The 221,309-nt window shown below is 40.5% G+C and overlaps 3 protein-coding genes and 1 long non-coding RNA gene across 13 annotated transcripts; 2 read left to right on the top strand and 2 right to left on the bottom strand.

Annotated features, from left to right (window-relative positions):
- Window positions 1-3,422: 3,422 nt before the first annotated feature.
- On the top strand, window positions 3,423-76,232 carry LOC309337599 (uncharacterized protein). 6 transcript variants are annotated; one of them, XM_081854234.1, is made up of 5 exons: window positions 3,423-4,060; window positions 38,401-38,548; window positions 56,404-56,475; window positions 60,833-60,881; window positions 72,752-76,232. In XM_081854234.1, exons 1-4 carry the CDS (start codon window positions 3,934-3,936, stop codon window positions 60,858-60,860), a joined length of 375 nt encoding a protein of 124 aa, XP_081710360.1. In that variant the 5' UTR covers window positions 3,423-3,933; the 3' UTR covers window positions 60,861-60,881; window positions 72,752-76,232. The 6 variants fall into 6 exon arrangements, 1 of the variants encoding a protein (XP_081710360.1); XR_014154415.1 differs by lacking the exon at window positions 38,401-38,548 and having other exon boundaries at window positions 60,813-60,881; XR_014154416.1 differs by lacking the exon at window positions 38,401-38,548.
- LOC309338663 lies at window positions 26,204-31,100 on the top strand. Its single transcript, XR_014155000.1, has 2 exons — window positions 26,204-26,276; window positions 30,939-31,100. It is a non-coding gene; the product is annotated as an uncharacterized lncRNA (long non-coding RNA).
- Window positions 56,902-199,782, bottom strand: BTBD9 (BTB domain containing 9). 5 transcript variants are annotated; one of them, XM_081854177.1, is made up of 12 exons: window positions 193,899-193,956; window positions 192,269-192,411; window positions 187,245-187,456; window positions 185,136-185,499; window positions 182,406-182,670; window positions 180,950-181,169; window positions 179,320-179,439; window positions 118,941-119,050; window positions 106,368-106,557; window positions 89,803-89,910; window positions 69,330-69,408; window positions 56,902-60,212 (listed from the first exon to the last, which is right to left on the bottom strand). In XM_081854177.1, exons 3-12 carry the CDS (start codon window positions 187,427-187,429, stop codon window positions 60,045-60,047), a joined length of 1,809 nt encoding a protein of 602 aa, XP_081710303.1. In that variant the 5' UTR covers window positions 187,430-187,456; window positions 192,269-192,411; window positions 193,899-193,956; the 3' UTR covers window positions 56,902-60,044. The 5 variants fall into 5 exon arrangements, with proteins under 5 accessions (XP_081710303.1, XP_081710305.1, XP_081710306.1 ...); XM_081854179.1 differs by lacking the exons at window positions 192,269-192,411; window positions 193,899-193,956 and adding an exon at window positions 199,758-199,782; XM_081854180.1 differs by lacking the exons at window positions 192,269-192,411; window positions 193,899-193,956 and adding an exon at window positions 197,700-197,724.
- Window positions 199,783-207,281: 7,499 nt separating this feature from the next.
- Window positions 207,282-219,328, bottom strand: GLO1 (glyoxalase I). The gene is made up of 6 exons (XM_081854230.1): window positions 219,159-219,328; window positions 214,841-214,923; window positions 213,138-213,278; window positions 211,466-211,533; window positions 209,229-209,318; window positions 207,282-209,075 (listed from the first exon to the last, which is right to left on the bottom strand). The coding sequence occupies exons 1-6, from the start codon at window positions 219,237-219,239 to the stop codon at window positions 208,969-208,971; spliced, it is 570 nt and encodes a 189-aa protein (XP_081710356.1). The 5' UTR covers window positions 219,240-219,328; the 3' UTR covers window positions 207,282-208,968.
- Between the last annotated feature and the right edge of the window lie 1,981 nt (window positions 219,329-221,309).

Genomic DNA, 221,309 nt, shown 5'->3' on the forward strand with positions numbered 1-221,309 from the left:
AAATACTGTAAAATTAATGAATGTTAGAAAAATGTTAGATTGAAGTTATATGGCTTTAGTAGAAATGTTATAAGGAATCAAATATAAACAGATTAATAGAGTATTAAAGGAAAAAATAAGGTTAGAATGTGTTAAGATAATTATAGGATAGAAAACAGAGGAAGATGGAAAGGAATTGCTGAAACAATTAACAGAAGTGGAATACAAAAAGGGAGGTGTGAGGAGGTCGTTGAAATAAGTGAATGAAAGATAACATTGAAATCGTTTGATGTGTTTTAAACTGTTTTTGTTTTGTTTTGTTAGTTTAACGTGTTTGTGTTATGTAGTGTTTTTGTATTGTATTGTACTGTTCATTTTTTTTCTTTGTTGTTTGTAGTGTTTAAATTGTTGGAAAACTAATAAATATTATTTTCAAAAACAACAACAAACTGCTAGGTTGGCAGGAGCAGGGACCAAGCAACGGGAGCTCACCCCATTGCGGGTATTCGAACCGTTGACCTCCTGATCGGCAAGCCCTAGGCTCTGTGGTTTAACCCACAGCGCCATCCGCCTTCCATAAAGCATAATACAAGCACATGCATCCCTTTGAGCAACACACATCTGAACCCTCTTTTGTGGGCACACTCAAGCCACTCTGGATCACACTTCTCCTGTGCAAAAGCCCCATGAGTTGATTGAGACTGACCTTTAGGAAGGAATGAAATCCAGTATTCTGTGTCTTTGAGATGGCTGTGGGATGTGCAAACTTATTATTTTGGCTCAGCTGCTCCATCTGCAGATAGTTTAGCTACCCTGCCACCTGCTTTCCCATTCCCGAGTGGCAGGTGAGACATTTGTATTAGTATATTTATCATAGCAATTTCTTTGGTATTCATCATTAATATGTGAGTGCTTCGCTATTATGAAAGATAAAAATGCCTTGTACGTTTCCGTCACCAAGGGCTTCTCTGCTATTATGGCATCACTTATTGTGTTTGTCCTTGTAGTTACTTTGGTGTGTGCCATCCATCTTTTGAGCACGTATGAGGCACTGCAGAGACAAGTAGTGTGTGTGCTCTCACTGTGTGTCTTTGCATCGAGGTGGCCATTTATATTTCCACTCTGAAACTAGCCCTTTGATTTTTCTCTGCATTTCTAAATGTTAACAGGACCTTAGCATTAGCACAGGTTTCGTTATCATCATAACGTAATGCTCAACACTCAATCATTGTAATGCTCCGCTGGTGAAATGCTATTCCCTCTTCCACTGAAGAATGTTTTCAGTATGACAAAAAGTGCTGTGTGGAGTGAAAACTCCACAATGAGCACTTGAGAATATGTGAGCAGAGCTCGCTGAGGCTTGTGTGGATACGATGCACACACAAATGGTTGGCGCAGCTTTGAAAATGTTGGTTGCTTGTTGGGTATATGTGAAAACTGAATGAATGCCCTCCAAAAGGTGGCACATGAAGTCAACAGTGGCTGTACATATTGTACATGTAGACCTTTGCTGAGAGTAGTGGACTGTAACATGGTAGCTCAGCATTGCGTTATGCCTCTGAATACTGGTCGCAGGGAATCACAGGTGGGCAGAAGGTTGTTTCACTCATGACCAGCTTACAGGCTTCCCACAGGCATTTGTGAGAACAGGGTGCTAAACTAGATTGGCCATTGGCTTGATCCAGCAGGCTTGTATTATTATTATTATTATTATTATTATTATTATTATTATTATTATTTTATTGGGTTTTATAAACAAGAATAATGTTATACAAACAAGTATACCATGTTTTCTCATGTCATTTGTATATCACAAAAATAGCAAAATAAATGTGGAAAAATAGCTACAACATGTTCAATTATTAGTGGTCAATGTATAAGTCCTTGGTTTAAGAATTGGTTTAAACAATTAGGAAGAAGAAGAAGAAAATAAAGGGGGAGAGGGGTAGTGGCAAGGGGGGTGGGTGGTTATGCTTCTATTATTCTACTTAAGTGTGTGTGAGGGGTTGTGTCAGTGTTACTTGTACGGATTCTCTTACTATTCACTTGTATTGCCTTGGTGGTAAGAGAGGTTGGGTGTGGCCAGCAGGCTTGTATTCTGTTTTTAATGTATTGGACATTTTCCAAAATGGTCCTAGAATGTAGGTATGGGAGACTTCCATCCCCATCCCCAAATGAGTGTTGTTGTTTTTTAAAAAATACAATTTGGCTTCTCACCATTGATTCCAAAGAAGACCTTTTTCCCTATGGCTTTTAGCCAGTCTCTCTCTCTCTCTCTCTCTCTCTCTCTCTCTCTCTGTGTGTGTGTGTGTGTGTGTGTTAGAGAGAGAGAAACTCATTCTGATCATGGTGGGTGAATGATGAGAGAAGTATTCCCTCATCCTGTGTACCACCACTGCCCACCCACCTATAATTTTAAACAGAAAAAAATAAGATGTGTAAAATGTCTGGTTTAGCCCTTATTGAGTTTCTTTCCTATGTCTGAAAAGGTAGACCCTGTGAAGGCATGAAAGAAGGGAAGTAGGTCAACAGTGCCAGGTGTGATTATAATAGGCAGTTGGTGGAGGTGGCTCCCTGTTTGACACTTAATCCACAAAACAGGAAGCACTATGGAATAACAGCAACCATTGTGCATTGTCCATCAGACTCAGCACCCCGTCATCATTGGTAACCATTGTTTGACAGCTGCTTTCTTAAGGCTTTTCTTCATTGCACACCACATGCCTAGGAGAAACTGCACATTTAGCTCCTTGTGTGCTGATGATGGAAGTGGTGCCATTTTCTGGTAGTTTTCTGGTCTTCCTAGTAGTTGCAAGACACTTCCTTTCCTTTTGTTGGGTGCAGAATACGACTGCCCACTCTAAGTCTTCTCTTTGTTTGTTGAAAGGAATTCTTTCACTCATTTATCTGTCGTTTTATGTCAAATGATGTGAATATAGTCAGATGGCTAATATGCAGGGCTGGTCCAAAAAAACACTTTGCGGCCTGAGGCCACCACTCCCATTCCTTGTACAGAAACCAACCAGCTGGGGAGTTGAACCTTATTTCAATACTGGAGACAGAGGCTAGTTTACACCCCACTCTGCTCTCCAGCACTTTGCCACACACCCTGCCCCTGTCATCTACTGCCTGAGGCAGCCACCTCACTTCATCTAATGGCTGGACTGGCTCTGCTAATATGACCGTGAAGGGGACATTTGGGTTAATTTGGAAGTTGCCAACATAGTGGCCCTTGGATGCCATGGTGCCCAGGAAGCCTTCATTGGCACCCTCGGGCAGAAGCCCCAGATTCTGAGTTTTCTTGTTTTAAAAAGTAGCCCTCCTAGAAAAAAGGGTCATGAAGCAAAATGTGAAATTTCTGTGAAATGTAGCAGCCCAGCTCCTCTCACCTGTCAGTGTTTTTAGCCAATGAGTGAAGTCACAGCTGTGATTGATAAGTGAGTTGTTTGGACATCCGGCAATAGGAATCCCTGGGGTTCTAAAGAGTTGTTTTCCTCTCTTTATTGTACTTCCCCGGCTTCTTTCTTACTTTCTGTTCCTTGGATCCACCTGTTTTGTTTTGCTCCTTGATATGGAGCAGGTGGCAGTCAGCTTCTTGACAAGCCTTTAAAAAAAAAAAAGTGTGTTGAGGTAGTGGAAGAAGCACAGGAAACCTTCATTTTGCTGCCTTCTGGCCAAGTGGAACACTGGGAAGACAGCTGCTTGAGGAACTTTTTGAAAATGTTGAGGTGAGGAAACAAATGCAGGAATCTTCCCACTCATGCTGTGTTTTGTTTTGCTGCCTACTGGTACATGGAGCAGGCAGCTGCTTGGGAGAGGCTTCCATTGCACTCAGGGTTGGGGCTGTGAGTGAGAGGGTACGGCATCCCTTTTTCTTTACTTTTTTTGTTTCTGCTGCTTGCCTCACAGCAGGGATTGCTCCAAGGTTGTCTTTTGGAGGCAGGGGAGAGCTCAATGGAAATGCAGAAACATTACAAGTATTCTTATTGCCTCCTCATACAGAGTTTTGAGAAGCTTGTAGATGACGTTCAGCCTCAAACGTCACACTGCTCTGGGCCAGAATTGTTCAGCTACTACTCCGGTGAGTATTTTCTGTGTGTTTTCATTGTATTTATGTTCTTCTTTTTATTCCACAAATGTAGTTTAAAAAACCCATATTGTCAGCATGAATATGTATTTTTATTTCATAGAAGCATATGCATGTGTATGGCTGGCTGTAGCAATTCAAAATTATACCTGGATTCAGTTACCTTTTATTTTCTAGCTCTAAATGACACACTGGGGAAAAAACTGCGTAACAGCCAAGACTTAACAGTATATGGAAAAGACGGAAGTTTTTCAAACATGTTTTGTTTTTTAAAAAATCAGAATAGGTTTTTTATTTTCTATATTTGAACCATTTTATGTTCTGGTCCCGTTTTCTGTCATACTCTTTTGGTGGTGGCAGCCATTTCATGATGGCAGCAGCCATTTTCTGACTAGTGCCTTTAGGACCATCTCAGAATTCCAGGTTGGCAATCACTGGATAATAGATAGTTGTTTTGAGGAGGTTTTGTTATAGAGTTGACTGAGTCTCCTCTGTGGAAAGCTGAATTCATACTGAGAGTTACTGAAGGCTAACATGGGGTGGTGTGAATAGGGGGATTTGTGGTTCTCCAGAACAGCATTTAAGCTTTTAGGGCTCTGCTAATGTTTCAGAGTCACTTTGGAGTGGGTTTCATATGCTACATCCAGGCTTTGTATGAGAGAATGTCTCTGGGTGACATGTAAACAATTTTGTGCTTATACCTTTAGTAGTAGTGTCTACATTAGGACCCAAATATAGAAGTTTAACTTTTTTTAAAAAAAAAATCTGTGTTTGATGCCAGGAAAGTTAATGGTCTCTCCTTTCATTCTTCAAGTACATGACTTTCTGACGCTTAAAGTGCTCAGAAAGTTGTGTGCCTGAACATCAACAAAAGTGCAAGTTCCATTCCCAGGAAGAAACAATCTGTGCATCTGGACTCAAAGACAAAAATATTTCCATTTGTTAAAATATTGGAGAAAGGTGCTACTTTATTGGTTGTTGTAACGCAGTAACACAAGTAGGATGGCAGATGGGAGAAATCTTCCCCCAACCCCTTTAAAAAATGGTGAATACAGCAAATCAAGGTTTTTCAGAAGGTGAGAAAGGATTGGAAACGGCAGGAACACTATACTTAGCTCTGTGCGTGCCAGGAATATCTCACAATTAGGAACTCGCAGGAGTTGTGTGCACTGAGAGGCAAGTTGGTTGAGGGGCAGGGTGGTGTTAATCATCCTGAAATGAATGCATAGGCAGCCTACTGAACTAACTGAACTTTTGATCTGATATAGACTAGCAGGTCTTATGCACTATACATATGACAGGTCCTTAAAAGGCAGAGTGTTCCTTCCTTTTGGCAAAACTAGACCATACACATTAGTTCTGTGTCTGTGTCCTCAATTGCAGGAGAAAGAGTTAACATATGGGACACCTGTTAAGGATAATGGTTTGATTTTCTGAAACAGGAATGTTTGCTCATTTTGAATTGCTGTGTATTTTTAGCATGGGTTTTTTCCCCCTTTGATAGAAGCTCTCCTGTGATTGGCTGACTGTGAGTCACATGAGAGAGCCATTCTATTCTGTTGTGACTGTTATGGCATGAGATTGTAAATATATTCTTTCTGTTCTTCTCTGTGTGTGCATGTGAGGGGTAATTGTTAAGTTGTGGGCGAACATATCAGACGACACAGCGATTCTTCAAACAGCTCTTATTTATTCAAAGGCCAGAACAGAACTGAACTGAGGAGCTCAGTCAGCCTGCTTATATAGAGCTCCAGAACATCGTAACTGTTGCAACTTTCTAAAACTATCCAATCACTGAATGTCACTTTCGATCCTTCATTTGCATACAAACTATCCAATCACTGAACGTCACTTTCGATCCTTCATTTGCATAACTATCTACAGTATCCCCCTGCTGGCCCAGGGTGAGAACTTCAGTACATAACACCAATGGCGGCTGTGAAAGGTTTCTCAAGATACTGCTGAAGACAATGTGTGTTAGTGTGATATCTCTGAGGTGAAACAGACAGAGGACATCCCTTAATGTTAATAGGGAGAAACCCAGGCATGAGATTGTAAATATATTCTTGACCTATGCTTGACAAGTACAAGATACTGTACAATTGTTTGGATGCATCCTTTACTGGGTTTTGTTCTGTTTTGAACAATCTAATGGGTTTAGGTAAAGGTAAAGGGACTCCTGACCATTAGGTCCAGTCGTGGCCGACTCTGGGGTTGCAGCGCTCATCTCGCTTTATTGGCTGAGGGAGCCGGCGTACAGCTTCTGGGTCATGTGGCCAGCATGACTAAGCTGCTTCTGGCGAACCAAAGCAGCGCACGGAAACGCCGTTTACCTTCCCGCCAGAGCAGTACCTATTTACCTACTTGCACTTTGAGGTGCTTTCGAACTGCTAGGTTGGCAGGAGCAGGGACCGAACAACAGGAGCTCACCCTGTTGCAGGGATTTGAACCGCCGACCTTCTGATCGGCAAGCCCTAGGCTCTGTGGTTTAACCCACAGCGCCACCCGCATCCCCTCTAATGGGTTTAATCCATGTTTAATTCCAAACGGATTCCATTTTTATGCCTCTAGTCACTTCAAGCTGCACAATATTAATATCTGCAATATTGACAATTTGCATAGGGGCAGGAAGCTTCCATTGAAGCAAAGTCGCAGTGCAGGGCTCCCAGTCCAAATCAGTGCCACAGAAAGGGGAGGGGAAAGTATTGAAGCACACTCTTACACACATCCACAATGCTGGTAATTTATGTTGTTAGAACAACAACCCTGCATTTAAGGGCACAGATACGGAGCTAGCATACCATCCAGTCTGGCCTTCAACCATATTTACTTTTACTTAGCTAGTTCCTCTGAATTCTTTCAGGAGCTAAGCTTGCTAAACAGAAATAACTTACAACATAGGGAAACTGTTTTTCTGGGACTGTTCTGCTTGAGCCTGAAAGTGTGTGGGGGGGATAGCATGATTGGATGTTGCTCCCAATTAACAATTACTTGCTGTATCACCCATCCCCAACCTCGTGGCCTCTAGATGTTATTGGACTCCCATCAGACCGAGCCAGCATGGCCGATGGTCAGGGATGATGGGCATTGGAGTCTAAAACATCTGGAGGGCATTTGTTTGTGGGAGGCTGCCCTTTTCATAGAAAGCTAGATGTTAAGTGAGAGAGTTCTTGACTAGCCTTCTGCTAGACTTGTTAACTTTCTACATAGAGGTTTCCCCCACCCAATTCAAATATGCTAGCCCTCTGGAGTGGTATAGCTCCGGAGGAGTTTTACTATGTGATGACCTGTCCTGTTTGACCAGACCTTACTGTAAAGCAAGTGAACATACATCCAAATCTCTGCCCTAAAGGAATGGAAGAAAGAATGAAGGGCTTGCCTTACCTGTGTCCTTCCATTGTGGTTTCTCTGAATTAAAAAGTAATCAACGGTTATGAAAAACCATGATTGGAAAAGCAAAGATAACCACCGATAAGAACTGAGCAAATCACAGGGCAAGAACGCATCTTGTAAATAAATGTAACGACAATGGAATTACTGTCAAATCAAATTATACAAATTACAGGTCGTAAACAGCCTCTCCGAAGCAGCCCAATTGATTACTCAAAATGAAATGAGAAACGCCAAGAGGGAGCTTGCAGCATACTAAACACCTTCTCATCAAAGACAGGCACCTCATCAACCTCCAGCCAGCAAAACCCATCCCCAACACTGCCTTTTCTGGAGGTCTTGCTAGCAGTCAAATTGCCTAAGCAGCAGCCAAACAATTCCCCTTCCAGGGCAGTGACTTCTATGGCCAAGATCCCTCAAATCATGGAGGCAGTAGAGCTTAGATATAATACAATTTAGATTCTCTGATAACTGGCCAAAGGTCAGCCTGAAACTAAAGATACACTAAGGGTGCTTCTAGCCAATCTGTTTATTGAGCATTTTGCTGATTTGTTTGCAGGGAGATTAGATAATGTTGGCTATTTAATTAGCATTTGTTCTGATTTGTTTGCAGCAAGGTTAGATGACCTTGCATCAAAGTGAGTGTTGTCCCACACTTTCCAGGGCGTTTCCCCATCACTTTCCTTATTGCAAATAGACTGGCTGTTTTGGGAGTTGGGTTTATTGCACAAGGCCTTACAATCAAATATAATTTCTCATCCTGAATTTGCTGGTATGTGGTGGACTTCCACCCCAAAATAGCAACAGTCTGGAAATGCTCTAAGGCTTTGTACAGAAATGGATGCAAATTGATATGTAAGGTGTTTGCTTTTTCACCCAGCTTGGATGTAATGCATTTGGCAGCTGTAGTGGTGAGTTTTGATTCAGTGCTCTACTTTGCTCCTTCCTTCCACCGTGTATGCTTCAAGAAGGCTGTCCCTACTCTACTCTTATTTTTAAGGTGCTCCGTGGACATTTATTTGCCTTTCCTGTTGTGTCTGCTACAATATTTTTAATTAGAGAGACCAGGACTTGAACTTGCTACCTTCTCCAAGCAGGGTATATACGCCACCATTCCCAGGAAGAGTGCCTTCCTTTCTCCCCCAGATTATGGGTTTGTCTGGGAATTCAGGAGCTCACACACCAAGGTGAGGGATGCTCCTAGAACATGATGGCACTACATAAAGTTTATGATGCTTTGCACATAACTCTAAACCAAATTATTGCTTAGCATGAACATAGAGCAGAAATTGTGGCCACTTCTTCCTCAGTCCTGCTGCCACTGTATTACACAGAGCTAAGCCCTGGTTTGGCTTCCCATTACATGTCAACAGCGTCTCTATTTGCAGCCTCATGGGGAATTAAAAAATACCCATTGTTTGTGGCCTCTTCTCATATATTTGTGGGAATGTCTGATGTCCTGGGGCAAGGCGCCATTCATTCCAATGGACCAACCTCCACTTGGCACAGGGCTATAGTATCTCAGCAATCTTTACAATCATACCCCTACAGCTCTATATGTGTTGTGCTCTAATTTGACACCCACACCCCAATTCATTTCATGACTATAGGTCCCTGGCTGCTGTGCCCTCTGGCTTCGATTCCATTTTTGGGATATGGATGAGAACTTTGCCTTTACAACTTTCAGAGGACATGAATTCTGCAACTCCCCTAGATAGCTTGTTCAACAGTTTCCGGCAGTTTGAAAGTTTGTTCTCAACCCTAATATTTAATCTAAATTGACCACACCACCACAACTTAAATCAATTCCTTCTTGTTCTTTGCTCGGCCACACAGCCATTTTCCATCTTCATTATGACAGCTTTTTATTTGAAAAGTGTTATCCTTTCCTTCCTCAATCATGGTTTCATTGAGACTGCACATCCTCACTTCCTTCTCTTGGTAGGACTTATATTCCAGCCAAGAAGCCCGACTACCTCCTCCTCCTGCTGTTGCTTACGACTTTTCATCTGTAAGGATTTCCTATTACCAAGAGCCGTTTGTCACTTGTTTCTCTTTACTCCTAACAGGTTTTATTTATGAAGTCCTGTTTCATCATTACAAATGGCAACACTCCTTGTTTCTCTGACTTTGTCTCCTGTCCACAGAGTTGCAATATTGTGATGCCAAGAGGTAACTGAGGAGTCCAGCCTAGTATAAAAGCCAATCCGCACTTCCTCTTGCTGCTGCTTCCCACCCCCACCCCCCAGGGAAAACCACTCCTTAGCGCTCAGTCGGAGCAAAGAACAGTTTTTTTTCTTTCTTGTGGATTGCCGCTTGTTCCGAAAGAGCATGTTTTCCCTGGGAAAGGAGCAGAGCAAGCAGAAAACCTTTCCCAATCTGGTGTCTTCCAGTTGTTGCTGGACTACAACTTCCATTATCCCTGAGTATTGGCTGTGCAGTCAGGGACTGATGGGAGTTGGAGTCCAACTGCATCTGGAGGGTGACAGGTCTGCAGACACATCATTTTTTTTAAGAGAGTTTGAAAAACTTTGAAAGAGGAATGGTTGCTTATGGTATATGTAGCCATGCCAACTTTTCCATCATGGAATTGCAAGGGGGTCGAGGTTGTACAGTATTGGTTTCTCCCAGCCCCGTTCCTTGATAAAACTGGTGGTTTAGACGTTTTCTGAGCCCAAATAAAAAAGGATTTCTTTCTTTACTGCTATATTTATCCTCTGTGTTTTTCCCAACTGGAAAAAAAACAAGGTATATTTGGCACCTTATGGGGCAGCAGCTTGCTGCTCCATTTCTAACATTGGGCATATTTGTAATTATGGTTTGAATAAAACTGAAAGCATTTTTAGTTTTAAATTACAGCACATAAAATTTTACTGTTTGCTAACTAAGTTATACATAAAATATTTTATGTTCTTGACATAGTAAATGTAAGTTTATAACTGATAAGAGAATCCTAAGTAACATGTGTATTTTTCCTCCCTCCATTTTTCCATTTATTTTCTGGAAATTGTGATGGGGCAAACATGTCCTATGGCTTCAGTTTTTCCAAAAAATTTACACCTCTAGGGTAGCCACTATCTCTCAACCAGATGCAAAAGAGAACAGGGTTTACGCATCTTAAGAAGTTGTGTAGAAGAGGGGATTTCAGCAAATGATATAGCTACCCTATCTCACAGGGTTGCTGAGCTCATAAAACGGGGAACCATAGATGCTGCTCTTTGGGGGGGAAAGGGATTGGGGTGTAAATGTAAATAATAAGTGTCAAATTCTCACCTGTCAACAAAGCGTCATGAGCCTGACACTTAATGACCAGGGGGGAAATTAGCTAGCTTTAGGATTCAATCCTCTGTTTCCTGGTGAATTTCCCTAGGAACCATGGGATTTTGCAGATTTCCGGCTCCATGGATAATGCCTTGCAGCCATGGTAATCTCTGTGGAGATGACAAAAAGGAGGTGTTCCTTGGGATTAAGACCTTCTGGGAGATGATCTATAATGAAATGAAAAAGGTATTTAAATATACCTTTCTGAAGAAACCAGAGGCCTTTCTCCTGGGCATGGTCGGCCAATTGGTGCCAAAGAAGGACAGAACTTTCTTTATGTATGCCACAACAGCAGCAAGAATACTCATTGCAAAGTACTGGAAGACACAAGATCTACCCACCCGGGAAGAATGGCAGATGAAGGTGATGGACTATATGGAATTGGCGGAAATGACTGGCAGAATCCGAGACCAGGGAGAAGAGTCGGTGGAGGAAGACTGGAGGAAATTTAAAGACTATCTACAGAAAGATTGTAAAATTAATATTTGTTAGAAGGATGTTGGAATAATATTATATGATTTTAGCAGGAAGGATATAAAGGATTTGGGAATAACTGTTAATTGGTGAAAGGAGGAAAAGTAAAATTACATTATATTAAGACAATTTACAGGACAAAAATTTTAAAAGAGGGAAAGGATTTGCTGAAATAGACAATCGACCTAGAATACAAAAAAGGGAGGTGTGAAGAGGTCAAGGAAACAAGCTAATGAAAGAACAGAAAGCAGATTTGATGCTTTTTTTCTAATTTTGTTCTTGCTTAATGGGTTTTATTTTTCTGTTTTTTCCCCTTTTTAATTTTATATATTGTGGTGTGTTGCTTGGTTTTTGTTTAACGTGGTGTGTTCATTTTCTCTTTTTGTAATTCTTGAAATTTTAATAAATATCATTTTTTTAAAAAAAGGACAAAAAGGAGGTGTTCCTTCCTGCACTATGTCTCAGAGGATCAGGTGCAGCTATGGATCTGCCAGATTCAGAGCCCTGCCATTCCTCTAACATGCTTCTGAAATGGAGATGGCCTACTGATTTTCCCTCCCATTGGGATCAATGGGAAGAGAAATCTTGAGGTGAGGGAAACACAACTTCCTGGAAACCCACCTCCATATCCAGGCTTACTTGGATGCCTTTAAAAGGATTAGACAAAATCCTTGGAGAATAAAGGCTCTCAGTGGCTACTCTGTTGGAAGCAAGCTGCTTCTGAATACCAGTTGCTAGGAATCACAAGCAGGAAGAGTGATGTTGCTCACAGGCCTCCCATGGCCAACCAGCAGAACTAGATGGACCTTTGGTCTGATCCAGTAAGTCTCTTCTTATGCTTTCTTGCTTCTTAAAAGAAGAAAGAAAGTGGAGAAATGCCGCCTTCCCCTTCCTTCTCCAGTGTGCTTGTGCAACCCCAGCAGGGCTTTGGACTTAGTAGAAAGTCGAAGGCGGAAGAAACTCCTAATTCCTTTGGACTGCTCTGTTAGAGTGTCTGCCTCTCAGCCGGAAGAAGTCTTTTTCTAAGCACATTTCATAGAGGCCGACTGCCATGGTGTTTACATCAGGTTTCATCCCTTACTTGATGAGGGTCACAGAGCAAACTAATAACACCTAAGTATATGAGGATATTAAATGAACAATGACAGGCTCACTCATCACCCTAGCCTCTTGTCCTAGCCAGGGGTGAAAGGTTCATAAAACTTAAATAGTAACCTAATTGAAGGGGCTTCCCCCCTCCCATCCCCTCTTTTTTTGCCTGCCTTCTGCCAAATTTACACTTTTATCTGATGATCCATAATAGATGCCATTGAAGAAAGCAAGAATTTCTCAGTCACCTTCCCTCATAGGCCAGAGCTTGCATCTCACCTAAATCTCCCTTTTCTGAGTCCAAGACTGGACAGGGTATTATTTAACTCACCTGCTTTATTATTATTTTTTAATAAAATTGTCTTTAAAATGTATGAGAAGCATCGTAGAGGACAAGGTGTACCAAAGCGGCAAGTGCAGAGTCAGCTGAAAATGTTTCTAAATGCAATAAATAAGTAACGAGGGGGGAAGCAGAGGGCCTTGGGAGACAGAGAGAGACACAAGGGGGAAGTGTGTGTGTGTGTGTGTGTGTGTCAGAGAGACACACACAGAGAGAGGCTCTTGCTCATATATCAATTCAGAAACCTCATCTTAGAGGCTGAATGTTCTCCTTTTTGCTACAAGGCCTCATAGAGTTGTGGATAGATGCTGCATACACACCATACATTTAAAGCACATTTTCCATGCCAAAGAATCCTGGGAACTATAGTTCACCCTTCATGGAGCTTCAATTCCCAGCACCCAGGGAAATGTCCCAAAGACATTTTGGCAACTGAGGTGAACCACAAAATGGTGCCCCCCACCCCACCCTGGAAGAAGGGGGGTAAGCGAAGGTCTACATCAGGAGCAAAGGTAGGAGGAGACCAACAGCACCTCTTATCTGCCAACAGGATGCTGTAGAGGCAGCCTATGAAGGTGGGCAGATCTGGCCTCCAGTGACTGTGCTGCAGCTGTCACTGCTACCGTGGCGGCAGCAGTGGGCGATGCATTCCTTGGAAGCCAGCTCTGCCATGCCTGTGGATCTAGCTGCCTGAGGCATTCGCCTCACCTTGCTTCATGTGTTGGCCAGCCCTGCTCGCACCCTTAACAAAATACACTTCCCGGACTTCCGGGTTAGCGCGATCTGGAAATGGCGGATTTCCTCCGAGCTGCGGAGGGAATCGGCTTCATCGAGGACGGGTCTTGCCGCGCCGGCGACGCGGGGACCCTTAGAAACCGCAGGCGCTGAAGCCTGCGGACGGGAAGACTCGGTGGGCGCCTTAAGCACCCCCCCCTGACCCTCGAAAAAGGGTACGGAGGGCGGTGTGGCGCTGAGAGTCGATCGACACCTCGGTGGAGCGGAGCCGCGAGCCACGACCGGAGAGCGCTGACTTTCTCCCTGGAAATTTGGACTGAAAGAATTAACCCGTGAGTAAATGGAATTTGGCTTTAAGAAATTTTTCCTTTGAATTGGAGACGATCGGAGGGTGTGCTAAAAGGGAGTCCGCACCCCCCCTAACTACGGACAATTTTAAAGCAAAGCTCAGAGAACTAAGGCGGAAAAGATACACTTATACATTATAAAAGAAACTTCTTCCACGATTTAACAAAGGAAGTGTTGTGCTGGAGAGTGAGGAGAAAACCTTTTTTTTTCTCTTTTTTTTTCTTTTTTTTTTTGCGAAACCCCCCCTCCCCCCGGGACCAGGGAGAATCCCGTGTTTAAGTCTGGTGCAGAAAAACAAGCTGTCAAAAGAACTGTTAAATGGACAGATTGAAAATTTGTTAACTGATATCTCTCTGAACTAAAAGTTAAATTGTAACAAAGTGGTTGGAGACTCGATAGAAAGAAATAAAAAAGATTTGGACTGTTGGAAAAAGTTTACAAAGTAACCAGAATCCCTCTAGGGGGATTCCAAAGCTACTACAATGGCGGCAGATGGAAAACTACAGGCAGAGATAAACAGGATGTTTTATCTTGTGGGAATACTGCAAGAGCAGAGTCTGAGTATGAACAAACAATTAATGACCTTGACTTCAGGAACAAGCAACTCTGCTGAAAGCATGAAGGAACTGACAGGAAAGGAATCTGCAGCCGAAACAGAAAAGATACATCAAGAATTGGAGGAAAGAGAGCAAGGAGAGGAGAAAGAACAATTGAAATATACCAACAAAAAGTCCATAATGGTGGAACGCAAGGGAAAAGACTATTGGATTATCTGGATTACAACACTGCAAAAGATGTTAAGGATGAAGGAGGGGGCCCCTGAAGTATCTGCAACACAGGAACTTGAAGGATATAAGAAATATGATTGGGGCTATCCTTTTGATTATGAAAGACTGGTTGACCTTTGGCAACAGTTCCTATCAAGCATCTATGAGGGAAGAAAAATTGGAGTGATGGAGAATGGATTCTTTCGAGATTCAAGGACCGATATAAGAGACTTCCAACAGAATCGACGGAGAGGAACTGAAAGGGACTTAAAGGCTCTCGACGTGAGGAATCCGGGCTGAAAATGATGGTTGATTTTTATTTGAAAAGGGATCAGAACCTGGGAAGGGGGGAGGGGGAAATATCTTTATTATTGCTATTTAGTTACAGAAGGGTAAGAACGATGATAAATTTTGGGTTGGGTGAATAGGGTCTATATTTAAAAATGGGAAATCGAGGGAAGGGAATCTACGCCGACCTTAGGGAAAAATTTAAATGTTTATAAGAACTGGGGACAAGAGAAATCGGGCTAATTATGAAGAGATTTATTTAAAAAAATCAATTATAGGTTAAGAAGAAGAAACTAAAATTTGCTGAACGAATTATGGGAATAGGGATGTATGAAGAGGGGGTGGGGGGGAGTCCGGGGAACAAGGTTAAGAAAATAAGGTGTTGTGATGATATTTGTTTTGTTTTTGTTGTAACTTTTGTGTCTGTGTTTTGTAACGTGTGTTTGTCTCTAAAAAATGTGAAAACCCAATAAAAATTATTATTAAAAAAAACAAAAACAAAATACACTTCCCAGGATTCGTGTGTGTGCGTGTGTTTGTACGCTTTAAATGTATGTGGTGTACTTGGCCAGAGAGGGAACGTGGTTTCCTTTTCCATCCATAAGGAAGCCTAAATACTGTCAACTCCAGAATTAGCCCCCTCCTGCTGTTACCCTCTCAATGACTTCAAGTACATGACAGGATGGTAGGCGTAATTCAAGGACTTGCTCAAGCAAAAGGACTGGAGGGGGTAGGGGAGCAGGGCTAGAGAGGTGTGTGGCCTGGGGAGGAGGCAGGGTCTGTGGAGAATACTGAGGACCAGATAAAGCAGCCTGGAGGGATGCATTTGGGGCCTGGGCCTGAAGTTCCCCATCACTGTAGAGAGGGAATCTGAGTACATGGAGCTACTAAGAGAGCCCATAGGATGAGAAATAGAGGAAATGTGAGAATAGCTCCCCTTCTAAGTTGCTTCCAAAGCTCCCCACTTCTCCTTAGCACCAAAAGAGACCACCCATTTGGCAAGTTTAAAATGGTTTACTTACAAACTCTTTGAAGGTCAGATTCATGTGCTTTTCCATAAAGCAGCAAGAAAAGACAGGCAATTTAACTTAGTTTCAAAAGTGGTAAATGTTTCTAAATTACTTATATAGAAACATGAATATGGCTTGCTTGAGTCATGTGTTCTGGGCTTGGGACAACCAGCTCAGATCTCCTTCCTGGTAGGGTTCACATGCTGGAAAAAAGAAAGAACAAAGACTTTGGTGACCTTCCTCCCAAGGTGAGGGGGCGTGACTTAGCTAAGCCTGGTAGGACAGCTTATTCTATGGTCTTAACCCCTTCATGCATTGATTAGAGTTAAGCATGCTGGTTGTATGAAGCTGATTTATCCCACAGCCTTTAGTGTGGCTCTGGTGATGCCAGTGCAGTGCAGAACTAGCAGAGAAAATTCACTGCTACAAGATGATGTGATGATGCCCAGTAGTTTAATGCCAAAGTACGCATTACATGCAGAACATGCCTCCCACTCCACAGTGGGAAGAAGGGAATGGGAGAGAGAGAAGCAGAAGGTAGATTACGTGTTCTCTCTCTGGCACTGTTTCTCTGCTACAAATTGACCCTTCCCAAAGCTCTTTTCCAATAGCCATTGGAGTTCTATTGTGCTTGTTTGTGTGTAACATGCACTTTGGCTCTTAAATGGCTTTTTAGAAGAGACGGGTAAACTCTCTGAAGAGAGGTCAATCCATTGCTATTAGCACTAATAGCTAAATGGAAACTCCTTGTATACTTCTGAATAGTGAAGCGGAGGGCAAGTAAAGGTATATAATATAGTTATTGCCTGCATGCCCTTCTTCTGATCAACTAGATGTATCCAGGAAGCCACTGTTGGCTTGGCTAGGGTGATATTTGTCTGATCCAGCAAAGTAGTTCTTTTTAAATAAAGGACATTGTGCTGCACCCATTGGGCTTCTCTGGCACACAGGCAGCATGGAGGACGGATATTGCTTATTGTAAGGGAAAGCAGATAGGACCACCAACCTTTTTGAATCCATGGGCACATTTGGAAACAGTCACGGGTACCAGCACCTCACAACCTATTCTACTGGCTACAATGGAATGCTTCTTTCAAGTTTAATTTTAGAGAGGGGAGGGGACCCTATGAATGCTAGGGAAGACCCCTGCGGCAATACATGTGCCCGCAGGTGCCATGTTGGTGACCTCCATTTCCTGGCAGCCTAGGCCCATGCCCAGTAGGTTTTGCCATACTTTCCAGGACTAAGGCTGGCACTTCAGCTACAGTAACAGTACAGAGTTGTTGCTAATGAGCGTGGCTGCTTACGTCTCACCAAAAAAAGAGAGGCCGAGCAAAGGCATCAATTTGCATAATTGGTAATTTATATACAATTTTAGAAATAATTGCCAAAATTTAAATAGAAACACAAGGGAAGGCCGTGACCAGGTAATCGTGTCCCTGCTCATGGCTGGTGGCCCAATTTAAGTTTCCTGCTGGTCTCCTTTATTTGGTTTTTTAAAAAAATCTTTAAACCAGGCTTGGACCAGACAGCCCTGGTCTGTAAAACAGGACATATGCATAGGAATTCAACGTCATGCTGTCAAATGTTCTGTCAGTGGAAGCATTTCTGCTTGCCTGATGGAATGTTCTCCCCTTTCCTCCCATGTGTGCTGTTCTGGGGGTTCTCCTGACCCCCCCCCCTAAGTAAAGGAGGTTGCAGGGGGAGAAGAGGGGAGCCTCATGGTGCTAGAAGAAGTCATGGCACTCCTGGTAGGACCAAGCGGTACCTTGGTTCTCAGACACCTTGGTACTCAAACAACTTGGAATCCAAACACTGCAAACCTGGAAGTTAGTGTTCTGGTTTGCGAACCTTTTTCGGAAGCCGAAGATGCTCTGTTTTGAGTGTTACGTGTCCGTTTTGAGTGCCACACTTCTGTTTTGAATGTTAACACTGAGGTCTATCTGTTTTTGCTATTTATTTTGCGTTTTTGTTTTTGCGGCTCTTTTTTGTGACTGTGTGGAACCCAGTTCAGCTACTGATTGACTGATTGATTGATTGAGCGACTGCAGTACATTGTTTATTGCTTTCATTTTATGGATCATTAGATAGTAAAATTCCTGTTAAATTGCTGTTTTAGGGGTTGTTTTTAAAAGTCTGGAACGGATTAATCCATTTTGCATTACGAAGTTACAGGGAACCAGGCAGAGGGCCTTCTCAGTAGTGGTGCCTGCCCTGTGGAACGCCCTCCCATCAGATGTCAAGGAAATAAACAACTATGACTTTTAGAAGACATCTGAAGGCAACCCTGTTTAGGGAAGTTTTTAATGACTGATGTTTTAATGTATTTTTAATATTTTGTTGGAAGCCGCCCAGAGTGGCTGGGGAAACCCAGCCAGATGGGTGGGGGTATAAATAATGAATTCTTATTCTTATTATTTTTGTATGGGAAAGCAGCGCACCTTGGTTTTGGAATGCTTTGGTTTTGGAACGGATTTCCGGAACGGATTAAGTTTGAGAACCAAGGTACCACTGTACTTGAATCTTGCCTAAGACCAACCTACAGCTCATGCCACTCTAGCTTATTCCATTCCATAGGACCAAGGGGCCCAGCTCATGAAAGCAAGAGCTGGCTGTGATTTCTGCAGAAGGGAGCATGGGGTCAAGAGCCTTCTGGTAAAGGAGGAGAATTTTTGCAAACATGCATGTGATACAAAATAAATGGATGTGTCTTGTATTCTGAATCTCTATTTATGGAAAGCTCTGACATCAATGTCGGAAATACTTATTGTACCAGTAAATGATGGAAATGAGGGTGTTCCTTGGTCATTGGCCAAAGGCATCTGGTTTGGTCTTGGCAATTAACAAATAAATGTCAGACATATGAATGAGCTGTCACAGAACAACATTTCTGTGTAGGCTGACTTTATGTACTAGTTGTGAGCCGCCAAGTGTTGAAGCAAGTGATATACATGCATGAGTGTGACCAAGCCTTGACCTTCTCACAATGCACAACAGCTTCTTCTGGTGCATTTTCTGTCTGCTACCAGTAGAATGAGTGTATACTAGAATGTCACCTGCAGAAGTTTATGAATGGGTGGACAAAGTCAAAGTGGCTATTCAGCAGAGTATTACCAACCGGTTAACAAGCAGATCTTTCGCTGTTGCTTTGCTGAAGGGTGGATACCTGAAGGGGCCATTACATGTTTAATTTTCACCTCTTGAGCTCAAACACCCAGCCAGCTTTTTCAGTCACATTGGTGTGGATCTATGGCAGGCTTCAGCTGCTGTGAAGCAGAGGTGGTGCAATTGCTCTTTCATTTCCCCATTAAAAAGTAAAGCAACAAAGCTTTGCTTCAGCTTATTTTTGTCAGCACCTTACAGTGCTCAGGAGATTAATGGGGCTGCTCTGTTATGTTAATACCTGGCTACTCATTAATAGAGCTGTCCCCTTTCCGCACAGGGGGACGATTGATAGTTGAAATTCTGACACTGGCAATAGAAAGCCCTTTTCTTTTGTTCCTCAAGAGGGGAAAGTTTCTAAATAGATTTATTTTACCATGAAAACACAAAAGAGCCTGTGGTGCATTAATTTTTCATATGGAGAGGATATAAACAGGTTGCATGTTTAAATAATTTATTTAGAGTCCTAGAATAGGTAACATCTCTTTCCCCCCACCCCCACCCTCCTCACCTAAGTCATTCATCATTTTGAGGAATAGGTATTTGCCAACTCCTGAGTGGTTTCGGATTGGTGTAGTTTTACAGGCTTGGCTGAGATGCCAGCCAATAAAATTCTTGCCTTCCATCCACTGGAACAGGTTTACACTGGGTGTTGATGTCCCAAGAAGAGATGGATATCTTTAAGACAAGGATGAGAGAAACAACAGCTCCCATCATCCCTGCTGGCTGGGGCTGATAGGAGTTGGAGTCCAAGAGAATTTGGAAGGCTACAAGCTGCCCATTCCTGCTTTAAGATGATGTTGCATAAATAATGGAGTATTTCGTGGCATAAGGCCTCAGCTATATTCTGTGTTCAGAAAGTAGGACATCCATTTGCAAGCCATGCTACCTCATATTTCATTGTTTCTCTTTAGATTGCCTAGATCAGTGGCTTTTTATGTGCCAGTTTAGCCTGTATGTCCAGAGTCCCCTATCCGGGCAAAACTTGCAAATCCCAGCAGCTTGAACTCCTCAGCGGCAGCCAGTCTTGCCATGTCCAGTACTTCTGAGCCAGGCCCAATCATGTGCAACTGAAACATCCAAAGAAGCAATTTTTGAAGAAAGAAAAAGCTGACGCATTTGTGGAAATTGTGATCCGTCTGCAGAAAAACTTAGAAGCACTACGCTCAGTGGAGGAATCAATCCTTTCTTGTAAATAGTTTGTCAAGCACTAATTTGACAGCCTGGGGCAACTGGCCCCACTTCCCTTTGTACCCAGAGAATGCACCTGGCTATAAGGACACCTGCAATTGATGAGCACATAGTCCCAAAGCATGGAGAACATAGTTTTGGGAATAAAAACTTGGAACTACTGTGCTGCTGCTGACTGGCTTAGAAGAAGAAGAGAAGGGAGGGAGGGAGAAGGGAGTGCAGAGATGAACAAAGGTTGTCAAAAGGGCAAGGTAAGCTCTCTTGAAAATTTCGAAAAGAACAAGCACATGTATTTTTCCAAACAAATCTGCTGTCCAGTGAGATCTGTTTACCACCTGCCTTATCTTCGAGTCACAGCTGAAATAACAACATGGGCTTTCAGTCCTGGCAGGTAGCTTCTATCTGACTCATTTAGAGCCAAGGTGACTTGGAAACCAGAGATGTTTGCTATTAAAACACATTAATGCTGTTATGAGCACACGAGGACGTATAACAATGCAGTCTGCCTGGACCAACTTGGAGTTGATGGGTTGAGAAACAGTTTGAGCAGCTCACCCTTGGGGCAGAAACAGTCACTGGGAGCAGAAAGGAAGGAGGTCTGTGTACTAAGGGCACAATCTAGCACATTTAAGCCCCATTGAGCCTTTCGTTGAAACCGAAGGGACTTTGAAGTGCTGATTTCTCATTTCATTTCATTTCATTTTTCTTTTCTTTTTTGCTGTATTGGATGAATCGTTAATAACAATAAGCACAATTTAGCATTTCCTTTGTGGTTAAGAAACATTGCTTCACATCCCCCATCTCAGCAATTCTTACAATAATCTTCAGCCTCTAACTATAAAAGTAAGAATGTGCACGTGAAATGGCTAGATGTATTTACTTCTGCCTCTCATTCCTTCCCCTTCTTCTGTTGTGTCCATGTCATGTGCCAAATTTTAGATAGTATGCTCCTTGAGGCAGGGACCTGCCATTTTGTACTCTGTAAAGCAGGCTTCCTCAAACTCAGCCCCCCAGATGTTTTTGGCCTACAACTCCCATGAATCCCTAGCTAGCAGGACCCAGTGGTCAGGGATGATGGGAATTGTAGTCTCAAAACATCTGGAGGGCTGAGTTTGATGAAGCCTGCTGTAAAGTATCACTGACACTGATGGTACTATGTAAACAAATAATATTTTATGGTAGGTCCGTCTTTGTAACTTCGTGCTACAGTGTGAGGTGGAATGGGATTGAGAAGTAGTAGTTGGTGAAAGCCAAGTCAGTGTATTTATGTGTAAGCTCAGATTTAAATCGGGGGTGACATGTTCACATACACAATAGTTAAGCTAAACAAAATGACCAAGTTTGCACATGCCACTAATACAAATGATGGCTTAGTTTGAGTGAAGATCTTTACCCCGTGCTTCCCTGCTGACCCTGCTGCAGCCACACTACCTGAGGCTAAGCCACGTTTGGTGTGTTGTTGCCAGACCCAGGGCTATGGTTTGCCTCACTCCAGACAAACCATGAGCTGTAACCATGTTATTTTTTAATTATTTGTTTAGCACTTGTGTGGAGGAAGACAAAACACAAGATTGGGTTCAGATGTAACACACAGCTAAACCATAGTGCAGCAAGACATGGGGAGGAGCACGGCAGTCACAATCTTCAGTCTGGAAACCTGCTCATTCATGCTAAGCCATGGTTTGACTTAGAGTTGTGTATGAGTTATGTGTTGAGTCCAGGTACATCTGGCTTGCTTCCACTTCCAACGAGAAAACTTTAGTGTCGGCCAGTGGGTCACTCACGTGGTGCACTTCCCCCAGGGAACACAGAAATGATAGCTCCCTATTCTTTTGGTCTGGCATTTGGTGCAAAGCTGAGAATAGGATAAATGTTTTATATGAATCATGACCTACCTGTGGGGTTCCTGTAGTTGGACTCTGTGGGAAACAGGATGCTAAACTAGATCTTTTGGTTTGATCCAGCAGAGATCTTACATTCTTATGCAAGAGCTTGTATATTTTCCCCCTGGGACATCCTTCACAATAAATGGCAATAACCAGTCGCGTAGATTAAATAGTGACTTCACTGATCACACCAGCCAGTTCTGGAACTTAGAGCAGACTGGCTGTCATTTTACTGAAACATAAGCAGAGCTCAAAATATGATGCCTATCCCTCAGTCATATAAGTGGCAGCCATGTTCCCATTTGTGGGAATATTAATGACACTGGAATCCTAAAGAAGAAGAACTGTGTTATTATAGCAGCATAGCTGACCAGAATTAGCATAGGAATGACTTTTTCTGTGAGTTCCTTGCTGACCTGAAAATGGTAAAAAAAATACAGCCCTGTATGTATGGCCTTTAGTGCAGCCAATAGGAGACAATTCTCTCCTGCAAAAACGTCTTATTACCTCCAAGTGTATTTGCATATATGGCTTAAGTAAGCAGACAAATATTTTTTGTGTGATCCCATTCTGTACAGCTAGCAAAATCCCACACCCCTGCCTCCCCCCCCCAGCCACTTGTAGATGAATTGCTTCAGCTTTGTCCCTGAAAAAGACCTATTAATTCATTTATCATTAAAGCGGGTGGGGGCTGAGGAGAAATACAACCCTGTATAGGGTTGGAATCTTCTAACACTCTATCCAAGGAGCTTTGGCTCCCCAACAGGCTGTTGAAGGGATTTTCTCCGTCTTCTAAAGAGAACTATGCTGTGTGCACACACAGTGGCAGAGCTGGCACATATAATTAGCTTCCCCCCCTTTCTTTTGCTCGACATTCTTTTCTGTTTTGCGATATCCCAGGGGATTATATCCTCTCTGACTTTCTCAGTCCTTCCTTCCAGTCTTCTTTGCTGTTAAGCCTGCCAAAGCACCCTGAGAATATTATTTGTTATAAAAAGCTGGGAGTCTCTCTGCTGCATCCCTCACAGGGAAAGGCTAAACCCTTTAGTTAAACCATGTAGAAGCCTGTCTTGGCATTAAATGGCATATAACAGTAGCCTTCCAACCAAAAGCAGCTGCAAGGCGACAACCCTGCTTTCAGCCAACACAATGCAACTCTTTTGTTTACTTATTTGGGGGATTTTAATCATTTTTTAAAAAACAACCCACTCATGATATCTGACTTAGATGATTTTATTAAAAAATGAACAGTTTCAATAAACAGTAGGTCATATAAGGGCATAAAGCCAAGCTGTTCATTAAAGGGGAAATACAATAATCCCAGATAGTCCGTAGTAGTGAAGCTGCCTGGCGAGACTTTCTAGGGAGGGTCTTCCAAAGTTGCTACAAGGCACGAAAGAGCTTGGCTCTTTCTTGTGCTCACCAATCTAACTGATGGTGGCAGATGATCCTCAGAGGAGGACCTCAAGCTGAAATCCTATAGCATTTTCCTGGAAATAAGTTTGCTTCTGAGTAGAGAAGCATCATATCACACTGCCATCTTAACTGATAGGCAAGCTCAGCTCTGTAAATCCTAGGTGAGATACATTATTAGGTACTGTTTAATTTCTGTATTTAATTTTAGTTCGATTTCACTAGCCATTTGGCTGTGACTACCATCTGGAACTGAACTCAAGGTCCAGGAGATAAAAATATGCCATATGGGCATTCTGCATCTAATATGAGCAAAGTATGGCAAGCAGAGGTGCTATATGTCTAGCTCTACCTGTTTGTTTTAGAGAGGTGCAGCTTTGGAGTTGCCAGATCCTCACTTGTACTGTAAAATGGACCAGGGCAACCAACTAGGTTGTGTCTGCTGTGCTTCCCATCCTGTTTCTGCCTATAGCTGGTGGGCAGGTGGATGAATGCAGAGGAACACTGTACAGGGCACTGGTGGAGAACCTCTGGCCCAGGGGCCAAATTTGGCCCTCCTGTACTCTCTCTTTGGCCTTTGGGACTCTCTCCTGAGCCTCATTCTTCGCCAGCCTTGCTTTGCACCTGCCGTGAATGGTTTTGCCTGGCTGGTATGTGCCATTAAGCTCTAATAATGCTTCTTGCTTGCTTGGATTGGGGAAACAGAGAGAGCGGTATGTGAGTAGGAAGACACTAGACTACTGTACAAAGGTAAAATTCACATTCCCCCTCCCTACTTTTGTTTCTGGCCCCACCCACCACTGGCATGTGGCCCCTGGAAGGTTGCTCAGAATGGAATGTGGCCCTATAGCTGAAGAAAGATAATTGTGGAGCCCAGGGCAGCAGGGATGCTGGATGTGTTGAATCCCCTTCTGCTGTCCTGCCGCTATCTCGGTGTGAGCTCCTGGCAGCTTTGCAGTTCTCCCTCCTGCGTTGAAGAAAGAAGACGGTCTATTACCATTGCTGGAATGGAAATATTGCTCTTCCTTGCCAGGCAATATGTAAAATGACAAAGCAGCTGCTTGTAGTAGCTGGTTGCTTATTAATTTTAATAGCTTCTCTTCCTTTCCTTACATGAGGTTATCTGATGGTGTTTTATGTTGGCAGAGAAGCGGGGGGGGGGGGGCTATTCAGAGCACCACCGTCCTTGTAGCCTGAGACATTCTCCCCAGGAGAGAAATGTATGCCAGAGACAAATGTAAACTGCATTTTTTGTCTCTAAATATCTGAATACGTGTGTGTGTGTGTGTGTGTGTGTGTGTGTGTGTGTGTGTGTGTGCTTTAGTCATCATAGCTGCTCAGCTACCTCAGCAACAGTCCATCTTTCTTAAGAGGCAAACCTACCATGAAGCCACATGAAGCAACCACCTCAGGCAATGGGTTGCAAGCACAGAGCACAGGCGAGTGGGAGACAATTGGGCCAGCCAAATACATTTTGCTGCCTGAGGTAAAGGACATGATGGCATCCCCATAGGGGAATCACTGGACTGGCAGCTGAATCTCTCACATTAGGCTAGTGCTCTCCATTGCACCTAAGGCAGCAGGCTAGTGTGTGGGGCGGGGCGGGGCTAGGGGAGACGGACCAGGCTGTCTGGTATATGCAGCTCTGTCCTTCAATACAGAACAGCCAGGGTGCTTCTGCCACAGCCCCCCAGCATCTACTGCCTGAGGTAGTTACCTCACTCTGCCTAATGGTAGAGCTGGCCCAGAGAGGCAGAGTAGTCTGAAACCCAATTGCCACTTTCATTCACATTGTCATCACCACTATGAATTATTATGCAGCATTCACCATAAAGTCCTAGGATGGGTTATAGCAACACAAATAATATATTTTCTTAAATAAAAAAGCCATACATATACAGCAAAAATAATACATGAATGTTGGTGGGGGAAGGAATGAGATCACCTCCATCAGCCCCACCTCTCACCCTCTGTGAATTCAGTGGATTTTGTGAAGGCAGCTCTGCACACATAAACTGTATATCCGTTGTTTTTTGATATGCAGGTGGACCTCTGATCCAGCTTCTTCACTGCAAGGGAGGCTGGATACAAAGAGGGTGGGGCCAGGATCTGTGATCCCATTTCTCCCTCCATGTGTTGAGTGAACACAATATGAAGGGGGGCGTAAGAGGTGACCTATAAACCATAGTCTGCCATACTCTTGCATAGCTCAATCACTGAATCGTATCCCATGTTGACTAATGTGAGGGGTGTGTCGACTGGGTTCCCTTCCATCTCATGCACCAAAATGTATTGTCCAACTCTGGCATTCACAACATCTGGAGGACATCATATTGGGATAGGGTCTCCTAATTTATTCCAGCTTGCTCCATCCCTATGATTTAGGCTGGAAATCCACGCACACTTGTTGTTGTTTAGTTGTTTAGTCGTGTCCGACTCCTCGTGACCCCATGGACCAGAGCACGCCAGGCTCACTTACCTGGGAGTAAATCCCGCTGAACACAATGGGACATAAAAATGAACACACATAGGATTGACTGTTAGGGTTGCTTTCAACAAAACGGTTCAGAATCTAGGAAAATATATTGTTACAGTTTTGCAGGTGGAGGAAGTAGGCTGTGTGTTGAGACCCCTCCAATCCCTAGATCCAGCAAGTGTTAAAATTTATTCAAGGCTTCTAATTCTTGGAACAGCCAGGCTAGCTTCCTGATGATATGTGAAGAGAACAAAGGGAGATGGCAAATGGGTGGGGCCCCTTCCTCAACTTGCAGATAGCGAGAAGGACAAAAGCCACAGGTGAGAGTTAAGAGTTCAGTGATGTGACCTAGTAAACTAGCAAGCTGAAGAGGGATGTTTGACAGCAATGGTTGAGTTCTGTTTGAATCCAAGGCTACAACTGTGGGAGAATCAATACACTTTTGAGGTGTTGATGATGTGAGATCAGGTTGTTTATATGGAGTGTGCTTTTTTCGGGGGGTGGGCGCAGGGGTACACATACCCCTAAACATCTTTGTACTTTGTACTTTTGTCCACTTACTGTATTTATTTTTCCCAATTTGAACTATAAAATGTTTATTTTCTTGAGTCAAAATGAGAGTACTCCTAAACATATTTTTTTTTAGAAAAAAAGCACTGTATATGGGTAAATAAACCATATGCCATAAAGGCACCACAGTCTCTACTGTGCCTCATTTCAAAAAGGAAACATGAGCCCTAGGTAAATGCCTGGAGCCCCTGGAATCTCACACTTCTCTGAGATTGGGGTGGCATGCAACAATAAGATGTGCTCAAATCCGATTCCAGGTTAAATTTCTTATACCGTATAAGAAATACTTTGAAAGCTCTTTTTGTAACCACTGGGGAAGCTGCCAGTTTCTAAGGAGTAATTTCCTTCATCTTTGCTCCCCCCTGGTTTCCGATGAGGTAGAGATATGTGAACCTAATTCTCTTTCTGCCCTTTGGCAGGATATTACAGCCAACTGGCTTGGAGAGGATCTACATTTACTCACCGTGGCAAATGACAGCATCTGCATTTGCCCTGGGATGCTGCTTAGCCGAACCTCTCTGTCGCTGATATCCTCCTCCAGTGCTGCATCTGATGTTCACTTCCTTCCTGCAAAGCGTGACATGCTCAGGCTGTTGTGGGGGAGAGTAACCTCCAGCTGAGCAGGACATTCAGCTTCCCACCTCACCTTAAATGTCTTCATTGTTTCCTTAGCAAAGCCCCATTACAGCAACTCCAAATCCTATTATAAGAGACATTAGGAAGGAATAGGAACTGAGCCGCAGATAAGTATTTGAAAGGCAGCCGTCATAATCCCTTTGCCTCTAGGTATGAATGAAGAAAAACCCTTCAGCCGCCCAGTTAAGTAAGCACAGTTGTTACTATGCAGCAGCTGCTCTGTATGCAGGGCCAGCCAGGTGTTGTGTACACAGGCGGCTTTCCTTAAAAATTGAATTTGTATCAGGTTGTGTGTGGGGGGTTTTTTTAATGTGCTCTGAAATAAGAGATTGTTTAGTGATTCCCACAGTCAAGAAACATAGTTTTGGGTGAAACGTTTCACCTTTTCGTCACTCAGCTTCAACAGCCAACGTGGTTTTTTGCACAGGTGGCAAATTAATGTTTGTCATTTGCTCAGGGCCGTCTCCAAGCCTATGAAGGCCAGAGTAGCTTCACTGGCTTTAAAAACATATCTGGAAGTGCCTGCTTTGAGGTCTTACTGTCCCTTCCATTCCCTGTGCCCAGTGTTTGTTCCTGCATACTTCTTCATCTCAGGGCTCATTAAGCCACTACCTTGCTAAAGCTAAGTAGGGCTAGGTCTGGTCAGTGCCTGGATAGGTGAGCACCCCTAGAAACTACAAGTACAGAACCTGGTGTTCCAGGATGGAAGGAAGGTGGGACATAAACTTAAGGCAAAATGAGCAAATAAATTAAATAATATGTGAAGGTGCCAACTTTCTTCCTTACCAGGGTGGTGGTGGACGGCCTCTGTGTTTGTAACCACTATTATAACAGGCACAAATTGGATGCAATACAAATTGGATGCAATACAAGGCAGCTTCCTAGGATCCTGCGCTCAAGGGCAGAGGCAGCCCCCTCCCCAAGATGTAAATAACATGATGGGGAAAATACATGTTGGAAGAAAGCTTCATCTCTTGAATGCATTTATTTTGATGTATCCACTTATATACTGATCCCCAGTTCACATATTTCAAGGTGGCTAACAGAATATCTATAGAACTACAATAATCATTCCTGCTTTTAACATACAGTAATTGTTAGGGAAGAAACAAGGTAATGAATCTATTAGCATCCTAATTTAAATTATTTAGGGTGGACAATCATAGCATTTTAATAATTGAACTTAGCGCATATGGTGTTCTGTATTTACAGGGGGTCACCAACCTCTTTGGACAAGTGGTCTTATTTTGAATTTTGAGAGTGCTGTGGGCCCAGCCCAATGTCTGTTGTGGGGCAGTTACAGATAGGTAGCCGTGTTGGTCTTCATTTTGTTGTGGGGCAGAGGGTATGGCATAGCACAAAATTAGAGAGTACAGTCATGGTGAAGCTTTCCCCGTAATTGTATTGCCATGCTAGAACATGTTTAAACTGTTGGATTTCTTCTAGTGTTAACGGCACTAGAACTCTGTTTTCCCCAGTGCCAAACTTAAACCAAAACATAGGCTGTAGCTCCTATTAAACACAAAGTAATTTATTCCTGAGTGGGCATGTATACAATTGTACTGTAATTTAACTTTACAGTGAACTCTTAATGAGTGCCTAGACTTCAGCTCCTGCACAGCAGGAGACAGGCTTAAGCCTCTCTGGAAACTTTTCATGTTTGCCTTTTGTGATAGAGGGTTTTTGGGGGTTTTTTAATATCCACCCACTGTTAGTGTGTAGTAGTATTTGCAGAAAATAATTTTTAGGGACTGCTTGATCTCAGACTAATCCATGACGGGAAAGATGTAACCTGGTTGCTAGGGAAAAAGGAAGGGCAAAGTATGGGAATTTCAAGGGCTAGAAAATAAATCAGAAACTGGAAAAGTGCATTAAAGGAGAGAGGAAAACAGCAGGTCTTTAAGACCTAGGGATTCCTATTGCCTTGTATCCAAAGAACTAACTTATCAATCAATGCTTGACTTCACTCATTGACTATAAACACTTTCAGGCAGGAGCAGTCAAGCTGACTCATTTCATATAAATTGCTTAGAAGGGTACCTGCACATTTTGCTGCATAACTTTCTTTCTAGAAGGGCTGCAGACTTAGGGTGGTCTTCAGCTAAGTTTTACACAGAGTAGGCCCATTGAAATTAATGACTGTGACTCATTTAAATGGGCCTACTCAGAATAAAACTTAGTTGACTTTCATCCTTATTTTTATTTTTTTAAATAAAGCTCAGAATGTGGGAGCCCTACCTGGAGGTGCCAGTGAAGGCCTTTGCAGGTGCTACATTGGTGACCCTTGCTCTAAAATAAGTACCATATTTTTCGCTCTATAAGACACACTTTTCCCCTCCTAAAAAGTAAGGGGAAATGTGTGTGCATCTTATGGAGCGAATGCAGGCGGGAGGCTCTGCTCAGCGTTCCCTTTAAAGAGCCACATGGAGCGTGTGTGTGGCTCTTGGGGGCTTTCCCTCAAGGACAGAGAAGGGCTGCCCTTCTCTCTCCTCAGGGAAAAGCCCCCAAGAGCCTCACACACACTCCGTGCGCTCTTTAAAGGGAGTGCGGCTCTTGGGGGAGCCTTGCCCAGGAGAGGCTGCGCATGGCTATCCCATAAGCCAGGACAGCCCACGGGATCTCTGCACAGCAATCCCGCTTGCTGTCCTGGCTTCTGGGATTCAGAATATTTTTTTTCTTGTTTTCCTCTTCCAAAAACTAGGTGTGTCTTATGTTCTGGTGCATCTTATAGAGTGAAAAATACGGTAATAATTAAATGTGAACACACAAACAAACACTATCGTTCCCTGCAGAAATGTTGATTCCATTAATTTTCAAGCTCATCAATTAATTCTACCTATTCTCCTCCAAAACAGATCACCCCAAATTCATTCCATTAACTTCCCAGGTCAAGATTTAAATGTCTTCTCCCAAAATTATTTAAGTAACTTCTTTCATCTTCCAAAGTCATTCCTTTTCCTTCCAACTCATTCACTTTTGTTCACAGCATTCAGACTGCCCTCTTGACTACCAGGCCAAATCAACAGATGCTTGCTCATCAGTGCTTTTATTATTAACTGATAAAATGGTGCTGCTGACTGCTTTTATTATTAAGTGCTGAAGTTCTGCTGCTGAGCGTGATGTGTGCCCTTCTGCAATGCTTTAAGCAGGGCTCCATCCAGATCACGGAAGACCGTCAGTCTTCAGCTGCAGGCAGCAACCAAGTAGCACTATTAATAGTACTATTGGAAATTAATGTGCTAGCAACACAGGAGCTAAAAACGAGGTGAAAGCAGTTTGGGGGCTTACACAGATAAGAATTGTCCGGTTTAAAGTGGAAGGTACTTGGGGAGCCCATGAAATGAAAAGATCTGCAAAAAATTACTTGCCCTGAACATACCATGCATTTAAAGCACCCACCCTAGCCCTCATAATCCTGGGAGCCATAGTTGGTTAAGGCTGCTGGGACAGGTAGCTCTGCGAGGGGTTAATTCCTAGGATTTTTGGATGTGGGTGTGTACTAGTGTTGTTTTAAATAGAAATCAGCTGTAGTGGAGCACTGATGCTAGTTTTTCTGGTAGTGTTTGAATTGTGAAATAAACTTAGCTATGAAACCAGGCTGAGTAGGTGGAGGGAGACCAAGGTATGATATACATAAATTCTAAATCCATGTTCCAGTGAATCCCTGCAGATTAGAAGTGTGGGTGTCTGAAAAAGATATGAGCAGGCTTTAACCATCAATGTCCCACTTTACATGTACTGGAACTGAGCACTTGCCTGGTTTTCTCCCACTTTAGGAAAAGTAGAATACAAACATTAACCACTGTGGGAATAAGATTCTGGACCAGATGGACCATTGGTGTGATCTAACAGGGTCTCCTTAAGTTCTTAAAAGGGCTGTCCATGAACAAGGACAGAGTCTTCGCAAGCAAGCAACAACATGATGCTTTTGGAAAGTGCCTTTGATGTATGCAGTGTTTATGGATGCACGTGACACATATCCTAGTCCCATTCAATTGGCCAGAATGTCAAGACAGTGTATACTGGTATGGGATCCCTGGTTGTTGCAGGTAACTAGGGGTGAACTTTGGTAATATGGCACTCTGAGCAAGGACAAACTTTGGTGCCCTAATTATTTATTTGGCACCCTCCTCCCTCTTGCCTTCCATTCTGCGCATGTTCTCAAGCACCACGTTGATACTTTTTGAACCTCCTCCCTGTACGCTCATTCATCTCCACCTGTAATTAGACCCATAGTAAGCATACTTCCCTAGAATATATGTTACAGATAGGTAGCCGTGTTGGTCTGCCATAGTCAAAACAAAACAAATTCCTTCCAGTAGCACCTTAAAGACCAACTAAGTCAGTTCTTGGTATGAGCTTTTGTGTGCATGCACACTTCTTCAGATACACATAAGTCAGTTCTTGGTATGAGCTTTCGTGTGTATCTGAAGAAGTGTGCATGCACACGAAAGCTCATACCAAGAACTGACTTAGTTGGTCTTTAAGGTGCTACTGGAAGGAATTTGTTTTGTTTTGACTAGAATATATGGTTCAAGAAGATCAGGGCTGGGAAATGTTTCCTATCTGAGCAGGGCCCAAGACATTGGAGACCTGTAGACATGACAGTACTGGGCAAGATGGCCAGTAGTTTGACTCTGTATAAGGGAACTCTATAACACTGAAAAAATGGTCTGCAGTTGTTGCATCCACTAGAGACTGTGTAGTTCACGTCATTGTAAGCATGGGGCTTATGCATCATTGTTCCCTGTGGATTATGCTTCCTGCCCTCTTACTCTTTTTCCATAAAACCAAGCAGGGGTCAGTACCGTGACTGCTTTAGGCATCATATGGATTTCAGAAGGTGAGTCCCAGCTCTGAGTACTCATAAGATCATCCCCAGGCCTTACCCTAAGTCTAGCTGTCAAGCATGGTCTCTTTGTAGGAAGCTACCGCTTCCTTTTTTCACAGCATGTTTAGTTTTAGATATCCCCCCTTTCCTTTCTTTTTTTCCTGCACTGCTGAAATGGATATTGATCCGGTCTCAGCTTTTGCAGTTCTACCTTCATCTTAGCTCTCTAATCTGGCTTGGTATTTAAGCCATTCATCTCCAGCATGGTATGTATTCAAGGGCTTTGATAGGAAAACAGATAAGAGGTTTTCTTGAAGATTAAGCAAGAAAGTAATGAAATGATCCCGCGGTTACAATGAACTCCAAAGCTTCCCAGGGATTTTTCATGCTAGCTCTTCTCAAGCCACTTTGACCTGGAGTCAAGCAGCAGCAGCTGCAAGTGGCTGCCCAAACTGTGCTAGGAAAAGTTAGACGCTGCCGGCGCCTTCCGTGCTATCTTGTCTTTCACGGAAGCAGCAGCACGTTGATCATATCTGCTGCCGGCGGATACTCCCCATAAATATCAAGACTACAGGCAAGTGGCTGATGTTGCAGCTTCTTTGGAGACATGTCTGATTTAGTGCGTAATATAGCAGAGGTTATGGTGTAACTTTTGTGTGGAACTCCAGGATTTACGGTACATACAGCGCTCTGCAACTTTGCTGCCAAACTCTCTGATTTACGGTGGTGCCATTTGTGGTTTGGACTAGCAGAGATGTTTGTTTCAATGAGTCCAGAGCATTTTGGCCACCATTTGGGAAACCAGGGGAGGCTGAATACGAGAAAGGCCTCTGCAGTGGTCTTCAAGCATACAGGTGAAACTCGGAAAATTAGAATATCTTGGAAAAGTTCATTTATTTCAGTAATTCAACTTAAAAGGTGAAACTAATATATGAAATAGACTCATGACATGCAAAGCGAGATATGTCAAGCCTTTATTTGTTACAATTGTGATGATCATGGCGTACAGCTGATGAAAACCCCAAATTAACAATCTCAGAAAATTAGAATATTAAATGAAATCAGCAAAACAAGGATTGCAAATAGAGAAATATTGGACCTCTGAGAAGTAGAAGCATGCATATGTGCTCAGTACTTGGTTTGTTCCCCTTTTGCATCAATCGCTGCCTCAGTGCGACGTGGCATGGATGCTATCAGCCTGTGGCACTGCTGAGGTGTTATGGAAGACCAGGAAGATTCAATAGCAGCCTTCAGCTCTTCTGCATTACTCATCTCATGTCTCTCATCTTTCTCTTGGCAATGCCCCATAGATTCTCTATGGGGTTCAGGTCAAGCGAGTTTGCTGGCCAACCAAGCACAGTAATACCATGGGCATTGAACCAGGTTTTGGTACTTTTGGCAGTGTAGGCAGGTGCCAAAGTCCTGCTGGAAAATGAAGTCAGCATCCCCATAAAGCTCATTTGCGGAAGGAAGCATGAAGTGCTCCAAAATCTCCTGGTAGATGGCTGCGTTGATCCTGGACTTAATGAAGCACAGTGGACCAACACCAACACTTTCCCATGATATTCTAATTTTCCGAGTTTCACCTGTATTGATCTCCAGTAGATGAGAAACCGTGTGCAAAGTTAGGGCTGCTTTACCTGTTAGTATACTATTTGTACCTCATAATCTCTGAGGCAGATGCAAGTACCTATTTTGGCACATGTACACTGCAAAAAACAAACAAACCACATGCCAGGGAATTGTGCAACTTTTCTTATTTCCTTGCTTAGTTTCTTCACAGCGTTCACAAATGATGGGCGAGACAGACTTCAAATTGTGCTCTAAAAGATTGAACTGTTTCCTCTGCATTGAGAAAATCACTCAGTTCTTTCACATTCAATTCCACACCTTTTATGGATCTGTAAAATTCAGTATTTTCATGGGGGGCACAACTGGCTCCCTCAACCCCACTTCCCATAGACAACCATCACACTCCTCCCCTGTTTTTCCTCCAACTTCCTTCCATTTATAAAATTGTTTATAAGTTGTTCTTTTGGGTACAACTCATCCAGGGTGGCTTCTCTCTCATTAAAAAAACACCAAAAAACAACAAACTTATATAGCAGTGTTTTGACATAGGCCTAGGTTTATTGATTTGTACATTGCTTCCCACTAAGAAAAGCCCAAAGCAATTTACAGCCAAAATAAAAAATACACCAATAAAAGAATGGAAACCTTAATAAAACAGATTTAAGAGTATAATCACATCATTGGTGCTCCTCAGATCCCCCGGAAAACAACAATGAATTTTGCCTGGTGTTAATGCAGTGACAAAACTGGTGCCATGTGAGCCTCCCTGGGGAGAGCATTCTATAAACGGGGTAACTGCAGAGAAGACCAGTTAAAATAATGAAAATAAAAGAGCAAAATAAGTTCCAGCAAAATAGAAATACCATCCATTCTAGAATAGCTTTCTGAAATAATTGTCTTACAATTAAGAACAAGCAGGCCAAATAAATGTGTTTTAAAAATTGGCATATCTTTGATAGAGGATTTCTGCAATCTGGGGGCCACAGCAGTAAAGCCCGTCTTCTGTGCCTCCCAACCTTACAGGAGGACTTGCACACAGGGCACCTGAGGCAGATCTTAATGCATTGACAGGCCCATACAGGCATTAGTAGCCCTCCATATAATTTGGTCCCACCCTGTTTAGATTTATGTTTAGAAGTGAAAACCATCACTTCCCCCTTGTGCTTGTCTTTGTTGTTCTGGTAGAGGCAATGGGAAAGGGAGGGAGTCTGGTACACTGCTATGGCTGTATAGTAGTAAATAGTAAATACCCATGTAAATAGTGTGGAGGGAAACCTGATGCTCCATGCATCTGTCATACAAACTGCCTGACCTTCCTATTCCTTTGCATCTCCCTTGGCTTTTTGAGGTACCTCTTATGTCTCCACTAGTGAAGTACTTCCAGTCGATACTAGTTCATTGGTGTGAATGGGACCCCTGTCCCACCAGTCTCATTCTGCCTTCAGCCAGCCCCCACCTGCTTGCTTTTTTACTTACATCTGGTCTGGAGTGGCGGTGGCATTGAGTGTCCACTTCCTCCTCCTTAGCCATAGTGCTGCCCTTGAGGGACTCAGCAGGAGGATGGGGACAGAATGAGTTGGCTCCATATTCTGTTGGTCTTTCTGCCTTCACACTATCGGCTCCAGTGGCCATCAGCCACAACTGGAGTAAAATAGACAAGTTTTCTTGTTCCCAGAAATCAAATACGTTGTTATTATAGATTACACAAAGTCGACTACTCAAGGAGTTCATGGATAAGGTGAGATTGAACCAGGGCCTTTCTGTTGCACCCCTTTTGCTCTTTACTGCCACATTATGCCAGCTTTTCGAAAGGATAGTTGGACAATGAGAAATATCATTTTGCTACTCTGTGCTTCTAATTCTATGGGACTCTGGGGACAATTAAAAAACAATGACGATACTCTTGGAAAAACATTCCTTACAGTGGATATATAGGGAGTGTTGAAAATGGGCATGTAATTCTTTTTCTGTTGCATTTGATAAAATGTTCAGTAACACAGCTTTGGATTTCTTTTGAACAAAAGGTCAGTCATGGACAGAGGGAAAATTGTCATATCATATACCTAACCCCTGCTTCAAGTAGCTGTTTCAATAAATTTCAGAGTAACAGCTCATTATTTTCACTCCTTGGTAATTGAGAACCAGGGAGCAGAGCAGCAAAACTTGTTTGTTCCTGCCAGAGAAAACTGTTTTAAAACCTTCCCTTTATGCTGGTTTCTTCTCTTTGGTGCGCTGATTTTTCGAGACAATCTCCCACAGTGCATCTGTTTGTTATTAGGCATTGCAGTGTCTATTGGTGGATCTAAATCCAGGCACATCAGTTTGCCAGATATGATTTCATGTAAAAGACAGGTCCTAATCTATCCTCTTTGTCTTCTGTCAGCTGAATTAAATTGACTGAATGGGAAGGACACAATGATAATCTTTTGTTGGTCAAATCTGGGGTGACTGAACATAGATCCTCACTTTTCCTGCTCAGGCAAACAAGATGATGTAAAATATTGGTGAAGCTGCTGTAGTTCAAAAATATTAGGCTCCAAATAGAAATTTATGGAGTTTGTAGTGGATGTGTTTTTTGAGATGAGTTCCCTCGTCCCTGAAAAAGGTCTTCAGCTCAGAATTTCAACTAAGGATATTATATTATTCATTCTTAAGATGGTCGCTGCTGTGTTGGTGCATGTTGAATCGGCTTACATTTTTAAAAATAAGTGACTTGAAAGATTAATTTGGACAGAAATGCCTAAGTTAGAAAAAATGACATTTGCCCCAAGAGCAGGACCTGCATCCTGTATAAGTGACTTTTTCTTTAAGGGTGGTGGTGTAGCAATTAGATAGTTTGAACTAGACCTCAGGAGGCTGGCAGCAGGACTAGCAGAGCTATCCCTAAATCTGGGGTCACTTTTTTGACTTGGACAGCTGTGGGAGTGGAATAGCGATTAGTGCCCATCAAGGAACAAGGCATCATTGAGCATGAACTACTCAGAGAAAATAGGGAACAAGTTATGAGGTTTTTTTGGTGGGGGTGGAATAGGCTGTATGCATAAGCCCCCTACTAATTCCTGGATCCAGCATGGATTTGATTCCTGAAATAGCCAGGCTGGCTTTCTGGTGTTGTAATGGCCGTCTAAGTATGAGCCAGGGGGGGCAGGTGGCGCTTTGGTCTAAACCACTGAGCCAATTGAGCTTGCCGATCAGAAGGTCGGTGGTTTGAATCTGCATGACGGGGTAAGCTCTCGTTGCTCTGTCCCAGCTTCTGCCAACCTAGCAGTTTGAGAGTATACCAGCACGAGTAGATAAACAGGTACCACTGTGGCAGGGAAGGTAAACGGCATTTCCATGTGCTCTGGTTTCTGTCACAATGTTCCATTGCACCAGAAGCGGTTTAGTCATACTGGCCACATGGCCCAGAAATCTGTTTGTGGACAAATGCCGGATCCCTCGGCCTGAAAGAGAGATGAGCACTGCAACCCCATAGTCGCCTTACTGTCCAAGGGTCCTTTACCTTTTACCTTATTAAGGTAACAAAGGAAATGGTTCTGTGCTGACAGCAAATGGGTGGGTCCACCTCCCTCAACTCACTGGTAGTTAGAAAGACAAAGGCCAGAGTTGAGGGTTGAGGTGTGTGTAAGATAGAAGCTGGAAACAAGGCAGCAAGCTAGAAAAGCAGGAGGTCAAAGCCAGGCCTAATTTCTGCTGGGATCCAAACCTGTGGCTATGGGAGAAGCAAGACCCTTTTGAAGTGTTGATGCTGTGAGCCCCTCCATCATAGACTCGGGTTGTGTAAAGAACCCATATTATCATAAAGACACCACAGTCTCCCCTGTGCCTCATTTTGAGGAAACTGAACCCTGAAACAGCTGAAATCTCACACTGCTTGGGGATTGGGGTGGTGTGCATCATAGAGTAGACATAGGTGATGTGCTGTCTTTCCCCACTGCCATCCCCACAATGTAATGTCTGCATTTTTTCAAATAATTATGAGCCAATTTCAAACTCTTGTGAAAAAATATTTATTTGCATATAGCATTCTCCAGTGCTGCTTCTAACTGGCAATCCATTTTTTATTTGAGTCAAGGGGAATTTCTGTTTTCAAAACCGATCGTTCTATCCTAGCGAGGAATGAACACATTTCCCTTTGCATATAAAAGTCGTTCTTGCACACATAAAAAGGACAATTAATGACACAAACACTACCCACCCGCCCCCAAGCATTCAACAGCTTGGTGCATGCACAGTAAAACATGGGTTTGGGCCTGCTTTGTGTGGAAACAAGGATGTAACTCAATGGCCACATGGCTGTCATGTGTAATGTGTAGGACAGGGATGCCCCATTCCCACAACCCTGTAGTTGTCTTCAGAAGGGGAGGGAAGGACATTCTCTTCCTGTTATCTCATAGTTGGTCATGGCAGGGTGGGGTGGACTTCCAAGTGTGGTGCTTTTCTTTCTCCCACATTGCTGAATGGCACCATTGCATTTATACAGGAGGAGGAAAGTAAAGGGATGCATTCAGGGACACCACTGGCATGGACACAAGAGACAGTTAAGCAACAAGCGTAGCCCGCTAAAGAGGAACAGAACTGGCTTAAATATACTACCGTATTGTTATTAATCCATTACACAACACATTCTTCCCTTGCAATCATTTTCGATTTTCGTAAAGATCTTCAGGCTGATTGCATGCTGTAAAAAAAAAAAGTCCCAGAATCAATTGTAAAAGGTATGAAAAACACAATATTGCTAATACTTTATCGACTGCGTTATTAAATGTCACACTACTGATGATAATGATCTTCCTTATGGGCTGAATGTGTCACAGTAACCTTCTTCTTGATAGCATCAATGAGCCTACCAAAGCGATGCCACGTGATGCAACTCTCTCAAGCAGTTGCACAAACAGAAGTGAGGGATGCTCCTTTGATGTCGCCTATTAGCTTGGGCTTAGAAGCAAACTGTGTCCTGCAATATGCCATTCAGCCACAAGGGTGAGCAAGCAAGCATTTTCCACCGCATCTTAAACTAGCTATAACAAAGTCTCTAGCAAGGACAAGCTGTTGCAATAACTCAGCATGCCACTCAGATCCTGAAGTTCTTTAGATGATGAATATTTCCTTGGGCACCTTTGTCTTAGAGCTGTTGGCCAGCGTGAGCTGCAAGCTTTATTGACTGTTATTCTCTTCTGCTGCATCAGCTTTAACCAGGTTTGTGGACACAATCGCTCTCAGCTCTATCAGAATTAATGGCAGAAGGTCAGGCGCTCTCAGCAGGGCACCTGCCTGATTTGCTCCCTGACTGACTCCACTCCAAAGGACCTAGCAGAGAAAAAAGCCATATTGTCCTCTGGGAAACAGGTGCCAAAAAGAACAGATTTGCAATAAGCCATCAGTACTTTGTATTTGACCTTCTGTGAGTAAACCACACGGTCATCCCTTGTGAGTCTTCACTCTCCCATCCTAGCAGAGAAAAAAGCCATATTGTCCTCTGGGAAACAGGTGCCAAAAAGAACAGATTTGCAATAAGCCATCAGTACTTTGTATTTGACCTTCTGTGAGTAAACCACACGGTCATCCCTTGTGAGTCTTCACTCTCCCATCCTTCCCTCCCTCTCTAAATCTATATTGTAAGCTTCTTGAGGTGGGAACTTCAATTTTATTATTTAACATGGCCCTTTAAAGTGCCATGTACACCAGGGGTAGGGAACCTTAGGCCTGGGGGCCAAATCTGACCCTCCAGGCATCTCTCTCTGGCCTTTGGAACGCTCCCCAGGCCACACCCCTCACTGGTCCTGCTCCACAGCCTCCTCCTTTCCTTTTGCCTGGCTTGAAAATGACTCCCTGAACAGTAATTATGCCTCTTCCTTGCCTTAATGGAGCAATGTACATGGAGGTCTATGTGGCTGGACAGTAGCCTACTGGACATAGACAAAGACAAGGCATTAATTGCCCTACTCACCAATGGCATGTGGCACCCACATGGTTGCCCACTAGAAGATGTGCCTTTGCACCCCCAAGCTCATTGCTTGCCTGGGGGCGGGGAGATAGAGAGAGGTGTGTGAATATGTGCAGAAACCAGCCAACTGTACAAAGGCAAAATGTCCATTTGTTGCACCGTTCACTTTCACCTGTAGCCATACCCATCAGTGCATGTGGCCCTCAGAAGGTTATCCAGAAGGGAATGTAGCTGAAAAAGTTGCCATTCCCTGATGTACTTCAAAGCAGCTACAGTCATAATAAATAGCACCCCCATACTGTATCCAGTTGTGCCTTTCCACTGATGGAAAATTCTTTGGTCCATCAGAAACTGTTAGTGGAAGGGAGGGGAGGAAGAGGTGGCAATTTTTGCTAATCCTATTTCCCTCTGAAATCTCCCGAGTCCACTCCACCCCAATTCACCTCTAAATGGACCCTTTAAAGTCGTGTGGCAGCTGGTGCAGGGGAATGCAGGAGAAACGAGGAATTTGCTAGCATCATTTCTCTTTTTGCACCCTCTTTGCACTTATGGAAGCTGAATTAAACAGCATTCCACCAATTGATAACAGCAATAGCACCCTGTTTTCAAATGGTTGCCTCTAGTTCTGAAAATATTGCACTCCTATAAAACATGGGACTATTTTCATGGGCATTTGGCATGGGCCCTGTATAGGTGGTTCTCTGTCAGGTTTATCTGGCTGCCATAACAGCACTGGGTGGCTGGGTGGCCTACTTACCCTTTTTAACTTCCCAGGATAATGTAGGATGACACTAGGACAGGGGCGTTGTAAGCACATAAGAAGAGCCCTGCTGGATCAGACCAAAGGCTTATCTAGACCAGCATCCTGTTCTCACAATACCCACCAGATGCCCATGGCAAGCCTGCAAGCAGGACCTGAGCGCAACACCTGTGATTCCCAGAGGCCCTGGTGGGTGAGTGCCCATTGACAGTCTGATCCTCCATGAATTTGTACAGTCTTCTTTTAAAGCCATCCAGGTTGGTGCTCATCACTGCATCTTATGGGACTGAATTTCATGGCGTAGTGTAGGAAATTAAAAGAAAGGCTAGATCAGGTGGACCCAGGACAGGTATTAGCAGTGGCCCCTGCTTTAAAAAGCCAGGGCCCTGGCAGCTGTCCACGGATGCCAGGTGCTGAGGCCTGTTCTGTTAGTCTTTGCAGGTCGCCATATTGGAAACTCAGAGTACGCTTGTGCCAAAGTTCTAACGAGATACACACAACCTCATGGGCATGTATGCATTTTTATAGCACATGGGAATTGCTCCCAGTTGTCTTGTTACAGGTGTTTGCCAAATAGCCTGAGCTTTGTTTTTTCCAGCTGCTTTATAGGGGCCAGACAAGGCATTTTGTTACAGAAGCTAACAGGGCTAGCACTTGAAGCTTCCTTCAACACTGTCCATAGCACACTGCCCTCAGCAACCTTGCTTAGAGGTCAAAGGGCTGGTCACATTGCATACACAGTTCTAGGCTTCAACATCTCTCCAACGTAATGGGGGAGCCAGTCCTAGTCTCTCCTGATAAACACTTCTAAGCTGGCGCTGAGAAAGGCTGGACAGAGGTATCTGCAATTAATGAAGGAGTAAAGAAATCGGCTCAGGGTGCATCATCTTTCAATACAAGAAGCCTTCTGTTCTCTCTCTGGTGTTTATGCAGCTTTTGCTGCTCAGATATTCAGCTTTTAAAACCCTCAGCAATTTAACACAAAACCTCTGATGCATCTCTAATGAGCGAGTATAATTAGACGAACCAGGCTCACAACACTGTTCTGCGAAGGATTGTCTCCACGACAAACCTTTGAAAGGCAAAAGACAAACCCCACCGGAATACACAAAAGCAGCAGCTACAAAATACCATATGGGGATAGTGATGCTGAATATATCAAAGAAATCAAGAGAGAGAAAATATATCTCAGAAGGAGTCAACATATGGCAAGCATCAGGCAAGCTGAGAGAATGTTTATTCTGTGACCTGTGTAAGAAGCACAACAATAATGCTTGATGTGGGGGGCAGGGAAGGTGTGGTGTGTGTGTGGGGGGGGGAGATCAGTTTACACAGAAGTGGAAGGAGGAGGCACTCCTCGCATATCTCCTGCACAGAAAAGCAACCTATGGAAGATGACAAAAGAGCCACACATGGTGCTTTAGCTGCCTCTGACTCAGCTGTGGCTCCTGAAAATGTGTGCCAAATTTCAGAATACTATTTTTTATCAGTGACATTCATTCAGACAGAGAATCTGTGGCATCGTGGCCTTCATTAATTATACAAGACAACAGAATATTTTGCGTATCCTCACACCCTGCCAACAGGAGTATGTCTGTTCAGGGTTCTGGTTTCCCCAACATTCTGCAAGGCAGCCTTTGCCAACGGGATGCCCTGCAGATGTTGGCTGGGGCTGGTAGGAGGTGTACTCCAGCAATGTCTGAAGGGCACCAGGTGAGCAGCAACCCCTGATGTCATTAGACAATAGACATGCATGTGAAAAAGAGTCCTCAAAAATGGAAGGGGGACAGTTTTGGGCAGTTTCTACAGGAGCTTGAAGAGATGTTGAAATCCTATATCAGATTTTTAAGACTGTCTTTCAGCAGAACCCTATATACATAGGCTAGCACTGCTACTGCAGGTGTAGCCAATGTGGGGCCCTCCAGATGTTGGTGGATTACAGCTTCCCTCATCTCTGAACACTGGCCAGGCTGATGAGTCCAATGTCGCCTGGAGGACACTGTGTTTGCTGCTCTGGACCTACTGCAATAATCACTGTAATGCATATTTATGCATATCATCAGGATTGGACCTTCAACTTTCATACCAACCGGGTGCTCAACACTAGTTCCAAGACGCTTTGGACTCTTCTTCAAGCTGAGTTGCTTGATGTACATTAAAAAATACATTCCACTCTATTTTCCCATCAGGCACGAATCACCACCAGAGATCTGATTAACCTGTAGTCCAACACAGTCAGTCAAAGCTTTGCAGTTCCTTCCAGTGAGCCAAAATCGAGGCACGATCCATTTCAGGGCCATTTGGGTTAGTCTGTATCTGCTCCTGCTTTTTCTGCAATGTTCTTGCACAAAATAAATGTATGGCTAACAGTCACACCTCTCTCTCTCTCTCTCTCTCTCTCTCTCTCTCTCTCTCTCTCTCTCACACACACACACACACACACACACACACACACACTAGCTTCTCTGCTGCCAGTAACTTTAACAGAAGTCCCCAGGGAAATAACCATTAAGCAAACATCTGTGCTTTCCCTATACATCACAATTTCAGCTGCTTTTCAGAGAGGCGGCTGACACAAAGGATCTGCCAGTTTTGCCAAAGCCCAAACTCAGCAGCAGCAGAAACCTTGAGTCAAGAGTGATGCTGCACAACACAGCGTTGCTAAATGGGTTATGAGCATCCGGGTGCAATAGATGTCAATTTTTACAATAAGTATCTCCCCTGAGAAGCTGCTGTAGGATTAGTATTGTCAGCCGTCGAGTGTCATCTGTCTGGGAATGGTACTTAGTATTGTCATCTGTCAAAATGATTAAGTGAACCAAAATGCTCTGTTTTTAGAGCTTTTATGATAAAAACAAAAATCCATCACACAAAGGGTCTCCCCATCATCTGTGTTGCACTCGGGTAATATGTCTGTGGAAAAGAATGCAAGGAGTTTGAGGGACAAGGCAGGGAAGGGGAGAGGAAAGTGGGTAAAGGGATGTCTCTTCGTTAAGGAAACCAGACGACTCAGCAGGGCTTTTCTTAACGGCCTCAGACTAAAACTCCCATCAGCAAGGATGGGCAATTGGAGTCATTTGCTAAGATTGGACACCCTGACTTGTTACGAATAAAATTAGCTAGAATGACAGGTCGCAAGTCTTCAAGAGAAGAGTACAGGATCCACCAAGTGACAGGGCTATTCACACTATCGCTTCAGCACAAGGTGGCCGGTTCACGTCTCCGCTCCTCCACATGCAGCTGCTGGGTGACCTTGGGCTAGTCACACTTCTCTGAAGTCTCTCAGCCTCACTCACCTCACAGAGTGTTTGCTGTGGGGGAAGAAGGGAAAGGAGAATGTTAGCCGCTTTGAGACTCCTTCGGATAGTGATAAAGTGGGATATCAAATCCAAACTCATCCTCTTCTTCATTCAGCACACAGGAAGGTGAAAACTGTATAGTGAACAGTGGCGTTCCAAGTTCAATACTATTTGCACACATTAAGTGCCAGTTGGGTCACCAAAAGTGGTTCAGATTACAGTGTGGGTTAGAGAGGACATTCTGCATTTGGGACAACCAACATGGTGCTCTCCAGTTGTTGTTGGACTACAGCTCCCATAATCTCTTATCATTGGCCATGCTGGCTGCGGATGATGGGAGTTGGGAGTCCCTGTTCTACAGCATGTAAGCTGTGGGATGGGTTTATTTGGGGCTTGCCATTGTTGGCACAGTGTTGACTTTCATAGCTGAATCCCAGTATGATGCATTCTGGGGACAGCATGAGAGGTTCAAATCATCACCCCCATCACAGCAGTGATGAGAATGGGAAAGGTCAATGCTTTGAGCCCTATGTACAGAATACCATAGTGTGTCTTCATTTTCAAGGCTATGAAACATAACCCACATTATAAAAGCCCCAAATACTTGGGAAACCCATCTGTTACATGGAGCTGGTAGAAGGGCCTCAGTGCTATGAGAACAAGCCAACAGAATCCTGCTCTCGACAATTCTGAAAAATCTGGTGCTTCTCTGCTCTTATCTTAGCATTATTTCTCTCTTCCTTGTTGGGAGTGTAGGTTGTGGGGGGGGGAGTGGGGAGGGCTCCTCACATACAATATTTCCTTTTACCACAAGCCTACAAAAACCTGGAGCAGTTGCACTTTAAAGTAACATGACCATCACATCAGGTTCATCCTGAAGCCACGAATACCTCCTCAACACCAAACTGAGCTAGAGCACTTTCTAAAGAATTGCCTGGCCTAACTGTTTCTTTTGCATTAATAGATGCCTGTCAGGATACAGCTGCCATTAGTGAGATGTATTAGGCTGTGGAACTGTCGCTTTAAGAGGAGTGATGGAAGGCCTGTCCCACAAGACATTGAAACCTGGGAGAAGGCACCCGCAAGGACACATCTTGCACCGTCTCCTTGAGGGAAGGGGCTGGGGGCCCTTTCCCTAATTGGCAATGCATCTTGGCTTCCCAGCAGTCAGCTGCCACATGATTTGCAATGGGGTGGATTTTGGGCACCCTTCCAGCAGCGCAGCACCAAAAGGCATTTTTTGCAAGAGGGGCAGCCTGGTGCACCCCCAGCCCAGCCCAGCCCAGCCCAGCCATTACTTAAGACAGACATCTAATATGTTTGGATTATTAAATGGCTTGATACAAGTCATTCTTCAGACTCTGATGCTGACATCAATTATGTTAATTTGTCCCAATGATGCAATGATAATTTAATGCCTCATTAAACTGAATGGACTTATAAAGCTGCCAGTTGAGAGCTTCAACCTTGCCCTGGGCAGTCTTCCACTCTGTTCTTTATATCTATATATTAATAGCAACACATGCACCAGTCTCCACTGTGTTTGTGTCACCCAGGCTGCTGTCATCGTATTTGTTAGTAGCAATATTGAACAGAAATCCAGCATGTCAGTATTTCCCAGTAGAAACTGTGGCAATGACGCTTCCATTGCAACTCTGCCCTTGCCAGAGGAGGCATCTGTTGGAGCATGCTCAGTAGGTAGCATTCCAGGATGGGCTGGCTGCTTTCAGAAGATGCCAGCAGTCCAGCTTGGCCCAAGGAGAGGGAAAATTTGTCCCAGAAAATTTAGCGAGGCTGGCAGAGTCCCATTAACCTTTAAGTCTGCAGGGATATGCTGGGATCAAGCTATCAATTAGAGGCTCCTTTTAAGGCAATGGAAGTTACTTGTTTTGGGAATGGTTAGATGTTGCTTTGGTTGAATTAACAGAAAAGCTGTATTAAAAATATATTTATTAGTTATTGATAAATATTGTCAGGTGTTTGAATGGTACATATGTGAAGAGGAGGAGCTTATTAACTTAACGACCCTGGTTGAAAAGCCAGAACTGAACTGAACAGGCTGGAATAGCCCCTATGTAATAAACAGTTCTCCAGACAGCATGGTGTGCTAGGCATCCTTGAGAGCAATATTTTGATACTCATATCATTCCAATATTATACTTTTAATAACCCCTTCACACCCAGAAACCATCCAGAACAGAAGGGAATTGTTTAGCTAGATTGTAAGTTGCCAGTCCAACCTGTTCTGGACCAGAACATGCGGGGGGGGGGGAAGGGGTTTTGCCTTCACATGTAGACCTGTGGCTTCCCACTCTGCACTATGGGATGCTAGACTAGATTCACCAATGACCTAATCCATCTGAACTCTTTTTATATTTCTTATCTTTAAAGGCCAGGGAGAACCATATTCTACACTCTGGCCTGATAACGGTGGCAGTCTTTTCTTTCTTTCTTTTTGCAGGCTCATAAATCAGTCAATCACTAGTTCTCAAGAAGGAAAACACCTTCAGGACAATAAAGTGCTGTAGTTAGTGCTGCACATTCCAGACCAATAAAATAAAATAAAAATAAAAATGTCTTAGGGACACACTAGATCCTTGAATTTTACCCCCCTTTTCCTTTGATTAAAAATTGCCATCAGAGGGCAAGGATGATTTAGAGCACAGGGAGGGGTGGGTGGGTGAGGGTTAACCCTTTGTATGGGCTGGCACCAACTTTGATGAGTTTTCAGCACCTTTTATGGTGATTTGACTATGTGGACTAGATTTGGTTTGCTGCTGTTGCTGATCTTGTGCAATTTTATCTGCCGTTTTATTATGTGGCAGTTCTGTTTTAAAGTTCTAAAATTTATTAAATTGTGTATTTTTAATAATTACATACATAAATATGCCAGACCCATTTCCTCTCTGCTATTACTGCCTGTGGGCCACTGTGGGCACAAGTGGATCTCCCTGTCTGTAAGATTTCTGTGCCTTGAGAAGATGCTAGAGAAGATGCTAGCTTTGTAGCAGTCTCCCAGAAGCTGGAGTGAACTAAATTAAGTATGTGTCGCTCCCTTTAACGTCACCATTTGAGTTAAATTTTGTTCCAAACTGGAAGGTAAAATTGTGCTTTTGAGTAGCTCTGCCCCTTCAACCTTTCTAAGCAGCATTCAAATGACAGGATGTGATAGTGTTCTAAGATTCAAGCAGCCACCTGCTTAAAATAAATAGTTTTGCCCTTTGGAATTACAAACAAGCAATAAAAGAGTGCTTTGTGTTGGAATATAAAGCTGATGTCTCATCACAAGACTGCTTGGTCATACTTCCTCGTCAAGACTGTATTCCCCCAATTAGCCAATCTATCAGCTCTCATTTCATTTAAATGTGCAGGGCAGGATTCACCTAATGAATCTCACTAGTGGAAACCCTGCACTAGGACTTTTGCTTGTGCAATGGGAGTCCCCACCCACCCACCCACTGCTTTTGTGGGATCAAGAGAACCAACAGTAAAATGCTTGTGCTGATGGAACGTTATCACAACAATGAATTCACCCCACAGATTCCACCACAAGGGAATTTCCAGGTCTGCTGTCCGTGAATTGGAGGGCAGTGAGAATGGCAACAAGGGGGCAAAGCTAGCACATTCTTCTCTGCTGCCTTCTCATATAATAACCCTATAGTGTCTGGAGAGGGCTGACTAGCTATGCTAGATTCATATCAAGACAGAATTCCATAATTAAAACAGCAATGTCATTACCCGGCAGCATTTCTAAACACATTCCTGCTTTTCTGTTAGCCAAACGCACTTTCCTCGGTTGTGGAGGCCAGGGTCAGAGCAAAACAGTGCCCTGTTCAAGGTGGGTGGCTCTGCTGCCCCTGAGTCGTCCTCTCCCTTCCATGCTGCCTTGCCTCCCTGCTAACCCATAAACTCTTTAGCTATTAGTTGGAAATTATCACAACTAATTTCAAACCAGAACTTCTAGCCACAGAAGCAAAGCAGTAGTAGTCATAACGGTACTGTTCCTGGCTACCTTGCCCAGAATGCTTCACTCTGAGGAAGGAGTCTTCTTTCCTCAGAGCAACACAGCATGGAGGGGGAGGATGAAAGGCACATAAGAGTTTTGCAGGATGGGTGGCCAAAAGTATAGCAAGTGGCAAAGGTGGAGCTGATCTGCCTCCGTGTGTCTAAAGATAGGCCTGTACTGACTGATGCATTTAGAACTTTCCCCCTTTTTCCTGCCATATATTTACCATTCTGCAAAGCCCTCAGGGAGTAAAAGGGGCAATGAAAAAGCACAGATATATTCCACCTTCTGATAGCGGTACTTAAAATTCTGTATTAGAACAAAGGCCTTGACTTTGATCTGGACTTCTGCCCTACCAAATGGTAGCATATGGCATCATTTGTGTGTGCTGGTTGTTAAAAAGACAGGCAGAGAGAAAGATCAGGAGTTAAGCCACAAAATATCAAGTTTATTCCTAAAACCACAGCCACATCATCTATACAAGGTGCACACCTAATTTCCACCATGTGATATATATATTTTACCTTGCATTACATATTACAATGCAAAGAAACCTCATATGAAATAAATGCAAAGAATATTATATCTTTTCCACATTTGCTCATAACATTGTTCGTTCTGGCAGTGATTCGGGACTTCAGTGGTCTCTTTCTGCTCCCCGCCTCCCAAAAAACCAGAGAATGATCATTCCCATTTCCAAATTTTGTTATTCATCCTTTTTTATTTGTTTTTATGAGAAACTGTTACAGATTTTGGTAGCATGCTTAGATTGTCTCATACCAGCACAGCAGCCCTGCATATTTTTCATCTGAACACCAGCAAACATTACAAAGGGGCAATTTTGAGGGTGTCATCTGTGGAACTTTCCCACTTCCTAAAAGTTCATAAGAATTGCAGGGTAACTAGTTGCTTAGTAGAGCTATCTCTGCTGGTGAAGAATGTTCAAAGCAGCACGTTTCAAAATAGAGAGGTCCACTGACTTACATGAACATTCTCTAAGGCCAGACAAGAGAAGGGGAAAAGAACAGAAAGACCCACAATACAGAACCAATCAATCTAGCCAGTCAAAATGGCTGGTGATGCAGATAATGCTATAGTATAAAATAGGTCAGCAATGTAATCACAGCATGCTGTAGGGAGAAGTGTTCTTACACAATAGGCACAGTTAAGTACAGATGCACAGCTCTTTTAAATAGCCAGGCATTGAGGACTAATGCAGCAATTTGTAAATGGTTTTCAGTTAAAGATGGCACCAGTACAATGATTTTGCTTTAAAATAGAGAGGAATCTGGGGAGGCGGGACACAAGAGGCTATGCTTCTTGGATTGCAAAGTGCCAGCTGAAAAAGGCACCACTAAAATGGTAGATGATGACAGGATGAGCCTACAGTCGCATCAAGTTTATCTGCACAGTTAATTACTTAAACTAATGGCATTACAGAGAGCTCAAGTGGTGTCTGAAGAGCAAAAAAGGTTCTCTCATCATCCAAGTATTTGAGTTGCAGCCCATCTGTGTTCACAATGTGATCTGAGGTAGTTTAGAGTAGGTAAAGTGAACCAATTTATTATACAAGGGGGAAGCAGGAAGCAGAGTCAATGCAAAAAGTCATGACTTGGTAAGTAGTCTGAGGTGAGCAGGGAAAGGCAGAAAGTATCTGCTGGAGGTCAGGAATGAGAACCACTGATAGAGGTTAAGTGGAGAACTCTGTATGGCTCACTGGAACTGACTAAGGACTATGATCAGAGTGTACATCAGACATGTCTGACTACGTTAAGGAATGATGGTGGGGCAAAGTAGGGAAGGAGATCATATTGTAGAGCTGGAGAAAGCACAGTGGGAAAAGAAACAGAACTGAAATGATCGAGGGAATGGAGTTTCTTAAAAGCTGGGAAATTTTAAGGACAGCGTTGAGAAACAATGCTGTTGGATTGAAGCATCCATTATCCTTGAACATGGCCTTGAGGCTGGATTGTTGGGAGTTAGAATTCAACAATGTCTGAAGGGGCCACAGCTTCATAGCCAAAGTACCACACTCATTACATATAGTATGTACAAAATGCATGAACTTCAGCTGAGGGGCAGGTTTGTGTTCAGGAGTGACAACAGGGAAACAACCCCAAACTTCCAAGTATGCAACAAGGATATGGGACTTCATAGATCAGAAAAAAGACAAGTAAGAGGTGACTTGATAGATGCTTATAAAATTATGCATGGCATAGAGAAGGTAGATAGAGAAAAGTTTTTCGCCCTCTTTCATAACACTACAACTCGTGGACATCCAGTGAAGCTAAATGCTGAAAGATAAAAGAAAGTCCTTCATGCAGCACACAGTTAAACTATGGAACTTGCTCCCACATGAGGCAGTGATGACCACCAACCTAGCTGGCCTTAAAATAGGATTAGAAAAAATCATGAAGGATAAGGCCACCAATGGCTACTATGCTCTGCCTCTATGGCCAGAGGCATTAAAGCTGAGTATCGGATGCTGGAAACTCCAGGAGGGATAGTGCTCTTGTGCCTGAATCCTGCTTGCAGGTTTTCCACAGGCATCTGGTTGGCCACGGAGGGAACAGGATGCTGGACTAGATAGGCCATTGTTGGCCTGATCCAGTGGCCCCTAATTTGTGACACTCTCCCCAGAGGCGCACCTAGCATATTAAATGTACAGCTTTTGCCCTGTGGTGAAGATGCATCTCTTTACCTTGGTCTTTGACAGTTAAGGCATTTCTCTTTTGTGGGACCCACTTCTTTTGCTGAATATATACTGTTGGGTTCCACTTGAAGCTCTTTTACTTGTTTTTATAATTGTAATGGTTTTATTTGTTTCTGTAACCGCATTATATGGTTGTAAGCTGCCCTGTGACCTTATGATGGAGCGTGGATGAGAAATCTTGCAAACAAACAAGCAAATGCTCAGCGCAATTCCCATTCCCCAAATTGCTTTACTCCAAGGCAGCTTTCAGAGAAGCCCATTGGAATACTGTAGTGGAAGAAAAGATGCTGGATGCAGTTCTTTATAAGGCCCCCCTCCCCAGTCTGATACTGCATAGATCTTCAGCTAATTATGTATAATTGACTGGTTTGTGGATGAGAAATCAAAAGCACAGGGCAGGGCAGGATGCAACCTGAAGGTTGACAGGGGCTCAATTGATGGCAGAGTGAGCAAAGATTCAGTACTAATCATATTTAGCTTTGAGTATTTCTGGTAAAAGTTTTCCTTTTAATTAGGAGGCACAGGACAGATACACTACCCAAGTGTAGGACAGACAGTTGGAGAGCCAAATTTCCATAATGTTATCATCTTTCAGAAAAGCAAATAGGAAATATGATCAAACGCTGAAGGTAGAGCAGGTGGAGCGAAGGAGGACAAGAATGTGAGCAATAAGTGTGGAAAGAGAAAATGAGAAGCAGTTAGGTGTGGGGACAGACTGATAAGAGAGCGTTCTGGGAGTTCGGGAACATTATGCTAATACAATTCTCCAGGGCTCTAGACACACTTTCATTGCTGTCCTTTTTATAACACAGTGTAGATTATTCAGATCCATAAATTAATGGTAAGATGGACAAGAATGCATAACTAAGCTTTGTGACTTGTTAAACAGCCTGGGTGCGCTTTCTAAACTATAAATGTCACCATGCCACATAGGATGAAAAGAGGAACCTTTTAACTAGAAGAATTCTTTTCAGGATATATTAGGTCCTAGCCACATTGAAATCAATATAGTTCATCTTTACCAACAGTCCTGCCACCATACACACTTCATTTTGTCAATACAAGGAAAATAATTGGTCTAAATTCTGGATTTGCTAGCACTGTCCCTGTTACTACAACTAAATAAAATGCCAGATCCAGTTGTCGGGTTCTGTCTCTCTGACTTGTTAGAATGGGGGCAGGTGATATGTTAGCCTTTAGATGTTATTGGACTCATCTCCCACCAGCCCCAGCCAGAAAGGCCAATGATAAAGGATGGTGAGAACTGGAATCTAGAAAGGCATAGAGTCGGTATATTTGCATGAGCATGACCGAAAAAAATAGAGTCCAGGGCAGGGGTTGCACTCCTCACAAGACACTTTGGCCACAGGAAAAAGGCCAAATGATTTCTTGAGCACACTTTAATGTTTCCCCTACAAAAAGGGAGGCTGCTGCATGCCCCTCAGAGTGGTAGCATGGCTGGCCCAGTAAAGTGGGAGGGATGGGTGTCTTTGCAATGCATTTCTGGGAGCAGAACTACACTTGCCCTTGACAGGTGCTCATTCCGTTTCCTCCTTTCTGTTGATTTGATGGCATTTCACCAGTACAGTCATACCTCAGAAGTCGAACGGAATCCGTTCCGGAAGTCCATTCGACTTCCAAAACGTTTGAGAACCAAGGCGCGGCTTCCGATTGGCTGCAGGAAGCTACTGCAGCCAATTGGAGGCCACGGTGGACAGTCGGGTTCCAAAAAATGTTTGCAAACCAGAACAATCACTTCTGGGTTTGTGGTGTTTGGAAGCCAAGACATTTGTCTTGCAAGGTGTTTTACTTCCGAGGTATGATTGTATTCTATTTTGAATTTCTGAGTTGTGCTAGCAGCATTTGAACATACTTTCTCCCTTTGAGACTCCAGAATAGCTACTTTGTATGCCTAGCTTTTCATCATTACACATCTATTTTCATCCTATTGGCATAGAGCAGGACCAACCCCAAACATTCTGCTGCCTGGTGCAGAGCATAAGTTGATGCACCAGCACTGTCCTGCTCTAATTCCGAGTGCATGATATAGAAGACTAGACAAGTCATTGAGGCAGAAAATTCTGTAAGGCTCCTGGCAGGCAACAACAACAGTAACAAACTAAATAACTATTTCCTACCCTTTTCGTGACACTTCAGGTCAGCTGCCTGAAACAATCACCGCACTCTGCCTAGTGATAGGGCTAGCAGAGAACTGACTCAAAAGCAGGTTTTCAAGCTTGTTTGGTATATCAAAGCAATCCTTGTGTAACCAATTAATTATAAGGTTTTAAGATGCTAGCTTAAAAAAATTCAAAGGGTTTTCAAAGCACATCCTCCCCAATGGCATTGAATGGGATCTTGCAAAATCCATTTACCAACATGGTAATTTAAATACTATATAATTATAATAAGTATTGGTGGCAACTCAAGGGAGAGGTCAAAAGCATTGCTTCTGGCTCTTTGCTCCTTTACCTCTTAACCAAGCTGGAAGAGCCCTCCCTTCTCTCCCCCACCTTCATGGTTTTTAGTCACCAGCTGTAGTATTTCATCTGATGTAATCTGAACTGTTGCCCCCAGACCTCTCCAGTAATGGACACAACTCAGTGATCTGATAGCTATAAATAACACACTTAAAAACTGATATAGAATGGAAATGTGGCTATTGCTGGATACACAGTAGGATAATAATGATTAATGTCAGCATGGAACCTTTCAAAAGCATACCATTTCTTTATGAGTTACCCTTAGCCATTGCTCACATATGTTAGAGAAATAAAATATGAGAAGTAATTAATTCTGAGTGACGTATAAGTGAACTGCCATGTGATGAAATTTGTAGTCATCGTGTGGAAACATGGCAAGAATTTCCACGGTCCCACCAGAGATCCAACACATTGCAGCTGTCAGTTTGCATTCATTCTGTTAATAATTTTTAAATCCTCTTTTCCTACTGGGATGTTTTAAAATTAACGTTTTAAAAAAAACTAAATCCTCCCCTAGGATACCACACAATTCTTACTCAACAGATTTGCAAGATGCCCTTTGATAATGTCATTTAAGATTATTTTCTGAAGATATAAGCTGTGATCCAAAGAATTGAGCTGTGCCTGTGACGAACCCAGACAGAAATGCACTTGCTGTTTCTGTTCTCCTACCAAAGATGAGCCACTGTTCAGTTGAAAAAGTACATGGTTTCTTCAGCAGTGGAAACTGTTGGAACAGAAATAGCTAGGCACGTTCCAGATTTGAATAAGAATGTGTCACTCAGGATCACAGCCATAGACACTATTTTCTCAGATACACAAAATGGTTACTTAGAAGCTGTAATGTTTGCAACACATTTCACAGCACACACCATGCTTGCTTCTAATGTGCTCCCCTTGAAACTCTTGTACTGAGTTGGTCTGCACAACACAGTAAGCCAAGCTGTGGCTTAGCAAGACAGTGGGACTGTGGGCTCCCCAGGGAGGATATTTCTCTAACTTTTTTTCCTCTTTGGTTCTTTTTACTGCTGTGACATACTGAGCTAAGCCAAGGTTTGGTTTAGTGTGCCTTCTGCTCCATGACCTATTGCTAAGTTCTCTCCGTACTAACCGTAAGTTGTAGCAAAGGGATTTCCTATAGTTACAGGTCATGGTTATAGAAGTTAGACCTTACACATGACCCCAGGTTCAGATGACATACTAAGTCAAACCTTGGCTTAGCTGCTGTTTTAATAAGCCTAGGGAGGAGCAAAGCAGCTGTGATCTGCTCCTCAGCAGTCAGCAAGTAGTTATTATTTCATTATTTATTTAAATTTATATACCCATCTCAGGGTGGTTTGGCTTACTGCATTGTGCAACCCTGGTCAGTGTTCGTCTGCATTTTGTACTACTTCACATGCAGCAAATATTCAGAACACTGCAGGCTTCACATCAAACAGAAATAATTGGTGCAAGTCAAACAGTAATGTCCACATGCATAATATAACTTTTACTATTGGGCTCCAGTTACTATAGAATTATTTTTGAAGATTCTTCCTAAAAGCTTTGCATCAGGACACACTGGTGAATCAGTTATAGGTACCGATTTTGAAACTATTTTGCTTTAGCATTTATAATCATGTTAATTGCCAATTATAATGGGTGTGAAATTTTGGACCCATCACAATTAATTGCATGTCGCCCAGTGAAATTAATAAGGTCAAGATTTCCCTCTAGATTAATGAGAGCCTTGAAAAGTCATTAGCATCTGCGTAATGTAAAAGGCCAGTAAGGAATCCTCTGAAAACTGAAAATTTGCATTTCTAAGAATGTGGCAATGCTGTGGCAATAGGGTTGCCTAATATACATATAAACGCATAAGCACTTTCAGAAATAGCATTTGACTGTCTTAGAAAAATTGCATGGCTGCTACGTCGCCATGAAATATACTAAACTGTCTTTAAACCAAATACATGGAAATGTTATTTACAATTTGGTTCAGGATAAAACAAAATAAAAAAAATCCTTCCAGTAGCACCTTAAAGACCAACTGAGTTAGTTCTAGGTATGAGCTTTCGTGTGCATGCACACTTCTTCAGATACACACTGTGTATCTGAAGAAGTGTGCATGCACACGAAAGCTCATACCTAGAACTAACTCAGTTGGTCTTTAAGGTGCTACTGGAAGGAATTTTTTTATTTTGTTTTGACCATGGCAGACCAACACGGCTACCTATCTGTAACTGGTTCAGGATAGTTAACATATACCAATTTGGTGATTTTGGGAAGGGACAAGGTGGCATTACTTAAATGTCCTGTTGCTACCGGACATTGATGTACATATCTGTCTTCACAACTGATGTGGTCAGCCTACAGCCTCCATAGGGACAGACAGTATTTTGCTGTGCAAACTATGCATCTTAACACTGTAATATATTCCTTCTTGCATTTCTAGGTTTGTACTAAAGCACTGGGCTGGGAATTCAGGAGCTTGCAGAGCAGTCAGCATACCTAATTGCTCTTTAAATTGTACCGTTTATTTTTCTCTTTAAAAGCAACCAAATCTGTATACTATCCCTACAAGTTTAACAGAAAACTAAACAAACCTTTCAGAAGCACCTTGTTGTGATAGTTTGACTATGACTTGACAAAAAAAATTGAGTACTCTGCTCAGTTTCCTAGCAGTTTTAAGACAGTAAAGCTTACCGTTATGGCTCGGGAGCAGCAGCTGTGGCCTGGCTGAGCCATCAGAGGTCAGGGGTTGGGTGGTCTCCTGATTCCAGTGCAGCCAACGGATGACGTTGGCTCCTCTGTTGGCCACTAGGGCGGTTGGGATTTACCCAGGAACTTTAAACTAGCCTATCATGGCCAAGCAAGGGGGTGGGGTTACAAGTGCAGATCTGACAGGCTTGTCTTCAGCCAGGTCTGCCACTAGAACACAAATCCCCAAAACAGCTTCCTGGAGGGATGTGTGTCAAGGAGGCTGTCCTTAACCCAAGATGCCTAGGGATTTTTGTCAGGTATTTCTAGGGGATACTGCAAGCAACACAGCTGAATACTCCACACAAGGAGAGATAAAATAGGAAAACAACTTAAGTCACAGCAGTGTATATGCGTTTCTTCTGTGAAAAACTCATATCTAATTACTACACAGTTTTAAAGCGTGGGTGGGATGTGGTTAAAAAGCAGCTTAAGGAGTCTGTGTTAAGATGCACATGCTACTTTGTGGATGGAGGCTACAAAAAGCTTTATAGCTACAAATGCAGTATAGTTGCATTGTTTCCATGTCCTGATGAGGAATACCTTCAAATTTCTAACTGAAGAAAAAAATATTAAAAATTAAAACATAAAATACACACTAGTGACACTCAAAATTGAAAACTAACTGTCAAAAGTTTCTTTGTGAATCCCGGACCTCTCCAAATTTATTTTTGTAATCTCTGCTCTAATAGGTTTCCATTGTAATGCCCAAAAGATTTTTTTGTGTCTCCCCAAAATATCCTTAAATAATATTAACAATATTAATTATTATTATTATTATTATTATTATTATTATTATTATTATTATTATTATTATTTTACTGATTGCTCCCACAGACCCCTGGCTGTGATTGAACAATGTGCTTTTTTTTAAACTTTTAAACTTTTCAGCTGCCAACACTTGACATGGAATCCTAGAGGGTCAGGGTTCAGCCCCAAATTGTTGAGCCACGCCAGATTATGGTATGGAATTACAGATGACAATTTATATATAGATTTTGTTGGTCCTTAGAAAAATGAGCTAACAGTGTGAGTCACTATAAGTGTGTAACTTCTATATCAGATATATCAGTGGGGGAAACATTGGAATTTTTCTTACCATGAATTTCTGTTTTAAGATGCCTTCTGGAGGCCATTCCCGAGGTTAAGGAATGCTTTCTGGAAGACTCTTAAAAAGAGGTTTGTCTCAAATACTTGGAAATATGGTATCAACATCCTTCATAGGGAGCTTGATGAAGTATATCATTATCAAAGAGGGGGCTAAAAGGCAGGAGAAACAGTATGCAGAATTGTATTTACTGCCTAGAAGATTAAGCTGTTATCAGTTATGATTTATTTGAATTCTTGCATTGTCTTTAAAAAGTTATTAATAGCCTTACAATCAAGCTCTTGATTTATTTAGAACTTTAATAACAACAACACACAACTGAGTGAAGCAAAGGGCAAAGTCAAAAACTAAAGTATTATAAGCTTGATATAATAGATGGTAAGGTTGATCTTATTGCTTACTGTTCACAACAGTGATCCAAACATTTCACCACCCCCATTCCAAAGTGGGGAACTCTGGCACTCTCCTCAGTTTACCCGCATGTGCTATAAACTGACTGACTGACTGACTGAAAAGAGAGATCAAAAACAAGTTATGGGCAATCTAGATTATCTCCATTCAAAATAAGAAAAGACAGACACAAGGCTACTTAAAAGTGAGGCTGCACTTCTTCACTGCTCAACACCTTTTCTCAGCAATAATAATTTATTTGGGCAGGAAGAGACCATTCACATTCTCTCCCAGATCTTTGTCTTATTTTTCTGTTCTCCAACTGCAGTTCATCTACAGGCTGTGTTAGCTGATGCCTTCTAGCCAATATATCTAGAGCTTCCTACATATCCAACAATCAGAGCAGCACTAGAGTAAGAGTTGGAAATCCTGTGGAACAAGAGTGAAATAAATGAAGGTTGTCACGATAGCTACAGAGTACCTCCAGGCCCTTTGTCCTGGCAGAAGCATCTGATGCTTTCTTCACTTGATAGGTTAGCCATCTTCAAATATCTCAAGGCTTGATACATGGAAGATGCAGCAAGCTTGTTTTCTCCTGCTCCAAGAGGGTGGACTCGAACCAATGGATTCAAGTTACAAGAAAGGAGATTCCGACTAAACATCAGGAAGAACCTTCTGACACTAAGAGCTGTTCAACTGTCAAACGGAGGTTTTTAAGCAGAGGTTGGATGGTCACCCATCATGGATGCTTTAGTTGAGATTGTTTTAGTTGGACTTAATGACCCTTGGAGTCCCTTCCAACTCTACATTTCTATGATTCATTTGCCAATCTCCTGATTTCCTCCAAAGGTTGGTCACTGTGTACCTGCACTGCACTTCACACTGCAGTACTCTTGCAAGCTTGGTTTAGATAATGGCAGATGAAATACCGAAAGCAAGAAAAACTGAAGATGGCCAACTTAGAAGTCATTTTCTTTTACTGCTTTGCAGCCACAATGCTGTCTATTCCTTCCCACATTTATTACAAACAGCATTCAGTAGAATGCAAGCACTTAAGCTTAAGCACTGTGACAACAATGTTATTTATAGGACACCATGGTCAAAGCAAACAATTTGCATCAAACTATATTACACCACTTAAAAAAACAACAACCACAAGTTGACAATAATAATATTCTCCAAAGTCACATACTTCATGACAAATGCATCTTTCCCCCCCTAATTAGATGGGTCGATGGCATTGACATGTGTGCGTAAATGCATAGCCTCTTTCACTCCAGGAAATGCAGCAGGATGTAAAACAATTGAATGTGAGGAATGCTGCATTTGAACACATTCCGAATAATCAAACAAATAATCTGATTAAGTTACAAAGGATAGCTACTACTGAGTTGTAAATTACTTAGCACACATACCAAATCCAACTATAAAAGTCAAATCTGTATTTATGGGGATTATGTGAAAAGCTTCTTAGAAGTGGGTTTTTTAAAATCCCTAATGGAATAGTATAATCTTTTTTAAACAAAACAAAACAAAAAACCTTTACTATAAATTGCCAGGATTGTACCACCGGCTCTGATTAATACCAAATCCAGCTGAAATGTTGATCAGATAGATTTCTGTTTTCCAAAGCACAAAAAAAGATGCTGGAAATCAGTTGATGTAGAAATTAAAGAATGATTTAGTAATTTCTAAAGTAGCCAATAATTGTTCCTGCACCTGAGAACCTGATGGATAGTTTTATATGGGAGTAAAAAGTGACAATTTTGTTATTCATATCAAATAGTCAGAATTCCAATACAGCATCCTTGGACTGCATTGTTTTATGCACGACCTCCTTAAGGGTTTTTCCTTGTCGAATGGAGTCATTATCACATTGCCTACCACTATTAGGTATATTTATATGATACAGAATGATAAACAAGAAAGCATTTCAAGAAAAAAGGAAAAGGATAAGCGAATAATATAGGTATATCAATACATACACCCACAGACTTCCCTATGAGGAAAGTTTGGAGCATTTGGGACTTTCTAGTTTAGAGGAAAGGTGAGTAAGGTGTGACTTGATAGAAATTTATAAAATTATGCATGACATGGAGAAAGTAGATAGTAGTTTTTTCTCCCTTGTAGCACTACAACTTGTGGACATCCAGTGAAGTTCAATGTGGGAAAATTCAGGGCAGAGAATTTTTTCACACAGCACAAAGTTGAAGTATGGAACTTGCTCCCACAGGAGGCAGTGATGACCACCAGCTCGGATGGCTTTAAACGAGGATTGGACAACTTCATGGAGGGTAAGGCTATCAACTTGCTACAATGGCTATTGTTCTGCTTCCACTGTCAGAGGCAGCATGTCTCTGAATACCAGTTGCTGAGAATCATGGGTGGGCAGAGTGCTGCTGCACTCATGTCCCATTAGTGGACTTCCCACAGGCATCTGGCTGACCACTGTGAGAACAGGGTGCTGGACTAGAGGGGCCACTGGCCTGATCCAGCAGGCTCTTACGTTCTTAGACTTTGAAAATGGCTTGCAATTTACAAAGAAATGTGGATCAAGAATAAATTAAATAAAAATATGGTTTCTGTACACATTATCTTCCATAAACATTCTAAGGAAAGACCCATTTCCTAGGAAGTACCTTCTGCAGGCACATGTAATTATCTCTTTTCCATACTGTTCACATGGTATGTTTATGTTACAATTGGGCTCGGCTTTTTGTTGGTTTGTTTCCTTCGATTCAACCTGATTTGGTTCAGTTAAAGAGGTAGGGTGTAAATAGGAGAGTTGGTGAAAACTGAAAGCCTATTTCTTTCCCCTGGAGAACATCCTGATTTGAACAAAATGGAAAGTGTGAAGCCACCCCTCAAGTCTTTGGGCGGCCTTTTCCACTTGAACATCTCCAGCCGCCAAGTACGGTCCCCTCTGTCCATTCAGAGAACAAGAGGTGCCTACAACAAGAAGATGGTGAACAATTTTATCATGGCACTGGGGTCGTAAATACTTTTATTCACGCTCTTTATAGGCTTGGTGAGCTCATGGGTGTGAAGTGGATCCTGGGAGAGAGTGCACAGAGCTGGCACTCGACGCTCGAGGTGGACGGGATGCCAGCTGCTGCCCACTTGTGCACATGTCTTCCTCGCAGCCTTCCTCCTTGTGGGCAGCAGTTTGAGCTGGGCACTCAAAATGTACACAATGAAACACCTGAAAAACAGAACAAAACAAGAGAATGTCAACCAATAAAATGGGAACACAGGGTAGTATAGTTAGAACTAAACAACCTTCTAAATGGAGCGTAGAGAAGCTGCTCATGGTAAAGGACCACAAATTTATGCATGCCTTCATGTAAGCCCCACTGAATATCGAACATGGCACTCCAATTTCATCTATGCTGAATACTACTTTGTTTCAAGGCTAAATTTAAAGCCCTAAATGACCAGGAACTATAGAAGAATGGTCTTTGCCCATCAAATTCAGCTTGATCCTTAAGATTGTCTCATGGAGCTCTACTACTCAGTTTCCTTATCAGCATCAAAAGGGTGGGAAGAAGGGATGGGGCCTTTTCTGTGGTGACATAGAGACAATGCAACACCCTGTCTGCCAAGTGCCATGACTGATTGCCTTTTGATGAGCAGCTATGACATCTTCTGGCAAGCTTTCACAACTATTCCTTGCTAAAATTATTTTGTGACCACTGCTGTTTTTGTATTCTCTCTAAAAAAAAAATTTTCTTGTCTTAGTTCATTTATGGATTTTTTTTATAAGGTTTCACACATTGCTTTAACTTGTTTGTTATGCTTGCAGACTTTATTTATTTATTTCAGCATGGTTCAGCCAGCAGTGCTGAAATAGAACAAATCACCACTCTAGCAGGTAAATCCCGTAGACAGGCTTGTTCTTATGAATAGCACTAGGCTACAAAAGGTATAGTTCTGCATTTCACAGCTTTGTGTTTATAGCCTGTTAAAAAACAAACACCATAGATGAAACACTGAGAAAAATAAATATTGTGAGATGGCTTTCTCTTATAAGCATTTATATTTGATAACTTTAAATACGAGGTACTCTGCTTAGAATCAGACTGCAAAAACTCTTTGTTTCTCAGATGAAGGTACCAACTGCATTCAAAAAAACACTCCTGCACCTTAAAAATCAAGCTGATTTATAAAGCAGAAAACAGTTTAAGGATTTCAAATGTATAAGAAGATTCCACCTAATTCTTATTTTTAAAAGTTACAAGGAATGCTCTCTTGTGCATAAATTGTGGAACAAGCCTCTGCATCTAAATGATTTTAAAAATCATTTAATCAGTGCATTTAGGTGCACTGCATCTAAATGATTTAAAAAATCCTTTTAAAAGTGTTTTATGAATTTGTAACATTATTATTTTTGTAAGGTTTTGTCTCTGAAATATTTAAGCTTATAGAACTATTAGGAGGAAAAACTGTTTCCTGCTTGGCAGGGGGTTTGACTCGATGGCCCTTGTGGTCTCTTCCAACTCTATGATTCTATGATTCTATGTTATAATTAAACATTAAAAGTAAGATACAGTAATTGATCCATGTGCCAAAGTTGGCCCGTGAGGTCAGAGGAGATAACAATCTGGCCCACAAGGCCAAAAGGGTTCCCCACCCCTGATTTAAAGCAAGCCCTACTTTCTACATATGGTGTGTGGGGCCTGAGAGGAAGCACACATTTCTGAACTCAGATAACATACAGGTGAAGGGGCAGAAATACTGTCCGAACTGGCCCACATGCTTATAGCTCAACTTTACAAAAGAAAAAGAAAAGATACTGCTTTTGCTTATTGTTCAAAGGGTTTTAATGTTATAGTATGCAAAACCAAAGCAAATATACAATACTAATATGAATAATTCAGATGATAACTGCTCTGTAACATTCTTCTGTAAAAATTATAATATAAAAAAATGCTCCTCTGTGTTGATTTGATAGCTATTGTCAATTAACTATGCTGAGTGATACTAGTAATGAATAAATAATAACGGTGAAGTTTCTTAAGATAAAGCTTTTGCCGTGACCACTATTTTTTACTTTATTTGTATTTACTTTAGATTTACTTTAGATTTCTTCAGATTTTTAAAAATCTTTTTCCAAACCTTTTACATTGACTGGAAACTCTTATGATTTCACTTAGCTTTATCCAGGCCCTGTTATCTCTCTGGGAGTGAAAAGGCTAAAAACAAGTTACTGACATACCATTGATTTATATAAGACTATTAGAATATTCTCCCTCCTCCACCACAGCCTAGAATTCGATTAGCCTTTTAGAGAGTCACAGTACACTGAGCAGACATCTGCAGTGAATTGTCTACCTCAGCCCCTGGATTTTCTCTGGATAATTCAGTCCCCACAGTATGTGTGAAACCAATGCAACTTCAGTCACTATGTTCTTTGAATTTTTAAAAATATTTTGTGGCAAGCACGGTCTCTGGATATGCAAAATGACCTGAAGGCTTGAAAGCTTATTTAAGTGGCATTTGATGGCCAGCGGATTCCCAGAAATGTCTATTATGGCATACTTCTCTGACTTGGGGATGAAGGAAACAGTTTCGTAGTTTGAATTTAGGAAGAAAGAGGCTGATGGGAATGTGTAACTGCTAGGTTTTCTAAAATAAAAACTAAATAACTGGCATGGGGGGGGGGGGGAAGAGATCCTTTCACTGTAAACAGCGTGATGGCATCCAATTCCAACTGGGATTGCAGAGAGGTGAAGGGTTAAAGTTCACCAAAAAATTTATCTGGACAAGTCTAAAACTTGGGTCAAAAAGTCGAAGTAAATAGATAGAAGATGCGAAGAACAATTACATATTTAATTGGTTGTTATATAAATGGGAGGAAAGAGGTAGGGGATTGAATGTGTGTGTATATATATATGGGGTGAGGAAAGGAAGAAAACAAACTAGCTAACTAATCAATAAAAGACAAACAAGGAAAGGGGGAGGGTAATATGAGAGACTGGAGGTTAAAATCAGGAGCTGAAGTAAGGAGTCTAATTGATATCTTAAAATAAATTTATATTATGGTATATTTATAATAGTGGGACGCAGGTGGCGCTGTGGGTAAAATCTCAGCGCCTAGGGCTTGCCGATCGCATGGTCGGCGGTTCAAATCCCCGCGGCGGCGTGATCTCCCGTCTTTCGGTCCCAGCTCCTGCCCTCCTGCAAGTAGATAATTAGGTACCGCTTTATAGCGGGAAGGTAAACAGTGTTTCCGTGTGCTGCGCTGGTGCCGGCTCGCCAGAGCAGCTTCGTCATGCTGGCCACGTGACCCGGAAGTGTCTCTGGACAGCGCTGGCCCCCGGCCTCTTAAGTGAGATGGGCACACAACCCTAGAGTCGGACACGACTGGCCCGTACGGGCAGGGGTACCTTTACCCTTTACCTATATTTATAATCTAAAAATGATCAAAGGTCAAACTCTGGGGTCAATTCAATGTTAAAAATAATGAAGAAGAGAAATAAAAATGCAAAAAATCCAACAGCGTAGACCTGAGGGTGCTTCAAAACACAACAGCAAAAGAGACAGGCTCATGGGTCTCAGTTATTTGAGGGAGATGGCAACGATCTCAGGGAGCGAAGTTTGTGTAGCCTACTCTCCCTAACACAGCGGTGGCAATGGAATGGCAACGTCGCAAACGGTTCCCTGTTCAGCAGGCGACCATCATTTTAATGGTGATGGCCATTTTGCTGCACTGGAAGTCCCCTCTTGTTTGCTTTCTAAAGGATCCTCAGCTGTCCCTTCGCTATTTTCTTGGAGAGATCTATCTATATTTATATGATAGCTTTTCCTGCAATTGTCAGGGTGATTTCCACATTTGCACATGTGCTGCTGTGATGCTTTGATTAAAGGCACTTCTCAAAATACTGCAATTATTTGTAATTCCATCACCCCCCAGCAACAGCTGTTGCCATTTTTTCAGTTACCATGATCAGCAACACAATGGGGGGGGGGGAGACACACAAAACAAAACACCAGAACAGCCCCAAAAGCAACCCCTGAATTTTGTTACTGGATCAATTGACAATAATACATTACTTTCCGGGGAAGGCAATGTAATTGAGTACACCCCTGATATCAGAAGTCAAATCTGAGTGGCTCTGTTATGTTATAGCATCATTACACTCACTGTTATTATTGTTCCAAACAGCATCTTCCATTAAATGCTTCTCAAAGTAATAAAAGTTATGTATCATATACACAATAAAATAGAATCATACAAGGACAAAGTACCAGAATAAAAAATTGGAACACGTGCTGCAAAGTCAGGGTATTAAGAGACAGTGCTACCAACTATAACTGAAGACACCAGGTAGAACTACAAAAGAACAATACCAAGCAAACGTTTTCAAATATGTAAAATGATCTGGGGATCTATTTTGGGTGCAGGATAGAGGTGTCTGTACAGAGCTTCCGTGAAGAGAATGCCTTCGCTATCCATTTCCATGGAAGGAACCATTTCATGCATGTATTTGCTTGAACAGTTTAAATATCTTCATTGAAGGACTGTATGTTTGCGTGTCCCCATATGCTTTCATTTCCAAAGAAGGAAAATGACTGTTAAGGTATTACTAGATGAACCCTGCAAACACGGAAGAAAATGGGAAATATGTGCTGCTTTGGTGTGTGTGTTATTAACATAGATTTTGGTTGAAGCAGATCAGGAGAACAAGATGGGTTTTAGCTTAATTAGAGGATGCAAGTAACATTTTAGAAAACTGCAAGGGAAATCAAACAGAAACAAAAGAAGGTAAAGATTGGATGCGCTAAGTGGTACATGTGACAAGCAAAATAAGAATGGAACAATCTACACTCTGTGTTATAACAGAATCCAAAAGGAAATGTACAGGTGAGATGCCATCAACAAGCATGACAAAGGTTAGATGAGAGGGATAAAGCACAGATGGTGAAGAAAAGGAACATTTTGTAAGCAGTTAAGAAAAGTAATGAAAACTAGTTTTAAAACAGTTGAGGAAGTAGAGGCTACTACAGAAGGCAGCATTAGCTTGAAAAGGTAGCATGAGGGGATTTTTATAAGCACCATAAAATATCGCTAAAAACATAATGCATTCTTTATTTCACCATTCACAAAGAAAGATGAGAGGCAGATGGTAGAAGTAGACAGACTTCTCCCAAAGGAGGCTGATAAAATGCTGAAGGAAATCAAAATCATGCTGAGCAAGTGATCAAGAAATCAAAACATCCAAAGACTAACAAAAATTTCAGAGTCACACTGGATAAAGAGCTTAAACACCAGAGGAACAGGAAATGATTAATATTCCACAAACACTGTCAAACTTTTTGGAAAGCAGAAATGCACAGTTAATAGCTATAATTAAATAGGATCCAGGATTTTTTTAAATTAGCCTTTGAGATACCTTATTCAAAAAGACAGGTGGCAACCAGACTACTATTAGACAGAGAGGAAAAATATGAAGAAACAGAAGCTTGTTAACGGCTAGCAATTAGCACTTCTTCAAATATGATTGGCACTACAAAGTCAATCCACACAAACTATTGCATGATGAAGCCAGAGGACACAAAAAACAAATAAACCAACCCTGCTTCCTCTGCTCTATCCATCATATGTATTCTTGCAGTTCTGAAATAACAGGATGGAAAATGTGTCCAAATGCATCCCTAGAACATTCAGAAATACCACAGAATGCTGGGACAGCTACTGGTAGGAATGAATCTGGTTTCTTGGATTAAGTGGGCTGAATGTAGGAATCCTCACTTTAACAGCCTCTAGTTGCTCCCCATGTTAAATAAAGATGGAGTTGATTTCTGAGAGGGAAAACAAGTGATACTGAATGGTAAAGTTCATTATTGCGCAGGAAAAGACCTAAACTCCTCATTTAATTTAAACTGCCCCTCTAAGTTTGGGGCAACTTGGCAAACAGCTGGCATAGTGTTACAAAAGTTAAAGTTCAGGTATTATGCCAATACTAATGCACTAAGCAACAGATGACTCCTCGCTGTACAGCAGATACTTTAAAATATCCCATTAACTCTAGTGGCTCTAGCAGCGTGAAGAGAATGTTGTCTGGAAACATTGGACACAGGTGAGATTAGAAGAGCAAGTATAACACCCACAACTTTGGGAAAGAAAGGAATGTAATAGATGCATAGCCAGAGCTTACAGATATCACACTATGGGCACATGGGAAGTCCCAGTTGATATGCTTTTGAATAGCAATGGCATGATGTCTGTTTCTGCCCTGAGCTGCATAACTGGCATACTTTTTTCCATCACAAGGTTTGGGCTGACTAAGGATCATGCCCCACCTTAAATCATAGTTGCAAAAATATCTAGCATTTAAATTTGCGGTAATGCCTTCTATGGAGGACAGCCAGTACTTTAATAAGGGCCTCTGAAATACAAGACCTAATACAAACCAGCCTGTATAAAATAGACTGAAGCACAAGTTAAGTAAAAGCCTCTACCTGTGGACTTCCCTTAGCTTAGGGAAAATACTGGACTAATTAGGCCTTTGGTTTGACTCAACAGAGCTCTTAAGTTCCCCTTTCCTTCTTGGGCCTGGCACATGTTAAATGTTACCATGTCACGTAGTCAGGTCCCGGGAACCACTTTTTCCATGGATTCATTCCACAGTTCATAAATAAGATGGACAGAGCCAATCATATATATCTTTAACATGAAATCATAGACTCTGGATTCTGCCCACAGACTATTTTGTGTCAAAGGCCTGTACCTTTGACACTACCTACAGGGAGGTTGTAGACCTTTAAATGGTACAGCTTCAGCATGGGATGTACCTACATGCTTCCCATGACATAGATGTAATGGTTAAAAAGTAAGCCTACGATTTCATCTGGAACAAGAGAGCAGTGTGTTATTTGCGGAACTTTGCATGAAAAATGTTTCAAAATATTACATGGGTATCATTGCACTTTTGAAACACTGAGAATATCATCGTATCACTCAAAAGGCCATTAGGGCTTAATTTCACCACTAATAGCAGATTATGAGAGCACTTTCCCTAGCAGCGGGCTATCCTGTAATTGTCTACTATGCATTTAGTTGCATATTCACTCAAGCATTTGATAATGATCACTGCTGGCGACAGGCTGCTGAACTCAAAATGGAACACTATTCTGGTTTACTATGATCCTAATTACTACAAACTGTAAATACAGGCAGACATTGTATTTAGTTAAATCAAGTATGGGGGGAGGGGCGCAAAGGAAAAACATCCCAGAATAAGCATTTTGTGAAGCATCCTTGGTACTGAATAAACCTTGTAGCAGCAGTAAGCACTGATTAGGTTAAAAAATGTATACCTTTGAATCTGTAACGAGTTTATTACTTTAGCCCAGGAAACAGCATAGATTCTGGTTGAGAATCAGACAATGAATGGTTAATACCATCCAAGGCCATCACCAAGTTTAATTTATGGACTTATTTATAATTTCCCATTGTATGAAATATGTATGCAGGAGCATGTAATATCTTTGGCTTTAGAGACATTAATCTGCCCACATTTAAGCTTCTAACAGGTTAAAGTGCTGCCTTGGTTCTCTGGTGGCAGGCGGGGTGGGGTGGGTGAGACTCAGCACATACAGTTTAAAGGGATGAATAATTTACCTACCTGCATTTGTGGCTTCTATTTTAATGGAGCTATTATTTATTCTGTGAAATGACATGATTCACTTTTTACAAGATTAAAATATATCAGCTCTCTTTCAGTAAAAAGATCTTCTAATGTGACTGACAGGGATATAAATATGCTAACCTACATCAAGAACTTGGCTCTAATCTCCAAGAAAACTCAGCAACATGACCAGATTTTTTAAAATAAAAAAGCAGTTTTATACATTTCTTCGCCAGGCTCTTAAGACCACAGCTTCATTTCAGTTTTTTGCTTTCTCTCTCTTATTCTTCGCCTAGGGTATATGCTGATATTGGTGTCTGTAGGCCTAGAAGTGAAAATAGGATGGCAAGCACTGGGCCTTGTGTTCCCTAAGTGCCTCTTACGTTTAAGTCAAACCCTGGCTGCAAGTAAGTAACAACTGATGCAACAGGAAAAAGCAACCATCCTACTCAAGGGATGCAGTCCTACAAAGATATGTATGCCCAATTGCTTAGATAGCTGATGAAATGAAAATGAGCAACAAAATGCAACGACTTGTCCTTTAGTGGTACCAGCAGGACAAAAGAAAGATTAAAAGATCACCCACAGCCAAGAAGTGTAAAAAAAAAAAAAAAAGGTTAGAAAATAGGAACATGTCACGAAGAGAATATAATGCAAGGATATAGGAAATATTTACTCTCCTGAGCAACTTTTGCATTCACTATAGTTTCAGGTAACTCATACTAATCGATTAGTAGAGCCAGTGCAGTGTGATAGCTGGACTATATAATATTTTGACCAAGTAGATCAAAGCACAAACCCTAACATAGCCAAAAACCTCACTGGATAACTTCGGATAACCACCTCTCACTTTATTCTAGGCATCTACCTGAACCTTAAGATCTTCTTCAGAAGCCATTCCGTGAGTGCTTCCACCAAATGAAATGAGCTAAATAAAGAGCAGGGGGAGGGCCTTTTCAGTAGTGGCCGTGGCAGAGGGAGCATCACCACTTCATACATCCCCACTGGCTGGCAACCAGGATTTGGATTGCACCCTAAGTTAATAAATAAATAGGCTACCCCTGCCTGCCGCACTCTAAAGCAGGGGTGCACCACCTGTGGCCCTCCAGATGTTGTTGGACTATACCTCCCATCATCCCTGATCACCGGCTATGCTGCGTGGGGCTGATGGGAGTTGTAGTCCAGAAACATCTGGAGGGCCACAGGTGGTGCACCCCTGCTCTAAAGGAATCACTAACTGGCTAGAATCTTTGTATTCAACACTGTGGGTTAAATTAGTGTCACACACACACACACACACACACACACACACACACTTAAAGAAAATAAGGACTAATTGTGTTTTCCTCATTTATGGACCAATTGCAGTGCATTAGCATCATGTGATCATTTTTAGAAAGGTGCACAAAGTTCTAACTGTATCCTCAAGCGGCACTCAACAATGCACTAGTGAAGGCCACTGTAACACAGTAATGATAAATTTAAACACATGACTTCAAAGAAACAGTTATGGGCACCAATAAATTCCCCGTTTAGTGAGTTAGAGGACGTATTCTGTCATCTTTACGAAGCTATCCCAACAAAAGAACAACGTTAACCTTTGGCAGCCTTGAATACGGAAAACTGGGTGACATGTTATGCATTATCTTAGCATCAATCATAGAGCAGACCTTCATCTATTATGTTACCTCATTAGCTGTGTTGTGAGTTCCAACAATTCTGATAAAAGATGCTGCTTGTCTGTCAAAAGTTATTACTTGCCAAGATCTGCAAGAGAAATCAGAAGGACAAAGAAAATTAACAATCACACTAACAGCACAATCATAACTTTGTTTACTACGTACCCTGCTGAATTCAGTGGGGCTTACTCTTGGGACTGGTCATGTTGTTCAGAGGCCTGATTATCGTCTTCCAAAGCAACTACTCTATTCCCAACTTAAGAATGGAAAGCAAAATGCCAGTGGACAACAAAAGAGGTTTAAAAACACTTTCAAGGCAGATCTAAATAAAATGAAGTGTAAGCATGGTTAATTGGGAAACACTGGCCTGAGGGCGCTCCAATTGGAGAATAGCCTCTACCAAAGGTGTCATGGAATTGGAGGAGCATGAACTCAGGACGAAAGGGGAAAACGAGCTAAGAGGAAGGCACGTTTGGCAAATCCTCACCGTGAACAACTCCCACCCAGAAACCTATTTGCCCACTATAGAAGGATGTGTAGATCCAGAATTGGCCTCCACAGTCACTTACAGACACATTGTTAACACCATATTCATGGAAGACATTCTACGAGTGATTGCCAAAGAAGAAGAGAAGACTCCTGGGTAAGTGAGGTTAGGATTTCAGTGCATAGTCAAACTACGGAATGTGCTCCCACAAGATGCAATGATGCCAACAAAGAGAGGATTAGACAAATTTATGGAGGATAGGGCTAGCAGTTGCTGTGCTCCGCCTCTATTGCCAGATACAGTATACCTCTGAATACCAGTTGCTAGGAAACACAAATGGGGAAAGTGCTGTTGCTTCTGAGCTTGTTGGCCACTGTGAAAACAGGTTGTTGGACTAAATGGTCTGTGGCCTGATCCAGCAGGGCTCTCTTTATGTGCTTATCAGGACAGACAGAAGAAAATTGTTTGAGATGTGTGCTTTTTTTAATTCAAAGAGAAAAACAAAGCAATTAGGGCATTTCCCTTCTAATAGTGATTTAATTACATGTTTACATATTGATATTCAGTATGCTTTTTAATTTATTCAGTGTCTGAGTCACCTTTATATGGGATACTCAAGGAGACTTACAAACATTAAAAAAAATACAAAAGAAGAAGGTAAAACCCTTAGAACAGTTTAAAAATTGAGCAATATGGCAGCACTTCATGCTACGTGACATTATTCTACAACTAGTAGGCTGGGACACAAGTGAGAAGCGCTTGACCTCAGTTGAACCAGTGCCACCACCACTTTCTTTTTGTAGTTCTTTAACTTACAAAACAACAAAAGAAAAGAAACTACCAGATTCAAAGGAGGACATGGAGTTTTGCTTCTCTAATACTTGTATTGCAGAGGCAATTTCAGAAAGTGCGCCTTTTCTTACCCCACAGAGCAGGCTGCACTTGTTGAAATTGGCACTTCTCTATAAATGCAAAAGAGGCAGGAGCCCTGCTGTCCTCCACTGTATCTGGTCATCTGAGAGGGACATTGTGGAAAATAATAAACAGGGCCCTATGTTGTGAGGCTCCAGAAACATCTGGCTGGCTGCTAGGAAGCAGGATGCTATACTATATGGATTTTTATCTGGTCCAAAACTCAATGCTTTAAGATTTTTGTATAGTTTTTAAAGGAAGGAAGGAAAACTGTAGTTGTAAGTGGATTACAGTATGCTTTAGTTTTAATAGTTAATTTTATTTGTATGCACCTTTCCATAGTTAAAACCATACTCAATACGGCTTACAACATGAAAAGATGTGCATAATTACAAACATAACAAAAGTAGTCATAAACAATAAAATTCATCAAAAAGTAAACAACCAAACCGAACATTTCCCACATAAATCTAAAAACATATAAAAATAAAGATACAAAAAATTAATACCAACAACAACCCCTCTCCCAAGTGTAATTTCTTACACTATAAAAGGGCCACATTATTTCTAACGCTGTGCCGTATCTTTAGGTCATATGTAAGCAAGGCAAAGGGACGCGGGTGGTGCTGTGGGTAAAACCTCAGCGCCTAGGACTTGCCGATCGCATGGTCGGCGGTTCAAATCCCTGCAGCGGGGTGAGCTCCCGTCGTTCAGTCCCAGCTCCTGCCCACCTAGCAGTTCAAAAGCACCCTTAAAGTGCAAGTAGATAATTAGGTACCACTTTATAGCAGGAAGGTAAACGGCGTTTCCGTGTGCTGCGCTGGTGCAGGATCGCCAGAGCAGCTTTGTCACGCTGGCCACGTGACCCGGAAGTGTCCTCGGACAGCGCTGGCCCCCGGCCTCTTAAGTGAGATGGGCACACAACCCTAGAGTCGGACACGACTGGCCCGTACGGGCAGGGGTACCTTTACCTTTACCTTAAGCAAGGCAATTTGATGACCCATTTATTATCACCAAACAGGACACAGAAATAAAATTTGGTTGTCTTCATATAACAGCATTCCTTCATTACTTTGGACTAATGCTTTATCAGATTAGTGTTTTTCCCTCTTGAACTCGACTTGAACATCAGATTAAAAAAAGCACCAAACTGACTTCTTACAAACTAGAAACAAAGAATAAAAGAAACGATTAAAAAAACACCCAGGTAAGATGACCTTCTGGATAAGGGGTTAGAAATTCAGATTACATCACAAAAGCATTTAGAATAGCCTTGTATACTATAAATTAGCAGAAAGGAAAGCACCAGAACAACACCTGTCTATTACAATTACTGTATAATTTGAGCAGGAGTATCAACCTGTTACAGAGCTTAAATAATGTTTTAGTTGATCCAGGTGAACTTGTTCCATTAGTTGAGCATCACTCTTTACTCATTTAAATCAATTCTTATGGGCTGCATTGAATGATGGCTCTGCCTTAGCAGAAAGTGCTTACAGTCACACAAGTCAGCAGCACCTGGTTTCTGCCCATCCTCTCTATTTACTGCAGTCCTCTTTGCTGTGCCCCTTTCTGCTCTGGAGGGTCCCACAACCCTCCCAAGTAGCTGAGCTTTTATGAGTAGAAGGGTCAACAAACACTGCACAAATGGAAGAGCTTTCCACAAAGGCACAGCTTCCCTGCATATAACCCAATGCAATCCACCTCATTCTAAAGTTATTTACACCAGCTTTAAGAAGACATTCTCCGGTAATTTTGGTAGTCTTATTGCTTTTTTAGGTAAGACTTGAGCAGGTTTGCTAGAGAAGCATCTGAGAATATGGCATTTTCTCTGCAAAAAAATTGTAGAAACAGCTGCTAATTTAAAAAGCCTAACTTGCAAGTGACTTTTCTGATATGGTTACTGCCGCAGTCTTGTTTTCCTGTATTAGTTTCCATTGCTTGCACAAAAAAGCCAAGTTAATTCAGGGGTCCTTAAGACACAAATAAGACTGTGCCCATTGGCTCTGAACACTGACTAAAAGAGTTTTAGCTTTCATTGCAGATCTCCACCCATGAAGAGAATAAGCAATGAAGGCTGTCATCTGTCATATTAAGTGAAGACTTGAATGTGTCAGCAGAAGGATACAACTGACATTAAGAGGCTTTGATCAAATGGAGTATCTTTACTGAATATCGCAATGATAACCCTTTAGAAGTTTGCCTCCTGCAGTTGACCTTTACAACTGCCTCCATCATTTGGGAGAGTCCATATGATCAGGAACACTGCAATCTTCTTCCGAATCTTGCATATGTCATGGCAAAGAATGCAAGGATGTGATTTTGAGGACAAGGATGCAAATTTTACTATGGGATTATATTGATTGTGTATTTGCTATACACAATATCTATAAGACACCCGCACACACTCCAGAAGTATTTACTCGTATTGCTTTTGGACTAGGAGATTTGTAACTTGTAACTGGGAGACTGGAAAATTCAGACGACTGACAGCAAGCATTCAGGGACCAGTTGTGAGCTCTGGTGAGGCCTGATGAATTGGAAATTCTCAGGCCTCAGGAAATGTTACAAATAAAAGATGGAACATTCTCCTAACTTTAAGAGTTTCTGCTCTGTGCTACTTTGGTCCAGGAATATTCATTAACAATTAGAAATGGTTGCTGGACTTAGTAAAAGCAATCTGATAGATAATAACAGATTATTATAACCTGCAACAGGTCCAAGGAAAATACATAGCAAGTTAAGGGTGGGGAGAAATCAAACATACTTCCACAGGTTCTAACAAGTAGCTTTGTTACCACGGCTTACCATTCACACAATACTCTGCTGAAATTGCCCCTGGAAGCTGTTAAGTGCATATTTTCTCACTCCAGCATCACAACATGAATTACTGCTAGAAAACGAACCCAATTTTCTTGCGGCAGTAATTTTTTATTTTTAGTAATGCCAAGAAATCTCAGCAAGGACCATTGGCCCTCCTGAGTAAGATGATATAAATGAATGGAAGACTAAGAAAGAAATATAGCACTGATACATATACACAAAAACACAGGCATTATAATTTGGGGGGGAGAATATAATCATTACTTCCAGCTGAGGCTTACATCTTGAAGAAAAGGCCTGGTACCAGCAGCCTATACTTAGGCTTGCATGAGGGTCCTCAAGCTGAAAGGCAACAGTGCATGCTGCTTGGCCAGCAAAGTCCCCTGGTGCCACAGCTTCATCTCTTAAAAGAAATTAGCCTTGTTATAGCCCTAGGGGTGTTATTTAATACTCCATATCTCACCTCAGCCATCCCCTCCCAACTTTCTCGTTCTGCCTGAGTCCCGCAAGGAGAGCTGTAATTGATGATTAGCATTCCAAAGCCATGCTTGCATCCTGTGAGCCCGTCATATTTAATTACATTTTAACTATATTCGTCTTCAATAATAGCCTGAACATAATTTAGATAATTATCTCACGCTCTCTCATTCTCAGAGTCTGTCTGTTCCAGAGCTTCCTGCGACGAATATTGCTTTCTCTGCTCAAACACATAAACAGACTCTTGGGCTAAGTACTTTCATCTTTCCAACAGCAACAGCTGTCACTAAGAAACTCAGTAGCTTTGAGCATCCCACAGTCAATTCAAAGACAAGTTTTCATCCTTCTTCTTGCTCCTTTATTTTGGAGGCATAGGGAAGGGAAAATACATTATTACTCAGGATACAAATTGCCTATATTACAGGCACCCCCCTCCCACTTACACATGGGTTCTGTTCCAGGCGCCCACACACGAGCTGAAATCGTGTAAAATGGGGAGCAACCTCTAAAAAGCCTCTAAATGCTCATTTTGTCCTGTTCTCCAATCCCCCCCCCCACTCAACTCTCCCTTCAACCAGAGTTGAAGCTCTGGGGCCAGTAGGAGGATGAAGGATGTACAGGAAAGCACTTGGTACTGCTGGGCTATCCCACACACCAGCTCTTACGCAGGGAGGCTGAGCAGCCGAAACAAAACCCCATTGCACCTCCAGTGTCTTTGGGGCTTCCTCTGCCCTCACTGATGTCCTCCTCAGCCCCAAGGAATCTTCAGGTCTCTCCTGCCACTTCCTGGTATGATTCCATTTACTTATTTCCTGGCACTGCAGGTGCATAGAACACACATAATTGGGGGGGGGGAATGCCTGTATAATGTTCTACTTTTCTTCCATCCTTAAAGTAATAACCATTGTTAGAACATGTCTTTGTCTACATCTGTACAGTTAACACATATGTATATCAAATGTTATCTGTTAGGTCCTTGGTGTACCATGGCAAAAACTGGATTTTCTAAGTGTGGGGAATGGCAACAAGACAATAAACTAGAGTTTAAAGCAATCAAATACACAATATATTACAAAAGTAAGATTCAGCTCATAGGCGGCATTCAGATTAGACTGACAACTATATGTTGTGTATAGGAGGCTATAGGCGGCAGGAGATCAGGGGTAATAGCATGAGAAGGGGGGGGGGAGAAGCAATGTGTGGGTAGTGTAGAAAGGTTGATAACATATAATTCGATGGGAGGAAATAGATGCCAGTTAGACATGTGGGGTTAAGGAGAAAGGAGTCAAATGTAAACAACACATTGCTTGAATTGGTGTGAGGAATCTTACTTGGAGAGTTAGAGAAGCAAGTAGGTAAACAAAATGAGAGGGCAAAAGGTGATGATGCACAAAATCTGAAATGGCAAATAGGAGGTAGAAGCGTGGACCAACCTGTAGGGATTGCGGCAGGAGATGTGTGTGCTGTGTGCTAGAAATTGTATGCCAGCTGCCGAACTTGAAATGGTGAGGCAACCAGGTGGAGGAAGGGATTAGCAGCTAGCAGAAAGGGCTAGAGGCCTTGCTTTTCTGGGTGTTCCTGTATACAATGGTACCCCGGGTTACATATGCTTCAGGTTACATACGCTTCAGGTTACAGACTTCGCTAACCCAGAAATAGTACCTCGGGTTAAGAACTTTGCTTCAGGATGAGAACAGAAATTGTGCTCCAGTGGCGCGGCGGCAGCAGGAGGCCCCATTAGCTAAAGTGGTGCTTCTGGTTAAGAACAGTTTCAGATTATGAACGGACCTCTGGAATGAATTAAGTACTTAATCCGAGGTACCACTGTATAGGCCGAGGGAGCTGGTGTTTGTCCACACACAGCTTCCAGGTCATGTGGCCAGCATGACTAAGCCACTTCTGGGTACTAATCTATAATTAATCTGATTAAGGAAATATGAAGATGAGATGACACTGGATAACTTATGGGTTTGATCAGGCTTTTAAATAAATAAACAAATAATGTAACATAAAATACTGAAATGAATCTTTCTTTTTGATGTATGTGTGGATTAATTTAATTATTGTTCTCATTGATTACAGATCAAGATGATAATATATAATCCAGATATGTGTTTTTATATATAAGCACACATACACATATATCTACATATACAGATAGATAACATATTTTTTTACAAGAGCTCCGTACGTGATCAGTCCATTTTTTAAAAAAACAACAACAAATTTTTAGGATTTCCTAAAATTTATTTATTTATATTATATTTATATAGCAATAATTTTAGCAAATACTAGCAAATAATTCGCTATAGCAAGATTACTTTGTTTTACACACCTGTAAGGTAACAGCTTAAAAGCATATGGGAGGGTTGGGGGAGAGAAATTACCACATTTTAAGTAATATGAAAAAGGATGGATGCAAAGCTGTCTTTCAATGAACAGAAAGGCTCCACTCATTTGTAAAATAGACAAATAATACAGTGGAGGCTATTCCCTCTTCTGTCCACTGGCAATTCCCAACACTGTTCTGGAGGATTCCATAACCTCTGGAGCAGGTTTTAGGGGGCACAGGAAATTGGTGGGTGAGCTGGTGAAAACTGCCACTTCCCTTCCACTCATAAATAATGTGGCTCCAAACCATTTCCACTAAAACGAGGGAGAGGGCAGTAAGACCATTAAGTTTAGGGTATAAAATTACCTAACTGCACCACTGGATGACAGTCAAACCATATATTTTGGAAAGCAGCCGGAATACATATATTGATCTCCCTTTTGAGCTGTTAAGAGAAAGTGGAAAATGTCGTCTAATGGGAACATAAATATACATTCTATTGATGTGACAATGAACTAATATGACTCCCTGTACTAATTAAAAATACAGAACAGAAGATCATAAATGATAATAAAGGTAACTAAAGATGCATAATCAGTGTTCTGAAGAAAATGTAATATGAACAAGCAACTCACATTGTTAGAGGTGTTATACTTACATGACTGGCTTATGCATCAATTATTAAGATAGTTGCTTAACAAAAACAAAAACCTAAAGAGAAATATTCAGTTCCCAAATGACTCCAAGTGTTAAACATGCCAACAACTGTGGCATTCCAATAAATGTTACTTCTTCCGTCTCTGGCAATGAAACCAGCATAGCAAAATCTCTGCCTATATATTCTCGGAGGAGTTAGCAATTAGTCTTTCTTGGACTAATTTATTTTTAATACATTTCTATCAGATTCATGCATGGAAGCGGCTGTTTCTCTTTAAAATACTCAGAACAACATAGGGAAGTAATTTACTTAAAATGAAAGAACAAATAGGCAGCTAAATAATTACAGCTGAGGTATCTGTTCACCTAGGCATTTACTATGCATTTGTGTAGCAAATAATATCATGGTCTGTGGAGATCTTGATGTTACCCTGGCCCTAGTTTTTAAAGGTTTTCAATGAGAAATGTCTGCTTAGAAACTTGAACTCTTGCTAGATACAGACAAAAATATTCAATGTCAGATTCCAGACTATCAATCAGGTACTGATTAATGTATTTTTATACAGCATCATTAAAATATATGGAACTTTAAAACATAAATAAAACAAACCAATCACTGTCCCAAGGACTTACAATCTGACATTGGGGAAGATAACAGAGGGAGGAAAGGGTAAGTTTAGATTTCATTGCATTTATTTATTTGATTATCCACTTTGTAAACTGACCTGCATCACATCAGTGTGATCCCAGGACATTTTCCAATGATGAACAAAATCCAATAAAATTAAAAACAACCCTATTAATATAAGCAAACAACAGAGCATCATCATCAGAACAATAAAGCCCCAAAGTGGTTAATAATCTGATCCAGCTGGCAATGAGGGGGAAAGCAAAGACTTTCAGAAAAGGGAGGCTTGGGCAGAGAGCACTGCAGGGAAATAAATTGGGCTCCCTTTTCCTTCAGGCCTTCATGGAATCATAGAACTGTAGAGCTGGAAGGGACTTCAAGGGCAATCCAGTCCAACCCCCTGCAATGCATGAATCCTGTCCCTCGGTGGGCTTGAACCACCAACCTTTTGGTTAACAGCCAGACACACTGATCTGTTCAGAACTTGCAATGCACCAAGCCAGAGAGAGGAAGACCACCAGCCAGGGATTGTGCTCCATCAGTGAGGGCTTGCTTCTAAGGCAAGCAGAAAAACAGGAGCCCATGCTGGGTCACTGCACCTAACAGTGTTTGGTTTAGGGAGTCAAAGGTTGTGTGGGTGTAACTTTAACTTTTGTCTAAGTTGTTGTGCTAATGTTTTACAGAAGAAAAACTCTTACAGAAACGCTCCCTCTTTAATTCCTGCATCTCCCATCTCCTCATAAGATATCTCTCATAATTTGCACATGGATTCAAAGCTAAATGTTTACATTTTTGTAAAAAGAGGGAACCTACAATCATCAATAACGTACTTTTTTGTGTGAAACTGCCACAAAGTTTTATGGCGCATGATTTACAACAGAAATAAAACGTGGAACTGATAGTGCATATTTATTACAACGGAAAATCCAACATAAAAGATTTAATGAAGTCTATACTGACTTCCCTGGCATTTTTTATAAAGCTGCTCATGTAATAATAATGATGACACCATTTTAAAATGGTGTTTTGATTAATTCAGGAAAGAGAAAAATGTGTAAAACACAAAACTCATAATGAACAAAATTTATACACCCAAATATCAGGACCTTTTGATACTAAATGTTTTACAATTATAACCTGGACCTTTGAAATTGGGAACATCTTGGAAAAACCATGGTTTTACACAAACATAAATACATGTATGAAATCTTAAATAAATTTAATAATGTAACCCTGGAAATAATACAATTCATCACATTTTCTGCCACAAGAACTCAAACAAATCAATTATCTGAGCATATATGCAAATACAAAACAGTGGTACCTCGGGCTACGTACGCTTCAGGTTACTCCGCTAACCCATAAATAGTGCTTCAGGTTAAGAACTTTGCTTCAGGTTGAGAACAGAAATCGTGCTCTGGCGGCGTGGCGGCAGCAGGAGGCCCCATTAGCTAAAGTGGTGCTTCAGGTTAAGAACAGTTTCTGGTTAAGAACGAACCTCTGGAACGAATTAAGTACTTAACCCGAGGTACCACTGTACAGCAGTATAAAATAGTCATCCACCTTGTGCTTCAGTTGAGTCTCAAATCCCCCCCCACCTCAATTATCTAATCTCATGCAACACTTGCCCTTCACATTGTGTTTTGGGGGCTGCATGGTGTAGTTTAAACCATAGCACTATTTTGGAAGTCTAAGCTGAGGCTGCCTTCTCTCATCTAACTAAGGAAGATAGTAGTTGCTTAAGGCTGCAATACTATAGACACTTTCCTGAGAGTAAGCCATTGTGAAGAAACTGGAGCTTACTTCCATGGACAGGATTGTGTGGTAAAACTAAACTAATTGCTCAGACTAAGTAACTGGTTTCAAATTTTGCAGGTTTAGAGGGGGCAGTACCCTCCCACCCTCTGACCAGTTTCCATGTCTGTGGTCTGCTGAGAATGACATTGTGCATGTCAAGTCAGAACAGTGAGAGAACTGTTATGGCAGCTCTCCTTCAAAGGCTCAATGATGCTCATGTCAAGTTAACTTCTGAAAGTGATCTGTTTTAATACACCATGTATTACAGTATTTTGATGCCATTACCCTATTAGAGGCAGATGGGGCGCGTCAACCTGGGAAGGTAGCTGATCTTGGAGAAAGTAAACTCTGATCCTAAACCTCTGCTGCCTTGTGGGATCTCTTCATGAGAAGAAAAGGCTAAGGCAGTGTTTTTTTTTCTTCAAAGAGGGCCAAATTTGATGAAGTGAAGGGCCGTGAGGGCCGACCAAAGGGACAACCATAGTTGACCTTTTTTTAGGGTTGAAGTTGTTGAGGGTTTTTTTTAGGATTTTAACCCAGGAAATAAACTGCTACAGGAGCCAGATTCAACCGACCGTCAATGGACTTTGGACATGCCTGGGCTAAGGAGTAAACCCTACACAAATCCAGAGTGGAATCCCTAAGAAAGCTGGACGGCACCTTATATGCCTCCTTCCAGCAAAGATGGCGCCAAACGTATTGCTCTGCTTTCCTTTGAACCACATCAGCGAGGCCAAGAGCAGAGTCTTGTCGTCTGGGCAAAGACCAGGACCTCTATATACACACCCCAGGGAGGTCACTTCACTTCTGGAAGTGCACTCCATTGTCTCTTGAGACAGACAAATGCTGCAGCCAACAACAACACTATTGGCCTTTGAGGATAAGCCAGGTAGAAATATAAATACTGAAGCATGTTTTTTTTAGTCTTTCGTTAACTTGTTGCTCATTTCTCCTCATGCAGCCAGCAAATATATATATATATATATATATATATATATATATATATATATATATATATGCAGGTTTTGGTGTCCTCGGGTGTCTTCCCGTGTAAAAGTTGGGGTGTCTAGGCGACGTTTCGACGAGGTCTCACTCGTCATCTTCACGAGTGAGACCTCGTCGAAACGTCGCCTAGACACCCCAACTTTTACACGGGAAGACACCCGAGGACACCAAAACCTGCATTCCTGTACCCGTGAAAATCTACGAAAACAAATATATATATATATATATATATTAGGGAGAGTTCTTCCTCGTTTATCTGCAACTAGGGTAAGTAACACAAGATTGTTATAAATCTAGCCCAAGTGATCTCCACTACAATTAAAACAAAAGATATAGTTGCCACAAAATGAGCTGAAGCATTTTAGATGGACCTACCCCACCCTTTTAATCAGTCTCCTTTGTTGTTTTGTCAGGCTACATGTTATTTATCAATACTTTCTTTTACATTCCCTTGGGGTGCTATTCCATAGCCTGGCCATAAAAACTTCACAGTGAGAGCAACTGCCCCTCCATTACTGTTGGTAGCATCTAATTGATATGTCAAACCACTAAGGAATGCAGTAAATTGTAGCACCGCCTCCAAACGGAAAATAAACAAGTCAAAAGATAAACAAGCACCTGAATTTTGCAAAATGTGTAACACAGTAGTTTGTTAATGATTCATACCCAAGCACTGGTTAACCTAAACTTAGGAAAGACGACAACTCAGTTTATGATACAATTTTCATCAAGGTATGTCTGGTGGTATGTCACATATGTTTGGGTTAAATATATGAACACGACACCTTATGTTCACCAAACCTATCTGCTTATGTGCTGACATAACAAATCTTGGGGCTACTGCAGCTACTAAAAAGCTTTTGGTCCCTAAATAAACCTCCCTTCTCTTACACAGCTATCCCCACCCCCCTTTCCAAGGGGCATGAATGATTGTCACCTTGCTCATTCTATCCCCTCAGCAACCCTGTGAAGACAGTGTGAGGCACCAAAATTACACATAGTGAATGCTAACTAGTTTGGAGAATTCAAAATGGTTTTGAAATTGGCTCAAACTGTGTTAATCATGGAAAACAGAAAGTGTGGATATAATTATTTGAAGGCATTCCTGTTTGTCCAGGCCTTTGATGGCTTATAGATAACACTGAAATTAGTAAATGTGAGAGTATCTGCTTTTAGATGTTTCCAGGTGTTCTAAATGTTTTAAATATATTTAAATCATCTAAAAACCATTTAAAACTGTTTCATTTTCATTTTATTTTAAACTGTATTGTTTTACCATTGAAAGGGAAATACATACATGGGAGGGCACAGAATGTAGGGGGCGAATGTGCAGTCCTTACACAGATGTGTCCTCTAGACTACAACTTCCATCAGCCCCAGCCAGCATTGGCACAAAGCTGAGGAAGGAAGGCCTAACAGATGCGAATGCACTTTGAGGATGTCACCACACCCCGATGTAGAAACTTTTTCCCATTTTGGAAGAGGCTGTAGTTCGAATATACAATTTTCTGAACCGCAATAAAAAGGATATACATTGAACTGGAAGGCTATGGATAAAGGGGAAAAAATGATTTAGAGTCCAAGGTATGAGAAAAGATTAAAAACTAAATAGTGCCTTCAATTTGTTAAGCTGGTGGGAGGAACAAGATGAATGTCCATAAGTTCAATATTTCAAGAGTGTGAATTCAAAAGGGAAGAGGGACCGCTGGAGATGCAAAGGAAAATAGTGAACTGCAATAAGGTGAAGGGGGAAAATCTACTAATGACAGCTATCTTTTAAATTATGGAATAGTTTCCCACGGGAAGTAGTGAAAGCCATATCGTCTGAGACATATGAAACTGGACTGACAATAAAACTCTAGAAAATATACTGTAAGGAATAATCTCAGAATAAACCCACAGGGAAAAGTTGAAGACCTAATAATTCTTTTACTTCTCTGATTTCTATGATTCATGTATTTAATTTGTCCTGGTAAAACCTACCTAGAATGAATCAATAGTTTAATATTGTGTAAGTTTTACTACATTTTACCAGACAGGTGGATGGTGGTAGGAAAGCCGTGGAAATTACACAACAGCAGTTAGTAAAACAGAGTGCAAATAATGTCCTAATTAGAACAAATACTGTTTAATGAAATGGAAGGCCTTGCCTAAAAGATTTCAGAGCTTTCATTTGATATTGAGGACAGACTTTGAATGAAAAATCTACCTAGCATTTGCTCTTTGGACAGCTTCTGCTAAAAATGATGTTAAATAAAATGTAACCATTACCATAACATTTAACATCCAACATTCACACTTGAACACCGCCTCCAATAAACTGAAAGGTAGCCCTACTGGATTGTTAATATGTGGAGCTGATTTTTGAGAAAAGAAGGTACGCTCTTTGGAACGAAGTCCTAATAGATGCTGATGAAATTCAAAGATGTATAATTAAAGATGCCCTACTCATATTATGCTACTTCTGTCAAATTCCATACAGAAGTTCTTCCACAGTCAGATAAATGAATTATGTCTCTACTCTTCCAGGTACTATTCTGGCTGGCTGGCTCATTTTGCTTTACAAAAGGGGGTCAGGGGTTTTTCCATGCTGGCATTGGGATAAAAGGTTTCAGCTTTTGAAATTATGGGGATGATACCTAACTTTGAAGGTAACTGTTATTCTGAAAAATTGGGTCATTTCAGATTTAATGCACATAAATGAATCCCATTGTTCATGCATTTCCTTGCATGCTCTGTATGATGATAATTGGTTTAGAGAATGGTTTAGAGAAACCATTGTATGGATTAGACCAGTTCCTGAAGAATATGGTTACTAAGTATGATGGTTATGCATTTCATTCAGCATAAGAGGCACTATGCTGGAGGACATGATTGGGAGAGTGCTATTGTGCTTACGTTCTGCTTCCAGTCAACCACCGTGAGAGTAGAATGCTTGAATAGATGGGCCTTTGGTCTGATTCATCAAGGGTCGTCTTGTTTTCCTGGTTGCTGCTACATCTGAACTGTCAAACTTTGACTGCATATGTCCTATATAAACCAGGAGCATGCAAGCGAACGATTCATTCATGGGCTTGGCCTTTCATCCTGAACTGACTGCATGGGATCAGAGCATATGAGCATCAGAGCATATCAATCAATTAAATGGATATAGCTATTGATTGTAAAAAGCACAGGTATGTTGTAGTATTAAGTAGAATGAAATGAATTTTTTAATGTAGAAGATGGATGATTTGCTGTACTTGAATTTATTTCATGCACATTTCTCTAATTTTCTACCACTGAGGAAGACTAGCAAGCTGAAATGCATCCAGCAATTGAGGCTTTGATGAGAGAGTTCTACAGTGACAATTCTGCTTACCGGTACATGTTAAAATAATAAATGTGTAGCTTGCCATTTCTGCATCAGTAGAGTTCTGAGTTGACAGCCTTAATCTATCTTGGTCTGACATATAACAATTTACAACATTGTATTTTATATGTATTTAACTTTTTAAAGAATATTTTTAAGGGTGTATTTTGATTTTTAAAAAGACACACACATTCTCTGCATTTTATGTTCTGTGTATAGCGCATGGTTTTTGTTGTTGTTAAGAACTTATTTACCTGGTATTGGCAAAAATATTTAGAACATTTAAGTGATGACACATGCATTTTCCACTCATTTTTGCTCAGAACTATGTAGTAGTCTGTGCAGTCTATGGCAATAATACAATCTCAGGTAACTGTTAGAATATTTTTATATATATAAGCTGGCAAAAATAAACTGATTACAGTAAAATATATTTTTTATTACCTTTGGATTCTTAATGTATTGAGATGTTCAAATATCATGGATGGTGCTGATGAGAAAGTTGATCGAGAATATAACGTACTTACTTCTGATTAGAAAGTTTGTTTTAAAAGTTTGGGTATTTATTATGCATTTTTGAAAAGCCATAAAATAAATAAAGCGTACTTACTCATGATTGAGGAAAACAGAAATTGGTCTTTGGAAAGTCTCAAAATATGGATTTAAAATTCCTGACCATTTGAACAATGTATTCAGATTCCTTATTATTGGTCTAATTTATTCCCTACCTTTATGAAAATTGCTCATCTCTGTGAAATGTTAAACAGGCAAGTAAAACCAAAAGCTTCACTTAGCTCAACTAATAATAATAATAATAATAATAATAATAATAATAATAATAATTCTTTATGTTTGCAGAGATGAGCAATTTCCCATGAAACCAGCTCCAGGGCTGCGCCCATTTGCATGGAGCCATGAAAGATTATTTTATTATTTTATAATGACATATTTGAAGTGAGACCAAAAAACCTCAATTCCCTCCAAGTATATATCTTAAGATACTTTAATAAACTATATGCCTTTACATTGTAGAAAACTCCCTAAAATATGTCATTTCTTTTATAGTTTTACAGACTTGGTTGAACATCCATTGTCCTAATGGTCTTGCATCTCTTTACTCGAGTTCTATGTATGTAGGAATTGATGCCTCTAAGTTATGCATGTTAATAATTTATTCCTAGTGAAGGAAATTGTATGAAATTAGATTCTCATGCAACCTTAACAATGACAGTTGCTTTTAAAATGCCTATAAAAGTTGAGGAAAGGTACTATAGTCAGACATACTAAATACAGGTATTACACCACTCAGAAAAACATTTTAACATTTGGGACCTCACTATGGGTATTCAGGTTCACAAACCCTATAATTTACATTGGTTAACATTTATAAATATCAAAAGAACAAACAGAAGATAAAAGGTTTTCAAAGAGATCACCTAATGTTGCAAATGTAAAGCGTCAATTACTCCTCTAGATGGATGTTTCAACTACAGTTTGTGGGATCTTTTAATTTTCTACAGGTGACATTTAGTAGCAAGAAGTACCACAAAACTAAATAATAAAAAGCAATTTGGTTGACTTTTGAAGCAAAGCTGTCTGGTTTTTTTTAAAGAGTACAAATGCTAACCTTTCACAAGTGTAACTATGCATTTAATTGGGCACCCACATTTAGTCAAAAGATCTGCTTGCTTAATTATGATTTATTGAAGGAGCTTTCATTGTAATGGTCATCACTTATAAACAGAATTACTGGAGGGGGACAAATGAACATGAAAACCATGCATTGTGCTGATATTTAAAATAAAATTAAATGAGAAAAATCAGCTTCACTAAAAAGACATCAATTCCAGAGATCTAAGACAGGGTTGCTTTTCTTACATAGATGTAAAAAGATTAGGAACCTGCTAGTAACTGTAGCTTTAAAGTGTGCACACACATGGCAATATATATCTGCTTCCATTTTCACATGTAATATGCAATATGTACATGTGTTTTCTACATCTAGTGAATACCCACATCAGAAGATCAATCCCTTATCCCAGCTACTTCTTGGGCATGAGAATCTATGGATGCAAGCACACCTTTCACATTCACAAAGGAAAACACATGCACTTCAGTGGGGTCTAATCCAATATAAGTACAGACACAGGTGTGAATGTATGTCTCAGCAAACCCAACTCTTTCTTGAGAAAACATTTCATTTGGTGTTTAACTTTCCCTTTGTTTTCTTAAAAACTCATACAACATGTACCACTGGCGATGAATGCTTTGGCAAGAATTGGCTGGGCTGCCGTAATGTGCAGATGCCCATTGACAGAGCTGCTCTTATCCTAAACAGGAGCTGGGCAGTAGATAGGTCCAAGAAAATAGGGCGGGGCGGGGGGGAGATCACAGGAGTAAGAAAGCTATAGAATGGAATCTAAGAGGGGAGAGAATAGATAGAAAACTACATATGGCCAGGAACTGTGAAGGCAAATAATGTTCAGGTTTACGTATTGATTTGAAATAACCAGTTACATATTTCATTCTAATTATTTTTCAAGACATTTTTCTTTCCACTATAGGAATAGAGCTAACTGTGAACCTCTACGGTTCTCACTAATAGTCCAGCACTCACTATAAGAAAGTTAATTGAAAAGAATTCTCCCTGTAGTTATGAGGAAAAATGCACCTCTCCCAGAACACTGATTTAAGGCTGGTATTTGATGCGAAGACACACTTTTAGTGCATGATATTTGGGCCTGTCAACTCTCTTTTCTCTGTAGAATATCAAGATTAATAATCCTATAGCACAGAAGGCAAATCATGTTTTGAAATTAAATCCATTCTATGTCTTTCTGTCTCTCTCCACACATGCACACACACACAACAGCAAGTCTTCTTTGAAATTCTCAAATAAAAATGTGAAATGTAACTATACATATAGTCTCAGAACAGTCACAGGTAGCAGCCTCTCTGTGAACCAAGAAATCTTCTATGTAAATAAACACCAAACCAACTTCTTTTAATATATAGAAAAGCTTTACATCCCTAAGGGCCATTGGGCATCTGTACAAACACAGCAAATTTCCATAAATATGACAAAAGTACAAAGAATGTCACACACAGAAATACATCTCCTACAGTCTAGGATATGCCAACTTTAAAAGGATAGCCCATTTTCTCTTTCTCCAGTATCAGTACTTGATAGGCCAGATTATTATATTACTTTGTTATAATTTATTCAATTTATTAGCTGCCTTACAGAGTGGACTCAAGGTGACCTACATCCAAGTTTTTTTGAAAAATGAAAAAACGCACATAGAGTCCTCAACAAGAAACATCGCACCACTGTCGACAAATAATGGAAAAATCATCACCAACAAGCAAGTCAATTATCAAATGCTCAGCTGACATAATACTGAGTCATCATATACCACCAAACGCCTGGAAGCAAAGGAAGGCTTCAAAAGATAAACAGAAAAAGTAAGCTTAGCCAGGGGCGGGGGAGACAAGAGAACAAAACATGTTTCTGAGTGTTCTCTGTCTGGATGCCCATGTGTGTTTTCTCTCCCTTTCTAAATTTCTGCATGTTTTGGTTTTCCCTCTTTGAGCCTGTGACTGTTTCTCTCACTCTGAGGCCGTCTGTGTTTATGTATTCTTTGGGTCTGGGAGAGAGAGGAGGAGAGAGAAGGAACGAATGCACACAGAGAGCACATCCATTGTTTCTGGCAGGGCACACCTCCAGCGACAGCCATTTTGTGAGAACCCGTCTTCTCACTACAGCCATTTCGTGGTGCTGCTCACATCACAGTTTGAAAATTCCAAGTGTCCCCACAGACTCAAAAAGGTTGGGGATTCTTGCTCCAGGAACTCATCTGCCAATCAGTGGACCACTGGACTTGATTGATCATATGTAGCCAAATCCCGTAAGACAACAGAGCAGCTCAGTATGCAATTAACAGTATGCGTTTCATAGCAGAACAAACAAAAAACTTCAAAGACCAACCTTTAAACTGACAGTAATGTTTCCTGATTGTTCATGGTGTCTTAGGCAGATGCTCATTTAAAGAATTAATCATAGCAGCAATCTGAGCCCTACTAACTGCATTTTTTTAGCCTTTAATCCAAGTTCTAGACTCTTCATCCGCAAAATCTTTTAACAAGCATACATGTCTATTGTTCAAGCTTAACAAACCAAAGCAAACTTATCAGAAATATTTGCCCTTTAGACAGAACAGAACATGAATCGATTTCATTACTGTCATACTGCGTGGTAAACAACAGAAGTTAGCCAGAAAGCAGGGTTTTGTAAAGCCTATATGAAGCATTTAAAATGACAATTATACAATCACTGTGCATTAATTGGCTTCCATTTAAGGAGGACAGAAAGCTTTCCTGTGAAGATAATAAACATACCATCATTTCCATTGCCAGCCTTTTGAGACTGAGTAAAAAGAGGAGTTTAGAAATAGCCTGTCACTTCAGGCTTTGAGTACTAAATTATTAATTTACACAAAATACTACATTAAAATACCATTAAATCGACCAAAGGCAGCAGAAGCAGACTTGAAAAGAAGTTTTCACACTTGGTTAGACTATCAAATGCAGTCTATGACATGTAAACTGAATTCCATTTACTTTTACTCCCTCCCTCTCTGCATTATTTTCTTTGCCACTCTCACTTGATCAGAGAGGCTTGTTGAAGTTTGTGTTTGCTACCTTCGGTCTGTCTTATTTTTCCTGCTGTGAACTAGCTAGTTGGGACTTTGCAATCATTCTTCATGCTATAAATTCATGACATGAACAAGGGATTAGATCTTCAATGCAAGATTAGGCACCCAGGAATTGGCAAGGAAGGAGACCGCCATTATCCAAGCACATATGAAACAGCAACAGAAGCACTACAAAACATCAGCAGAAGCAGACTGCTTTTGCTCAAATAATTCACTTTTCAAGTTGGAGTCACTAGAAGAATCTTCTTTTTAAGCTAGGTTTCCATGCTTCTTTATGTAACAAATGTCAAAATTAATTCTGAATTGGCCTATCAAAGTGGTTCCCTCAATTTATGGGATATTAAAGCAGTATATTAATATCCTTTTGGGGTAATTTAGGTTGGACGGAGAGACCAACTGTAACAGACCAATTCCACAGCTGCAGAAATACAGTTGTTTCATCGTATTGGTGTTTTAGTTGGTTCTGGTATTGTCCTATGATTGGTTTTATTGTTGTTTCACTGTGAATACTGCACTGTAATTTGCCCTGGGACCCTTAAAAATGAAGGGTGGAATAGAAATACAGCAAATAAAGAAATAAAATGTTGTTTTGTTTCTCCAGCTCTTCCTGTCACAGTTAAAGCAATCTCCTAACCATGGAAAGTGGCGTAAAACTGCTGGGCACTGCAAAGAGAAATTCCTACCCAGTCTCATATCATCAGTAATGTTTCATTTTTATTTATTTTGTTAGTAATATACTGTTACATGCCACCCCAATCTCTAAGAGGAGCAAAATTCCAGGGATTGCAGGAGCTTAGCCAGGGTTCAGTTTCCTTAGAATGAGGGGCAGCAGAGACTGAGGTATCTTTAGGATAAATGGTTTATGCACACATAGACACAATCTGAGTGTAAAATGGAGGTGTTCACAGCTTTAACACCTTGAAAGGTCTCGATTCTACATTAGTCACAGCATGTCTCTGGTTCTCAGCTTCTCAGTCTGCAGCCAGCTTCCAGCCAGATGATGAAGGCCTACCCATTAGCTTGTGGTGACAGTGCTTAACTGTTCGGGCCAACAATCATTGCCTAGACAAAGGGACTAATGACTGTACTTAGGTGGCAAGCAAAGAAACTTTTCCAGCTAGTTCAACAACAGAATCCTCCATTCAATTTTAACCTGGCTGGAGCCATTTGACTTTAATCCTTGCTGGATCCTCCCTGCAAATTCTGCCCTCCTTTTTGTTTCGGATGGTTAGTCATGTACAAGCATTCTATTAGATTTGAAAGGGATGAGGTACAGATAGAAGAAAATTAAACTCACTTGCAGGAAACCTTTGTTCTGTCAGCCACCATAGTCCACTGCTGCTGGTTAGTGGAAACTTCAATGTAATAGCTGTAGCTTCTGTCGTCACAATCCCAGAGAAGTAACCTGCATGAGCAGAAACAGTAAGAATTCAGTGACCACCAACCCACCAACCAACCAACCAATCATGGAATACATAATTTATTTCTACAATCTTTCCTGCTAACCTATGTTAACTGCTTGTCTTGGAATGTGTCTCTATTAATCAGCAGTTTGAATTCTGTATTTGTATTTTAACCTTAGTTAAAAGGGGGACATTTTGGCCATAAGTAGGCATAAAAGTAAACTATACTGTAATTCCAGATCCTTACTTCCTGAAAATTCTTCTTTATCAACTATTTCTTTGTTATTTTTATCTAGGTTTAAAACAGCCTTATCCAGCCTGGTGGCTCCATATGTTTTGAGCTATAACTCCTATCAGTCCCAGTGCTAGCTGGGATGATGAGTTACAGTCCAAAAACATCTGGAGGACACCATTTTGAGGAAGCCTGCTTCAAAGCCGTAGGTAGGAGCAGAATTCTGGGAATACATATTTTTCTGGCAGGCCTAATAATTTGGCTTTCAATAATTATCCCACTTTAAACTTTCTAAGCAATCTATAATATCTTGTCAATTAGAGCATTTATTTGCAATTCATCTAAATTATTCTTAATTTATGTAAAAATCAATCCATGTGGAAAACTAGTTCAGTCGGCAAGTGTGAATATGACTGCATTGCCAAAGTGAAGGTCAGCCTCTGATTCACAGGCCAACAAAAACTGTACTTATTTATCTATTTTGGTATTTTTATACCACCTTTCAGGGCCAAAGGCAGTATCAAGGTAGTTCAGAGTCAAAATCATAAAAATAAAAGATAAGACAATTAAAGTATACAACACAGAGGACAAGGAGGAAAAAGCAGGAATAGTTAAAGTCCAATTAAAAGCAACTTCAAATAGCAATGTATTTAAGGCCTGTTTGAACACAATCAGGCAATGAGCCTGGCACACATCCCATGGGAGGGTGTTACAATGTGATGTAGCCACTACTGAAAGGTTCTGTGGTTGCTAACCAGATGATTCTTAATTGTGGGCCTGTGAGAAGGGTCTCTGTGGCCGATGTCAAGGCCTGGGCAGATCTGGGTATGTTTTCTTCAGATAGCAAGGCCCCAAACCAGTGAATGCATGAAAGGCAGCAGTACAGAAATGGACTGGTAATCAACACAGCTACTTACAGAATAAATGTTTTATGGTCTGATTACTTTATCTCACAAGCAACCAGGCAGCTGCATTGCAGACCAGCTAAAGCTTCTGAACTTTACAGGCAGCCCCACACAGATTGTGTTATGGTAGTTTAATGTGGATGTAACTATGGCATGAATGACAGTAGCCAAGTCTGCTTCCTCCAAATAAGGTGGCTGCTGGCAAATCAGCTGAAGCAGAACTCCTGACAACAGAAGTGCTGCCTGAAGACTTGAAAGGAAAACAGAACTGTCCTTACTTGGTGTCAAGGATATCGGCGAACACAAAAAGGTGCCCCCACTTTTTAAAAAATCACATTAAATAGAAATGATGTAATAGAAATAGAAATTCACACCAAATGGACAAAAGAGTAGAAAAATAAGTAGAAGTGGAAGTGACTATAAGCATGCATAATTATTCAAGCCTCTTCCACAGATCTTCATAAAGATGTGAATTAGCCAATTTATAGCAAGAAAACCTTCACATGGTCCTCCAATACAGACTTCCTAGTTAGTGCTCATCTTGAAAGTATACAAAATGCATGGTTATATTACATATCTTCAATCACCTATTCTTAAGCTCACTATCGATTTTTCTTTAGGACCAATGAACTGCTTTTATAAATTGATTACCAAATGTGATTTTGCTTACATCTTTTACAAATGTTTTGGCTGGCTGCATACCATTGATTAGCAGGATTTGAGTTTATAGCAACAAATTGCTCTCTTTGCTGCTGTTTTGATACAAAATTCAATAGCAACTATGGTTTTCAAAAGCTTTTGTCTTTGCTATTGGAGCAAGAAGTAACTGGAAGCAGAGCTAGAAGACTGCATTTACTTTGCTTAAAATAATTGCTCTCTCATCAGTCTAGAAAGAAAGTTTTTAAACTGCAGCGTTCTAATTGGAAAGCCTGCATTATGCATGTTATGGCAAGCTACATTGTGCTGATTGTGATTTTTAACTTCTGCTCTTTTCCTTAAGGGTTTAATTTACTACCAGGTCCAGAGTTAAAAGGCCTATGCCTTGGTGCTTATTCACTTAAATGGCACTGACTAGAAAGTGTAAAATTGACCTGCATTGCTTGCGTTTTGCACTGTTGTTGTGGAAAGCCTACCCTTCTACAACACAATTACTGAACATAATTATTGCAATTTTCATAATTTAGTCTCCCTTTTGGGGGGGAAAGTGGCTCACACAATAATTATGATACAAACATAATAGACAATGATGACATTTGATGATTTCTATGGAATCCCTAGGGATTGTTCCACATGAAACCAAAGATTAATTGGGTAGCCAACTCCCCCTGCCCCTGATTTATATAACATTTTAGATTCCTAAGAACATGGAGTAGTGTTCAATGAAATTTTGTTCAGACCCACTGAAGTTAATTCACCTAACATACTTATGTTTATTAATTTCTGCACTGTGAAATACTATACTGCATCATCTGTCCAGAATATCCTGCCATTCAGTTACAATGCATAATTTCCAGATGCACAATAGCCATTTTGAGAAGAGGGAACCAAAATTGTGCACAGTATTTTAAGGGTGTTTAACCATAGATTTGTATAAAGCTATGACTATATTGACAGCTTCAATTTTGATTCATTTCTTTAAAATCCCTAGCAACAAATTAGCTTTTTTTTACGGCGCGCACACACTGACTTTGCAGTGTTTATGTTGAATTATGATTCCTCCCACCCATCAACATGCATCACTTTACACTTTCACTGAACCTCATTTGCCATTTTGTTGTTCATTCACTGAGTTTAGAAAGATTCTTCTGAAACTCTTCTTGTTGTGCTTTTATTTTCACCACTGGGAATAATTTCTCTTTATTTTAAAAAACCGAAACCACCTAATTTTATAACAATATGTAGAAAAATTAAGCAAGACAAGGAGGCGGGAAAACAACAACACTATACAAAACCAAACCAAACCGTAGCTACAAAAAAACACAAACCCCAAACATATCTTTCTAAATATGTGTTCTGATACCCTGCTCCTCCCAAAACAAATTGGTTTCCACCAGTTGTTAAGGATTAAAGATATGAACTCTGCTCCATTTAAACCAAAAAGCAGGTTGGCTTGAACTAAAGGTGAAGCTGACCGCTAGCTTTGGAACAAATATTTTGTAATATTCTGCTTTCACATGTTAACTACAACCTTCTAGGATGGGTAAGATATTGTTTGCAGGCTGATGCTAAAGGGCAAACATTTTTATTTATAAAGGTTGAGGAATGTTGAAACTAGTTTGTTCTTTTCCATTGCGAATTTGGGAAAGTTAAAGTTGTACCTTGTGTACTGAATGTTTTGCATAAATGTTATTGCATTCTGATTGAGCTTAAAGACCCTTGTGACTCTCATGAGAGCAGGTGTACTAAGAGCTCGAAATAATGGAACTTTTGGTGAATCTAAAGTTTTGTTTTTAATTTCACAACCACCTCTTTACATTGAATTGCATTTGCCATTTTACCAGCCACTTCGGAGAGATCCTTTCAGAACTCTTCACAATTTCTATTTATTTCAACCACACTGAACAATTTAGGATCAGCAGCAAACTTGGCCACTTCACTGCTCTAATTCTAAATCATTTATGAATAAGTTGGGGAACTCCACTGTCAACATCCTTCCACTGGGAGACCTGTCCATTTATTCCTATTCTCTGTTTCTTGTTTCATAACCAATGTTCCACAAAATGACTTCTTTTATGCCATGACTGCTAAAGCGTATTCAGGAGTCTTTGATGAGGTACTTTGTCAAAAGCTTTTTGAAACTGGATTAATGATTTGGAAGAACAACAACAGAAATAGCTGTTGATAATAGTGATGAGAAGACTCAATGAGAGAGGGTGGTCCATGGAGGAAGCCTGGAACCAAGGGCCCTCCAAAACCTACTGTCAGGGAACTGCCATCGGAGGAACAGGTGGTGGAAAGGCTCCAGGAGAATAGGAGAGATTCTGCAGCAGAAGAAGGAACCAGTAGGGGGAGAGCAGGAGCTCCGGCGGAGGGGGAGTCGGAGGGGAGGCTCTGGGATACTTCCAGTGAGAATAGTGAAGAGGTAACAGGACCCCCCTTGGGAACTCCCACCCTTCGCCGGAAGCTGTCACGCAGAGAGTCACGGAGGCGCATGTCCGTCAAACAGCTTTTATGCTGGCGTAAATTCCGTAGACGCCCACTGTCAGATTCTACCAGCGACTGACGGAGTCATGCTTTGGGGGCTCCGTTAGTGACTCGGTTTGGTTGACCAGCCAAATCCCAGAGGGATCAAGCTTTTACGCACAAGCAGCTCATTATCCCATCACACCTACAGCCAGCATTTCACTTTTTTATCAGTAGATATACAGACACCCTGAAGAGTGCAAATCTGGCAAGCCGCCCTGGTCAGTTTCCTGCTTCTGATACACATTTAAAGACACATTTATTGTTGGCTTAATGTTTTTAGCAATCTGCTCCTCTACCCCCCCCCCCTTTGAACAAATGTTTCTTGCCTTCTACAGCTTCCTTAAATCTGTTCAGTAACCATGCAGGCATACTCTTGCACTCAATGGTACCTTTCTTAATCTGAGGGAATCTCCTAACTTTTAAATTTAGGAAGCAATGCAGTATATTTCCATAAATAGTTTTTATAGGCCATCTGAGAGCTAACAAGCAGGACTTTTCTTAAATTTATGAATGGTGAATGCCAATCTCATCTTTATCATGCCTATATCAAATGACAGCAGCATGTCACCAAAGAAACTGAAAAACTCGCTGCTTCTACATTAGATTTAAAATGCAATTTAACTACACATCTTTCTCTTACCAAAATAAAAGTGTAACTTTTTCTATAGACCGCATACAGCTTTCTTAGAAGAATATTTAAGTTTTCTTTAATGTATTCCTTTATTCCTATTGAAGATATCTTGTTTACTTTCAACTGCTGATAAAAACATTATTTCTGCAAAAATTATTTCCCCCTGCACTACCAGCAGCCTCATTTCCCCCCTTTAATGATGCTGTTGGTTGATAGCTATGAGATAAACATAAACCCTGTTAGGTTCTGGTAAAATATTCACTAATTCAGAAGCCTGCTTACCTAAAGGGCATGGCATTCAATAATAAACTGCCCTCCACATCTCTAAAACCTTTGACACTGTCTGGGGTTAAGATAGGCTGGTCAAACAAGCTTTACAAAAGCTGTTCCAGAACCCTTTGCTTAAGCCTGGCTGTTAGTAATATTAATAAGTCATCATTTCAGAAGCAAAAATAAAAGGCTTCTGAAGGAAAACTAAAGTTCTCATTAGTGCTGACTTCCTGCAAATTAAAAATTTAGAGCTGATTCAGTCAGAATTCCCAAAGGCATCGTTGCACACTTGGTCAGAAGAAAGACTCAGCTATCTGAAATTCTGCTTTCTCACCCACTATCTTTCTATGTAGCTGTAAAAGTCTTTTGGTGCCTCTAAGCAAGATTGTAGCTAACTTGCTTATTAAAAATATCTGTCAACTTAAGGGCAGAATCTTAGATATGTGATGAGATAAACACAGATATAAATCATTGTAACACTTTTTAATTACAAGTATGGATAAAAGCAAAAACATATGTAATTTCCCCTCCAAGGAATCTATTATTTCCCCCCCCAAGAGAATACTTTTTATCATTACGGGACTTTGTAGTTTCCTGTTGGAGAAACTGGACATGGAGGAAGGGCTTAATTTCCTTCATGAGCACAAATCATCCCATGTATGAGATAAGCCAACAGGTGCATGGTCAGCCAAGCCAGTTGCTATGGCAATGGCCCAGTGCCATCTATATAAGCGGTTAAGGCATGTCAGTCAATGAGTCCCTCTGTAAGTCGGAGTCTGTTTTACGTTTTGAAGCTGGAACAACAGAGATACTTTGTAATTGTATATATCTGTATCTGCATCTCCAAAGCTAACAAACTGTATGTATATCAACGTCTGGAACTGTATTACTAAAGCCTAATCTTCTACAGTAGTAAACTATTTTGGATCTTAAGTTGCCTGTGTGTAGTGGCTGGAACTGTGGGTAACTTTTGCTGTGTGGGCATCTCCCCTCAGATTCCCAATACATTTCCTCGGTTCAAATATTTAAGGCTAGTAAGAAGGTACAGTAAGATGCTAGTAAGAAGGCTAGTAAATTCTAGAAGTTTCTTTGCAAACAGGTTCTATGGACACACGAGTTCTGTATAGTGCAGGATGAACTACAGTGGTACCTCAGGTTACATACGCTTCAGTTTACATACGCTTCAGGTTACAGACTCTGCTAACCCAGAAATAGCACCTTGGGTTAAGAACTTTGCTTCAGGATGAGAACAGAAATCGTGCTTTGGTGGCGCGGCAGCAGCGGGAGACCCCATTAGCCTCTAAGAGCTTCAGGTGGTGCTTCAGGTTAAGAACAGTTTGGGGTTAAGAACGGACCTCTGGAACGAATTAAGTTCTTAACCCGAGGTACCACCGTATTGCTATCGAACATTATCTAGAGCCACACAGGGCGCTAAGTGCTGTCCACAGTGCTGAAGCCTATATTAAGTTGATTCAAAACACACAACTGTGGATGAGAATAGCTAAAAATGCAGTAAGGTAAAATGTGCTATCACTCCTAAAATGTCTCAGTGTAACAGGATAAAGAGTTTTATAGTAATGTAATGACTATGTAAATTAGAGTGAACTTCATGAGATTTAGTTTACTTATTTATTTCATAGAATTTACATGTAAACATTCCACGTAACTAGGTAGGCTTGTCTAAACAAAAATGTTATTAGAAGGCACCTGTACAGTTAAAGAGCCTGCCTGATGTGAAAAGGCACAGAGTCCCAAATTGTGGGTGCTGCCACACCAAAATATTATTATTATTTACAAATACAGCGGTGCCCCGCAAGACGAATGCCTCGCAAGACGGAAAACCCGCTAGACGAAAGGGTTTTCCATTTTGGAGGTGCTTCGCAAAACGAATTTCCTATGGGCTTGCTTCGCAAGACGAAAATGTCTTGCGAGTTCCTGCGGGTTTTTCCCCCTCCCCCCTTTTTCTAAGCCGCTTATCTGCTTATCCGCTAAGCCGCTAAAAGCCGCTAATAGCGCTAATAGCGTTAATCCGCTAAGCCGTCAATGGGCTTGCTTCGCAAGATGGAAAAACCGCTAGACGAAGAGACTCACGGAACGGATTCTTTTCGTCTTGCGAGGCACCACTGTACAGAATGAGTATTGTGTGGTAGTTTGGCAGACTGAAGAAGTCAATTGGGCATCTATAGGGTAAGGCAAAATGTTTGAGGTGTTATCCTCTGCTGACAAGTATTCATGCATATGGGGACAAAATAGCAACTTCCAGGTCAGCAACATGTGGCCTGGTTCACTGAACTGTTACCTTTCTGTTTTTTCAATGCTGACCCACCTAAACCCCTGAAGGTGAATTTAAAAAGAGGTAAATTGTACTTTTTTGCACAAGCCAACAGTAGCCCAACTGAAGTTTCTTATTTGCCTCTCCATGATACCATCTGAATAATTAGAAACTAAAAAAAAATACATGTTGCACAGAATTCAGTCTGCATGAACTGCCCTTTCAGACTACCACAAAATGCTTCTCAGGTGCCAGTATAAATATTCACTAGTGCACTCTGGGCACAAGGGCCACATTTCATGCCACATACTAATCCTTCAAATGTATTCTGAGCAAGGTACCGCAGTAAACATTAATGAGTAGGCTAGGTTGTGCTGTGATGGATACACTAGGATAGAAAGAGAATGTTTAAGTGAAGGAGGCAGAACTGCACACATCACAGGGAAAAAACAGTTTAGGGCAATGCTGTTTCTGCTACAAAGGCTTCTTATATTAGAAGAAAATGTTAAATTAGCCTTCGTTAGTCAATCTTGCCCTCTGGGCTGTAGGAAGAAATGCTGAGTGAACTTGAAGTTCATCCGGCTCACTTCCTGCAATATCCAGAATATTAAACATTTGCCTCAGAAGCATCAACCTTGCTAGAAGTCCATTAATTGAAATAGGTAGCAATGAATGTAATAAAAATTTGATTGCACCACCTTACATTTTAGTAAGAATCTCAGAGCCTAGCACTCTAGGGGGAGAATATGTATACATTAAAAATAGAGAAGAGGAGTTTTGCTTTAAAATGGGGCAGTCAGAGAATTAATCTTCCTTGGCTCATAACCCCAGGTCTAGACTCTGTTATCCGTTGCGTACAGAATTTCTGCTCCCTCCCCCATATGGGATGTGTGTGTGTAGATTATTATATACATTATACATATAAAGAGAGAGGATTGTAAGTGCTCTTGATTAGCTGATAGTTGGCAGTTACAGTGGTACCCCGCAAGACGAATGCCTCGCAAGATGAAAAACCCGCTAGACGAAAGGGTTTTCCGTTTTGGAGGTGCTTCGCAAAACGAATTTCCCTATGGGCTTGCTTCGCAAGACGAAATGTCTTGCGAGTTTTTCCGACTTTTCCCCCCTTCCCCCCCTTTTTCTAAGCCGCTAAGCCGCTTATCCGCTAAGCTGATAAGCCGCTAAAAGCCTCTAAGCCACTAATAGCGCTAATCCGCTAAGCCGTCAATGGGCTTGCTTCGCAAGACGAAAAAACCGCTAGACGAAGAGAATCGCGGAACGGATTCTTTTCATCTTGCGAGGCACCACTGTATATCCTTTTCTTATATTTCACAAGGTTTCCCTGTAGAACTATAAATGCTACGTATTTCACTGTGGCCCTACATTATATATTATGTCTTTGTTTTTATTATAATTATTTGCATTTCTGATACATTCCCATATCAACAAGATATAAACAAAAGCAGTACAAAAAGAGAAGAATCTCTGAAATTAAGAAAGAAGGAAGGAAAGTCCATAAGTAGACAGAAATCCAAAAGACATTCCTTAACTGGCTTCCCATCCTCTCCTTCCATGGTTCCTTTTTTCTCCTCTTTTTCTCGCGTTTTCTTGGTTCATCCTATCTATCAGAACTCCTTATATAAACTTCGACTATTTCTTACACTGCTGAGAATCTTGCCATCCTGCTAGGTTGATTGTCTGTTTATAATACTTTTTCATATATTCAAAAAAATATTTCCAGTCCTCTTTATACCCTTTGTCATTTTGGTTTCTGATTCTAGTGGTCATCCCTGCTGGCTCTGCATATTGTAACAGTTTGATATGCCATTCTTCTTTTGTTGGTGCCTTATCTGTTTTCCATTTTTGCACTAGTAACACACATGCTGCATATAGGAACAAATGTCTCTCTTTTTTGGTGACTTCAGCATTGTTTCTGGGTTTTTTGAAAAGGATTTTTAAAGCCTTTTTAAAAAGTTCATTATATAATGTGTCTTTGGGGTCATCAGGACAATTATTATATGCATAATAAAACAAAACAATAATTCTCCTCTCATGAACACATTTAAAAAGCCATAGAATGTTAATCAGCTGAACGCTTGAAGAGAAATGTTTTCGTCTGGTGCCTAAAGATATGTCATGACAGTGTCAGGTGAGCCTACCTGGGGAGGGCATTCCACAAACAGGGAGACACCACAGAAAAGACCCATTATTGTGTTGTGTCACGCTATGGACCTCTCATGGATAAGGCACACAAAGAAGGACCTCAGGTGGTGATTGCAGGGTCTGGGTCGGTTCATAAGGAAAGAGGCAGTCCTTGAGATACTGCAGTCCTGAGTCACTTAAGACTTTAAAGGTCAAAATAAGCATTTTGAATTGGGCCAAGAAACTAATTGGCAGCCAGTGCAATCGGGCCAGGATCACTGTAATATGCTCAAACTGTCTTGGCTGCTGAATTCTGCACCAGCCAAAGTTTTGGAACAGTCTTCAGAGGCAGTCTTAGGTATAATGCACTGCAGTAATGTAACCTCAAGGTTGCCAAAGCACAGACAACAGACATTAGGCTATCCCAGTCAAGATAGGGGTGCAGCAGGGCCACCAGCCAAAGCTGATGAAAGGCACTCCATGCCACCCAGGCCACCTGAGCCTCCAGTGACAGCAAAGGATCCAGAAGGACCTTCAAGCTATGTACCCACTCCTTCAGAGTGTGTGTAACCCCATCAACAGTGGGCAACTTCCCATCTATCCTGTCTAGGGATTAACACTGGGGCCTACTAACAGGGTTATCTGGATTGAGCTTCAGCTTCTTGGCTCTCATCCAGTCCATTACAGTCATACCTCGGGATAAATACACTTCAGGGTATTTTCGGGTTGTGCTCCACGGCGACCCGGAAGTAACGGAGCATGTTACTTCCGGGTTTCGCCGCTTGAGCATGTGCAGACGGTCAAAATGACATCAGGTTCATGCACGGAAGCGGCAAAACACGGCCCACGCATGCGCATCTTACGTTCTGTTCAGGATGCGAACGGGGCTCTGGAACGGATCCCGTTCGCATCCCGAGGTACCACTGTACTGAGGCAAGACAATGGTCCAGCACATCCACTGCCACATCTGCAGATGTAAAGGAAAAGTAGAGATGTGTGTCACCGGCATATTGCTGACAGCCTACTCCAAAACTCTGAATAACCCCACTCTGGTTTCATGTAGTAAAGCACAGGGGATAAAACTGCACCCTATGGAACGCCACACTGAAGGCTCCCAGTGGGGTCAGCAAATTTTTTCAGCAGGGGGCCGGTCCACTGTCCCTCAGACCTTGTGGGGGGCTGGACTATATTTTTGGGGGAGGGGGAAAGGAACAAATTCCTATGCCTCACAAATAGCCCTGAGATGCATTTTAAATAAAAGCACACATTCTACTCATGTAAAAACACCAGGCAGGCCCCACAAATAACCCAGAAATGCATTTTAAATAAAAGGACACATTCTACTCAGGTGAAACACGCTGATTCCTGGACCGTCCATGGGCCGGATTTAGAAGGCGATTGGGCCAGATCCGGCCCCCGGGGCTTAGTTTGCCTACCCATGCTCCATGGGGCCAAAGAGTACTCTCCCAGCCTCACTCTCTAGGAACGACCAAGTAGGATCAGAACTATGATGTCCAGCATTATTTATCTGAAAAAGGAGATGCTATGCAAGCCCTGGACCAGTGCCTGGACTTGGTGACTGCTTGGATGAGGGCCAACAAACTGGCAAGATGGAGGCATTGTGGGTGAGTGGTTCCCAGATCTGGATAACTGATCAATCAATATGTGGGGCTGCCCCATAGCTAGTGAAAAATGCAGTAGTTCACTACTCACTGGAACAGAATATTGGCATCATGTTACACCACAGCTGGAAGAATGGCAATGGCTACCAATTAGCTACTAGGCTAAGTTTGTGGTGATGGTACTGGTGTACAAAGCTCTTGAGGGCAGGGTACTTAAAAGATTCTCTAATCCTTTATATACCCAACTGATCACTGCAGTCTATAGGAGTCCATATTGTATGGCATAAGAACTGGGCTTTTAACACAGTGGCACCTACTTTGGAAATTCCGGCCATCACATATCAGACTGGCACAGTCTATTTGCCAGCTGTGGAAGATTTTCCTTCTTCAACAAGCCTTTTAAGTGGAGCTCTATGTCTATATTGGACTTGAAACTGTTTTTATATACATTTTTTATTGTTGATGTTTTTATTGTTAAAGTGCTTTGAGACATTTTTGGGAAGCAAATTCTAAAAAACAAAACTGCTGGATTGTTTGTTTCTGAGGACCGCAACACAGAGCTATTGTGAGGAGGTTCAGTGCTGAAAAAAACACAAGAATAATGTGTTTTGAATACTTTAAATGGATGAAAATGTAACAACATTAAGCTGCCACTGAAAAATCCCACTAGAATTTTGACAAGTTTGTTATTCATACTTTAGCAACACATTTGGTGGATTTAGATTTTTAAAAATAGACACATTAAAACAATACAGTGGTACCTTGGTTTAAGAACAGTTCAGTTTAAGAACAATTAGATTTACAAACTCTGCAAAACCAGAAATAGTGTCTTGGTTTGACAACTTTACCTCAGTCTAAGAACAGAATCTGAAAGGTGGAAGGGCACCGGCGGCAGGAGGCCTCATTAGGGAAATCGCGCCTTGGTTTAAGAATGGTTTTGGTTTAAGAACAGACTTCAGGAACGGATTAAGTTCGTACACCAAGGTACCACTGTACTAGTATGTCTCTGTAAAGAGATATGTATAGGGCCCAATTTACAATGTGTGGTGTTTTTAGATATACATAAAAATCTTTTATAAAACCTTTCGTGCAGAACAAATGCAGTACATTTTTTACTGATTAACTCTAGTAATTATATTCAGCATGAAGAAACTTACATATGGTACATACCAAGCAAGAATAGTATTTTGAGAGAATAAACTTTTACTACAATGGCAGCTTCTGTTGTGCATGTTGCCAGGAGTTTATTTTCCAAATAGCTTGCTAACATTACAGGGATATTGTGAGGATAAAGTTAACCCCGTCACATCTTTGGAGCAAGTGTGAAATAAAGGTGTGGTGTGTAATTAAATACACAGTATTATAGATAGGGGACGTGGGTGGCGCCTAGGACTTGCCGATCGCATGGTCGGCGGTTTGAATCCCCGCGGTGGGGTGCGCTCCCGTCGTTCGGTCCCAGCGCCTGCCAACCTAGCAGTTCGAAAGCACCTCCGGGTGCAAGTAGATAAATAGGGACCGCTTACCAGCGGGAAGGTAAACGGCGTTCCATGTGCTGCGCTGGCTCACCAGATGCAGCTTGTCACGCTGGCCACATGACCCGGAAGTGTCTGCGGACAGCGCTGGCTCCCGGACTATAGAGTTTGGTATGTACCATATGTAAGTTTTATGAAATATGTAAGTTTTATAATATAATTGTCCAGAAGATAAGAGCTATAATTCACACAATTTAGATTTTTTAAAATATAACTGTTTCCAAGTTTGAAATGGGACTTTTTGTGATAACTGTGAACGAAAAACAGAGACAGTTGCCTGGTCACCTCTAAAAAGCTAATGCTTCATCTGAATGATCAAAATCTATGTGTGAAAATCATAAAAATATCACTTTAAAGAAAAGTACTTCAATATATATAATGGGGGGGCGTAGAATAAAATATTAAGATAACTTACATTGAAGGTCACTTGATAACTTTTAGTGATCAATAGAAGATACATTTGGATCTTCTCAGAATCCTGCAATTATCTGTGAAGCCCAATCTGTGCTGTGCAACAGATGCAGGAGAAGCCAAAGTTCCACTATGTATGGACAGTAAGTTGTTAGGGTGACACGTGAGTCTAGATGCACCACACAAGTGAGATGCATTTGTTTTAGCAGCATTGATCAGTACTCCCTGGAGACTCTAACACCACTAGATTATAATAATTCAAATCCCTAAACAATGTGGTAGGCTTTTGTCGGCAATTCCTTTATCAATACATCTGGTATAGTAGTGAAATATATCTGTTGTCAGGACCAACAATATAAAGACTGCAAAGCCTTTTGCAACGAAAGTTGCTCTCTAACTATAAGCAAACCTGAGGAGTTAATCTATACTAATGAAGTAAGGAAGGGGAGGAGGGAGTACATTGCCTGACAGCTTTGTTTGGAGGGTGTTGGTGGTAAAACTGATTATCTGCGAATATATTTACTTTCAAATATAGAAGGTATTTCAGAAATAAAAAAGAACTTCCCCGTGACAAAATGAACCTGTATGTCACTAGTAGCTGCCATATCCAGTTAGCAAGGAGGTCAATGATCTACTTGTAAGCCATAAATGCCTGCCTGTGAAGTTCCACTCTCACTAATCCCTGCGAGTGTAGGGAGATCTGCAGTTTCATCCACCTGCACTGATGCACTGTAATTTCAGATATCTTTTCTTTTTCATCTTGTCATATGTGGCATGTCAACACTTCCCAAAAGCACACAGAAAAAGCCAAAACAGTACAGCCTCCTTGAAAAGAGTATACCTTATTTTATCCCTCACTTATGGAAGTGTCTTAATACCAAAAGCGTAAGGGGCAGAGAAAAGCATTAATAAATGCAAGGATTTTGCAAATGCTTTGATTTAAAACAACAAAACAATTGTTATAAGCTTTGGCTTTGAAATACCTTATCCCCATCATGAGCCCAAAGGGAAGCATTTGATTATTTAACCTGAAACAAGCCGTCTGCACATTTGAGCAGTATTATTATTTATAAAGCTTTGTAAGTGTCTCCTAATTTTATAATATATTGTTTTTAAAGTGTTCTGAGCTGCTTAGGAAGCCTTGCTGAAAGATGGACTAAGACTTAAAAAAAATAAATACACACACTAAGCACTTGAAAAAATGAATTGTGAGGAATTAAAATAAGGATCTGATCTTATAAAAAGGATATTGACTCATTTCATAGCTTATTTTACAGAATGTCTGTTCTGGATAGGTTTTCTGCTGTCTTATTTGTTTTTGTTTACAGTGGTAACTCGGGTTACATACGCTTCAGGTTACATATGCTTCAGGTCACAGACTCCGCTAACCCAGAAATAGTGCTTCAGTTTAAGAACTTTGCTTTAGGATGAGAACAGAAATCGTGTTCCGGTGGTGCGGCAGCAGTGGGAGGCCCCATTAGCTAAAGTGGTGCTTCAGGTTAAGAACAGTTTCAGGTTAAGAACGGACGTCCGGAACGAATTAAGTACTTAACCCGAGGTACCACTGTATTTAAAATACAAAACATTACATCCATGGGGAATCCTTCTGAAGATCTCATGTTTGGAGTTAAGGATTTTGGAATTGTCCAAAGCTCTTTCCATGTTTCTTTGATAATGCATCTTGAATAGTTCAACTTACCTTTATAAAAATAGTGTAGTACGTATGAATTATGTAGTGCATTATCTGGCCTTTCCTTCAAGGAGCAGTGTACTTGCTCTGACTGCAGTGTTACCCTCACAATAACCCTGTAAGGCAGGTAGGGGGAATCTCAGGCCTACGGGCCAAATGTATCCTTCCAAGCCTCTCTATCTGGCTCCTAAAATTCTCCCCCCCCCACTCCACCCCAATGGTCATGCTTCACACCCTCTTTGAGTGCATTTGCGTGGCTGGAATGTGCCTTGAACTCTGTTGATTCTACTTGCTTCCTTGGATGTAGGGCAGAGAGTGTGTGTAAAAACTAGCCTATGGCACACACACACAAAATGCATTCATTGTTCTGACCAGTTTTGCCTCTGCCCCCATTCCACTACTGGCCCATGGTGCCCAGAAAGAAAAGGCTTCCCTACCCGCGTGGGTGGCACTGTGGTCTAAACCACTGAGCCTATGGCTTGCTGATCAGAAGGTCAGCGGTTCGAATCCCCACGACGTGCTGAGCTCCCGTTGCTCTGTCCCAGCTCCTGCCAACCTAGCAGTTCGAAAGCACACCAGTGCAAGTAGATAAATAGGTACTGCTCCAGCGGGAAGGTAAACGGTGTTTCCGTGCGCTGCTTTGGTTTCGCCAGAAGCGGCTTAGTCATGCTGGCCACATGACCTGGAAAAACTGTCTGCGGACAAATGCCAGCTCCCTCGGCCTGTAAAGCGAGATGAGCACCACAACCCCAGAGTCGCCTGTGATGGGACTTAGCTTTCAGGGGTCATTTACCTTCTACCTTTTTACCCTTGCTGTTACTATTTCTCCACCTAAGATCATGTGGTAAGATTCATGGCCTTGAATCCATGTTTCCTCGGTCTAACACCAACATTCTATCCAATATACCCATTACCCCATAAACCTCATAGTTGAGGAGGTAAGCTGGAGAAAATATCTAAGCGTCTATTTTAAGAAAACACAGAAGTAGCCAGTCAACAGGCACTGAAAATGGCACTAATTGAGTCTTCTAAGCCTATGATTTCCAACTATATCAAGCAATAAAAAAACTGAACTAGGTAGATTAACAGAGGCATGTTTGGGGGCTATGCGGATTGTGATAAATATCAGAAATAATAATAATAATAATAATAATAATAATAATAATAATAATATAGAATTATCTATAGCACTCTGTTTCTGATGCCATCCCCAGCAACAAGTTATGTCACTATTTTAATATTAAATGTGTGTCATGATTTGTTTTCAAGTTATGTTTTGCATGCTATTACATCACGAGAAAAATATTCTCATAGCAAGGAAAAGCAACTGACCTTTCTACATGATACACATACACACACACACACACACACACACACACACACACACACCTTTAATTTATTTAACTTATAAAGATTTATAAATAAAATACACCATCCTCTATCTTAACAACTAACACATGGTGTTGTTTCAGATGCCGCTTAAAGAAATTGAAGCTGCATATGGAAGGTATCCAGGAGGCATGAATTTTCCCCTTAGTGAACTAGCTTTTCATAAAAAAGAAATCTTACCGAATTGATCCAATCATGTAAGGTTGTGCCAACTGCACTACGATAGCACCACTGCCTAGCTGATGGCATGTATACCCAGAATCCCAGTCGTAGTTCTTTGTGTCTCCATTCAGCAAGGCATTGCGACTTCGGCTTACGCCCTCAATCACACTGGCACAGTCTGCAACCGTTGCAATGTTCTCAGTGGGAACTGAAAATTAAAATACAAAAGAGATCAAAAGCAGGCACAGACAACCATCCATTTCTATTTCTGGGGAAGAATAAAAATAAGCAGGAACACATGGGCTGATGATTCAGAGCATAGATTAATAATGAATAAGAATGGGAGAACTGTCTGAACCAGGGCAGGCCAGAGAACCTTTAACTCCAAAGCAGCCCTAGAACAAAATTATGGATTGCAAATAAGAATTTAGACAGGTTAATATCATAGCAATTGTTTTGCTGAAAGCAGACAACCTCAATATTAGGATCAACATGGAATTGTGGACCAGGACAGGAATGGCAATGCACTTTTTTGTTGTTGTTGGCACCCGTCTGTCTTGAGAGACAATGGAGTGCACCTCTAGGGGTGAAGTGAATCCACTGTGTTAGCAGCACCAAAGTGGAAAACGCCCTGGGGGTGCCTGCAAGCCCCCAGAATTCTGAGCGTTCTCCGGTACACACAGCTCTGGAAAAGACATCTCCCTTCTCTTCCAGTGCGCTTCTAGCGACATATACCAGATGGTATATGCACACCACACTTTTGGCATAACACAGCAAGAAGCGTGAGACATCGCAGAGCTAATCTACTATTTATTTACACACTATGTACAGACAAAAGCATAATGGCATCCGTTCTCTCCAGCTCCGAGAGAACAAAAAGCACAAGTAAATAAGCACAAGTAAAAGTGATAAGACTGTCTTCCATTTCCCACACTCTTCTCAGACAGGTATGTGATTTACACCAATCACAAATGCAGCATTGGAGGAGTGAAATAGCTAACACTCTCCAGGGTGCAGGCCTGGGTGGTGTGTATGGAGGTCCTGAGCTGCCCAGATGATGACTCCCTTTTGGCCTCACTGATGTGGTCCAAAGGAAACCAGAGTAATATTTTTGGCACCAGCTTGGCTGCAGGAGTTGCCGGAAGCAGGCGTACAAGACGCCAACCAACCTTCTAAGGAACTCCTAATGCACAGTGACTAAAAAAAGCAGTGGTACTGGCAATAAAGAAGCTACAGCATTGGGCAGTATTGTTTTCACTGTTGCTCCAAGAACACAACACTTGCCGCTTTAGAACTGGTGGACTCCACATAATAATTTAAACTGCCTAGTGAACCTTTCATTGCAAACTGTTTTAGGTGATCTTGGTTGCAATCTCTTCAAGTGGGCCTGAGTGCTGGAAGATCATTTGCTAACACTACAGTTTTCCCCAGGCCTACTTATGCCATTCAGTTGTGGTTTCAGATAAGTTGAGGGACTCTTGAAGGCAGCACAGATTCTTGTGAATCTTTAATTCTGAGTTCAGTGTGTGTAGGTGTGTGTGTGTGTGTAATCATAGAATCATCGACCTGTAGAGTTGGAAGCGACCCTGAGGATCATCTAGTCCAGCCTTTCTCAACCTGTGGGTCCCCAGATGTTGTTGAACTTCAACTCCCATCACCCCTAGCTAGCAAGGCCAGAGCTCAGGAATGATGGGAGTTGTAGTCCAACAACATCTGGGACCCAGAGGTTGAGAATCACTGATCTAGTCCAACCCCCTGCAATGCAGGTATATGCAGCTGTCCCTTACGGGGATCAAACCTGCAACCTGGGGATTATCAGCACTGTGCTCCAACCAACTGAGCGATCCAAGCTGGAGGAGGCTCAGTAGACTCTCTGTGTAAATGTGTAATAGGTGTTTTCAAGTGCTTCAGCTGAAGTTCAAGAATCAGAGAATTGTAGAGTTCGGAGGGATCCCAAGGGTCAACTAGTCCAACCCCCTGCAATGCAGGAATCTCAGCTAAAGCATCCAAGACAAACGGCCACCCAACCTCTGCTTAAAAACCTCTGAAGAAAGATAGTCCCCAACCTCCTGAGGGAGCAGACATTATTTTCATGACTTTTATTCCTGCTTCATGTGTTGCAGTCACGATCATCATGGAAGCTGTCCACTACATGAGCCCTTTTGTCTGATGTTACTATAAAGTACACCAACATTATATGTGTGTCTTTCCAAAATGTTTTCAACCATGGAGAACTTGAAGCTAATGCTTCACAAATCCCTAATTACATAAGCAACTAGGAAATGGAAATGCTGCGAATCCTTTAGTACTGAGACCTGAATTATGTTGATATAGTCTGACATAAGCCGACGGTGAAGAAAAAGTTACTTGGGTCTACCACCTTTCCTGGTAGACAAATGTCTCCCTTACAAAAATGTTTTGTCCCCAAACACCTAGATAGTTCCACTGTTTTTCTCCTGATCCATCCTCAGACCTATTTTGCATTTTGCTCCTGCAGACTTTAAATAAATAAATATATCTACATTTCCTCATATTCATCTCTTTCTTGCCTCTCTCTGATCCTTCTCTTCCCTCTCGTAATTCCTCCCAATTCATTTTATTCTATTGCATAAAGTGTTTATGTATTTATTTTTTAAAAGTCTCAGCCCATCTTTCAACAACAAGGCTCCCTAAGCAGCGCAGAACAATTTAAAAACTATATACAATAAAATCAAAACACGCTTATGGAGCTTTATAAATAATAATATCGCTCAAATGTACAGATGGCTTGTTTCAGGTTAAATAATCAAATGCTTCCCTTCGGGTTCATAATGGGGATAAGGTATTTCAAAGCTAAAACCTGTAACAATTGTTTTGTTGCTGTTTTATATCAAAGCATTTGCAACCAATATTTTCTTAGCCCATCAAGATTTAACACTCTGGAATTTTTGTAGTATTCAGTAGCTAGTATATATTTTAGGACGTTACTCACAAATTAATTTATTCCAATTTACTGATGTGCATATTCGTTTTAAGGATGTGTTCTTGAAATCTGGTTTAATGTTTATTTATTATATAATCCATTTCAACACAAATGCTATTTATTTATTCATTTACCAAAGCAATTGTTCAACCTGCCATTCTCTAATAAAGTTCTTGATATATACTGTATTAATGATTTTGTACTGTTTTGCACACTGGGAAATTAGACAGCAATCAGATAATTGCAATGTACAGAAAGTACCGTGTTGTTTCGGCTCCCAAGGGAAGGCTGCCACTCCCCATTCTGAATGTTCATTATCGTCTTTCATACCCGCCTGATAAATTTATTTAAAACACCATCTGGAAGGGACTTTGCTCTGTGCTGCATTTTCAGTCTTTTGGTTCCCTTCTCTTATCCCTGAGGAATTTCTGCCTCAACTTGTGTCACTTTGTTTATAAAAGTGGACTGCCAAAACCAACAGTATCTTGTTTCTATGTTTTTCTGCATTTTTTCTTCTGTCCTTCAACTAGCTAAGCAAGAGAAAAGAAAAATAAGAATGGGATACAAGGTTGAAAATTACTGTTCTCATTCTTTGTGCACGTAACAGTTCTGCCCAAGTTTAGCATATTGTTGCCATAGAATGTAAAATGATACATGCTAACAAAATGCAGACATTCTGGAAGCAAGCAGAATTTTAAAATGGACCAAGGCAGAAACAGCAGCAGGAACCGCAGGGGGTGAGGGAGATGGATATGATTTATGTGTTACTCTTCCTGACTCTTATCCTGTAACAGGTTATGGCCAACAGATTGCCAATATATTTGATTTTGACACAAAAAAAGTTTTAAAAGGCAGTGTTATTTCCAGGACATGACCTAAAGACTATCTATATTAACTATACTTGAAGATAAGATGACATGTAATTTTACTGTCTCCGATGATACCTGATGAAAAACGAGTGAAGGGAAAAATTGCGCTCAGGCATATATCTTCTCCTGAGTATTTTCCACCTTAGTTTCTTTCTAATATGACTACTTTTTAAAAGTCAGGGGATGTTATTTGACTCAGGATCACTGGCGTTACGACTGCTAAACCCAATTTGAAGGTATCTCCTCCCTATTATTCAGCCATACACAAAGAGAACCCCAATGGCAGTACTTATTCCTTCTAACAAATTACGAAATGTTAAAGTAGAGCACTATTGTTATTTTTTTAATGTCTGTGGGCCAAAATAGATGCAACAGAGACAACCATGTTTGTTGATTCATATGCTAGTCCAATCCACACATACAAAAAAACCAAAAACATGAAAAGCAGCATGCAGGTTAGGGGATCTGAACCTTCATCCCCTTCATTTTAGGAACATTGTAAGCTGCTTTTCGCCAAGTCTGCTCATTTATACATCTAGTGAATATTAGTTTTTCACGTTAAAGTAAGACATAAACACTGCTCTTCGGTTTATGCATAAACAGGGATACACATGCACAAGAAACATTATTTTCCTATCAGGTCTAGTTTGACCGTGTCTTGGCAATAAAATCCATGCTGCCTTTGGAAGTGGCGATGGGAGTTTATCCTAGACTCTTGAGTTACTGAAATGGAGTACAAAGGCAGTCCTGTTAGTCCTTAAGAAAAACTTCCAAATGCCACAGTTGAACAGTACCTTTAATCTCAGATTTCTGCATTCTTAGGGAAGTAAACAAAAGATCAGTTTAGATAGCATCAATACATTTACCACAAAGAAGTCTGAGGAAGGTCTGTCTGCCATTGAGTATGTTGTAGCAACTTTAGGGATAGGTGCATCCATTTCTGGCTCTGTGAGATCTAGATTAACTGCCAAGTATGGCTTCCTGGCTCCCAGTCATACATTCAAGTCACTCTGATGATATGAGAGTGGGTCCCATCCTCACTTTTTTTTTTTTTTTTGTCTGCTGTAGGTCTACAGACTTAACCCAGAGATGTGTCTGATATTTTTTATTTTTTTTAAAGGAAGTTAATAAGGAAGTTAAGTGACTGTGACAAACATAACATGGGTGGAAATGAGAAATGACTGGAACAAACAAAATGACATCAAGGTCCAACTGAAATACTACTGGAAGCGGAGTTGTGGATAAACTATTACAGTTCAAGAACATAATTCAGCCAGGCAAAGTCATTCAAGGAAAGCGGGGCCAAGAAGAGGGAGAGTCTGGGCAGAGTCCTGTAGACCAGACAGAGAGATCTGGAGGGTTGCATTTGTGCCCCTGGGCATGAGGTTCCCCATCCCTGCAGTACAAAATTACTATTTATACCCCACCCATCTGGCTGGGTTTCCCAGAAAGCTGGTAAAGTTCAGTCACCAAGATTTTAAGCGATTTCCCCTTCTTTAAGCCTCAAGTCAATTATGATCTCATTATGTGTCTTTTGACAAGCCTATTCCCTGAATCTCATTCCTACCTGCAATGTGGATATAATAATCCTGGACTTTCCATAAGAATTAAAAGAAAAAATTGAAATAATTTCATAATATGTACAATCATTAAATATAAATGCTATGTTCCACCTGCCCCTGCCAGCCCAACAATAAATGTAGTACATTCTTGCTGTTATTGCATATTTTGTTGCATTAAAAGAAAATGTAAAGTGCCCTGAATATTGGAATTAAACAATATAAATGTCAAGTGTTACTGTTTACTAGTATGGAGGTTTCGAATCTGAGAATGTACAAGTGGAAATTAATGAACTACTCAGTGAGGAACCTTCTTTCAAAAGCTACAGGTGTTTTAAAGGCCTCTGAGATCAGCTTTTGTTACTGGTCTGGAAAAAAGAAATCAAATATGAACTAGGAAGACAGGTCTGTAGATCCAGAGGAAAAATGTATAGTGGTAAATAAAACTGGCCATGTATCTCATATTCACTGTAGAAGAGAAGTCCCAGCACTATTTAGATGGTCTTAAAATTTTCATAATTTCCTAAGGGTATGCTTACTGAAAAGCCGACAGCTGTTGCTAGGAAAACCTGTGCAAATTTAAAAGACAGCTAACCTTTAAAGGGGAAAGAAAGAACAGGGTGGCAATGGCTTTCATGCAGAAAATACATTAAACTGGACAAGGGAACAGCACCTTCTGGATGCCTCACTAAGTGAAAGGCACAGTAATATTTCACAACACCAAGGTGTACTGCTAAGAAATTGATTTGACTTTTTCCCTTTGCTAGATGTTTAAATGATTTTTATAATAACTGCCACTGAGCAAGAGACAAATGAATGATTATTTATTCATCTTCTCCCTTACCCGACATTTTAAACAATTTCTCCTAAGGCACAAGAGGATGCACAAATAAGGGTACAGTGATTCATCGTTCAGGGAAGCATTCCCTAGAGGATAACCAAGGACATCCAATTTTTTATCTCCATCGCCTGCTCTGCACCCATTACTCACTGTTTTGTCCCTTGGAGTGTTATGAAGTAGTACAAAGATGGGACAATAAACTGAAAGCAACCTGGAAAGATAGAGATGCATACAGTTCTGTATATAAGGGGGGTGGGGAACGTTGCTAAGAAATAGTTCCAACAACCAAGCCCTCAAGGCAGCATAGGAAACTTACTGAACCTTTGTGCTTCTATAGGACTTCCTTTTTTGGTTCAGCAGAAGAGCCACCAGTAACACAGAATTCTAGAAGGTACGGTAATTCATAAGCAGCACCCAGTCTCTTTTTTCACTAACACAAATTGGACAGCTGTGAGACGTTAGTGAAGCACAGCTGATGTTTTCATTCACAAATCTTTGGGAAAGGTTCCTGGCCACCATCTCCAGGCACAACATGCCTTCTTGCGCTACAATAATTAGTACTGTAGGGGATACTCACACTCAGGCAAGTAAATATACCAGTCTAATTCTCCAATCATACAAGTGGAAGACTATGGCAGCAGAAGTATAGTAAAATATTTATTTAGAGAGATAAGGGACAATATAAAACAATGATCAATAATAAACAGATAATAATTATGTGTATGGATAGGCTTCCTTTAAAAAAAAAAAAAAGTGTTTAGCAGACATCTAAAACAGTATAGCAATAGTGCCTGGGAGTTGCCAAAGCATATAAGTCTGTCTTTCTGTGTGGCTGCATCAAGCAGATGCAGAAAAGACATTATATGGCACTTGTGAAGGTACCAGTTCTGCAGATCAAAGAGGCTGAGTAGGCACGTAAGGCAATCCTTAAAAGTAATATTGCTCAGGCTGCTGTACAACATGATACCCTGTTCCTTTGTGTCCTTTTTATGTCTGAGAAGTAAGTGGCACAACTTCCTATGGACCTTCCTATGGAACTTCCTCCATAATAATAGGCTTCACGGTACTGACAAGAATGGAAAAGCAGACTCCTAGGCACAAAAAGTGCTCATCCGCTTACCCCAAGCCAGCTGCCCACATATCTGTCCACTGCCAGGCACGGGTGGGGAAAAACTCAGAAGCCATATCAGAGGAAAGGAGATAGAAAGACTGTGACCAAACAGAGCAATGTTTCCCCTGGTGTGCACTCGGTTTCCCCTTACCTCCCACACAATGTTTGATATGTAAAATGCATATGACAGGGCTCATATATTTTATTTTAGGGATTGACATTCTGCTTCTCAGAAAATCTCAAACATCACTGCATATTAAAATCTTTAGTGTTGAAAACCCATTCCTTGTTTATTACAAGATGTGGGGCTGGTGATTACAAATATTCTGCCATTACATAACACACTCTGAACATGCTGAAAACCACTCTTTTTCATATCTCCAAGAGTTGAGCCCTGATACTGAATAGTGATTTGAAGTCTCTCATCTGATTCAAATTAAGCTCTGCCTTCAGAGAATTCAGAAATAAAGGGAAATTTGGAGACTGGGCTATGTTGTTTCAGCAGCAGCAGCAGCAGCAGCACCCCCCATGTCATGACTTTCTGAGGCTCAGCATAAGAACTGTGAACAAGTATCTAGCTTGCTAAGAAAACTTGTTTATTTTGATTTGAATTATAAAAATACACCTCAGACTCAGATTTGTAAATAAGTCTCTGGCTGCATGTCATTAAAGCATTAATATAATCATATTGTTTTTGTTTTCTTCAGCATTCTAACTTCATATTAAATACAATATTTATGCCATTCTGCACAAGTGACTCATCTAATGCATTCTTTATGTGTGACTGTTGAACAAAAAGTACCCAGTTGCAAACAACGAAGAAAATTATACCCTTAACTCTAAAACTACATTGCAGAGTATTTCATATGCTATTTATTCAGTAATATCACTTAATTTAATATTAAAAATAAGACTTGAATGCGTATGTCACCATAACCCAAAATAGTCTAATTTGGCTCATTACTACAATGAGGTCGCATTTATCTGCTCTGAACACACTATTGAGAGGACTTCTGCATACTGTAGTTTAAAAATACTGTTTCCAGTATCAATGGTATTGTCTCAGTTAGGGGCCCAACTTAGACATCATGGTAAACTATACCTAATGGTTTACTGTGAACCTTGTTTTTCTAGGCTCTTTGTTTTCTCCTTGCTAGCATATGGAGGAAAGAAACTGCAATCCTTGACATAATGTTATGACTGAACCAGGGATATTGGCTTGTTTTGCTCCAAGAACCACGATTTATAAGGCAACAAATTGTGGTTACAGGCTATGGTTTCTTGGGAGTGAAACCAACCATAATCCCTGGTTCAGATTAAATACTATGCCAGAGATTGTGCTTTGTTTATTCCACATGCTAGCAAGGAAGAGAAGAACAGACTAGAAAAGTGTAATCACAGTATATCATTAACTATGGTTTACAATAGTTTGTGTGAACTAACCACAATTTAGGGGTGCTGTTTACAGCAGTAGTCACATATAACCCATAATGTCTGGTTTCAACCTAAGTATACAATTTTCTTCTGCCAAATGTTAGGATTTATGCAAAGGGTTTGTCTTAGATGAACCATATATGTTTGCCTGTTCACCTTTGAATAATGAGTTAAATGCTGAACAGCAATTCTTGGACAAGGCTTATACTGGCGTGTCACTGTATTATTTGGTAAATGTCAGAAAATGGCAGGTAATGACTTGTCTTGATAACATTGCATGTAAGACGCAGCAACATAAAATTGCTATTATCAATCCTTCATTTTTATTACTTGTTTGCACAGCTTCTAATCTTCAGTATACAGGAATGACCATTATGTAGATGCTATAGCAAGGTAATATAATACATCTGACAAATGATCCCCATATATATGTACAGTTACTTGATCCAACTGAAAATGACTAAAAAAGAGAGATTAAATAATGTAGCCTGTGAAGTCTTTCACTGACCTGGTTTGTTTGAAGAATTAGCTGAATAACAGATTCATTCTCTATCATAGGTGGCTTTCAAAGTGAAATTTAAACAATTGACATTCTAAAAAGGCTAAGCATTGCTGATGAGCAAACCAATATTAAACCAATATTTATTTGGTTTCTTAATAAGAAAGGTGCTAATTTTATAAGCATACTTTTTGAAGATACAAAATGACCATCTCTCTCTTGGACTTTGGCTGCATTGGTATTCAGAGGTGCTTACCGATGTCATTTGTGATGCCCCACAAATGGTTAAGCAGGGGCTAAACAAAATAAGCTTAACAATTTTGAGCACAGTCTATAATAGAGATCAACTGTATTTCTGCAGTTGACCTGAGAGAACGCAGTTGGGTTGGGGGAATGCTGTTGCGAACTGTTACTGCCTTAAAACCCTGTGCCGTCTTCTGGATATGTCTGCTCTCTTCTGCTCAACTTGTATATATGTATAAACAAGCAGATTTTACCAAGACATCAAAGGTTCTAGTATTTTGAGTATCTGTGAAAGGGTTGAAAGAGCTGCCCACAAGACTACAGCACTACTCATCGCCAGAAATCAGAGGAGAGGGATTAACTTCTAAGAGCTGTGGTATGGATATGACCTAACTTTTTAATAAGCATTTACATAGCCTACTATGTGATTACCATGCTCTGTCGAAGCTGGTCAGGGTAAATTTCCTCAGCACGTTATTAATACAAACTCATTATTCTGTTTTACCCATTGCCATCTTTAATGTAATCGTGGGACAGCAATATATCCACCATTAGTTCTGGACCCAGTTATTCTGGTCATACATTAGTACACTTATTCCTATTTTAGACTGAACTTTTCTTTAATAGAACAAAAATCTAAACAGATACTGTATAAAACTATGACATACTTGGTGCCCAGGTTTACCAAAGTCACTCACAAGACAAGATGCAACATAAGCTGCTTGTACATTTTACTATACAGTTGTAAAATACTACCATTCTGTTTATTTATTCCCCTCTCCCCATCTTGCCCCTTTTTACTGTAACCCAATTACTTTTAAAATTTCTACTTTCTTTGATATATCCTAATGGTTTAAGCAAAAAATAAATTAGCATATTCTTTTGTTATTTCTTTAAGTTCTGCTTCGGGGAATTTGTAATATAATCTGCATATATTAACTGTTTTATTAACTGGTCTTGTTCTACCATATGTGTGCACACATGCAAAGAATTTTAAACTTCTGTTCCAATGTCATTTTGTCACAAGTTGGTGGGTAAGCAAAGGGTCTAAGCCATGTGGGGTTATTTTGACTACTGGAAGCTGCATACAGTTCCCTTACTATTTCTAAGTACTAAGCAGCAGCTGCTTTCAGAGTTGTTGTCTTCCCTCCATCTTCAAGGTTTAGAATTCTGCCACAATAGGCCAAAATTCTCTTTATTCCCTGAAATCACATTCTCACAGTGATACATATACTCTAGGTGAAAAAGACTGGGATTGGAGGAAGTTTGTCACTAATGAAACACATGCTGTTTTTTTTTCTGGAGGGAAGATGGATATCAACTAAGAATGCACCAGAAGGCTAGTTCCGAGCTTACGCAAGATCACCAGGGATAATATAATTAACAATACTAACAAGTAAAAATAATGCCTGGTTCCTTGTAACTTCACTTTTAGCAGTGAGGAAACTGCCAGAAGGCCCTCGGAGCTGGACATCAGTGTCCAAGCCAAATCATGGTGGTGGAGATGTTCCTTCAGGTATACAGGATTTCTTTGTTATTATGTTATGGATTTTGGTGTTTTACATTGTAAACCACCCTGTGATCTTTGGATGAAAGGTGGTATAGAATTTTAATTAATCATCACCATCATCTGGTTGGCCATTTTAAGAACAGAATGCTGGACTAGATGGGCCACTGGTCTGATCTAAGCAGGCTTTTATATTTGGAATAGCGATAGGTTCAGTATCTCCAACTCCTATAGCACACAACTGAACACAAACCTGAGAAGTCCCATCTCCCTCAATCAATGGTGGTCAAACAAATATTTGATATTTTCCTGTGTTAATAAAGAAGGTGAAGTTTCAAGAAGCTAAAACAATTGTTAAAGCTCACAGAATGCTTGAAGAATACCTTGAAGTAAGGTACTTAAAACCAAGTCACATTTTTATACACTATTTATTAGTCAATAAAAAAGGAAGTTGCTCTGATAATCAACAGGGCAGAATTCAAATATATTTTAGACATGGCTACATGGCATTTAAATGCTCGGTTTTTCCCATAGATAATGGCACACTTTTAATATATTGTTATTCTTAACAAAATCCAACACTGCTTTTGAAAGGGTATCTCACCATTTAATGTTTGCTATAAAAGAAACATTTAAGACTTTACAACCTTAAGCTGCAGAGGTTTTGCAATATCAGGATTTTGCACCTATAAAGGAAACAGTTATTGTGCACTGAACGTGATTGCTCTCATTCAAGTCAGCAAACACAGAAAGCCAGTCCAGGGCTGCTATTAGAAACTAAGGGTCTTTAACAGCACTGGACAACCTTGAAAAGAAATTATGATTAAGAACCTGATTTATCTGAGAGTCTGAATTGATGATCTGTTACATCAGCAAATAATTATTTATGATGAGGAGCAATGATTACTGAGCCAGCAAAGCACCACAAATTCTAATCTTCCACACTGATGTCACAAAGCAGCCTAGGAAGTCCACATATGCCCTTTTGGCAATTACTACCTAGCACAATATAGTTATTGGCATAAGGCCAATAACTGATGCTAGGCCTATTCGGATTTCTGCTACCTTAGAATCATAGAATTGTAGAGTTGGAAGGGATCCTGAGGGTCATCAAGTCCAACACCTTGCACTGCAGGAATCTGCAGCTGTCACATACAGGGATGAAACCTGCAACCTTGGCATTATCATGAACCATGCTCTAACCAACTGAGCTATCCAAGCCCTTGTTTAAATCAAAATGGGGGGGGGGGAGTGTACATGGAGCTACTGTGATCACCCATACTCCCCTCCCCACTTATTCTTTTACAAAGAAAGCAAACATCTGAATGAGGCTATGGTGTGTCATAATATCATACAGACACTGGCAAAGTCCTGCACACTGAAGGCATTAGACATTGGGACTTTTTTCATAATGCAATTAAATGGCAGCATATAATTGAACACTCCACCCCACTAGACACACAGCAATTCTATTTAAACACTATAATGAGTTGAAGAGTTGGCATAAATTTATATTCTGCTTTCATGGCTAACATTTGCATTATTTGTTCTGTTATTAGCACTTACCTATCAGGCCTTTCTCAAGTGTGAAGGTTTTGTTGGTGAACATGCATTCAAAAGCCACGATATGGAAAACTTTGTTCACTGTGTTGTGTGTTCCAACTATTCTGATGTACCTACAAGGGAAGAAATAATGGAGAAGTTGAGAAAATGTGGAAAGTCTACGTCACGCCTTGGAATAGCAATAATGCTAGAAGTAACTATGTTAAGGATCAGTTTTAATTATCTCCTCTGGGTGAAGGCACCTTTATTTGGGGCCTAATGCAATTCTCAATCCCCAGAGGTTTGCTGAAAAAATAGATTTGGGGTAGAAAATATCCCACCAAGTGGAAAGCAGTGTAACACCGCCTGACAGTAGCAAGCACAATGACTTGTCACACATTATATCTAGTACCTGCACTAAAGTGATATTAGAAGAGATATAAATGAATAGTTAGAGGGAGCAGTAGCTGGAGCCTTTTTTCCCCATGCAACCTCAATAAATGTAGCAGGCTTATTCTTTAAAAAAAAAACACAACATGCATTTGATTTCCAAGCAAACAAAAACTGAAGGCTATTTAATTCAACATCATTAACATGTCCATTATACATCCACACTTCAAAACTACAAAAACCCCTACAAAACCCAGGCTTCCATTTTTCACTGAAGACATATTATTCAGTAGGTTTTCATCATAATGAAAGGTTTTATACATCAAAGACAAACTCAATAAATCAATCCTCCTCACCTGCAAAAATGAACCTCTGTCTTTTGTCATGCCCTTATTCACATTCCACATTATCACTTGAAACACACAATGGCTTCTATGGGTCATCACAGGCTCATCACAGCTATCTGCCAATCACCCATTCCCACCACCCTTCTGAGTAATACCCTCCCCACCTTCTCACTATATAGAAGGGTCTGGTGACTTCTGTTTCAGTGTATCTGAAGAAGTGTGCATGCACACGAAAGCTCATACCTAGAACTAACTTAGTTGGTCTTTAAGGTGCTACTGGAATGAATTTTTTTATTTTGTTTTGACAATGGCTTCTATGGTTTGAATCCAGTTCCATGGAGTTCACAGAGGGAGGGATTGCTGCCACCCCACCCAACCTCAACTAGAAATATTTGTGTCACATTGTATCTTGCTTTGGTGGTGGATGGGGGGGAGGGCTCCCAAGCTTCAGGAGCAGATTTTATAGTGTGCAGAAAAAGTGCAGGCTGGAATATGTTGTAAAATACACACATGATCCTTTGGATCCCAGCCCTTGCTGTTAAACTCTTACTTAAAGTTATTTGAACATTTTTTGTTTAACAAAGATACCTGTGAACTTCACTCCTGGCTGCACAGCTTGCAATTCTTAATACTTCGGCAAAGTCAGATGGAACACTTCTTGCTAACAGTGGCCTATTCACCCTTTGTATTACCTCTGAGACCTCACCTTCTATAAACAAGCATTAACCTTGAATCAATCTGTTCCCCTCATTCTCTAAAGGGAGAGCGAGAGTTCAGAGGTTAATGAACAGCTGAAGCTACTAATAAAAGTTCTGGAAAATCCCAAGTGGAGTACAACATGCCATCTCTGCTGAGCTCGAAAAGATAACTAACAAAAATCATTTGAATAGAATATCCTGTCATTCAAAGTGAAAGAAGAAGCATTATTAAATTAACAAGTTTCTATTCATCAAATGTGACATGTTAAGAACAATTTCCCAGCTCTTCCACATAATCCTCCATTAAAGATGATATAACTTTTAACTTCAGGGCTGTTTATCATGCTAGCAATGTTTAAAACCTTAGCTTAACTAAAAATGAAATCTTCTGATGGAAATTTAGGAGGTTTTCAGCCACATTTTTATCTACTCTGTTTTCTGTGGGTATTTGGGGACATTTTCTACACTCCATAACATTTTAAAGGTGAGTGGTAGGTAGAGATAGCTTGAGATACACTACTCTATTTTATAAAAGTTTACTCTCATCAATTAGCAAGTTCTGCAACTGGAATGGAAAAAATATATTTTCAAAATTCACCAGCTTTATATTTTCACTGGGGCCTTCCTGTGTCCATTGTGAAGCTGGCTGTAATTTTGTTTTGCTCCTTTTCTTTTAGTCATCACTATACTTGGGTTTTTTAAAAAAACATAAACTCTGCTTACCACCAAGTTTATTTCATGCGTTTATTTAAACAATTCATATACCATGGTCTCCAAGCAGTGAATCTCTAATTTATCAGTTTTGTTTTAATTATCTTTGAGGAAGCTTGTTTCTGTGGCACGGTTTCAACTCCCAATGAAATTATTCCTTTTTTGCTCCAAAGACTAAACACATTATGGCAAAAATTGCATTTTTATATACAGTTTGGATGCAAAGGAATACAGCAAGAGCTTTGGGAAAACTTTGAAGAAGAAAAGTCCAAATTCAGAAAAAAATCAAATTAATAAATTATTCTTACAGTAAATTTTCTAGGCTGCCATTCCAAAGGGAAATTACTCAAGGTGGAATACAAGATCCATGCCTGACAGAACATTCAAACTCTGCAATGCACATGGCTATCATTAGGTTACTTTCAGCCAAATCCAAACCAGTTTACTCTCCTGTATTTCAATGGCACCCAAATGTCTTGGTATTTTAATATTTTGTTGGAAGCGGTCCAGAGCGGCTGGGGAAACCCAGCCAGATGGGCAGGGTATAAATAAATTATTATTATTATTATTATTATTATTATTATTATTATTATTATTAAAATTGTGATCCAATGTCACTTCTCTTTTAGGAATCGAACAGGCACAGTTCTCACAAACCATAGATAAAGAGCTAGATCTATGTCTTGTCTGTACCACCTCAAGCTGCAGCAGAGAAATTATATTATGGAATACTTACCTATGAAAAAAATATTTTTATGCTCAGAGAGCTAGCATACAAGGCAAGAAGAGTGGAAAAGCATGCAAGTCCCTCTAGATGTCTAACCTGTAGCTTTGGTTGTGCATCTGTTGTGGGCCAAAGCTCCCCCTAGACCTGCTGCAGTTAGGAGCAGACTCACCGTAGGAGGGAGGTCTGGGAGAGGATGTCTTGCCCAAAGGCCCTCCAAAATCTACAGCTAACTTTATATAGAAGGTTTGCTTTCACAAGTTGTCTGAAAGTATCTTTTTTATATCGAATAACTGAAACTCGGGATATGACATGCAATGGCACTTCAACAGAGAAAGTATGTGGGGTCTTGCAATAGTGATCAGGGACAGGCAACAGAGGCGTATTTAGGGGAGCACAACCAGTTCAGTTGCAGTGAGTGCGGAGCCTCGGGGGCTCAGTAGGGGATACGACAACTATTATTTAGAATGGAGCATGAGGTGTGGGGGGGGGGTTGCTGAGACCCTAAGGTCCACCACTGCAGGGATCCACCAGCCTGCAGGCTTTATCCAACCTATCAAACATTTCAGAATGGCACATTAGCCCGCAGACCCATTTTACTGATGGCAACATCACTGCCACCAAAAAGAAGAACCAAACTTTTGAACAAAGTGAGGCCACTAGGTATCTTTCCTAGTGCTGTTCTAGTCCTCACCTGTATTTTGGCTGCAGCAGAGTACAGCTGGGACCATTTGGACCCTTTCTGAATGTCCTAATGTTTTACTTCTGGTGTTTTGGGGTATCAGAGCAAGCTGGCAGTCAACACAGGGAGCGATTTCTGCTTGGCTCCTGCTCATATTCTTCTCCATACAATGAGAAATGGTCTCCTCAAGTGTATAAAAGGAACTGCAGAGAGGAGAAAAGGGCAGAGTGTGTGAGTGAGAGTGTGGATGGGTAGGCCTGCTCACCACTAAAATGCAACCCTCAGTGGATTGAACATGAGGGAATGTGGCCCTTGAGTTTTAAAAGGTTTCCCAACCCTATTTTGTATACTATTAGTGCATTCTATATTTATATCAATATCTATGTGCCTCTGCCTTAGTACTATCCAACTTCTAATTGTTTCAAGTAATATACGACAGAATAATGAGTTCCTTGTTTCATTTTACATATTAAAAGGATTTGTGAAATAGTACACACACATACGCACAGAGTCTGAAGTAGGAGATGAGGCTGATGGTAGGTAAGAAACACCTGTAATTATACTCTATTATATTGTCATTTATAAAACACCTCAAGTAGCTAGGTGATGACCAAAGGAAAGATAAATAAGTTCTGTCCTCTGGCTATAGGAATATTTTAATTAGATAGTCATGACACAGTTGTGTAATTCAGAAGTATGGCTCCATTAAGTGAGATCTAAAACATCTAAAAGATGTGGACTTGAGAAATTAAGGAACCCAGAGAAACATTCCTCTACCCTGCAGCATTGCCCCAAGAGGCAGCATTTGATAAATTACTGTCTACAAGGATTACTGTCAGACAACAAATAATAAAGTAGCTTAATAGCAATTGTATGGTTATAGGAAACAGTGTAAGAAGACCTAATTGGTTTAAAGCCTTCTGTTCCAGGTCATGGCACAGGGCCAATGACAGCTCATGTCACACTTCATAAAAATCATATCTGAATGGAAGGCCAAAATTTTAGATGTGTGCCTCTCCCTGCCCCCTACCAATGTTTCCCTTTAAAAGTCATTTTTAAAATGCAAAGTCAGCCCGATCCTCCAAACTGATAAGGGCACAGAAGACAACCGTCTTTATCCAAACTCTCAGGGGGTACTGCTAGAAAGAGAGTGTGGTTATTTTTCAGTATCTCTAAGGTCCTCCAGAGCAACTCAAGCAGATGGAAGATAATTAAACCTTAAACAGGGCTGAAGATGGCAGATACACAACAGATTGTCCATCTCTGATGAGAATCAAAGTTTTGGCAAGAGTACTAAAGCAACCTATCTAGGATTTCCAGTTTCAGTCATTTTCCTTCAACAGTGCTGCAGCAATTGGGTTTGTTTTCATACATGTGTTTCAGAGTTATGAAGGAATGGTAATGGTAACAAGTGAACATTTACTGTTGCTTTTCAAATGAAGGAAGATTAGGATGATTAATACATGCCCTTTTCTTGCAAAATACATTGAATTTGCTTCATTGCCGTCCATCAGCAAATTATTCATTATCTCATATATATTCAAACTCTATCCCATACTTACGGAACCATTAGAAGTCCTGCTCTAATGCTCTAATCCTAAACAAACATGCTAGGGAGTAAGTTTGTTGAACAAAGTGGGATTTACTTCCAACTAAAGCATGCATGGGATTACATTGCAAGATTGTGTATGGGTCTTGTATTCATTTTTAGGTTAAAGAGTTTGTACTGATATGTAAACATATTACTACCTTGTTTTTAATCGCTCAACAAGCTCAGGAGAAGTGGAAGGAGAACTGCTTAACCTGCTTTGTTAGGCTTGCTAGGAGCAATCCTTAACTCATCAGGTCAAGAGTCTGCCATGGAACAGGGAACAAGGAATATTTCCAATGTGGATTATTTCAGATTTTATCCATTGCTGCTTATATGCTTTATTCAGTTCCTAAGTCAAAGCTAAGGAGAAATCAAAGCAGAACAAATGTTCTGCACAGATTTGTTCAACAGTACATTTCTCAGTATCCCTGGAAGTCTTCTATTTGGAAAACTTTGTTATATATTTTTCAGTATAAGCCAAATCATGTACTAATGGAACTGACAAGGATTCCCTGCTGCACCTCTCCATAGGACATACAAGGCTTATTTCTCATAAAAATTGCTTGCACATAAGCATTCATAAGAATTCAGGATTTACTAAGTATTAAACCTAGAGGTTCAGCAGTGTTACTTCAGCATGGCTGCTACGCTCTACTTAATCAACACATTTGTCTCAGCATTGTCATCTCATAACCTGCAGACATGGAGTCAAAATAGCTATGCTTACTTATCTGCAACTCAAAATTAATTATCACATTTGCTGTTTACTTGGAGAGTAATAAGGCAGCTGCCAAACAGATTTCTTTTCTATAAATCTGTGTTTTTACAAAGCTAGGTTTCATGTCAATAGTGCTGTCACTAGAAGTTTGCTTGCACAACAATTTGGCCCAGTTTGAGAGTGCATAGCGTATAATTTCACCTTTTTCCTGTCCCTCTTTTTTGCATAGGGATGAATATGAATCTGTACTGCATTATTTTTCTGTACCACAGGCTGCAGCAAATTTATGTGTCCACAAACACTAATGGAGATGGGTTCCCTACTTTGAGAGAATCATAGAGTTGAAAGGGACTGCAAGGGTCATCTAGTCCAACTCCTGCAATAGAGGAATATTTTGCCCAATGTGGGCTCAAACCCACAACCCTATGATTAAGAGTCTCATGTTGGACAACAACTGCAAACAATTCTAACTAGCAAGGCCAACAGCAAAGGGTGATAGAAATTGTTGTAGCTAGAGGTCATCAGCTGTAGTAATTAATTATACACATACACAGTCATGAGAAAAACTGAAAAAGGTAAATGAAATTAAGGACAATACTCAAAGAATGGCATTGAACTAAATTTTACTCAGAGTTGACCCACTTCAATTAAAGACTGTAACTTAGTTATGTTCATTAATTTCAATGGGTGCACTCTGAGTAAAACTTAGTTGAATGTTGCCCATAGACCCTAAAAACTACAGGCCTAGCCCACAAACTTTAAAACACAGCCAGACTGTTTACTCGCATGACTATTTCCCTGAGAGCACCACCTACAAGGGGAGAGTGGATCTGGGCACAGTTACCCCCTTCTAGACAGGATTACCGGGAGATGTTTATGTGGGGCTGAAGACTATCAGGAAATTTAAATTGTCATGTTTAGAATCAGGCTATGTTTTGTGGAGTATGCATCTCAACTGTTACAGAGGCTTCTGATCCCAAAGTGTGCACCACCAATACTGAAGAGGCTGTGATGAAGTCAGCATCTCCAGTGGGTAAATGGGGTGGTATCCAATGATGTCTGCAAACAAACAAAACTGATGCTAATGTATACAGTGGGACCTCTCCTCCTCCATGCAATTTCCCACTTCTACGCTAGAGAGTCCCCCAACCATTTAGAGTAGATCTTTGGGGTCTGCAGTGAGCTGCAGGGGACAGAAGCAGAAGTAATGATGCTTCTATGATACTGGATTTCATTCATAATGAGCAACATTCAACACCAGTCACAATAACAGCTCAAGAGTATTTCACACTAGTGATCAGCTGTAATAAAGCTCTCTAACCAGCTAACAGATAGATATATTGCTCTGTTAATCTTCACAGCAGTTAAGATTATTTAAACACTATTTCTACAACAACTTATTTTACCACTGAACAACTTGTACTACTGTCACAACAAAGAACTAATTGTACTCTAAGAACCCATCCGTTTCCTACAACAAAAGCTTTCTGCAGTTTGCTTCCCTTATTTTCTCTCTCAGGGTGAGCACAGCTTTCAGCCTTAATCATGTATTTGTCCATGTGGTAGGAATTTATTCTATAAATTCTATAAATAATTAGATCTGCAACCTTAACAATTTACTCCAGCACCCTGGCTTTATGAATTGCATTTTCAACTCAAGACTATAAATTAAAGTCTGTTTTTTTCACTCAGCCCAACTGGAAAACAAAAACAAAAAACAAAAGTCAATGCCTGACAATAAAAACCTAATCTTCTTCCAAGTGAAATCAAATGGATTCTGAGTGTATGGAACATTTTCGTAATGGACAAACTAGCTATGTCTGAATGATAAATTCAAGCAATATGCAGTTCTATTTAACCATCAGACTCAACGGCTCAGATCAACCAGCTACACTGAAAAACTTTGTTCTACTGCAGTTTTAAAGAACAGCATAAATGATGGCGATTTCCAGGGAATTCATGATGGTTGCAGGAAGATGATACTTAAGCTTCCACCAAATTTTCTGTGTTACCTGGTAGAATGCAGAGCTCTGCCTTCAATTCAATGATGTATCCTAATTGCCTGTTACAGTTTCTGAAATGATAAGCTCCCCTTGGGTACTTTATTGCCTTTTTAATATAGTGTGGGAGCATGCAGGTTGAGCTTAAGGCACAATAACTAGATCTGGGTTTCTCTGGTCTAAATCCCTATGCAAGAATAAAGTTTCCTGCAAATAAAAAAAAATGTAGTCTTTCCCAGCAAATAAAAAAGTTTATCCTTGAAATATAATTTATGACACGTTGACAGAAAATGCAATTACTGTATGTGAACTGAAATTTCTACTCTCCAATGTTCCTGACATATAACTACAGTTTTAGAATATTTTTTACCATATATGTAATGAGATGACAACAACAACAACAACAACAAGAATTTATAGTTGCCCCAGCCATGCCGGGCAGCTTCCAACAAATTATAAAACCACAATAAAACATAAAACATTAAAAACTTCCCTATACAGGGCTGCCTTCAGATGTCTTCTAAAAGTCAGATAGATGTTTATTTCCTTTCTGATGGGAGTGAATTTGATGGGAGTGAATTCCACAGAGCGGCCCAGACAATACTGTGAAGGCCCCTTTGCCTAGTTCCCTGTAACCTCACTTCTTGCAATGAGGGAACTACCAGAAGGCCTCAGAGCTGGATCTCAGTATCCAGGATGAATGATGGAGGTGGAGACACTCCTTCAGATATACAGGGCTGAGGCCATTTAGTCTGGAAGCTGCATTCAAGATTAGCGGTAGTTTCAGAGTCGCCTTCCAAGGTTGCCCCACATAGAGCACCTTCTCACCTACACACTAGGCTCACCTGTCCTACAATTCATGTGTGGGGGAAACTTTTGAAGAGACTGTTATAAACATAAAACCCATCATGCATAGGTTTGAAGACAATCTGTATCACACACAGAAGTCATTCATGAGATCTGGGCATACTCACATCAGATTTCACATGTACATGCCATTCAAACGTAATGTCAAGGCTGTACTTTTGCTCATGTCCAAGGCAGGACTAAAAGGCATGATTATGCTATCCTCTGCAAATGGGGAAAGTATAATCTCATCAAGCCTATTATAAATCCACAGGATTACCAAATTAATCACAATTTTTGTTTGAACAAAAGGTTCTTGTCAATTCAGGATTTAACACAATGATTTGGTTAAGTATAGACACAACATTTTCTGACCTATTAACCACAGGAGCACCCCTCAAACTTGTATGCTTCTCTGAGATCATTCCACTTGAATTCTCCCATCCCTATGCTTTTCAGTGATATCTATGGTTGCTGTTTACTTTGCATCAAGGGCACTAAATATAATTAGCTTTAAACTAAAGCCTGAATTGAAGAAAATGTGGGTAGTATTTATCATTCTTTGTGAGAGACAAAGGTGCCATAGTATACTGATCTGCTCTACATCAGTGCAGTAACAGGAAAGAATATTGTGGAACCTTAGAGATTAGCAGATTTTTTTCTCCCATAACTCTGAAAATTATTCCTAGATAGAATTCATCACTTCAAATTGGGGGATCACATGTTTGAATGTTTTCTTCGAACCCCATAGCACAAACCTGTCAAAGAGAAAGCTAGACTACAGCCCTTCTCTCTGGCAATCCCTTTCTCCCAGCAGGGTGAACAGTTTTACTATCTGATCTGTTGTTTGTGTAGTCTAGTTCTCATATCCACGAGGAAATGGGGAGGTGAGGGGGCTTGAGGAGAGAGAAATAAAATCTGCTGGGCAAATCACATTCTATTCCCATGAGAAGTCACAGAGACTTCAGAAGCGATTTTCCTTTCACAACATTTCCTGTATCTATAGCAACCTATTTCTATAGACAACTGCAGCTACCTTTCATTTTCCTAATAAACTGAAAGGCTTTTTAATGTCTATTATTTCTGTTTGTGTGGCTGACTTATTTGATGTGAACAACTACCATTACACTGTGTACCACAGATTCAGTTATCCACATTATGAAGGCCACGTAATATCACAACTCAAAGCAGGGGGTTTCTTCTGAACAGGACAATCTTGTGGGCACCTTAAAGATGAAATAATTTATTACAGCATAACCTTTTGTGAACATCAGATACACATGTACATAAAAGGTGTGTGTGTGTTGAAAGCTGGAGCTAAATGGCAATGAAATACAAAAAGTAGTTGTGACAATTTAATTTGGGCTTAAATGCATCCATCCAACTTCTACATTTTCTCCCTTGACACCCATATGTGTGTGATTGTGTGTGAGAGATGCAAACTGAGGATTGTACATGTATCTAACAAAGTAGACTCTAGTCCACGAAAACATATTCTATAATGCATTTGTTAATATTAAAGGTGGGACAAGACTCTCTGTTGCTTTTGCAGCAACAAGTTAACATGGCTACCAATCTGGAAAAGACAGGATTGGAGTTTCCATAATATGTGTCTGTAACTCTGTGAATGATAATGGATCAGTACAAGTGTACTAAAACTGCCACGCTTAAAAGACAAGAAGGGAAACAGGTATGTGTATACTCTGCTGCAACAACTTACCGTTTTATCTTGTTATCTAGCTCACTAAAAGCAAGTGTAATTTGACAAAATGGCTAATGCCACAGATAAATAAATCTGAAGGGGGGGGGGGTCCGAACTGTTTCCAAGCTTCTTCTTCTTCCGTTTGAACTTTTAAAGCTGCTATTACTACACAGCTGACATGCCTCAGACTATTCAGAACTATTCCCATTCTGATAATTACTGTCCTTAGCTTACAAAGCTGTTTCTGCCACAGAAACACTCTTCAGTTTGTACAGACGAGCAGGCATTAAAAGGCAATTCTGCATTTGTCTTTCAATAGAAAAGGAAATCGTGTCATTCAGCACAACCTAAGATGCTAATTCTTGACAGATCTGTCAAATACATGATCCTTACCGCCTACACAGCTGAATCAACACTTACATAGCAAAATAGGGGTGGGAAAAGAAGGGGGGTTATACAGAAAGCAGATATGCCCCTTTCAGGAAAGCTACAGTCTTTGTTTTACTACAATGGACATCTGTGCCATGCAAATATTAGCGGCTTACAAAGCTGAACAATTACTGAAGCTGCTAAATTTACTATTAAGACTAAAAATCAGGATGCTTTCTGTTTAAAATCACTTGAGGCTACTTTTCACTGATTCCCTCAACCCTTCATGTCTTATTACTCATGAACTGACAAGCCGCACAATAATTTTAAACTATCAAACTTTTTGATTCATCAGAAGCAGCTGACTGCATCGTAACTTGATTTCAGATATATTTAGAAGGGGATTCTTAGAAAGCATAACATGAGGAGATATGTGTTTAGCAGTGGATAGAAATTGGATATAAGTTTACAGAACGCCATGAGATACCCCCCAAAATAAAATAATCTATTTGGATTTAAATCAATATGGGCACAATCATAATACAAGAAGAGCCCCCTTGCAATGCAATACTGCATAGCACAAATATAGTGTAATTCTAATCTTTAGTGTAGTAGAAGAATCACAACAAGCTGGGAGTGAAATCTAAGAGAAGCAAAACAAGTAAAGGGCTATTCTAAGATGTGAGATCTTCGGATGAAGGGGGTATACAAATTTAATTAAATAATAGCTGATAAAGAAGGGAGAAATAGAGCTGGGTGTAATACCCATACTGGTGACACCATACTCCAAACCAGGGGTCAGCAACCTTTTTCAGCAGTAGGCTGGTCCACCATCCCTCATTTAAAAAATGAACAAATTCCTATGACCCACAAATAACCCAGAGATGCATTTTAAATAAAAGCACACATTCTACTCATGTAAAAACATGCTGATTCCTGGACCGTCCGCGGGACGGATTTAGAAGGCGACTGGGCTGCATCCAGCCTCCAAGCCTTAGGTTGCCCACCCCTGCTGCAAACCCTGACTGTTTCCAACAGATGTTTATGAATAAGGAAAATAAGTATGTTAGGGGGAAAGTATTTGTTGTTCTTGTTTAGTCGTTTAATTGTGTCCAACTCTTCGTGACCCCATGGACCAGAGCACGCCAGGCACTCCTGTCTTCCACTGCCTCCCGCAGTTTGGTCAAACTCATGTTGGTAGCTTCGAGAACACTGTCCAGCCATCTCGTCCTCTGTCGTCCCCTTCTCCTTGTGCCCTTCATCTTTCTCAACATCAGGGTCTTTTCCAGAAAGTCTTCTCTTCTCATGTGGTGGCCAAAGTATTGGAGCCTCAGCTTCAGGATCTGTCCTTCCAGTGAGCACTCAGGGCTGATTTCCTTCAGAATGGACAGGTTTTCTGGAACGCTCTAGCTTTCTCCACAATCCAGCGCATGTTTGCAATTTGGTCTCTGGTTCCTCTGCCCCTTCGAAATCCAGCTTGCACTTCTGGGAGTTCTCGGTCCACATATTGCTTGAGCCTTCCTTGTAGACTTTTAAGCATAACCTTGCTAGCGTGTGAAGTGAGTGCAATTGTGCGGTAGTTGGAGAATTCTTTGGCACTGCCCTTCTTTGGGATTGGGATGTAGACTGATCTTCTCTAATCCTCTGGCCACTGGTGAGTTTTCCAAACTTGCTGGCATATTCAGTGTAGCACCTTAACAGCATCCTGTTAAATTTTTTTATAGTTCAGCTGGAATATCATCACTTCCACTGGCCTTGTTATTAGCAGTGCTTTCTAAGGCCCATTTGACTTCACTCTCTAGGATGTCTGGCTCAAGGTCAACAACCACACTACCTGGGGTATACGAGAAATTCATATGTTTCTGGTATAATTCCTATGTGTATTCTTGCCACCTCTTCTTGATGTCTTCTGCTTCTGTTAGGCCCTTTCCACTTTTGTCCTTTATTATGGTAATCTTTGTATGAAATGTTCCTTTCATATCTCCAAATTTCTTAAACAGACCTCTAGTTTTTCCCATTCTGTTGTTTTCCTCTATTTCTTTGCATTGCTCGTTTAAGAAGGCCCTCTTGTCTCTCCTTGATATTTTTTGGAAATCTGCATTCAATTTCCTGTATCTTTCACTATCTCCCTCGCATTTTGCTTGCCTTCTCTCCCCCGCTATTTGCAAGGCCTCGTTGGACAGCCACTTTGCTTTCTTGCATTTCCTTTTCATTGGGATGGTTTTAGCTGCTGCCTCCTGTATAATGTTACAAGCCTCCATCCATAGTTCTTCAGGCACTCTTTCCACCAAATCTAAATCTAAATGTTTATGAATGAGGAAAATAAGTATGTTAGGGAAAAATTATACTATCAGTAAATAAAAATTCTAGAACGTTAAAAGGAATCCAGAAGATCTAAGATGGGTTCTAAAGAGTTGAACCCAAAGCACTGCTAACCCACAGTACCATCAGTGCAAGGACTACTAACCGAGTTACTGAGCCTCCATTTCATCAGACACTTCATTTTCCAGACTGATGCACAATGTAGAAAACTGCACTTATAGCACAGTAGCCACACTCTGGAAGTGTATATGCCTTGGTCCATGTTCAGGGGGGCATCCCCCCAGAGGTGGAGCTAGCTGCTCTGACACCCAGAGCAGTGCACATGCTGTGCACCCAGGGGTGGGTGGTGGGGCTAGCCGCCCACGGGAGTGGGCCGAGTGTCCCAGGAGGGCGCTGCCTGTGGTAAGCATTCAAGGGGGGCGGGGCGGCAATGTCACCCCCTTCAGCGATGACACCCGGGGCAGCCCGCACCCCCTTCCTCCGCCAGTGCAGCCCCCCTCACCTTCCCACCCAACCCTCTGACCAGGCTGTAACATTTTGTTTGGGTGAAGGAAGCCACCAACAGCTTATCATACTCACGGTGTATAGGAATGCAAAGGAACAGTACTTGATTAGAGACTGAGGCTGTTAGCACACCAAGCTGGAGGGGAGGAAATGAAAGAAAGAGAAAATATGGAGGAATGCGAGAGGAGGAAAGAAGGCAAATGGGATAGACCAAGGGAGATAAAAAAAGATAAGTGCCTAAGGCTGCCATTGCTCCTTCCCAAACCCTATATCCCTTGTCACCTGTGAGCCACAGGAAGCCTCTGCTAACTAATTCCACAATGATGGTTGCCTGCTGTGATTCAAAAGTCCAAGTGGGCATTGGGCAGCTGCCCTGGAACTGGAGAACTTGTGTGTGTCCCCTAGGGTAGGGAAGAAGGTGAGTGAGTAAAGAGGGAGGGATGGGAGATCCAGAGGGAATGGCCAGGAGAAGTATTGAGGGAAATTAGAAACTTAAATACGAAGGGTGGTATTGAACTGAGTTTTACTCAGAGGAGACATATTAAAATAAATGGACCTAACTTAGTCACGGTCATTAATTTCAAAGGGTTTACTCTGATTAAACCTTAGTTGAATACCACCCAAAGGTTAATAAAAATTTTGGGAGACGGAATCTGTTATAGGAGAAGTAAACGCAAAAGAGGCAATATGGATGGATGAAAGAAACTGACATTTTGTGGGGTACAATTAAAAAAGAACATCGACACAGCAAAGAAATTTAGCCATTTGGAAAGAGCCATTATCAATAGAAAATGTCACTAACTGCTGGCTGATTGTGCCAAATTCCTCCTAAAATGGGCAAAATGTGAATTCTACTAAGCAAGTTTTTATCAGCTCATAGTCTCTTTGTAGAGCAGTTGATGATAGCATCTGAATCACTCCAGAAATATGGTACAAGAATAAGAATGCTAGAATGCACCTCTCCATACCATTGCCTTGAACAGGAGCTGAATGTTAAATAAATAGCATGTTCTGGAAAACATAATGACTCAGGCTCTTCTGAGATCCCTGTGCAAAGAGACAGCATTCCATGGTTGGCATAACTCACTTACTAGCATAAAAACTTAGTAAAAGTTTTAAAAGGTATATAGATAATGGCAGGATATAGATAATCATTAATGCATTTTTAAAATCCTAAAGCTGCAACTGAATTCTCTTTGGCAGACTTATCCCACTGCTAAAATCAGCAAGATGCTACAGAAGACCCAAATTTAAACTATTTAATTTCATTATGGGATTGGATTGGATTGGAATGATCTTTATTACGGCCATTGGCCCATTACACGACAGTTTCCCATACCAACATATTATACTTAAACCTCCAAATTTAAAATCGCCAAAACTTACAAAAGACAAACAGGAACCGAAGCAAAACAAAGACAAAGACCACCATCATACATTACAATAAATTTGTAACCTATACATCGCCCTCTGCTCATAAATTAATCAAGGATATCAATGGTGATATCGCCTAAAACATAGATCATGGTTTAAAGGGGTTATCCGAGCCACACAGGAGACCGTTTCTCTTCTTTTGGGATAGGACGCTGATCAAGAATCTGGCAACCATGAGTGATCTTAGGGGGTCATCATCAATTAGTAGATATCTCAGTTTGGCTTCAATCGTATCATCGGCAATTCCCTTAAGATATTGAGCAAGAAACTTGCTCCTGGCCGGTAAGTGAAAAGCACAGTCAAAAATTATGTGATGCAACGATTCCGGTGCCCCACAATTACAATCACATAAGAGCGATATCTGTCCATTGGAGAATCTATTTCTCAGCACGTTCGATGGAAAGGTGTTGAATCTTGCCTTTACAAAGGCATATCTATGAGCTGAGGAAGTTAAGGAATTCAAATAGTTTGGGAGCCTTAAGAGGGGTAATAAACCAAGATTTAGAGGTGAGCAGGTACCATTGCCCAAAACCATTTTCTGCTGCAAGTCCATCTCCTCTAGCTTACAGATTACTGTTCTTTTAGCTGGGACTATGTCCTGCTCTAGTAATTTGGATGGGGAGATTCCCATTGCCGTAATTTTCAGCTGTAAATTTTTTACCCATGGGCTATGGGTCTTTTCGTACAGAAGTCCCAATGAATACTTTGAGAACCACAAAAAGAAACAGAGCACTGGTAAGACTGCAGAGCTATAAATGCATCCTACTATCCTGAAAAATCAAGTAATCCCATTAAGCATAATTCTGCCCAGAAACAATTTCCAAAAGTCAGTTAGCAAATTGCCGAAGACAATGAAGCACCATGTAATCCTATCTACTAATCTGTAGGTGAGTGCAGTTGGAGATAAAAGACATAAATGTAATGTGTTGTATCACCAAATTTGTGATGACCAATATGAAATAATTCATATCCTAATTATTTAAACAGATACAGAAACACGTTCATCTCTTCTTGTTGCTTTTGCTTGTTATGGAGGTTGATAAAGACAAAAACAAAAAAGCCCAGCTGAAAAGAACAAATCTTCCAATCTTTTTTCCACCCAACTTTCCTTAAAGGAAAGACAGTTTGAGTAACTTAAGTCTTCTATATCCTATATAACTATAATAGTGGGAACATAATTCTTCTTCTAAAACCTGGCAATCAATATTTTTGCTGTTACTGAAAAATGGAAAATAATTTCAACCTTGGAATGGTCTCTAATGCAACCAAGAAGCCTTTTATGCAGCTACATACCACTGTAGTCATACTGAGTTATAGCATCAATATGAGTGCTATATGCATTTTATATAGCAGTTCTTCAGCTATCTTTTAATATTTTCATACCAGTTTAAAATAACAAAATGTTCCTGAGAGTCTAGCGGTAATGCATAGTAGTCTGCCATTCGACAGAAACAAGGCCTGAAAGGTGTCTGAGTTGCAGAAATAACTCATTTTTCCTTTTCTTTTCTTTTACACCTAGTGTAGGAAATCATGAAGAGTAAAAGCATTTTTTTTTATTGGGAACTCCTATAAAGATTACTATGTATTCTATAAAACCCTAAACAGGTTGGGCACTTCATTCATTCATTCATTCATTCATTCAGCCTTATATCCGAGGACCACAATATACAAACAATATACAATATAAAAACACAAAAATACATACTATAGTAACAAACAAAAACTATGCCCCACCCTCCTCTCTCACACACAGTTTAAAAGGCCTTCGATTGTTTAATTAGTCAAAGGCTTAGGAAAAGAGAAACGTTTCTTCCTGGTGCAGAAACCTCAGAAAAGGCCCATTCTTGAGTTTCCACCCCCTGAACCACTTGGGGAGGGGCTACATGAAGCAGGGCCCCAGATCATGATTGCAGGGTCTGGGTTGATTAATATGGAAAGAAGTGGTCCTTGAGGTATTGCAGTCATTTAAGACTTTACAGGTCAAAACCAACACTTTGAATTCGGGCTGGAAATTGATCAGCAGCCAGTGCAGTTGGGCCAGGATTGCTCAAACCGTCTTGCCCTGATGAGCAACTCGGCCGATTAATTCTGCACCAGCTGAAGTTTCTGAACCATATTCAGAAGCATCTCCGTGTATAACACAATGCAGTAATCTAATCTACAGGTTACTAGGGCATAAACAGTTAGGCTACCCTTCTCCAGACAGGAGCGCACCTGGGCCACCATCCCGCTCTGTGCCACTGAGGCCACCTGAGCCTCAACTGACAGCAAAGACAACTGCATTGTTTTATAATGTTGTTACCTATCCTTTGGCATTGCAGAGGGTTCAACTAGATGACCCTTGGGCTCCTTTCCAATTTTACGATTCTAGGATTCTATGAACCCCGGTATAAAAACATGGCCAACTTCATCCAAAGGGAATCCTTAAGCAAAATATTAATACAAGCATTTTTCTTGTTAAAAAGGACTTCATGGCATGTCAAGACAGTCAGTCAGTTTTTATAAAGGACATTTGAGGTTTAGAAGTTAAAGGAGGTTTAAAATAATAACAAAAAAACCCAAACAGCTTTCCCCCCCAGAGTATTCCCCTCCTGTATATTACATTATTTGCTGTGGTGCATATGCTTTGAATGAGTCTGACATTTTCTGGTGGCTTGAACAAACTTCTAGTGCAAACTTCATAAAACTTCTCAACAGATCATATAGGAGGTGATATGAATAGGTCTGTTAACAAGGGCTGGATCCAAAAGCACATTTCCTCATGAGGAAGGCATCTCCTATACATGGAAAAGCTGTTTAAATCTTGCATTAAGATCTTGGCACAGCAAAAGTGAAATGACACTGAAAGATGTACTTCCAATTGCATGAGAACTAATATAAAATCCTGACAATTATGGTACTGAGTGAATTCTTGTGCAGGTACCTGAAGAATATCAGTGGTGGCAGTTGTCCTTCCATTCACGTTCTTAGGATACAATTCAATAAATCAAGGTTTACAGAAAACATAAAAATAATTTTATGTGCAGCCAAAAGTCTAAACCTATGGCTTTAAACTAGTTTTGTTTCACTGGCACCAACAGGACCAAGCAAGCTTAAATTCAAGTACTTATGTTTAATTGGAATGTGAATTGTAGTATTAATGAGTTACACTGGATTTGAAATGCTGATGTTAGTTTTTTTCTCTTCTGAAACTTGCTGCTTCAAGCTTGAACAACATCTTACCATTTATATCAGCGGAAAAAAGAAAGTGGTAAAAACCTACCCGAAGTACAGAGTGAAACAAGAACTAAATGCATTTGTAAGAATAGTGGACTCCAGAGGTAGCATGCATTATCCACTGAATGAACTAGAGCCAAGATCCATTAAATATAATGTGAAACTTCATTCCTAGAGAAGTCAAGTAAGCTTTAACCTTAAAATGTACATGATATCATAGTATAAAATCAATCCTTTTCAAAGCTTTGAATTTCATTGCCTCATGGGGGGGAAATTCCAGCCTCCCACTCTCAGCAAAAAATACCCTGGATACTAAAATGCACATTTTCTACAGTATCATTTACTTTGCTTTCAAGTATAAGGGCTTACTAACTTGCATTATATTTTGTAAACTATGCAACATAGTCACTAGCTAACAGCTAATTACTGCTGCCCTCCAAAGAACAGGACACAGCCAGCAAATGCCATTTATTTTTTAAAGGTTATTAATCAGGAGTGGACAATGCACCAGATTCAATAGAGCCACAGGGTCAGTTATTTTTAAATCCTACTGTATTTTATGGAAGGGAAGAAAGGTGGTAAAGGAAACCATAAATTCACATTAAAAACAAACTCACATTACCTGCAACAAATAATTCTAGTTATTTTTAACAAGAACAGCTTTTCTCCTCACCAGGGACTCATTTGAATAGTCTCTGAAACATAGAACCACATTCTCCCCAAGCTCAGATGCTATCAACCAAACTGTTTGTGTAAATTTATTATCTGTGACAAACACAGTTTAAGAAGATGACAGATTTTCACATTAAGCAGTAAAATAACGCTTAACATTGGAAATTTGTATAACAATTTGAGAGTAAAAAGCATTATTATAATCTCTCAACTCTTCTGCCCACCCGTCTTCCCAATGACCTTCCATAAGAAACCTAATTCTTAAGTCATGCAAAGCTAAAGCCTGTTTTTCAATTTATCCAAGATTTGCTCACCTGAAGAAAATTAGTGAAATTATAGCATTCTACATCACAGGCTACCATTATCAAACAAAGTGAAAGTGGACAACTAACCAAACTATTTCATTTCATTGCACCATGTGTGGAAGAGACAAAGAATATATATTTTAAATAATTTTGACCTTGCCTAGGTCCTTTGCTACCATCTCTCATTTTTAAATTAAGCACACACTTCTGCTGGGTACAAGCCTGTCCTTGGCCACAATTTAGGTGATACAGAACAGAGCCTCTTTACCCAAAGGTGCAATAAAGTCTCAGTGAACTGAATTATAATTTCACGTATAATGCCCCACTAACAGAACCCTTTCTAACATTTACCAAAAACCATTTAGTAACCTTCATAATAAATGCAGCTCAGTCCCTACAAGCCCATCTGTTACCAAAAGTACTTGGGAAAGGCAGCAACTTCCGTTTTTTGCTTGATCTCCCGGCATCAAACAACAGCATTTCTATTTGATAGCATCAGTGTGCAAATTTTAAACACTTAGAAATGTCTGAAGTGCCATTTCACTAATTGATGTTGTTTCTGGCAAAAGCTTACATGTGATCTCCCCTGTTGTCAGAAGTAGTAATATATGCTTGAAGAAGACCTCCAAATTATCCTAGCTCTATATGTCAGAGTCATCAAGATAGACCCTTCATAATCACTGCTGGGGCGGGGGGGCAGGGGGAGCCATGATTAGTGAGAAAGGAAAAGCTCAGAGCAGACATCTTGCAAGCAAACTAGACATCCAAAGCAGAATTTTTACCCAGAAAGCAGTTCAATGGGTAGAAAGCATTGTTAAAAGTAGAACTGATATATATGTAGAACATGCTACACAGAGAGAAAAATAAGCATAGCTTCTTAGAAGTGAAGTCTTACAATACTAACATTTTAAAATATTTGAGGGTTTCTGCAAGCATATGGGAAAGGAATGATCCAGTAAAAATTGTGCACTTGGACTTCCCATAAATCTTTGGCATATAAAATTGAACAACACACACATGTTATAATATCATAAATGGATTATATCATCCTTGACGACCTCATTAATTACTTCTGACTCCAGGTCATTTATGAACAAGTATAGTTGGAATTTTCATCTTAGAGCTATTCAGTTTACTTATGATTATACTAGGAAATATTTTAGGGTCCAAAAACTCACTAAAATGTGCTATATTATTGGAAAACAACATATTTATGGTTCGTATCCAACATTAGTTGTAATCAGAGTAGACCCATTCAAATTAAGTGGCATTGCTAACTTAGTTACATTAATTTTTGTGGGTTTACTCCATGTATAACTTTGTTGAATACAATCAAATGTTAGGAATGTGGAACGACAATTTAATTAAAGTTTGAAACTGACAACGCCATCTTAGGGAGGAAGGAATCATTGAAAATAAAACAATGACATGGCTTCAAATCAGGGATTTTACTAGTTACTTTGGAAAACTGTCTATAATACGGAAACCGCATAAAACAGAGAGAACTGGAAAATGTAGTTAGACCTGCTGATCATTCTAGATCAGGCATTTCAGAAACATCTTCTTTTCTGTACCTAATGCTTTTAGGGACCAGACAGGTTATTCTAGCCAGCTCACAGACCTATAGACATATTGAAGATCAAGGAAGATCCACACATTCATTACGAATCTCACTGTATAATGTTGCAGGGTATAACATGATGCTGTAGAATGTGATTCATTAGGAGTTTGTTGATCACTGGGTTTTTACGGGATTGCATTCAAGATTTTACCAGTAAGAATTCACTGGCTGATATCTACACATAGCTTTTAGATATCTCTAAATACATTTATACACTGCTTTCAAAAATTTGCAAAAACATCTAAGTGGGATATAGAGGAGGGTCTCTCTGTCAGATCACAGGCTGTGGATAAACTGGTATGAAAAGTGGTTGCCTTGAAGGTATCCAGGGCTTTAATCACCAGCCCCACTCAGTTTGGTGCCATCTGCAAACTTGAGCACCCCCTCTATTCTCTTCCCCAAGCCATGTTAAAGATGGGTCCTTCGTGCACACAACTATTTCAGGATATTTTTGACAGGTAATAGCAATTGTGGGCTTATTTTTGAGGATTACTAGATGCTGCAGTAAAACATCAGGAGATGGTTACTTCCATCACACCCTGTTATAATGAGTTTCCTAGCTACATCTGGCTGTTTAGACAGAGTGCTGGCTAGACTGATCTTTACTTATGGGATATTTAATAAGGTAGTTTATGTGGTTCTTAAAATAGCAGAGTTCCCAGCTGATAAATTATGTTAAGATAACATGTTTAGGAGACAGACAGAACATCTAAACACCATCTAAACACCATTTAAACACCACTGCGTACATTCTTAGTAAGAACCAGGGAAGGTTTCTTTTCTTCACTGAGAAACATTTCAGATCTTTTTACAAGACATTTTCTTCATGTCCTGCTGCGCACAGTCTGGCAACAAAGAAAATGTCACATGCAGCTAAAAAGGATTTTTTTAAAAAAGAATCTCATGCAAATGATGTGTTTGTAACTTTGGAGCTGGCTTAAAGCTTAGGAAGAGGAGAAGATGGCAGCATCATTATCAGAAGTTACCCAGAGCAATTATTTGATTGGGATAAATAATGGTGAACAGATTGAAGTGATGAAGGTAAAGAATAGTAGGCTAATGTGTGTATGGGTTGGGGGCCAAACACAGAAACAGATTTGAAAGGGGGGGTGCAAGGGAGTGAATGAGAAGTGTATTAACTTAGGGGTGCTGGGGAGGCAACCACCTGAGATTTGGAAGGGTGGCAGTGGGTCATGTGAAGGACAGCAGAATATCCAACAGCAGCAGTCATGTCTCAATAATTTTAATTTTTTAAAAGTGTTATTCACCTTAGGATTTGCAATGTTGCTGAACCTTGAAATGTTCAAAAATAATCCTACTTGAATCATATATTCAGTCTGTCCAAACAGAAGCTGTGCAGCTTTTAAATACTGGAATGCCCCCCAGATAATTCTAGAAAAAGTTGATAAAAAAGACAATGACTCAGAATACTTGGCAAACTCTTGCCATGACAATTTTGAAAGGAAATGTATATAATCTGATACATTCAGATACTTACTTTCTCTACAATGTCAGTTCTTATAGCCTATGATTCTTATTATACTGTATCTGTTTTTTAATGGTTATCATCATATAGTGCTACTCTGCATCTTAAATAAATTGCGTAAGTTGAATTAAAATTGTTGCCATATTTTCCTTAAGATCCTTATTTGTTTACACCACTTTTTGACTATTACCCCAGAGATGATCCCAAAACACTGAGATAAAGCAACCTTTACAGGAATCTTATCTGGCAGCCAATTCAAATTAGGAGTCTGAACTTCATCTTCATCAACATATCAGAACGATTTATCTGTGTCATATATATTTTATAGTCATCCTGGTATTTTTATTTTTATTCCACATAGGAAATTCCAAATTTAAACCTGTCCCTTGTTCAGATCAACAAATGGGCAAACAATGTAGAGATTCTACACATTATATTCAATTACCTAAGACAAACCTTAGCAGCAAACTGTACACATTACCTATTATTTCATTCCAAAAGATAACTGATCATAGAGTTGAAGGGGACTCGCAGGCTATCCCATTCAAGCCCGTTTGATGAAAGAAATAAAGAGCTGCAGCAAGTTGTTTAAAATGCAGTTAAGTATTTCTGTAAAAAACACAGTGTGCATGGAAAATCCCATATAATAAGTAATTGCTCTAGCAGAACAACTTACATAAGTACAACAAAACAACAAAAATTCACTGCCCCTACAGAATAACTCTCCAAATAAACTCAAGAGAGTTGGGGGGGAGAGTAAAGAGTAGATTTGGGGTGACAGAGAGAGGAGAGTGAGGGAAAAGTTCCATTCTGCTCATGGAAATAATTTTGCTCACACAATGACTTAGTTGGATACAACCCTAGAGCATCCCAGAGACAGAAAGAAGAACTTACAAATGATGCTGACCTTGTATTCTGATTTTGTGTATAGAAAGAAACAAACAGTTCATTCCAACCAGAATATTTGTTTCCCTTACAGGAATGTAGTTTTTATTCGTTTCAAAGTCTCTGGCCTTTTTACACAAACTTTTTTTTTTAAAAAAGCCAGCAACTCTGTGTAATTGCCTTAGCAATGCCAGAACAGCGTCTGATCCTAATAGGTCAGCATTGATCACTCTAAACCAATTGGTTCCTTCATTAGAGGGAAACAAGAATATAAAAAAGGCAGGTGGTTGTTGCACAGGTAGGTGGGCTGCAATGCCTCTTAACTCGCTTTCCCCTCATTAACAAGCAGCTGATCGATCAAGCGCCTGCTCAGAATCCCCCAAAACTATTAATCATGTTTGATGCTTTAAAAAAAAAAAAAAAAAACTGGTCAAAGTAAAGAGTATTTCATACTTTATATTCTGAATGCTATCTGCAGACCCTTCTCCCGCTTCCATTTCTTCAAAAACTACTTGTTTTTCTCACATTTCATTTTGCAGGAACAATGAAGAAAAAATCCCAATTAGCTCAGTTATTCCTAAGTCAGAATCTTTGGATCCGGACACTTCATTCCAAGTACTTCAGTATATTGAGCAAGCTAATGAGGGACAGAGGGTAAAAAGGGATAAGCGGAGGGCAGGAACAGGAGAAGAACACCAAAGGGAAGAAAGTAGAGAAGGTACAGAAGTTCAAAAGTTAAAGAAAGGGCAACAGAGAAAATCAATGGTGGGAAACTGTGATGTGGAAGTCCCGCTGTTCTAGTTTAGCATGCATATACATTTTAAAGAAAAGGTACAGCTTTATGGAGAAATAAACATTGTCCACTTTCTATTTCACAGTATTAGGGAAGGGAAAACTGAACACTATACTTCTATCCCACCCTTTATAGACCTATAACTGAGTTCAGTGGTGCACCTTCTGCGATTTCGTTTTCTTATTCCTGTCTGCAAGAGAAGCTGGCATCAACAGAACAGGTCTCTTACCAAATGAGCTGATATTATATATATCTATAAAACAAAGCTATTCAAAGTTCTGAAGTCTGCAAGAATTGTGAATGCTTAGCTCTGTACTATTTCTAGAGGGCAAACAACTGCAGATAATGTCTGAAAACAAGCATGAAAATGGCACCCATAAAACCTTTCAGTGCTTCTTCGTCCCCCCCTCCCCCCTTAAACTTATGCTTGGAATGTAACAAAACATTATGAAATGTGCCTCATAGATCTCTCCAAGGCTATATTTGATGAACAGAAAGAAAATGAGAGAGAAGAAAACATATTTTAAAATATTTAGCAATATAAAAATGCCTTTTCTTTTTCCCATTTCATAATGCCTCCTTCATATTATAAACGTATAAAGTGGCAGCAGGAAATGGTAAATAGCTTTAGCTTCTGAGATCAAGAATGTATGTGAACTGACTGAACATAAAATCCAGTGTTTGTTTGGTGTGGTTTTTTTAATGCTTTTAACTGCCAGTCTATAGCCAGTGACTTTCAATCTTCAGTTTCTCAAATGGCTGCATTTAGAGGATACAGAGGGTCAAACAAATTGTTGAGCTTTATGGTGTTCCTAGAAGTCAATAAAATAAAAATAATAATAATAAATTATTATTATTATTATGGTTTTCCCAGTAGTGATGTATGGAAGTGAGAGCTGGACCATAAAGAAGGCTGATCGCCAAAGAATTGATGCTTTTGAATTATGGTGCTGGAGGAGACTCTTGAGAGTCCCATGGACTGCAAGAAGATCAAACCTATCCATTCTTAAGGAAATTAGCCCTGAGTGCTCACTGGAAGGACAGATCCTGAAGCTGAGACTCCAGTACTTTGGCCACCTCATGAGAAGAGAAGACTCCCTGGAAAAGACCCTGATGTTGGGAAAGATAGAGGGCACAAGGAGAAGGGGACGACAGAGGATGAGATGGTTGGACAGTGTTCTTGAAGCTACCAGCATGAGTCTGACCAAACTGCGGGAGGCAGTGGAAGACAGGAGTGCCTGGCGTGCTCTGGTCCATGGGGTCACGAAGAGTCAGACACGACTAAACGACATCCCGCCCATCTGACTGGGTTGCCCCAGCCACTCTGGGTGGCTTCCAGCATATATAAAAACATAGTGAAACATTAAACCTTAAAAAGCTTCCTTATACAGGGCTGCCTTCAGATGTTTCCTAAATATTGTATAATTACTCATCTCCTTAACATGTGGTGGGAGGGAGTTGGTGCCACTACTGAGAAGCCCCTCTGCCAGGTTCCCTGTAGCTTTGCTTCTCATAGTGTGGGAACTGCCAGAAGGTCCTCAGTGCTACATCTCAGTGTCCGGGCTGAAAGATGGGGGTGGAGACGCTCTTTCAGGTATACAAGGCCGAGGCCATTAGGGCTTTAAAGGTCAGCACCAACACTTTGAATTGTGCTTGGAAATATACGGGGAGTCAATGTTATGTCTTTCAGGATCAGTGTTTTATGGTCTTGGTGGCCACTCCCAGACAGTCTAGCTGCTGCATTCTGAATTAATTATAGTTTCCGAGTTCACCTTCAAAGGCAGCCCCATGTAGAGTGCATTGCAGTAGTCCAAGTGGGAGATAACTAGAGAATGCACCACTCTGACAAGACAGTCCGCGGGCAGGTAGGGTCTCAGGCTGCATACCAGATGGAGCTGGTAGACAGCTGCCCTAGACACAGAATTAACCTGACTCTGTGGACAGCTGCGAGTCCAAAATTACTCCCAGGCTGTGCACCTGGTCCTTCAGGGGCAGTTACCCCATTCAGGACCAGGGAGTCCCCCCACACCTGCCCACCCCTGACACAGAAAGGCTTTTTTGTAATATAGTAAGATAAAAGAAACTAATTTAAATCAAAACAAAAACAGAGAAAGAAAAAGAAAAAGAACACACAGAGCCCTCTCTCAAAGGCAGATCTTAGTCCTTGTCTCACACAGAAGGGGGTGGACCCTCCCAGTTCTCACCTGGGACCTTCCCTTTCTTCTCCCAGCCTCTCACCCTGGGAGATCTTCCCTTCCCTATTTCTCACACAGGATCCTTCACCGTCCAGCAGTCACCTTCATGTGTGTACAATCCCTTCAGTGACCCAGGGTAGAGAACACCGAAAGAAACAAAACAGAAGCAAAAGCGAAGAATTTTGATCCACCTCTCTCCCACAAGCACAGAGACCTACATAGAATTGTGTGTAGGCATCTCTTGCCAGGTATAAGCTGACAACCAATCTAGAAACTATCCTCAGGTCCTTCACTCTGAAAATGCTAGCAAGGTAAATGCATTAACAGGTGCCTTTAAAAAGAAGCTGTATCAACCTTTCACTAACACATTGCATTCATCTTCAAAAGGATGAACGAATCTTATTTAAAAGTTAAATATGGTTCCCTTGACAGCAATAGCTTCTGAGTAGGAAACAAATCTTATAATTATGTCACAGCTGCTTCATAAAATTGCTTTTCTGCTTCCTTGTACCTGGTGCCATTGATCTGGGTATAAACATTATAGGAAGGGGGGTGAGCAATCAAGAGGATGTAGAAGCATCCAAAAATAAGTGGGGGTGTAATACACACTAATAGTTTCCTTACTTTTGTTATCAAAAATCAAGAGACTGGGTCAATTCAGATAAACTGCCAAAGCATGATTTGGAGCATCAGAAATGACTCTCATGCTTACGCGCTTCCTCATATTTTCATGTATTCTAATTTTCTCACTTCCTGACATGGGGTGGGGTGTGGGAGCAGGGAAGCAGCAATTCTGGCTTGGTTTGCACAAACTGATTTGTCAGATATTAACATTATGTCAAATTACAGCTCTAGTCTCACAATCCTTATGGTCACAGAATCAACTTTTGAAGGTGGGAGTAAGATTGACCACACCTTTGCTAGGGCTCCGGACTACATTGTCGGGTATACATTCATATAACTGGACACCCAGAGCAGTCCCATTCTCATCTTCCTTTGAATCTGGAAAGGGTGAGCAGCCAATTCTGCCTTCCCCTCCATACGTTAAGTCTACATATCCTTGAAAAGGTGAGAATAAGGCTTATGTTTTGATTAAGTTGAAGAAAGCAAGCCTGAAGCTCATTTCCTATCCCCTGCCTGTCTAACTGACAGGTTCTATTTCTCCATTTTGCTTGCAGGGCTACAAAAGTAGTAACATTAATGCTTTGTTCACTTGTTACTTTCAAGGAGTAAATCTGAACCCAGTAATAACCATGGGTGCTAGAACCCATCATTCATCAAATGGAGTAAACCAGTGAATCATTATGGTGTACAAAGTTTATTCAAATAAAAGATTTCTAAAAATCTGCAAACGAACATCTTCTTTCAATCCAGGAACAGACTGAGGGATTAGATAAATTCTACAATAACTGCAATTCACAACTGTTCATTATTTTCTCTGCACAGTACGGTATGGGGGTTGCAAGGCCCAATACAGTTTAAGGGGTGAAATCTTGCTTCAGAAAGCAACACCTAAATAGGCCTATGTATGTTTTGCAAGATCTGTCTAGTCTTCCTCCAATAGAAAAGATCCATTATGTGCATGCACACAATACATATACACCCCACAACTTGGCTCCCCCTTTTCCCTAGCAAACATCAGGAACATCTTCAACTCTGCTTTCCTTGTGGATAGGGAATTGTGTGTTCAACCTTGCACAATCCCTGTTTAACCCTTTGTGTGTTCAGGTGAATGTTTCGAATGTGTCAGTATCGTTCATGATTGTGTTCAGCTTGGTTTGTGCCAGACTCTAGCAAGGTGAAATTCTCTCAGTAATTGTCAATTCTACTCAAGCTGAACTGAATCAATGTTTTTAATTTCTTTCCCTCTAATTTGCATATCACAATTATATTTGAGTGAAAGCTAAAATTAAATATAAAGACACTTAAATAGACAATTAAATATATCAAGACTTAATAGGCACTATTACAATTAAAGGATTATAATCATTTGAATTACTGGTCTTCCTATTTTGACGACGGTCTTGCTATGCTTCTAAAATTGTTTAGCCTACATTTCACTGAAGTTAAGGAATTGAACATAGCAACATTTTCTATTTCCATTTTGTTCACTTATTCTCTCACCTAACCCATAATGCACCAAAAGGCCTCAATTTTCTGCAATCTATTTCAAGTTTTAAAAGAACAGAGCCATTACTTACTGTCTTTGCAGAAATCCCATTTACTCAGACGAATAAATGTGAGCAACAAGATTAAAATACTATAAACCAACTGTCTTTAAATAAAAGCTAATCAATACATGTAGTAAATAGCAGAACTGAGTGATTCTGAAGAACTTCAGTTAATACTTTAACAAATTGGGGAAATAAGTCCCATTAATTAAATGCTGCAGAATTTGGGAGAATATTAACAACCTTTCACCTAAGCTCAGCTAATGCCAGTAACTGGATCGGTGACAGAATTAGGCCTTAAGGGACTTCTCAATCATAGAATTGTAGAGTTGGACGGGAACCTGAGGGTCATCTAGTCTATCTCCCTGCTATGCAGGAATCTCAATGAAAACATCCATGACAGATGGTTATCCAACCTCTGCTTAAAAACCTCCAAAGAAGGAGGTCCATTCCACTGTCAAACAGCTCTGACCATCAGAAAATTCTTCCTGATGTTTAGTTGGAATCCTGTGGCACCCACTTGTCACTGTTTTCCAGGATTATGAGGAACCATTAGTGAGCACTCTTTGGGTTTGGGCAGTTAACCAGCTACAAATCCACCTAACAGTTACCTTGTCCAGCCTGTGTTTCACCAGCTTCTTGGCAAGAATGTAATGTGGGACTATGTCAAAAGCCTTACTGAAATCAAGTTACACTGCACCAACAGTATTCCCCTGATCCACCAAGCTTGTAACTCCATCAAAAAAAGAAATGAGGTTCGTCTGGCATGATGAAACTCATGCTGGGTCTTAGTAATCACAGCAATCTTTTTTAAGCGCTCACAGACTGGCCATTTAACTATCTGCTCTTGTACCTTTTCTGGTATCCACATCAAGCTGACCAGTCTGTAGTTATCTGGGTCTTGTTTTTTGGTTTTTTAAGATGGGGGCATTTTTTTCACCTCTAGTCTGCAGGGTCCTCACCTGTTCTCCAAGAATCTTCAAAGATTATAAACAGGCTCTTGAGATTACATCCGCAAACTCCTTTAGTAACCTTGGGTGCTGTTCACCAGGCCCTGGACATATGAATTCACTTAAAGTAGCTAGTGGTTCCCTGACCACCCCTATTCCTATCTGGGGCTGCAGCTCCCTCCTTGCATTGTTTATTCTGTTATCACCAGGTTGGACACTGCTTTCCTTTTGGGTGAAGAAAGCAAAGTAGGTGTTGAGCACTTCCGCTTTCTCTCTGTCACCCAACAGCATTTCTTCTCCTCCTCCACGCAGAGGACCTACTACTTGCTTGTTGCTTTGAACATAGCCAGATAAACTTTTTAAAAATCCGTTTATTAGTATCAGTTAAAGGAGTTGTTGCCTTTTACCAAGTCTGAAAACATCCTGGAAGCCTCCAATATGCAATGCTTAGTTGTACAAACATTAAGCATAGAAACTACTAGCAGACACCTATACTGATGAACAATCTGTACCACCATCTCACTGCTATTCTGAGTTATGCTGTGCTGATTCAGAGGTGGATTTATTAATGTATACACACTGTTTTCTTGCTAACAGGTCCTCTGAATCAAGTAACTTTTTATTATGCTGTCCCTTTGGAAGTAGTCTGAAAAATATTAATAGCGTTAGTTATATTTTGACCTGCTGTTTGATCTACAAAACGTGAACAGCAGCTTCTTCTCAATATGTGCAACCACCAAGGGACAGAGAACAACCAACTGCTAAGTCAGGAAAAGTATTGGAGTCAGGAAAAGTATTGCACTCTCTGTGCATTCAATTGTTCACAGCTTTGTATAGAAGGCAAAGTTATGGGAGGATATTAGAAATGCTTATGAAACTATCTTCCTTTGGATTCCTTCACAGTTTTTTGGGATCTGAATTACCTAATCTTTGTCTGAGAGTGTGTTAGCAAGTTAGCATATCTATCATTTCTGAAGAACAGATTTGGGTAAAACAATAAATTAGGAAGCACTTTACACCTACAAGGGTTCACCTCTGGCAGGCTAATTATATAGTTTAATCTTAGTTATGCAGTTGAATCTTACAAGTTATATAGTTTAATCTTACTAGTTATGTAGTTGAATCTTACAAGTTATATAGTTTAATCTTACTAGTTATGTAGTTGAATCTTACAAGTTATATAGTTGAATCTTACTAGTTATAAAGTTTAATCTTAGCTGTTAGGTAGATTTGCAGCTGGTTGACTGGCTGAACCCAAAGAGTGCTCACTAATGATTTCTCAACATCCTGGAAAAAAGTGACAAGTGAGGTGCCACAGGGTTCTGTCCTGGGCCTGTTGTTGTTCAACGTCTTTATAAAACTTCGATGGAGGAATTGAGGGGATGGTCATCAAATTTGCAAATGACACCAAACAGGGAGGGGAGTAGCTTGTTTTAACAAAGCATATTTCAGGTTAGTCATACTTTGTCTAGGTTTGGATGTCAAAAGCTAAACTAATATGGAAGCAAATGCTTTCAAACTCATCCCTGCCTAATGTTATGAGGATGAGCCACAGCAAGCCTGGGGCCCATGTACTTCCCTTCTGCCCTCCAGAGCTAGAAAAGGGGAAAGACAGCCCCCTTACTACTTCTCTCCCTTTCCAAATAAAAATACCTTCCAGTGACAGAAAAAGTATTCTCTGGTGGGGGTGGGGATTCTGTTTTCAGCTGTCATGCTGCCCTACTGAATTTCATTATTCCTAGCACCTCAAGGAAGGCTCATTATGGAGAAGATACACAGTCTCCAGTTCCAATAAGTTTTATAGTTAAGTGAAAGGGATTCTAGCCCCTCCAACAATCCTCAGCACGAAAAAAAAAACATTTTTGTTTCCAGCTAGCTATTTCTGCAGGAAGTAATGATGAGTTCTTCTCCTTTATCAGAGTTTACAAGCTGACAAGCCAAGCTGACTGAGCTAAAATGAGAGACTGTCTAGACTGAATTCATCAGAAATGAAGATATTCAATATTTCAGAAGTTCTGGAAAATGTGGACAGGTTCTGCTTGTCAACATTCCCACTGTCTTATTCTCCTTTGCATTTGATTTAAAGCTCAAAAAAAGTTATGAAGAAGATTTTATGTAAATTACCAGAGAAGAGCCTGCAATGAACCTGTCAGTGATACACAGTTTCCCTTCCATTCTTTCACAAGTTATGCTTTATGGGGAAACAAGAGATAATATTTCAACAAAGCCTGCTGCATTTTCTTCACCTCTATGCGCCTAACAAATTCTCAAGAGAAATCTTAAGGACATACCTGAACACTTTTTACTATTGAACATTTTCTATGCATTTCATAGTACATTCTTACACAAAACATCAACTAAGAGGGCAGACCACTCACTGTATGTAACTCTTTAAAAACATGGCCTGGAACAAATCAGTAAGCCCAACATGGAGATTTAAAGCAACTGTTCATGGAGAAAATAAAAATGTCTAAACAATTGAAAAACTTTTCTTCCTTCTGGAAGCAATTTTTAGGCAGGTTACACCTCCCACTACCACAACTCTAGTTTGTTCTCAAGACTTGCTTTCAACCTGGGCTTTTGCCTAAGTATGGTACTGGTTGAGTTTTTCTACTGCTATCTTAAAATGATTAATGGGAATTGGTGAAGAGAAGACTATTATATCTGAAGCTAATGGGGGTTGGTCATTTATTACTTGATCCCTGGGATTGTGCCTGGCCTGAGACTGTGGATGGGCCTCAAACTATAACACACACCCCTGTGCTCCTCCACAGCTTGTCCAATGTGGGTAAAAATTAACAACTGAGTTGGACCGACTAGTCTTATTTTGACCTGTGTTCACATCAATTTCTGCCACTCATAAGAAAGATGCAGGAAGGAATGAAGAAACTCTTCTAAGCTCACCCTAAAATGCAATCTCAGGGGCTACGTAATTAATGAATAGGTGCTTGGTGCTAGGTGCTACAATGGTGGATATTGCTGTACATAAGAGAACGCATCCTGTGGGAAAAACCAATGTTTCAAAGTGGAAATGCAAAAATATACAGTATATTGAATGAGCTAGAAAACAATATAGACACAGTATAAATGGCCAAGATCCCAGCACATTCTCCCATCTACCAGTGTACCATGGGTGTTATTAGTCCTTGTAGCCCAATTAGTGAAGGAAAACATATCTAGCATATTTCACTGATGAGTCACCTTATTACTTTCCACAGCATTTTAGAGTTTGCATATGATGAAGTGGCACTGAGTAACCTTCACTTACTACATGATCTGGCTACAAATTAAGGGAATTTAATTACTTGCCCACAAAACCATCAGAGCAGATGCCAAGGTGTATTGGATTTAACAAAAGTTTTCTACCTTTTTCAGTCCATATGTTCTCACAACTTTCACCTTGTTGAGCAGACCGCTTTTATATAGTGTTATTTAGACATTCCCTTGGGTTGTTTTTCTTTCCTGAATCCATCAAGAGCATAAAGCTGAATGTGCACAAGTTATGTTGTGGGCTTATTGTACTGTATAGGAGAATTATCTTGGAGCTTATTCCAGGAGGTATCGTCAGTGGTACCCCATTTCCACATTCTCTTAAGCTCTGCAGACTGCTTGTATCATAAGTCATCATCCACATGTGTAATTTTTGACACCAAATGTATTGTATTCACATTTATAAAGGTCAGCCATAGCTCTAATTCGATAAAATTTACCTACATCCAACCCACTATCCTATTTTCTTGTGCAGGTATAACAAAAGGGAATTTGCAGTTTATATGGTTTAATTTAAACTGAGAAAAAAAGTAATTCTCTTTCAGTTTTGGTACAATGACCAAACTTTCCTCTTTCACTCCTTTCCCCTACAATGCCCCTCTCCCCCAGCAAGCCTCCAAAGTAGATTTAGGGGAGGGGATGAAGGCAGAAGGCAGAAGAGGAACTCCCATTTGCACAAGCAGGGTGCTACAATTGGATATCATCCATGTTGCTGAATTGCATGTAATTTTGAAGTGGTCCCTAAAATTTCATTTATGAACAACATGAATCTGTGCATGCTTGTAGATGAATAGTTCCATGAATACAGGGTAAGATTGAAGTCTACCTGGCCATCAAACTGTGCACAAATAATTCTCACTCATTTATTTCACCTTTTACAGGGTGGGAATCTTGTCTGAAAAGTTCCCACCTCAAACAATCTAAGGAAAATGTCACTAGGTAGCAGTATAATCACATTTAACTATATGATTCACTGCTTTTTCTTTAATATGCAATGAATAAAGCTGTAAATTGGGGGGGGTCCACAATTTCTTCCATTAAATTCCCTCTTTTTAAAAGCTTTGTTTCAGCATTGAAGGGTTTGTGGTTTTTATGACAATAGCTATTTATTTTATTTCCCACTAACAATACTCAAGAAATTCAGTGGGTCCAAACTCACTTGATCCACAATTCCTGGACAAATGTGTAGATTGGGATGTAATTCTCCATTGCAAACTGCACTACTACACACCAAATTTTATAAGACAATCTGAGGGCTATGTTCTTCTTCAGATGACCTTGTAAAATTGTAAGGCTTCATAGGTTTTTCATTGTGGGATCTGTGCTCTGCAGGCTGTAGTGACTAGTGCCCACTAGACCTGCCGCAGCTCCAACCTCCTCTGTACTGTGGACACGTAAGCATTGCAGTTTTACAAACAACACCTAACTAAACTACAAAAGTGTGCTACTTTGTTTCAGAAGCGGTCCCTGCTGTCAATATTTCTAATGTGGGTTTCATGCCAAAGAAACTGTACATTCCATGGAGACTTCTCCCTGTTAAGTATGTTCAGGATTGCAGCCTGAATTGGTTAACCTTAAAGGTTCCACACAGGACTGTTAACAATTGACTCCTTAAATGTCCAGACCCATGGGAAAAGGTTATTCCCCTCCCACAGCTTATGCACTTCAACATCTTTCCAGAATGTGGAAAAAAGGAAGGTACAGGAATATTAAGAAGACTTGATCCTAAAGACCAAGGTTTGAATCAGCCAACAAACTCCAGGTACGACCTTGGGCCAGTCACTACCTGCCAGTCTAACCTACCTCATAGGATTGTTGTAAGGATAACAGATGAGGGAAAGGAGACCATAAATGCCACCTTGAGCTCCTCAGAGCAAAGTTGGAACATATATAAATGTAATGCTGATGAATAAGAAATGAACAAAAAAACTAAACAAAATTTAGTTGTATAATATAACCTTCTTCAGTGGGTTATACATTTGTGCATGCAGCTTGGCTAAAAGTTAGGTTCTTGTGGACTAATCCAAGTCTTGCAAGCAAACGGGTTTCAAGGAATTGAAACTTTAAACCCTTAAACTTATCAAGGGTTCCTCAATGAGAGCAGTAAGAGCAGACTTTCCTGAACTATAGTTTGCTCTCTTCTATTAATCTTTTACATAGTTGCACCCTAAGCTGCACTCAAATCCCCAGGAACAGCTGTGAGGCCCAACAGGTCTGCCTAGTATATAAGTACATACTGAATGAGCCTAATGCAGATACAACAGTAACATTTTAAAGATGGTTTTGTGTTTGCTCTATGGTGTATCACTATGATGGTATGAGTTTTAGGTTCTTCTGGCATATAAACAGCACTGAAAATCTTACATGGCGGCTGATGTCCAAGAACGAATCAAAGCAAGACTTGATGAAACTTCTTGTTTAAATTTCTTATTAACAAATGTAATTACTTTCTAATGTTGTTTTATTTTATGAACAGATATCATTACTTTCTAATGTTGTTTTATGATTACAAGGTAATGTTGTATGCTTAGTAGGTTATGTTTCATGCAGAGGAACTAATTTTTTTATAGTATTGCCTGACATTTTCAGAAGGTAAAATTAAAATTCTTTGGTTTTCCAAAAAAAGTTTACATGCTTTTTAATCAAACACAGAGTTATCAAGCTAAATGTTGTCAAATCACAAAAATGATAGCAGATTTGAATTCCTCATACCCAAAAACATATTTTAAGACCCCCTCTAAAGAAATTTGCAAAAATTAAGTTTCACTCCCTGAAAGGATACACTTAAAGACATGCTGAATTTGCAAAATCCATATTTTAGGGAAGCGGCATGCAGATAAAGCAAGACTTCCCTTTGGAGTGCCAGTTCTCCAGCTAAAGCATTTTGAAAACAGCACTGCCGAGACATAGATCCCACAAAGAAGAATCCATAAAACCTTGTGCAACATTAGAGAGAAAGAACTGTTAAAATATACTTGACTAAATCACAAGAATTTGACAGTCCTGTATTATTTATTAAATGCAGAAGTCAAAAGAAGTGTTGAATCAGTTTGCAATTTTATCATCCAAATTACCAGCAAAGGGTCGATGTCACTGTCTCCCACTAGTTAAATGCCAATAACATAAAGGGGGCAAAGAGAATGGGAATAGGTAGAAATATTTCCATACAGAACAAAAACAACCTCATTTTGCTGTCATAAATGCTGACAATTTCTTCCTAATTTTAGGAAAAAATAGTGTTAAAGAAGTGTCAAGCCAGACATTATAGCACACATGATGACTTCACATGGAAAGAGCAATAAGCCTTTCTAATAGATTTTTCTGCATCAATACGGCAACTAATGATATGAAAATATTATTACTGAACTGCAGTTCTTCTTCTGGCCTTTTGAAACCTTTTCTTTCTTAATTGAGTTTAAGCTGCTTTGTGGACTAGAAGAAATGTTACAAACAGACTTGTCAATAATGACAAGGGAAAACGAAGCTTAGTGACAACTTCTGAAAGCCTCCGAGAATGCAGGTACATTGCTCACGGATAGCCTTAGGAGTCAATCAACAAAGCTTAGCAGGGCTTCATTATGGAACATATCTCCCTGCCAACTTGTCCTAAGGAAACTGCACAAATTCCACTACTTCCATATTTAGCAGCATTTGGAGTCATAGCACTGCATTTGCATTTATATCAACCTCTCACTCAACCCTGAAGTCAGCATGAAACAGCAACAGATATATCAAGAGATTCAAAAAGAGCCATCTTAGCTCATATATACTGAAAAAAGGACAGCCACCACTGTTCCCTACATAATATTATGTATCTTTGGGTGATTATTATGGCACCTCAGGGAAGGGGGAGCAGGAGGATACAACCCCCCAAGAGAAGAGGGTACTTAAATGAAAGCCACCTTGAGCCTGTATGATAGGATGGGATATATATCTACAGAAAGGCATTTGCTAATTTTCAGTTTGCAAGTAGCAAAATCTTATCTACAGTTGTTATTTTCAATGTAATCCCAACACTTATTGAAGCTGCATAATTAACATAAAACAAAGAGAACAATTGTTTCCAATATGCCTTTCTTTTCTTTTCCCACAGTATGAAATGTGGAGCTGACCTTGAAAATGTCAAGAGATAAGGCCTCCAGGCAAAGGATAAAGAAGTGAATATTCTTCTCATATCATCTGTTTTTGTAATACAAATCAAGCAGGGATACAAGCAAAACAAAAATAAATGTTTGCAGTTTTCTGACTTTCTGCACTGTGTTTGGTTTAAAGTCAGAACAGTCTACATTCCCATCTAGGAATAGTCTTCAGATGGCTCTAAGTAGAAATTTCTAAACAAAATGCTGATTTTTTTGAAGGATTACAATTACTGAATTCAAAATAATCTGGCGGATGATTTTTTAAAATTATTATTCAGATACATTGCTTAGGCCGTATGTTATATGCTGTGATGTTGAAATTGACTAAAAAATCATTACAAAGGATGGTATCCGAGGAAGTCATCCAGTTAAATGCAATGACTTTTGCCTGTGCAATAGGAGTTCCTCTTTGCCATGTCCCCTCAAAATTTGTTCTGGAGGCTCCCCCAACTCTACAAAGCAGATTTAGGGTGACAGGTGAAGAGAGGAGGTCCTGTTGCACAGGTAGAAACCCTTTCACTAAAAGGACATCTTCACTGGATACAACTCAAGATCATTATCTTTAAATTAGGCATCCTTTTGTATTTATTACATTTATCTCACCTCTTTCCTCCAAGGAGCTCTGAGCAACATGCACAGTTCTTCCACCACCATTTTATCTCACAATCCTATGAAGCAAGCTAGGCAGCAAGACAGTGACTGTCCCAAGGTCATCCAATGGCTAAGTGGGCATTTGAACCTGGGCCTTCCTAGTTCTACTCTATCACTAACCACTAAACAACACTAGGCCTAAATCACTTTCTATGCTATGGTTCTATGGTGTGTCCATTTACTACAGTGTGGAAGGGTATTCCAAGTTTTTGTTTTTAACGGGGAGGGGTTGGAAAAACAGTCAGACATACAAACATCCTCCTATACCTGCAGCCCAGAAACTTTACCATCTCAGTCTGCCCAATACATGGAACCACAGCTATAAGTGCTCTGCAAAAGGTGCAAAGTGGAATAATAAGCACAGTTCTGGTAATTGCCATATATACATGGCTTCTTTCTAGTTCATCTAGAATAATGTAAGCAGCCCCAGGCCATGTGGGAAAGAGCCTAGGCCCTAGCCAATGTAACCATACCAATACAATCCCCGATAAACTGAAGAGACAATGGCATGAAGCAGTGCTGCAGCATGGGCTCTTCTGTTCTGTCCTGGAGCTTCTCAAATTACCCTGATGGCATCTGGTGACCTTTAGATGTTTTGGACTAAAACTCCCACGATGCCTAACTATTGGCATGATGCCTGGGAATGATGGGAGTTAGTCCAAAATATCTGAAGAGCACCAGGTTGGGGAAGACACATCCAAAGTAAGAAGAGATTCTCAGATGACAGTGTAGGGTTTACAGTTGCAGCTAGGAACACGGGGTTGCTACAGGAGAGAGACTAGTGGACCAATAAGAGGCAAGCTTTCCCACTTCCCCTGCCTGGGACCCTTCATGAGGCACCTGTTCCCGCTCTCTCTGACATCTTTCCGGGAACTGCCCTTTTGCCTTTCGGCAATAATACGAATGCATTTTAGACTTTTTTTGTTGAAATGCTAAGATTTCATTTTAATTTTTTTGTATGTTGTAAGATATTATGTTTTTGCTTGAGTTATCTTTTGCATTATCTTTTATTAGCTGCCTTGGGGGTTGTTTTTGGCGGAAAGGCAGCACAGAAATAAACTTCAGCATAACGCGGTGCCTTCAGAATTTATTCTAAATTAGTATAAAGTTTGATATTTGAGAGATAATTATGTAACTTAATGAAGAATATTCATCCTTGATGAAACCACGAGAAAACGGTATGCAATGTTTACACCCTTAGAGAAATGATAAGGAAGGAGTTGTTACTACAAGGTATTTTAAATACAGAAAACAGACAATTAATTCTACCTTGGTGAAATAGGCCAAGAAGCAAGCTTTCATAAGAATCTGTTGCTCAGGCTGCAGGCTGTAGTAACTGATTAATGTCTTATTCTCAAATTTAAAGATAGATAATGTGCAACTGGAATCAGTCATCTGTCTTTTCTTTTCATAGGTAAACAAACAGGGTTGAGGCTGGAAGTGGAGTTTGAGGGCTGCAAAGAAAATATATCCCCCCCAAAAAACTACCCCCACCCCACCCTGAGAAGACTGCATGGGTGGCAGGCTACTTTAAGTATGAGTTATACCTACACTTAAGATAGACGCGCCACTGAGAGTTGAATTTCACACAAAGTGGGCAGGGTGTCTAGAGTAAGAAACCATGGGCAAATATGTGGAGATTCTAAAATCTTAGTCTTTGGGCTGGATGACAGGTCTAACGTGAACCAGAACTTTTTATAAAGGTCACAATTTTACTAACAATGCAAAACAAGCCCATTAAAAGCTCAAATGTTCATATTGGTTAAAGGCTCTTCATAGATATATTTATGACACTTTCAAAACATAAATTATGCAGGTGCTTCTCTCTGAATCAGAAAATGTTAAGTAGGGACTCTTGCAAGTACATTGTGCTAAACTTGAACTGAAGTTATGAGCTAAAATGGGCATTATACCAATGTTGCCCCAACCACAAAGCTGAGAGAGATAGTGTGAGGGGTGTGTGTGTGTGTGTGTGTGTGTGTGTACACACATATATAGTTCAGGCCCAGCTTGAGCATGGTTGGGCAAATCCCTGGCCCACTGTGGATGACAATGTCTTCTTTCTTTGGTAATGATCCAGTGCTGTAAAGAGTAGCACCTGGTGAAGAATCTGATCACCACTAGCCTAATTCGAACGACATCACCTTCCTTACCTCCAATGGCTTTGCGTCTTGCCCATGCTGTACATACTGGGGTGGGGCCCAGAGGCACAGGAGGTAAGGAAGATGTTGGCAGCTGCCTCACTCAGCACTTCTGTTTACAGCACATCACTGGGCTCAGGAAGTACTGGGTGCCTGGATATGTGATGCATTAAATGCTGCCACCTGTCTCCACTCCAATAAGGTTGGAGGAGTGGCTCCAAGAAGTCCATGGCCCTATCAAACCTGCTATCAGCCCTGCACACTTACACTTACCCATCCCTCCCTCTATTGCCCCAGTCCCTGGACAAATTTCAGAGAAATGTTCCTTGGGGCAAGGACTCTTCTTTATGCCACACTATAAAGTCCCATTACATCAGGGGTAGCTAACCTCTGGATCTCAATCAGCTCCAGTCAGCATTGCCAGGGATGATGGAAGTTACAGTCCAGTAACATCTGGAGAGTCAAAGGTTAGTTACCCCTGATTTATGCTGACTATGATTTAGAAAAGCTCAACTTTTTGAAAACTATCATAGCTCCTTTTAGATAGCTTTATTATTATATGACAGCTACAACATTGACTATCAGGCTCTAATGCTGAGCATTCATATGATGGGGGATTCCCAGCACTGGATAAATCAAAACTTTATTCTGCCGGTTTGGCAATATCAGCTTATCCACCAACACATACATTTTTTGCATCCACAAATCCTCACTTAACAAGAAAAGAAGATTAAAAGCTGAAAAGGGAGACATCAGCTTACAGAAAAGAAAATGAATTCAAATAGGCAATGGTCAAGAGCGAATGACAGTGTCATCTTAAAAGAACAACTTCAAAGCATTGACTGCTTTCAGAATTTATGCTCATTTAGTCATAAGTCTGATTGTGGTGCAAAAAAGAAATCAGTTGAAAGTTTTCAGTTGAATTAGCCATATTACTGTAATTAATACTATAACAACGTTAACAGTAAATTATTTTTGTCTAGTTAAATAATGGATTATAAATGTTATCATAAATTACTCTATATTAAACTTTTAACTAATGTACTATAAAGTCATTACTGTCATTCAAACAAGTGTCCACATTTAAAGACTGCATGTTAAGCATGGACTGATCTGGCATTATATAATATACATCTTTTATCTGCTTACTGGGAACACAGAACGGTGGCGCTTTTACTTCTGAATCAGAAAAGGTTTGAAGAGACACAGCACACTCTAGTGGCCAAATGTGTTTAAAACATTGACAATACCTTTGAAGTTAAAAGCCTATTTGGCTTGTACACTGTAGAAATAATTTAGCATTATTATATTAGCCTATGAAATAAATAAATGGTTTCTGTAGTTTTGTTACCCTGAAATGGGTTCTTTTTTAAAAAAAACTAAAAAAACCAAAATATATTTCTGAGTGCAATGTCAACATCAAGATGTATTTCACATTCTACAAACAGGTCAATATTTTTGTCTCAACCCAATATTCTGTCACTTTTCTCCATATCTTGAATGGAATCTCTATTCACAGGCTTAGCCTCTGCCACACACAAAGGAACAAACCAACCACAGACACAAAGCTGAACTTATTTTTCAGTTTGCAAGCCCACCTTCAAGTTCAAGTCTCAATTTTGAAATCACAGTTTCAGGTCACGCAGGTCAGGTACAGATACAACTATGGTTTGCAAATTAGAACCAATCTTGTCAGCATGAACTCAATCCCTTCTCTTGCACAAACACCTCCCATTCTTCCCTTATTTGCATTAACCATAGTACATGCACCAATACAGAACTTGGTTAACGTTAACCCTAATTACTACTACTACCAGAATTTAAAATCAGGCTTTGAAATGGTATTACTAAATCGGACTTCAACAGAATGTGGTTAACATTAATCACACTTCATTTGTCTGCTACATCATGGCTTGAGAAAACAAGGGAAATGAGGAAGTAAACCAAGTGAGTGCCAATTCTGAAGGCTGGCTCTCAGTTTTTAAGCCAGGGGAACCCTGAACCAAACTCGATAGACATAATCACATTTACCGTTCCCATCTCTCCTTTACAATAACTAATCTACTTAGATACTTAGTAAATAGGACTGCCATACATCCGGATTTTCCTGGACATTGCAGGGCGGAAATGACACCAGGGGGCAATTTTTGTCCAGGATCTTAGGCAAGCCAACTGAAAAAGCTCAACAACTGGTGTCCTGGTTTTTACTTTTTTGAAAGATGGCAACCCTAAAAATACTGAGCTAAAATATATTTAATGAGTTTTAGTCTAATCTTCTAAGTGCTCTACTGGCACAGCTGAAGCATGGCAGTCTTATCATGTATCACACTACTTCCCACTAAATATTTGAAGAGAGCAGAACTCTGGTTGATATTTATCTCAGCAATGTTATATTTGCTTTTAAATTATGATTATGACAATGCAGCATGCAATACACGTGGAATACCGTGGATTCTGTAATTTAGATTCAGGTTCAAATCCCACTTTTTAAAATCTTCTACAAACTTTGATTGGTGGTAGTTCCTGTTAGTATGGTCATACTAAGTCAGATGTTACTTCTTCCTTGTGGCCTCAAGGACATTCCACACTGAGGTTTTCTGAGTGTTTGAACGAGCCCCGTGAATCATAAAAAACACCACTCTCCTCTGATGCCAACTTTAATAGCACAGCAGCAAAGCATAAAAAGAACAGCAATTAATATGCCACAACAATTCCTGATCAATGTGCAATATAAATACAGGAGCTTTTATTCTCAAGCCTCCTATACTCCATTCTATGTGATAATGCAAATAGTCGAGGTTCAGCCAAAAAAGAGAAAGGTGTCAAAGAGAGAGATAGAAACCCTTTCCTTAGCCTTTAATGAGGTCTCCAGAGCCAAAGGCAAACCAATAACAAATTGTACTTTCAACATATTGAGAAAGGGCGGGGAGGAGAAGAGAGCCAGAGAACCCTGGAGCTTGTCATCTGAAATTAATTGAATTTATCCATGCCAAGAAAACAGTGGTAATAAACCCTCCCCATCTAAATTAAGGTTTTTACACCATGAGGGGAAAAAATTCAAAATTTATGGCAGTAATTTCATCTGGGTTTTTCAAGAAGTGCTTGCTGATTTTCTTGCACACAGTAGAAAAATCCCGCAGGAGCAATGCAAGGAGCAATAAGGCAGACTTAAAAAGATACTATTTAATTTCTCACTCCTCCCCTTGTACTATTACCATGCTTCCGTTTCTTGAGCTGAATATTAATTCTCCCATTGAAACATGCTTTCATTGTATCTGGTAACATTTCAAATTCAGTAAACCTAACTATTTTTATGGATCATAGTATTAGTAAATTTGTTTGACATTATCATTACAAAATGCATTGTAAATGCTTACAAAAGCTATGTTCCCTACAGAACAAATGGCTCTGCATTTGAAAACATACAACCATTTTCCCTACAAGGATTTATACCTTCCATTTTCCATGTTACTGAACCAGAACCGTCCTTGAATTCCACTGGTAAGCCAACTGAAATAACTAGTTAAAACACCTACTTTGCCTGTTCATATGGTTTGGCAATCCAATCTGGTGAGAATTTCCACATTTAGTGTACCAAAGAGCTTCACAATCTTCTTCACTAATTATTTCAACTAGCATAGTTAGGTAATTAATGATCCCTGGTGTGACCTATCTGTACAAGCAGTTACATAGCCTTGTTCATTTTAAAGCTGAATGCTAAGATGTTTGATCCCACAACTACACACTAGACAAGAACCATCATTACAGAAAGAAAGGTATCAACATTATTTGACCCAAATGATACTGAATATCCCACATATCAAAATTGGGAAATTAGGGACATTAAGCTGTTGCCAACAATGTGTGGTATCCAATCAATGCTTGTCATACTCAAAGCAGACCCACTGAATGGCTAATTTAGGCTCCTTAATTTCAACTGTACTCTGAGTAGAATTGGATACCACCCCCAGTTTTTAGACTTGGTTTGTTGTGAGTTAAAAACAGGCAACAAATGTGCCATTTTCTCATGCCCATTTTTTCTTCTCATCTTGATATTTGTGTTTTGCACAAGAGTTCCTGGTTCCTGGCTCTGAGGCTGATGCTTGTGGTCAGAAGCCTATTGAACCTGAGGATGGCTGTAGGAGACCATTGAACTGGATCCTACAGCATCAGGTTTTACAAAACCAGAGCCAGGCAACTAATTAGTATGCCTCCCATACTACTTCACCATGCGAAAGACACATGGGCTGCACCGGGAGGAGGGACATGGGACAAAAGTGAAGTGCCCACCTTCAGACCAGAAGACTGATCCTTTAAGAATCTGCATGGGGGGAGGAACAGACAAATGGACTAGAGACAAAGGTTCAAAATGCCTCAGTTCACCTTCTATCCTTATCACAGCAAGCTGCTCACAAGCAGCTTTCCTTGCCACAACAACTAACTTTTCTTCCCGCATCCTGTGGAGTTGTCCAGACCAGGAGAGATTTGTGCAGTCACTTCCAAATTGCCAACCAACCAACCTAGTCCATATCCAACTACATTATTATAACTTGAATAGTAGGGTTCTTTCACATCATCATGATTTACGAACTATTCTGTTCTGAAATGTTCATTAGATTTTTTGGGGGGGGGTAATAAAAAAATTATTTGCACTTGCTCGTTTATATTGTTTTAATGTTTTTAGTGTACACCGTTTTGCCCTCCTTAGTGAGGACGAAAGAGGTAGGTATAAATTATTTTAAAGAAATAAATAAATCACCAACCAACTTAATGAAACTATTTCACCACCAAGGGCAAGTCTAGTTAACTGCAAGAAGCACACAATTGCTCTTAGTTTCTGGTTTCTTACCACATTTCAGAATTGTATACAGATTTCTAGTCAATTATTTTGAGACAGTCAGAATACACAGCTGCTTTTGCCTGCGGAAAGCATGGATTTTAACAATGAGGAAATTGCATGTGTGGAATTAAGCAAAAAGAAACCCAGAGCTATTTCAAAAATGCCATGAAAATGAAAGAAAAGAACTACAATAGAGTAGCTTACTTTCCATTTTGACCTTACCAAACCATCACAGAGCTTCATACACAATAACATGCTGTGGTTATCTGTTCCTCTGTTGACCTCTATATACCCTTTAGTGATGCAGCCATTTCTATACATTACAAAGCAGAAGCATACAGGTTTCTAGGCAGAATCTACCATGGATCATTAGGTATTTTATATCAGTTCTACATCTAGTTCTAATCTGTTTGTGCCATCATGGATTTAGCTCACAAATACAGCATGAACAAAAATATTCTCAAAATACATTTAGCCCAGTTATGCCTTTAAGAGGCAAAGAAAGTAATTTTCCAGTTTTAGCGATGCTTCTAGAAATCTGTCTAAAGGATTAATCTGCAGCTATTCAGCTGCAGAACATTACTTCTATGCCACAGACTTTGTATATGAACTATTAAATCTATTAGATCAATAGCAATTCCTCCCACCTACTATTAAGGAAGTGATTTAATGAGCACTGCATTTTCATCCTGGAAAAGGACCATTTCAGGGAACATGGTGCAGTATGAATATATACAACATTCTGATCTATCATGACAATTATACAGAAACATGAAGTATGAAATGCTTCAAAATAAAAAGGTCACAAGACTGTTTAAAATGATAAGCATTAATGATCTGGAAAAAGGAGAGGCCAGTGAAATTTAACTTAATACAGGCATATGAACACAGGAAGGTACCTTATACTTAAGTGACACCATTTGCCTATCTGGCTCAGTACATTGACTGGCAGCAGCTCTCCAAGACGTCAGACAGGAGTCGTCTTCTTCTCTACCTGGAGATACCATCAATTCACTTTGGAAGCTTTCTACAAGTCTATGATTCTACTACTGAACTGCAGTCCGTGCTCAAAGCTACAGTCTTCACAATAGAGTCATACCTTGGATCTCAAGTGCCTTGGCTCCCGAACAAATCGGCTCCCGAACAATCAAAACCTGGAAGTGAGTGTTCCGGTTTTCAAACGTTCTTTTGGAAGCTGTACGTCCAATGGGGCTTCCGACTGGCTGCAGGAGCTTCCTGCAGCCAATCAGAAGCCAAGCTTTGGTTTCCGAACATTTTGGAAGTTGAACGGACTTTCGGAATGGATTCTGTTCGACTTCCAAGGTATGACTGTATGGTCAAGATGCTTCAAGGAGTGCAGCCAACTACATGTTCTCTCCATCCTTGTCCCATTGTAGCTTATTAGAACTAGCCAGAACGAACTGATTGAGTCCCAAGGATTGGCCAATGCCTCACTGTGGGATAGGGTGGCTCCAGATCCCCTGAAAGAGGTTGCCACAGGCCCCCTCCTTAAAGACCCTTCCTGGAGCAACTACTGCCCAGTTGTCAACATTCCTTCTTAACCAAGGTACTTGTGAGTTGTGGCCTTGCAACTTCAGATCTACTTGGATAAAGCTGATTATCAGTTGCAGATTCCAGCCTGGCTTTGGGACTAAGAAAGATTTGTTCCTCTGGTTGATTACTTGCTTCAGAAGAGAAACAGGGATAATGTGATACCACAAACTGTGATATCCTCATTTGAGGAACTCTTTTGCCACTGATATCTGTGTTACAGTGATCAGAGTACAGTGAAAAAAATATTTATAAATATTTCAAATATTTAACAATTAATAAAATAAATGTGAATATCTTCCAGTGAGACAGCTGCATTCAGCTGTTGCAACGAAAACAACAGTGTGTCTTGGGAAAATTTATAATAGTGTGAAGCTGTTTGAAATACAGCTAGTAAGGGTCTATGTTACGCAATCTATACATCTTGAGGTGATAAAGACTGAACAGTAATATACTGTGGAACCTTGTGTTACGGACGGGATCCATTCCGGAGGCCCGTCCATAACACGTAACTGACGAAAGCCGAAGCGCCACATCTGTACACACACACACACCACGCGATTTAGCGTTTCTGCGCATGCGGCAAAACCCGGAAGTGCTGTGGGACGCAACATGAAAACAAGTAACCTGAAGCAGATGCAACATGAGGTATGACTGTATACAGTTTGACTTTACAAATACATTCAATTTGCATGTAATATTTTGAACATGCTTTCTGAGGTTTTTCAGAATGTGTGGCAAACAGTGTCAAAACAGAAGGCTGGGAAGTTAAAAATGTACTAAAAGCAATTAAGAATAAGAAAGGGAACAGCTAGGTAGCTGTTTGGAATACTATAGAATTTCTAAGGGAAAGACATGTAGCCATGAAGACGTAAAGTAGTGTAGCTAACCTGTGTCCGTCCAGATGTTGCTGGACTACAACTCTCCTCATCCCTGACCACTGGTCATGCTGGCTGGGGATGATGGGGGGTTATAGTCCAGCAACATCTGGAGGGCCTCTATTGTTACAAAAAACTGTGCCGCCCACACAAAATACATTACCAATTTCCCTGGAAACATAATACAAAGGAAACAAGAGCTTTAAATGCTGTTTTTCTCCCCCAAGGGATTTCTGTTCCTTTATTAGCTAGGATGATTCTTTAATTGTGGTAGGCGTTGTTGTGTATTCCTACCCATCTCAGAGCCCAATAAATCTTGGAATATGGATAGTTATCATGCAACATCCATTTCTTTCTGGGCTCATGGGAATTCAATTTAGCACACACTTATAAGAAAGAAGAACGTCCTTATTTACAAGGCAGTTTATTTCAGTACATTGGCTTGAATCCAAAAATTCCCTTCCATTGACAGATGAATGAAACCTTTACATCCAACCCACTGTTTATATTGCTGCTCTTTCTGAATTAAAATTTGGGATTATACCCAGATTTTTCTGCTTTAATTTCTGTGAGCTGTGTTGGAATGGTTTTGGCGGAGCAGGATAGACATTTGTTAAACAAACATTCCTGCCTCAAGTTGCCTACAACTGAAATTTCAAATTGTACAAAAATGACAAGGATGGAAGAAAGGTAGAGTTAAGGCTAAACAGGTGGAGAATATGCATTTCATTCACTTACATTTGCTCCTTTTTAGAGATTTATACATCACATTGCACAGCAAGTCTCTCCCAAGATGGCTTTCCAGTGTGGTTAAAACATAATAAAATAAGAAATATACGATACACACAAAAAGCGTGGCTAGAAATCTGGACAGTGTTTTTTTTTTAGTACAGAGCACATCTGAATCCGGGCCAAGCTAACTGCACCTAGCTCCCATCAAAATAAAACGACATGTAAGTCATGACTAACTTCTTACACTGATTGCAATGAGACCAAAGTTCAGTCAATCTTGTGTAGCTGACCCACTCCACTGACCTGACCTGAATTAAAGAACAGCAAAGACAGCAGTAGGGGAGGGTGTCTTAGCACAAAGAATAAAGTGATCATTATCCATGCAATTCCAACTATTTCAAAAGATTACAGGCACAACTCACTGGCCTTGGTACCTGTGTAAGCCATGAGTGAATTTTTCCTTTATGGCTGTCGAACAATATGGTATTTTTCCTTTGAAAGGCTTAACTTGTTACACACAGTCAGGCTTAGTAAGTATAACACTTTTTGCTCCCAGAGCTGAAACAGTGATCCTGCTCACCTTCAAAGCTTTATCAACTTCCCTGTTGGTTAAACATATGCTATTCCATTTGCAGCCCCTTGTGGTTTCTCATAGATCTATTGTCTAACACGCTTCTGAAAATACTCCCCCCCCCGCCAAAAAAAAAGGACTCTGAATTCAGAGGACAAACAGAATATCACTTCAAAGGCTTGGGTTATAAAATTTCTGATAACTCACCCTAATGTTGCAGTGGCCTTTTGTGCTATAAAGCGTCACACTGTTGATCATGGATCACTGTGGCCGCTTTCCACATTAGACAAACTATATAAGAATTATGTAACAGAATGATCTTGGCTCGAAATTTACTCTAGCATAAGAGGCCCAATTCACACACAATGGTCTAGATCAGAATTTCCCAACCTTGGGTTTCCAGCTGTTTTTGGACTACAACTCCTATCATCCCCAGCTAGCAAGACCAGTGATCAAGGATGATGGGAATTGTCATCCAAAAACAGCTGGAGACCCAAGGTTGGGAAACACTGGTCTAGATTGCTGCTTGAAACATACTCCATTGAGGACCATTCATATGGACAAGTCAAATGGTTGCCATTTGCTTTCCTGATCTCTAAAGAGTGTCTTCTACCAAGAAGATCTGGGTTTTCACCTACTTCCACACAAAAAGAGGCTTTCTTTGTAGTAAACATACAATGTCACATAAACATGCCCTCATAAGGTGTTTGGTACTTCAAATAATAGGAATGTACAGTGCCAGTCTAAAAATATTGTAAAGAATGAACAGACTCTCTGTGCAAATGATTAATTCTACACATTTCTGTGTAAATTACATAAGGGTTTTTTTTGTTTTTGATACAATCCAATTTTTAACCTCAACTTAGCATTTAATATATCAACAGTAGCCAAGGACAGAACTAACATTCTTTTTTTATTTATCTACAGTATGTCGATCCCCAGTAAGGGATAAAATACTTTTATAGTTTTTCGTTTCAAGCAAGAGTGAATTATTTCAATTTCATTCATTTTCACTCCACAAAAATAGTATAGATTTGCTATGCTGAAACAATTCATTTTCCTTTCATTTACACACTTATCTGTGGAAGCAGGATGAAATACAGCTAAGGAGCTCGCTCTCTTTTCAGGTGGTTATGTATGCTTTGTAATTTACTAGAAATTGAAATCATCTGTAATAATTTCTTCCAGTCCCTCATTCTACTAGAATCTATTCTGCCAAGGTTTCCTAATCAGGTCTGAAGCACATTTATCTTCAAACTTTCTGTTAAGTTTTAGAAAGAGTTAGAACACAGTATCTATTTGTTTTACTTGTACCCAGACTTTAATCATCAATAATAGGAAATATAATCATGAACACAGATTATAAAGGAATGACAATACATGCAGGTGAATGTTTAAGCCAAGTGAGGAATCTGCTCTGCCTCTCATCAAGCTTTACATTTGCATCATGGGAGCCAGAAAAGGAGAGGCAGCCCTTAGATTTAATACTGAGTAATGCTTAGGACGTGGGTGGCGCTGTGGGTAAAACCTCAGCGCCTAGGACTTGCCGATTGCATGGTCGGCGGTTCGAATCCCCGCGGCGGGGTGCGCTCCCGTCGTTCGGTCCCAGCGCCTGCCAACCTAGCAGTTCGAAAGCACCTTCGGGTGCAAGTAGATAAATAGGGACCGCTTACTAGCGGGAAGGTAAACGGCGTTCCGTGTGCTGCGCTGGCTCACCAGATGCAGCTTCGTCACGCTGGCCACGTGACCCGGAAGTGTCTGCGGACAGCGCTGGCTCCCGTCCTCTAGAGTGAGATGAGCGCACAACCCTAGAGTCTGGCAAGACTGGCCCGTACGGGCAGGGGTACCTTTACCTTTACCTAATGCTTAGGATGTGGCTACATTTAATTTCCATAAAATAGATTACGTCTTCAAATACATCAGGAGGAATAAACCAACCAAGGACAAGTTAGGAGCTTTAGATGTCAAAGAAGAGAGGTACAGATGCAACACTATAAAAGTTTAATCAGAATGAAGTCCTATGCTTAGTGCTTCTTTTTTAAAAAAAATGAACATTTGGAGTTAAATATAAATGAAATATTTATAGCAATGTACAAAATACTGAATGCCCACGTCTGAACTATTGCTCCAGAGAAGGCACCTGAAAGTTATATAAATTATAAGATGTGACAAGGCTAAACTTTAAGAGGTAACGAAAAACAAGTTATAAGGTCAAATGGCATTAACCTAACAACTCCTGAAATATTTAAGTGTGAAATTCCTTTTAAAAATTGTTTATTAACTCTGTATACTGCCCTTCATCCGAAGATCAAAAAGTAGTTAACAACAAAAAATACAAAATGAGAACACAAAATACATAATAAATAATAATAATAAAACCAGTAGCAAACCAATAACCCCCAGGACTCCAAGGTATGTCAAATGGTCAGCCCAGAATCATCATAGCCAAAGTATCTCTTTAGTTAATGAGCCATAGTCAGTACAGACATAAAAACTAGAATGCACCAAAAAGGAGGCGAAAGAAGGAGAAGCGAGTCCAATTCACACTTAACAGGATATCATGCTTTCCTGCTATGTGAATGACTTGTGGTGAGCTTTTGCAGACCAAGCAGAGGAGATCAGAAGTTTTTGCCTCCAAATTTCAAACGACAATACCCTATTACCTACCAATTTAAGAATCTGTTGTTTGTTTAAGTCAGGAATGTGGAATCTGTGGATGCTAATGAACTCCCATTAGCCTTTGCCAGCATGGCCAGTGGGGATGGGAGTTGGAGCCCAACAACATCTAGAGCAGTGTTTCCCAACCTTGGGCCTCCAGCTGTTTTTGAACTACAATTCCCATCATCACTGACCACTGGTCTTGCTAGCTAGGGATGATGGGAGTTGTAGGCCAAAAACATCTGGAGGCCCAAGGTTGGGAAACACTGATCTAGAGGGCCACAGGTTCCACAACCCTATAGTAGAACAGTATTTTTTTTAAGTCGTAGATCAGTATTTTTTTTAAGTCCTGCACTAATTCAGTAATTGAAAGTATTCTGTGTCAATTTCTAAAAACAATAATGTGTGCATAGTATGAATCAGGAATTATGTCCACACATAAGGTTATTTACAATCATTCAAAACCACAACTGCGTTAGGAAGATCATTATCAGATTCTCATTCACATTCATTATTGTAGCTGGAAGCAGTGTGAGACTTAATGAGTTTTGTGTTCCAAAGAGTATGCTCCTAGGATATCATGATGCAACCGACCCCCAAATATTTGGGATGTATGAGTCAAATCAAAAGCTATGTTGATAAGCAGAACTCACACTGAAACACCCCAAGAGAAATGAGCTCAAACATAAAAGGCCAGATTTATTCCTGGTGCTATGTGACTAACTGCAACTCAATCATACCAGCGATAAAAGCAAGTCCAATGGCAGTTGACAGCTGGCTCGAAAAATCTTGGCTCCTAAAACTGAAAAAATATACATCAATATTCTTTTCATTTTGTGCTGGAAGTATGAATATGCATAAGCACCAAGAAATTGTATCATTATCTGTTTTGCACTTCAAGTGTGAATTTAAGTGGGGTACAGTTTGTTTCAGAAATATATCAACAAACTACAATCATCTGCTTAGAAATATGGGCATACATGGATACTTTATGCAGTGACATTAGATTAATTCAACAGATGGCAGTCACTGATCAACAAACTGAAATAAACCAAAAAGTTCTGGATAAATCCAGAACAAAAAAGATACTATAGGGGGTAAAAGTAGACAGATTTGAACAGCTAATCCTGGCTGCAAAAATATTACTGAGAGAACACGTGCAGCGCCTTTGGGCAGGGGGGAACCTCAAGCAATGACAGTCTTTTAGCAATCACTTTTATAACTTTGTGGGGTGTATAACCAACTTGCAAACCTATGACATACTGCAGAATTATTAATATTCGCAATGTGTGAATTCTTCAAGCAGTTTGGTAATTAGTCCTCAAAGTCGCTACAACCTGATCGTTTCGAGCAACATTACATTTGTTGCCAAGAGTGAAGTAGCTGTAAAACTAGTTGTTACCTCTAAAAGACTTCACAACAGAAATGAAGAGTGTAATAAACAATGAGTTAACGCTGCAATGAAATAAGGTCCATGTTGAAACTCTGGGGTATTTCTAGAGTATGCATTTAGTAATCATCTGGAGGTGGCAACTACTTTGTCAAATGCAGGAACTCAGATAAGTGTATTTACTGCATTTATAGCCTGCCATTCACCATATAGTCCATTAACGTAACAACTTAAAATACTATACAACATGAGAAATGTATAAGCAGATAATAAAACCATTGTTAAAGCAACAATTAGATAGTACAGTGGTACCTCGGGTTACAAACACTTTGGGTTACAGACGCTGCTAACCCAGAGGTAGTACCTCAGGTTAAGAACTTTACCTCAGGATGAGAACAGAAATCGCACGGCAGGTACCATTAGCTAAAGTGGTACCTCAGGTTAAGAAAGGCTTCCGGTTAAGAATGGACCTCCAGAATGAATTAAGTTCATAACCAGAGGTACCACTGTGCAGTCATACCTCAGGATAAATATGCTTCAGGATAAGTATTTTCAGGTTGCGCTCCGCGGCAACCCAGAAGTAATGGAGCGCGTTACTTCCGGGTTTCACCGCTCACGCATGCGCAGACGGTCAAAATGACGTCACGCGCACGTGCAGTCGCGTCTTACGTTCTATTCAGGATGCGAACGGGGCTCTGGAACGGATCCCATTCACATCCCGAGGTACCACTGTACTGCAGAAGGAGGTGACTACCATCACTTCACCCTCCCACAAAGGCCCGCTGATGAAAAAGCATATCCTGTCAGTGCAAGATGCACCTCAGAAGGATGAGCACTGTTCAGCAATGGGACACTGCAGAGAAGGTGCTCTCATGTGTCATTGCTAGGCGGAGCCAAAATGACAAGATATCAGAAATTTGCTACCCTTTATAGGAAGCTCCCAGAACCAAATACCAACATTATTTCATTTTGTGGGGCGAAACAGCTTTCCCATAGGAGGTGGAGAAATGCAAGTTTCTAGATATACAGAAGCAGGATCTTCTCCTACCTGTGGACAAGAGATTAAAGGAGTCACAGCTGCACACATTGCAAAAGTTCAATACTCCAAGGACCACCTCACCCCATATAAACCAACCCAGACCCTGCAATCGTCATCTGAGGCCCTTCTTTGTGGGCCTCTTCCACGAGAGGTCCAGAGAACGGCAACATGGACCTTTTCTGCAGTGGCTCCCCACTTGTGGCATGTTCTCCCCAGGGAGACTCGCTTGGTGCCTTCATGACATATCTTTAGGTATCAAGAAAAACATTCATTTCCCCCCAGGCCTTTGGCTAATTAAATAATCTATGGCCTGTTAAGCAGCAAGGTGGGTATTGTTTTTGTTTGTTTGCATTTTTGTATTTTTTATATTGTAAACCGCCTTGTGATCTTTGAATGAAGGGAAGCATAGACATTTATTTAAACATTTAAATATATATATAAATAAATAGAATCTATCTGCATGCAGTGTTTACAAATAATAGGTAATAACCCTCCACAATAAAAACAATCTATTAAACTGCAACAGTCTCATAATGTCATGAGTGTGTTAAGTGTATTGCATCTAGATCAAGGGAAGTAATAGTGCCACTGTATTCTGCTCTGGTCAGACCTCACCTGGAGTACTGTGTCCAGTTCTGGGCACCACAGTTCAAGAAGGACACTGACAAACTGGAACGTGTCCAGAGGAGGGCAACCAAAATGGTCAAAGGCCTGGAAACGATGCCTTATGAAGAACGGCTAAGGGAGCTGGGCATGTTTAGCCTGGAGAAGAGGAGGTTAAGGGGTGATATGATAGCCATGTTCAAATATATAAAAGGTTGTCACATAGAGGAGGGAGAAAGGTTGTTTTCTGCTGCTCCAGAGAAGCGGACACGGAGCAATGGTTCCAAAGTACAAGAAAAAAGATTCCACCTAAACATTAGGAAGAACTTCCTGACAGTAAGAGCTGTTCGACAGTGGAATTTGCTGCCAAGGAGTGTGGTGGAGTCTCCTTCTTTGGAGGTCTTTAAGCAGAGGCTTGACAACCATATGTCAGGAGTGCTCTGATGGTGTTTCCTGCCTGGCAGGGGGTTGGACTCGATGGCCCTTGTGGTCTCTTCCAACTCTATGATTCTATGATTCTATGATTCTAAGTTCAGAAAGACACACAGCCACACTGTCTGAATCATAAAGAGTAAGTGAACAGCATGCAACAAAGACATATTGCGTGAACAAAGGATATCAGTCCAATTAAAATTTGTTCTAAAACCAGATTTTAAATTTGTTTATGAATCCATACATTACACCAACTAATCTGTGTTTCGAAATTCTAACAGTTAATAGTTTACAAAATTAAGAGCCTGCAGTTTATAGTAACAGAGAAAAAGCACACCACTTAGAATCTCAGCACAAGGGGCCCACCAAACTGGATCAATGGATTTTCACCTTTCCTAGGCTTACAGGACTAAACAGTTCAATATCAGTCAAATATTTTCACAACAATGCCATGGGTTGCTGTAGAGCAGGACCTCCATTTTCATAGTGGAAGATTAATTTTCAGCTGGTAAACAGTCTGGCGCATTGCCCAGTGTCTGGGGATCAATACACAAAACAGACTTTGCTTCTCTGTCAAGCTAACTGTGTGTCAATCCCAATTCTAAGAGTCTTTGCTCTCTTATGAGAGTGGATAAGAAAAAAGCAGCCCTTTGAGCTGGGAGGAGTTCTTGGTGTCAGCTTTATTGATTACGATCAGAGCCCATGGAAAACTCTTCTTTTTATATCAGCAAGTGTGAAACAAAATCGTTAGTTCAGATTATAGCTACAAATCATGATCAAACACACAAAAGAGTGGACATAAAAGATCTGTGATCAGGGAATACACTTCTTAGCCAAGGCCTTAGCTTGGCCATTTGCCAATGTCTCTGTACATTCTACATTTTAACCCAGATGCCTATGTTTTTGAAACTATAGTCTGGGTCTATTTGCATAGCCGTCTTTCCTGTCTACACAGACTTTTCGCAAAACCCTAAAATTACTAGGAACTCATGTGAACTAAAATAGGTGAAGGGTGTCTCTTGCTTTCTCATTTATTCCTTCAATCCTCAACTTCAATTGATTTCCATCTCATTTCATAAACAGAGAGGCCAAAACACAGTACGTTACAAGGATAGAAAAATAAGAGAATGTGATTTTAAAAAGGATGCAAATTTAACATCTTCCCAATAAGTCACCAATTTCTAAGATTTACTCTGGAAAACAGCCAAGGAAATCACCAGTTTAAGAAAGTTATGCTTTAGTGACACCACGTGGCTATATGCCAATTTGCCATCTGCCCAGAACACTAAGCACATTAAGGAAAATCTAAATCCTAACTAAATTTCTTGCCATCTTGTGGGATAGATGAAGCAACATTAAAACACAGTAAGAAATAAATCAGTAAGAGTGTATAGGGGGCTAGATGATTTACGATTTAAGAGGCACATTTGTCACTTGCATAATCAAACCTAATACACTGGATTATAGAAGAAACTGACAATGTGTCTTACACTTGCATATGTTTCCTATTTCTGTCACTTTGAGAAGATAATTACCAACCAAATTAATACTTACTATCGGAATTTAACAACTAGGTTCGGAAATTTACACAGAACGATGCAAGATAAATGACACCAAAATGGTAGGACCACTGGAGACTTTTGTCTATTTTCTAAATTAGCTGGCTCAACCACATATTCGCTGAAGGAGGAGGGTGCCCAGAGAGAAAGATTTCTGTCAAGTTGATCAGCAGTATTTTATAATTAACTGTTTTGTGTAGTCTGCATAATAAGAAACATGAGTTGGAGAGCCCAGTAGATCATTTTATGCTCCAGTATTGAACTACAAGTAAAAGCCAACTACTGTACACTTTCAGTGCTGCTCACAACTATTTTGCTTTGAATGTGTGTTTGTCTTGTCTGAACTATTGATTATCTGAATAGCTCTTTGTCGCAGAGCTATCAGAAAAGACAAGGATGCTCTTCTGAAGAATTTTAGCATTTAATCAAAACAGTAAGGCACTTTTAAGAGAAGGAATATAAACACAAGGTTACATCTCAGCGTAATATATGAGACTCTTCAATTCATTAGCATGCCAGTGTGACAGTTTTATCCTTCTCACACCAGCTTAATGGAAAATTTGTGCATTAAAACAAACCTCCTGCAACTATGATATTTGCTAGCTTTCATAGCTGTGGAAAGACTTGGAAAAAAACAGCATTATCATATTCTACTTATAGAAGTATTATTATAGTTGTTTTATTATTATTTTATTACCTTGTCCTTCATCCCCAAAAACACCCCCAAGTGACTTCCGAATTAAAACAAAGGTAATTTTAAACTACTTACAACAATTATTATTTAGTTTTTTTATAGCGTTTATGTGGGAAGCTAAAATATGATTTTAATAATAACAATAACAATAACAATAACAATAACAATAATAATCTGGTGTCCTTTCACATGGAGTAAATGACAAAGCAGGACCAGGAAATACAACAAAGAGTAAATACAACAAAGAGTCTTCAGTTTTATTTTTGTCTTGCAGGTTTACCATGCAAGACCATAACCCAGTCAGTATGTGAGCTTGAAAGTTTAAAATAGTTGAAGCTTTTGCGCAGATACAAAACATGAAAATGGAATAAGCTACAAAGAGATTGTATACTCTAAGGAAGAAAAGTGTTAAATACTGTTATCACCCCATTCCCCAGTTTAATACAAGCCCAAGTTAAATATGTAGTGGGTCAACAACTAATACAAAATACTGACAGACAAAATAACCAAATCTGCTTTAAATGGCATCCCTAGGTTGGATCCAGAGAAAAGCAGATGCTGGCAGAAGCTGACTTACCTACCCCGCTCCATCCCCACCACAGTTCCTTCCATGAGCAGAAAGCAGCTCTGGAATCAACCCATTGATAACTACAGTGGTGCCTCGCAAGACGAAATTAATCCGTTCCATGAGGCTCTTCGTATAGCGGTTTTTTCGTCTTGCGAAGCAAGCCCATTGACAGCTTAGCGGAATAGCACTATTAGCGGTTTAGCGGCTTTTAGCGATCAGCTGTTAAGCGGCTTATCAGCGGATCAGCTGATAAGCGGCTTAGCGGCTTAGGAAAAGGGGGGAGGGGGAAAAACCCGCAGGAACTCGCAAGACATTTTCATCTTGCAAAGCAAGCCCATAGGGAAATTCGTTTTGCGAAGTGCCTCCAAAACGGAAAACCCTTTCGTCTAGCAGGTTTTCCGTCTTTCAAGGCGTTCGTCTTGCGGGGCACCACTGTAACAGGTTACCAACACATATATAAGCAAGCAGTTTAGCCTACTCCAAGACTCCATTGAAATGCACTAGGCACAGAACACAATCAACAGTTCAGAAATTAATTTGGATTTTTCAAAATGCTATTCAAAACCAATTTCAGGCTGTAATAATGGCTACAATATATTGCAAATAATGCAACGAATGACTGATTAGGCCAACTAAATCAGTCTGTGTTTACTGCGAAATTTCTGGCATACATTTAAATATTAATAAACTAGAATAGTTTGCAGACTGTGTGGAACAAGCTCTTTCAGTATGACTTTGTGATAATGTTCATATGAAGTTGGTATTGTTTTGTGAAGCCTGAACCAAGAAATTGGGAGAAATAAAACAGGGAGCACAAAACAAGAGTCTATAACTAGGAAAACTCAATGCATCATCAGGAACATCCCCCCCCCCCACGACATCAAATTAAAGAAATATGTACACTTTCCTAGCTGAGCTCAACTTGTCTCTCAATTCCCATAGATGATATTTACATACAACAATAATTCAACATGCCACCATATTTTACCAGCACTTTAATGCAGCCTTGTATTTAACTCTTTGTCTGGTAGCTACTGGCAACTTGGAATTCCATGCTGACTGCACCATTTTTGGCCACTTGGTAGAATGCAATATTTTAGTAACCTGCTAAGCGGCTAGCAGCACACATCTCCATGCTCCTCACCTCTTATTAGGTTAGTAAATAATTTTGTAGGTGATTAATTTTTATTAATGCTTTTAACAATCATGCTTTTCCAGCATAGCAGATCTAATAATACTTTCCCATCATCAGTGGTAGCCAACATGATGCCCTCCAGGCAGGCCTGTGCAGAGTGAGGGGCAGTCAGGTCTTGGAGGGCTAAACTGGCTGGCAGGCCCCACCAGGGACCAGCTGCATTTTTGTTTGAGTTTATAACTTTATTCTGACAATATGGCTGCCCTGGGCCTCAGACAAGTTCCGCATGGGCCTGCCTCCAGGCACTGTTGGGACTACAACTTCCATTATCCCTGGTCATTTGATACCATGACTGGGGCAGATGCAAACTGGAGTCCAACAACACCTGGAACTACTCCTATCTTTCACCATCATCAAGTACAGAATATTTTTTTTCACTTCTTAAATAGCAAACTGATACCCTTGTGTTCATGCCCTCCTTTATTCAGTCCAAAGCATCCCTTTGCAGAGTTGATGACACAGAATATTGACCCAAGTTATCTTCTTTAAGATAAACTTCAATTACAGCAGCTACGGCAAAGATGCAAGTCCCTAATATGCAAGCAGAAAGAGCTTAAATGTGTGCATTTGAGAAAGAACAATACTTCCTTTGTGCTCCATGGGGAACTGTGCTGGATGCTCCAGAGTAGACCAGGGTTCCAGAGCGGAGCCAATCCCTGTTGCAAGCATGGCTTGCATTCAGCACTAAAATTAAACTGTGTCAGGGACATGCCCTTCCATCTCTTTGGTCCCATTCCCAAAGAAAAGCAATGCAAAGGCATTCAAAACTGTATGGTCTGTATTGTATGGATAAAGAAAAAGGCCTGGACAACAAAATAAATATTAAGTGGATTTCTCCTCAAAAACCTCAGCAGAAGAGATGCAACTCTATTCCTTTGCATCTCCAACTGTCCCTGAACTACTGCACTCCCAAAAGCTATCCCTTGCTGGATGAACAACTTGTCGCATTAGAATGTAATTTAAGTTTATGAGAAAAGAAATATAAGCATTACTCATCCTTGGTTTCTTACAAGATACTTACCTTTTCCTTTTTAAAAACTAAACTTTGTATTATGTTTTTAAGGCTACTGCTTCTTTGAATTGGTATCCTTAACCCCATGAGGACTTCAAAGGAAAGAGCCGAGAACTGCAGTCCCTGAAGTGATTCATGCTACTTTCTGAATCTCTTATAGTTTTACCCCCTGGAGCTTTTATTTCTTGATACTTGGGACAAGCTTGTTATTCCTACACACACAGACACACACACACACAATCTGAATTAGAACAAGATGTAAAAAAGACTATGTGAACCTGTGTAGGATCTTACATATACCAAAGGGGGAAAAGATACCCCCCCCCCAAAAAAAAAGTGGCCAGGGAATGGGAGGGAAAACAAAGTAATGCTTTTCAAATCAGAGATCATCTCACATACTATCACTGCCTCAACTGCAATCCCTGTAATACTGCAGAAATTTACTGAAGGGGAAAATGACATTTTCATTTAATATTATGATGCTAAATTGCAGCTGCCTGAATAATAAAAAGAGTACCTTCTACAGGTGAAACAAAGTGATGCAGTCCAAAATTGTACTTGATTCTCTGGAAGGGCCTACCTTTAATTTTTTCTTTTTTTTTTTAACAAGAAGTGCTTAAAACAGGTTTATAAGTTAGATAACTACATGCTAGGCAATTTTATTATCAATGGGTGGTATCCAATGGGAGTCAAACTCAGAGCCGGTCTATTCAAAGTATTACTAATGTATATCACCCATAACAGTAAACTGCAATTAACTGGTGAGCATTCAAGGAAAAAAATCTAAATTTTTCCTTCTTGGTTTTTCAGCATCACTTTTCCAAAACTTAGGGACAACATTCATAATTGATTGGGGTTATAAAATACTTACAAAGCCAAGTTGTTCTCTACAATGCCTACAATATACACAAAAAGCTATCATGCTTAGGACTTGAAGACGATCAGGTAGATAAACAATTAGCAGAAAAAGGATTGCATATAAAAGGGGAGAGGGTTAACAGTTTTTCAAGCCTACAGTTTGCCTCTCATTATCACACAGCTATCTCAACCACTGGAATTTGACATCTAGCTCTAAGCAACAAATCGGAACAACTGAGATACAGGCAATAATACCAAACTGCATAGATGTGATCAAATTGTGCACTAACCTGCAGACACGGGCAGGAAAATACAGCTTCTGCCAAGATCGACACAGATATCTGGAGTGGTCGATTACACGGATCCAGTCGAGCTCGTCCATGGACACCTCAATATAATAGGAGTAAGACCTTTGAACAGCAAATTAATTAATTGAAACACTGAGATTATCAGTGCACCATCTTTACACAGAATACCTTATGTATCCTAGTGACTGACTAGGTTAAGGTCACATGAACTCTACTAGACAACATAAAGCCAAATATTCAATAAATTACACCTTTAGTGGCAATATAACAAAGTATAAGCTTTTAATGTAACCAAGACTACAGTTCTTACACATATTTGCATGACAGGTACATCTCAAAACTGAAATATAATTGCATGCTAAAAATACTTTGAGATCTTTTTAATGGCAAAATTCACAATCACAACAAAATGAAGTAGTCTTCCTTCATACATGATGGAACATTAAATGCAGACATTTAACACACCTAAAGTCATAAAAAAGTAATTTGTATTCCTACTGCATAGGCTAAATTTAAACCTCAACCACAGTAGTCATTCCTGCTACAACATCAGCAAGGCAGCTTAGGAAAGATTTAGCAGACTATAAACATCAGCACAGAATAAAGGGAGACTGAAAAGGGAAGTTTATTTTGTGTTATATACTATTTTCCATCAGTTTTTGGTCAACAACTCTCAACTCTATTACACCTCCTATTTTAATCCACTATATTATATACATCTCTCTGCTATCTTATTTTACAAATTAATCATTCTGCTCTATTAGAAGCTTGCAATTTACAACAGTATCCTTGTTTTTCTTATACTAGATGCTGCTATTACTATTAATATGTGTCATTGACCAAATCCTATTGCCCACAGGGTTAGGCTGTAGGATTTGGTCAGTGGGCCTAACGTATTTTTCGCTCTATAAGATGCACCAGACCATAAGACACATCCAGTTTTTGGAGGAGGAAAACAAGAAAAAAAAAAATCTGAATCCCAGAAGCCAGAACAGCAAGAGGGATCGCTGTGCAGCGAAAGCAAGGATCCTTCTTGCTGTTCTGGCTTCTGGGATAGCTGCGCAGCCTGCAATCGCTCCATAAGACGCGCACACATTTTCCCTTACTTTTTAGGAGGGAAAAAGTGCACCTTATAGAGCAAAAAATACAGTAATTATCACGTCATGGACGACTTTAACAACTCAAGTTGCTCTGCTCTGCAACTTGAGAACATATCTGTCAAAAGCAATTAGCTTCCCTGCAAGGAGCTGATCCCAGCAGGCTGTGCATTTGGTGCCAAATTTAAGAGATATTTAATATAAACTCCGCTTGCCTAAAAATAATTGGGACCATAATTAAATGCTTTCCATTCTTCCTTTGCAATCACAGCTTTGCCTGCCCCAGACACCTGAAATCATACATGACATCAGGTGAAGGATGGTAGGTGTGGCTTGCGGGGGGGGGGGGACAATCTCAGAAGGCCAAATAAAGACTCCCTGGAAGGCCTAATTAGGTCTGCAAACTAGAGGTCCCCCAGTGCTTTGTTAAAGTAATTATATTAATGTATAGATTTGATCCTGCAGTAGCCTAAGAAAAGGCATGGTTGGTAAACTGAGTATGACTTGGAACTCACCTGCTATCACGATCCCATAGCAGTATACGTATATGATTAATTATTGATGGCTGACCCAATTTAATTTCAATACCAGAACGGCAGTCATCATCAATGGGGTGTCGGGAAAATCCATGATCCAAATCATAATTCTGTGTGTCTCCATCTAGCAAAGCAGATTTCAATTCCCCTTTCACTACCTGGGCTCCATATTTCATAGTGGCAATGTTCTCACCTGGTACTGGAAGAATGGGAATAAAAATGATGTTTTAAAATTATGCTCTTCTTGCACATTATGCTATTTACAAAAATGTGGAAACAAATGATATTAAAAAGTCATGCAAAAAACAGAAGGTATCTGAAAGGCTGACATTACGAAGTGTCTAGTGACTGGTTAAAGGCACTGTCCTGTCATTAAGAAGATAAGGTGAACCTTGCTGGGTCAGGCCAGTGGTCCATTCAGTCCAGCATCCTATTCTCACATTTGGCCAGCCAGAAGCCTATGGGAACCCTACAAGCAGGACCCCCTATGTGTATATGTGTGTGTAGAGATTTGCTTATTTTCACCAAAACAACAATTCAACACAAGGTACTTATGATTAACTTGCATTGGAAGCAATAAAATGGGACACGGTCAGGAATATCACATGTCCCATTAATTTTAAGTGGACTTGGTCATAGCTAATTTCTACTGGACTGTGTCCAAAGTGTTCAAAAATATTTCTATTACTGGTAAACTTTATATTTATATAAGACGCACAAAATACTAATTCCTTTGGAAAACAACATCATTTAAAAAGTGGCTCAAGAGTACCACTGCAGATTTGCAGCCTCCTTGTGACAGTCAGTTTAGAGGAGGGCAGTAGGGAAGGCATTAATTTATTATGACTTGTAACTGTCTATATTTAAGGAGGTGCAATATTTCTGATATATTCAGGATAGAATGAATTTTAGGAATCTTTTGGGACAAGTGTGTTTTTAAGCAAGTAACCAAAGTTTCCACCAGTAGAAGCACACTCACACTACTGCTATTTCCCCTCGTCTCCTCCATCTTGCCAACTTCTTGTGTGCCTGTTCAGCAGTGCCTCCAGAACAGGGTACACTGTGTCATGAGGATGGGTTACAGCATGAGTGAAGAAACACTCAAAACCGAGTATGAACAATGTTTCCCTCCCTACTCCATAGCACAAGCCACACTGTTCACCAACACCCCCAACTTCTGGAGAGACAATGAAAAATATTGGTTGCACAGGTGGTCTTCTACTCTTGCAACCTTTGAATACAACACAGTAGATTTGAGTGTTTTGCCATTCAACCAATTTGCTGTAAACAAAGTAACCTTATACAACCTTGTGAATACTTATATAGCCTTGTATTTCTGTTAGTAAACATTTACTCAGCACCAATAGTTAGCTAAGGAAGTTTTTAATTATAAGAAAACATATAGGGTCATTTCCCTGGAAATATGGAGGCTTACTTAACATGCCCCTATAGTTGAGGTCCATATCCCGACTTTCGGATCGAACTTTAATAGCATCCAAAATGGCATCAGGCGACAGCAATCCAGAAGGCCTTACAACATTTAAGAGCTCTGTCAAACTCATCAGTGGCAAGCGCACTGCTTGCATGATTTCCGCATGATTTTCCTTCGGGTTGTGTTTACACCAGTTCATCAAAGCTTGGAAAATATCCTTCTCAGGTGCTGCAAATGAATCCCTCAGTACAATACTGAGAAGAGCTGGCTAAGAAACAAGGAAAGATTAATGCAAATACAATTTGAAAACCAAACACAGCTGGACTCCCTGGCATCCCACAGTTCACATACACGAGTGGCCACTAGAGCCACCTTTCATCACAAGTTTGCTTATCACAAACCTTACTTTTATTTACCATAGAAACTATTATGTCCACAATGAAATTCTGATCCTAGGGTAGTTTACAAAAGGTTAACTAAAACAACCCATAAAATACAGCTAATGTTATAAAGCCCAATAAGTAAAAATTCAAAGATCATTACAATATTAAATACAACATTAATTCATAATAACCCTCACACTTTAAATAATCTGATCAATTCCACCAAAGGCCCAGGTCAACAAATGTGTCTTAAACTGGAGCCAGAAGCCCAATAATATAGTGGGCATCAATGCCTTCAGAGGGAGAGAATCCTACAGGGCAGGGTCCCACTACAAGAAGACCCTATCCCATATCTTCACCAAGCGACCCAAACCCACCAGCCACAGATCTAGGTCCAGATGGCACAAGATATAATTGAAGAAACTTCTCACAAGTATGTGGGAAGAGGAGAGGGTAGGGGAAGCACACAACATCTTTCTCAACAATTCAGGAAAGCTAACATTATTTATTGACTAGTATTCACCATTCTTTACTCATATCTGATATATAACTTATATGTTATGGGTACAACTTCGCAGCCAAAGATGCAGACTTATGATCAAAGTTTCCCCACTAAATTCTAAATAAAGCACTGTGATAATATTTGTAATCTGCCTAAAAGGTAGGGCCTACCCTATATATACAGTAAGCCCACAACTTATGTGTATTTATCTGGTGTGCATTCAGCTTTGTGTGCTTGCAAAATAAAAATTACAAATTAAGAAGAAGGTTAAAAGGGAGCAGATATTGGGAAGTAAAAAGACTTTCACAATCCCACCTACCATTGAATGCAATGTGTTTTGACTATATGTGATTTTGGCTTTAGGAATGATCCCTGAAATATAACCCCTGTGAAGTTTGCAGGCTTACTGTGCCCTAATTTAGACAGAACCACAAACACCAAAAATGTAAGAGAACAGTGCAATGGTATCAAAAGCAGAGAACAGAAGAACATAATACTAGCACATTTTCTTATCTTCTGGGCACCTTCAGCATCAGGTGTATGAAATGTCTCTTTAAACAGATGAAACTACATTTGAAGATGCTTGTTTCCTATACTAAACAATATATTCAAAGTTATCTCCTAAGAGAGTGTTAGGCAGAGCTGTGTTCAAAGAATCAACAATATAGCATCATCTTCAGAACAGCTTCAAAACAGCTTCAGACTGTTAAAAATCAAGGTTTGAGTGCTAACCTTAGCCACCTTACAAGGATGCAGAATGACTTACAAACCTACATGATATTAATTATTAACCTGTCTCCTTGGGCTTCTCCTTTAATTTTCGGTAACATATTGATTCTTTACTGGCATCTTTTCTGATCTAATCAAGCCTTTTGTATAATTGACTTTTCCATTAAGAAAAGGTTGTAAGAATCACTGCACTGCATCTAATTCTGTTACCACAATCAGTGGATTTCTCAATTTTATCTCTCCTCTTTTTACAATATATATATTAAGGCTAGGCAGCATTATAAACAGTGATATTGTACTAGTAAGCAAAGAATAACCAACTGCTGATTACCAACTTTACCTTTATTTATCATGGAGACAATTATGTTAATAATTAAATTTCCAGGAGGGGGCAGAAATTCTCTTACAGTGGAAGTTATTGTGTGTCCCAGAAGTTTCATTCAATATAAAGGTAGCTTGTTTCCAGCCCCCAAAGTCTGCTTTGTTTTCTTCTCCTCCAGATGTTATTGGACTGCAACTCCCATAATCATTTACCATTTGCCATGCTGTCTGGGGCTGATGGGAGTTGTAGTCCAATAACATATGCAGGGCACCATGTTGTCTACCACTGACACAGTATAGCAACTCTACCTCCCAAACATGAGAGCTATTTTCAGGTATTGTCTTCATGTTTTCAAAAACAGGTCTGTGAAGGGGACAGAGTGGTTGAGGCATAGTGACAGCACCATGGCACAGCCAAAACAGTTGTAATGGTCCCATGGGGAAGACTGACATTTATGTGGTAGAGAAAGGTGTATACACGGGAAAAGGTATTCACAAGCAGTGAAGAATCCCCATGGACTCCGATTGGAAGCCCACAGGAAGATCACAAAAAAAATTGGTGGAAGTACTACTGTCTCCCCTCTGATCTGAGTCTTGGTAATATCCCAAAGAACTCCAACCAAGCTTCATCCAAGATATATAGAAAATGGGAAAATAACTACACATGGAACAGAGCATTGTACTCCATGAATACTGGAATGATTTTCGGGTCCTATTTCCAAAAACATTTACACAAACATAAAAAATAAAATTGGGAGTGTTATTTTTTAACTGAAAGCTTAAAAAACTGATACATACCTTAGAAAGTGACAGAAAACCTTCACTGGAGAGCACCTCTTGAGCATTTCTGTCCATAAACATGCAGCACATACATGTAAGTTTGGGAAGCAAATACAGACTAGCAACATCGTAAGTCATGCAAACGTTCTGAATGTTAAGGATGGTGCAAAGATACTCAGAGGTGGAATCTTCCAGTTCTGGGAATCCGTATTTATGCGCTAAACTCAGGAAGTCTAATAGGACCTCCTCCTTCTCATCTCTTAATGTGGCACGGCCTGTGTAAATATATTTTAACAACATTGTAAAGGCCTCTGCAGTGGTGTCTTGGAGAGGGATTTCTGCTTCAGGCTGAGATTCACGCATTCCGCCATATAATAATGCTCTGTACAAAAGGAGAACGAAACAATGTAAAAAAACTTGTATTCTGGTAAGAGAGACCTTAAGTAAGACTTGAAACATATACTGTAGAATATGGCAAACACAACTGTCAATAATTTCATTTGCAAGTTAAATCTATGCAATTTTAAGAAAATTATAGCTGGTCCTTAAAGTTAGAAACTATGACCTTAGTTTTGAATTTGAGCACTTGCTATGAGATATTAGAACAATCATTCAAGAGTTCAACTGAAATTTACTTACAACAGATTATCAGAAGCAACTGCACAAAAGGAAGTGAACAAATTGTTTCATTCAACACATGCAACAGAGTGTCCGGTAAAACATCAAATGGAAGGTGCAGTATCTACCGTATTTACCATGATGTTCTTGGAAGTCAATAACATTATACTATCAGCAGTGCTTTCCTGAACTTTACCCATAGAAATCAGTTGGTCACTCATTTTATATCATTTTGATAAGGGTAGCAGTATACTGAAAACCGAACAGGTAAACAGAGTATGCTGTTGTATACTATTTTACATCATCACACATATGATTATGTGGAGGAAGAGAGAAGGTAGAGCTTATTTTCTTCTAAGCTATATATTCTGAGATTACTGTAATCAACCACCAGCAGTATATTTGGGAGGGAGATTCAAACTCTAAATATTTTCAAAAACCAACTGAAAGCAGAGAGAGTCTATCAGACCTCTTAATTGCTGCCAATCAGTAGTAAGCATCTGAAATGCGCCAACAAAGCTGATCTTACGGTTTGGCCAAGTCCATGCAGAAGAGGCAGTTATTCAGGTAACACTCTGCCATTCCACTATCATCAGAAAACGTCAGCTGAAATCAACCTTAAGAACTATATCTGCTCAAATACACACACAAAAAGAAATATTGGGTGCTACCCAGCTGCGGCTGCCCATGAGCAGAACAGACTTCTACTCACACAGTGGTATGGGGGAACACTCCAGTGTGGATTTGGTGAGTGTATGGCATCTGCAATATGGAGAGGGAGGAGAGGAAGCAGAAGTCTGCTTGTGGAACACTGGATTTCATCCAACGTAAATTTCTTTTTAAGATAACCTTACTATGAGATTTTAGATCTTTCTAAAAATAGATAATGAATAGAAATTTGTCTGGGATTTTATCAGGGACTTAACCATAAACTATGGTTAAGGCAATCACACCTACCCAAAAGGAGAATAGATTAAGGTTCAGTAAGAAAATTTCAAATTGCTTGCCTAAATTTCATCTACCACCAGTCAGAACACAAAGCAAATGTTGGGAGGTGGAGTGGGTTGAAAGGAAGACAGAGCTGCTTTTCACAACCGTAGGAGAAAGCCTAAAACTCTATTTCAAAAGATAAGCAAGGAACAAATAAAATGTGAAATCTCACATCCAACGACATAATTCTATCTCACGTTGTATGAAATGTAAATACACACATTTTACCGCACTTCATAGTAACAATGTTTCCTGGGGGAAAGCATGTATAGTGTGTGAACATCCTGAATTTTAGGTCTTTAACAACCAACATCCATTCTGGATACCTATGCAGTGAAGGTCAAGATATGACAGCATAATATATAAGTATTATCTCACAGTTAAAAACAGTGTACCGTAATAGGTGTTCAGAAAGCTCACATGCACTGAGCAGATGAAATCAGTTTACTTTTAGTAGTTTCTATTTTATCTTGCTTAACCAGAAGCTCTAAGTATATCTGATAAGAAGTTATACCTCACCTGAAATATTGGCACCTCGCTGCCAGAATCACTCTGTGTGCAGGAAAACGTTTCTTTTCCACTATAAAGGTAACATCACTATACTCCTCCCCATTCATCAGAACACCAACATGATCAGACAGAATGTGAACATGGTCTATTTCACCTACTGCTGTGTAAGGACGGAGTGGATGGCTGTTACTCATCTTGCAGGAGGGTGATATATCCTACACCTATAAAAATAAAGCATAAATAATATGAAAGAGGGACTCTCCTCTAAGAGTTATTTTAAAGTTAAGTGATGTACATGGAACCATCCTTTCATCAACTGATAGATACAAACATTGTTTGGCTACAAGAAAATCCCAGGTTTAATGAAAGCAGATGTCAGAATGTAACACTGCCAATCTAACTGCTCCAAATAAACAAGCCCTTATAAAGCAAATTAGAAGAAAATCATTATGTTGTAGGGTTTCCACACAGTCAGCCAACTCACTAATTATAATGCTCTGTACAAGTTAAAATTGATTCTGTAACCAGGGCAGATCAATTAGGAACCATATAGCAGTGCTCAAATTAAATATTGAAATCTACACCAAGAGTTTTCATCCATAATTAGCGAGAATATTAGTATTTATGACCTATTCTCACAGGAGCCTGATTAACTCTCCAAAACTGAGATCACAGTGATTTTCAATTATTAATATAGGAAGTCTTTTCAACGAATCATGTTTTATAAGACAGATATACTATTAAGTCCTTGAAAAGCTCTCCCGGGAAAGTATCAATGCCCAGTGTGCTTTCAGACTGAAGAGGCTTTTGTGGAAAGATAAACCTTCTGCTCTTTACTTGCAAAGCCTAAAAGACTTCTCAAGGGGAGACATGGCATTTGCAAAACATATGCTTTAGCTACTTCGCTCAGTTCATGATACCGACACGGTGCATAATTTGAAGCTGCTTTTATTTTTAGCACCCACTTTGGGGAGGATAGAGTACCATGCACATTTAAATAAATTATAAAGTTTCGGAACATCTAGAATAGCTAGTTAAATATTTTTCTCTCATACCTTGTATTTCTTCATTACACAAAAATTGTGTGTATGAGAGAGCGAGTGTGTGAAAACAATAGATTTTAACTTTTTAATATGGCTTTTACTATATTGTACATGCAACTAGTGCCAATGCTCATGTGGAAGATGAGGTTTCTGGCTACCCCTGCACTTGCAGGGATAGAAACTGAAGGCAAAACAGTAATAGGGGTTTTAAAAATACCAGGTGAAACCGTTTTCAGAAAAGTAATCTAAGTGATACAAAATATATCAAACATTTTTAGAGTCAACTATTTCAAGAGCTCCTAAAAAGCCAAACACACTTTGCCCTGTTCCCTAACTTTGCAGCGATGCCAGTACTTGAGAGGTGAGCTCTACCCACTTCCAGACTCACTAGAGCCAAGAGTTTAGCAGATGGCCGTTCATCTTTCAGCCACTTCTCAATCTGACTGTTGTTAAATCTGAATTGCTATTTCTCAGAAACTACAAATGGTTCAGAATGCAACCACAGAATGTTCACTGGGATGAGCCACAGGGAAGCTGTCTTTCCTTTGAATTTAATCACACACCTAAGCTGCCGGAGGAAAACTTGTGGCTCTTCAAATGTTGCTGGACTAAAACTCCCCATTTTTCCTCCCAACACTGGCCAGCTGACTAAGGTTGTTGAGAGCTGAAATCCAACACCACTTGGAGAACCACAGGTATCCCACCCCTACTTTTATAACTTCCTCAGGAGCCCAACTCTAGATCACAGGAGAGGGCTACCCAAGACAGGGTACTGGAAGATCTGTTCCCTGCTTTGCAGGCCTTTTCCCACCTGGCCTGGGAGTGTGGGGCCTGGACTGATTCCAGCTGCAAAAGTTGAAGCCGCTGAACAGATTCTTGGGCTGAGATGCTTGGGGGTTTTGCTGTTGTTGTGGAGGGGGGCTGCTGCTGTTGGTTTTTTGTATCTTGATTTTAGATATTGATGTAATTTATGTGGAAATCATTCAGTTTGGTTGTGTATTTTTTAATATTTAATTGATTATGGCTATTATTATTATTACTGTAATACCCCAACCATGTGGCTGGGTTTCCCCAACCACTCTGGGAGGCTTACAACATCTCTAAAAACATAATAAAAACATCAAACATGTTGTAGTTTTGTATTTTTTCATGTTGTAAGCCGCCTTGAGCATGGTTTGAATTGTGGAAAGGCAGTATACAAATAAAATTATGTACTGTATGCATGTATGTATGTATGCATGTCTTTCCAAATGTGACAAAAGGACTGTGCAACTCCTCCCCTTCTACCCAGGAAGGTTGATGCCAAATTAACACTACACTTTTTCATAAGCCTTGGCTGCTTTTGGTAAGTTTTTTTTGCTGTTTATTGCAGGAATTTTTAGTTGGCTTTCATTCTGTTTTTGTTTAATGCATTTTTGTTGTTTTAATGTGTATCTGTGAGTCACCTTTCCAAATTTCCTGGTTCAAAAGGCAGAATATAAGTTTTTAATAACTAAGAACCAGTGTTGCACAATGAATACCATGATGGATGTGAACTGAGGAAGATCTGGATTTAAATTCCCACTCAAGGCATGAAGCAGATACCTTGATCCAGTTTATCTCCACCACTCAAACATGCATTCCTCTCCCCTAACTCACAGGTAATTCTGAGGCTAAGATGAATAGCTCAGTGCAAAATACCTTGAGGTCCTTGGGAGAAGGAAAAGATATAAACGTAAATTGAATTTTAAATACACATATATACAGAATAAAATTAAATCAGATTCATGTTGAGCTGTCCAAAGGTATTTGTGGAACAGAATTTGTATCATGTCAGCAAGTAGGAACAGCAAATCTTACAGGATAAACTATTGAACAACAGGAAAATGACTTAGAGCACAGCTTTCAAAACTGTGTCACGACACATTAGTGTGTCAGCTACAATGTGTAGGTGTGCCGTGCAAACACTCCCTACACTCCTCCTGAGGCTGGAAAGAGGTTAGTTTAACCTCCGGTTTGCTAGTAAAATTGAATTAAGGTAAAGGTAAAGGGACCCCTGACCATTAGGTCCAGTCGTGACCGACTCTGGGATTGCGGCGCTCATCTTGCTTTATTGGCCGAGGGAGCCAGCGTACAGCTTCCGGGTCATGTGGCCAGCATGGCTTCTGGCGAACCAGAGCAGCGCACGGAAAAGCCGTTTACCTTCCCGCTGGAGCGGTACCTATTTATCTAGTTGCACTTTGACGTGCTTTTGAACTGCTAGGTTGGCAGGAGCAGGGACTGAGCAACAGGAGCTCACCCCGTCGCAGGGATTTGAACAGCCAACCTTCTGATCAGCAAGCCCTAGGCTCTGTGGTTTAACCCACAGCGCCACCCGCATCCCTCTAAAATTGAATTACTGGGTCACAAAATGATGCATGTCTAAAAAGTGTGTCACCAACATGAAAAGTTTGGAAAACTCTGACTTTGTGTAACTGAGGATTTTAAGTGTGCATGACTAAGGCAGGGTTGTTGTGGAGGTGCGCGTCAGCAGCACTGGGCAGCTGCCCAAGGTCTCAGGAGGGCCCACAAGCACTACCTGATGCACTACTCAAGGATAGTGTAGCTGTCTGAGCAGGAGGGAGTACCAGAGCTCCACAACTTGAGTTGGGAAAGCAATAGGGATCATTGTAGCTTTGGTCCCCAAGCATTGCCATGTGTCCTGGTCTGAAAAGCACCTAATGAGTACCTGAGGCCAAAACAAAACTAAGTATTATAATCATAAGTGCAACAAGTACTATAAAAAGGAGTGGCACCTTTGAAAGACTTCTGTCTGCTTTCATTTTCGTTTCTTTGACTCATTTTAATTGCCAAGCCCTGTTTGTCTGTTTCAGTCTATCTAGTTACTGCAAAAAGGAGAGTTCGTGCAGGATAGTGCCTAAAATAACTGAAGAAGTTCAAATCTACCTCCACCCTAACCTCACTTGTTGATTTTAAGCCTGTATCTGCCACCTGGAAAGAATCATGTTGATCTACCTTACAGAAGATATTAGGCCCAAAACATACCATGCAGGCAGTCCAAATGCAATTGTTAAGTTAAACCATAGGTACTTAACCTGGATTTATTATATTGTTCAGCGTTGTGAACAAAAAGGTCTATACAAGATTTATTTGAGGATAAAATGAACAGAGAAAGAACCAATGAATACTGCTTTGAGTGTATAGCTATTTTTAAATGTCCATTTAGAGCTCAGGGTTATGAATGGGTCAGAAATTTTCAATTTATTTAATTTAAATATTTATAAACCACACTTTCATATACAATATCACAAAGGCAACATACAGACTAAAAGCACAATACAGAGAAACAAGAAAAACATCAAATTGATGATAGTTTATACAGGGGGAGGGAGTGCTTGGTTTGTTTCTTCACGCAAGTCATTAAGCTTTACACAAGTTGTAAATCTAAATAAAAAAGTGCATGCAATGATAATTCTGTTACGGCAAAGAGTGCATATGCACTGTGTTCACATATGCATATGAAAAACTGTCATGACAGCTTGGATTCAAATGCAACAAAAGGAAAACAAGCAATTAAGAGATTCAAAATGGTAATTATGTAAATAACTCCTTTCAGAAACTATTATAATAACCAAATTATTACAAATCAGTCTTATACATGGAAAACAAGAAACCTGTACAAATAACTGAAACAGATGCAAAGTAGATGCCACTAAATATACAACAGGAATACATGAAAGATGGCGTTCTAATGAAAATTACACAGGTGCTCTACAACTGGTAACTTTGGGTCTATTTGTAAAATATCTGAGATTGTGGCTTTCAGAGTTAAAATCTCTGCACAACCTGGAAAATGGAACACCACATTGTAAGTATCTACGATTTCCAAGATAGAAACACTGACAAGTGGAGGTAATGACAACAACAAAATTACAAATTCACTACTCTGATGCAGTTTCAATGCCTCCAGACTGTAGCAATTTGTGCACAATTTGTAGTATAGTTACTTACAATGATCGTGTTGACACACTAAACCATAGTTAAGCATTGTGTGGATGAGCTGGAACAAATTCAAGCATGTCCTGTACTGCCTTCTTGCCCTCCTAATTTAGTTTCACTTTTATATCTTGGTTTGTCGTTGCACTTCTAGACAGCTATAGAAAAAGCAGAAAGCCCTGCTCTATACTGAAGTTGGTAACAGAAGCAATAAGGAATCTGTGCAAGCAAAACATTGGTTTCAAAAAGTTTTATTTTAAAAAAAAAATAAACCATCTTCCACCCAATGGGTTCCAATAAGCACAATTCAAAGTATTGGTGCTGACCTTTAAAGCCCTAAACGGCCTCAGCCCTGTATACTGGAAGGAGTGTCTCCACCTCTGTCATTCTCTGTCATTCCAGGACACTGAAATCCAGCACCAAGGGCCTTCTGGCAGTTCCCTCACTGTGAGAAGTGAAGTTACAGGGAACGAGGCAGAGGGCTTTCTCGGTCGTGGTGCCCACCCTGTGGAACGCCCTCCCATCAGATGTCAAGGAGAAAAGTAAATCTACAACCTTTTGAAAGGTTCCCTATATAGGAGCAGGAACCATATATGCAGTCTTGAGCTCCTTGGAGGAAAAGTGGGATATAAATATAGCAAATAAAAATAAATAATATAAAACCAAAAGCTCAGCTGATTAAAAACGGCTTAACCTTATGCCAAAAAGATTGTAGCTACGGTGCCAGTCAAACCTCCTTGAAGGGAGCATTCCAAAGTCCAGGTGCCACCACAGAAAAGCCTCTCCAGCAACTAGCACAGATACAATTCCCAACCCAAGAACAACACTGTTCTTGTGGTATTTTTCTTTTACTGTACTATTTTTTGTTGGTAGTCGCCCAGAGTGGCTGGGGCAACCCAGTCAGATGAGTGACACATATATATAATCATTATTATCATTAGCATTAGCACAAACTGCAAGGAGGGAAAAGGGTCCAAGTCTGCAATCCTACCCACGGCTATGCAGAAGCAAGCCCTTCCTTGGCAAACCCCGGGAGCCTACGGCTAATTTTTTGTCAGCACCCGAAGAAAGCAGCTACGGGCAGCTAGAACTGCACCCAATTCCTGTTCAAAATAAAAAGTAAAGGTTTGGGCTTCAAAGACAGGCGTCCAGAGCATCCTCAGATAAGAGGCCTGCCTGTCCCTGTGAAAACCCTCAAAAGCATACTTTCTCACCCACCACGCCTGAAGGGTCCAAGAAGACCTGCCCCGTATCCTGGAGGCGGGGAGGACTGCAAGGTCAGGGGCAGCCCCGCCACCTCGTGCAACGCCAGGTGCGCCCACCCATCTTGGCGCGAGGCCACCGTGGGCCGCGAGCGAAAGGCAGGCGGCGCGTCCCCCGCCCACAATCCCGGCCTTACGTTTCTCTGCCTCTTTCCCCAACGACCCCAATAGAGAGAAACGCACCAATGCCCAGGGAATGGGCAGGCTCCCACCCCGCCCCACTTCTCCCCCAGCACCGGACCGGTGGGGGGTGGGGCGGCGGGGAAGGGGAGGGAAACCGGGCCCCGCCCCTCAAGGGTCCCCCCCCCACCCGCCGGCCCGAGCGAGACGGCCCAGGGCGCAGGCAGCCCAGTCCAGCCCCCTCATCCCTCCGCCACACTTACCGGGCTGGCGAGCTCGAGCGCGGCCCCCTCCCCCCTCCTACACCGGCTGTCGCGTCCGCGCGTCGGCCGGCGTGCTGACGTCACCTAGCAACGACGCTCCCGCCGGCCCTGCGCGCTGACGTCCGTAGCAGAGCGCCCGAGTGCTTCAGCGAGATACTAAAAAGGCTAGAAGGGTTGCGCGGGGATCCTTCATACCTGGTTGGGCCAAAGACACAAACTTACGTGGAGATTCAGTTCTGGGAAAAGTGTATAGATGGTTTCCAAACGCTCAGTCTGTTTCCATTTATTTACTTATAGCTATGTGTTTTCCTGGGATACTTTTTATTTTATTTTTAATAATCTTTATTAATTTAAATTACACACATTTACAAAGAATTTACAATCTCATACTACAAAAAGAAAATTAAAGAAAAAACAAGAAAAAAGAAAAGAAAATACAGAAAGGAGAAAGAAGAAACAGCAGATTTACGTGCATTTTTTTAAAAAAAAAGTTTTCCTGGGATACTTTTAAAAAATAAAATAAAATAAGGATTTTGGCAGAATGGCAGAGGCCTAAGAGCCTCTGCTCTACACGGAGCTGGTTTCAGGCCCCAGAACAACTTGCACTGCAAAATTTCTTTTTTTTTAATAAAATATTTATTAGGGTTTTTTATAAAAGATATACAAAGATAATAAACAGCATTGCTTTGTTTTAACAAAATTTCATAACTTCTTTGGACTTCCTCACGTCTCCCGCTCCCACTTACATCGTTAATAAATTTTTTCAAGCAAATTATCATCTTATTTGCAAATTTATAACCACTCAATTCAATATAGTGTAACAATTCTCCAACAAATTTTTGTTTCTCTTAATCTCATTTATCGTCAATTTCCGATCCAATTTAGTGATGGCCAATTATTTATAACCAAGCATCCTTATTAACATTCCTCTAAATCACAATATTTTTGTAGATAAATCTTAAATTTCTTCCAATCTTCTTCAATCCTTTCTTCTCCCAGGTCTCGAATTCTGCCAGTCATCTCCGCCAGTTGCATATAGTCCATCAGCTGCATCTGCCATTCTTCCAGTGTGGGTAGATCTTGAGTTTTCCAGTTCTTAGCGATGAGTATCCTTGCTGCCGTTGTTGCATACATAAAGAATGTTCGGTCCTTCTTTAACACCTTCTGGCCGACAATACCCAGAAGGAAGGCCTCTGGTTTCTTAGTGAAGGTATACTTAAATACCTTTTTCAGCTCATTATATATCATTTCCCAGAAGACCTTCACTTTAGGGCAGGTCCACCAGAGGTGAAAGAATGTTCCTTCATTTTCTTTACATTTCCAACATTTATTATCAGACAAATGGTATATTTTGGCAAGTTTAACTGGGGTCATGTACCATCTGTATATCATTTTCATTACATTTTCCTTTAAAGCATTACATGCAGTAAAGTTCAGCCCAGTGGTCCACAACATTTCCCAGTCCTCAAACATAATGTTATGCCCAATATCCTGTGCCCATTTTATCATAGCCGATTTAACCATTTCGTCTTGTGTATTCCATTTCAACAGCAAGTTATACATTCTTGAAAGTACCTTAGCCTTAGGTTCTAACAGCTCTGTTTCCAACTTTGATTTCTCCACCTGGAACCCTAACTTTTTGTCATTTTTAAACACTTCTTTAATCTGAGCGTAATGTAACCAGTCTCGCACTTTATCCTTCATTTTCTCCAAACTCTGCAATTTCCAATTATTTCCATCTTTTTCTAATATTTCCCAATATTTTGGCCAATCGGCTTCCATATTGGGTCTTTTTCGGGCCTTAGCTTCCAGGGGTGAAAGCCACCTTGGAGTTTTGTTTTCCAATAAGTCTTTGTATTTTGTCCAGACATTAAACACTGCTTTCCTGACAATATGGTTCTTAAAGGCCTTATTGATCTTAACTTAAATGATCTTAACTTGCAAAATTTCTGCAAACATAGCATGAAGGCTGCCAGCACCAACCCGGCCTTGTGGGAATTCCTGGCAGATGATTGCAGTGCATGGAAACTGGCGGTCAGGTCCTGTAGCCACAGCCGTGACCAGAGGAGGAGGCACCACCAGGAAGAGCGCAGAAAGGACAATCGCCATGTTGCATCTGCAGCAGCAGAACCAGATGCCGTCCTACCTCGTTTTCGCCATGGCCTGCTCTATAACTCTCTTAACAGCCTTCACCCATGAAAGCACACCCTTCCATTGTCTCCTGAGACAGACCCCTGCCAACCCTACATGAAAACACACACACACACACACAAAAACAAAACAAAAAACACTGTCAGAAAGTGAATGTAGAAGCCAAAGCGGCTATGGACTTGGGCCTCTGCCATTCTGACAAAATTCTTATTAAATAGCCACAAGAAAACTTCTAGTTAAATCTTTATGGCCAAGAAAAGAGGCCCAGATACCAAATATTCACTTGGGAGTTTTAACAAAACAAGTGGGTTTTCTTAGTGAATGGCAGAAGAGCCTGCTTCCAGAAATGTGTAACACGACAGATATGGAAAGGCCCTACTATAGCCTGGGACCAAAGCCTAAAGGCACCCCGCCCGCTGAGAGATGTTATCATAGCTTTGGCTGACTATTCTATGAGGATCTAATGAGAGCACAAGGACAAATATGAGGAAAAACAAGTTATGTTTTTACAAGTTCTGAGCACTGAAAAACCCTAAAAACATTCAAACCAGCAATTGAATTACTCACAGCAGCTGGTATAAAACACAAGCAGGGCATCCTTTTTTCTAATCCTTGAAACTGATGGCATGCAAACCAGAGCTACCTCCCCAAAGGGCATGAGCATGACACACATATTTACTTTATTGAACCTGTCTATCCTGGTGGGAGGGGGAGGAAATCAAGGCAGGAGATACTGGTGACACTGGCCTGTGGGAAGACAGTCCCAGTAGCATCACCAAGAAGACGTTTGGGCACAAGCATAGGTGCTAACTCTAAGAGGCCAAGACCCTTTTGGTCCCCCAAAATTTGGGCTGAGCCACCCCAGCCTCCACTGCAGCTGCTGCTGCTGCTGTGTGAAAGCAAAGGTAAGGCTCCCGATTCCCCACCTACCTCCTCCTCTTCTGGGGTGCCCTCCCTCCTCTCCTCCCTTCTGGCAGCCTTGGCATGGACCCATGAGCCCCTTGCCACTGTGGGGACTTAACCGCTATCACTGCTGGCATCTAGGTGAGCAGATGAGAGGGCAGTGTGCAGGCTGGGGCTGCTGTCATCCCTGGTCTCAGCCTCTAAGCCCCAGCCCAAGCCCCACCTCCCTTGCCCAGCTGCTGGAGCCTCAGAAGTGCCCAGTGAGGGCATGTAAGCTTTCCACATCAGCCTATTCATGTTTAAATGCAGAAAGGCACATACAATCACGGGCCCATTTGAGTATAAAATTAAGATTGTTTTCACGGTGGCCCACATCTTATAAAAATTAGGCCAGAGAGAGAAATAAAATGCATTTCAATTGATGTTAGATGGTGTGTGTTCAGTGATCTCTCCCTTCTGGGTAAGATGGTCCTCAGTGTTGGCAGTAGGGAAAATGAAGGTACCCTCATTTGTTATACAGAGACCCTCATTCAGAATATCTAGCCCAGTACAAACTCTGCCCCCTCTGGTTCACAGTTCAGTTTGTACTTGAGTTTCGTTTTCAGTCTCTGCAATACCCTCCTTTCACTAACACCACAGAATACTGGATACCTAACCCACCCAACCTGCAAAGAAGCAAAAGAAATCTTTAAAACACTTAGCCCAGGCTAAATTAATTAAGGCCTCTTCATAAATGGGATGTCCTACCTTTCCTGCGTCACCAACTGCACTCCATTTTACTGCTAAACTTGAAAGTGAATGTATGCACCACAAGTCATAAAGCACTGGACATGTGAAAGCTTTCCAGCAGCAGGAACTTCTCCAAGTTCAAATACTGTATAGCACTAAGCCAGTGTAGAAGCTCAGTGCAAGTACACACTCAAATATGTAAACACTTTCCTTCTAACTCGGGCATTTGCAGCTTGTGACTCAACAAGCAGCAGCTACATATACAGCAATCTGCAGGTGCCTCTCACTCTCACACACAACCAGTTTTACAATTCCAGATGGCAACTATCTTCCTGTCTTCTGTATTTTTCTCATCTGCTAAGAGATTAAACAGACATGTCATGTGAAATTTAGGAGTGACTCTTTTATGAATTCTAGTTTGCGATTACTTCTCTGCACATTAGAAGCTTCTTTCTTCATTAGACGGATGAAGGCTTCTCCCTAACAATGTTAGGAATCAAGTCCATGAGGCAGCATACCAAAAATAATTTTTATTCCAACTCTAAATGGGCTGTACTCAACTAAGTCCTACTTAGAGTGGACCAACTATAATTAAGGAACCTTAATCATGCCCATTAACTTCAAGGGGTCTACTCTTGAGGAGGACTAGCTCTAAAAACCACCCAGTATATCCATAAACATGCAGATATGCCCATTTATTTACATACACACACTCTATGAAAGTATTGATGTATTTTAAAACATTAAAGCATTTCTTCTATCAACCTCATTCTTGGTACTGAGGCTCTCCATAGCAGAACTATATTTTTTTCTGATAATGGATCCCATATTGAAATTGATCCAGACACCCCTTTAAAGAGCTTCCCTGTCTCAACCTGTCAGCTACATAACACCTAACTCATGGCCAGTGTGGTGTAGTGGTTAAGAACAGTAGATTCGAAATCTGGTGAACTGGGTTCACGTCTCCGCTCCTCCACATGCAGCTGCTGGGTGACCTTGGGCTAGTCACACTTCTCTGAAGTCTCTCAGCCCCACTCACCTCACAGAGTGTTTGTTGTGGGGGAGGAAGGGAAAGGAGAATGTTAGCCGCTTTGAGACTCCTTAGGGTAGTGATAAAGCGGGATATCAAATCCAAACTCCTCCTCCTCTTCTTCTTCTCCTCTTCCTCCTCCTCAACTTACAACCCCTTAGGCTGAATCACTTTTAACTTTACTCCTTTGGTGAACAGATCTAATTAATGACCTCAGTAAAATGTCCCACTTAGCACACAACCCCTGGAAGTGTGAATGGGAGAGATTCTGATGGGTTTCCACCATCAAGTACAAACAATCTTATTTCACAGGCATTTGGGGTGAACCAGTGAAACTAGCTTTGAATGATTGTTAATGGACATACATTTTTGTAACGGCTATATTACATAGACAAATCTATATAATAACGAAATGTCTGATTCCCCTTAAACAATATTTTAATATCCAAAGGTCTTCCACATTCTCAGAACAAGTCTTTTGGCTCAGCTGATGGGGCCTCTCTCTCTTATTATTTTTATTCTTGCACGGTGTTATCTAAAACACAACCAAAGGTTGTGGATTTTGGTGGATTTGCAAAAAATTCCAGAGCCAGGGCTGATATAGCCAATTGACACTCTTAATCAATAAATCTCAGGTCAAGCCACATCTGCACTACCTAAAAAAAACCCTACATAATGTCACTTGAGTTAACCCTTAGAAACAGATGCAACAAATCCAGCACTTCTACAACAGGCACGCACACTTTGGTCAACATCATGGCAATACTAAAGTAGACAAACAATTCAAAAAATGAGGTAGATCTTACTTGTGAAACATTAATGTGATTGAACTGCCTATCCTAGTGCTATCACAATTAATGTACAGTAGTTATATTTGAAGTGCAAACACTAAAGCAATGGGCAAAAGTCAAGTGAATTTAACACAAATCCAGGGAGCTAATGCAAATGCTAGCTTAAGAGAAAGCTTTCTCCTCACAAGTCATTAATTAATTGCAATGGACACTAGATTTTCAGACTTCAGTATTAAGCAGCAAAACAAAACTTACAAAAAAATCTGCATTGAAGAAATCACACACTAATTGACTTACAACAGTGGTCACATAGAAGCTGCTGAAAAAACAACCATTAACTCCATAGGTGCTTCAGATATATTGAATTGGATATCAGTGGCACCGTCCTAGGCATGTTTACTCAGAAATAAGTTCAGCCATGTTCATTAGGATGAATTCTCTAGCCAGTGTTTAGGATTTCAGCCTAAAGGCTCTTCACTGGCTGTGACCCACTGTATGTGCAGTGTCGGCGCCAGCGTTCAATGGCGGTCCTAGCCTCGAGCTCCGAGGCAGGACTGCTCCGTAAGTTCGGGTCTTACCCGCTACGGCAAGCGGGGGACCCCTAAAATCACAGGCGCTGAAGCCTGTGAGCAAGGAGATTCGGTGGGCACCTTTGCGCCCCCCGGTATCGTAAAAGAGCCTTTTTAAAGGCTCCGGAGCGGCATCGGGGCGAGCGCGGTGCTGAGGATCGCTACCCAGCTTGCGGAGTGAAGCCGCGTCGCCATTGACGGAGAGCGCCGATTCCTTTCTGAAATTAACGATTGGTAACAACAATACCCGTGAGTAAGAACGGAAATTAAGGAAACGGGACTTTTAAAATCTAGAAGATTTGGCTGAAAACGGGAGATAAAATTAAGGAAGTCAACCTCCCGGATCTGCATGAGTAACGAAGCAATAAAAAGACTGAGCTGTACTTAAAAGGGAAATTATTTTGAACTTTACCAGACCAGACATCGAAAGGATCCCCCCCTATAGAGCAGGGGAAGGGGGGGGAAATAGAATTAATTTAACCTGTAAAAGAAAGAAAGAGTAACGAACGGGGAAGCTTCTGCTGCCGACACTTCTGGCCAGGCTGCCGGAGCAGCGATTGCCTAGAAAAGGAACTGTCAAACGAGCTGTCAAAAGATAGCGGTTACAAAATAAGATTTATTTGAAACATTTTAACGGGACTTTGGTGGATTACAGTTTTAATACTATAAAGTGCTACAAAGTAGGGACTTTTGGTTGGACTTGTGCCTTTGGAACTTTCCGTTTCTTTGTAGCTGTTACCTCTACTTGGACACAATTTCTCCCTCTAGAGGGCTTCAGTTGCATTACGGTGTATTCAGCGGGATTTTCCACTTGCAACTTTCCTGTGTGAATGACCTTGAGTTATGAGCAACCCGCAGGAAGAAATTTCAACAAGAAGTAAAACAAAGCAGGCTCAAAAACAAGCTAAAAGAGGTTCTATATCAGGAGCAGCAGCTGCACAAGAGAAAACAACAGCAGCATCAATGGATTCAATGACACAGGCTCTGCTCAGAATAAATCAATCTCTAGAAGTACTTACTAAGCAGTCTGCAGAGCTTACTAAACAGTCTACAGAGAACTCTAAGAAACTGACGGAGCTGACAACAAGACTAGACTTGAACACAACGACAATATCATCTAATACAGACTCTATCAACCGTTTAATTCAAGAGACTACGGAAACAAGGAAAATAGCTGAGAGTGCCAGGACCACTGCTGAAGAAACCAAGGGAAAATTTGCGCCAATTGCAAAAAAAGTACATGAACATGATGCAGCTTTAGCCCTATTGGAATTGGAAAGGAAAAGTAAGAACCTGAAACTGAGATTGGTACCAGAAGAGGAAGAGGACAAGCTTGGGGAATTCCTTACAGATAAATTTCAAGACTTCTGGAATGACGAGCTAGATGGAGAGGAAGATGAATTTGTAATAACTACAGCCTTTCGGATCGGCAGGAAGCAAGGCAAGAAACCAAGAGATTGTTTAATCACCCTGAGATCAAAGGAACAAAGAGATAAAATATTGAACTTACATTTCCAGAAGGCCTTGGTCATTAAAAATTCTCAGATACAGATCTTCAAGGATATTCCTAAACACTTTTTGGAGGTTAGAACTCAATTTAAAGAATTAGTGGATTTACTCAAACAGAACAATATCCCATTTAGATGGGAATTCCCACAAGGGCTGTCCTTCAACTATAAAGGGAAGAAAATCAAAATAAAAACAAATCAGGATAAAGAACTTTTTCTGGAAAGAAACCTAGAGGATCTTCAGAAAGGAACTGTTAGTGAGAGGGAAATACCGGACATTTCAAACTTATCATTTGGATTGAACCAAGCACCGACCGAGGAGGAACAACAGCTGGGTGCAGTCGGTGGAAGAGGTACCCAGTAACAAAAATGTCTCTGCAACTCTTGAGCTGGAATTGTAATGGTCTAAACCATCCCCGAAAAAGGGGTCAAGTGTTTCATATTTTAAAGAAAGAACATTTAGATGTAATCTGTTTACAAGAAACCCACATTGCCAGGACACACAGAAAACTCTTAACAAATAAGAGATTAGGAATAGAATTTATTTCATCAGACAAAGTCAAGAAAAGAGGAGTAGTGATTTATGTTAAGGAAAAACTCGAGCCAAAAATGATCTTTAAGGATGACCAAGGAAGATACCTGGCAGTGGACATTCAAACTCATGGAGAAAAGATTTTGATTGTTGGAGTTTATGCACCAAATGAGGGGAAGGCTGAATTCTTCAAGAAGTTGCATGAGACTTTAATGGACTTTTTGGACTTCAAAATTATAATGATGGGCGATATGAATGGAGTTGTCTCCACAAACATGGACAAGGCCCAAAGACAAGTAATATCTAATGATGGAAGATTACCAAAGACTTTTTTTGAACTGACTGACACTATGGACCTGATTGACATTTGGAGAACTAGGAACCCTCTGGAAAGGGAAGGGACCTTTTTCTCTGAAGCAAAAATGACATGGACTAGAATCGACCAAATTTGGATTTCTAGTAATTTGGCATCAAGGGTTAAAAAAACAGAAATTTGCCCAAAAACCTGTTCCGACCATAATGCTGTGAAGATGGAAATGAAACTGACAACATCTGGAACCTTTAGATGGAGAATGAATGACACTCTTTTTGGAGATGAAGAAATTTGTAAAAAGGCCCAAAAGACACTTAAAGACTACTTCGAGATAAACCTGAGATCAGATGTCGAAAAAAGAGTAATTTGGGACGCAAGCAAAGCCGTGATGCGCGGCTTCCTAATACAACAGAATTCAATAAAGAGGAAAAAACAGAATGAGAGGAAAGAGAAAATTTGGAACCTAATAAAAGAAGGGGAGAAGAAACTGAGATCTAAGCCTAACTCACATGAGATTTTAAGAGAAATAAAGTTTTATCAAACACAATATATGGAACTGATGAATCAGGAAATAGAATGGAAAATAAAACAAATGAAGCAAAAGACCTTTGAGTCAGCAGATAAATGTGGGAAGCTACTGTCATGGCAATTGAAAAAGAGACAAAAGCTAAATACGGTGACATCACTCGAAGTAGATGGGAAGTTTATTAATAAACCAAATGAGATAAGTAACTGTTTTCAAAGTTTTTTTAAGAAACTGTACAAACAAGGGCCAAAAAATGAACAACAGATAGAAGAATTTATTGAAAAATACGGCCTACCAAAAATTTCGGAAAAAAACAGAAGGAGTTTGAATGAGAAAATTACAGACCAAGAAATAGAGAGTGCCATTCAGGATATGCAACTAGGGAAATCACCAGGACCAGATGGACTAACTGCGAAATACTATAAAGCACTGAAGGAATGGCTAGTACAACCATTGAAAGAAGTTTGTAACCAAATCTTGGAGGGGAAAAAGGCTCCCGAATCGTGGAAGGAAGCATTCATCTCACTTATACCGAAGACAGAAACTGAGAAACATCAAGTTAAGAACTACCGCCCTATATCACTTTTGAATGTGGATTATAAAATTTTTGCAGACATTTTAGCAAAAAGATTTTAAAAAGTTTTGTTGGAGGAGATTCACGGGGACCAAACAGGCTTTCTACCAGGTAGACAATTGTCAGACAATGTGAGGAACATTATAGACATTTTAGAACTTCTGGAAACTGACATAAATAGAAAGGCTGTTTTGATTTTTGTGGACGCAGAGAAAGCCTTTGACAACGTTTGTTGGAGTTTTATGGGGGGGAATGGGGGTAGGCAAAAATTTTGAAAATGGTGTGGGTGCAGTGTATTCTGGGCAGAAGGCTAAACTAATTGTAAATGGTATGGTTATGGACGAGATTCCAATAGAGAAAGGGACACGACAGGGATGCCCAATATCCCCCCTATTGTTTATATCGGTACTGGAGGTTTTCCTGAACATGATTAGAAGGGACCAGATGGTTAAAGGAATACAAGTCGGAACTAAACAATATAAGTTAAGAGCATTTGCAGATGATCTAGTTTTGACACTACAACAGCCAGAAGCCAGTACAAAAAGAGTTTTGGAACTAATTGAAATATTTGGTCAAGTAGCAGGTTTTAAATTAAACAAACATAAGACAAAAGTCTTGGAAAAAAATCTAACGATGGGGGAAAAAGATAGTTTTCAAAGAGAAACCGGTTTGGAAATTGCAAAAAGAGTAAAATATCTGGGGGTGAACTTAACATCTAAGAATGTGAACTTATTTAAAGATAATTATGAGAAATGTTGGTTGGAAGTGAAGAAAGATTTCGATATATGGTCTAGGCTGAGACTTTCCTTGTTAGGCCGAATTGCTGTTATCAAGATGAATGTACTGCCGAGATTGTTATTTCTGTTCCAGACATTGCAAATTTTAGACAAGATGGATTGTTTCAAGAAGTGGCAGAAAGATATATCTAAATTTGTCTGGCAGGGCAAAAAACCCAGAATAAAATTTAAGATTCTGACCGATGCAAAGGATAGAGGGGGCTTTGCCCTGCCGGACTTAAAACTTTACTATGAAGCAGCAGCTTTCTGCTGGCTGAAACCATGGCTACTTCTTGAGAATACAGATATTCTGGATCTGGAAGGTTATGATAACAACTTTGGTTGGCATGCATATCTATGGTATGACAAGGTAAAGGTACATAGAAACTTTAAAAACCATATTGTCAGGAAAGCACTGTATAATGTATGGAATAGATATAAAGATTTGTTAGAGAGTAAAACCCCCAGGTGGTTGTCACCAATGGAAGCCAAGGCAGTAAAAAGACTGAACATGGACTCAGATTGGCCAAAATATTGTGAAATTATAGAATATGATGGTGAAAACCTGAAACTACAGAGTTTTGAGAAATTGAAACCTAAAGTCCGAGACTGGTTACATTATTACCAGATTAATGAAACCTTTAAGCAGGACAGGAAACTAGGATTTCAGAAGGAGAGGTCAAAGTTAGAAACAGAATTGCTAGAACCCAATACTAAGAATTTGTCTAGAATGTATAATTTGCTGCTAAAATGGAACACACAGGATGAAACGGTTAAATCAGCTATGATTAAGTGGGCACAAGATGTTGGTCATGATATTATGTTTGCTGACTGGGAGCAGTTATGGACCACAGGTATTAAATTTACGGCATGTAGTGCCTTGAAAGAGAATATAATGAAAATGATCTATAGGTGGTACATGACCCCAGTCAAGCTTGCAAAGATATATCATTTGCCCAATAACAATTGCTGGAAGTGTAATGAATGCGAAGGAACTTTTTATCATCTTTGGTGGACCTGCCCGAAGATTAAGGCCTACTGGGAAATGATCTATAATGAAATTAAGAAAATCCTTAAGTGGACATTTATAAAGAAACCAGAGGCTTTTCTCTTGGGCATGGTGGGCCAAACGGTTCCAAAGAAAGATAGAACATTCTTTATGTACGCAACAACAGCAGCAAGAATTCTTTTGGCGAAGTATTGGAAGACTAAAGAAGTACCTACTCTGGAAGAATGGCAGACCAAGGTGACTGAATTCATGGGACTGGCAGAGATGACCGGCAGAATCCGTGACCAGAAGAGAGAGACAGTGGAAGAAGACTGGAAAAAATTCAAAATCTATCTTAAAAATTGTTGCAAAATTTCGGAATGTTAAGATGTCAAGGGATTGGATATAAAGAATTACAGCTGTAAAAATTGAAATTTAGAAAAAAAAAGCTTTAAAGAGAATTAAATATAAAAAGGGATGAAGGATTGCTAAAAAAATTTTAAAATAAGGATGCAGTGAAGGGGAGGTTTGGGGAAGTCGTGTTATGTTTGTTTGTTTTTTGTTTATGTTGTAAAATTAATAAAAATTATTTTTTTAAAAAAAAAAAAGAATTCTCTAGCCAGTGTTTAGGATTTCAGCCTAAAGGCTCTTCACTGGCTGTGACCCACTGTATGTGCAGTGTTTGCCAATGACCTAAGCAGCAGCCACAGCAGTGTGCAATTACTGTGCTCTTAGATACTAATTGCACCAGCTGCTTATAGTACCTAAGCAGATCAGCGGTTGCAGTGGCTGCAACTGGTCAGTCATTTAAATGGACCCTGGTGCTCCAAAAGAAAATTACAGTTGGCTTAGGTAAAGCTATTCATAAATGTTTTAAGTTATTATTCTCTTTCAATGTAGAAATTCTTTGGAGTGTACAATAATGAGGCTTGACTTTAGAAAACTGTGGACCAATGTCCTTTTGCTCTTAGCAACTGTAGGTAGTCTACATGCACTGCGGTTTTCAGACAGGGCTCTAAAAACTATGACATGATACAGCACCTAAGAAAGCACAACTGTTATGTAATTATTAGTTCCAAGTCTTTTCCCGAAAGGATTCAATAGCTTCCACTGCTAACAGTGAGATACTAATTGCTCAAAGTGAGATATGAGGACAAGAAGGTGGGGGACTGGAACTCATTTCCATGTTTTGACAATCTCCATTTTTAGCTAAATAGGGGGGGGGGGATGACTGAGTGAAGCTATAGGTTGTGTTAGCCACATCTGTTATCTTCACAATTATGCAGCCTACACACTAACACTGAAAAAGCAAGTGTATTTTAGATTAATGATTTCCCTTCCCATTTGAGTGCTCTACCCATGATTAAAGCAAATACATTTTTAATGTGTTTATACACCCCCTATGGGGCTTTGAAATTATGCTGGCTAGAAGTAGCGAACTTTTCAATTATGTATTATAGATTAAAAGACATTATTAAAGATGCCAGTAAGAAGGTTGCTTATATACATTACCTTGAACTGTCACCGAAATATTCAACTCCAAATAAGTTTTCAAAGAATCATGAAGCTTAACTTAGCCAAGAAACAATAAACATGTGATAAACTGAGAAGCACTGTCCTGGCCAATGTGTTCCTCCTCAAGCTCCTGAACCAGGCACAACTCTGCCCTGAACAGCAACCCCACCCCTAGGCTACCTCAACTTCCAGGACTATCTCAACAACCAGTTCTGTGCTAACCAAGAGCTGCTTGTATAAGGTCGCTTCCTTCTGTCCTATGTGAAGTGACCCAGACAAACTCAGCCCTGCCAGCAATTCTGTTCACAGTCATTATAGTTGTTCCTTTCCTCTCAGGCAAGCAGAGTATTCTGAAGAGTTGCATGGGAGGGTGCCAAAAGAAGAGGTTTTTTGGGGGGAAGGGAAGAATGGTGCAGGGCACTTTGTTCCTCATTTACATATTCTTCCATGTGTTCTGACAAAAGAAGGACGTACAGAGTTTTTATCTTGAAAATATTTTTATTATTATTATTTGATGTCAACACTGCACTCAAGGCTGGTTAATCCCAAAAGGAGATCTAAAGTGCTGCTAACAATGCCCCAATTAACAAAGACAGTTGAGTCAGGGCTATTCGGCAAAGTGTGGATTGCATAGTCTAAATGTGTCAATACAAATTAAACACTGATGAAGACCAACTAGTTCATGTGTCAGTTTTGTAAACCTTGGGAGAGCTTGGAGACAACTAGAAACCCACTGAAGACAGGTAAAGAGCACAACAGGTGGTACATTAACATTTCAGACATCTAGGCTTTAGTTTATGTTAGAGCTACTGTATACCAAGACAAAATTGATATTAAGAAGAAAATACGTATCATGCCACCTAGCTCCTGAAGGGCAACTGTGGGTGTGATATACAGCAGTGCATGAAGTGGGAGAGGAACAAAATGGGATGGCTAAGCCAAAGTGAATTATGTCTGCCTGAAAAGTGGGATGGCATCCTACCCCACTTCAAGCACTTGTAACTAGCATTCATACCTTAAGTGTAGTACTTGTCTGTTCATCTTTAACTGCACGCTGCCATTTCATTCATAGTAACTTGTGCACTTGGGTTCAAGGCACAAAGCAACAACTGGATTCAGGAACAATGCAGACTAACAGTGCAATTCTATATATGTCTTACTCAGAAGCATATCTCACGAGTTCAATGGGCCTTAATCACTAGTAACTGCAGCTGAAGTAGTCTTATACACCCATGAAGGGGTCATGATAAATATCCTCAACAAATGCAGCTTTGCCACCATCAAAGAGAAAAGGAGCAAGACTTCAGTATTTGCTTCCAGTTCATAAAACATGAAAGATCTAAACAGTCTTGTATTTTGCCAGCATGTTTAAATAATCCAACTGCAGCCATATTGCATACCAAAACTAAAAACTAACTAAGAATAAGAATCTGGCCATAATATACTACAAAATGTGGCCAGCTACGAAAAGGTTACAATTATGATTTCTGTGCAGGATAAACCAAGTAACTAATTCCAGAACATACTGGCTACATTAAAGCAGTATGGCAAACTATGGGATTTTCTTTTTAAAAATGTGTGAACTTGTGTGAGGCTCAATCATGGTTTGCACTAATTATTGTCTGCCATTACATCTGAATTCACAAACCACTGATAAACCAGTTATGACTGTTGATACATCTCAAAATGCTGCTGCTCTGTGCAGACAGGAAAGAACTTGTGAAATGTGCAGATCAAAGACAAAAGATAAGCAGCTCAAAATCACAGTTTATCTGTTGTACATTTGGAAGTGCACACCACCGTGTGGGTTCTTAAATACAGTCAGCACAAACCATAGCCTTTTCTTATGAAAATAAGCAGCGCTAAGCCTCATTCATATGCATCCTCCTTGCATTTGTTCGTGCATTAGGAAAAGATATTAGAAGCTTACACTTCCAAGTTTGTGGGTGGCAAACCATAGCTTTCTGCATTGTCAAAATGGCAAAGTATAGCTCACCACAAGCTAGAAATGGAAGCTTCCCATCTCCTACCTTTGCAGACATAGCAAGGGGAAAGAGAATACTGTTTATTTCCATTTGTTTATCATTTGGCGAATGACTAGAACAACTTTTTGTTAAATCAGGAGGACATTGTTAAGAATTTTCGGTCTCTTGATGGCAAGATCACTACGCAGTATTTCCGATCGGGATTATATTTATCATATGGTTCGGATTCAGGATTTCAATCCAGTAGCCATCAGGATCCTGGATAAAAGCAAGTCCTTTCATTTTACCTACAAAAGAGAAATATAGTTTATAAGCTTTAATAGAAAAAGTCCTCAACACATTCATGTTTCAAGCCTCTAAAACTAGTTTAGCAAGCAAACAAGTAAACAAACATGAGCCAACATAAAATTTGAAAGCCACTATTTACACCGAAGACTTACCATCGTCTGGTTTTTTGACAAATTTCACTCCCAGCTCCTCAAATCTTTTACAAGCTGCATTTACATCAGGAACAGCAATTCCAATATGACCTGAAAAACAACAAAGTAACCAAAGGCAATGATGCTTTTAATAGAAATGTGAATAAAACCTTCTTTTCTTAACTCAATTGCAAATCAGTTTTTTTGTTACAATGTAGAAAGTGTACTTAATATAACAGAGTTAATTTATACCAAAGCATAAATGTATGTTATGGTTCTCTGGGGACGGTATTGCATGCATAATCCGAGCTACATCAGAGTACACAGTGACAATCACTGTGAAGCGCTTGTTGATATCTGACCTCTTACGCAGCGATATGTTGTGTGAAAATATGCTTCCAGACCCTACAACAACAGGAAAACAGAATGCAGAAGCTGGCCATCCTCAGTTCTTCTTTTAAATGGTTGATAGTTTTTGTGGGGGGGAGAGGATTTCATAGTTTGTTCATCAAACATTTGCTTAAGAGTGATCCCTGCTAAATTAGACCCAATGCCTATCTTGCACAGCATCTGTCTGCCCCCCCCCCCCCGTGGCCAATGAGCTGTGAAGCCTATGGGGAATCCCACATCATCACATCCCACATCCTTCTCACACAATTGGACCACAGCAACAGATATTTAGATGCATGCTGCTGATCCTGGAGGTAGCATATACCCATCAGGACTAATGGCCTTCCCATCAGTCCCAGTCAGCATGTCCAACAGTGAGGGATGATGAAAGTCATAGTCCCAACAACACCTGGTCACAGGTTCCCCATCCCTTTCTGAAGCCATCTAAGTTGGCTTTATGCCACCTTTCCATTAAAACAGGCTCACCAACTGTGGCTAGCTCTATGATGTGACAGGAATAACACCCATGACAAACCAAACTGGTGGGGCACCGGGGGACAGGGTAAGGGCAACAGGGCACACACAACTGAAAAGCCAACTTTAACTGAAATAAAGCACTATTGTCTGCAGTTTATGAGTCACTGCCATCGGAGTTGGAGCACCTACAGGAAAATGGCACTCTTTTCCTCCCTAGAGGAACACTTACTAAAGAGCTGTGAGTCAGAAAGAGAAAGATGCAGAATAACGTGTACACTAGATCCACACATTTATTCAAGACACACCCTTAACTGCTGTTGCTTCCTCAAGATGTAGAAATTGCTCTCAAGATTTTGTGCCAAATTCTCTGAAGTAATTATGAATCCAGTTATTCTGCCTTTATAATAAGTTCAATTACCCCAGTTAGCTTTAAGTCTATAAAACCTGGTGAAAACTCTGGAATTGGATTACACCTATGTTCCTGGCATCTACTAGTTAAGATAGGTTTTGTTGAAATTCACGGGAAGAAAAAGAAATGTGAGCATTACCCACATCAGCTTTCTTTACAACAGGGTTGACTTACCACGGCCTGCATCTGCCCCTCCCCCAAGAGGCTTTTTACCCTGAGGCAAATGTTCCCAATTTAAAAAGTGTTTTTTAAAATTACTGACTACTCCCTTAGGTTACCCATTGTAATACTAAAATCTCTTTTTGTGACCTTCCAAGACCCCCCCCCGCCCACTTGTCATTTAAAATTATAATAATAATAATTTATTTAGTTTTACTGACCATTCTTGCTGGTACCCTATTGTGATTCCAACTTGTTCTGGTGATTTCCAAGATCCCCAACCCCACCCTGCAGAATGACCACTCCCCACTTAAAACAGGGGGCGCCTTTTGCGTGGACGCGTGCAGCCCTGGATCTGGAGTGGCCCCATCAGCATAGGCTTTGCCTTCCCTCAGGTGGGATACCTGGAGGTCCCCGCCTACCCCAGTGAGTTGTCCAATCCCACCTGGGGGAAGCGTTGCCAGGGAAACCAGGCCAGGTAAGGGGAGGGATTACCTGCCCACACAATAGAGGGTGGATCTTAATTGGTGATCCTCACTTGGCTCCAGAACTTCTCCGGGAAGGACGTCGCTGGACTTCCTTGCTCCAAAAGGTAAGCCTGGGGCCTTTGCCCCCCCCCCCCGCGATTGGGTTCCAAAGGCTAGCGGTTCTGGTGATTTCCAATTGTTCTGGTGATTTCCAAGATCCCCACCCCCACCCTGCAGAATGTATCCTTTTTAATTGACCATGCCCACTTTTACACTTTTACACCGCAAGAGACTGACCATGGGTCAATGCAGCCCTTGATCCTAAAAAGGCTAACCACCCCTGCTTTACAACATACCGAATCCTCGGGGATCTGAATTGCCATTGTGGTAAGCCTGACTCTCATCATTTTCAGTGCCCCAGTTGCTAGAAAAGAAGGAGAGGGGTGTGGGGGGTGGGGAGGGAAAGAGCATAAGAACAAAAATAAGAATGCATGGTGATAAACACAGTTATAACAATAGCAAAAGAGAACATTTAACAGTGCTTGTGAGGAGAAGAGACCCAGCCATCAGGGGTATACAACATGAACAGATAAAATGATGAACCTTTCCAAGTTACTAGAATCAACATTAAACAAAATATTAAGTCATGGATTAAGATGATATTAATATAACATTATTCACTTGAAAAAGCCATTTTATTGAAGGAAGTCTTTTCACTTCATTGACAAATATTAGAACCATTTTATATTTGTAATTATGTTTTGCTCAAAGCAAACTAAGGCCAAGAAGATGGAAGACTGAAGAATCAGCATCAAAAACCAGTTGCATCGTAGAAATGCTAGAGCAGATGTGGGGGGAAATGACAAAACAAAACAAAACACTATGAAGTATAATGGAATGGAATTCCAGGATAGGTGTGTGAAAAAAACCCATAAGAACCTAGAAGGAATTTGGAGGACAAACAGGATCTTTTTTCATAACTTGAAAAAGAGCTGGCAAATGTTGTAAACTTTTTGTCAGAAACTGGCCTGACAGAAGCAATGTAGCTCAACCGACCATTTTCTTCTGCGGAACCATGTTTTGAGGTTCCCAAAGTTCCCCTGGGAAGAAAGACTGACTGTTTAAACCACTCAGGGAACTGTAGCTCTGTGGGGGGAATAGGTGTCTCCTAATAATGCTCAGCATCCACTACAAACTACAGATTCCAGGATACTGCTTCAAAAGCATAGTGTAGATGGGGGCAATAGTAGTGAAACAGAAAGGACAATCTCAGGCATTGCTCCTACTCTCTAGTGCTGCCCCTTCATTAATCACAAAAAGCACACCAAATCAAAAAGTCTCAAATGCAATTTCAGAGAGCGACAAACAAGCTTGTCTTAGCACCGAAATAAGGGAAGGCGCAGGCAAAGTTCAGTCTATTATTTAATCAGTGCTCTGCTTCCAGCCATGTACACTGTACTAGACATTTGAGGGGGAGTTTTGTTGCAGTTAAGTGACAAGAATATATTACGATTTATTCTTAGCATCTACTGATGCCTAACATTTTAGTCAAAACATTCTGGATATGCTTTCATTTTCACACTAACATCATATGGTGACATATTGACAAGCACCAAAATAGATTTTGTTATGATTTGCAACATATGCCAAATATGTGCATTTTATTTCAGTGTTAAGTGACAAGCATATGCTTTGAGAAGCAGAGTTGGTATAATGAACACAACTTCTTTGCTGTCACAAACAATTCTGTACCTCTTGCCACATTTTAAACTTTGTAAACTAAACATTTGCTAGGAGTAATTTTCATTCTGTAGCTGCTACTTCTGCATTTCATGTGTAATCTGGGACAGTCCACTCCAGTTTGAATGTGCAGGAGGGTTTAGGTGAACACCTAAAGTTAGCTGGTGTGTAAGAAAGGCACTCTGCTCACAAGAAAGTCAAACGCTGCTTCAACTATATTAATAACCAGCAGAATAATCAAAATACAAGGAAAAAACATGATTTAGAGAACACAGTTTTAACACTCACTGCGTCAGTTCTAATACGCCCTTTCTAGACAGAGTCCACGCAATTCCCTCTTTTTTATCTTTTGGAATATCATTTTTATCTTCGTAAGCCAAGAAGTAGAGGGAGAACTTCATAGCAGGGAAGTCAAACTTGTTGAGTAGGCTAGAAGAGAAACATCTTGAAATTAAATTTATGTGAGAAAAGCAGAGATTACAAAACTTAGAATGTCTTTGGTGAGTGTGTTATCAAGTTCTCATGTTCATGTCAAAAAAGTTATGAACATTTAGAAAATATAAGCCTTGTGTCACCTTAAAGGGTAACAAATTTATGATGATTCAAGCTTTTGCAGACAAGAATCCACTTCAGAGATAGATCAAAAGAAAACTTAGACAATAATCTATTTTTATAGCGCCACAAGGTAATTTGGTGTTTTTACTGCAGAAGACTAACATACTCAATTACTGTAGTCTAGAAAGTCAACATTTGCTGCTGTTCTTCATAGTTACAACAAGACTGCCAGAAATGCAGAACATGATACTCTCAGCACTGCCATTTATGGGACAATACAGTACCATGTCCCATGTGTATGCCATAGGCAAGAAGACGCAAACAAATAGTTGGGGCTGTTTGCCTTTTAATTTTAAAAAGTGCACAGCGTGTTTTTTCGGCATGCTTACTTGGACAGCAATCCAAACCAACCACCGCTAAGGCTCTATGTCTAGGTGCCTTTTTTTCTTTAGAAAGTTTTGTTATTGTTATTGCTATTATTCATTTCATTTCTATACAGTCATACCTCGGGTTACAGCCGCTTCAGGTTGCGTTTTTTCAGGTTACGGACCGCCGAAACCCGGAAGTACCGGAACAGGTTACTTCTGGGTTTCGGCAGTCGCGCACGTGCAGAAACACTAAATCGCGCTTTGCACATGCGCAGAAGTGCCGAATTGCAACCCGTGCATGCACAGACACGGGTTTCGAATGCTGCAGGTTGCAAACGCGCATCCCGCACAGATCACATTCGCAACCCGAGCCTCCACTGTACCATTTTATATTTTAAAGAACAAATCTCAAAGCTGTTTACAACACATTAAAACATCAGAGAAGCAACCCAGAATAAAAGAAATTCAGGCACCAAAGAAAAGATTTCAGATCCTTCTCTAAGTGACATTTTGCTTTCATCAGTTGCTACCTTGGCATCCAGAGATCACCACATGGGCATAATTGGACCCAAACTATATGCCTGGCTCATGGCTAATTTCCAACACTGATCTAGAGTACAGGGCCTCTCCAACCTCCCATTGCTCCCTCTAGCAGCAAACAGAATTCCATGGTGTGGAGAGAACTCAGAATCACCAGGGCATGTAACTTCTACTCAGGAATGCTGTTTCACAGGCAACATTACCAAGCTCTAATCTCTGACCAGTTTCTACCAGTTGGTGGGGCAGGTAGATGAGCAGTTTGTTCACCATGGTGTGGATCACTTCACAGTTCTAGGAGAGGCAGAACTTTTATGTCCCACAGTTAAGCTCTGTATCACCAACATGAAATATTTAGAAACATTCTTGTTCAAATTTGTTGCATCTTAAGCCATGCTAAAAGCAGGTCATGCAATTATGTCTCCAATCTCGTATCTTTACAGGACTGGCAGGCTTGCAGTTTAGAACAGACGATTGTGAGACGCTAATGAGAAAAAAAAGAGCCAGCCAAAAAAATCAGTTGGTACTTACGTCATTCCGAGAACCTTAGTATAAAACTCCAGAGACTTTTTGGGATCTTTTACCCTGAGCATCGTCTGTTGTAGCAGAAAATCCTACAGAAATATATAACTTGTTAAATTGTTGTCAACCATGAACGGCATTCAACACTGGAATGTAGCTTTTACTTGAATGATTTTGTTAATTCGAGCTCCACATACAAAACATAAAGTGTACAGAAACTATACAGTTAATGACTTCAAGATTATTACAGTTCTGTGAATAGTGCCAGATGAACAAATTATGTAGTTAAAGTGAAAGGCTACCATCCTAAACATGCTTATTAAAGAGTAAGCCTCACTGCCTAGAGCAAGACTCATTTGTGAGTGAGTAGACATAAGACTGTTTTGTTACACTGCAAGCAAAACTTGGGGGGGGGGGGGAGCAGGGCAATAGTCTTTGCCAAATCCCAAACACGGCCACCTTGGCCAGCAAGGGCAGAAAGGGATGGCTTTTCTTACCATTTCACTGCAACAGCTCCAGGCTGGCATTACTGAGAGGCCTGAAGTACTAGGCCTCTCAGAGGACCCACAATGTTTTAAATCCAACGCTGCCAGTGCCCTGTTCCCAAAACACCCTGTTTTGAAGCTCTCCACTTACTACTGTCAGTGGCAAAAACATCACCACTCAGCTGAGATCTTTGTGTAGGTGGCGGAGGAACACAAACATTTGATTTGAACATCAAAGTCTCTATTTTAAACTCTCTCTGAAATAAATTCAGACCATTCAGAAAATAAATTATATAAAGAAATGGGGAAATGGATTTATGAGATTTCAGCAGCATAAATGGCAAACCCTTATTTTATCCAATTCCGAGGAGAAACATGTTCACTAATTCAGAACTAACTGAAACTGTTATTAGGAATTACGAGGAAACAAAAGTGTTATGTATAGCCCACATCCAAGAATTGAGTTCGTACACCACTTGGAAGTAGTTAAGAGTTGTGGCAAGAACAGACCTTCGCTCAGACAAACTAAGATGGCGCAGTGATGCAGTGGAAATAACATCATCTGAGAGGAGAAAAAGTGAAAATGTAGACGCATAGATGCCTTTTATGATCGGATTACAGCAGGGAAAATGAAGAAGCAAACGGAATTAACATCTCACACAGGAAATTTATTGGATACAAATTCCGCTTGCAGAAATAAAAGTTATTACTTTTAACTCTGAATGAAAGTCAAGAAACCAGTGGCTGTCAACAAAGGATTAAGACCGGAACTGTTGTTATTGGATTAATTAAGATTATGAAAGCAGGAAGAAATAAGAACTTTGTAACCTGAAACCCAGTACACGGGAAGTCATCTCAAATTGATTAATTTGGTTTTTGAATAATTTTGAGCAAGGTGGTTTGAAGGAAGAGATGATGTCTGGCAAGTGTTACTGTTTTTTCAAAAGGTTTTTTAAGGGTTTCCAGAGGGTTAGAGGGCGTTTGCAAGCGTTTCCAGCGGTGTTTCAAATATACACAATTTCACTTCCGGTTTCCTGCCGACAGAATAGGGAGCGCGGGTCTGACAGACCCGAGCCCACAGAGGTTAGAGGTGAGTGAGCCATGGCAAGGCGCCTCCAAAGGTGTGCAGAGTGTCAAGCGGCCCGGCAGAGCGCCAAATCTCCCCCGAGAAAACCACTGCCAAAGGGCAAGCGGGGTGGGTGGGTGGAGAGAGGTTGAGAGCACTCTCAGCTGCAATGCGACTCTATGGGATGAAGCTTCAAGCTGCCTATTACCAGCAGGAGATTCTCAACTAAAAAGATTCAAGCTGAAATAAGAGCGTAAGGAGAATTTTGCATCTTCTACAATTTTGATTGAAGAATCAGATTGGATTAAATTAACTAGATTTGGCGATACATGAAGGGTTTAAACAGGAGGTCCACCCTTCGATTTCTGGATAAATTACGTTACGTGGCAAAAAGCTGCAAGTAAGAGAACTAGTTTTATTAAAAACTTGTGGCCAGTGTCTGTTGATGAGCCACCAAAACCCATTCTTTACTGATTGTCAATATCAGGAGATTTTAAAAGTGGCTACGATGCTGTGTTGAGAGGCAGAAAAGGGAAGGTGGTGCCGGACTCCTGGGAGAGTCAGGGAGCCCTAACACCACTGTCTCAGACCTTTCGTTTATGGTTGGGGAAAGGAAAGTTCTTAACAATTGAACTCTATCATTATTGCATTATTATCACTAATGGATTATAAAATTGGGAATTTAATTTTGTACTGTGTTGAGGAACTCAGCAGAAAAGACTTGGATTAAGATACCGTAGATTCCGGCATATTAGGCGACTGAGCCTATTAGACGACCCCCCAAATTGGCAGCTGCAATTTGGGGGTTCGTCTTATAAGCCCAGTCGCCTAATACGCTGGGCAGCTCTGTGCTGGGAGAAAGCCGCGCAGCACAGAGCCCACTGCCCATTGCTGCTGCTTCCGAAGCAGCAGTGGGCGGGCTCCGCTCCGCACCGCCCATACCCGGCGTATAAGACAATCCCCGACTTTTTAACCTCTTCTCCGGGGTTAAAAAGTCGTCTTATACGCCAGAATCTACGTATATGAAGAGCTTTGCTGAGGATTATAAGATTTCCTGTTGGGAAGAATAAAAGAAGGAAGAAGCTTGAGGTTGGCTCAATAAACACAACTGAGACTTTAAGGAGCTTTAAATATGGGTACAGACAGCAAATAGAGAAATTTGGGTGAAATCACAACTGTGGAGACAGAGAGAAATTTGGAAGGAAGAAGGGCTAAAATGGGGAATTGTCCTAATGGGAAGCCTTTTTCAGAGGAGATATGCCAAAGTAGGAAAAAAAGAATGGATAACAGCCTGGAAAATGGTTTTTATTTCGGGGGGGGGGGCAGCGGTTGTAAATAAATTGGGACAGCAGCAGACATGGATTAAATGCTTGCAAAAAGGAATGGTAAGGATAATTAGAAAGGGAAATAACATGAAAGCATAGCTGTGTAATGTATAAAATGGTCTGAATGTTTAAAACATCTGTGCTGTACACCACAAGTTTAATTGTTTAGTAGTTGGAAAATTGGGTAAAGGGATCTGGAATGTAAGATGATTTGGTTTATTTAAAGAACCAGAAGAGGGGGTGGAGGGAAGTCTGGGGATTTGGGGTGTGTGTGTGTAAAAATGTGTTGCTCTTGATTATTTTTTAATGTTAATGAGAAATGTGTGGGGTAATCTGGTATTGATACAATGTGGCATATATTGGATTTTTTAAAATTGAAAATAAATTATACACACACACACTTGCCTTGAAACCTAACCCCTGTGTAAATTGGGAATTGCCTGTACAGTATTTTAAACTGGGGTTGCAGATGCAACAGTTCCAGAATGGTTTCTAAAATACATATGACTGTGCAATAACAGTCAAACTCTGTGTCCTAGTCCGACACAGAAACAAATGGGACTGAGCAAAATGCTTTGTTTGGGGTTAAAGTAGAGAAGGCATAGGCAAACTCGGCCCTCCAGATACTTTGGGACTACAATTCCCATCATCCCTGACTACAGGTCCTGTTAGCTAGGGATCATGGGAGTTGTAGTCCCAAAAACATCTGGAGAGCCGAGTCTGCCTATGCCTGAAGTACAGTGTCTTTATTCCAGATTATTTCTATGCATGCAAAAGCATTGCAAGAAATTATATTTTAAAGCCACTAGCAGTACATTTCCAAGCAGGTTCTCTCAACGGTCCTACTGTGTTGAATGGGTTAGGTGTGCACTGGGTTGCAGCCCAAGCGAGGCCACAACCTTACACGAGTTATGCTGAAATCCTACACAAACTCAACGAGGCTTATTTCTCAGTAAAGCGTGTGTAGTAGCCCTGCGAACAATGCTTTACTTAGTGGGGCATTTCCAAGTAAATGGAAATGCATAGGCCTGGGCGAACAGCTAAAGCAAGACAAACGTGGGTTAAAGGATCTCGCTATATACTCTCCCAGGAAAGACTACAGCTCCGCACCAAGAACAGATCGCACAGGGATCTCTAAACCGCGATAGCCGGCGAGCTCAAGCATGCCGGGAGATATATGATCCTTCGGGTCACGGCGCTAAAGTTCAGCCACGCAAATATTCGGGTGAAAGGCGATCGCTGGCGGGCCCTGCCTCGGCTCTGTATCTCCAAGCCCGAAAAGAGAACCGAGCCCGTCTCTTTTGCACGCCGCTTGCAAAGGGAGAGGGAGAGATCCCCTTGCAAGGAGTTAATGCAACTTCCCAACGCTTTGCAATTCTGCGCCCCCTACAAAAAGCAACCCTCCCTCCATTTTATATATGCACACATTAAAAATCATCTCCTCGCTTTACCTTCGTGCTGGGATGAGGGTCGGAGCAGACGCTGAAGGCGGCTTCATCGGTGAGGCCGACGGGCTCCCCTTGCTCGGACATGTTGAGGCTCTGGAGACGAAGTGCTTCCCGGAGTGGATCTTAAACCCTACAAGCGTCTAGCTGTCGCGACAGGGAGAACGAGGTTCCCTGAATCTCTGGCCAATAGTGACCAGTCATGCAAATTAGGGCACCTCGCGTCATGCAATCCCTTCCGCCTATAGCAGCGCCGCTTCCCTAGGACGAAATCTCTGTTCCTACAACTCCCAGAATCCCCAGCAAAGCAGGTGATTTTTTTTTAAAAAAATATTTTTTATTAAGGATTTTCTTGTTTTACAGAAGTGTAGTGCCTCGTTGTTGTTTTTTTTCCCCCCTTCTTCTTCTTCCATGTAACGTTTAATCCCGTCCTTCGCAGATTGCGACACTGTTCCCTTTTCAGGGACGCGGAAGCAGTAAATGTTAATTCAGATCATAAAAAATGGTTAGCTAAAAAATTCCAGCCCGGACACTGAAAGCACAGTATTTTACAATCTTGGTAACCATTTTCAAGTCAATGCCAGGTTTCTCATGCATTCGAGAAGAAAGTCAGAGAACTCTTCTGCCATGCTGTGCAACCAACTTCATTCCATTTAATGTGCTGAGCTTGTTTATTTTGTTGTAGAACTTCTATCTCTTTACTTTCTCAAAACAAAAAATTCCTTCCAGTAGCACCTTAAAGACCAACTAAGTTAGTTCTAGGTATGAGCTTTCGTGTGCATGCACACTTCTTCAGATACCCGAAGATACCTGATATATGAAGAAATGTGCATGCACATGAAAGCTCATACCTAGAACTAACTTAGTTGGTCTTTAAGGTGCTACTGGAAGGATTTTTTTGTTTTGACTATGGCAGACCAACACGGCTACCTATCTGTAACTCTTTACTTTCTGAGTGATGTGGGCTTATGTTAGCTCCTGTCTTTGATGTAAACTTCTGACTTTTTCCACAGGCTGTGTACCACCTCAAGTGTGGTGGTAATGCCCCAAACTAAACAAAACACGTTTTGACAGAAATAGAGCATCAAGATAAGAAAAGTGCTTCAGTTTTACTGTGGAATTTAAGCTGCTATACTGGAAGGAAGTCAACCTCCAGAATTTCAGGCCACACCTTTATTGTACTTCACTAATAAAAAATCAGTATGTATATAAAACTTAAAACCATGATACCTTCTTTATGCACTATTTCTTTTAAAAAGCAAGTGTTCAAAAGCTTGTGCTACTGATTCTCATGGAGAATGCATGTGTTTGCAGTTATCTAGTAATGGAGACATCATCTGTGATAAGCCTAGAATGTAGAAAAAGCAGGATAACTTTAAAAGCCACGACCAGCTACTGATCCTCATTTGGTTTATCCTCAGCAATACTGTCAAAATCCCATCCCAATGGATGCCCATTCTTTTACCTCTTACTTTAGAAGCTTATAGACAGCCCATTTGCAGCACAAATATTCTAAGATGGGGAAACAAAGCTAACAGCCTCTTTCATTTGTGACAGTGTGAGACATTTTTCTCCATGAAGAAGAAGGTCAAGGAGATAGTCCTTGGCTAGGTTCGCATAGAGGGTCAGAGAACGACCCAAATCTATGTGTAGCAAGTGTTGTCTTTGGTTGGGAGTGGTGGTGGAGTTAGGCTGGGCAACGCAACAGCAGCTTGTTGGAAAGACATGGGCCACGCGCGCATGTCGTACTTTTAAAGCACTATGGTATCACCTGATAAACTTCCTAAAGAATTCTGTAGCCCTATTGCAACCGCTCTCACAGCACTTTCATAATCCCTTTTTTATGGAAACTTGGGGAATTGTAGGTGACCAAGGAACAGAATGAGATGTAGCCTATGATCCTAAACACACATGTATAATTGAACTGTTAAATGCTAATGAGCACAATGTGCAAAGTATTTTGTGCTCTAAATTAACAGTTACTTGGGAAACTGGTTTTAGGGTCCTAGTGGAAAACTCTGGCACTGAGAAAGATTAATATCATTACAGTATTATGATATCACTAAAAGAGTACCCAGAACCGCTCAGGAAGCTTAGAAATCCCAAAACATTGTGATTTTTAAATGGATCAAAATGGCACATGGTGTCCAAATGTTA

The sequence above is a fragment of the Podarcis erhardii genome (assembly GCF_964252035.2).
Source record: "Podarcis erhardii genome assembly, chromosome: 3".
Classification (NCBI taxonomy): Eukaryota; Metazoa; Chordata; class Lepidosauria; order Squamata; family Lacertidae; genus Podarcis; species Podarcis erhardii.

Bases quoted from the DNA above. Each gene is read 5' to 3' on its own strand.
- LOC309337599 (XM_081854234.1), top strand. From the start codon at position 3,934: ATGGAAATGCAGAAACATTACAAGTATTCTTATTGCCTCCTCATACAG. The intron at 38,549-56,403 runs GTGAGCAAGCAA...TAAACTTTTCAG, and splicing joins TATGCCATTCAGCCACAAGG to CTGCCAACACTTGACATGGA. The intron at 56,476-60,832 runs GTATGGAATTAC...TATTTATTTCAG, and splicing joins TTGAGCCACGCCAGATTATG to CATGGTTCAGCCAGCAGTGC.
- BTBD9 (XM_081854179.1), bottom strand. From the start codon at position 187,429: ATGAGTAACAGCCATCCACTCCGTCCTTACACAGCAGTAGGTGAAATA. The intron at 179,440-180,949 runs GTGAGTTCCAAG...TGCTGTTCAAAG, and splicing joins CTATGGGATCGTGATAGCAG to GTCTTACTCCTATTATATTG. The intron at 89,911-106,367 runs GTAAGATTTCTT...CTGCTCATGCAG, and splicing joins TACATGATTGGATCAATTCG to GTTACTTCTCTGGGATTGTG.
- GLO1 (XM_081854230.1), bottom strand. From the start codon at position 219,239: ATGTCCGAGCAAGGGGAGCCCGTCGGCCTCACCGATGAAGCCGCCTTC. The intron at 209,319-211,465 runs GTATGTTGTAAA...GTTGTTTTTCAG, and splicing joins TTCAGATCCCCGAGGATTCG to GTCATATTGGAATTGCTGTT. The intron at 209,076-209,228 runs GTAAGTCTTCGG...TCTCTTTTGTAG, and splicing joins TGTCAAAAAACCAGACGATG to GTAAAATGAAAGGACTTGCT.